This window comes from Pagrus pagrus, assembly GCF_965226575.1.
Source record: "Pagrus pagrus genome assembly, chromosome: 11".
Lineage (NCBI taxonomy): Eukaryota > Metazoa > Chordata > Actinopteri > Spariformes > Sparidae > Pagrus > Pagrus pagrus.
The window spans coordinates 13151926-13440283 of NC_140195.1; the positions used below are offsets into that span (position 1 = coordinate 13151926).

Genomic DNA, 288358 nt, shown 5'->3' on the forward strand with positions numbered 1-288358 from the left:
ACAACTTACCACTGTGATGTTCTGTGATGCACTAACCATGTCTGCTTGTCTTTTCTTCTCCACTGACTCAAACGGCGTTAGCTGACCTGAATCCCTGGCTCTCTCTCTCTGTCTCTCGCTTCTTTGACACTAGCTGACAGTTAACCAGGAGAAAGAAACTGCATCCAAGTCAGCTTTACCAACACAACTAAGACCTTAATGGAACATTTCCCGTTTCAGGGCTCGCAAACTTACTCTCTCTCAGGAACGTGGAGGCAAATGGCGGTGAACACGTTGGTGGTAGTTCCTCCTTTTGCTGTTCTGTTGATCGGCATTGCCTGCAGACTGGTGTGTCTACCAAAAACTAGTCTCACATAGCCAGACCTCCACAGCACTGTGACTGTCAAAAAACGCTCTGGCTTTAAAATGGAGAAATTCCTGAAAAGGAAAGGCAACAGCTGCTAGCTCGTTTATGTGTCATGCTGTTAGCGAACAGGTTATAGGTGTTATAGGCTGTGTTAAATAGCTCGTGTTAAAGATGCCATTTTCAGCGTGTAGGTTTCACATGGCGATTGGGGTTTTGAAAACGGTTCACGCAGATAGCTGAAGGAAGGGGGTAAAAGGCGCCCAATGACAGGCTCCATACTGACAGTGTACATCTGGTAAGTCAGACTAACCAAACACACAGACTTTTAATGGAATACAAAAACCTTCCACACTGGCGAGATAACACTTTTTGGGTGGGGGCAACCAGAGTTGAGGTGCATTACTACCATCCAAAATGACAAAGCAACAACGGAGGAAATTGGAAATAATGTCCGATGCGCACGATTATTTACACAATATTATCACATGTGTATTATTAACACAACATTAATATGTCATCTTTAAATATTGTTTTCAATACAAATCATTTTTGACCCCTAATAAAAAGCTCAGATGCCAAAGTCAGCTCTTTTCACCAGGAACAGCTAATGCAGTAAAAAGGAAGACATGATTACAGGATGTTTAGAGTTTTAATACTGCGCTGTGAGTGTGAGAACAGGTTGATGAAGAGGCCGAAGGGTCAGAAAGACAATGTGTGCTGGTTGGTAGGAACTACGCATTCACACAGTTCAAATATGACTGAAGAGTGAATGCCTTCTGCCTTCTGCCTCATGTACTTCAGTTATTTTCTTCTTTTTCCTTTTCTCTGCTGGAGCATTGTGTACTTGGACAACAAGATACCAGCTGGCTTGTCTGGCACATACAGGTTCTCTACAGTCACCATGGAGAAACTCAATACTCCTCCTCACTCTGATACAAGAATCCACACAGCATGCATCACACATGAATAATCAAATTTTATCACTCGCATTCAAACACACTCGAGCCCAGTGCTGCTCTTCCCCATTTCATTTTCTAGTGCAGTTTGCTCCGTCTATCAATAATTCAACAAGCGACAAGATGGAGGAGAATGATTGAGCTTGTTTTCTCTTTATGGTTGGACGACAGTCAGTCCAATTAAAAGTAGACACAGTGTTTTTTCAATTTTCCTTCTGTTTTGGGATTAATTAAAGTGTACGTGTGTGTGTGCAGGCGTGCATGTGTGATTGAATGGAAGCACGGAGCACAGGGCTCTGCCTGTGCCTAGTTATCAGTGAGGGCCAGCCATGCTGCCATCTCACTCGGCCTCACACTCAGTCAACGGTGAACAAGAGAGCAGAGAGAACCCTGTCGCTCATTCACACGTGCACACGTCTGCACGTACAGCATGCACAAAAAGCACATGTGCACACAAATTGCTATAAATATGAACACAGGCAAGATGGGACTTCAAGCACAGAGCACTTACAATTTTTACATTTACACAAAGTTCAAGTCACATTGCATTTAAGGTTAATTCCTGGTTGTTCTTACTTGTCAGAGGTTTTTGTGGTTTTGGCTATATTATATCAATCTTTTTTATCAATTGGTAATTACTTAGCTATGGGAACAATACAAGTTCAGAAGAGGCGAACAACAGATTGTACCGTACAGATTGTAAGGCCCACTGAGGCAATGTGCTTGTGTTTTTGGGCTATATATGAACAAAATTGATTTGAAATTGATTTATCCAAAACTGACAGTGAGCGCATCTGGAAATGTCGATAACAACATCTCAATGTAGGCCGCATGCCAACTGTGTGCGGACAGCTACGGAAAGTACGACAGTCCAAGACCAAGCAGGAAGTCAGTCATTAATAATCAGTCAGTAATTATAATGAACATTTAAAATGGAGAGTTTGATCACTTTGCGACACAACTTTGTCTTCTTACCTTTTATCTAAAGATGTATTTATCATTTTTTTGGCCACTTGGAGGAAGCAAAGTCAACTTAAACACGATCGTAACACATTTTATTAGTTATTAGTTTATTTGTTATTTATTTATTTCTTAAAACCAGTGTCACACAGTACTTTACAACAAACAAAACAAATACAAATTTAGATAAATAAAAACTTTATTTCTTATAAAAATAAGGACTCAAGTATAACAAAGCATGATTAAAATGATAAAACACCAAGGATAAAAATACAATGGCTAAATTAAGATAGAGAATTTTAATGTCAGACGTAAAGTACAGTGTGCGCCACATTCATAAAAAAGCCTTGCAATAAAAAATGTGTCTTGAAAACATGTTTTAAAAGACAATATTATAACCTTTTGAAATTGTTGTGGCGAATGTGATCAGATACAGTAGGTTGTTAACACATCCAGCAGACAGAGCAACATTATTGTTCATTTGGATTCATGTTTGTGTCCACTTGATGAATGTAAGTCAAATGTTCAACCCCATTTTAGTTCTGGTTTGGTCACTCACAGCCTTTAGTCTCTTTAGCTGCTGAACGCGGCACTATATTCACAAGCTAGCTGCTAACATCATCATGGCATTTTGTGCTGGGCGTGTGGCGTACAATCGAGTTCGTCAGCGCTTTTTTGTTGAAAGAAGCTGCAAAATACGGATCCTACATCTCACCTGACCTCTTCTAAGCCAATCATGTTTGGTGTAGGCTCTGATGATGACCTTGATTCAAGAGGAGGCTGTTCTTCTCTCTCCCGCTGCTTGTCTTGCAGGTGAAGCTAGAACTTTCTCCCTAAGGTATGCTGTGGTCAAGTTGAGTTCTTTTGAATGCACCAGTAAGCCCAGTTATTTATTGAATTACCTTAGATTAGGGTCTTAACTGTTTTCATGCAGGATATGAAGTAGTGTTATAGTAGTGTGTCTAAAATGATCAGACTGATGGACTGTGGACATCCGAGCGTCAGAGCTGCATCAGCTTTCTTAAAAAAAAGAAAACAATGTCAAAAAATTGTTTGAATATGTGTTCTGTAATATTTATGCCCATTTATTCTTGTGGTTATGTCTCACGTGCAATAATTTCCCCCAAAATATGATTTAAAGCCACCGATTAATGGCCCATGAAACCAGAGAAATTACCTCCAGAAGCTTAGTCAAACTAAGGAAAGCTGCAGTCGGGTGACAATTACCTGTGGCTGTCAAAATCATTTCAACTATTGTTCATATGAGTCTACAGCCACGCTAGCAGCCATGTGAAGTTGTGTCGGCTTGGATAGAAATAAGTGCTAACATGAGAATGCTAGCGAGCTCACAATGACAATGTTAACATGTTGATCTTTAGCGGGAATAGTTTTACCAGTTTAGTGTGTTTGTGCAACATTTGCATATCAACAGTGAATGCAAAGTACAGCAGAGATATTTCACTAAAAATCTGAAATGGAAACCAGAGGGAAAAGTCAACAAATGCTTGTAGGAATCATCTTCTGGGCACAATAATTGTGATCGCTATCCATCCCAACAGTTGTCGAGTTATTTCAGCCTGGAACACAGTGGGGCGATCAAAGTGGTGGACAGACTGACGGACGGATTTAGTGCAGCATTAAACCCTGTATGTTCCCGATGATAGCTGTTGTGTTTTTAACTTATTTTTAGTGATGTTGCTCTATTCCTAAATCCTCAAATCGAATAACATTATTTGTACAAAGTGGTTAAATAGAAATGAACGCACAAACAATGATTGTAAGAGTCAGCTTGTTATAAACCACGGTTATTCTGTCAGCTGCGAGACCTGAGACTTAACCTGGACCTGCTTTGATTTGTTTACCTCTCCAGAAGTATTTATAGTAAAAAAGGTGGAGTGAGTTCACGGCATAACATTTTTCATGTAAAGGCCTCAAACACCCACACATGCGTTGACATTGAGTCGTCGCCCGATTATCTCTATTAGGCTAATTAAGCCAATTAACCTACTGAAACAATTCAGCGAGGCCGCTGCAACACCTCGCCAACGCTGAACGAAACCCTGAAGGTACATCGCACGGAGGCGTGTGTGACTGATCCCTTCCCAGATACACTAAAAGGACAAGCACTGTTTCATATCATTACCATAAACAAATTAGGGCATCGCTCCCTCGTTAGGCCAAATATGTCTCATTAGTGCCACAGCTGAACAAACCTCCTGATTAGGCCTCACTGTCTCCCTTTGAAACCCGCAAAAGGAGAGTCTATTTTTTAATTAAGCTCATTTGCATTTACAAATGAGAAGCTAATTAATGAGACTCGTTTTCTGGGGCTTTTCTACTTTGGCAGGAAGCATGTGGAACAGTTTCTACTTTGCGTGCAGAAGAGCGAAAAGTGAAAAGAGGACATGAGCAACAGGGAGCCGCGGTGATGTTTTCCTGCACTCTCGAAAACGACCAATGAAATTGCTTTTGTTATGTAATTTCGGAGGACTCCTTGCACCGAGCTGTGAAAACATGTAATTGAGATGTTTTTCGTACTTTCTGTGACGGGAGTGACTGATTGGAGTTCGCTTATGAGGGGCTCGCAGAAGCTACGGGCCTCGTGGGCAGGAGGCAGGACGGAGCATGGGAGAAGCATGGGCGGCGCGTCATGCAGGAATGAGAAGGTGACAGGGCAAATATGACGCGCACGATTGTTAATGTGTGCGTGTGTCAGTGGACGAAAAAGAGGGAGAACAAGATGGAGAGAAAAAGGGAAAGAGAGGTGTGATATCATCAATTAAATAACCCTCCCACACAGCATCTGGTGCTCTTTCTCAGGCCGTCTGTCTCTATCCTGACCGTCGTACGCTGATTCTCTGCTTCTCCGTTTCTTTTTTTTCCCCCTCCTCCTCTTTCTGACGTTCGGTGGCATCAATCCCTTCGTTTTCTCAGCCTCGACATGCTAATTAGCCCGGGTCGCAGAGTGCAGCCTCACTCACTTTGCCTTCACTTCCATCAACCTCGAAATTCCGGTCCAATCACCGGTTAGCTTGAATGCAGCAGCTGACGGGAAGAGAAATGGGGGGAGGAGGAGAGGAGAGTTAAACCAAGTAAGAGGAAAAACCCACTGACCGCACATTAACCAGGCAGATGTGCACACTTTCATCAAGTTGCTAATTAATTCCAAACTCGTTACCTCCTAACCGCGCTACCTTACCTCGTGATTCAATAAGACACTTTTCCATGCTAATGAGACGACTGTCCTCCTCGGCCTTCTCCGTCTTTCTTCCTCTGTCCGTCTTATCGTGGAATAAGGTCGCCGGTTCGTGTGTGTCGTGGAACACGAAATCGAATGATGAGGATGAAGAAAGCTTTTATATTAATAGGCAGAATCCAATTATAAGTTTGTGTGAACTGAGCTGGCTGGGAAAATGAATTTGCATTTTAACATTTGGGTTTGATGTTAGATTCCAAGATGAGAGAGAAGAAGGAGGGGAAGCTGCGAAATGAGAAAAAACGAGGGGGGAATTACAGATGTGTGATTTGGTGTGAATGGATCAAATCGATGCTCGGATCTCTTAAGGTAAGAAAAGGGGAGATCTTGCAACAGAGCAAGACGTAGGCTAACATACGCGTGAGTGTGTGTGTTTGTGTGTGTGTGTGCTGACACGGGGCAACATCTCTCCTTTAATTTGCCGGATTTTGGAAATCTAGGTCAGCGTGGTGAATTAGAAACAATCTGCATCCCTCTGCATGGCTACAGTGAAGCCCACCAATGAGGATCCATGTACATGCGCTTTCACATGCACACAACACCCACACACACACTCTCTCTCTCTCACACACACACACACACACATCAGTCAAGCCCTAACAAATATAATCCAATTTTAGATATACGCATTAGTATCACAAATTTCTCAAAGATTCGCGAGAGGAAAATATTAAAGGAATTTCTATTAGGCCTGCTGACAAAAAAAAAAATGATGTGTGCCTTCGACAAATGAGGGCATTTTTTTTTTCACACAAGCAGTTCAGTGCAGGAGAATGATGAGTGTGACACCACTGTGTGGGAATGAGTGGGATTTGATAGAGTCTGCGCTTTGTTGTAGAAACACTCTTGGTTAATGATATGCCTCTCTCATCCAGCCTGACTCTCGGCTTCCCTCCCATCATGCGAGCGAGGAGAGATAACGAGGGAGCAGACAGCCCAAAACTTCACACACAAAGAGGGAGAGGATTCAGCACAACGCACGATCTCAGCCTCCACTCTGAGAAACTTTCTCTTCTTCTCCGTCTCCTTTCTCCTCCGACAGTCTTCAGATGCTTGCTCAAACTTGTTCAAATTCGCCTACTGATCAAGTAGGGGACAGCCGCACTCGTGTAACTCAAACGTTGGAGGGTTTCGATGTGAACGCAGTATATAAACAAAACTAAAATGTGAGCGCAGCTCAAGGCGGCAACAGCAGTAGGGTGACGGAGACACTTTGTGGCTCATAACCGTGAGGAGTGTTGGTTTGAGAATGTGTCTCTTGCTAATTTGTGCACGGTGGTGTGTGTGCGTGTGTGTGCTACATGTATTCATGCATGTATGTGCGACTCAGTGGGACAGAGGCTCGTCCCTCGCTGGAGCACCGTGCTCTGATGGATGTTAATGTGGACTGACGCAGGGGTGTCCCCCGAGGGAGGGAACACGGCCAGCGAGGGAGAGGGAGGAAGGGTGTGTATGTGTGTGTGTGTTGGGGAGGGGGATTCATTCCTCTAATCCTCTCCCTTCTTCACAGAGCCGGAGCGGGGAAGAGGCACTGAACCGCCCAATGAATAAATAAAAGCCTCAGCCCCCGCCTCCCCTCCGCTCCAGCCTGAAGCCCTGCACAGGAGCACTTAAAAGCATTTTAACAAGAGAGTCACTTCATTAAATATGGACTTCCTGTCCGCAAAAAACCCTAGAAGGAAAACTCTGGGTGACTTTTCACATTGTGAAATATGGGGAAGAGTGTGGGGGCGGAGGGGGGCATGCATGGGAGACAGAGGCGGAAACAGAAACTATTGTGCAGAAAGACAAAGGGGGAGAAATATAGCAGAGCTGGGGAAAAAACGGATAAGCACAGCGAGATAACAGAAGCAGCGAGCTGGAAATTGGCGAGGACCTTTAAGATCTCTCTAAATTTTCGTACAGAGCACACACACACATCAGGTCAGTTTTGCATTCATAGCGTGTCCCTTTGTGTGTTTTTGCGTATTGTTATCTATAGTCGAAGCCCTGACAGAAAACAAATGTCATAAAATCATTTCAGAGACAAGTAAGACTTAAAGAGGAAGAAGAAATAGAGGAAGATAAAGACGCTGTGGGAGGAAAATGAGTTCAGCTCAATAACATTCAAAATTCAGAGCCCCGAAATCTGATTGGCACCAAACAGTTTTGAGAAATTTGAAGTTATGTAAAATGCTCACATGTGATGTCTGATAGCTTCCTTTGTATTTTTGAAGCCTTTGCAAGAACGGCTTTGACTGCTTTAGTTCAGCACGCTGTTGGATTATAAATAAATCATTTGTTATGAACAGTTGCGCTTGTGTTAAAACTTAGCAATGCTAAAAGAGAATATATCTCTCGAGACGAGTCAAAAAATATAAGTTCAAGTCAACTGTCAAGTCTCAGAGTCCATGTTCGGTCTAAAGTCTCTATGAGGATCAGACAGCATTATTTGGGAATTTCTAGAAATGTCACTGCCTTTGAGTTAAATGGTTTTAGTAACTGATGAAAATATACAGCAACCACATGTGTATTATGGCCTTTGAATGGGCTCTGTGTTGTGCTGAAAGCTGATTGTTAGTTAACGTTAGCAGACTTCATCTCTACACTAATGTTGCAAAAAGTCGCATTCTTTGAACTGTTGTGGAAAATCCGACCCGAGTCCGTCACGAAGAAATCCACAGTCCGGCAGCGTTAAACAACTTAAACAAACCGAGAGAGACGGGGAAGGTCTGCCCACATATGGCCAATAAAAAAGTGATTAATACACAAAAATAAAAAGCAAAGCACAAAAATAAAATCAGTCTTAATTCAAAACTCTGAAAATTTGATGGGGATGGAGTCGCTAAAGACATTCAGAGACAAGTGAAGGCAAAGAGAGAAAATATTAGACCTGATACGTGCAACAACGATTAGAAGTAGCTCTTAACTCGAAGTGAATTGTTTTTTTCCAGTTTGACAGAATGGTTAAAAATGCGGTAAATACTTTTATTTACTTTTGCCGAGTTTAATGAAAAGATTGATGCTGTACCACTTTCATGTCTGTGCTTTAACCATGGAGATACTGAAGCGCTGAGAGTCAGTTAGCTTAGGTTAGATTTATGGGTAGACTCTCAATTTTAGGCTACGGCCTGCAAGGTGAGGTCACTCCTCTTGCAGTCAGCAGGAACTAAAGTAATTTTTCCAATTACTTTAGTTCCTAAAAAAAATCAAAAACTAAAGAAACAATAAATTGGAAACTTTCAAATGGACAAAAAGAGGAAAACTTACAGTAAAAATGAGGATAAACTCTCTAACGAGCTATGTCCCCTTTAAGTTGCGGCCTCTGCAGCCTGTTCACCTGCATTCACTGACTCTGGCAAGCCACTCCAACCTCCTGCCTGTATAAGCAGAAACTCCTCCTACTGCAGGAGATGACAATTAGCCAATCAATGAACTAACCATTAGCTTATATCAGTGCTTTATCTATCATCTGATAGAAAACATCTATTAGTTACCAGTTTAAAACATCAATACATTTCTTCCAAACAGAAAACATCATTTTAAACTACCCAATATAGCCCTTTTCTTCCGAAACTCCCTGACCTCCCCCTCATCCACACCACACTTGGCGCATTCCCCCAGGAACTTGACCATAAAAGGACTCTGAACAGGTGAGGACTGAACGTAGCCTGAAGTACATGAAGCCCTGAGGATACACACTCCGGTACAGTATGTGTCAGAGGTTTCTTTTCAATATGATGTGACTGTGTGACTCTGGCAGTAATGCCAAAACCACTTGGCATAACACGACCATTTAATCACCAAACACCTCAGCCACCTGCCGGCTGGAGATTTAAAGATTCCCTGTGACACCGTCTGACTGAGCCAACTAGCTAACAGCAGCTACAGTTAGCTGCAACTTGGAAGCAAACATTTTCAAAAAAACAAAGATCATAAAATATGATCCAGTTTAATGGATGGACAGTGGACAGGTGGTCATGGTGTTTGTCCCGCTAATCTAAATAACATACGGCAAGAACTGGCGTTCAGGACGCAGATCGGAGAAGCTCTGAATGTTTAAAGGCCGGTATACGTCTCTGATCTGCTGCTCTGTTATGAGCTGTTCAGACCTCTCAGATGGTCTGGCACAGGTCTACTTACTGTCCCCGGAGTCCAAACTAAAAATCCAAACTTAATTTCCCTAAGGGGATTAATAAAGTATGTCTTCATCTTCAGAATTCAGTTTTTAAACTACACATATCTGGTCTGAGTTCTGCTCCTGCTCTCAGTGCTTTTAAATCAGGCTGAAGTCTTTTCTGTTTGCCCCTGCCTTTTATTAAATCAAATATTGAACTGTTATTATTCTTACCGTGCGCTGCTGTTTTATCTGTTTACTTTAGCTTATTATTATCTTCTGTTTATTTTAGTCTTTTAAATCCTCTTTGAATCTACCTTTTCATTTTGTCTTTTTATATTGCCTTGTTTCCTTTTTCCTGATGCATTTTATGTCTTATATAAAGCACTTTGAATTTCCTCGTTGTTGAAAGGTCTTATACAAATAAACCTGCTTTGCCTTGTCTTGTCATGGGTGCATATCTGTTAACATCATTGCCAACTGAACAGTGTTTTCTTCTATTTCTCATCTCCTGTTCATATAAATGCCTTCCCTCCTGCTCTTGTGTGTGTGTGTGTGTGTGTGTGTGTGTGTGTTTGTGTCCTATCTTTATGGTCCAAATTTTCCCAACCTTTCAATAGAGTTCCTCCAGAGACTGTTTCCGATAAAGGAGCCTCTAATCACTTTTACATGGGATAAGGACTGGGCTGGATTTCGTGATGGTCAGAATGTTGTTACTGAGTACACTGAGGATTTAAAAACAAAAAAAGTTCTTCACAGTCCGAACACCCATCACTTTTAATTACTGTGGTCATCACAACTTTTGTTTATACCCATAAAATTCACCGACACTCTCTTCTAATGTCCTTCTTTAAACTTCTTAGCTGTAATCCCTGCTGTCGAAAAACCTTACCACTTCTATCGAGTCGTGACGTTTATGATCTTCATTAGAGGACACTGAAAAACAGAAACATTATATAAAGTATATGTTTCTAACGAGAGACCCCGTTACCTTATTACAAATGCCAAGGTGATTTTGAATGAGGTTTAGCGCACTGGCACCGAGTCTACTGCCGAGTACTGAGACAGAATGAAAGAATTAATCTTTTGCACACATTCATTTCTGAGTTCAATATGTACCAGCACTGACAAAGGCTTCTCCCGCCTACACGGCTTTTATGTTACCAAACTAATTGTCATCGGTTGAAATGGAAGCATTACCACCTCACAGCAACATCGTGAAAGAATTGGTATTTGTTGCCACTTGGCATCACCGCAGTTTCGGAGTGCAATTAACCGTATACGTGCATTTGTCATCGAAAACTACACAGTCAAACATCAAGCAAGTAAAACAAGACGTGGAAAGCCAGCGAGTATTACTTACTAGTCCCACAGGAGGAAGGCCAGCTGGGCCTTTTATTTTGCGTATAGCTCTCACCATCAACTCAAAGCCAGTCCGAGATTTTCTCTTGCCTTTGTCTCTTGCCTCCTTCGCAGTCACTCTCTGTTTTTTCTCTTCATAGCTTCCTCTATCAATGTCCTCTTCGGCCTCTATACCCATTGTGGCACAGCTCCCTGCCAGCATTCCTTGTCCGGGCCATGAAAACCCTCCTCCTGTCAGCAGTGTTCCTGTGCTAACGGTGTGAACAATCCCCTGCTGCCGTGACCTCACAGACCAGGCAGAGTCAGCTAACTGCACAGCTAACTGGGCTAACTAACTTACTGGGGCAACAGTTAGCAGCAGTTAGAGGTTACTTGAGCAACAAGTTAACTTTATATCCTTCAGGAAACTCAGTAAATCCCAGAGAGTTGAGGCAGAGCAGTGAAAGGAGCATATCTTGGACTTCAGTCAATCAGATCAACAGTACGAGAGCGCAGCAGAGTCGGTGCTTCATTGCTGTTCTTTGCTCGTCTTTCAATGAAATATACTCTCCAGTTCTGGTATAACTGATGGTAGCAGCATCGACGCTAACCTCTTGAGGAGTCACCATTGTTGGTTTCAAACGAACAGTCACTTCTCTTGCTGGTTGCCTCGTCTAGACCATGCTCGTGGCTGCATCACTAGCTTTACACCCAAGGACGCTGAATGATTCAACTACTGTGTGTTCAGCCACAAGAGCCATAGCTTGAAGCCTTGAAGCATAGCAAGATGCTCACAAGGTAAGATGGTGTGTGCCTTCTGACGCTCACCCAGTTACATAGTGCAAGAAAAGAAGTAGATTGGGAATTGAAAAGGGAACTATGAAGCAGTTATTTGAATTAAAATTGTAACGAAATGTTGTTTTAAGCATTATTACAAACTTGGTTAAGCAATGCAGGCGGTGACTGGCATTTCCCTCTCAACACTTACAATGCTTCCCTATGAGCTCTCTGCTGAGACTGATCAGTATTACAAACCCATGCACTTGACTGGACCTGAATTGTCTTGGTTGTTGCCAGTACCAGGAAGTTTTCCTGTAAATGCTAAACTGCACCTTGTACCTATGCCGAAAAGATACTGAAGAGACCTCTTGGGGGGCTTCACAACTCGCCAGATTCGCTCACGTAGAGTACAGCTTAAAGTGATATTTGGGGTCTTTTGATTTGGCGTTGCATGAGGTACTTATCCCTAGTCAGTGTGTTACTGTACCTGCAGTAGATGACGGTCAGCTCTCCCCCTGTGTGGAGAAGCAGCGCATTGTACTGTGAAACTGTACCGACAGACAAGACTTATCTTAGCCACCTAAAAGACATATATATTCCTTTTAGTGTATGCTATGTTTTGAACATTTTTGGTGTTTTCCATTGCAGCCAGACAGCCGCTGAAAGTCGAACCCAAACAGTTGATTTGCTGTGTAGGAAAACGGATGTTGCGCGGTTGAGGGAAAGTAGTAGCAAAGGAAAGGGCTGTCTGACGGCAATGTAAAGCGCCAAAAGTGTTCAAAATATAGGGAACACTTACACGGATATATATTTTTTTAGGTGGTCCTTGTTTTAGGTGGCTAAAATACGTCTTGCTGTCACTTCAGTTTAGCAGCACAATGCTCTGTTGGTGCTACGCGTTGCTTCTCCGCGCAGGGGGAGAGCTGAAGGTCATCTACTGCAGGTAACACACCGACTAGGGATAAGTGCCTCATACAACCCCACATGAAAGGACCCATGCTGTCACTTTAAAGGATAAGCCCCCATGCCGGTGGAAAGCTAGATGAAGGTTCTTGGTTTATTTTTGTTATTTTTTCACGTTTTAAGTTCCCATCTGCTTCAACTGTTTATGAGAATGTTGCAGCGCTGTTTTGCCGCAAAGCTCCGTAAATGTTTTGCGAACGACAAAACCTGACCCGACTTTCCATCGTCATGGGGGTGAGTAGATAATGACTGAATTTTCATTTTTAGTTAAACTCATCCTTCAGTATTTCGGAAGGATTATAAGGCTTAAATGGCTTTACTTCCGCTTGATACTGACACATCCTATTAGCTTCCCCTGCACTCTTGTGGCCTGAGAGGTGTGCAACGCCTAACACTCACAACCTGAAACGCTCTAAAGTTTAACATATTTAGAGGCCCAAACCCAGCCAGGCATACTGAGGAAACATAACACCTGAAACATCCAACCCGAGATCCAGTACAGTCAGTAAAGATTCCCTGGTACATGTGCTGAACTGCCCCACTATGCACCACTCACGGCGTACGGAGTAACATGAGATTGAAGGGCCACCAAAATCATATCAAGCCCAAAATGACTTTCAATAAAGCTGGGATGTGGATATTGTGGTTATAGAGGCAAGTAGACTCTACAGATCGGTCATAATACTGGTCATAAACACATCAGAGTCATTCGGCAGCTGAGACCACACAGCTCCCCTGTGAATTGGTTTGAACGTTTGTGGTACTCACTTAAACATCTTCTGTTGACTCAAGACATTAAGGGCTGCGGCACCTTTAAGGGGGGCGAAAGGGACTCCAAAGTGGGTCAGAGTAAAAATATCTTCAACAATTATTCATGGTACCCCGCCTATCTCTACCATACCTCCACCCTGTGAAAAATCTGCATTGCACTGCAGTGAGGGAAGACAAAATGGAGAGAAAGAGATAAGAAGTGAGGGGGAGATATGGATTTGAGAGGTTTGGGGTAAAAAAAGAGCAAAGAAAGAGTAAGGAGTGGGCACATTGTTTACTTATTTTGGCTTGGCTTGTGATAAAGCGTGGGTGCAACGTGCAATGCACAAAGTACATTGTGCAATGTGTGCCGTGCAAACACTTCCTTTCATGCTTGATGCTAAATTTTTCCAACATTTGCTCCGCCGTCGTCAGCAAGCCTCCCACCAAACACCAACACTGTACCCACCATCGCAAATGACTGCCAAGACTCGCTGAATTAAACATTTACCACACCGATCCACGTCTATCTCATGTAACTTTCTGTCTCTTCTCAGATGAAGCAAAAGGGTTTGGATTGGGGGGGAAAAGCTTCACAAAAAAAAGCAGACTTTGTGAAGTCTCTCTGATTGGACAGGTAGAGCGTGTGCTGTCCTGTGATTTGTGACAGCGGTGGGATTTCGGAGACTTTGGGTTGGGTGCTAAAGGTTGAATGAGCACGGGGCTTTGGTTTGTTTCGTTCTTTTGTGAGTGCCTGTGTGAAAAGCATCATGATTGGAGCAGTGAATAAAATCAAGGGCTGTGATTGGTCGCCAGGAAAACTAGATTCCAGTGCAGCAGAAGGGTGTCATGGCTGCCAGGTCCCTGTAGGTCTGCACTGTAAATCCACACATTAATCAGAGCCGGCAGGGAGAGATCAAAGGAGCCTGTTCCATCTTTACTCAGAGCAGCACTTTGATGTGTGTGTGCGTGCATGTGTGTGTGTGTGAGAGAGAGAGAGAGAGAGAGAGAGAGAGAGAGAGAGTATGTGTGAGAAAAGGGGTGAAAGTCAGACAGAGAGAGAAGCTGAAAATGAGGATATGAGAGAGAGCCTGCAGAGATAATCCTCATGAGTGGATCCTGCTGGGTTTTGATATACAACATATTAGCATCAAGACCTGGTGTAACTTTGAATATCAACATCCGCAAACACTAGAAAAATGTGCTTTGCTCTCACAAAATGATCTCCTTCGACTGACTCCACAGGACAAACAGCACAATGAACTCTCTGAGGTTGATACAGCACATCCACACTGGATGCTTGCGACGATACGCGCCCTCATGCATTTATTTATACACACAGTTGTGTACGTGCGCACACGCATCGTTCCTGTCAAACATGACAGTGCCACCATATTCTCAGTGATAGAAAATACTTTCCTGCCCCATGGTGGTCCCCTTCTGTCACTGCAAACGTTCAGCTCCCCTCTCAGCACACACAGTCGCAGCCAAAATGTGCTATGCCACCATTGTATGGCAGCTGACTGAGCCTGCAGTTGCCATGGCGACATAGAGCTGAAGCATGGGCTTTAAAAGCATCATGTATTATTAGTCGGCGTGTTGACACTTTGGCGTTTTCTTTCATTCTGTCTGAATCAGAAGCTTTTAGCGCTCAGTCCTCCCGGAGAAAGGTGACGACTCTGTGCAGTGCTGTCAAATGAACACTAGGGGATGTGACCACAATGGACTGAGAGGTAGATTGAACCATTAATACCTGAACTGTATATTTCTTCTCACTGTAAATCAACATTTTCAATTTTTTAGATTTAAAAAAAACACCAAAAAAAAAACCAATGTAGACATTGAAGCTTTACTTTTTGCTGCTTCTTGTTAGTGAACAGTGCAAAAGCTAGGTTTAAATGAATACTGCATTGACTGAATGTAACTAAATGACAATAAAGAAGTACCTCAAGTAGTACTAAAATGTTTTTTGTTTTTTTTACTCATATACATACAATTACATTATTTTAGTAGGCTATTGTATTTTTTGTTTGTCAACTTATGGGCTTTTCTGCCATCTGCTGGTCAAAGTACATTATCCTTTGCATTCAATAGAAAATCCTCCAATGGGGCCATCTTTTTGAAATGACCAATTTTGTCTGCATCACTTTTAAAAAAACACAATTGGTTGAAAACTAACAAATTAGATTAAATTAAAATATTTATGTACCATTATGTAATTTAAGTTAGGTTGTAGTAGTAGATTTACCAGGAAGTCATGTAAAGTGCAGAGTAAAGTTAATGTAGAATAAAGAGGTTTGGTCATATATATGGGAATTAAGTTAACATTATAGAGTTTTTAACATTATTAGCACAATTTCAAATTATTGCATTGTAAAGACAGGTTGTTAGCAGGTAAAACCAAGTTATTTGGTCTCATATTTTAAACATCACCTGAGTTATGCAAGGCAAGGCAACGCAAGGCAAATTTATTTGTATTGCACAATTCAGACACAAGGCACCTCAAAGTGCTTTACAAGCACATGAATTACATTGAAAGACATTAAAAACAAGTAGGAAGACATCAAGAAACAGAAAATTAAAAGTTGAAAATAAAAAAATAAGCTAAAATAGAATAGATTGAAAAGAGACAAGACAATAAAAGTTACAGTGCAGGTAAAGATATTGATCAACGCCTTAAAATTGCTTCAATAAAAGGCACTTTAGCCTAGATTTAAAAGAGGAACCTGCAGTTTTCTGGGTGTTTGTTCCAGTCACTGATGAGCTCTTGTAGAAACATACAGGTTATTTCAATTTGATCGACAACAACAACATAGTAACCTTCAGATTTGATATGAAGTGTGCAGTAGGGCTGTGCAATATATACGAGATTTTCGTATACCGTGATATCATGATATGGCGTAAGTGTTATCTTGTGCTAGTTTTAAAGGTTGTATTAACAGTAAAGTGATGTAATTTTCTGAACTACTACACACTACGACTATTTTGTGAACTTACCAATACTCCAATCCAAGTGATGTTGTTACAATATTGATATTCACTCAAAAATATCATGATATTTGATTTTATAGCCCAGTTCCAGCATTTATGAAGTGCTATTGGGGAGATTTCAAAATATGGAGATATATATTGTGTATCGCGATAAAGCCTAAAAATATCGTAATATTATTTTAAGGCCAATCGCCCAGCCGTAGTGTGTAGTATCACTTTGAAATGGTATTTACAAATGACCTTGCTACATTTATGTTGTGCAACAGCAATGTTGATATGCTGACACTTATAATATGAGACCACACAACTTGGTATTCTGCTTACAGCTAACGTCTTTAGGATAGGACGAGGGAAACAAATGTTACATACTCAGTAACAACTGAATTACTGTGCTAGCTTAATGCCCATGTAATTACTGTCCAATTCTGCATTAATTCGACTTTGTAATTAGCCAATGGTTTTCAGTAATTCCTGATTCTACACTTCCTCTTATCATTATCCAGATTTTACTTTTGTTATTTCTTAACAATTCCTTCATAAGACTAAATAAAAGGGTTACCAGCAGGTTTAATAAACTGTAGTTTTGACCTACACCTTTTCAAACGGCAGGTAATCTTATTTCTTCGTTGTGTTGTTTTCTACTGTTTCGTTTGGAGTAATTGGCCTTTTTCACTACGACATTTTGTCATGTCACAGTCAAGTACAGGTGTCAATAATAACACTAATGAGGGCTGACAGCCGTTTAACTGTTCATTTTGATTGTGCTTGTATTGTGCATGCTGTCACTCTGTCATGACTTGCTGGGACACTTGACTACAACGGAGCCATTGTTGATGATCTGAGTAACACCTGAATCAAAATGTCTGCAGTGAAAAGGACCAATTGACTTTTTGATGGAGCGAAACTTGTGTTTTTGTGATGACTACCAGATGAAAAAACACATCTGTTTTAATGTCAAAAGCAATAATAAATGTCACATGCTTTCGTTTTATGTTCTTTTCACACAAAAATAAATTCAAACTAAACTGTTTGTTGTTTTGGTTGGGTTTTAAAGCACCAGACTTTTTTTGTTTTGTTGAGTTGTTTTTTTTGTTGTTGTTGTTCGTTTTGGTTGTTTTTGCCAATTGTTTGGAAAAATTCAACCTACCTGTTTTTTTTGGTTTGTTTTTATTGATCGCTCCTGTATGAGTGCATTCATCTTTTACTTGGATATTCGGTCCAACATTTTTATGTTCTCGCTTGGTGTTTTTCTGCTGTCTGGTTCACTGCTAGACTGCAACACTGGTGAACACACACACAAGTTCAAATCAATGATTTATCATTGTGCGTGTTATTGATGATTATAATCAATTTCATCAACATTTGATTATAATTGATGTGTCTTCCAGTTCAACACACTGTTCAGGTCAAGAGATGCGAGAGTTAAACAATTCAGACGATAATCAATTTAAATCCAGTAACAAGTCATTATGAGCTCAAATTTGATTAGCAGTACGTGTCAGTTTTAATTAAAGTCAGGTATCATCACAATGTTATTAGTGTTTTTTTAAAGGGAATATGAGGAAACCTGTACAGCTGCGTGTAAAAAAGAGAAAAATGTTAATGTTTACGAACACACGTTTACGACTAAAAGAAACTCATTGAGATACTAACACAATTCCTCCGATCTATTTTATAGAAAGTAATCGAATAAATATTTGTGTCTGACATGGTTTTGCTCGAGGCAAAATCTGTTGAACTCAGATTAGAGGGGAGCACGGAGAAACTTTTCTTCTTCAACAGATCAATGTGAAAACAACCTTTATGAGTCACACTGTGCACAGGCTTCATTCTGAGGGTCAGACATCCAAGTGAAGGTTCAATAAGTAAACCACATTTATTTTTAAGGGAAGAGTGGGGGCATAACACTGAATACTCAATATTACAAACTTCTGAACAAAAAATCCCTTTGTGAACAGTAGTTGTGTTTACATGGACCTCTGACATTCCACTAATAATTCAAGTAAATAAAAATGACTCGTGTTGCCACCTCAATCAGACGAGACTGATCCAATCCGACCTGATCTGAATGCATTTTTCAATCAGACTGAGAGGAGTTCAAAAGGAAGATTTTAGCTCCTAATAATGATGGAAATACTTGATGTGATTGTTACTCTCTGATTGGAATAAATGTATTCTTTTCTGCACGTTTGCCTCACGTGGGGCTGACATTAGCTGATTGCGCTTCGAGGAGAGACAGAAAACATCAGCAGCAAAACAAAACTGTTCAATGGCTGATACGACTTTTCTGTCAGGGATCCTGAAAGAGTGTCGAAAAGCTCAAAACGAGTTGGTTAAGCAAGTGTTTGCAAAGATGAACAAATCCAAGTTTACCATTCGTGTTGAGCTTTAAAGGTCCTCTTATGATGATGTGGGGCATGATGTGTTATATTTATGGCAGAGTAGACATGTCAAGAAAGATATAATCTGATTCAAGGGTGCCCAAACATTCCCTTTGAGGGCCAAAACTGAAGTTTAACGGTGGGTCAGGAGCCAAAAGCAAGCACCTATTGTACTGTTGAAGTTGCAAAAGACAGCGTTTCCAAGTGGTATTATTGTCGGCACCGCCGTTGCAAGCACAACTGGATCGTTTCTGTTTTCCTCAGAGTCACAGATAACAGCAACACGGGACAAAATGTGAGTTCATCCAATCATTTACAAATGGATCGCCAGTTAACCTGACAAAATACTATAGTGATTGCAAAGTTGAAAGGGAACCAGTGTCCTACATCCATTACATTGTGCAGTCAACATTTATTTCATAAATGAAATAAATGTTGACACCCCCCCTTCACAAAATGTCACTCTGTTGATCTCAGATTATGAAACATTATTAATAATTAGGGATCCTTCATGTTTAAAGAGCATTTATACCTCGGAAAAAAATAAAATAGTTGCTTATATTCACATTTTTTAAGTGAATATTTAATTGTATTCGCCAATATAATCTCGCGGGCCAAACTGCACCTTATGGTGGGTGAACTTTGGCCCACGGGCCCCACTTTGGGCGGCCCCGCTCTGATTTAATGCTCTGGGGCACGTAAACGCACATCCTACTGGATCACTTCAATTAGCGTCCATGTAAACAGTTAAGTTGGGAACGATTTCATCTAAATGAATGAAATATTGGTCACTGTCAACAGATTAATCTCTAATATTTATGCTGCCTCTCTTTCTCCTCAAGGTGGCACAAGAGTACAGAGCAGCGATCCCACAGTGTAATGCTTCATGTTGGACACTGAGCGGCAGTCTCACCCTAACTTCTAACTTTCATACTGAGGACACCTGTTTCTTTGCCTCAGGAGACCTTTTATTTGGGGGAAAAAAGATTTGCTGTCATGGTAAACCTACCTGTGTGCTCTTCCGGGTCGTCTTAACTCTGAGTTGGATTTTTATAGAAACATTTACAGAGTCAACACCGTGTGGCTTATGATATTGCTTCAGCTGTGTGTTCAGCTGTGAGTTAAATGTTTGTTTAACAATTTTTTTTTTAATCCCCCGTGGCATCTCTATATTTGACTGTAGCGTGACTATAAATCACAGACACATAATAATGTCTTCATCAAAAGCAGCTTATAGTTTATATACAGAACTGAGTCTATTTGTCTTTCACAGATTAAATTACCTGCAGTGGTGCCAGTGCTGACTCTGCTGGCTTGCAAGGTGAAAGATGTTCAGGAGGAACGTCCTCTATGAGCTTTGTAGTTGTGTGATTTGCCCAGAAAAGGCTGCACAAATGAAACTATATCGCCAAGGATGTGTGTCCCTGTCACAGCTGGGTACAAATGCATATATATAAAGAAAGAAAGAAAGAAAGAAAGAAATGAACTGAAAGGTCACAAGTTCAACCCTCCTTCTGATCCCTCATGTGTTTCTGATCTAGGTGAGCGTTTTTCTTCTCCACCCACCTACCTGTCTGATGCTGTCTGCACTGAGCTCCACTAGTTCAATACATCCTTCCAGGTGATTTAAATGCCACCACAATAGGTGCTTAAACACCCAGATGTGATGGTGGACAATGCACGCGCGTCAGCTCGCGCTTCAATTATCACGTTACGGTCGAAATTGGGAGCAGACTCGCTCTCTTCCCGAGTTAATTAAAACGCCCCCCTGATTGGACGAGCCGGATAATCCCGGCGGGGCCTCGTGCTCCTACTAACTTGCGAGCAGGGGCAGAGCGCGAGTCACAATCTGCCCAAGGCGAGGGAGGGCGAAGAAAATACGCGCCAGAGGAAACCGAGCGTACGAAACGAAAGGGGGTACACGAGCGCTCCGATCTCCGCGAGCACAATTAGACAGAAGTGTTTGGTGAACGTGGGCTATGCGCGCAACAAGGGGGAGCGCAGTGTACAGAGGAGTTGAACGCATGTAGAGGCTCAGCTTCAGACTCACAGCCTCCTTCTTGAAGAGTCACTGCACTGACAGAGGAAAGGAGTGAGGGAAGAGAGGAACTCCCTAGAAAACAGCAACTCTCGGAGACAGCAACGTGAGTACAGCCTACAGTTTTCCACAAAAAAAACCCCAAAACAAACCGAACCAAACCAAAACAAAAAAGCAAACCAAAACAAAAGATAGGATAGAGAGGAGCACAAAAGCGGAAGAGTAGACTTTTCCTGGTCAGAATCTGCTCTGGAAGAGAGAAAATGAATGTCAGCGAAGAGAACCTGCTCAAGTCCATCAGCAACGACGCGCTCCTCGACCTGACGCAGCGCTACGGACAGTCAGCCTTCGGGTTCGGAGCTGGCCATGGTCCTGGAAGCCCCGGCCGCTTCCCGCTGACGCCGGCCACCGACTTCCTCTCCGGCCAGACCGCCAAGTCCAACGAGAGCGGCGGGGAGCACACGAGCGACGACGAGGACGGCTTCGACTCTCTGGAGTCCCGGAAGAGGGGCTCGTCGTTTGGGGACGACAAGCCCGGGGGCCCGCTCGCCAAGAAGTCCAAGGAGCAGCGCTCCCTGCGGCTCAGCATCAACGCCCGGGAGAGGAGGAGGATGCACGACCTGAACGACGCGCTGGACGGCCTGCGCTCTGTTATCCCCTACGCCCACAGCCCCTCGGTGAGAAAACTCTCCAAAATAGCCACTCTCCTCCTGGCCAAGAACTACATCCTCATGCAGGCTCAGGCTCTGGAGGAGATGAGGCGGCTGGTGGCGTATCTGAACCAGGGACAGAGCATAACTTCACCTATCCCCACCGCCCTGGCGCCCTTTGGACAGGCTGCCGTCTACCCGTTCTCGGGCTCCGCACTCGCCACCTGTGCCGAAAAGTGCACTACTTACTCCGGGACACCGTCGAGTCTCTTCAAACACTGCAACGACAAGCCTTGATTTGGTTTCATCGCTCTCTCCTGAACTTTTACCTTTACTGCAACCCCCATGTCGGTCTTTCTCTCTCTATCTTTCTCTTTCTCTTTCTCTCTCCCACTCTAGTTATTTTTAAATCATTCTGTGGAAAATAAAACAAGTTTAGTCTGATGCATAATCTTAAAGTAAGGTTAAGTGATTATACTGCAATGTTTCATCCAGATTTGACATTGAAAATGAACTTGTTCAGGCCTTCTTATGAGATGAAGTCAAAAACCCTGTCACTTTTTTATTTTATTTTTATTTATTTTTATTTTATTTTTGTCGCTCGTACTTTACAGACACTGCAGGCCATGTCCAAATTATTAGTTTGGGTTTTTATATAAGTCATTAGCTCTTATTTGTGATCTATGCAACATTTAAGAAGAAGAAAAAGGGAAATGCCAAGAAAATGATCTCGACCTTTAGTTTTAAATCTGAACTGTACTGTGGAGGGGAAACGAGATGTTGGCTGACATGTTTGCTGAAAACGGTGTGTTGACAAGTTTGTTTTGTTATTGCATTAACTTGTTAAGTTATTGCACATCTCACATGATTGTATTGTACAACTGTGGACAAAAAAAAGCAGAAGAAGAAGATGAAGAAGAAGAAAGAAATCACTTGCTCCAAGCCCGGCTATTCTCATGGTTATGTAACTGCAGCCTATACATTGAAGAAGCGTTTTTGTTTGTGTTGCAACATGGATTTCATATATTGTTTATATGTCTTTATAATTAAAAACACATATCTATGCTTGGACCCGGTTTGCTTCATTTTCAACGAGCAGCTCGCAGCTTTCAAACACACATTGAACGACACATGAAATGTTCAAATGCAGCCACGATTATGTCATTTTAGCCTCTTTTTTTTTATTTTTGGCTTATAATTATATTGTGATTGTTAGATATTCTAGTTTAAGATTCACAGAAAAGTAATCCAGTTTTAAGATCGTTAAAGGGATTTGATTTGGGGAAAAAAGAAAAGATGCGTAAATGTGGAAATGAACCGTCAATTGTCGCCGTGTGCAAACCTTCCTCGCTGCTAAAATGACTTCCACTTCTCGCCCTCTTTAAATGAATTGGCAACTTTTCCTTTCTTGCGTGTGAGGAAGCCTCTGACGCGAAACACTCGGGTCTGAAGGAGCTCGCAGGGGGCTGGTGGGGCCTGTTTGGCACGCACCAGGGTCGGTGGCGCTGAGGGGAAGGGCGCAAAAGCCGCCCGGGGCACCCAGGACCTGTCTCTGGGTATTTGGGTGATTGCAGGCTTCCTTGGCGGGCTCTTATATACTCTGGACAGCTATTAACACGATTTCAGCTCCTGTCTCCCTGCTCGACTTAATTCAGTGAGCGTTACAGGGCCAGTGTCCTTCTGCAGGTTTGGGATGAATTTAAAGAATGGATGTTTGAAGTGGTCACAGTTTATTTGGTGATACTCATCAGCCTGAATACTCTGTTTCTGATTTAGTCTCTTTATTTGTTACCTGATAACTGACACTTTGCTCATGGGTGTGTTTGTGCTCCTTTGTTTCTTTTTTATTGGGTTAATCATTTTCTTAAAATTGAGGATTTTCTCAGTGTAAATAAAAAACACCAGGCTTGATGTCAGTAAGCGGTGCTTTTAGTGTTTTAACACCAGAGGCTGGAAAGTTATTTTTTAATTTAATCCACACAGATTTAGATTACGCTGCCTTTACATTGATTTATCAAATAGGCCAGTAAATACACTTTCCTCCCACTTTAATTAATTTATAAGTTTTACTAAGCTAAACCAAAAACAAACCTTTACTTCTAAGCCCACAGGTGCTCTACTTTTTACCAGACATCTTCAATAATTTGGAGTTTGTGCTTCTCCTACACAAACTAATCCATGCAGACACTTAGTCTTTATGCTATTCTGAGAGTGACTAAGTGATCCACTCCAGTCTCTCTCTTACAATTTAGCTGCATGTCACAACAACAGGCCACCCATGGCATCTTAAATTGGCCTCTCTGATGACACATGTCTCGTCTGAGGCCCCACGAGACGAGTCAGGGCAGCGGGGATGAAATGTGACAAATGCTGCCGATGATGATGTGAAGACTCGGGCCCTGCGCCCCATCAGTCTCCGTACAGCCTAATTGCCATAAATGAGATGGTTGCCTTTTTGCACGGACGGTTGGGTGGTCAGCTCTGATGTCGAGCTGCTGAGATATATGTTTTATTGTGTCACCTTATTATCTTAATGGCCATCAGCGTGCTTGGTGGCAGTGTGTCATGGCTGCATCTATATATTAAGACAGATTTGTGGTTTTGCTGGTCACATGTGTGTGTTTCCTGGCCCTTTAGCCCTACCAGTCATGGGTGGTGTGTACTTAAATCACTAATTATCTTCGTCTTTCCCTGTTAGATTATTATTCTGTAAGATACTCTTTGTGTATTTAGTCTTTTTTCCTGGACGAACACTTGCAGAGCATTAAAACAATATAATTAAAAGAGTGGTAAAGTGTGCCGGGTGTATTTTCATTTGATTTGATAGTAGAGAGAGAGGCATTTAGGGAAATAATGTTCTGGTCTTAATACTAATAGATGCACAGTTTATGTCTCTGATCACATTCACATTCTAGTACATGGCAGATAAATATCTCTTGGTGTTTTGATAAATACAACAGGTCTGAAAACTCAATTAATCGTGTTTATACCACCCAAAATGTAACGTACAGTAAAATGTGGACTGAGACAATAATTAGAATTTCACAAACACATTAATTCTTAGGGTGCGACACAGCAAACAGACAAACGCCTCAGGATGCCCTGGGCATGCCCCTGCAGAAAGTCTGCTATTTGTGTCATGATGTTAAAAAACAAAAGCACCGAATGAGCCCCTTCTGAAACACTTGAAAGGCTGCAATTAATCAAAAATGTCTCAGAAATTGTGATAGAAAACTACTAAAAATGCAGTACTGTTCACAGAGAACGATGATTGTACCCGGCTTAAAATATTTAATGATAATATCTCAGGGGCAGCTATTTTATTTCTTGCACTAAGACACATTTTGACCTGCTGCCTGCTCTGCACAAAAACAGTCTCAACCAGGCAGATTAATATAATTTACCGGTTATTTTAGCGTCATGTTAGATCACATTGTTGATGCATTTGTTCCATGGAAGAATTTATAAAAAGAGAGAAATGAATGACAATATTAGTGCTCTAATTCTGCTCTGCAAATGTTTATAAAATGGTTTCTAACACACAATAATGTAGCTGATGCGAGGACATTTGTGAGCGATATTATTAATGTACAGTATTTGCCAACAAGTGCAACTCCTATGAGGACATAATTAACATTATTACAATTGTTCTTTACTATATTCTCGTTCGTTTTATCTTTATACGCCAGCTTACGGTTGGTGGCCCACAGGAGCAGTGAAAGTTGTTGACAAATAAAATAATAAATGCTTCAATTACATTATAGTGTGTGATAAACCACATATTAAATGTTTATAGGAGGTTTGGGTGTTACTATGACGTTAAATCTACACTCAAACACGGGACAGGATGAAATAGATCAGATACGTAAGAGCTGTTATACACTGACATCTCGCTGCTTACTCTTACCTATTGTCTGTTGTTGACAGTGTCTTCATGCAGACAAACACGCAGCCCTACAGTCAGTGCACTGCCACTCGACAGCCCAGTGTGGTGCAGGAGTACGGACAGACTGCGTGATGTCTGCAAACATTTGTGTTTGCTCTCAGTGGGATAGAAAGGGAATGATTTCATTAGCATGGCTCGGAGCTTTGAGGTATGTTTGTGTGCTTTTCTCCAACCCGATGGTATAGTACTAAAACCATATGCCCTTAAGTGCGTACCTCTGCCTAATGCATCTGACAGCGCTGCTTTCTCTAATTAAGTTCTCTCCATGTGCAAGCTCATGTGTCTGATGCACATTGTAGCGCTCGGTCTCACACACACTGACTGTACTTGCAACAGGGGCCTTGAAGGAAAATGAACATACTTCAGCTCTGATTATGTTTACACAGGGGCTTCATTAAACATTAGATTTTTTTTTCCTTTATTAAAATTTGCTCAACGAGGCATAGTTGTGTGTGCAGTGTGTAGTTCGGAGGCGCAGAAGATGTGTTTGTTTCAGGCAGGTGCATGACGGGGAAGAAGGGGTGAGGAGGTGAGATAAACAATAGTGTGTGTGGAGGGAGAGATGACGTGCTGGTGCCTCGGTGTTGTTGTGCCGGCGGTGGCACTGTAAGTATGCAACCCCCCCATCACCCACCCATCACCCGTGGACCCCCCAACTTCTCCACTATGACATCACACTCCGTCGTCCCTCCCAGCCCCGCCTTGTCGAAAGCGATGAGCGGGTGAGTCAGTTGGTTCCGAGGAGCCATGTGATTCGGGGCGACGTTGCTGCAAGTGCAGCGGGATGGGCCGGGGCCCTTCATTCGTTAATCAGACGTCTAAAGGGGGGTGGAGAGGGGATGTCTGTTTGTATGCGTCTGTGTGTTTGTGCATTGTGTGTGCGCGCGCCTGTGTTTTGTGCTCATATGGCCGCAAACCCTCGAAACATGGCAGTCAGGCAAAGCGTTTTGCCTATCGCCACAAGGCACCTGACACCACGCATGGTAGACCCAGACAGTGTGGCAGGGGCCAAATTGGGCCTGGTGGGAGGGAGGGGAGATGGAGGAGGGATGGGAAGCCCTGGATGACAACGGCCTTGTTGAATATGATGTCCTGTTCAGGGCCGAGGTGGCTTATCATCTCTCATAGTTGCTTTCTGACGTCTCAGTTTTGTTGCAACACTTCTCTTCCTCTTCTTCTCTCCGGCCTCCGCAGTCCCTCCCCCCGTTTCCACCACTGCGCTCATCACTCTCACTCTTTCGCTTTTAGCTCGTTGTCTTGACAAAGGATACGAGCTGACAATCGGGGGCATCCGTTACTGTAGCACGGCCTAATCTCTGTAATGGCCCCACAGATACAGGACTGGTGGTGAGCAAACACTCACACAGACTCACGCACGCACGCAAGCACACCTCAACTCGCTGGACAAATGTACATGCAGAGCCCTGAGGTCAACAATCATCTCTGTGTTCAGCCTTTTGTAAACACCATAACCTCCTTCACTCACTACTCTGTGTGTCTCTTTCTCCCTCGCTGTCTCTCTCTCTCTGTCACACACACACGCGCACACACACACATGGCCCAGCACCCCTCGCTCTGTTCAGTACCAGCTGAGGAGCACCATGGTTTTGTGGGGAGCAGGGGGAGCTCGTTATCCTCATTAATTAATGACAAAAGCGATGTAATTGGCCATCCATAATCCTCCATGCGGAGAAGGTGTGACAGCCAGGGCCGGGACCATCCTCTACAGAGAGAGCAACTCATAAACACACACGCAGAGAAAATGAAGACACATTTCATCCTATGCGTGTGTGTGTGTGTGTGTGTTTGGGAGTGTGTGTGTGTAGCTAATGATGCACTTAGCAGGACTGGCTTGTAATTACAAAGTGTTACTAAAGGTTGTAGCAGAAGGGAATTGTAAAAATGTGTACATCTTCAGAACAATTCAAAGAACGTCACTTGATTTAAAAAAAAATAAAAAAATCTTATCCTGTTGTGGCATTTGACGTCGCAACATGCTGCCCCCCCCCCTCCCTCCTCCCTCCGAACAAAAAGACAAGATTAATGGCACTTCCTGTCGCCGACAATCTAGCGCTAGCCTAATTAAAACCATTGGAACATGCGCCTGGCCAAGGATCAGTGGCTTTTAATGAGGAGCTTGTAGGCTGATTTGGGCCTCATTTTCTGCTTAATAAGGCCGGTTTAAAAAGTAATTTTGGAGGGATGTGACTCCTTTAAACCTGCTCATTATCAATGATAGCGCTTCACTTAAGTACTTCAGGAAACGCTGTGTTTAATTAATATTGTGTCGCGCACGTGGATTAGCTGACAGGCAGGAATAGTGCGAGGAGTGCGAGCGACTGAGCGAGGGAGCTAAAATTGATGAAGAACTTTCAAGGGCACTGATTTCATTAAGCAGCTTCATTACAGCCCAAATAACTCTTCATGTCATTTCAATGCTTCAGTCGCTCTCGCCACACACACACACACTCGTACGTACACATAACAATCCAGCGCTGAATGAGGAAGGGGCACGGAAGATTTTTACATTTTAAGTGAAAATAAAACGACACGTTCGCTTCAGGCGGTCTTGCTGACACCTAATCTCCACCTGACAACATTTTTTTTTCGGTGTTCTTTCTTTGTGTGTACTGCTGACGTACAATATTTGCTTTGTTTTGCAATTTGATGTATTGTGTTTGCTTCTTATTTCACAGCCTTTTCTCTGTGAACTCATAAACAGAGCTTTTAAGGTCAAGCAGTTTAAGGGCTTGAGAGAGTGCTGCAGCAACTTTCACCGTGCACCACAACGCTGAGACCACAAAGGCTCTTACGGCCTCTTCATCCCATTGTGATAATCTTCTTAGCCCCCTGACTCCACTGTTCAATATGTATAGAGCAGAGAAGAGCTGGACTTGTGGGGCTTTGAGTGTCCTGCAGCTCAGTCTCTTGGATTTTCCTCTCTCTAGGACCAATTACCACACACAAACAGGGCGAACACTTAACACGCCATGGCGGCAGGCTCCTTTGTTACACTGTGACAAGGTTTAGTGTACAGTCAAGTTCTCAGGTGATTATTTCTGATCCATATACTTTGCCTCGCTGTACATAATCTGTTTTGCTTATGATAATGTGGCAATTGAGGCACAGAAAGCCTCTTGAATTTCGCTAGTCAGTCAACAAGAAAAAAAACAGAGTGAGTGCTGAAAAATAAGATATATAAACAAGATGAATTATACAAGTTCGGTGAGGTGCCTGCTTACCCTGCTGCTCTCTGACAAGCAATACAGAAGTATCTGCTGCAGCACCACCAGACTTCTTTCCTTAAATTCATCCTCCACATATTATTTTTTGATCTATTATTTAATTATCATCATATAATGTTTTGTGAGTAGAATTAAAGAACTACAAGTATCATTTCATTGTACAATCCAGAGTTGTATGATAATAAATACATCGAGTCTCGAAGCTTTGAGCTGCTCACACTGACAATGCAAACATGCTGATGTTTAGCAAAGCTTACATCTACCATCTGGTTGACTGTTGCCTTAGCCTGTTCATTAACATTTTTTTTAAAATGTGATGTTAATTTGTCCATTAAGTGTTGGACGGATTAAACTTACGTCCTGATGATGGTGCTACTTGACATATCTCGAGATTTCAGCCCAGTCGCCAGGATAAAATGTTGGCAGTTAACGTTTCTGCAGATATGTTCACATTTGTACGTGACTTTGGCTAAGTACCAGTTGACATTTCTACAAAACATGTCATATCACATTCGCATTACTCATCACAATTATGACCTGACTTACGATGAGAGGTGGAGGGATGGTGGGCCGAATTACGGGCGAGAAGGCTGCCGGTGACTACAGGTCGAGACGGCGTTTCAACTCGAAAGCACTGGATGTTTTCGAGGAGACCATTTATAGCAAAACAGAAGCAGGCGTTTTTCAGAAAATCGTGACGTCTCCAGCAGTGTTTGTTGTGATACATATTTTAAGATATTTTAAGCCAAAACATGATCTTTTCCTTACCCTAGCCAAGTGATTTTCGGGCCAATTTTCGGGCCTAACCTAACCAGAGTATAAGCTAACATAAGCAACATAAAGAAATTGACATGTTCCAACATATACTTGGTTTGCAAACCTATACTGGGTTGGGAAAGCACCAAAGTTATTACAATTCATCCAGTGAACCTTGAATTGGCACTAGAAAAGTCAGTGGATCATTTTCATGGCAATCCATCTGACAGTTGCTGGAACAAAGTGGTGGATCAACTGACCAACTGTCAGACTGACTCTGACTCCAGAATTCCCATCCTATATACTCATGAGCACATTTTTACATAAAGGACGTTCCCTCAAACAAATCCATTACTCTCTCATTATTTACCTCTTTCTCTTCACTGACTCTGCCCCGCACAATTTGTAAACGACTTTGGGTTTCATAAGGAACAAGCAGCTTCCAGTGAGTTGATAATTCAATCTGGAATCAGAGGGACGGAAAAGACGACAGATGAGGGAGAGAGAGAGGCTGAAATACAGAGAATATGAGGCGCTACGTTTCGGGGAAGAGATAAATTGGGAGAGAGACATGCTCACTCTAATCTCCACAACAGGGACCTGCTTACATTATTTTCAGCGTGTCTTGTTGATAGTATTCACACTGTACAACATCCTATCAGGTAATATCGCAGTCTTTGAAGGATTAGTGGAATAAGAGGGCTTTTATTCTGTTTTGTTGAAGGGATAATTCCTCTGAAATATTCTAACATTTTCATACTAATATGGAAATGGATTTTTTTCCTTTTTTTTTTTTTTTATCCTGAGGTTTCTTCAGGACACGGTGATAGAGGAGTGGATGATTTTAGTGATTGAAGCAAATAGAAATAGACGCTACAAAGTGGAGGGAAGGCGGTCTCGGCAAAAATGTTACGCAACAAAGCTCCTTTTGTTCTTTCTCAGCGAGAAGGAGTGACTTTTAGAGCTTTTGATTTTCGTCACCCTCTCTCTCGACGTAAGAGCTACATAACAGAGTTAGCTTTGGGCTGCTAATGCTAATGCCGCAGTGGTTAATACAGGAGCTCTAGATAAGCCACGGCGCGGCCACCTTGTTATTTTTCATAGAATGCAAATAAGAGGATAATAACCCCGCGTATGATCCATTATTGTTCTCCGATTGTTTTTGGTCCCGAGTCAAACAACAGAAAAACACCTCTTGTTTGTTTCCACCCTCTCCCCCTCTGTTTTTGTTTTGCTAATATGAATGTCTGGAAGGAGAGGAGCTCATATGTGAGACATACCAAACACTGCAATGAAAACATCACCTTGTTAAAAGACAATATTGTTCTCAATTAATGAATCAATTAACGTATCTAACTGCCAGGCTACTGTATATAAATCATTCATTATCAATGCTCTGCTAACCTTCCAGTGTTATCTCGGTGGTCCAATAGACGTCCCCCCAGGTCCCCTGTCTCAAGGTTGATCTGCACAGAGGATGGACAAGAGACAGCTGCCCATCAGTCTCCTGCTACAGCGGGCCATTAGAGCACCGCGGCCTGTGTTTGTGTCTACGTGTTTGTCATTTGCAGGTTTAATTAGACAGCGCTGTTAATGGAGGCGATGACTTTGGGTTGCTGGATGAATGACACTCCGTCGTCTCGGACAGCAGGGCTACAATATGTTTCACTAAGAGTTGAGGTGGGGAGGAAAGTACGACGGAGGAGTGGAGATAAAGCAGAGGGAAAGAGCGAAGGGTGACTGGAGGGTCAGATTGATATTATTTATGAATGGGTGGTTCTGCATGTGTGTGAAAATGTGTATGATAGTGTGGGTGTTTGTGGGCGAGTGTGTGTGTCTGTTAATGGAGCCCCATACTGTATCACTGTTGGTCCAGGTCACCTGCCGTTCCCTCTGTTGCGTTAAGGATTATCCCAGGAAGTGAATTGGAGCAACAGTAATGTGGAGCTTGCCTCTTACTGTAGGCCCGCCCAGGAGTCTGTAACACACACACACACACACACACACACACACACACACACACACACACACACACACGCACACACACATGCACACCCACACACACACAGTTTTCTGGCGAGGACAGCCCTCCCACATACACACACACACACACACACACACACACACACACACACACAGAAACTGATAGGCACACTGAACATACATTATTCATTAAATCGTCAAAGGGCCATAATGGTGACTTCGCATCTTATGTGGTTTTGCATGTTTTAATGTCTCTGTTGACTAAACTTCAAAACAAAAAGTTGTGTGTAGCCTGATGGATTCTAGTAACAACAAAACATAGCGGTGACAAAATATAATAGATTGTCTAAATTAAGTTTCAAGGGTCTACGAGTTCATTTTTTATTTTTATTTATATTTAACATATATTTTACCTGGAATATTCCCGTTAAGATTCAAAATCTCTTTTAACAGGGGAGTTCTGGCCAAGATAGCAGCATGAAGAGTTTCACAGAGAGGAACAAGCAACAAACTTAAAATAAAGAACATAACATTTGACATGGAAGAAAAGGAGCAACAGTCCTACAACAAGCAGCGGGACAATCGAGTTACCAACAGGGCATGTGTATTCAGAGGTCAAATTAGTCCATAAACCTATTTTATAATCTTCCATACCTACCAAGCAATCAAGTTTTAGGTGTTTCTGTAGCTCACACCAAGATAAAAATGCAAAAACGTAACAACACTTTCACCAAAGACAGTGCAAGTTCGAGGAAATGACGTACATAATTTGACCGAAGGTTGCAGCTGCCGGCGGTTCAAAGTTGAGTTCATTCTCTAAAATGAACACAAACCATTGGCTACTCTGAACACTTCTAATCTAAGAAACTAAAGCGGCAACAAGAGGTCAAGTAGTCGATCGACAGAAAATTAATCCGCAACCACAGGTGTCGTTTAAACTGGGGACAAGTCACCACCACTCTTTAAGTTCATGACTTGTTAAAAACATGCTTTCTACGTTGGGTGTGATGTTAGCAGTGTTTGATTGACGAGGTGTTGTGAATGATGACTGTTCGGTCAACATAAAATCACATATGTTAACGACAGTATTAAAAATGTCTCTTCATCTGAGGCCTTAATGTCCCCACAATTGAATAATTGAGGCACTTGAAACCAGGAAAAATGTGGCTTTTCTTTGTTGTATACAATTTTAAATGGAATGTGTTTGGGGTTTTGGACTGTTTATCAGACAAAAAACAAACAAACGTATCTGTATTTTCTGATTAATCGATGAGATGAATGTTAGATATACCGACAATGAAAATAAACCAGCACGTTATTGCCTGATTTTTAACATTTTGTAACAACCACAATCTTAAATCCAGCAGCACTTTAGGGATGTTGTTATGAGGTTCACAGGTGCTTCCGTGCTGCCGTGCAGCGCATTGAAAACATGTTTTCCTCAAAACACGCTGCTTATAAACAAATTAATTTATTACTTTTTGAGAATGGAAATGCTAAATATTACTAATCCAATCCCATCAATCGTAATCTTTCTTCTATTAATATTTCAAACAATAAAAACAGCGATTCAAGCCAGGGAATTACACAGGACACATTTTATATTATCCCCTTTGTGCACACACACACACACACACACACAGAGAGAGAGAGAGAGAGAGAGAGAGAGACTTCTGATCTTCCTTATAAGGTGAACATGGGATTTCTGGTAATGTCCCGGCTCCATTTTCATTTTAATCACGGCAATGGGATCAGACAAGCTGGTGGGGCGGGCTTGGCCTGGCCTGGTTGATTGTTCTGATTGAGTTTTCTTTGTTTGGCAGATATGTAATACAGCCTGCTTAAGAGGATTTGATAAGGGGAAGGAGGTTATTGTGTGATTTAATCATGTTCGCTGAGGTGAACCTGCACTTGTCCACTTCCTGACAAGGCAGATCACGGACTTAATGTCTCTGCAGAGAGGGACGAGTTTGTTGGTATTATAACTGCACTGCTGGTGAATCGTTGATGACAGGACATGTCGACGTCATTTTTACTATTGCTATGAGTGATAGCCAGGATAGTGCACTGGGTTGTTGAGGTATTAAAGAATGGGGTTGGCAATTTTTCAGCACTTTCCGTAAAAAAAGACAAAAACAAACAATATTTTAGTCTTCTAAAGCAAATTCATTCCTACTGAAGACCTTGTTTTTTCCTTTTTTTTAAATAAGTGGGTCATGATTACGTACTTTAATTTTTTTTTTTATAAGTGAGTTCCCAAAACGACAAACAGATTAGTGTGATCCATTCATTCATTGTTGTTTTTTTCTTTTTCATGACGAAAAAAGGGCAAATTTGGACTTATCCTTCCAAGTTTTGCCATCATGTATGCACAGGTCAGAGAGAAAGTGTTGGGTTTAAGAGGTCGGATGCAGGATGGGTTGTGTTATCATTTTTAATGTGACACTGGATGTTAACAAAGATGGATTAGTTGGAGGAACATCCCTAGACAGATAATAGACAGATTATGGATGTGCAAATGTCAGGAGGATAAACTATGTCATGAACAATGCACAAAAGATGAAAGCATCATAAGGACGTTGGGGGATTTTGAGGTGAACTAAAAATGTATTTGACTATGTAGTAGAGGTACTACACTGGTAACTACAAGATCACCCAAAATCTTACTGTGCCGGCTTTTAAAAATAACTGCAATTTTACATTATTTATTGTTTTATTGGACCTTATTTACAGTTTTTTTTATACAATTACAGAAGCTGCAAACGTAATCTCATACCTGTGCAAGGACAGTAAAGATAGTCTATTCTTTTTAGAAAATATAGAACGTCTTCAGCTTTATTCATATAAGTGACAGAAGTGGTCTCACTGTAAAAGCAGTGCTCTAGATATGTCCATAAGGGTTTCCTGATATCTAACTGGTCTTGCCTTCTGCCACTGGGAGGATTAAGCAGGCTGAGGTGGTGGGGTGACTTCCCCTTCCCCTGATGTTCACTCTCCCTCTTACAATTTCACTCTCTGCTCCTCGTTAACATCGGTGACCAACGATCGTATGTGGAAGTAATCATCACAAATAGACAGATTCATCCGCAGTAACTTCAGTATATTTACAGTATTGTAATGTAATGAAGTGTGCACGTGCTGCTGCCGTGTGTGTGTGTGTGGGATAGAGAGAGAGAGAGAGAGACAGAGAGAGAGAGAGAGAGTTAAGCCTAGCTTTAGCTTTGCTCAGTTCGTGGGTTTTACTCCATCAGCAGCAGTATTATTTACATGAGTCCCAGCGGGGGGCCTTACAACACTTCAGCTGGTTACTCGTTGGTATTTTGACATGACAGTTTAATCTAGACCGAGAGGAGCGACACACCGACATGCAATTTTCCCACATGTGCTCAGTGCGACTCTGTAGGAAATATCATAAATGTATCTTTTTACAATTTGACATGAACGCTTGCATGATTTCGAGAGAGCGTGTTTGGATTTCCAGGATCTAAGCATTAGAATATTAATATACATTTTTTAACAGTGTACCCTTAATTACTTAATCCTCTTATGGCCCCCTCCAATGCTCTGAAAAACAGGGTCATCTTGCGTGTGTGTGTGTGTGTGCTGAATATCATGTGAAGATCTACTGTATGTGTGTGTGTCTAATATGCCCTGACACAGTACCCCACCCAAACACACCGTAGCCCCGTGACCTCAACAAATGTTCAGTTCGGTCCCCTCCTCCATCTCGTTTAACCCTCGTCCAGGCCCATTGGATCATAATCAGATCAAGATATATGTCTATGCACATGAACAGTGTTTGTCTTGAGTGGCATCTTTAAACATTTATCCACTAAAATATTGCTTTTCTGCATTTTTCTAAAGGTTTTTATTTGCCGTCAGACAATCACAAGTCTGATGTTAGTCGTTCCTAGACAAAATACACACATGAATTACTTCTTCAGCTTGTAGTTCCTGCAAATCTGCTGAACTATTTCATAAAAATTCCTCTAAATTATCTCCAACTTCCCCTCTCTCATGGCATTCTGGGCCTACCCGCCTGCACAGAGGCTTTGTGTGGCTGACTTGCTGGCTGGTTGAGTGTGACTGGTTGGCTTAGCGTCAGCTGTTGGCCCAGCCAGGCTCAGCTCAGATTGCTCCAGATTAGGAGATGGGGCACTCAGAGAGCAACTATGATCCATATTAAAGCTGCATAAAATGAAAATTGCAAAGATTTAGAGGCGGATCATAGGCCACAGAGAATTTAATCACAACCTGGCAGTGTGTGTGTGTGTGTGTGTGTGTGTGCGCTTCTGTGTGTGTGTGTGTGTGTATAACTCTGCATAATACAGAGCGCATAGTGACATGAGGATTATCGATGTAGGCTGTATTTACTTATCAACCTAGTGTTCAGAGATGTATCACAAATGTTTTATCAGTGCTGCGGTTCCTCTCTGTCATGGCTACCCGAGAGCATGATGATGCACGAAAACTGTGGGGTTTTGTTTCACGTTTTTAAACTTTGGAGACAAATGTGATGTGGTCACAGACAAACGGACATGCATTTGTTCTGTGTTGGCGTGGGAGTGGGCGAGAGAGTGTGTGTGTGTGTTTATGTGTGAGCACAGCCGGGGATGATACTGCTCCAGTGTCCTCAACACTTGTAATCCCCCTAAAGCTTTAAACACTGTTACTGTGTATTCAAAGGGCGGTCTAGTAATAGATATCTGCACAGAGGTCCTACATTTTGGTCAGTAATAATTAAACTGCTTTTTCTATAACGTCATAAATATCTTGCCTACTTATGCCTTCGAAAACTACTAACGGATCTTACATAACTCAACACCTACTGTTCTAATTATTCAGAATATGAGACTAAACTTTGGCACATAAAGAAGGCTAAAACTGAGAGCTCTGTAACTTTTTATTATGTATTGCATCGGTGGAAAGTAATTATGACTCAATTATAATCTAAGTACTTTACTTGAGTGTTTTCATTATATGCTAATTTATGCTACTTTGCTCCATGTCCAAAGAAAATATTTCTGCACTACATTCATCTGTCAGCTGAATTTACTTTGATAACTTGTTGTGGATTAAAGCACAAAAAGGTGCGCTCCACCTCAACCAGCTACAATAAAATTCTCTTTAGACATTAATGCAGACATCATTAAAATCCAGTATCATAATACAGGAGCTGTTCTGCATAACGAGCACTTTAATGCTTACAGAAAGTCAGTTTCACTCATATTTCTGTACTTTTACTTCAGTAAAATATTAATGCAATTTTACTTGTTGTGGACGATTTGTACATGTTGCAAAACACTTTCTATAACGTCTGTAATACATTACAACACATTATTAACATGCTTTATAATCATAGTTGAAAGCACTCATGAATATTCATAATGCTTTATAACAATAATTATAACTCATCATGACACTGATGTCTATAATACTTTACAAACATGGGTTGTAGTGTGCCTGTAGTTACTATTTAAAATGCTTAATAATGATAATAATCATCAGTCATTATGACACCCATACCTATAATGTATTACAACACATTATGAATATACTTATAATGCATTATAACACAACTATAGCACTGTAATATCAAAGTTACAAGCACTCTCATAGTCATAAGCAATCATTAATATTCATAATGCTTTATATCAATAATCATAACACAAGCATTTTGTGATGATATAGTGATCGATCATAGTATAAACATATACTATAGCAGGGCATAGTAAAATTCTCATATTTGTATTACAGAAAAATAATTTTATAACACATTACAATCACTGTTATAATGCATAATAATGTCATCATAAGTTACTGTAGCTGGCCATCGGGTGCTTTAAGTTAAGTAATGAAGTGCCTTGTATGTAATACATTAGTACTGGTTATAAGTTGGTTACGAGTCACTTTAATTGGTCAGTGTTTGCTTTAAGTAGAGTGAAAAAAATAAGATTTAGTCAACGCAAGAACAGTGCTGTAAAAATGCTGTAAGAACATAGGTGCTAACATACAGTGAATAATGTTTGTAATGCATTATAGACATCAGTGTAATGAAACAGAATTTAGATTATCGTTATAAAGCATTACGTATATTCATACATATAAGTATTATCATAATATGTCAGAATGCATTATAAACATGGGCTTCATAGAAAGTGTTGCCACTATTTCTACTAAAAACAGTTATTTAACAATTAAAGAGGTATGTGTAGTTTAATTGCCAACTTCAATCACAGTAATGTCAATAAAACCCTTTCTATATCTTTATAATGTTTGCGACTATTTTTGCTGTATGCGTGTATTAGGAGAGTGTGTGTTTGCAGCCATAGGCTACATCTGGTTAAGAAACCTGACAGAGAATTTATGACTTGTGCCCTACTTGTGCTCACCTGTATCTGCGTCTCAGCTACATCTAAACACACATGATGCTGGCTGCATGAATATCATTTCTTTCCCTCTTTCATTGCCTCTTTTGCCGGTGTTGTGCAGGTTTTTATTGCATGTCTCTCCTCTTTAAGCTCTTTCTTCCTCCCTTTTCTTCCATTCCATATTTCTAAATCCCTCTCCAAGAGCACATTGTGTGTGTGTGTGTGTGTGTGTGTGTGTGTGTGTGTGTGTGTGTGTGTGTGTGTGTGTGTGTGTGTGTGTGTCTGCATGACTGTCATACACACAAATGTGCACACACATGCACAGAACGCAGACTTAGATCGAGCAGATGGTGACCGTATTCATTTTTTCCCCGACTAACATTAACCATTCATTATAGACAGCAGACTAAGCCAATCCCACATCCTCCCCCATGCAACACATCCACACACGCACACACATAATGTCCGGTAATTTTGCCATTAGCCTAGTGACGGTCCCAAAATCTTGCGTGCCCCTCCGTCAGTGTTGATACTCTCTCCTTCCAGACGGTCCCAGCTCTGCTCTGACTCAATCTGTTGACATTTCTGATTCCGTCCCCATGACTCAAATTTCTCCTCCTTCACTTCAGCAACCCACAACAGGAATGAGGAGCATCTGACGCTTCCCTCTGCCTCCCCTTGCATCCAATCCTGCTATTTTTTTTTTTTTTTGTCTTTGTTCCTTCCACTTTCGCTGTCTGGCTTCGTCTGGCAACTTCCCAATAAGTAAGAGACACAACCACTCTGTTTTATTATCCTTTGTTTCTTTTTCCCACTCTGTCTCATTTATGCCCTCTCTTCATTTCTCTCTCTCTCTGTAATCAAATAATAATAATGATAAAAAAAAAAAAAAACTAAAACCTGTTAGGCGGTAAATCAGGTTTAATCTCTGGCTCGAAGAAAAGATGAACATTAATCCACATCTGTCCATACAAATGTCTATATTTCAGACCTCATTCGGCCCTGCTGTCAAGCTGCGTGCTCACGTTTATGTACATGAACGCTGCACAGGAAAACAAACACAGACAGAGAGGACTAATGTGTGCAAAAATGTGTATTTGTGTCAAAGTTTGTGTGCTCGCAGACATACACGTCCACTTCCTTGCATGCCTCCCCTGTAGTGAGAGCCATCTGAAGGGGTTTTGGCCCTCTGCCTCTCTGTGTGGTCTGAAGGGTGCAGAGGCAGAGAACTCTCACACACTTAAACTAATGAGAGTTTTAGATGCAGTCAGAGAGCAGTGTGAGTTAGTGTTCCTCAGCCACCCGCTGGACATCCATCGCCCTGCGGCCTGAAGGCTTTGCTCACTTCCCTGTGCTTAACTACACCCATCCCTGCACTTTGCACACACACACGCACACTTCAACAGCCCCACAGTCTCAGACACAGTTGAGGCATCCTTCAGGAGTCGAAACTTTCGGTGATGCACACCAGAAAGAACATAGTCTGGAGGAGAGAGAAGCAGGAATAAGAGGCGAACACTCAGCTCTTGAATGGCAGCATTGTGATTTTGCTGCATACAAGAAGTGGACACGACAACAACAACAACAACAAAAAAATCTTAGGTTAAAGGATAAGTTCACCCAAAAATGAAAGTTCAGTAATTATTTACTCATCCCTATGCCGATGGACAGTCGGGTGAAGTTCGTAGTCCATAAAACATTTCTGGAGCTTCACAGCTAAACAGTGTTGCAGCGTTCACCCTAAATAATTGAAGCAGATGGGGACTTGTTTTAAAAAACAACAGGAAAACAAACACAAAATGGCTCCATCCTTTTAGCTTAGCAGCCACAGTGACACAGGGTGTAAATAACATCCTTTCAGATAAATTTGGCTTCTTTGTCTTCTGGAGACTTGGATTGCGCCAGGCTAGCTGTATAGAGCCATTTTATGTTTTTGTTTTCTTTTTCTTCCAGTTGTTTTTTTTTTTTTTTACATTTTACCCTGCACTCTGTGGTGGTTTTGACCAACTAAAAGTGCTATGGAGCAATGTTTTTACGAGAGTATCCCTTGAGAGAGTAGGCAAGTAATGCAATGCACATTACTGCCCCTGCTTTTAGCTTTTCTGTTGATTGACAGTTGATAGCAGTAATGAACAAAAAAAGTAAAGCAAAGCAAGTGAAGAAGAAGACTGTAAGCTTGCAAAAATGAATACAAACAAAGCATGATTTTATATATTCAGAAAATTGCCAATGTTTTAGGCAGTAGGAATTGCATTCAACATATTCATTAGGGCCTCAAGAATAACCACACAATTCAGTAACACTGAATGTAAACATAGATATTTTTTTTTTAACAAGGAAACCCTTACTGCCACTAAGGGTCATTCAATCAAAACAACAGAAAGCGATGTCATGAAGTAGCCTGGGATTGTGATGATTGTTTTCTTTATCTATAAACATCCATAATTCTTAACAAGTGACCAATACGAGCAGTAGCAAACGATGGACTGGCCTGCCAGCTAGCTCACAGATTTCCTTCCTCACTCTCGGAAACATTTGGGATAATGTGATAATGTAAGTGCACATCTCAACAAAATATATAAAATAGGTCTTGTTGTTTTAGACATTTTAATGCAGAAATGTTACATTATTATTTATGCCTTTAAATTTGATTACAGCTTAATGCAACACAATCCAAAGCTCGAGATGGTAAATGTTTTGCCGGTGAGGTGTTGCATCAAGTCAAAAGTGTGTAACATCCATGTATTAAATTGCATTTTATTTTAACATTGTAGGTTTGAACATTAACATTTCAGGTCTCTAAAGACCACAAACTGTGGCTCTAAAAAAGTTATTGGAGAGCTCACCAAGATTCTCAACAGAGATTGAACCTTATAAGCGTTGTGTTTATTGCACAGCTACCGTATTGTGTATTGTATTATATTGCGCATTTAGTCACATTTTTTGTCCATTGATATTCCCATTGTAACACAGACAAAAGAGTGGCAGCCTTACGTGTTGGCTGTCACTGGTAAGACCAGAATGTAAGATTCAGATGGTCAATATTTTCTTCATTGCACATTAATTTGATATTATCTACAAAAAGGCCGTAAACCTTTGACTGGAGCTCCGATTTATTCCCTTCCAAATCACAGGATGTTTACAGATTGGCGATATTAGATATCAACTATCACAGGTGTCTCAACGTGAACTTGACCGTCCGTATCTATTCATTTCGCCTGCCGTGTCTACATCTTTTTGCAAAGTGCAACCCCTCCCCCAAAATGCAGTAAAGACAAAACGCATTACCACCACCCCTGTCTGTCCTTTTGTCTCTTCTCCACCCAGCTCCTCTTCTGTCAGTCACCCCAGTGCCCTAAAACTGTCCTAAATGACTTAATCTACAGAGCGACAGTGCTCCACAGAGGCTGCTGAGTGAGAACGGTCTCTGTGTGCTGTAAGGGGATTGCTGTAATTACTGGGATCTGTGCACCGTATTTATCTTTTCAAGGGACGGGTGATCCTGCCATAAAAAGCCCAACATTTGGCAGTTAACTAATGCACACCATTAGATTGATTGTGCTGGATTTGTGTTTGTGTGTGTATGTGTGTGTCCCATATTTCCCCTGCTGCTGTCATGCTCTGTGATGTGTGTTAAATAATGCTCGGTTGTTCTCTGTAATCCTGATTAAATGGGGGTTAATGTGTGTCTGTTATACTTTTTCATAGGCTCTCCAACTGTGACCTTCTACAACTGAAGAGTGCGCGTAAATGAACTGGCTCGTGAGATGAGACAGAGGGAGACGCAGGTAGCATCACTGGGTCTGTCTGTATTTGCTGTCTTGATGTCTCACTACGTGGGAACAAGAGAGGCAGAAAGACTGACATTTTGTTGCAAAATAAATAAAAACCATTGTCTGATATGCTCTTTTCTTAAACATAAACCTCAGCAGCTTTCAAAATCTGACATTAGGAGTACAATAAAAGAGAGAAAATAATGAAAGAAAATGAAATTATCACTCTTCTTGGATGTGGCAGAGAAACAAACAGATTGACCACGCTCTTCTTTCCAAAATCCTCCCCCGTGCAGGCAACATGTTCCTCACGTCCATCTTGGCTGTTTTTTCAGATATTTGGTGTCAGTGTGTGTGTGCGTGTCTGCGTCTGCCTGTGTGTGTGCGTACGTGTAAACGCGCGCATGGGTTTGTGTGTGTACGGGTTGTGAAGACGGAGGCTGCACCAGGCTGTCCAGCCTACACACAAACCGTCCCGTCGTTAAATCACCTTACTGTTCCATCCACCATCCACTGCCCTGAGCATGTTTTTCATTTGATGTGTGTTTTGGTTGAAATGAAAGACACACGGGGAGAGGAGAGAGAAAATAAAAATGCAGGGGTATCGAGAGAAAGGATGCATAAACATTGGATGTCAAAGTAACTTCAGACTGTGCTCTCTTTGCATTAATAAAACTAACTTTTGCCATCTTTGTCACTTCAAACTCTCTCTTGCGCACACACACACACACACACTCATTTAATCTCTCTACTCTGTCCCCTTTCTCCCACTTGTTCCTTATTAATTTTTATGTTTCTGACCTCGGAAACGGGCATGAGTACACAGATATATTACAGTAATTATCTAATTTTACAGTGCCATTAAATGTCACCGAAATCCAGAGTTATGACATTAATACAATAAAGAGGGTTTGGGCCAGAGGGATGATAACTTAATACCGGGCCAGTCAGTAACAAACTGCCTACTGTGGACATTTGCCAGTTTTTTTAACATAGTCAGTCTTTCATAGTTAATCTGACGCCGCGTGATAAAATAAATCTATTAATATTAGGTGAAAATGTCTGTGCAGTGTGTATTTCTTTATACGGAGCATGATCACAGCACAAACATACATTTCACATCCTCATTTCTGCAGTCCGACGAAGTTTTCCACCAGAATTCAGATTTACAACATATTATATTTAGATTCTCCTCATTTTCCCGTATCCTGGCCGGCAATAGTGTTATTTACTGTGGCTCTGACTGAGGCACATTTGGGAGCAGTTCAAATTCAAAGCTGTGCCAATCTACTCGCTCCTTTTTTTGTCTTTTTTTTTTTTTTTTCACCCCCCTCCATCGCCCTCTATTTCTCTCACTCACTCTCCACTCACTTCTATGTACCTATGTCCCAGTAGATGGAGATGTGAAATATTTAAACACACTTTGTTGTTGGGGGACAATGCACTTCAGCAGATGGGCCATCGCCGCACAGACCCCAATGTATGCAAATCTCCATACAAAGCAGCCCAGGATGTTTTCAATATAACACAAGTGCCTCAGGCCCTGTTTTAATCCCTCTTTACCCGCAGCCAATGCACTGTTTCATCCAGTCAAACGCCTTAAGCGCTATGTCAACTTGGACATCTGGCCACATAACTGAACCCAAAAAAAAAAATTGTGCATGTGTGTTTGGAAGGGAGCATGTTTGTGGAGGGTTAGAAGCAGAGATAAAGGTGATATAGTGCATGCTGTTGACTGAAATATCTAGAGATAAAATTATCAGTGGCATCAGGACATCATAGAAGCAGGCAGTGCGGTTGCTGAGGTGGATTCTTCGCCCTCTACACCAGGGGAAACAGGTGCCAGTGTTGCTTTCTTCATTGTCTCTTAACTTGTTTTGCTGTTTTCTCACTTGTTTTTCTCACCCCCACCCTCTAGGAATAAAGCAACACACAAGCACACGTGCATATGCGTGCACAGATGCGCCGACACACACACATTCGTCTGCACAAATGTGGCACGGTAAGACACACATGCTGCCTGCAGACTTTCTGGTCAGAACACTGATTTCTGTCGTTGTGACATCTGAAGGGTGCTACAGCACAGCCAGACACCTGGATACACATGGCATCCTTCACTACTGTGTGTCAAAGTCCACCAGTGTGTGTGTGTGCGTGTGTGTGTGTGTGAGAGAGAGGGTTTGTGTGCACGCTAGGTGTCCGTTAGACGTGGGGGAAGGTGCCATAGAAGGCAGCATCTCCTGAGGGTAACTCATCAGCTTTTCCTGGATGGACCACAAGTTCAGACGCTCGTGGCAATGTTGCATGTCCTCATTGACCTACATGATACAGAATACACATGAACATGTACTGTATGTGCCACATACCTGCATGCAAACATGTATACTGCAAGATTCATGCACTCACCTGGGAGAATGAAGTCATATCTGATCATGTTAAACCTTTGTCGAGGAATATGAGGATCAAACAGTTTATTAGCTCCAATTTCTAATTCATTTTCTAATTAAATATCACCTGAATTGAGGTTGTCAAGGGAAGTAAAAAGAGTAAAATAGTTTATATTGTATTTGTGAAATACATTATATGTATATTAAAGAAAGAGGCATTTAATTTTTTCCTTTATGTTTTAAATGATCTCTGGTTTATTTGCATAAACGATACATTTACTGCACAGAATCACAAAATGAAAAAAAATGTTTTTAAATATAATAATAAATATGCACTGCATGTATAAATATATATTTGCAAAATATGTTCATGCTGTTCATTATATACCTTGAATAACCACCTTGCCCAGCACACCAGTCAAGTTGCATTTCATATCCAGGTCTATCCAGACTCTTCAATATATGTGATGAAGACTTGAGGGAATTTAATATAAGGTAATAAGTGTCTCTCTTGGTGAAATGGAAGTTATTACTATGTTGACATGTCTGATTTCAGTGACTATATTACCAGTGAGAAATATGCCGTCACGTGGTGCAATGACAGTCACAAGATCAATACTGGCAAAATCAATGAGCTTGTGGTGGACTACTGCTATGCTGTATGTGCTATTAGTGTGTAAGTTCATTGAGAGAAACAAAAAACAGTCAAATTCCTTGTTGGTGTTCACATGCAGCTTACATACAGCTTGTTCTCATCAAACACAAAGAAGCTATGAATTGAAAAATGTTCAAGGTGGGCACCCAAGATGAGTGTCACCAATTCAGTTACAACCAAATGTGACATTATGGCCAGAAAAGGGTTTTGGTTCGCAGAACACTATGATGTCACAGTGAAGCTGACCTTTGACCTTTGGATATAAAATGTCATCACTTCATCAATTTATCCTGATAGGCATTTGGTGAAATTTTGTCAAAATTAGCAATTGACTTCTTGAGTTATGGCCAGAAAAGTGTTTTGTGAGGTTACAGTGAACTTGACCTTTGAGCACCAAAATCTAATCAGTTCATCCCTGAGTCTCAGCGGACATTTTGTGCCAAAATTAAAAAAGAAAAATCCCTAAAGGTGTTCCGGAGATATCGCATTTACAAGAATGGGACGGATGGATGGACAACGCAGTTTTGTTTTTTGTTAGTGTTCAATGCATTCAGAGATTCAGGATAGAAATACGCAGAAACACCACTGTCATGAGAGAGAAGCCAGTGATCCAGTAACATTATGCATGTGCTCGAGTCTGAATACACAGCTAGCATGCTACCAATGTGAGCTAAATATGTCAAACTTCAACTTCAATCATAAAGCTCAAATACTGCAGAAGTTAGAACAAAACTACTTAAACTGAAATGTAATTTAAAATAAGTTTTTGTTTCAACCTGCTAGCTTGGCACATTCATGCACGATGCCTGTGCATGTGTCATCGAAGATTAGCAACAAGCTAAACCGAGACTGTGGCAGGAGGCAAGTGGAGGTAAAATAAAAGGTTAAAAACACTACAAACATGGCAAATGAGAACTATTGGGAAGAGAGGTGCAGGGACCAAGTGCTAGTAGCCTTGCTAAGTAGTGGAGCTAAAGTGTTCACAGCGCCTGCTAACGTTAGCAGACAGTAAGCTTAATAGAGTAAGCCTGCGCTACGGTATTTTAATATTTTCTGAGGTGGTACATGGTGTATAAAGTTTGAGAAACATGGAGTTAGCTTATTCATTTATGCTAACTTCCTGTAGCATAGTGAGTAGGCTACAGTCTGTCCAAATTATGTGCTAAAAGTCTTTTTCAGTGTACTCAAGGCAAATTCATAGGGCATAGGAAGAGGAGAGTTTTGCAGACACATCAAGGATTACGGATGTTCCCATAGGAATAAATTGACTTTGGGGTTGACTCGCGCAAAGACCTATGTGGCAACAAGGTGGAAAACATAACGCCTCTCACATTTTTAACTATATATTTACATTTTCAGAACTGAAGAAGTCTCTCGGGTGAGATGTGAAACATCTTCAAGAAACTGAAACAAGTCCAGTTGCCCACGATACAGCACTTAGAATTACCATAACCTTTAATACTTTAATTGCCTTTTTATTTTCTTGAGTAAGAGGCGCTGACTTCTAGTTTACCTGTAACTGATGTATTTGGAAGACATTAATAAATACCTGCACTTTCTTATTTACAGCTTAATGAAGCAATCTTGATCAAAATAAAGCTGCACTCTGGTAATGAATCAATGAGGAGCATTGAAAGGGAACATGGTTTAAATACTATATTTCACATCCCTATTCAATCTCGTTGCTGATTTTCATCAAATTGTAAAAATGTGTTCAGGTTATGAGTAGCCACTATATATATCGGAGCTCTGTAAGCATATTCCTTTTGCACTGTGTTTGTAGCTGGCATGAGAGAGACCGCCTGCAGCTTGTGTGATGGTCTGTGGATATGTGTGGATGTGGGGGGGCTTGTGTGTGCATGTGTACTTAAACCTCAGGCCATGAAACTGTTGTGTGTCTGTGTGTGTGCCTCATTATGTGCATGCGCTTGCATGAGTATGTGTGTGTGTGTGTGTGTGTGCAAGCGAAGAAAGAGTGTAGGTGAGTGCAGAAGACAAACCTGTCAGTTTCACAGCTGGTTTCTCTGGCTGCAGGGCTCAGGCCGGAGCAGGGTGACACTCAGCATCACAGCACCACAGCACAGGGCCCGGGGTAAACACACCATCATATACTGTAGGCCGATGTACAAACACACACGCATGTACCTTGGTTCGCTGCCCTCACCCATAAGACCGAGAGAGCAGTGAAACACACCACCTGGGCAAGTCATCATATCTTGTCTGAGATTTTTTTCCTTTTCCTTTTTGGCTCGATGGAGGTGTGAACAACATCACAGACCAGATTGCCTGGCAATGGACTGACCATCATGTTGTAAGGAAGGGGTGGGGGGAGGTTGAGAGGAACACAGAGTGAGAGAAATAACAAGAGAAAAGTATAATGTAAGATGAGAATGGCTCCCTTTTTATTAGCTCTGCTGAAGGACGGCGTTGGCTTGTCTCCCTGCATCATGAGCCACAGTTGCTTGATCGGGACTATCACGGCCGCTCTTGACGCATTATTGATGATAGAGGTTGATGTGGACTATTAGCTGGACGGTCCCTTCCTGCGTCGAGAGGAGATTGGTGTTCCCATCCTTTGGTCTCATTCCGGCTCTCGCTTCATAGCGTGTTCCCGAGCGAAAGTGGCGACTCTCCGTGGGGAAAAGAGCCTCGGGCAGTCCCACCCTTCCCAACCAAAGCATCCCCCCACATCCTCCACCATCCCCGCACATTTCCACCGCCACTAAGATGGAAGTGATGGCAATTTCTTCAGGGTATTTAGAGGATGTTAGCCCTTTTCTTTTCAGTTCTCATAACCAGTGTAGTTTATAAACAAAAAGCACATCAAGGTGAGACAAAAAAGGACAGTTTTAGCACTGAGGAGACATATTCAGGGCCAATGTGCAATGTTAAAGTGATGATTATGATTCTGCAGAGAGCTGATGAGAGGCAGAGCACAGGTGTGTTCAGAAAAACAAACAGCCACATTGTGAATTCTGTTGACATTTTGGGGGAGAAAAACCCTAAGTGGAGTCAATTATAAAAATAAAAGAAACATGTTGACAGGAGCAATGAAACTGTGTTTTGACTGCCGCTGTCAAGGGAGGTTCCCCTGTCTAAAGTTTACACAGCAAATGATTATGCCTCAGTGATTCGGCCCTGGATATGTGTGCGTCTGTGTGTGTGTGTGTGTGCGTCTCTGTGTGTTTGAATGCGTGCACTCTGCGATCAACTTCTGCTAAATACTAATTACTGAATACTTAGTACGGATGCCCTTTCTATTGGGTCCCTTTAGTATAAACATTCATTATGGCTCTTTTTCTCCTTTGTAGCCACATCATCATTATTCCATCGCAGCCCCCGAGGAGCGAGACAGAGCTGAGGCCGGGGCCGGACCAGGCTGGGGGAGAAAACACTGTAGAACCAGAGCGCCAGGACCTGGGAATGCACACAAGTGATATTTGTGCGCGGAGATCAAAAAGCGTTTACCTTTAGATGTTTCCCTGATATGAATATTCAACATCCTTATTGAAATCTAATTTGGGTCTCCTTGTCTCAGGGGTCTTTTCATCAGTGCCTGTTGCCTGAGGCCACTGCTGATTGACAGCCAAACTTTAGTAAAGAGCAAGCAGGAAAAAAGGGGAGATCTGGTGGTGTTGGAGATGTGAGCGGTGTGAAGCTGGGGAGAGCTGGAGCAGATGAGTGGAGGGGTACTGTGAGGGGTGGGGGGGCTTTTTTTTCCGACGGGGGTGGGGCATTTAACCTCCTTGCGTGCATGCACAAACAGAATGCTGCGGATTATTAGGAAGCAGGAGTGAATAAAGCAAATCAGAGGTATTAAACAAAATGTCATTATTTCAGGTTTTCTCCTCCATTCATCTCCCTCTAACCGTTGGTGGTTAACAGTTATTATTTTGTTAGTATTTCTAACTTACAAAAAATGTTTCTGAATAGAGCTGCACTGATTTTTTTGATGAGTTAATCAACAGAAAATTAATCTGCCACTATTTAGATTACCAATTAATTGTTTTCATCCTTTTTTCCAGCAAACCAAGACAAATATTCTCTGATTTCAGCCCCTCCAAGATGAGGATTTGCTGTTTTTCTCTGCTTTCATATCATTGCAAACTGAATATCTTTGGGTTTTAGGCTGCTGCTCAGACAAAGACTCTATTTGAAGGCATCACCTTGGATTCTGGAGGATTTTGATGGACATTTTTCACTATTTTCTGATTTTTAGGCGACTCCGAGATTAAAACAATCACCAAATAATTCAATGATGAAAATAATTGCCCTAAATCATCAAAAATATATTGTGTGTGTATTTTCTTTTTTATCAATTTGCTCGCTACAAACTACTGACTCTCTCTCTCTCTCTGATTTATCCTCATTACACCAAGTATACCTTTCATTCATAATCAATCAGAATGGATTCAAAATATAGCAATGAATGTGCTGTATATACTGTTGTAAGTTTTATAATTTACCACAAATTGGACCTGATTTAATTAGTAGACACAATCAATTAGTCAATCAGCAGAAAATGAACATGCAACTTTTCTGATAATTGATGAACCCTTTAAATAATTTTTAAGCATAAATATGAGCTCCAGCTGCTCATATGTGAATATTTGCTGTTTTTCCCATGTCCTGCTCGACTGAAACTGACTGACAGTCATTTGAATAGTGTTTTTATTTTTTTAGGATTTTATGGTTGAAACAATTGATGGCGAAAACAATGAGCGGACTGAGCTCTACTGGAAATAACTGTTAGTTTCAGCCACACTAAAGACAAGTCTAATAAAGTCATTTTTGGACCGTTATGTTTGCACTATGGCAGCATTCACCTTTAATTCAAAATGATTTAAATTGTTATGGGTGAATTGGAAAGATGTTGCTATATTTAAACAGTTGTGGGAGTATTTCATTAGCTCTCTACTTGTCTTAAAACGAAGCATCTGACGCTTCCTGCTGAAGGCACGGCACCATATTGTTTTCTAAAATTATATTTCTAAACATTTGTTCAGTTATTCGTCTCCGTTTCTGACTAAGAACCTGTGAACTCCAAAATACGCAAAAAAAAAAAAAAAAGAAAAAAACTATGTACTCTCACTCTGACTGCAGGGGAGAGATGGTCTGCAATGATGGAGTGCATTTGTGTCTTTGTTTTTCTGGCTTATATAATAACAAATAGAGAATCAGCCTGAGCTGCTCCTCTCCTGGTGCGGCTGTGAAAACAAACCCTGTTGAGATGGATTTAAACTGAGCATACCTGTGGAGCCTATAGGGGCAAATATTACTGCAAAAAAACTGTCACTGTTAGATTTTTTTTTTTTTTACTAATATTCTTATTACTGGTGGGCCTGAATTAGGAACAAGTGATGCATGTACACAGCAACAGAGCACACACAAACCAACACTGTCCTCATCTGGCCAGTGGGTTGAGCATGGTTTAATGTTATTATTGCGCAGGTGTGGGTCTCGTCCCTCAGGGTTCCATTAAAATGATGCCCCACTCAATGGCGGCTCCATTTGCTCTTTAGATTTAACACAGGCCATATGTCTAGCAGGAGGCAAACAGCTGACGGGGTTTAATTGACAGAAATCAACATATTTGGTCGTGTGTGTGTGTGTGTGTGTGCTGGTGTGCTAATGGTGGCTGTGTTTGGGTGTCAGGGGATCCCTTTAAAGGGTCAATTATGTATCAGAACAGAGTTTGGAAAGCGAGGAAAAGAAAAAGGAAGAGGGCAACAGAGAAGAGAGAGAGAGACAGAAGAGAGATGCTGACGGCTACAGGAAACAAGAGGAATTCACAAAGGAGACAGAGAAAACTCAAAGCACAGTTTAGCATTGCAGGACATAACCCCCGCACATCAATGTGTGAATACATTTCCTTTATTTCCGAGCTGACATTCTTGTCCATCGCAGGAACACCGCTGTGTACAGAGTGTTAACTTCATGTTTCATCTAGCTTCACAGGGATACTGTCCCTGGCTGCAGTCAAATCATGTAAAATTACCTCTGTCACGGAGCTGATTTAGGCTCAGGAGGGGAGCAAAAACAAATGAGTGTGTGTCCGCTGCCGGGACCTCAAACTCAATCAGACCATGCAAGACACTGAAATAATTAGATTTGACATTATATGCTCACTTTACAGAAACATTTCTTCGATATATTTGAAAACTAGAAGAATGGATAAAAGTGGTTCTAAGTCATAAGGGATAGCCCAACATTAGGCTAACAGGCGCAACGCAATTAGCACATAAAACCTGTCAATGGCCCTCAATATCACAGCCCTCTAAGGAGTGGCAGACTTATAGAGGCTCCTGATCTACTACTACAAAGTGATTAATCCTCCACACACAATGACCAGTCTTAAACTGGGCCTCTATATCATTAGGTAGCCCTATATGGCAGTTTAGCTTCACACTAATTAGCATTCAGATCAGGGAGCGGAGAGACAGCCCCCTCCACCACAGAGGAAGGACATAGGATGAGATGGCGACACAGTGAAATGTCATTAACTTGATGTTAATTACTAATTAATGGGGCTATTTCATTTACATGTATCTCTGGCTCTCTGATGGGGCCTGCCTTTACTGGGTTACTCTTACCAGCCGACAAGTTGGGGGAGGGTTTATCTCCCCTCTCCTCTCCTCTACACTCCCCTTACACTGTTTCATCTCTGCTAATTAAATAGTGGGCCACTCATCATGATTATGTCTGCTTTTACAACACCATTTTCTGTCAGTGAGAGCACTCCAATAAGTGGCCGACCACCTCTTTAACACCATGGCTGTTTTTTGTACGTCGAAAGCCAAATTCACTGCCAACTCACTCCACTGACTTCTATCTGACTTGTTACTTTCACTCACTTGTGACCCCTCCCTTTCTCTTCATTGCCACGCAGCAGCCACAAGCCACCCGTCTCCATGGCAACCTGAGCCGCTCGGTCCCATGAGGAGGGAGTGGGTTGGGTTGACTAGCGTCTGGCCATTCACACGTGGGCAGTGCCAGCTAGCCAACATGGCACACAGCATCCTGCCATATGGTGCCACCACATACGTCCTGCTAGCCCGAACTCGGGGTTTGGGCCTGTAGTGAGCCTCTGGTGTGAACGGGACAGGCCTGCACTAGAACCTGTACAACAGCTGATCCACATGCGTGATTGGCTACACTGGTGTACAGACAAATAGTTCTGGGTTTCATGGTGGAAAAAAAACTGCATGTAGTGCTAGACTCTTGTGTAATCACGATATTTGCTATAAGCTAAAATTAATCTTCGAGATCATGATATAAAAAGCCTCCATTGTACATGACAGGAAATGTTTGTAAAGTATCTGGAAGCTGGATGACACCATGTCCTCTCCTCGTTACTGATCCTGCACTGCCTCTCTGTGGCACTGCAGAGAAAATACATGCACACGCCGATGCTGACAAAATATATTTTTATTCAAAGTTATTATATGCTTTTAAATACAACATATCTTAAAAGCATCTGAATACTGCATTGTCTTGCATTCATGTGTGTGTTTTTTTTTTTTTTTTAATCATACATATCTTACATGTTTTTAAAAAAAAAAAAACTAAAGGCTTTCAGGAGCCTACAGTAAAACATGTTGGTTAACGGAACTCCAGCTTTTTTCTCATGTTTACATTTTGCGGGATGTCAACATAGAAACAGGGAAAAAAAAGGTGTAAGCAATGAAGGTAGTTATAAATAACATAATAATCTGCTAAGGTGTGATAAACATCTGAGGAATGTGGGGTGTTGGTTGGAGTATTTTGTGCAGTGCTCTTAAATCAACGTATATGTGAAAGGTCTAGGCATACAGGTTTTGTATTGTCACTACAAAATAAAGTGTACAAATCGAAGTAAGATTCAGCCTAGATATCGGATTTCAGATCAGATATCAAAATAAATTATTCTATATAGTCGGTAGGTTTGCGTGTCTTCATAGCACACACAATCTAAATATGTTCGCTGTACAGAAAAATATATCTCGACTCTGAAAGATGTAGAGAGACGAGAGAGGAAAAGTCTGAACAAATCCCCTTCACTTCTTATGCCACATTTGGTAACCACTGGCCATGGCAATGTAGAAAATAAACATACTGGGCATTTCAGGAATCAGATCTGCACTGACAAAATATACAACCAAAGGACAGACTTCCAAAAAATTAAACATAAGTCTGGTGTTTCTATGGGAATAACAATAAATCACACAAAAAAATAATTATAATCATTCATCAACAGATCACACAAAAGCAACAAAGCACCTCCAAGGAAGGCAAGAAAAGTAGCGATGTACATTGATCAGTAAATGACACCGTGTGACCACAGTGAGTATATCTTACAATCCTCTCATTGCTTCATCATCAGGCACAAAATAATAAATGCATAGATTGAAGGTACACGTGTCAAGTAAGCATCGAGACTGGAAATGAAACCCTGTCAAAGTGAAAACAGAGACTGTAAAACTGTGCAGTGAGTGCCAACGCTGTCACTTCAACATTCAGCAGTAATATGAAAAAAATACCTCCAGAAAATGAAAGAACACACTTCACTGGAGAAGGTTAACGACAGATTCAAAATGATTGACAGGGCTAACAATATCATGACTAAACGAGGCAGGTCCGACCAAATATCGTTGATGAGACTGCCAATACATTCTGAACAGGACGAAATCAGGGGACGAACAATGTGTCAATTAAAAAAAACAAATCAGTCATTAACATACTCTGTGAAGTGTGTTCTTTCATGTGTTGGAGGCATTGCTTCATGAAAGGTCATACGACATAGATATGTTGGGTTTGAGTGTTGTTCTCCATCCATCTCCCATAGACTTCAATACAGGTGTGACCAGTCTGGCACCAAAGCGAGATTTTTTAGCCCCTAGGTAACAATGTTGTCAATGACACAATACGGGTGGATGAAAAGCAAAGATGCTGGACAGCCTGCTCTTCTGCCTGTGCAGCATTCAAGACAATTACATGAACAAGTTTAACAATATCATGACTAAACGAGGCAGGTCCGACCAAATATCGTTGATGAGACTGCCAATACATTCTGAACGGGACGAAATCAGGGGACGAACAATGTGTCAATTAAAAAAAAAACAAATCAGTCATTAACAGACTCTGTGAAGTGTGTTCTTTCATGTGTTGGAGGCATTTCTTCATGAAAGGTCATACGACATAGATATGTTGGGTTTGAGTGTTGCTCTCCATCCATCTCCCATAGACTTCAATCCAGGTGTGACCAGTCTGGCACCAAAGCGAGATTTTTTAGCGCCTAGGTAACAATGTTGTCAATGACACAATAAGGGTGGATGTAAAGCAAAGGTGCTGGACAGCCTGCTCTTCTGCCTGTGCAGCATTCTTCAAGACAATAACATGAACAAGTTTACGTCCACTTAGACAGGAAAGTGCAGCTCAGAGAAGAAGAAGAAAAAGAAGAAGAAGTGTTGAAACTAGACTTTCAGAAAGATCCATTAGGGTGATTCATACTGCAACACACTTGTGGTAACTTATTATGATATGCTGTCATTTTATTTCTCTTCCCGTCATCTAACTTAATATAATGCGGTCAAGTGCGATACCAAGGGCGGATCCAATGCAAAAATTCTGGAGAGCCTGCTTGTGTACCTGTGCAGTTTTCACTAAGATAATAACATCAACAAGTTTCTGTTTCCTCGGACAGGACAGTGCTGCTCTGAGGAGAAGAAGAAGAAGAAGTGAGGAAACTAGATCTGTTAGGATGATTCATCCTGCATCACACTTTTGATAACTTACTCTGGTTTGCTATCTTACCTCATAAATATAGATTTTCCTGTCATCTAACTTAATATATTTTCTTTCTAACAAAATTAATTTGACAACAAAAAAGTCGAGCCATATAAATACTATATAAGTACCCAAAATAATTAATTGAGGTATTTCTATTACATGCAGCCACATAGAAGGAAAATAAAAAATAATCCATAACCTTTGGTCTTTCTACTCGAAACATGTTCCTTATGAAGACAAACAGAGCAAACGCACACTGTAAAAGCCTTGTTGCTTTTGTACTTGACAAAGGTTCCCATGACCCCTTTCACCACCTCCAATTTGCAACAATGAGATGAGCTTGTAACCATGAAGCCGGGGACTATAGATGGTAAATCGTATAGGACATTAGAGCGCCTGCCAAGTAATTAGTGCCTGGCTAATGAGGTGTCACTCAGACGGTTCACTTAGCGATGGGTGAACGGGGCGAACTAATAAAAGACTTCAGGTACGAGAGGCTGGACTCTCCCTGCATCACCCACCATGTGCCAGCGCCACCTCCCCCTCATCCCTGCAGGGTAACAACACACCACCTTGGCCTGTGACAACTGTCAGAGAGCTCCTGAGACGAACACACCCATCACACACACAGCTCCTTCGACACAAAGGAGAACCGCCGAATAACAATTTCCATGACTTTTTTTGCTCTAAGTAACACATTATGTAAAGACAAGTGTAAATCACCACACACTGCACAAGCTGGGACCTGGAGGTAGTCTAGACTGTTGTTCTCCTGTAACCTTTCTCATTCCACCTTGAACTGACAGATCTAACACAGCTGTTTTTTCTAGGATTCATCACTCAAGGTCCACAAGACTTTCCAGTAACATTGTGCCGGCCCTGCTGTGTGCTTTTCAGTAACTGTTGCAGTGCTTCCTCTGCCAGACACAGAGCCAATCAAAGTCATACGCAGGATTCATCTGTGTGCCACTAGCTGTCCATTGGCTGCTTCTCCAATGTTCTCCAAGCTGCTGGTTGCTAAAAGTCATATCTTTAGTCCCTCTGATGACTGACGGTTTAGATGTGGATGTTGTGGTGGCGGGCCTTACAGGAGTCGATGTCCACCCGACGAGCCTCAGCGAAGGCCAGGAAGGTGCACAGGCCCAGCAGGTTGACTGTGGTGATGAGGGCGAACACGGTCGCCCACGAGCCCGTGGCCTCGATGAGATACCCCGAGAAATACACCATCAGGACCCCTGTGCGGGATCACACACCATAAAAAGCATATTAGCACAAAGATACAAACAAAGCACAGAGCGTCTTCTATGTGATTGTGCAGTTTTCCACAGAGAAAATGTCACAGTCCATTACACATCCCTCACCGGACAGCTCACTGTCATCCTCTGTTCCCTGTATTATTCATCTGACACAAACTTCGTTATGCTCCCTTGATGAAATATACATGGCACATAGGAGCCATCGTGACTGACAGGAGACACATCAGCTCAAAGTTTAAATCTAGAGAAGTGGATGAATTATTTCACTAAATGGATTTTTGAAGGCTGGAACAGAAATGTAGCAACTGCTGGTGAAAGATTGATCACAGACGTTTTGTTCTCAAACTCACCTGAGAAAGCACCACATGTATTCATAACACCTGGAAGATATTCAGATACACACATTAAAACATTTAAAAAAACATAATTAAAACTTCATCAGTGCTGAAGTGTTGAATGAATGAAAGTATTTTTAAAAAAACGTTTGTCCGACTTACCAAATAAGGCTCCTGCACAAGAAGGAGCGAGATCTTGAACATTTACAGAAACACCGCTGCAAAAGAGATAAATGTCATGAGTCACTTTATAAGTGCACTCACTGAATTGAGAGTAATAACAAAGAATTAGCTAAATAAACTGCAGCCATTAATAGATTAGAACCACATCAGAATAGAAATTAAATGTCTGTGCTCTGGGAAATGTATTTTGGACGGTTTCTATTCTTTTCCCAGCCGGCTAACATCGACTGCATCTATTTTGTTCGTTGCACAAACAGTATGTACTCATCAAGTCTGGAACCTGAATGAAAACAATACACCTCATATATATCTATGATATATAGTATTTAGTATGTGACTAATAAAGACTAACTACAACTAATACTGTGTTTCACAAATATTTAGTATGTTATTTGTATTTTTTTAAGATGTTCCCCAATACATAAAAAATAAACAAATATCCAGAAAGGATATACAAAATTATAAGCAACACTTAAAAAGCCACGATCAAACTACTAGAAAAAAACTCTGAACCAGAAAAACCAAACACATAGCAAAGTCAGGAAAGGAAGGTCAGGAGGTCACACCACAGCTGGTGATTCTTCCTCATATTCCCACACCACAATTGTTCACTCACCCTTTCCTAGTACGCAATCGTGCATTTATATTGGCATAAAGTGAAGGACTTGCACATTAAAAGGACAGGTCTGGTGATATTATGTATTTTTGTTATTATAAACAACTCTCATGAAAACCTCAAAACCAACAATGAAAAAAGTATTAGCGAGTCTGAGCAGCATTTATCGTATTCCTCTGTGCCGTAGGGCTCCACTGTTGTCCAAAAGCTATTAAAAACACAGAAATGAGCCACACTGTTGCGCTGGGTGACATTTCCTGAATTACTATAAACACAGCCACGTTAGTTTATTTGAGTTGAACCCACTTACACCGTCTCGCTGCCATAAATACTCACTAGCACTTGTAAAAAAAAAAGGTCAGCTATAAATGCACTTGTTACTTCTTCTCTGAAGTGCTTTGTGAGGCTATATTATTAACAAAAGTACGTCTCAAGGATTAATGAATAACAGTTTTTAGCAGGTGTTACCTTTTCCAGGCGAAATAAAGGATAGTAAGGTTCTTGCTTTTGGGAAATTTCCTTAAGTGGCTGAAGCAAGAGTGCAAAACACAAAGCAATTCAATAAATCAGTGGTTCTGTGTGGGTTGAACTCCAGACTAAACTTTCTAACTGCAGGCCTAATATAAGCAGAGACGCTGCCAAGTTTTCCCTGGATCAACCTGGCGGAGTTTAGTACTGGATGGTGTAATTTCTGACAACAAACAGACTTGTACACTGAAAAAAGGTGGTGAAAATACAGCACTTTGCTGTCTAAGAGGCTGTGATGAGGTGCTGCCCTCATTGTGATGGAAATGAATGTACCGGATTCAAATGGTGTCACCAAGTCCGCAAAATGAAACATGAAATGGACACACTGACCTTTGCGGAACACTTCATTTAAATCTAAAAAAAGGTGTTGGTGTCAGGGCAAGAGACAAAGTGTGAGGCCCGTCAGTACCTGTGACTGAAGGTGGTGAGGCCCATGGCGGCAGACACAAATGCTACAGCCCAGGGGAAGGTGGTCTTGCCACATAGAAGAAGGGTAAACACACCGGACACACCCATGGAGAAAAACTAACAGAGGAATGAATGCACACAAAACCACACAAATTAAAAATCTTACATAATACACTATGTACAAGTGTAAAGAGTAAAGAGGACATCCACAATGAGCCTGAACACATAACATAGACGCATAATAACAAGACAACTGTCAGATATTTTACCTGCATCAACTTCCTCACTGAGGCTGTATCGAAGCCTACGGGAATCAAGAGAGAAATTAGGACATGTAATTATGCAGCTGCCTTATCAGTAAGTGTAATTCTGATATCTGCTCCTCAGTTGTCCTACCTTGACTGATGAGGTGGTCAGACAGGCAGCCACTGAAGAGGGATGAGGGTATGGCCACCAACCAGGGAATGACATTGAACACCCAACCCTGGAAGGGCAACATATTTTAAAGGCAGAAACAGCAGGGAACGTTGGGTCATTTCTCACAGTGTGTTAGGTACTTGTCCCTGTGGTCAGTCCGTCCACCACTTAGGTCCAGACTGTACTAGCGATCATGAGACATTCCTGGTGCTCAGAGGCAGAAACCTAATGACTTTGGTGACCCCCTTACTTTTTCTCTACAGCCTGTCCCCTCCTGGTTGACTTTTCAGATCTTAGTGAAATGTCTTAACGACTGTTGCCAGAAAAATTAGACATTCATGGTCCACAGAAGATGAACCCTAATGAATTTGACTTTTCACGTGCCACTAGTAGGTCAAACGTCTTATTTATCCAGTTTAAAACTATTTACCAGTTGAATTGTCACAACATTTTCAACAGACTTTCAGATGATGCATCATAGTGACTTTGGTGATCACCTGACATTTGTTCTAGCGCCACCTTGAGGTCAAAATTCAGCCAATAATTTGGTTTATGACCAAATAGCTAATAAAGCAATAACATTCCCATCAGCCTCAACTTTACTTTGTTTAGTGCTAATTAGCAAATGCTAACATGTTCACATCTAAGAAGTGAACTTGGTTCGGGTTATAGCTGCTTAACATTAGCATGTTAGCTGTAAGCTGTTGTGAGCGTACCGGCGTTAGCATTTCATTTAAAGCAGTGCTGTTACGGAGTGCAGATCCGCCAGCATGCCTGGAGAATCTTAGTCTTTTTTAACGCATAATATGTAACATTCCGCATCATTATGACTAAAAATGATTAAACCTTTTATTTGTATTTAAACAGGGCATGTCATTTGCTCACCTGTCAATGGCGTCATATGCCCTTGACTGCCTCTAGCTGCTAACATGAATAAACTTTAATACAATTACATCCATGAACATCGAACTACACCTTTTTTTAAATTGATTTGAATGAGAGACCCCTTGCAGCAAAAATGAAATACTGTGTGTTTCTATAATGCTCCAGTATTTCTTGTTTTTAACCCTCCTGGCTGGTTCACGTTAATCATGTTTCCCGTGATCCTGAAGTCAAATATGTGATCAGAGGGAAGATGTAAAAGTGGCCGGCTTACCTTGGCTTCGGGGAAGGTGTCTCTAAAGAATGTCGGCAGCCACGACAAAAGAGTGAAGAAGGTGCTCGCTGTGCAAAGGTGAGTAACGATCACGGCACTGGTCAGAGAATAGAGAGAGAGAAACAGAAGATAAGTGCATTTAAAGTATACTGATGTATACTGTAGGTATACAGTGTTGCTGACAAAGACAAAGTCCCATTTCTTTGAGCGAAGTGTCACGACTTGACAGAAGTCTGTGCTTCTCTATCCTGTCTAAATCATACCTGTGTTTAGGCAGGTAGCATGAAAGCATCGAGAATACGGGATATTTTAAGCCTACAGCCATCAAACTATTATCTTATCCATTACTGTCAAGGTGGAAACATCAAATACTGTAAAACCACAGAGGGTCTCCCTGTCACTGAGAATAGAGCATATCAGTTGCATTGCAGTGTATAAATATCTGGGCCGTAGGGAAAGACAGGAAGGACATGGAAGAACTCAATATCAGAGACAGTAACAGACAGCTGAGGCAACCAGGGACTCGGCTCGCTATTCTGAAATCTGGTACTTATAAAAGCTGAATCTTAGTCTACAGTAACGATAGTCTTACAGAAACCTCCTCACTGAGTTATTATCTATAAAGATGTGATGATTCATGCACGTTTACATCCTTCCTCTTAAATTAATCTAACAAAATATTTCCATGTTTGATTAGGTATAAGGATATTATATTAGGATAAGAGTTTGGATGTTGCTGTAATATAGCCACAGGGTTACAGCAGAACTTCCTGACAAAATTACAGCTGCTCGTTCATCTAAATATGAGAGCAAACAAACAACCAGGTCCACGAAAGAAGGAACTACACAGAGTACGAAAGGCACACACACACACACTTCCTTTATCTTTAGCTCACCAGACTGAAGGTTGTTTGAGCAGCCGTAACCAATGTCTTTTGGACAGTTTGGACTGGGGCCCACCACTTCCCAGGGACTCCAGGGTGATGATAGGCCCTGCAAACACAGATGAACACAGGCCCATGGGTATACATGAGGACACTGACTCCAATTATACAAATAAGCAGCTGCGAGATAAGAGCATGCAGTGACAGCGCAGATACTGTCGACACTGTTAAAGCCTCCCTTGCCTTCTCCTTTGAGCAGATATTTCCACATGCAGTAGGCCCACAGGAGTGAGAGGAGACCAGACACATAGAAAACACTCTCCCAGCCATACAGGTCCAACATGAGGGAGCCAGCCCCTCCAATGATGAGAGTGCTGAAAAAAAAAATATATACAAAAAAAAAAAAAAACACATGCACAAGACATGACAAGTCAGACAAATACATCCTTGTGACACGATGTTTCAACATAGTAAAGTACTGGATTAGACGCATAAATGGCATGAGCTGCATTTTGGAAACAAGCAAATATCAGGCTAGAAACATGTCTACACATCTACACATAGATAAATAAGTCACTATTTTTAAGCACTAACAGGTATCAGTAATGATTCTCTAGAGCCCAAAAGCCACAGCTCACAAATGAACACTTCCTCTTCTCACTACACAACAATGATTTTCTAAGACAAACATTCATCCCTGTCACACCATTCCCCGTTTGTTGTGCAACGCTTGACTCACCCCAGGTAGGAGCCACTACCCACGGTGCTCATGAGGAAGCCTCGCTCACTTTCCACCACCTTTTGAGAGCACAGACTCGCCAGAGAAGGGTAATGAACTCCTAAAATCAGGATACAAAACGTGAGGGGTTACTGTTTTGACAGAAGAACGGACAAGGAAATAGTGGGACTTTTTTAGCACCTCATCCCACAAAATAAACATCTGAGCGATGTGACTCACAGCAAATACTTTGGCGGTAGTGTGATAATGTAGACTCCAGAACATTAACTCCTGCGTTTGAGCTCGGCGCCAGAAGCGATTTAAGGACAGTCCTTAATCACCCCGCCTGTATAGATTATTAATTCTTGTTTCTCAAGCCAAATAAACAAAACACAAAGTAAAGCTGGCCAAATAAACAGTGTTAACGATCTGGGATTTCCTGCTGTGATCAAACTACGGGTATGAAAAATGGAGCTAATATGACAACGTGTTCAATTTTTTTCCTTCAAATCAGATCAGTTTTAGCTCCTTCGGGCTTTTTAACAGGTTTTATTAGAGAATGTGGTAAAAAAAAAAAAAAAAGTGACAAATGACAGACATCTGATCACAAAAGAAACTTGTGCTATCGTGTGTTTGTGTGTTTTCGTGTCCCTAAACACAGACTTTTGCAAGTTGCATAATTACACCGTGCATTTTTTACGGTCTAAAAAGAGCAAAAAGCCTTAAGAGATTAGATGTTTCACCTCGCTGGCTTACAGTAATCTCAGGTTGCAATTCACACTCTTTCGAAAGCCGTCTTTCTCACCTTGCAACAAGCCCATTAGGAAGCGGGCCACTGTCATGGAGAGGATTGGCTGGGAGCAGAAGTGGGCCAGGATGGGGGTGAAGGCTGTCATCGACCCCCATGCTGCTGCAGACAGCAGGAGGACCTTCTCACCTCCGACCCTGCAGACACAGACAGCCTGTATGAGCTTTCACTTTAACTTATATTCTTATATCTCCTAAACAGATTTTAGGGGGATAATTTTAGACTATTAAATTTGGGACAACAATCCTAAAATAAACAAGAGTCTTTGAGCACATACACAGCCTATCTGTTGATGACACTTACTGAGCCTTTGAGTGTTCACAACATGATAATACAGAGCAAACATCTGGCTTTATTGGGTATATTATCTGTACACACTAAGCAAACATAAAATGGGCCATCTGTGTCACTGCCAGGAGTGTTCTCTCATGCAAATGACACTAAACAAGCCGGAAGCTTTAACAGGTACCAACTGCAAAGAGGTGTCACTGTCAGCATTCATATCACAGCAGACATCACACTTGTATCTTAAATGTTTCCCACCGGTCGCTGACGTAGCCTCCGAACACTTGGGTGAAGCAGTAGCCCCAGAAGAAGCTGCCCAGCACCATGCCGGACTCCCTCTTGCTCCAGTGGAACTTCTCTGCCATGCTGACAGCGCAGATGGGCATCGCCACACGGGCGCAGTAGAGGAGGCATGTCCCGAGCAGCAGCACCGCTGTCCATACCCTCGCCACCGGCCTGCAGACAAAGGGACGCAGAATGGATAGTAGCCAAGGCAACATTTGGGGATAAACCTTGGACTCAACTGATAGGGGATGTCTTATCTAACTGGGGGAGGGAATAACTGCTTCCAATCGGAGTATTTTTAACTAGGGGTAGACTCATTGTCGGCCCTGGCTGATTATCAGGGCAGATATTCAGAAATTTCCAATTATCGGTCTCTGATTTTTCTGTCAGATTGCAGATGATATAAACTCATTTTAAAATGTGTAATTAAGAGCCTATGAACACTGAATCTGCAAAGTTACTAGTGTCTGAATTTATCAAATAAATGTTGTTTCTAATACAACCTGACTAATCAATTTTTGGGGGTGATACCAATATTAGGGAGTAAAAAATTCTGATATTGCTCGGCCGATGTACACACATCTTATTTAAATGATCCCTCAAATGTGGTTATCAAACACTTGCGACAGTGATGTGTTACAGAGTCCGGATGATTTACAGATTAACAATAAACTTTGTCTAAAATAACAATACAGTGTCGACTCAATCGTTTTTAACATTTATTTGTGCCTTCCTCCATAAACATTGTAAACAGTAAGATAAAGCCTGAACCTTACGCCTGAATATGTCAACAATTTGCTGTTTCTATAGTGCTATACTCATTCTGTGCAATGCTAATATGTTGTTTTGTGCATTAACTCTGACTCGCAAAAGACAAAAAACAACTCAAGCGAGCGTGCAAACTTTTCGTGCAAGTTAGAGGACTTTTTTATTTTTATTTTGACATTTCTAATGCGATATTCTTCAAAACGCGCGTATAATTTCTTTACGGAGACACGGCAGCTGGCTCTAAAGAAGGACTTTTGACGTTTTTTTGCGGGTGAGGTGAGGGGTAAAATCCTACATACTGGACCTTTAAATTAAGGAATCTAATACAATCTTATCCACTAACAAAATGTATGTGGAGTTCATGCTAAATCCCCAAAATGTAAGAAAGTTTGGTGTCAGAACAAGAGTAACTTTTGTCGTTCTGACTTATTTCTCACAGAGGGGGCACCACTTCCTCCCTTCTTATTGATGATACGTGTCATTTCACCATCAGATATGGAGGCAAGACAAAAAGCTGATGTGTCTATGTTCCAGGTCAGAGGACAAGAAAGCTGCTTAAGCAAGTACCAATCAAGTACCAGTATTGCTTTAGATCAAACCAAACACACTTGCTTGGCTGTCACAGAAGAGCCTCGGGGGGGAACCGATCAGCCTGTTGAGCTGATCAGAGCAAACACACGAACAAACAATGGATACAAACTTGGATACAGTGTGTGTCTGTGTTACCTGGACCAGTTGCTGTTGTGTTCAGACCACTTCTTGTGACCTCCGGGCGCGCCGGTCTTGTCGGACGGATGGTTTTCCTTGTGACAGACCAAATCTGGACTAAAGTTCTTGCCATATTTTTGAATAACTGCCATTCAACGCGAGCTCTCTGCAGCCTCCTTTAAAAACCGCCTCGGCTGCTGTTGTACTTTCTTGTCTGTTTCCGGTCGATCAGTGAGTCAGAGAAAACAAAGTAGACGGTCTGGCAGGAAAACAACACGCACCAAAGCTTCTTTTTGAAGTGATCAGCGGAATCACATCACGGGTTTGTCGGTGTGTGGATCCATATCCAGGGGGAGGCTGGACTCACGGGCGATGGTAACGGAGCTGAGCTATAAGAGGAGAGCCTGTTTTTTTTTTTTTTCCCCTGATGCCCCGAGGAGGAGTGATCCACGTGTCAGTTTTCCTCCTCCGGCCGAGCCACGCAGTTCTTCGCCTGATCGGTAGGGTTTTCAGTCAGGAAGTGATTTTAGTCTTTTCTACGCCGTCCTGTCATCAGTCACAGTGTCTCCGAACAGGCCAGAGAGACGCCCCTGGGCTCCTCTCCCATCATGACGGTGCAATATAGAAAATGTATCGGTGTCGTCTGCGGGAGCATCGTCGGAGGAGCACCAGGATGTAGTCTCTCCTCCTGACCTGTCCTTGCCGGATGAAGACGGTGATGGTGCCCGCGCTGAGAAGCGGCTGTCGGGCGCTACCAAGTGCCTCCAAGGTTATTGTAGCCGGTCCGTCTTCTCCTGGCTGTTTGGGTCGTTACATAACATTCTGCATTCACCGCAACTTTTCCAGCAGCTCTCAGTCTGCAAGAAGTGCATGCAACCCATGAGTCAAGTTAAAGTAGCAGCACTGCAAATAAAAATACTCCCAATGGACCCCTACTTTGTACTTTTACTCAGGTAGTACACGTCTGAGGTGCTGCTGCTGCAGGAGTGTTGCCATTTCATGCCACTTCTTACATCTACTCAGTGAAATATTGAATTACATTTATCTGAGAACCTTAGATTTTATAAACAAACGTGCATTCACAAGTCAAACTTGAGTAAAAGTATATATATATATATATATATATATAGAGAGAGAGAGACAGTGTGAGTGTAGGAGTCTTTAAATAGTACTTCAGTAAGAAGTGAAAGTCAGCGATGACAATAGTCGAGTAAAAGTCTTCAAGTATCTGATATTAAATGTACTTAGGCCTAACTTAAAGGGGCAGTGTGTAGTTTTGAAGTTCAGACTCCAGAATTTAAATTCATTTAAAAATCCATTAAAAAAATCAGTCAATGGAAATCTTTCTTCTATGACTCAAATTTCTTCCCCAATACTATATAGTGCAACTTTAAGTATCAAAAGTGGCCTAGTTTATGAGCAATAAGTGTACTTTCCTATCAGTAGTACTAGTAAAAGTAAATTATACATATATTAACAACTGTTTACAATGAGTTGACCAATTGTCAGATTAAATATTCAGCATTTTTCTGATTATCAGAATCAGTGTTGTTTGTTCAATCTGCTTCGCAGTAACACTGGAGTAGCACTCAGTTGAGCGCACACTTCTGCCAAGGCTCAACAGTCCCCTTTCATTTCAAAAAAGTCTAATCCAGTATCAGAGATCCAGATTTTTATTTAGATGCGCATCAAATTGTATTCACTCATCAGATACCAGCCACATAAATATGCCAATTTTTTTTCCATCAAGATCCATGCATTGTTCCAAGAGAAAGTGTTGTGAAATGCCTTATCTCACAATGTCCAAGAAAGTGAAAAAAAATTATTCGATCCGTACTAAAAGTTAATGGGGTCTAGTCTGGCCCCAGCACCATCCTCCATCCAAGTTTCGTGGAAGTCCGTTCTGTAGTTTTCTGTTTAATCCTGCTGACAAACCAACCAACAAACAGACGCAGGCAGAAACAAAACCTCCTTCGCAGGTAATTAGTTCATTTAAAAATGCATTGCTTTGGTTCTGATGCAGCATGTTAAATGTAGTGGATTAGAAGTATATAATAAAATAAGTATAAAGTTGTTGAGAATCGAAATACACAAGTGAAGTGGCAGTACCTCAAAATTGTACTTAAGTACTACACTTAAGTAAATAAACTTAGTCACTTTCCGTTACTTAAAACGTGATGAACTTATAAATCATGACCTGTCACATCAGAACATTAAATAGATCAAATTAGCTCCATCAGGACCAACTACAACAGCAAATGCTTCTTACACATTACTGTATCAGTATTAATAATTAAATATAATTAAATAATAGTATACCACTCACAGGGGACATTGTTTTGCATTATAGGTACTTTACTTTTGATACTTAATTACATTTTGCTGATAATACTTACAAGCATGATGTAAGTAGTGAAGCAGAAGTATAAAGTGCCATAAAATGGAAACACTCCCGTAAAAGTACTTCAATTTTGTACGCAAGTGCAGTGCTTGACCTTCCACCTCTGCTGCCGTACCCCTCTTTTGTACAAATTTCCACAATGAAAAACACCCCAAGCTTTTACGTTCTTGATGACTTGTGCAGTTTAAAAATTCACTTTTATTGCAAAATAATATCCCAGCAAAAAAAGCACATCAAATTTAGCAAAAGAGCTACTTATTCCATACATGTAAATACTCCATCTGTATAAGTGTCTCCACGTCTGTGGACATGGATTTATCCGTTCACATCTTATAATATAATCTGTGATATTTTATTACAGTATGAAACTGAGGCTGCCTTTAAGCTTGCACATTCACAGTATGCTGCAAAGTTTTTAGCCTTCCAGGTATCTTGCCTTGTCACACTTCTTGACTGCTACCGTGATTTATAGCTTGAAAGTTTATCTTGTCTATGTCAGCATCTTTTTTGTAATATCTCAAGCAATAACGCAGTATGAATCTAAAGCTGAAATTTAACTTTCAAAGTCACAGTAGTTTCAAACGTCCCAATATCATGGTTTGGCTGTGGCCATCACATAGAGTACTAGCTAAAAGACTACTAGCTGAAATGTGTATGATATTTGTAAGGAAAAAGTTTGTGTTTATTTGAGGCAGTGCACACTGAGCCAACCATGCTCCCTAAACATCAAACCCAGCCCCTCCTAAGTGGTCACACACAGAAAGTGACAGCCTAATTTAGGCTTTATTCACACCCTCCTATGCCAACAACTTTCCCTGCCAACAGACAGAAAAAAAAAACTAGTGTACTAATTGTACATAACAAATATGTAAATTATAATACCGAGTAAAATAATGGTCTGCATGTTACTTAAGTGTGAGAAGTCATTTTTAAAATTCCATCAATCCAGTTTGCACATTCTAAGTTATTAAAGTATCAAAAAGCAACCCTTACAAAAAAGAAAAGGTTGTACTCTACATGAGTCTGTTTGTTGGGGTATAAATAGATAAAGGAAATGTGTCCATTTTGTAATGCTGTGGTATGTTTTCACTCTGGGTCCTTATTTGGGGTCTTCGATGGTTCCCTTGCTGAGGTCCGTCATTTTGGGATACTTCACTTTCTTTTGGTCAAGTTCATTTTGAGCCCACAGCAGTAGCTTCAGGAGCTTGGCCAGCTTGGGTGTTGACTCTCTGTTTTCATAGTCTAGCACACACTGATTCACTTCACTCCATACCTGAAAGACAAAGACACATAGTCACAGTTATTGCTTTGTATAAATTCAACATTCAACAGGGGGGACATAGAGAGACATAAAGCTACACTAACAAACGACGTTTAAACAGATTTATTCCATTTATATGAAATTGAAACATTGGAATAGGAAGGGACACAGGTATGAGCTCTACTAAGATACATTGACTCTACCTTTTGTCTCTGCATCATATTAAGAAGATCTCCAAAAGGTGACTCTTCGGGGTTGTCAAATGCAAGCAGGGCCAGTGTCCTCTCCATCTCAGTGAGACATTCCCGGCTCTCCTCCCCCTGCTCTGCCAGCTGAGACTGGGCAAATTCAAGGGCAGCTTCTGTCTCCCTCAAGCGAATCAACTCAATCAGATGCTGCTGCTGCAAAAACAAAAAGCCAGACGATGCAACAAGGAGTGAGAAAAACATAAGTAGAAATACAGGTGGTACAAATTATATTGCTAAAAGTGCCTAATTAAAGACGAGCGTGCTATTTTACCTGTAGGTGAAAGTAGAGGTAACGGTTGGTATCCAGCAGCTCTGGGTGCAGACTGTTGATCAGTGCAATGGCATCCTGGATCTGTCCCTTCAAGATCATCTCTCTGATCTTAATTCTTTCATCTAGGGAATCCAAGTCCACACTAGGCTCTATTCCAGACTCCATCCTGAATTTCTCTGCTGCCTCCTTGAAGCCCTCTGTTGAACAGAAAACGTTGTGACTAGTCCACATTTAGGCACCTAATTTATTTACACAATTGATCTACATAGATAACTGACAGCAAATGTTCGATCACAAAAAAACGACACTTCACCTGTCACCAGGTAGTTCATAATGAGTCTGTTCATGTCAGCTCTCTGGATGTGGACATTGTTGAGTTTATCCATCCACTCCTCCCTTGTTATGTCCTCCGGCTTCTCCGCATAACTCATTATGATAATATCCTAGACGAGTACAAAAGGATTATTTATGACAGAATGTCTACATGACTTAAATTCAACGTCAGAACAACTATGTAACGTTATAACGGTTTGGGTTTTTTAGTTTGTAACGGAAATCAAAAGTCATGATAGTTGGGGCCTTCGATGAAAAACACAACATTGAAGCCTGAATATGTCAACACAAATCAAAACAAAGACAACCTCGGCCTTTCGGCGCATTTATATCGAATAAACACATCCAGAACGAGTGCTGTTCTGTTTTAATGTCTCCTATCGACATACATCTACAGTTCTATGTAAATAAAATGGCCATTTAACTCCCAATACCTGAAAATGTTGTTGCTACTTTCCAGCAGTAGCTAGCTAGCGAGCGGAGAAGAGCCTCTTCTTCTTCTTCTTCTTCCTTCGGCTCGTTTCCGGTACCGCAAACTACACACTGACTGCACTGCTGCCCCCTACAGTGAGTTCAAAGAATTAAATGACCATTTCTTAGAGAACTGTTATTTCATTTTGCCTGACCTGAGGCCAAAATGTGTGTTTAAAAATCCTCCATGTAGTTTTATGCTAATCCTAATCGCCAGGCAAAGAAAAAGAAGAACTATCCAGTTTTTCAGTGTATGGATTGTTGATATTGTATAGAAGATTATGAATTGTAAACACCATCCTTTTGCAGGGAAAGATTTTTTGTCAGTGTTTTAAGGACCTTATAAACATTTTTTTTCTAACTTCTATATGTATGGTGGAAGAAGTTGTCAGATCCTTTGTTTAGACTAAGGTAAAGTAGCAATAGTACATTGTAAAACCTTCCTTTGCAAGTAAAAGTCCTATGAAACCCTACTTAAATTAAGGCCCAGAGGTATCATCGGTCAAGAGTATTTAAAGTAAAATAAATAATCACAGTCACATTATTACCATTAAATTAATGCATCGTTGTGTAAGCAGCATTTTACTGTTGAAGCTGATCAAAGGTGTTTTTTTTTTTTAAATGTATTTAACAAAAAATGATCAAAAATATCTTGTTGTCTTTTAATGTATATTAAAGTATTACTTTTTTCTCTTTGTCTCTTCACTGTGTCATACTTTCTCTTTAAAATGTGGAGCAGTTAGCAGTAGCCAGCCTGATTTGGAACACCTGGGCTAAGCGCTGCCACATAATAAAAGCCCAGCCCTGCTCTGGGCTCTCGCTCTCTCTCACTTGGTCCGAATCCAGCCAGCGTCAGGCCATCCTTGCTTTGCTTTGTTTAGTTTTGTTTTCGCACTACAACACTACACACCTCATAATCTCACACATTCACATTTACACTGCTGATAATACTGACTTACACACTCCACATTTGTTATCATTCGTCCTGTTTTTTGCTTTATTATAATAAATACTTTAAATTCTCAGTCTACTATTGTGTCCATCCGGGTCATGACAACACATCAAGCTCTAATCAACTTTCCTATTATATTTATGCTGTTGTACTATTTCTATTGTGAACATGCATGCAGAGTCAGCCTAGATGTTTCTGCTGTCTGATTCTGCAGTGTTTTCATTCAGTGGAGTAGATTTGTTGGTCCAGGTGTGTTTGATGGGATCTTTAGGGATGTCTGTCTGTGGCGTGGCCTGATTGGTCCACATGAGTTTACAACCCTACTTAAGATAGTCTCCTGTTGAAGATAGCTGTTGGTTCAGTTTATGTCTTTTACTTTTTTAGTGGCCTTGGCACAACCAGATGCTTTAAGCCAAAATCCCATCAATCATTGTTTTTGTTCTGTAAGTTTACATATGTTTGACACCTGTTCATACTTTTGCAGAATCCGGGTTGTGCCAAGAATATTTCACATGTCTATGTATTGCATGCCACAAAAGAAATTCACCAGTTTTCATTGTGAGGCCAATAATAAGGCCATACACAAAAAGACAATAGACAATACACATTGTGTACAATGTGTTTTACCATTGTCTGACAATCATTTCTGCACACACTTGTTTATAATAAATTATAAGATATAATACAATTGACAGATATATTATTGCATGTGTTTCTTGTGTATTTTTTGTCTTGTCAAAGTTTTACATTTCAGACTACAAACCCCAGCTTGGAGCAACTAACTTAGCAACAGGACAACATGACAACTTTTACCAGGGTGGCGACGCTATGACCCGCCCTACTCTGTCTCTGATTGGCTACTATTCATCGCCTTCGTTGATATGGTTGGTTAGATTTAGGCATGTGGAGTCTGAGTAAGCCAATCAGAGGCAGAGTAGGGCGTGTCACACAGCCTGGGGGAAGAAAAAAAAAACCCGTTTACTGTTTCCATGGTAACGACACTGTTTGCGTTACTGTCAGAAGTTTCCTCAGAGGCTACATCGAGTGAATTGACATAAGCTAACTAGCCAAAGCAAGAAGATACTGAATGAACGAACAGGTAAACCGATAGCCAACCTGTTGTTATTCATTCACTGCAATTAACTTTTGAGATAGCAAACAACTTCGACACTTGTGTCAGGTTAAAATGTAAATAACAAGATATGTTAGCGTTAGCCTAGCGTTACATTATTTGAACATTTGTAACTTAGCTCTTCTTCTTTTCTTTTCTGTTTTTTTTTTAGTGGCTTGTTGCCAGACATGGCTACCTCTCACGAAATCATGGATGGCTTGTCAAAGTTTCCCGTCCTGCCCCCGATTGGAGGCGCTCAGCAGTGGTGTGACATTGACCAGGTCGCTGCTGCGAAGGACGAGATAGTGAGGCAGCTAACGGTTTCTAAATCGGCGACTAACCGGCTGAGGCACAGACGGAATAAAGCGCAGGAAGAGCAACGCCATAGGCTTTTGTATGTTTTGTTTTCAGCTCAACTCTTTCTACAGAATCTCAATGGTTACCACAACTGTGGGAGAATGATCCCAGTATCTCACTTTGACAGAATATCATTGTATAGGCCACTGGGTGTCCTGCAATGTGTTACAATGTGTTGATTTATCACAGGGTGTCCAGAGCAATGGAGGCTTACAGACAGAGCAAAGAGAGGGAAGCAGTGTGCAGCCAGCCACCAGAGCCACAGTTTCCCCCGTCTGTATGTCAATTATCTATCCATATAAGCACACATTTTACATATGCATTTACAGGCAAATATTGCTAAATATAATGTGGTATGAATATTTCAACATTTGCTTTATAGATGCTTAGTGAGGCACGGAAGCGCAGAGTAAGTTTGCTTTTTAATATTGAATTTGACCTTTGAGCGGACCAAACCGTATTTATGTTTGTGACACCTTTGTTGTTTTATTTTGGTCCCGTTTGCAGATGAACTACATGTCCCTGAAGCAGTGTGTAGAGAACAGCCCATATGCCCCAATCCAGCAACAGTGGTTGGACTCCATTGTTGCCCGAGTCCTGCCTCAACTTACGGAGGGCCCTGAGAGAAAAAGCCTACTACAGGCCCTCTGCGAAGAAGTTAGTGACGACTTCCGCAATGTGATTGTCAAGCACACAGGTATTGCCAATTATTTGTCCGTGCTTGCAGAGTACATGTAGACTACAGGTGAACCACGCCTCACTATGTCATGCTCACTCCCTTTAGTGGACACAGTATTGAAGGATCCAGAGAAGGAAGAAGATATCTCAGGACAGACAGCTACCCCGCCAAAGTGTGTGTCTAATCTATATAAACGATTCATGCACAATAACCACTTATAGTTTTTCATTTTAAATAACCTATTTTAAAATACGTGTCCAATCTTTTGCAGGATTCTTGATTTCTCCCAACCTTGGCATGACAGCTTTATCAGAAGTTGCAAGATGATTAAAAAAAAATTGCACATTCTCCATCCGGTAATGCAAACTGTCTTGGAAATTGGTTACACGACATTCTCCCCACTGGTCCTGGTTGATCTTTCATGGTGCAGGTTTGAAAAGACACCACAAATGCAACATGGCGCTGCACATGCTGTCACTATGATAATTCCCATGAGGATTTGCTCAAGGTTTTCTGTGATTTCATTTTGCCTTCTTTTGGTTTAGGGCTTCAGGACCTGTGGACTGTAAGAGCCTGCAGAACAAAATGGCTGTGGAGTGTAAGAGGACAGAAGATTGCATCATGAATACCTGGTTTCCCAAAGTCATCCACTTATTAACAAGTAATAAAACACTGAATGGAGTTAAGGAGGAGAAACTGGACTCTTTCTACGACTGTGCGTCCACCCTCATCTCCAATCAGGTGAGATGATGCTGCTGGCTTGAATTTGACTCGAGAAGTGACAAAATGAACTATTTAAATTATTTAAATTGAAATCAAATCCAATGCTTATATATTTAACTATTTTATGCTGTATCAGTTGTTCGATACATGAATCAAAAGACCACTAACATACACTGTGACAATTGAAACTTTGTACATATATAGTCAATTTAAGTGGTCAAGGAATATTGTAAACTGAAATCTCATCAATTTATGCAAATGCTTTTTTTTTATCTGTATGTGGCTGTATTAAAGTCTGATCTCCTATGTTAGGTTTTTGTACAAGCATTCTTTACAGTATATGTACTGCCTATAATTTGGACTAATGATCATTCTTCTTGTATATTCCCAGTTGAAATCACTGCTTCAGACCAGTGTGGAGGAGTTTGTCAATCTATTCGATCCAAACAATCACCACCGTTTGCCCCTCTTTCGTATGGCCTTGACTTTTGATGATGAAAAGATGGAAATTTATCCCACCCTGCAAGATCTGGAAGCTGCTGTTTTTGAGATTCTTAATTCCATCACAAATACTCTGCAGGTGAGGTTACGTGTGTGTGTGTGTTTGTGTATGTGTGTATTACCCACTTTATATGCTCAGTTTTCATGTTGAATGTAGTTTGAGCTACTTCTGATATATTTTTGATCTACAGAAAGTACAGACAGTCCAGTCATGGCTGGCACAAGGCCCACCTTCGTTTGTGGATGCCAAAGTGGCTGAACACATCCTTGCTGGGGCTCGGGTCACTGTGAAGGCGGCTGTGTGCCAGAATCTAGAGCAACCTGACAAACATTTCCAGAACTATGGTGATATTCTATAATCAACATTTTCTATCATCACATCATTGTTTTTAGTTTTATTTATGCTGAATTTCGTTCTTTATTTTGCAGTTGACAACTATGACTGGCTCGTCAATGGAACTGCACAGGCTCGAGTGGAGCAGTTCATGGAAGAGGAGCGCTCTTTTGATGAGTACACTAAGGTAACAAATCATAACATTTGATTCATGCTCTGTATACTGTATTATAGACATATTCTTGCCTTGGTGTCAGTTTTTCTGATGACTGTCTGTCAATGCGTAATCCCACTGCTTTTTAAAGCAAGTGGAGGAGTTTCGTGCTGTGTCGAAGGAGATTGTCAGCCTCCCAGCAAAAGCCCACTTCACAATGGTCCATCTGGACTGTGAAGAGCTGAAACAGGGGCTGGCCAACAAAGCCAAAAACTATGCTGAAATACTTCTGAAGAAAATGATCACCAGCCACCGTGAGCAAAATCGACAGTGAGTCACTTCTTGCAACATTCTTTAGCTAGACTGTTCCTCTGTGTTTAAAATGGTCTAATTTTCACTTTCATTTTCACAATGCTTTTTGTGTCTATTCACAGGATCTGCTCTGAATTTGAGACCATCAGAGAGAACACTCTGAAAATACCAGAAAAAACCGAAGACATGACTGAGATTATGGATTACATTGACCTAATTAAAACAAAGGGTATTGTAGAACTTAATGGAAAAATTAAGGTAAATATGAGGATTCTTTCTCCCTGTTGTGTCTTACACAAAAGTATATTGATTTCAGTAATCTTGTATCAATTCCAAAATATTTTACTACCCACCCGTGTTGACAGGAGGCATACTGTAGACTGATCTACCTCCTGGATGTCCACATCATCGAGCCAGAGGATCTGGAGCTTAATTCGACAGTCTTTATCTGGCCACAGAAAATCCTCCATGCATTTGAGCTTAGTGATGAGGTAATGCTCTAGCTTTTGCAGACAAGAGTATATCGTTGTTGTTTTTTTAAGGATGACCTGATTCTGGACAGCTGTGTCGTTTTCCAGGTGATGCAGAAGGCCAAGCGGAAAGGGGAGCAGCAGCTACTTGCTCAAAGAGAAAGACTGATGGTACACCTGGAAAAGTTGGGGCGCAGGATAGAGGACTTCCCGCTTTGCTCTGAGCTGGATATGATGCAGCAGGTACAAACTCATTAGCACGTTCAGATAACCTTAAATAAATAATTACAACAGTTTATCCTTGGCATCTTGCTTAGAGTAAATTAGGAAAATAAACTGCATTCTCACATTTCTCTGCACAGTATACTGTGTAGCAACATCCAGCTGCCAGTTAACTTCTAAAAACTCCAGGACGTCACTGCGCCTGGCCAAGAAATAATCCTGCACATAACCCATCATAAAACTGCAACAGTTGTTTTTACACTAAACACTTCATGAGCTTTAGAAGTGCTGATCGGTGGTTTAGCTGTTTCCACCTTTTTCGGTCTCTATGCTATGCAAAGCTAACTGCTAACTAGCCCCAGCTTCTTGAACAGACACGTTTGAGAGTGTCATTGATCTTCTTTTGCAACTCTCTTCAGGAACACGAATCAACATGATACACACATAAACAGGAAACAGAAAAACACATGTAATGCAATACTATTACATCAAATGATGAATAACTGTCTTGTTGTCACTTTTTTGGGCAGTATGTGATGGATATCAAAACAGTTCAGAAACTTCTCCAGGAGGCTGAGGAGGATATCATCTTCATTAACAAAGAAGAGGCCTTTTACAAAATGGAACAAACATGTTACCCAGAAGTTGAGCTCATCAGAGACACTATTGAACTGTACCAGAAGCTGTTTGGACTTGTACTGAAGTGGCAGCACACAGAGAACAGGTCTGTTTTCAGTTCGATGCATGCTGTGTTTAAATGAAAACATTTCCCCTGATAACCTTTTATCTTCTTTGTGAATAGATGGATGGATGGTTCCTTCCAGGACCTAGATGGTGAGAGCATGGACGTGAAAGTGGATGAATTCTTTAGGGAGATCTTCAAGATGCTGAAGTTTTTCCAACAGAAACAGAATAAGGCTGAGCAAGAGATGGAGAAGAGTGCTGGGAGAACAAGGCGACAACCTAGTGCTTCCCCGAGGAAGCAGGAAAGCCCCACAATGCTTTTGTGCTCCACTGTAATGGAGCAGATCAAAGAGTTCAAGGTATTGTATGTTACTGTCCCTCCAAAGGAGCTCATTGATTACGTCTTGTAAGTTGATGCTAAACCGTTATGTGGTGTGTCCACAGAACCATATCCCTGCGGTGTCCATCTTGTGTAATCCAGGCATCAGAGCCCGTCACTGGGATCAGATGTCAGAGATAGCAGGATATGACCTCACTCCTGACTCTGGGACTACACTACGCAAAGTTCTCAAACAAAACCTGGCTCCTTACTTGGAGGCATTTGAGTCGATCAGTGCTGCTGCTAGTAAAGTGAGTGCCCCTGAAATTTTCCCTCTACAGCGTTTGATAATATATAACCTTAATAAAAATGTAAAATAATATAATATATACTACTACTATGTGTCTCTACAGGAGTTTTCCCTGGAGAAGGCCATGCAAACCATGCTGCATATTTGGGATGGTATTTCTTTCCATCATCAACCTTACAGGGAGACCGGAGTTTCCATCCTGACCGCCTTGGATGAGATTCAGACAATGCTGGATGACCAGATTGTGAAGACTCAGACTATGAGGGCCTCACCGTTCATCAAACCCTTTGAAAAAGAGATCAAGGTTTGCTTCAATTTCTATCTACCTAATGGCAATGAATAAATACACAATTTGCATGGAAGTTTTACCAGGTGGGAGTACTGTAAGTAATCTTGCCTATACCCAGCCCTGCAAAGATTGAATTGTTTGTGTTGTGACCTCAGCAATGGGAGGAGCGTCTGCTTCGAATCCAGGAAACCATCGATGAATGGCTGAAGGTGCAGGCCCAGTGGCTTTATCTGGAGCCCATCTTCTCTTCTCAAGACATCATGCAGCAGATTCCAGAGGGGGGACGACTTTTCCAAACTGTTGACAAACACTGGAAGGAGGTCATGAGGCACTGCGTTAAGGACCCAAAGGTAATTGTCGAAAAAAAAGTTCATGGTGGGCAAATTATTCCATTAAAAAAAGAAAATCTGAAAGATGATGATTGTGTCAACTAACGATTTGGAATCCTAGATTCTGCCAGCAACCTCACTGCCTGGTTTGCTAGAGAAACTGCAAAACTGTAACGACCTCCTGGATAGCATCATGAAAGGACTGAATGCCTATCTGGAGATGAAGCGTCTCTTTTTTCCACGGTAAACTCAAAGATTTAGCAGTATTTCTTTGGTTCAATTCTTTTTTAACATCACAGATTTTGATACTTGCTACCAATGCTGCTGACAGGTTCTTCTTCTTATCCAATGATGAAATGCTGGAGATACTGTCTGAGACCAAAGACCCACTGCGAGTGCAGCCCCATCTGAAGAAGTGCTTTGAGGGTATTTCCAAACTGGACTTCCTGCCCAATCTGGACATCCAGGCAAGACAGACACACATACAGTCATTGTTAGATGATTCTATGGTTGATGAACTTGTATTAAATTGTATACTCTTCTTGCCCAGGCCATGTATAGTGGTGAGGGGGAGCGTGTCGAGCTAATCGAGCGCATCTCCACATCGGAAGCCAAAGGAGCTGTGGAGAAGTGGTTGGTGCAGGTGGAGGATGTGATGCTTCGCAGTGTCAGAGATGTAATAGCCCGGTCAAGGGTGGTGAGATCAATGTTCCTCATACCTTAAATAATACACAGTGATGTGATCTGTTAACTCCAACACTGTCATGCTGTGTATTGATCATGTTCTATTTCTGGACAATGTGACTTTGTACTAACAGGCCTATGCTGACACTGCACGGAGCCAGTGGGTCAAGGAGTGGCCTGGGCAGGTGGTGCTGTGTACCTCCCAGATTTTCTGGACCTTGGAGGTTCATGAATCCATCAGAGCAGGGTCTGATGTATGTTTTATGCCTTTTTTTTGTTTGTTTTTTAGCTTTTGAAAAATGTAATTTACATATAATTTAATGGTTTTTAGTGTTTTTCTGAATGTGAGATGATTGTGTTGTGAATATACCGAGTTAAAATCAAAATTTCATTTACCAGTAAAAAACTTCAATCCAGTCTAATATAAGAGTTGTAATAGTACATATGAATGAATGTTGATAGTGAAGACTACAGGTGCAAAGCAGTGATGTGTCTCACTCCTGACCAACTGACCTGAATTCTTTCTTTTGACGAGTGTGACACCTAAACAGTATCACCTTAGGAAAACACTGTACTAGTAAGTGGGGTTTTGTTCTCTGTAGGGTTTAAAGAACTACTACCAGCAACTCCAGAATCAGCTGAAAGACATTGTGGAGATGGTGAGAGGGAAACTAGCCAAACAAACACGGATCACTTTGGGAGCGCTGGTCACGATTGATGTCCATGCCAGGGATGTGGTAATGGAGCTTATTGAGAAAGGTACCTCATGGCACAGAATGCAGAGTGGACTGTAACAGAGCTATGCGTTAGTTTAGGAAAAGCACCAATGCTTGAATAATAAGTGTCTGTTTTTAACAGGTGTATCACATGAAACAGACTTCCAGTGGCTTGCTCAGCTTCGCTACTATTGGAGCAATGACAATGTTCGTGTTCGCATAATAAACTGTGATGTTAAGTACGCCTATGAGTACTTGGGGAACTCACCACGCCTTGTCATCACTCCACTGACTGACAGATGCTACAGAACCCTGGTAAAATAGCTGACAAACAGCCTAGTTAAACATGAATACTTGACACTTTTATCGTAATAATGCTGAGTGATCAGATATTTTATCATTAAATTCAAAATCTCTCTCTCTGGTTTAGATTGGGGCTTTCTACCTGCATTTGGGGGGTGCACCTGAGGGTCCAGCTGGAACAGGAAAGACAGAAACCACCAAAGATCTAGCCAAAGCTCTAGCTGTGCAGTGCGTGGTCTTCAACTGTTCCGACGGACTGGATTACCTCGCTATGGGCAAAGTAAAACGAGCAGGACATTTTTAATATTATGGTCTTAATTCTAATGCTAAAATGTCTTCTTTTAACAAGTATTTTGGTGCAATCGCTCACAGTTTTTTAAAGGTCTGGCTTCATCTGGTGCGTGGGCATGCTTTGATGAGTTCAACCGTATTGAGCTGGAGGTGCTGTCTGTAGTGGCCCAGCAGGTTCTCTGCATCCAGAGGGCCATCGAGCTGAACCTGGAGTACTTTGACTTTGAAGGCACCATGCTCAAACTCAATCCCAACTGCTTTGTGTCCATCACAATGAACCCTGGTTATGCAGGACGCTCAGAACTCCCAGACAACCTCAAGGTCTTGAATCTATGAACTAATATTATTTATTAGAGTCCGTTACAAGAATATTGCCTGTTACCGCTTCAACTTTTGGTATTATTGATGATATTAATCGACTCTATTTGATTCCAACTCTTCAAATCATTCCAGTGACTTTCCAACATTGGCAGTAACATATCAACAACATTTCCTTTCATTTCTCTGTGCAGGTGTTGTTCCGAACAGTGGCCATGATGGTCCCCAACTACGCACTGATCGCAGAGATCTCTCTGTACTCATATGGCTTCCTCAATGCCAAACCACTGTCAGTAAAGATTGTGATGACCTACAGGCTCTGTTCAGAGCAGCTCTCCTCCCAGTTCCATTATGATTACGGCATGAGGGCGGTCAAAGCTGTACTTGTGGCCGCAGGAAACCTCAAGCTCAAGTATCCTGATGAGAATGAGGACATACTGGTATTTGTCCTGAAATGAATGCATTTTCTAAACACATTCTGCTTCTCCTCATTGTAAACTTCTTGAGTGTGTCATTTGATTTGCAGTTTTTGATTGTGTTACTTCGTCTCCATGTTGTAATGTCCAGCTCCTGAGGTCCATAAAAGATGTTAATGAGCCAAAGTTTCTCTCCCATGATATTCCGCTGTTCAATGGAATCACCAGCGATTTGTTCCCAGGCATCTCCCTTCCAGAGGCTGACTATCAGGTCTCTTTTGTCCTAACTCTAATACCTGACACCTGTGTATTTATTAATGTTACCATGTATATTATAATCAGTTTTTGTTCCTTTTCGTGTCCTTGGCAGCTGTTTCTGGAGGCTGCTGAAGAGTGCTGTAAAAATCACAATGTACAGCCAACACAGGTCTTCATAAAGAAGATGATCCAGACATATGAGATGATGATAGTCAGGCACGGGTATGCTGAGTTTCAGTTTCACTGCTGCCATGCTGTGATGTCGTGTTTAGATTTAACATGTCTTGATGGAAGTATTTGAAACAAGATTTTGCATTACAATATTTTTTTTGTATCAGTTTCATGCTGGTGGGAGAGCCTTTTGCTGGGAAGACCAAAGTCCTACATGTTCTTGCTGACACCCTAACTCTCATGAATGAGAGAGGTAACAGTGAGGAGGAGAAAGTCATCTTTAGGACACTGAACCCAAAGTCCATTACCATGGGACAGCTCTTTGGACAGTTTGACCTAGTTTCCCATGAGGTAGACCAGCGCTTTGGATGTCTATTCTGTCTCACAGAAAAATATAATATCAATGTATTTCATTCATAGTACTGATATAAACCCAGAACAAATGGGGACCCTATCTTTCTCTTAGTCTTTTCACTTTTTGTTGTCCCTCTATATTAGTGGACTGATGGGATTGTGGCAAACACATTTCGGGAGTTTGCTTCTGCTGAAACACCAGAACGTAAATGGGTGGTGTTTGATGGTCCCATCGATACACTGTGGATTGAGAGCATGAACACTGTGCTGGATGACAACAAAAAGGTCCATGAGACACAGTAAAAACAATCGATTTTTATACTTATTTCTTTTTCATATATTGGAGTAAGATCTTTGTTGTGTAACTCTTCCTCTGCAGTTGTGCCTGATGAGTGGCGAGATCATCCAGATGTCCAGTCAGATGAGTCTGATCTTTGAAGCAATGGATCTATCACAGGCCTCTGTGAGTTAGCCAATTGGAGTTTAATACATTCTTTATTTGATTGACCTATGTTAAGTAGCTCATTTGTTGAATGGTAACCATTTTGCTTGAATGAAACTTTAATAATTCACCAACATGCTTGATAAGATGTTAACATTATATCTAGCTTGATTGGCAGAAGGTCACCAGATGTTCTAAAGAGGTATTTTTTTGGTTTTGTGTGGTTGTTTTCTCCCTCTGCAGCCAGCCACAGTCAGTCGATGTGGTATGATCTTCATGGAGCCGTCTCAGTTGGGCTGGGATCCCTTAGTGATCTCCTGGATGAATACTCTTCCAGATCCTCTGCAGAGCCCGGATAACTGCTCCCTGCTGCTGGAGCTATTCCACTGGCTCGTGCCGCCCACCCTCAGGATGCTGCGCAAACATTGCAGAGTAGGTGACCCTAAGCCCTAGAGCAATCCAGACAATAACACCTGAAGAACATTTAGAAGTTTACATTTATTTATTTATTCTGGTTCTGTTTACAGGAAGTTGTTCCCACTAGCAACAGTAACACAGTGGTGTCCTTGTGTCGACTGTTCGAGATGCTGCTCACTAAACCTGTGAAGACGGATCCTGGTGATAAAAATATTCGCACCTGGATCATGGTAAAAAAAGACTGAATGAATCAGCATTGATATTTGAGCCTTATTAGCCTTATTAGTTCAAACTCTTGCTCTGTACCTCGCAAACATTTGCACCTCCTGGCTCACCTCCCTTTCTCTTCCTGTATAATTGCAGGCAGCTTTTGCCTTCTCCCTGGTGTGGTCCATCGGCGGCACCTGCGACGCAGACAGCAGAGAGAAGTTTAGTGAGTTTTTCAGGGAGACTGTGTCCGGAAAGACAGAAGAACATCCTATCCCAGCCACTGTGGGGAAATGGGAGTGTCCAATGGATGAGAAGGGCCTGGCGTATGACTATTTCTATGAGGTATTGTGTAATAACATCACCCAAAGGTGTTTCGCTTTGTCTACATCAGTAAATCATAATGTAATCTCTTGCACAGTTTAAAGGGAAAGGCCGCTGGCTTCACTGGAATGATGCCATCAAGAATGCCAGCCTTGGGGACAAAAACACCAAAGTTCAAGAGATCATTGTTCCCACCATAGACACAGTTCGCTACACCTACCTCATGGACCTTTGCATCAGCTATGGAGTGTCAGTATTCTAGAGGTTCACTGATACATACAAATGCTAAAAGTATATCGTTTTTTAAAAATGTAATCTGTGCTCTATATACTGATTTCTATAGAGTAGATAATCAGTTCATTTCACCCTGGATGTATTTACATTTCAAACTGTTCCTCTGTGTCTCTGCTTAGGCCTCTCCTGTTTGTAGGTCCTACTGGAACTGGGAAGTCAGTGTATGTGAAGGAGAAGTTGATGAACAATCTGGACAAAGACTGCTATCTACCCTTCTTTCTCAATTTTTCAGCTCGCACCAGCGCCAACCAAACTCAGGTCAGAATGTAGGAGGCCTGGATGACAGAATGTTCTGGCAGAAATATTTGGATAGCTAGGAAGATGTTTTAAAATGTAAAAATCTAAAAAAAACAGACAGGGTGATTCTAATTTTAATTTTAAATAATTTATTCTGTATTTATTGCCTCTCCCAGAATATCATCATGTCCAGGTTGGATAAGAGAAGGAAGGGAGTGTTTGGGCCTCCCATGGGAAAGAAGTGTGTCATCTTTGTAGATGACATGAACATGCCTGCACTGGAACAGTTTGGAGCACAGCCTCCTGTGGAGCTTCTTCGGCAGTTTATAGACCATGGAAACTGGTATGAACCATCCTCTGTTAGATGCTTATTTCATAATAAAACAAGAGAAAAGACACAATTTATTTCCTACTGACCTTATTTGTTTTGCTCTGGCAGGTATGACATGAAGGATACCTCCAAGATCACTCTTGTTGACCTCCAGCTCATCTCAGCTATGGGCCCGCCTGGCGGTGGGAGGAATGCTGTGACGGCCCGCTTCCTGCGGCACTTCAACATCTTTAGCATTAATGCCTTCAGTGATGACACCATGGTTTGCATCTTCTCCAGCGTGGTGGCCTTCTATCTCAGAAACAATGAATTTCCACCTGAGTATTTCACTATTGGAAGCCAAATAGTGACAGCTACAATGGAAGTGAGTCGCCCCGAAAACAAAACAAGATTGATAGATACGTTTTTGAGGTGTAAAAGGACGTTATCAATCATATTTTGTCCTCTCCCCGATTGCTTTTACTTCCTAAAGGTGTATAAGAAAGCCATGAAGAACCTGCTCCCAACTCCAGCCAAGTCTCACTACACCTTCAACCTGCGGGACTTCTCACGTGTCATCCAAGGCTGCCTGCTGCTGAAGAAGAAGTCGCTGGAGAACAAACACACTATGATCCGCCTGTTTGTCCATGAGGTCTTCCGTGTCTTCTATGACCGCCTGGTGGATGACAAAGACCGAGTGTGGCTTTACCACCTTACGAGCAGCATCCTCAAAGATCACTTCAAAGAGTCCTTTGACAAGGTGTTTGATCACCTGAAACAAGGCAGTAAAGTAAGAAGAGATTCAGTTACGTTTGCTGCAGTGCATGTCATGCCCTCTATTGTTATTATGTTTCACAGTATGTTCGTAAATTCGGGAAAGAAGAGGAGCTGCTGTTGTCAGTCCTTGCTCACCAGGATCTAAATAAGATTTGATCTATTTTTGTGAATGTTATTCCCATTACAATATGAAAAATCCATTTTGTGCTCTACTTATACAAAATATGTACATATGAAACAAAAGGCAAAATCGATATGTATTAAGTTGTAACAAACATTTCCAGTTGGTTGAGGAAGACATGCAGAACCTCCTGTTTGGTGACTACATGAACCCCGACCTTGAGGGTGATGAGCGCTTGTATGCTGAGGTGCCCTCAATGGACAGCTATTCTCAGGTGGTGGAGTCGTGTCTTGAAGAATACAACCAGATGCACAAGAATCGCATGAACCTCGTCATCTTCCGGTAAAAAGCTTTAGTGTTAACAAGTCACTTCCACTACATGCACTGCAAAAAATAGGTCTGAATCAAGGAGCTAAATGTTAAAATCTGACTTTGACTTGGAAACTACAATTAGCTGAGAATAACATGTCTGTGTCATGTACTGTAGCTATGTCCTGGAGCACTTGTCCCGGATCAGCCGTGTGTTGAAACAGCCAGGAGGCAATGCACTACTAGTGGGAGTGGGAGGCAGCGGACGGCAGTCCATCACCCGTCTGGCCACATCCATATCCCACATGACCCTGTTCCAGCCTCAGATCTCTAAGAGCTATGGCATGACTGAGTGGAGAGATGACCTCAAGGTCAGCACTGTGGTTTAGGACAGACTCTGTGTTCTGTTATTCTGATGCATTATATGCATTCTTTGTTTTATTACTGCTTGTGATTAAGGTTGTAAAAGATTTTAACAACACCCTGACTGCCTGATTGTTCTTATACTTTAGATGCTGCTGAAAAATGCCGGGGTGAAAGGTCAGAAGACCGTCTTCTTGCTAACTGACGCTCAGATCAAAGATGAGGCTTTTCTCGAAGATGTGGACAGTGTCCTGAACACAGGGGAGGTGCCCAATCTGTTTGCCATAGACGAGAAGCAAGAGATCATGGAGGTAGGCTGTCACATGTATACCCTTATAGAGCAATGTATACCTTGTATAAAGGCCGTATCTATTTATGTTTAATGTTACTATTACTTCTTCTCTCTTTCTCCAGACAGTACGTCCCATCGCCCAGGCTGGTAATAAGAATTTGGAGTTGAGTCCTTTGACTCTATTTGCCTTCTTCGTGGCACGCTGTAGAGAGAACCTGCACATCGTCGTGGCCTTCAGTCCTATCGGAGATGCCTTTCGAAATCGCCTGCGCCAATTTCCATCTCTTATCAACTGCTGTACCATTGACTGGTTCCAGGTAATATATTGACATTAGGAGGGACATGATCGAGGGAGGAAAATAGACACTATTCTTAGCAGTTCAGCAGTCTGTCTTTCTATTTCTATGTTCCGATCCTCACTATTTTTTCTCTCTCTGCCCTGACAGCCATGGCCAGAAGAGGCTCTTGAGCGAGTGGCCAACTCATTCCTGGAGTCCTTGGAGATGAGCGAAAGTGAGAGGCAGGAGGTCATACCTATCTGCAAAACATTCCATACCTCTGCCAAACAGCTCTCACAGAGGTATGACAAGGTCTTTTATAAGCTTTTATATTCAGAGGTAAACTACATTCTCAAGCCCTTAATTAAACTCTTGTTTTCATTGTAGATTCCTTTCTGAGCTTGGTCGCCATAATTACGTGACACCCACATCCTACCTGGAGCTGATTGCAGCTTTCCGTCTGCTGCTCACTCAGAAAAGAGACACTGTCATGAAAGCAAAACAGAGGTATACCAACGGCCTGGATAAACTAGCCTTCGCTGAATCTCAGGTATTTAATTTATTTCACCAGAGTTGTTTTGCTTGCTACTTTGTGTGTTCAGTGAACCTTGTTTAGCTCATTTGAACAATATTCCACTGCAGGTTGGTGAGATGAAGAAGGAGCTTGTAGACCTGCAGCCCAAACTGGAACAGGCTAAGATAGACAACACCAAAATGATGAAGGTGAACACATTTCCCATTTTCTGGAGTATATACAGAAGTCTATATAAAAAACACACTGGATGTAATTGCTCGTTGTGACGACTTTCAGGTGATTGAAGTGGAGTCTGTAGAGGTGGAAGCCAAAAGTAAAGTTGTGCGTGTTGATGAGGAGGCAGCAACTATAAAAGCCAATGAGGCTCAGGCTCTGAAGAATGAGTGTGAGAGTGACTTGGCTGAGGCCATCCCCGCCCTGGAGGCTGCTCTCTCAGCCTTGAACACTTTGAAGGTGAGCACCCTTTAACTGCAGTTTAGCCATTCAGATGGTCGCAGTTTAGACAGTGGAGTAAGTTGAGCTGTCTGTTTTATTTCAGCCCTCCGATGTGACAATTGTGAAGTCCATGAAAAATCCTCCTTCAGGGGTGAAGCTGGTGATGTCGGCAGTGTGTGTGATGAAAGGGATAAAGCCGGATAAGATAGCTGACCCAGCTGGGACTGGAAAAAAGGTTAGACTGAGATAAAAAAAAAAACAAATGCTGCCAAATGTCATCATAACAAAAAAAAATGTAATGTTGCAACTTACAGTAACATTGCAGTGAATAACGTGTCTTCATTGTCAAGGTTTTTGACTACTGGGGTCCAAGCAAGAAGCTACTAGGTGATATGAACTTTTTACGAGATCTTAAAGAATATGACAAGGACAATATTCCCGTGAGTTTCAGGAAAACCACATTCTTAATTAATTTTTTAACACTCACAATTGCATTTTGTTGTGACTAATTCCTCTATTTCTTCACTGCAGGTCTCTGTGATGCAGAAAATCCGCAGCGAGTACATGACTAATCCTGACTTTGACCCCACTGTAGTGGCAAAGGCCTCCTCTGCTGCAGAGGGCCTGTGCAAGTGGATCAAAGCAATGGAGGTGTACGACAGGGTGGCAAAGGTGTTTCTGGCTTTTTTTCTCTTGACCTGTCCTAATAATACATGCATACATGCTTTTTTTTTTTTTTACTCAACCACTTTCTTTGGCTTTAGGTTGTGGCTCCTAAGAAGGCCAATCTGGCAGAGGCGCAGGAGTCCCTGGCTGCTACCATGGCCCTGCTGGACCAGAAGAGAGCTGAGCTAAAGGAGGTCGAGGACCGTCTGGCTGCCCTTCAGAAAACATTCGAGGAGAAGACAGAGGAGAAGGCCCAGCTGGAGGTTCAGGTGGATTTGTGTGCCAGGAAATTGGAGAGGGCTGAGAAACTCATTGGCGGTCTGGGTGGAGAGAAGACCAGGTCAGGATGATTCACATGAATCTTCTACTGTTGTTTTTTTTCTGCAAATAAGATGATTATAATATGCCACTGACTTATTTTCTTTCTTTAGATGGTCTAAGGCAGCAGATGACCTCCAGAACACGTATGACAACCTGACTGGAGATGTTCTCATCTCCGCTGGTGTCATCGCCTACCTGGGAGCCTTCACTGCCGGTTTCAGACAGGACTGCACCAAGTCATGGACCAAACTCTGCCAAGTAACAGTCCTCCTGTTCTTTATTTACACTTTTGTAGCCACTTTCTTTGAGTTCAGACATATTTGATCGCTTATTATATAATTTTTCCACCTTCCTTATCTGTATTCAAAGAACATTACATCATCAGATGACTTCTCTCTCAGTAAGACTCTGGGAGACCCCATTAAGATCAGGGCTTGGAACATCGCAGGCCTTCCCAGTGACTCCTTCTCTATCGATAATGGTGTCATTGTCAGTAATTCACGTAGATGGTGAGTCTGTATTGCTGAAATGCTTTGAAGTTAAATCTCTCACTACTGTCTGTCACAAACAAACAGTTCTTGGTTGAATGCACACAAAGCTTGCAGCAAAGTTGTACAATTCAACCTCAGATTAACATCATCCTTAATGTTTGTAGGCCCTTGATGATTGACCCCCAGGGTCAGGCCAACAAGTGGGTAAAGAATTCAGAGAAAGAGAACAACCTGAGTGTAATCAAGCTCGCAGATGGGGACTATATGAGAACTTTGGAAAACTGTATTCAGTTTGGATCACCGCTGCTGCTGGAAAATGTTGGCGAGGAGCTGGACCCCTCACTGGAACCGCTGCTGCTCAAACAGACCTTCAAACAAGGTGCTGTTAATGTGAGATGACTGCTAAAGGGGTGATTGAGAATTTAAAACAAAAATTGTGCAAAATTAGATCATTCATTTTGTTTCACCCAGGCGGTGTGGACTGCATCAGACTGGGGGAGAGTGTGATCGAATACTCCTGCGATTTCCGCTTCTATATCACCACTAAGCTGAGGAACCCACACTACCTCCCAGAACTGGCCACCAAGGTGTCTCTGCTCAATTTCATGATCACCCCAGAGGGCTTGGAGGACCAGTTGCTAGGGATTGTGGTTGCCAAGGAGAGGTAGCACTCATAAGATGGTCCCATAGGTGAACCACTAAAATACTTCTTATCACCTACTGATTGTTTGTGATTTATCTGCTCTACAGGCCGGAGCTGGAAGAGGAGAGGAATGCGCTTATCCTGCAGTCAGCTGCCAACCAGAGGCAGCTAAAAGAAATTGAGGACAAGATCCTGGAGACACTGCAGTCCTCTGAGGGAAATATCCTGGAGGATGAGAGTGCCATTCAGATTCTAGACTCTGCAAAGATCATGTCCAATGAGATTACTAAGAAACAGCAGGTGTGGAAGATGCACAAATAACTCTCAAATGTTGTTCAGTGAAAAATAAGACCTGGACTGTGAATATGACAAGCCTGGTATCTGGTAACTTCCTATGTTTGACATATTTCCCAGATTGCAGAGAAGACAGAGATCAAAATAGCAGAGTCTAGAGAGGGTTACAGAGCCATCGCCAAGCACTCCTCCATCCTGTTCTTCAGCATTGCTGATCTGACCAACATAGACCCTATGTACCAGTACTCTCTCAGCTGGTTTGTCAACCTCTACATTAACTCTATTCAAGACAGGTGAGTTATGTTCATGAAGTGTATTGTGCTGTGCCACAGGATGTAATGCATTTTGACAAATCTGGGAGTTTATGACTGTGCCAGCAGTTTAGAAAACAGCATAAACACAAGCTTGAATGTCACGCTGGAATCACACATTTGACAAAGACAAGGATTATAACAGCAACTCTCTTATTCGGATGTCGGGCTCAGTTCCTGTCTCAGTCACAACTGCTGTCAGATTTAAAAGAGATTTGTGTCATCGCTCCTTGTACATGCCTAAACTGGAGTTTTCTCCAAATCATCCTAAAGGTCTTTTTTTCTTTGGAATAAAACAAACACTCCCTAAAAAGCTAAGAAGACATGAGAACAGAGCGAAAGAAAAAGTAATCCTTCACAGACGCTGGCAGTGAAAGGGATAAAATTCAACTTTTTTTACTTGTCGAGCAGCAAATGTTCCCTGTACACACAGGATTTTTATAATATTACTACGATTCAGCTACATTTTAAAATTCTGTATGAAAATACTGCTATATCTGACATAGGGATGGGACCATAACAGACTTCATCGTGGATCGCGATGAAAAACTTGTAGGAGCTGGACATCTAAAGTTTCCCATGTTTTGTCTTTTATTCATCAGTAACAAGTCGAAGATGCTGGAGAGAAGGCTTCGATACCTGATTGATCACTTCACCTACAACCTGTACTGTAATGTCTGTCGCTCTCTTTTTGAGAGGGACAAACTCCTCTTTTCCTTCCTCCTCTGCTCCAACCTACTCCTGTGAGCTAAATTTTGATTTCAGCTGCTAACAACATGCTCATGTTAAGTCATTTGGATGCAAATTTTATATTGATCACTATCTTGTTCTATTTCCACTCAGAGCAAAAGAGGAAATTGAGTACTCTGACTTCATGTTCTTGCTGACCGGAGGTGTGGGCCTGCAGAACACCGTAGCTAACCCCGACCCCACCTGGTTACAGGACAAGAGCTGGGATGAGATCTGCAGAGCCAGTGAACTCCCTGGCTTAAAAGGAATCAAGTAAAAAGCACCATTCACTCAACCAAAAAATGCTCTCATATTACTTCCTATCCAGTGTCTTGTTTGTCATTATAAATCCCTTTTGACTAATGGAGTGAATCTAAGTGTTATTTATTCCACAGAGAGGCTTTCATCAAAAGCCCAGGAGACTTCAAGCCTATTTATGACAGTAGAGAGCCGTGCAACACTCCTCTGCCCACTCCATGGTGTGAACGACTCAATGAGCTGCAGAACATGATCATTGTGCGCTGTCTCAGGCCAGATAAGATTGTGCCAGCTGTGACTAAATATGTGACTGGCAAACTGGGAAAGAAATTTGTCCAACCTCCTCCCTTTGACCTGAGTAAGAGCTACACAGACTCCAACTCCACCATCCCACTCGTATTTGTGCTGTCTCCAGGAGCTGATCCCATGGCTAGTAAGTCCTTAAAGTACCAATGATTGACTGTCAAGGTACTGCTACCCTTGCATTTATTAGACGTAACTCCTTCCCTCCACAGGCTTACTCAAATTTGCCAGTGACAAGAATATGAGTAGTGCCAAGTTCCAGTCCATCTCGCTGGGGCAGGGCCAGGGACCCATCGCTGCCAAAATGATATCCACAGCAATGCAGGATGGCACATGGGTGTGTTTGCAGAACTGTCATCTGGCTGTTTCCTGGATGTCCACCCTTGAGAAAATCTGTGAGGACTTCAGTCCAGCAACATGCCACCCAGACTTCCGCCTTTGGCTCACAAGCTACCCTTCACCCAAGGTTAAGCTCAACGCCATGTGTATGAATTAATTAAGCAGCGTGATTAGAGCTTTATTCTGATTAGTCATAAAAAAAATAACAAATTAAAAGAATTCTCTCTGACATCAGTTTCCAGTGACCATCCTGCAGAACGGGGTTAAAATGACAAACGAGCCTCCTACAGGACTCCGGCTCAACCTGCTACAGTCATACTTGTCAGATCCTGTTTCAGACCAAAACTTCTTCAATAACTGCACTAATAAGGAGCTGGTGAGTTCGGGGGATGCTAATTTATATTTTATATGTGACATTCATTTTTTGTCTGTCTAAGGACATTCTCTGACTCTTGGATTTCCCCTCTAGATTTGGGAGAAGCTCCTGTATGGTCTGTGCTTCTTCCATGCTCTTGTTCAAGAGAGGAAGAAGTTTGGTCCACTGGGCTGGAATATCCCCTATGGCTTCAATGAGTCTGACCTACGTATCAGCATCAGACAGCTACAGGTATTCATTCAGAGTTGCCTCGGACACCTACATCGCAGGAATCATACATACATTAATTTCGTTTTACTTTTTAGCTGTTTGTAAATGAATATGATGAAGTGCCCTTCGAGGCCATAACTTACCTGACCGGGGAGTGTAACTACGGTGGCCGAGTGACAGACGACTGGGACAGGCGCCTTCTGATGACCATCTTGGCTGACTTCTACAACAAAGACATAATCGAGAAACCTCGGTACCCTTTCTCACCTAGTGGCGAATACTATGCCCCACCTAAATCTGTATATGAGGACTACATCGAATTTATCAAGGTAAGGCCACTTGATATAACGCACATAAAGACGATAAATAGCTTATTGCTGATTTTGTTTTATATATATGATTTCCAACTGAATAGCAATTCATTTGCTGTGTTCTAGGAGCTTCCATTCAGCCAGCATCCAGAGGTGTTTGGGATGCATGAAAATGTCGACATTTCTAAAGATCTCCAGCAGACAAAGTTCCTGTTCGATTCACTGCTGCTCACGCAGGGTGGAGGAGCTAAGGGAGGGGCGAGCTCTGGGAGTGACAACACGCTGTATGACATAGCGAATGACATCCTCACTAAGGTATGAACCAATCAAACCTCCTCTTCATTTTGCAATTTTCAGCCGTCCTGGTGGCGGAGCTCTCGAGATAACAATATCCATCTTTACAACAACTATTAGATGGATTGCCATTAAGTTCTGTATAGACAGTATGAATCCTACTGATTTTGATGATCTCCTGAATGTTCCTGTAGCGACACCAGCAGGTTAAAGTTTATTTGATGTTAAATTTACTTAAGAATCAAAAGTACAAGTAAAATTAAATACATACAGTATATTTACATGTATGATCTATATATACTGTATACTATGGGTTGATAAATCCATTCCTTGTAGATAAGATAAATTAATTAAAAAATGTAATATTTTTGTTCTGATGCAGTCAATAAATGCCTTGTCTTAAAGCTGCCACGTGAAAACAATATTATTGTAGATTACAACAAACGTGTAAGGCACTTTTTCAATTAAAAGGGGAATTTAAACGATGAAAAAGTAGCCGTGTGCAGTAACATAGATCATTGAGGATGCCATACAGTGAGATGCATCGAGAATCATTTTGCATTAAACGTTATCGAATCGAATCATGAGGCCAGTGAAGATTCATGCTTAACTAGGAGGGTTAACGTGGTAAACATTATTGCTCAACATCAGCATGTTCATGAGAATTTTCATTGGGAACCTGCCAGCATGCTAATGTTAGCATTTAACCCAAACACTAGTAAGTTCAGACTCTTAGATTAGAGACGTGTTTATATTTTGGAAGGAAATCCATACGGCGCCACTCGAGGTGCAGCATTCCAGTAAAATATCCAATGTCTCTTGAAGTTTTACCTTATTATAAAATACATGTGCTGCATTGTATGTTTTTAACTCGTGGACTTGCTCATTTCTTCCAGCTCCCACCTAATTTTGACACAGAAGCAGCTCTCTTGAAATTCCCAGTGCTGTACGAGGAGAGTATGAACACTGTGCTCGTCCAAGAGATGGAGCGCTACAACACGTATGAACAAATAGCTCAGTGTAGAACTTACAGACATACAGCACATCATCACATATTTTATACAACTGAACTGCTTTTTTTGCCTTCTCTCTCAGGCTGTGCAGTACGATCCGTGTGAGTCTGCAGAACCTGTTGAAGGCTATCAAGGGTTTGGTGGTGATGGATGCAGAGCTGGAGGCTGTTGCAGGCAGTTTGATAGTTGGCAAGGTCCCAGAGAAGTGGGCCAAGCGCTCCTACCCAAGCCTCAAGCCTTTGGGCAGCTACATTACTGACTTTCTCTCGAGGCTCAAGTTTTTGCAGGTAAGATTGCTTTATGAATATCATTTAGATGAGCAGGAAAAAAGGAGTATGATTATATGGGAGTTTTGTTGAGTTTGTTACTCCACTTATAGTTTTACTCTTACTTTGTGTGCCTGTAGGATTGGTACGACACCGGCAAACCAAACGTGTTCTGGCTGTCAGGCTTCTTCTTCACGCAGGCCTTTTTAACTGGGGCTATGCAGAACTACGCCAGGAAATACCACATCCCCATTGACCTGCTAGGCTTTGATTTTGAGGTTAAAAGACCCACACTTTATAATCTGTCTGTCCCCAATATCTTCACATAAGGTATACTGATCTGTGGTCTGTTGTCATGACTTTACCGTACAGGTTCTTCCATTTGACGAGTCAGACACATCACCAGAGGATGGTGTCTATGTTAATGGATTGTTTCTGGATGGTGCTCGATGGGATAAAGCAAGGTTTTTGTTTTTTTTTACTATTTGTTATATACTGTATCATAATAGCAAAAAAAGGGAAATGACCCTTATAAAAACCTGACAAGCCTTAAAGCAACATATATGTAGAAATTGGTATTTGGCACCCCCCCACAGTTTCTGAATACAACGGCATTGTCATAAATACAAATCCCAGGTCTATAACAATTTGTCAGACGTAATGTAGGTGCTAACTACAAACAAAGTTCATTACGTTATAACAGTGGTACAGTATGTCTTGAAAACTTGTATGTTGAAGTAAACATGTATGTGATGGTGCGTTTAAACCAAAAACGAAGAAAATACTTGCGTCACGTTACTTGTGACTATTAATTTTTGATTACTGTTTTACCACATCAGTATGAACCCAAAACGAAGCGATTTCACTGTGATCTGACTGTAATAAATGGATCAAAAAATGGCGAAATCACAACATCATAATGCCGTTTGGTCTGAGCACACCATAACGCTGTGATCCTCCCCTCTCACTGAAGTAACATAGTGCAGAAAGTGACAGGGGGGTGTAGTGGCTGAGACAGAGACACTGTTCACCCTATTACAAGACACTGTACCATTGAATGATTTTGAAGCAGTTTTAAGGTAAAATAATTTTTAAAAAACGTACATAATGTTGCTTTAAATATTGTTTGTCTCCCTGTCATCAGTGGAGTACTAGGTGAGCAGCACCCCAAAGTCTTGTTTGACGTGATGCCCATCATCTGGATAAAACCAGGTAAGACTTGTATTTTGTGCACAAATGTATGACATATGACATGCATGCATTCCTGACTCTCTGCTTTCCATTTTCATTGTTTCTTTACTTTCTTCTTCCTAATGCAGCTCAAACGAAGACCACTGATCAGCCTCACAAGCTGTTTGTCTGCCCTCTCTACAAGACCAGTGAGAGGAAGGGCACCCTCTCTACCACAGGACACTCCACCAATTTTGTGATTTCCATGATGTTGCCCACAAGCAGGCGCCCTCAGCATTGGATCAAGCGTGGCGTGGCCATGCTCTGCCAGCTTGATGACTGAAAACAGTTTAAGACTCAAGGACCTTACTGTGACACATGAAATACTTTGATGCCTGCTTTCTTCTCTGTTCCATCTCTATGCAAAATTAAAAATAAAACCAGTGTCTGGCCATTGGTATTTGTTTCAAAACTCTGAATAGAACATGTCTGTGGATTGCTTTGGACAGGGAGGGGTTGGGTGGTGAATGACCACCTTCAGTTCAAATGGCCCTCTAGTCCAGCTGCTATAACAGAATACAAAGTTAGATGGCTGCCTGAGTCCAAAAAATTGACACCTAAATCCATTTGGAAGTAACAAATAAACATCTTGATAATAATCATCATTAATAAATGGTAAATTAATTGGGTAATCTGTACACTTGTGACTTAATGTTAAGATTTATGTCTTCATTAAGAAGGAAGTCTGGAAGATATGTACAAGTAGAGGGTAATACTTTAAACTTCAACCATCATTAGTTAAACATTTAATAGATATTTCACTCTTAACTAACAATAAAATGCTTTATAAACCATTTATTAAGCAATTGTTTATTGCAAAGTTGCCCCTGATGTTTATAATACTTTGTAAATGGTTAATTAATACTGTAGTTAATCTGTAAACATTATTTGTATGGCCATTATAAAGTTGCAATTGATGTAAACCTTTGCAATTCCTTAATAAATGGTGTATAAAGCTTTTCATGATTTGTTAAAAGTGAAAAACTTAAGATAAAAGTTTAATTTATGATAACTTTACCTTTAATAAATGATGGTTATTTTAAAGTGTCATCAAATCAAACAACATGAGGATTAAATATAGTTTTATATATATATATATATATATAAACATTGTGGGATTTTTAAAAAAGCTGAAAAATGTTACATGGCAAGAGTAAAATGACAAAAACCCAGTAACTTAATTAATAATACACCTCCTGCATTAATCCCCTATCAGCATGTGTGCACATGCACAGGTGACTGTGTACTTCAGCTGTCTGCAGAGGCCTCAATGTCCCAGAAGCTGATGGTGCAACAGTTACAGTTTAATTGGTGTATACTTTGTTTGTTACGATATTTTTTTAATTAAACTCTTGATCACCTGAAATTTGTGACCACACACTGCTGACTTTATTGTAGGGCATAACAGTACCTCCCCATGAAGCACTGACCCACCATCAACACCCAACTAATCTGTCACTAGTCATTTTTCACAACTCTGTTGAAATTAATTAATTAGTTAATTAATTAATTGATGTTTTTGCTGAATGTATCTCAGAGAACATGCTTCAGTGTATGGTGTTTACATTCAAACTGGTGTTGCTAGGAAAACATTTCCGTTGATCTGGACTTTACGGAACTGTTTTCCTTTCATCATGAACAGAGCAGTTGTCAGGGACGATCATATTCAACCACTGCGATACAGGTAAGTCACTCCTTTTCTGTTTTCTGCATTTCTGAGTTTTAGTTCTCCTTTATTAATTATTAATATTGAGCCAGCTCCTGTTTCTTCTACATTTTACTGCAATCGGAGCTCAGAGAAGGACTCTGTATGTTTATTTAAAGTAAACTGATCATAAATTAAACAACTTAGTACCAAACATTAGCATTTACTACAAAGTACCTTAAATTTGCTAAGACCTCAGACAATCATGAAATAAATACATTATTGTCTATGTAAAGACCTCAAGCAGTGGTTTGACATGTTTTGCGTAATCTAATTGTTGACAGAGTAGAAACCAGTGGATGGTAGCAAAAATAAATATACACAATCTGCAGTACAATATCTGGAACATTGTTATTGTCCTGCAAAGGGAATGAAAGTAACTTTTCCTTTTTCTTGTTTTCACCTGTGTTGTTTCAGCATTCGGAGAGAAAAATGACATTCAAAAGAATCATCTCATATTGGAAGACAATCTTCAAACTCCCCCGCAAATATAAGTTCCTGGATGATCTGGGAGAAGGTGGCTTTGGAAGGGTGGTGAAATGTTTTGATAAGGAAACCAGGCAGATTGTGGCTATAAAGCTCCCTAAATTCTTGAACGGATCTTCCATGAATGAGGTGAGAAACTGTTTATTTTGATGTTCACAGTTGTAAAAGATATTTTTATAGTCAAAGGTGCAGTAAGGGCCCAGTGCAAAAGAGCAATTCCTTTTACGTAGTGCAGTTAAATAATACCTTAACAGCTAAAGCTATCTACCGACATTACTATCTGAAGATATAGTGATTATTTGTACACTAAGTTTTAAGCACCACAATATGAAGCTCTGCCTTTCAGTGCTCTCCAAGACGTCCAACTTCAAGTTTCCCCTGACTGCACACATGAACACATTAAATAACTGCAAAAAACTAATCATGTCGAACTTGCTTGTGTCTCCAGGCTGCCATGCTGAAACTTTTCAGGGACCTCAACCTTGACAAACACAATATTGTCAAGTGTTTCGGTAGTTGGCAAACCAGACTTGGAAATGCGCTTGTGTTAGAGGTGTTCGATGTAAGCCTAGATGACTTTCAAAAGAGAATATTGATGCCTATGCTTCTGAGTGACATCAGAACCATCATCGAACAGGTATGAACACAGCACCATTAGATGGAAAGTAAAGCACTGAGCACAATGTTAATTTTAGGCTTTGGTACATTCTAACTGACTTCGTACTTTCAGTTGGCCACAGCATTTGACGCGCTGAAGAGGATCGGGGTGATCCACACTGATGTTAAACCCCATAACATAATGATGGAGAATCAACATAGGCGACCTTTCAAAGTCAAGCTGATAGACTTTGGATTGGCCATTCCCATATCAGAAGCCAGCCAGGGCGCGCATCTGCAACCACTCTGTGTGAGGTAAGGTAGCTTGTTTTTATTATTATACTTGACTGAGTTAGTAGTTTACCATTTTTACCATGAAGAAGCAGCTGTGCGCTTCCTCCCTGTAACATGTTCTTTCCATGTGCTCACTTTCCAAAATATAACAATGTAAACATCCTGTGTGATGTTTCTCTTCCACATTTAGGTCTCCAGAAATTATTTTGGGCCGTCCATTTTCTGAGGCAATTGATATGTGGTCCCTGGGCTGTGTGTTGGCCAAGATGATCTGCGGATATCAACTGTTCTCGGGATTATCTGAGTATGAACTAGTGAGTCATCAACTATGGTCAATTTGTCAATTACTTGCATTTCTTCACTTGAGCTTGTGGTTTTTCTTTAGTAAGTACTCCATGTAGGCTACATCCCACATGTATGATGAAAAGTCTAAAGCTGGGAATCAGTTTTTTTTTCAAAAGAAAATAGGGAATGAAAAATTGGTCTTTTGTTCAAACAGATGAAAATGCTCTAAATGTACTATGAGTATGACAGAAGAAAGTAATTTGATGTCAAGTGGTTCTTAGATTGATGGGAGGTCTTAGCATTAGCATGCTGTCAAAAAGAGAATAGAAGCTTTCCAGGATGAACTGATCTACCCTGATATTTTGCTTCCTCTTGCATATTTTGATTTCATGCTGTTTATAATCTCCAGCTAAGGGACATTGTTGAAGTCCTGGGCATGCCAGCGGACCATGTTTTCAATGATGGTCGAAAGACGAAGGATTACTGCAAGAGGACCAGGTTCAACACCTGGAGGCTCAAGGTACCACAACGAACCTTCTCTGACCTTTACAGAAGTTATTTAATCTTTTACCAGAATATTAATACAACATTAATATTGACATTAATACACTTTGAATCTTCTTTTAGACACGTAAGGAATACGGTCGATATAAATTTCCCAGACTCTACGTGTGCCGCAATTTCAAATCTCTGGATGATCTGAAAAACGTAAGTGTCAAGTAACTTTCATTGTCACTATGATTGATTATCTTTCATTATCATGAGGACGACTTGACTGATAGTAGATTTGACTGTTGTTTCCTCAAATAGATGCGTGAGGAGGAAGAGAACAAAGATGAGGCTGTAGAGCGAGAGCACTGTATTGAGCTCCTGAAGGCCATGCTGACAATTGATGCAGATAAGAGGATCACTCCACGTGAAGTCCTCAACCATCCATTCATCACCAAGGACTACACGAAGTAAGTGTCTGTGTATGTGTGTGTATGTGTGTGTGTGTGTGTGTGTGAGATCAGTGCTGTAGGCGGTGCTTTGTTAGTTAGTGATGATTTATAATTTGATCAGTGTCCTGTCATTTTTCCAGGACATCAATGTAACAGTGAGCATGTCTTCTGGTTATAAAACACATCCTTAGTTCGTAGGGAGACATTGCATTGACGACATCAAGACAAAAGTAGGGAAATTACCATTTGTGTGTGTGTTTAGTTCGCAGACGAACCTCAGTGAGACGTCAAGTGATGAAGCCTTGGCTTCTACAAGTGACGAGTTGGCCAACTACACTTCATCTCCCATAATTGGACCATCAGGTGTGATCATGGTTCAGCCTAGCCGACCCGAGAACACACGACTGCTGGAAGATCTGGAGAGCGCAGTTAGGTGAGATTTCTACCTCTGGACTTGACACCCATTTCACAGATGAGAAAATAGTTCAGCTCGTGAGAAATAATAGCAGATCTGACAGGAAGTTTACATGAGTCTTTAAGATGTCATGATAATAACAAGATAATACTCTGTGTCTGCATGTGCATGTGTATGTGCGCGCGCGTGTGTGTGTGTGTGTGTGTGTGTGTGTGTGTGTGTGTGAGATGAGTGCTGTAGGCGGTGCTTTGTTAGTTGGTGATGATTTATAATTTGATCAGTGTCCTGTCATTTTCCAGGACATCAATGTAACAGTGAGCATGTCTTCTGGTTATAAAACTCATCCCTTAGTTCGTAGGGAGACATTGCATTGAAGACATCAAGACAAAAGTAGGGAAATTACCATTTGTGTGTGTGTTTAGTTCGCAGATGAACCTCAGTGAGACCTCAAGTGATGAAGCCTTGGCTTCTACAACTGACGAGTTGGCCAATTACACTTCATCTCCCATAATTGGACCATCAGGTGTGATCATGGTTCAGCCTAGCCGACCCGAGAACACACGGCTGCTGGAAGATCTGGAGAGCGCAGTTAGGTGAGATTTCTACTAGAGCCCGACCAATGAAGGATTTTTAAGGTCTATACCGATACAAATATTTGGTGATTTAAAAATCCGATATTCCGATATATTGGCCGATATATATATATAAAAAAAGAAATCCAGAAACGTGTAACAAAAAATAAACAGATTTCCGTAACATTAGTTATTTGTAGTTATTTATGAGTCCTCACTGAAATAATATGATAATGCAGTTTAGAAATAAACTTGTTTGTTTTATTGTCACAACAGAACAGAGGAACATCAAAATTACTAGCTAAGTCAGTTTCACTCTCGGCTTACACCTAACAGCAGCAAAACTGGACATGGTAGTCACAAATTTTGTCGTAGTTAAGAGAACTGATGGGGATGTTCTTTTGATTGTTAATCAAGCAATGTATTTCTCATGACAATGGCCAACTTACAACGAACACACTTCAACGATGATCGCAGTCATGGATAACTGGTTCGCTCTGCCCGACTCTGGCTGGATCAGCTGGTTGTCGGGTTTGTGGCGTTCTAAACACGAGTGTTGCCAACAGGGACGTTGTAGAGTGTCCTCTGGTGGACAAACTATGCAACGCCAACACTCACAACATGGTTGAAGGGTGTTTCATCCGTGTTTAATTTATTTTTTAAATATTCATTTATCGGCCATTATAAATGCCGATACCGATAGTTTGGAAAATGCCTGATATCGGCCGATAATAAGAAATAATAGCAGATCTGACAGGAAGTTTACATGAGTCTTTAAGATGTCATGGCAATAACAAGATAATACTCTGTGTCTGTATGTGCGTGCGTGTGTGTGTGCATGTTTAGTGTTTCAGCTAGTTTCAGCTTTAAGATGTGACGACAATAGCAGGAATAACATTCTAACTTGTGTGTGTTTAGTGTTCAATCTGGGCTGAACGAGACATCACAGTCCTCAGTGAGCGACACTAAAACTAACACCAAGTCAGCGATATGCGAGGACCCAACCACATGTGGTAAGTAACAGTCACCTTCTCTTGTATCTGAATTGTTGTGCATTATGGAGTATGGCTGAGGTTTTTAATTATTTGATTTTCAGGAGACATCGGGGCAAAGACGACAAGGGAGATGAAGAACTGGTTCCAATGCCTCTTCTCTTGGATGAAGAAGACCTTTAGCTGGCGTGTTGGCCGTGTTGATGAGGATTAGGGAAGTATGAAATGAGGTTCTGTGTAGGGGTTATAGCATGATTTTCTGTTCTTCTGGGGAGTTGAGTTGTCTGTCTGGGTTTCCTCCGTGTGCTCCGGTTTCCCCAAATACTTAATAGTATTTAAAAAAAATAGTAGTGGGTCAGTGACCTTCTGTGTAGGGTTTTATAGCATGATTTTCTGTTCTTCCGGGGAGTTGAGTTGTCTGTCTGGGTTTCCTCCGTGTGCTCCGGTTTCCCCAAATACTTAATAGTATTTAAAAAAATAGTAGCGGGTCAGTGACCTTCTGTGTAGGGTTTTATAGCGCGATTTTCTGTTCTTCCGGGGAGTTGAGTTGTCTGTCTGGGTTTTCTCTGTGTGCTCCGGTTTCCCCAAATACTTAAAAGTATTTTTTTAAAAATAGTAGTGGGTCAGTGACCTTCTGTGTAGGGTTTTATAGCATGATTTTCTGTTCTTCCGGGGAGTTGAGTTGTCAGTCTGGGTTTCCTCAGGGTGCCCCGGTTTCCCCAAATACTTAATAGTATTTAAAAAAAATAGTAGTGGGTCAGTGACCTTCTGTGTAGGGTTTTATAGCATGATTTTCTGTTCTTCTGGGGAGTTGAGTTGTCTGTCTGGGTTTTCTCCGTGTGCTCCGGTTTCCCCAAATACTTAAAAGTATTTTTTTAAAAATAGTAGTGGGTCAGTGACCTTCTGTGTAGGGTTTTATAGCATGATTTTCTGTTCTTCCGGGGAGTTGAGTTGTCAGTCTGGGTTTCCTCAGGGTGCCCCGGTTTCCCCAAATACTTAATAGTATTTAAAAAAAATAGTAGTGGGTCAGTGACCTTCTGTGTAGGGTTTTATAGCGCGATTTTCTGTTCTTCCGGGGAGTTGAGTTGTTTGTCTGGGTTTCCTCCGTGTGCTCCCGTTTCCCCAAATACTTAATAGTATTTTAAAAAAATAGTAGCGGGTCAGTGACCTTCTGTGTAGGGTTTTATAGCGCGATTTTCTGTTCTTCTTGGGAGTTGAGTTGTCTGTCTGGGTTTTCTCCGTGTGCTCCGGTTTCCCCAAATACTTAAAAGTATTTTTTTAAAATATAGTAGTGGGTCAGTGACCTTCTGTGTAGGGTTTTATAGCGCGATTTTCTGTTCTTCTGGGGAGTTGAGTTGTCTGTCTGGGTTTTCTCCGTGTGCTCCGGTTTCCCCAAATACTTAAAAGTATTTTTTTAAAAATAGTAGTGGGTCAGTGACCTTCTGTGTAGGGTTTTATAGCATGATTTTCTGTTCTTCCGGGGAGTTGAGTTGTCAGTCTGGGTTTCCTCAGGGTGCCCCGGTTTCCCCAAATACTTAATAGTATTTAAAAAAAATAGTAGTGGGTCAGTGACCTTCTGTGTAGGGTTTTATAGCGCGATTTTCTGTTCTTCTGGGGAGTTGAGTTGTTTGTCTGGGTTTCCTCCGTGTGCTCCCGTTTCCCCAAATACTTAATAGTATTTTAAAAAAATAGTAGCGGGTCAGTGACCTTCTGTGTAGGGTTTTATAGCATGATTTTCTGTTCTTCCGGGGAGTTGAGTTGTCTGTCTGGGTTTCCTCAGGGTGCCCCGGTTTCCCCAAATACTTAAAAGTATTTTTTAAAATATAGTAATGGGTCACTGATCTTCTGTGTAGGGTTTTATAGCGGGATTTTCTGTTCTTCCGGGGAGTTGAGTTGTCTGTCTGGGTTTCCTCAGGGTGCCCCGGTTTCCCCAAATACTTAATAGTATTTAAAAAAAATTGTAGTGGGTCAGTGACCTTCTGTGTAGGGTTTTATAGCGCGATTTTCTTTTCTTCCGGGGAGTTGTGCTATGAAATCCCTCATAGATCTTCGAGGGCTGCATGGTGGCTCAATTCACATACTTCTACATGAAGTAAAAAATTCTCATCACAGTGGCCTCACAGCAGAAGGTGTGGCTTTCTCGGCCCTCTTTCTGTCTTTTTTTCCCCGTGTCTGTCTGGGTTTCCTCTGGGTGCTCCGGTTTCCCGATACACTTACAAGTATTTAAAAAAATGTTTGGAGTACGGCTGAGGTATTTGATGTCATTTGATTTTCAGGAGACATCGGGACAAAGAAGACGAGGGAGAAGAAGAAGAACTGGTTCCAACGCATCTCCTCTTGGATGAAGAAGACCTTTAGCTGGCATGTTGGCTGTGTTGATGAGGATCAGGGAAGTATGAAGTGAAGTTCTGTGTAGGGTTTTATAGCGGGATTTTCTGTTCTCCCGGGGAGTTGAGTTGTCTCTCTGGGTTTCCTCCTGGTGCTCCGGTTTCCCCAAATACTTAAAAGTATTTAAAAAAACAAATTTGTGGGTTAGTGACCTTCTGTGTAGGGTTTTATAGCATAATTTTCTGTTCTTCCGGGGAGTTGTGCTATGAAATCCCGCATACATGGTGGCTCAGTGGTTAAAGGAATAGTTCACTCTAGAACAAAATCAACTCACCCTCATGCTGATGAGAAGTCCGGTGTAGTTTCTTATTCCTCAAAGTGCAGCTGGAGACCCTCGGGGGTACCCTCCTGCAGCAAAATATTCCTCCACACTGCTCGCCTGCTGTAATCCAAGTGTCCTGAAGTGGCGACATCCAGAGTTTACTCGAAACAACGTCAGTACATTTTCTATCCTAAACAGTCACTATACTATATTTGCCTGGAGGCACGCTCCCACGCGCACACGAGTCTCCCTCACAGCCGTTTGCACTACGGAAGCCGCGCCAGACAAGATCAACAGAACTCGCGATAGATACACACCAGTATTTACATCCTGAAACTGTGAGTTTCAAAGTTTCAAATCACTAGTGCACGCAGATCCCTCTTGTGTTTGTGTATCGCTCGGTCGCTCACAGCAGGATGTAAATACCGGTGTGTATCTATCGCGAGTACTCGTTGATCATGTCTGGCGCGGCTTCCGTAGTGCAAACGGCTGTGAGGGAGACTCGTGTGCGCGTGCCTCCAGGCAAATATAGTATAGTGACTGTTTAGGCTCGAAAATGTACTAAATGACGTTGTTTCGAGTAAACTCTGGATGTCGCCACTTAAGGACACTTGGATTGCAGCGGAAGAGCAGTATGGAGGAATATTGCAAAGTTTTTGTGTAGTTTTATGGACCTTTTCGTCTCGGACACCATTTATGCCCGTTATATGGAGGGTACCCCCGCGGGTCTCCAGCTCAATTTGAGGAATAAGAAACTCTTTCAGTCTTTCTCCTCCTCCTCCTCTTTCTCCTCCTCTCCTCCTCCTCTCCTCTCATTTAGGCTCCCTTCTGATGGACCACTGGCTTCTGAGACCATCTACCGCTCCTGGCTCCTGCTGCCTCACAAATTGATGCATATGGATCGTCATACCCTGAGCTCCGCTGGATCATTGCACTCCTCTCTCCTTATATCTGTATTTCTGTAAAATTGTATGCCTCTTCATGCTGATGTTTTCTCTTTTACTGATAATTATTTTGTGTCTTCCAGGTTAGCACAGTGGAGAGGAGGTCGTGTGTCGTTTTTTCCCCCTGTTAAAAGGGTTTTTTCCTCACGATTTCCTCAAGATTGTAAAGCCCATTGGGGTCAATGTGATTGTGATTTTGGACCATTTGATTTGATTTGATTTGAACACTGCGGCATCTCGGTCGCACTTTATTGTAAAGTACACTAATAAGATGTAATAAGCAGGGCTGTCAATATAATGCGTTAATTTAGATTAACTAATTATAGAAAAAACAACGGGTTAAATAACACAGATTAATCGCGCTCGTGATGCCTGACCAGCAGCTTTGTAAACACGATGGAGGCAGATGACTACTCCACTCCTGCTGGAGTTTCTAATTGTAAACTTTGTTGAATCGACGCCATACCCACAGCGTAGTCTGACATGCACCCACCCCCCCACCCCCCCGGAAATGTAACTGCGGACCGAAAGGAATGTGATTGGTTCGCTTGGGAGCATCGCATTTTCCGACTTCTGACGGTGCTTAGCAGCAGGCTGAATCTGATGTAACTCCCAAATTTCTGGCAGATGTTGGCAGTTAGGGACCAAGGGTACTGTCAATGAGGCTAATGTTTTGGTGCGGGAAGTTGAAAATTATGTTTTGCGATTTTGAGTTGATGAGTTGAAGAAATTTTTGTGCAATCCAACATTAGATGTTGTTGAGTTAAAAACAGCAGCTAGGCTTTTTTGGTCATCAGGTCTCAGTGGAAGGTATATTTGTGTCGCTTGCATAGCAATGAAAAGAAACGTTGAAAAGTGACATTGGATGATATGGCATATAGACTGAAAATAAAATCGGACAATGTACGGCTTATTACATCTTATTAGTGTACTCTAAAATAAAGTGCTGTTCTTTCTGTACATGCGACATCTATTGCACGTCTGTCCGTCCTGGAAGAGGGATCCCTCCTCTGTGGCTCTTCCTGAGGTTTCTTCCATCGTCTTTTTTCTTCCCTGTTAAAAGGGTCTTTTTTTCAACAACATGGCAACTTTTTCCTCACTCGAATCGAGGGTCTAAGGACAGAGGATGTTGCTCACTGTACAGACTGTAAAGCCCATTGAGGCAATGTGATTGTGATTTTGGTCTATATAAATAAAATTTGGTTGGATTTGATTTGATTTGATTCTTAAATATCTATTAACTGTTCTGGAAAAACTTCAATATATCAATAAACAATCAGACTGAATTTTACTCTTGAACTGTCTCATGACTTTTATAAGGCTAAGTACTAGTATTCAGCATTTCCTCAGTGTTGGTCCCATCTTCAGTATGTAAAGCTGAACCATTTTGATATTAATACAATAAAATGATTATTGTTATTATATATTATTTGAGATTTACACCACTTCTCTCAGCACCGAGCAGGGTAACTATGTACCACTGCTTTAGAAATACATTTATGGCTCTATCTTACACTCCGCGCAAAGATCACTGCTAGTGTCATTGCTAATGACCCCTATTCATCTGAATGATGGCTTGCCTGATCAGCGGACTGAGATCTGTGCATCATATCGCGCACACAGAGATGCACCGCAGCGCTTTTCATCCTGCAGTTAAATAGAGCATTTTGCTTATATACAGTCAGAGTTGTTGTCATCATTTTAGTGTGTTTACATGATTGACAACAAGTGGTTTGATGCCCTGTAGCAGCCATTTTGTAAAATGCATTTTTCCAGTATAATCACTTGTGTTTTTTCGAACAACTTTCCTTATGTTGATACAGTTTTAATAAAGATAAAAAAAGGTGTGTTCATAGATTCATGAGTCCAAAAGTGGATGTTTCTGTATATTGACCCATCTTCAGAGGGAGGAGGACTGATTCTTTCCTCTGAACAGCCCCATGCATTTTAAAATCCCCCTTACTCTACCATGATGCTCAATAACAGCAACATTTCGTCTCCTTGAAAATACATAAATACATATCTGTGGAATACTATTCATGTCCTCTGCACAACACTTCCCATTTTCATATCCCATTATAACCTGAAACATTTCACGTTATTACAATATGTTTTATGACATTATAACCTGAAACTTGAAAAATGTAACAGATTTTGCTTTTCTCTAGCACACAAACTAGTGCAGCAAGAATATGGGCAAAATCCACTTTTCGTATGAAGGATCACTGAATAAAAGGTGAAAAAAACTGAACTTGATACAGGCCGTATGGTAATCTATACATACTGTACATTCACACGCATTTGTGAAAAGGACAATATCAGTATTTAAGAGTTTTTTGTTTGTTTGTTTGTTTGTTTCGGCTTCTGTGTTGTCAGTGAATGTGTATATGAGCTGAACGGTTGTTGCAGTGCTTAGTGGGTCAAAGCTAGGTGCAGGCTGTGAGGACCCCGTGATCTGATATTTATAGTGGGTGAGATATAAATAGCTGCAGCATGTGCGGGTACTGAGAGGCATACTGGCTCGACTGTTGTAAAAACCACCCGAAGGCGCACAGCCATTTGACTGAAGGTAAACACCAGACAATAAATGAATAATGCATCCAGAGAAATATTGAGTTTGCTGTATAGACAACCTGTTGGACTTGAACCTGTGGCTTGTAGCTGTTGAATTGAACAGGTCACTTGTGATTCTGTTAAGGTGTCTTGTCGTGGTCTAAGTATAGTATTGTCTAGTTTCATATTTAAAAAATGCTCTCAATCAGTCATATATGCAGCAGGAATCTTCATGCAAAGTTTTTCAAGCCACATTGAGATAAATAATGTAAAATTATCTGCAGGAGATCTACTATCATGAGGAAAGTTAAGAGGTTATGGGCAAAAAAAACCCCCCAAAAAACTGAAACACTTTTTGGATCTTATTTTGACATCTTATTCAACAATCGCATGCTTAGCTGTACTTTGCTCTAGTTCACTTTTCCATCAGGGGAAACACTTGTTGTGTAAGTTCTCAGTTACCAGATTTAACGGTCTTGTTTACCGGCTGTTTCTCCCCAGAGCAACACCTTCTTTGCACTGACCCTGTCTGGACTGACAGATGAACACAGAGACAGAGGATGATTTCTATCAATCGGAGGACGACTTGGATGAAGATGAGGCGACGCAATATATAATTGAACAAAGTCTGATTCAATATAGAAAGCTCAAAGGATTGAATCCGAGGTTAATCTCTAACCCCCCCAGTGTGAAATCTCTGTTTCTGTACAGTATGTGTCTCTTGATCATTTGAATCCTTTTTATTTGTTGCAATAGCGATCTGAAACTCAGTGACGACCCTGATGAGATTTTCAAAGCAATCAAGGAGGGTACGCTGATATGAATCTTTAACCTGTCAAAGCTGATAGAGGTCATGATGAAATGCTTTGATATAATGTCTTCTTCATATTTAGGTGATGAGGAGGCACTAAACAAGATGGTAGTACATCCAGAGACCGTGTCCAGAGTTGATGAACGAGGATGGATCCCGCTGCACGAGGCTGCAGCGCATCAGAATAAAAAAATACTTGAGATTGTCTTCTCAGGTTATTAAAGGAAAAGTTTGCACAAAATGAAAATTGAATTATCTACTCACCCTCATGCTGATGGAAAGTCGGTTGAAGTTTTTATAGTCCACAGAGCATTTCTGGAGCTTCACAGCAAAACAGCGTGGCAGCATTCTCCTAAACAACTGAAGTAGATGGGGACTTGTTTTAAACTGAAAGAACTGAAAAAAAAAAATTGTCTCCATACAGCTTGTCCGGTGTAATCCAAGTCTCCGGAAGCCGTGGGAGATTCCAATTTGATTTGAATTTCTAAAAAAAAAAGTTATTTATACATTTTCTAAATCCAAAACTGTCACTGTAGCTGCTCAGCTAAAAGAGTTAGCACGCACCCCATCTGCACAAGCTCGAGCGTACATGGAGGGTGTAAATAAAAAAAATTCAATTTGGGATCTCGGGGCTCCCAGCAACTTGGATCATGCTGAATGAGCTGTATGGAGCCAACGCTGTAACACTGTTTTGCTCTGAAACTCCAAAAATGACTATGAGACTTCCCCTGACTTTCCGTCAGCATGAGGGTGAGTAAATAATTTACTTTACTTTTTGACAACTTGCATTGTTGGGTCAACTTATCCTTTAAAATGTTGATTGGTTGTTTTGCGTTTGGCTTCCAGCATCACCCCCTGGTGCGTCCCAGTGTCGAACACTAAAGGGTGAGACGCCACTGTTTCTGGCTGTGGTTCATGGACTCAGAGAGAACGCCACATTCCTGTTACAGAACGGTTGTAGCCCGGATCTCCAGAATGATGAGCAGGATTCTCCGTTAGTGGCAGGTATGTGACACCTGAATTTAAACCTCATTTGACAGACCTAAAGATATGTACTGATATTTAAATTCTTCTCTCTCCTACTCTCAGCTATTCTGAATGACCAGTATGACTTGGCCACGCTATTGCTCCGCTATAACGCCAAAGTAGACCAAACAGGACCGCTGAACCGAACGGCTCTACATGAGTCTGCCTTCTTAGGCCTGGAGAACTTTGTGTATCTGCTCCTAGAGTCTGGTGCCAACCCGAATGCGTGTGACATCAAGAAGAAAACTCCGCTGGCTCTGGCTGCACAAAATGGACATCTGAATGTAGTGGAGGTCCTGTTACAAAAAGGTAATCATAACAATACATTTATTTATTTATAAAGCACCTTTCAGGAACTTATGTCAGCTGGTAGGAATGGGAGCGAACCGATCTATTTACATGCTGGTAAAGACCTGACCCAGCACCTGTATTAAAGGAGACATATTATGCTCTTTTTTGGGTTCATCATTTTATTTTGGGTTACTACTAGAATAGGTTTAAATGCCTTAAATCTCTGTTTTAGCTCCTGTCTCTTTAAGGCTTTAAGGCCACTCCCAAATACACAGTCCGAACTGATTGGTCAGCAAACGGTATCAAAAACATACCCAGCCTAGACAGTAAAAAATCTCAGTTGATGAGGCATAATTATCAACTATAACCGAGTAGCCTAGTAGATGATTAAAACATCCATTTATATACAAGACTGTGTGGATGCCTTAGTTGTAGAACAGATTAATCTTTCCATACTGGTTATACTGTCTATCAAAGTATCTGTATTCATTTTGTAGGAGCCAATGTGTGGTGTGAATCAGAGTCAGGCTCAATCTTGTTTGAAGCAGCAGCATCAGGAAACCCTGACATAATCTCCATGCTGCTGGACCACGGAGCAGATCCCAACCAACCTCTTTACAGCGGGCACCTGCCGATTCACCGTGTGGCCTACCATGGGCACATACTGTGAGAGATGTTTATGTTACAGAATCTAGAAAATGTTGTTTGAACTTTGAACCAATATCATGTTCTTAACGAGGACTCCTCTTTGACAGGGCTCTGGAGCACCTCATCCCAGTGACGAAGCTAGATGCTGTGAAGGAAAGTGGGATGAGCCCTCTCCATTCTGCAGCCGCCGGCGGACATGCCCATTGTGTGGAGATGCTGCTCAAAGCTGACTATGATCCAAACTTCATGTTGCACCCAAGGGTGCGCCGCAGCTATGATGATGAGCGCAAGTCGGCCCTCTTCTTTGCTGTCTCCAACAATGATCTTCAGTGCACACGCTTGCTGTTAGAGGCTGGGGCAATGGTGAACCAGGATCCGATCAACTGTTTGCAGGTGGCTCTTAGACAGGGCAACTATGAGCTGATCAACACACTGCTGAAGTCTGGGGCAAATGTAAACTACTACTCCCGTGTCAACAGCACTCACTTCCCATCAGCGCTCCAGTACGCCTTGAAAGATGAGGTCATGCTGAGGATGATACTTAACCATGGATACGATGTTAAGCGTTGCTTTGACTGTCCTTATGGTGACAGTTCCCATGACTACGCTCCCTGGACGACTTCAGTCATCAAAGACATGGTGGTAAGGCAAAGCTGGTCTGAGATGTGAACGAATTCCTCAGGGGAGCCGGTGGAGTGGAGGTTTCTCTTTCACTGTGTCTTTGTTTGTCTCCTTCTAGTTCTGTGAGGTGATAACAGTGGCCTGGCTAAAGCACTTATCTGCTCAGGTGGTGCGCATCATGCTCGACTACACCGACCACGTCTCCTTCTGCACCAAACTTAAGGAAACCTTGATGGAGCAGAAACAGTGGCCGGAGATCTGCCAGATTCAAAGTGAGAACTGCCATGATCCTGTTATAGTTATTTTTTTACCTGTCAGGAAAAGAGTATTGATGACTTCAATGTATATTTGTGCAAACCATGTTGAAGTTTACATTTCTTTGTGTTGCAACTTTACGTTTCTTATGGGTAGATTTTCAGTTTTTAATGCCGTGTCTATGTCCTGGTTAGGTGTAGGCACAAAAACCACTTGGTTACGGTTAGGAAAAGATCATGTTTTGGCTTTGGATAGAAGTTTGGTCAGCAGAAACTCGGCTGGAAATGCCCCGGCTGGAAATGCCCCGAGGTCTACTTAAAAATTCCCGGTGGTGTGATGGTTCAGAATGTTTAAACGTCATTGGGGCCCTCATCAAAAATGTGTTTTGACACACAGATGTCAAAACACAGTCTTGCGGTCACTGGCTTGTTAACCTTCATGCTTGGCAGCCCTCTCGCCTTTAATTCCACCACAATCCCCTCATCCCCTCAGTCAGATCATAAACATGTAATGTGCACGTGATATGACACGTTGGTATGTAGCCTATGAGACATTCAAATGGAACGTGTCAGTGGTTTGCAGAAATGTCACCCGCCAAAATGTTATTTTATTTGACTGGGCTGGCATCCATCGACTAAACTGACTTCATTTTCTCTTAGGAAACGCACGGAGTCTGAAGCACCTGTGTCGGCTGCAGATAAGGGAGCATCTCAGTCGCCTGCGCTTGAGAGCCCCGGTTTTTATCAGCTTCCTTCCTCTACCTCCCAGGCTGAAAGATTACCTACGCTTCAAGGAGTTTGATGTCTACGGCAGAGGCAGCATTGTTGACCCACAGTGAAAACACAAACAGATACCACTATCACAGAGGGACATTAATTGTCAGTACTGTTACTATCCAGTAGTCAGTAGTTATCTGTTTGCCTTGATATTGTGTATTTTGAAAAGTACTGGTAGTTTTCCAAGGACATGTTTCATTAACTTTATGCTTTGTAATTTTATTTGTACAAAACTGTCTTCTTTTCAGCTCTTAATTTTAATATTTACAGTGACATGGTATTGCCTTGTGTAAAGATTTGCTCTTTCTTTTTGCAAATAGATCACAACAAAACATTTTGACAAAACTGCAAATAATGTATTCTTAGTATTACAACTATTATTTTCACACTCAGACTTACAATTTTCTAATGTGAATACAGAAATGTGCAAAAAAGCATAAAGCCAGTATCCAATTAAAATTAATACAATGTGATCAAAAACATCTCATATTTCTTGAGTCTTTCTTGTGCGATGAAGAATCCCTGCCTCTTTGTCATCACCTGGTGGTAGATTGAAGTCTTACATGAGTGAGGTTGGTCTGGTGGTTGCACCAACCTTCAAGGGTGTACGGTAAGTGTGCACATCAGTGGCAACATACTACCCATCTCAGTGTGTAGGGGTCGCCTGTGTGAAAAGCTGTTACAAAACGTAAAAGTTATGCATCGTGGTACAAAAATAAGATGATGTAGAGTAAGCTTATTAAGTCAAGTCAGGTCATTCATAGCCTCAATATTCCTACATATTTTGCTGCATCCTAGAACTTACTCTTCTTGTGTATTGTAACATCTGAGCACTACTTTAGTTTAATTTTAGCATAATTAAAAAAATGAACACAAAAATAACAAAGATAACAAATGATATTCAGCGCAGGGAGATGCCGAAAACACACTGGGTTTACTTGAAGCCTCCAACTACAGAAAATAATATAACTACATCAAAGTGATGGCCTACTTACTGATAGTGTGTGTTTGCATGTGCACGTGTGAGCATGTGCGTGTGTGTTTGTGAGGGGCATATTGGTTTATAGACCTGTATTGACTGCTGTGCACTAGCAATAATAAATGCAACTATATGAGTGACATAAATAGAACGTGGACAACAATACACGGGGGAAAGCAGGTATAAAACAGCAGTTAAATGGTGTTATGAGAAAATGTATCATTACCTTATGAACTTGTGTACGTTTCGATCTGACCTGAAGCAAGTTGGTTTTCTCGATATGTTTCATTTGTGTATGAGAAACTTGCTTTGCTGCGTGGGGTGACGGATGAACATTACATCCTCAGGACACTTATCAGCTCAAAGCAGGTGTTGTGATTGTGCTCAAATGCCATCTAATAGTCCACCCTTGCTCCCTTTCTGATATTTTACATCCACAAATGCACAAATGCATCACTGTTCTGTGCCTCTTTATCAGACACTCCCGTAAACTCGTTTTTTCTGTGTTATTGTTCTATTAAATAATAGAAAAGACAGCCTTCTGTTGATTCACCGTTTATTTGTTCTCTTCTCTACAAGGAAATACAATCATTTCCACCACAATAAGCATGTTTTGAACATTTTTTACAATATGACAGAAATAGGGATACATTTGATACACACCGATCAGACAAAACATTATGACCACCTGCCTAATATTGTGAAGATGTCCCTTGTGCAGTCAAAACAGCTCTGACCTGTCAAGACATGGACTTAAGACCTCTGAGGGTGTCCTGTGGCGTTTTATAGTGGATCCTCTGGGTCCTGTATGTTGGGGGGTGGGGTCTCCATGGATCAGGCCTGCTCCAGCATGTCTTACACATGCTCGATCGGATTGGGATCTGGGGAATTTGGAGGCCCGATCAACACCTTGGGCCCTTTATTGTGTTCCTCGAGTTGTTCCTGAGCAGTGTTTGCGGTGTGTCAGGGCACATTGTCGTGCTGGGGGGCCACTGCCATCGGGTACTGTTGTTGTGATGAAGGGGTGTACTTGGTCCACAACAATGTTTGGATGGGTGGTGCGTTTCCTGGAATCCAGTGGATACAATGAAAACATGATAATGTGTCAACTGATTCATAACCAATATTAACAACAAGTTTATTAATGGATTGTTGAAAGGATTTTCCCCATCCATGCTGTTATTTTAAGGGTAAAACTGCTCTGTAATTATGCAGGACCCCTAATTATTTATTATTTTTACAGCCAGACCAATACTGATATAAATATTTTATATAATATTTTTTGCAATGATCCCTCAAAAGTAGTTATCGAACACTTGTGACAGAGATAGGCGACAGAGGCAGGATATTTTATGGTTCAACTACAAACTTTATTGTCTATAACGGCATCGATGCACTGAAACAGTAAACTTCACTTGGATTTTAATGATTAGGCATCTTTTTCTGCATTATACTCTCTATAAAAAAATTCTTATCGCCACCTATTGGATATTAGCAGATAAATAATTAGAGCCTGGATGATAAATTGATCGGGCTCTGATTATATTACATAATCTGAGCAGTAAATTAAGGGGACTTGGGATAAAAGTAGCATTTGATCTGAAGGTGCTTGCTTTTGGCCTCTAATGTTTATAAACACCATGGTTAGGTAAAAGAAGTAGGATCTGGGACATACATTCTGTACATTTTATTATTTTTCCTCAACAGCTGTAAACCACGGCCTATTTAAAGATACAAAATAGAAATGCCAGTTGACACTCATTGAAGCCGACATCAGATTTTGACATGCAGCCGTGTGCAGTACGTCTACCCGCCGCTGGGTGGCGCGGATTTTCTGGTATGTAAACAGTGACGGCAGCGTTTTGCAGTGGTGGAGAAGAACGTGTACGTCATTTTCACAATGGCGGAGGCTGGGTGAGGAGGAGAGTGTGTGTGTGAAGCGGCGCCGTAATCGTTAGAGCTACATTGCCCGTATTACGTGCACGGTGCTCGAAAATGGCCCTGAACCCCAACGCGGTGGGGAAGAGGAACACAGAATGTACCGAGGCCGACGATCTCCAGCCGGAGGGCGGCGAAACCCCGAAGAATTCAGCCGCCACCTCGGCCACAGCCAACCAAAATGGCGATCAGCCTGGATGTGGAGACAGTGTAATGCCCGAACAAGAAGCCCCTGAGCGGCGGAGGAGCGTGCAGGCGGACTCCCGGAGCTTTAGCAGTTCACCCTTGCCAGGCCAGAGACCGAATTTCCAAATCCCGAGGAAGATACGAGAGCGGAAAGGTGGTGCCATATCGCTGCAATTTTGAACAGAGCCTGTCCTGTCTTTCATAATTCTGCTGCTGCATGTTGCTAGCTTGCAGGCTAGCTGGCTGGTCTCTCTAGGTCTAACGAGTTTAACAAACATATTTAGCGACATTGTAGGTTGAAATGGAGTCAGCGGCGTGCGGTGTGAGCACTTGGTTGATGCAGCATGAGTTGTGTTCGCAGACAGAGCTGTGGTGGTCCGGCTCAGGTACCTTAAGTTAGCCAGTATCCAGAGAGAAGCAGGCAGCTAACAGTTACAGTTCCTGTGAAGGCGCCTGAAAGCCTCACTTTGAGGACTGCCCGGTTGAAAGCCCACCTTGTCTGGTTTCCTCACCTGTTCACAAGGAGCATAGTCTCAATGAGTAATGCTGCTGGTGTTATGAGTGTTTTGCAGCCATCACCTGGCAACATGTGGGTGTCTCATTGACCTCAGTGAAGGGCATGGAGTTATCCACCCCACCAGTCTATTTAAAATGTTTTCACACTACCATGACACTTGTAATGAAATCTAAGCAGGGCTGCCCTCCCCTTGTCCCAGCTTGATGCCACTGGCATGTCAGAGCATCCCATTTACACCTCACCTCAACACACTCATCAGGGTTCAATACTTCCCCCATAAGCCCCATTGTGTGTCAAAAAGGCGGTTAGGTGTTGTCCTGTGCAAAATGGCAGGTGGATTGCGGTTGTTACAGACCTTGCTGGGATACATCAGTTATTTGTTTATATGCAAAGTTTGGGTGACATGCCAGGACATGACATTTTGATCCTCTAATAAGCAGCCTGACTGAGCCCTCAGCAGTATGCACATGTAATGTATAAGATGTTCATCTGCCCCAAGTTGGAAACTGAACAGCTGTGAGACACTCTGTGCTGTGTGTGAGCTCCACTGGCATGTCTCCAGTCTTCATTCTTTTGTCCTCATTTATGGGATGTTTACTACTTGTTATCCAACAGCATGACACTGAAAATGCTCCACCCAAGTTTCCTGTAGTCAGCTAGGTGGTTTCACTTCGCCTGTTTTTAGATTGACGTAACAAACCTACTGTAAATAGAGACGGCTGCAGTCACCTGTGCAGCAGGTTGTTGATGCGAGGGATTCAGAGATACAGTTGTTGACCAGGGTTTTTCTAACCCTAATAACTCCCAGTGCACATTTTGTTTACCTGTAACAGTTCAGTAAGTTCAGCATAGGATGCTGCTGGTTCATCGCAACCCCTACTGAGCTGTATTACACATACACAAAGAATTGTTGCCTGCAAGCACCCAGTTCACATCATATCATCCTCCACCTAATTTTATATGAGAGCTGAAGGCTTAACTGTGTGTATCCTCTTCTTGTGTATTACCCTATAAACAATAGTATTTGATAGTTTGACTCACCACTTTTTGTTTTGATCCTCCTCTGCACATGTACACGGATCTATGCCTGCAGATGCTATATACTAATCCTCCAACTCACTTCTGTGTGCGCAGGCTTGTACCACTTTCTGCCCCCTGACAGCCGGGAGTTTGAGGACCTCGTGAAGATCGTCTCCTCGTGCTACTTAGACTCATCGTCACGAGGAACCTTCTCCTACTGTAAGGCCAGGCTCATACACAATGAGCTGCTGGAGAAGGAGGTATGGTTTCTTCGATGTTATAAATTCTACTGGAGAAATGTATGTCAGAGTTTGTGAGTTTCAGACCCCTGGGTCTAATTCGCCGTTTCTTCCGTCTGTGTGCCAGTTCATCGAGAAGCGGAGAGAGATGAAGCAGGAGGGGCGGACCGATCAAGAACTGACTGAGTCGTACTGCTTCCTATATCCAGACAAATCCAAGGTATTGACGATGCACGAGATGTAATGCGTGATTGATTGTTTTTTACATGTTTCTGAGCTTTGTATGTTCTCTTGCATGTCCAGCTCCAGTGGATCTGCGAGAAGGGTTTGTCGGTTGGGCACTCCAGGATTACGACGCTAGGAAATCCATCAGTGGGTAAGTTAGTCTTGCACTTTGGTGTTGATGTAAAAGAAGAGTCGATGGAATTATGGATTATCGCTCTCATGGTAATGTTTTATTGAGGGTTGCCGGCTCGATTAGATCCATTTTTTGATGGATTTCATTTTGACCTATTTCAGTTTGTTATTGATTAGCATCTGTGAAAGTTAATTAGCATTTTGAACTGATAAAGTTAGAACTGAAGACAGGTAATACATGCACTAACAACAGTACTTGATTGTTGTTCACGGCTGACTATCTCTAGGGATGAAAAAGTATAATTTATTTCTTTTGTCATTTTAGGTGTCTATCTCTCCAAATACTCTGATTTGTTACAAATAAATCCCTTTGAGGTCGGCTCGTCTGGAGACATGATCGTTTTTAAAGTCATGAAGGTACGGCTACTGTTCTTTCTTCTTTTTGTGACGCTGACAGATGTCTGATTCTTGTGGGACATCAAGCTCACCAGCACGCTTTGTTTCTCAGGGCCGGATAAAGCACATCCATGAGAACATGCCTAAGAATGCTATAGAACCTTCACCCAAGTTTGACGGTCACTTGTCCAAAAGTGCCAATAGGGTTACGTCTCTGCTGTCTTACAGGGCTTTTGAGCTCACACAGGTAAACATCGGTTCTTTTTCAGTCCTTCATTGCATGTTTTGCGTTATCAAAGCAATGTTTTCGGTTTATAATAACTTGCATAGAATTTGTAAGGTTTAATGTGTCTCTCTTGTTTTTTTTTAGCAATATTTTTTCGAGTTTGCATTCGATGAGATCAAGGCACGGCCCCGGCACGTGTGCCCCTACGCTGTGGTTTCCTTTCAGTACAAAGGCAAGGAGGCTGCAGCAGCTCCTATGACTGCACACAGGTGCGTATTCCTGCAGGAAATGGTGAAACTCAATGAGTATTTTTTTTTAAGCAGTTGAGAAGGTTTGCAAAACATCTAACATCTCTGCAGTGTCCTTTGTTTGTAAACATTTTTTTTGTTTCTATCCTTCACAGGTTTAACACCATTTCCCCTGAAGGAAGTAGAGGTAAAACTTTTTTGAATCTTCTGTGTTTAATAAGTATGTAATGAAACAATGAAGTCTCTGTGTGCTGTCGTGGATTACTGTTATGTCTGTTTAAACTGGGATGTGTTTAAAGGCCATTTCACCTGAAGCAGAAAACTGCTCTAATTAACTACCTAAGATCTAACTTCAACCCTTTGAGCGACATGCTGACTGCTTTACAGAGGAGAGCATTTTAAGTGCCACACTCTCAGAATCATCCAAATTGGGTTCAACAACTAGTGCAAACATCTCTAAAGAAGAGTATGTGTCAAAAAATGTGGCTTTTCATTGACAAACCAGCAGTTATTGGTTAGGCCTGCTTTATCTTTGTATCATGTCTGAGCTTTGACCTGTGCTGTTAACACCATTGCAGGGAAGAGCTGCTACACTGTGTGGAGTGGTCCGCTAGTGAACAAGGGCAAGGAGTTATTCCCAATCTGTTTACGATCCTCCTCACGCCCCTACCTTCCTTTCAAACTGTGAGTAAACCTTCAGCCTCTCGTATGATTCTGTCTCTCTCTAGAAAACAGCTGCAGTGCTTCTTCTGTTAATCATTAAGGACACTCTTGGCCACTATAGATATTTATGTGCTTAACACATAACACATTAACAACTCTGCATATTGTTTTGGGTGATAAGAGGAAGTTAGAGTTCAGTTGTGCAATATTCAGACACTGTTTTTTTTGTTGTTGTGGCTGGAATTGGTTCTGATTTGTTCTTTGATAAATCTGCACGTGTTCCTCTGCAGGCCTGAGAAGCTGGAGGTGAATCGGGGCATGCAGCTGGATCAGGTGAAGCGAAAGATTCCCTCTGTGCTCTTTTCCTGGGACACCTACAGCATTTCTCGGGAAGGTCAGTCCGGACCACATAGGCCTATATCTCATAATTAAATGATAGAAAAATGTCCTGGGGATGTTGGTGGTAATGCATTGTCTGAAACCCAATTTCTAAATCTATTCTAAATGCATATTCTTCCTCGTGTATAACACAAACAAAGTTATCTTATTTAATCCATTGAAGTTATAAACAAACTGTTTGGCATTTTTTCTGATAAAATTTGCAGGCTGTGGGACTGCTTTGTAATCCGACTTGCTTTTCTTTGTCCGCAGTGATGAAGTGCGGGATGTCCTGTAGTCTGTTTGAGGTGGTGGATGGGAAAGGCAAACCTACCAGCGGCAGCTTGGCAGCGTTGGTCAGCAAACTGGAGAGGGACAGGATGGTGAGTAACCCTTTAGCTGTTTACCTTTCAGGTTTTTCATGCTTGAAAATCCTCAGAAGATACAGATTCAGTTCACTGAAGCACAGTTTGTCAACAAAACACACTTGGTACTGAATTGAATTCAAATATTCATAATTAGCTATCGAGCGACATGTTTCAGGGCTGATCTACAGTTAACTCAAGTTCTGTACGCAAATATAAGTTTGAGGTACTTCACCAAAGTATTTCCGTTTTCTGCTGCTTCCGCTTCCACTTCCCCTACATCTGCTTTTATTGCATTTTTAAATGAATTTATTTTATCTGCAAAACTTGGACACATTGAGGACGTATCCCCATGTATGACGGTGTGGTGAGATGTAGAACAAAACAGATTCAAAGCAAAGACAACAATATATTATACCCTTAAAATTAAAACACAGGAAATGCAAATTAGAGGGGGAAAAAAACAATAATGAAAACACGTTAAATTAATTTAATAGTTGACAACTAATCCAGTAATTGTAAATGTTTTATTTTTTCAGTAACCCTAAACAAATATAATAAACCTGCGAATGTAGTACAAGTGTACACAAGGGATAGGTGCAGACCTCTCCAGAAACAGACTGTTATTTATTATGACTGCTCACGTTATTTGTTATAACAACCTGGTGTTTCTGACTGCGGTGTCTACTCTTCCTTATTCAGGTGCTGGTGAAGTCCCTGTTTGACAGGGGCTTTCTCTTCCTGCTGTCTTCAGCTCAGATGGTTGAGTCCAAAGGTGCCAAAAAGCTTTTTACTCTCCTCCTCATAATTCTCTGTTGTGTCAGTTGAACACCTACTTGTTCCCATGGGCAAGGGTTCAGTTCAGCTTTTAAAACAGAAAGTTGCTGTTTGTTTTTTAGAGCGGCGGGGGCGGGTGGAGAAGAACCTGCAAGCATTATTCATCTTTCAGGAGTCAAGGATGGTTGTCAAGTATTGTAAGTATTATTCACTATCCATCCATCTCTGTTTCTGACTGGCTCCCAGCTGCAGCTTCTGCATGAAGCTCCAAACTGGAACGTTTTATTTGCAAACAGGTCATTTACCATTTACCATTTGCATATGACAAAGATCTCAATTCAACCTCATTTTTTTCACTCAAAAAATAAAGGTTAAGATAAAGTTAAGAGGCTTCCATGTTATAATTGTGACACCTGTTTAAACTGTTATTATAGCTCTTGTCTCTACTGCAGATCTTTTATCTGACACTGACATGTGTGTCCTCCATCTTAGCATCAAGACTGTTTGAGCCAGAGCCGTTGACGGTGGACCCCCAGCCTGCTATCATGTCCTCCATGGAGCCCTTCATCCCTGCTCTGCACTACGCCTTGTTCAAGTTGCGCCCGAACCCAGGCAAGGACGTGAGCTCTGGGGTGGAGCGTCAGGCCACCGATTACCTAACTCGTATGGATTCAGGCACGGTGCGGCCTTTCATTCTGCCTGACTACAAATATAACGTGGACGATAGGACCAACCCACTCCCAGTTCCCAGACACAAATTTAACATGGATTCTGTTCTGCGTACTTATGTCCACAACCCCGCCAACTACATTTTACCTCTGAACAAGGCAAAGGACGTTATTGAAAGGATACGGAACCCTGTGCCCATACCCGTACCCACACCTGCTCCGGCCCCAGTGGAATACAGCCCCGTTTCTGACTGGGGCGGCTCGGACAGGGGCTCGGACAGGGCAGAGAGACCGCCAGAAAGGCTCCCCCAGGAGAAGCCACCCCCAGAGAGGCCTGCACATGAAAAGCCACCCCCAGACAGCAGCAGGCGGAAGCCAGGGTTGGCCCATTCTAACGGAGCCCAGTCACAGCACAAATCCCATGTCGAATCCCAGCCTCAGCCCCCTCAGAGGTTGCGGCTGTCCCAGAACGAGTATGATAAAGACAAGATGAAACAGCTGCTCAAGCTGATCCAGCTCCACAAGAAAGCACTTGTGAAGGATCCTGGGAAGGAAAGGGGGGAGGACGGGGCCTGGGACGCCAACAGTCTGAAAAGGAAGTTCGAGGGAGATGAGAGTGGAGGCGTGAACAAACACCAACGCACAGATCCTCTGAGCAACGGAGAACCGAGCAGAGGTGAGCAGTGCTGCAGCTGTCTGTGTAGCGTCATTTTAATAGTGTCATTTAATTTGTTTTTCGAAAATGTCCACCTGCTGCCTCCAAAGTCAATTCCTCTGAAAGAACACAGTCTGATCAGTTCTCCGTAATTGCACTGCAAATTAAAAAGACATTGCTGCCCATTGGCACTTTATTTACAAGCAACGAGTGAATTGGTTTACATCAGAAATTAAATGACTCAATGATTTGATTTGTATGAATCTGTGGTTTATATTTAAAAACCTTTTTTGTTGCTATTCCAGATAGATGTGACAATTGCTATTACAGTTGTCGAGAGAGAGGTTTTTTCAGGCTCCTGTGCACTCAGTCAACATCTTGTATTTCCCTTTTCACATTTCATGTGTACTACACTTGTTGCCTCTAATTAATTGTATCTAATGTGTGTTCGGCTAGGAGCCCAAGCAGATGAGATCGGAGATGAGGTTGGACAGAACGACAATCTGACAGCAGTGATGGAAAGCATGGGCATTTACGACACGGACCTGAGGGCTCGTGGCAACACCAACGCCTCGACAGTCAACGAGACTCAACGCCTCATCAAGATCCTCCTGGCCACTCTCAACAAAGCCGTGGCTCAGGGTTCAATGCCTGTACAGCCAAACCACGGTGAACCGTCGACTGGTTCAGGAAGGGTGGAGCCTGCCATCTCTGACCCTGATCTTAGGAAACAAAATGAGCCAGCATCGCAAACAAACTACACAGAGGTGAGATATAAACAGCTGTTTGTTATTGTGGAATATCTTACCATGCATTAAATGTGTTTGTATGGCTTTAAATAACTACCAGTGGTTTCTCTGTTTAGGAGGATATGGACTGTAGCCCTGGTAGTCCACTTAGCGCAGTCTCACCACCAGAGCAAGCTCACGCCTCGGACGACCCGACCTGGGTCAACCCCACCAATGAAGGTACATCAAAGCAGCTGCAATGATGAATCGATTAGTTGTCAGCTTATAAATTGATTGCCAATTATTTTGATAATGCATTAAAAAGGCTATATTCTCCTAACAACTAATTGATTAATTGAGAAAATAATGGACAGATTAATCAACAGTGAAAATATTAACAGCTGTCAGTACACACAGACCTCTCCCTCGTTGGTATATTGAGATCTGACAAGTGTTCTGTCTGTTTTCCTCCAGACAAAGCACAGCCTCTTCCTGAGCCAAAGCCCGAGCTGAAGCCCGAGCCTGAGCCCGAGTCTGAGCCAGTACCCGAGGCCGTGACGGTGACAGACAGCCACCCTGAGCCGAAGACGCCTGCAGCCGTGGAAGTAAAAAAGGCAGCTGCACCACCCACGTTACCAGCCTTAGAAGAAGTTCCCTTCAGGCCCTCTATCAGCCTGGACACCATACTCAACCAGGAAGTTTACAGTCTTACCTCTGACATTAAAAACATCATGCAGACTCACCACATCTGCTATTCATCGCAGCTACCCCCGCGGTTGCCTCCGCGGCACTACTGGCTGCCCAACAGCTGCTTTTCAAACTTTGTTGTACCCTACGTCTCCCCCGTCTCCTTTCAGGGGCATGTCAAAGCACTGTGTGAGAAGATGGACAGGTTGATCCCATCCCCACCTGCTCCACCCAAGGTCACTTCACCACCTCCTCCAGTGACAATATCTAATCTTTCAACACCACCCCCTACCCCCATCCAGGCTTCCAAAACTAAAGCAGAGCCCACCCTGACGAAGAGCACCACCTCCTCTTCTCAGAGTGTTAAAACGGTGGCTGTCAAACAGACGGCATCCACAAAGGCTAAAACAGAAGGCACGTCATCAGAGTTGGGTGGAGAGGTCTATTCTCCCTCTCAAGTCACAGCGAACTCTCCAGACCACAACTCCCAAAATGCAGGAGCTGCTTCTGGAAGCGGGTCCGGCCTGCTGGCGGGCAGCCTTATTGGGCAGCTAAAGCCCGAGGTTTTCAGCAGCCTGGTGGAGATCTTCAAGGACGTCACCAAGAATACAGTCAAATTCTACATCTACTCTGGGGACGAGGGCGAGGAGAGTACTGTCTGCAAGGAGATCAAGGTATGAAACAAGGTTCAAAAGAAGAACAGCCACAGTTCTTCACATTATCAATTAATCTGTAGACTTTTTCAATTAATGGTGAATCAGTAAATTGTCAAATTGTAAAAATATGCTCCTCACAAGTTTCTAGAACCTGGCATTGGAAATTTCATGTCATGATTATTCTGGTCAAAATATTTGCAATACAAGATATTATAATAACATTTATTAATATAGTTTTTCTTAATAAGCTTACAAAGTGCTTTACACAAAACGAAATAAACAGCAGATAAACAACAAAAGGATTATAAAACATCTGGGTTTAATCATTTTACTCTAACTATACCTTGTTTTATCCCACAGAGGTTTTTAGAGAACATTTAAAAGACGCTAATTTTGCAGTATATTATCCTGGTAATCATCAAAATATGCTCAATATTAAAAGAATGACACTAAAACATACTGGAATCCCTTTACCTTACAAAAACAGAAACAAATTATCTCATTGCGTGACGGAAAGCACACGTTTGTTTGTTTTTTTCAGTGAACATCCTTTTAGTTGAAAAACAAACATTTTAAATAAGGTACCCCGAATAAAGAAAGAATGAATAAATGGTAGGTACCTCTTCTCCCTGTTGTTCTTTAGGTAGGAATTCATAGTATTTTCACACATCGCAATGTCTAGAGTCCCAGCCATGTTAACAGGCTTGGGATTTTGAAATGACTGGAAAGTTGTGGGCTTGCTCTTGTTGCAATTTAAAAGTGTTATTGAGCCTGACAGCTTTATCAAGTGACTCCCGAGGATATTCACAATTATACAGATAATGGAAATTCACCGTGATCAACCTATCCTGAGTATTTTTATCACAATACACGATAAAATGTTATATCCTACCATCCCTATCTGGACTAATAGGTGAGGACTTGAGCCTTGAAAAGCCCCGAAACCAAAAATATTTAATGTACTACTCAGTACAAAATGCTCACATTAGAGAAGCTGGGACCGTGGATTTTATTTGATAAACTACTAGATTATCAAAACCACTGCCTAATTATTTTCTTTCATTTAATCAAATTGTTAAAGCAACAGGCCTGTCACAATAACTACTTAGTTGGAGGATATGCTGTCCCAGAAATCATTATGATAAACAATATTAATGTAATTGTTAGACTGTATTTTGCCACTGATATATAATGATAATATACTAGCATAGTAATGTAAGTACACCCTTTCAAAGAGCAATACATTTTAACCAACAGTATGAAGACTTTGTAATTGGAATGTGAAACGTGTATTAAAATATGCCTAATAAATAAAACATGGATAAATAAAACCACACAACAACAACAAAAAAAGAAATTAAATGCAATCTGACTCTTCTTACAAAGAATTATAATTCATATAAGATATGTAAGATAAGTCGATAACATAATTATCCCGACAGGCCTACTCCAAAGTGTTAGTATTGCTGTGATTTTGCATAATCTCCTGTCATTCTTCATCTGTCGACTTTAAATCTAAAGATTTTAAATCACCCTGGGTTTTTTTTTTTTTTTTTTTTTCAACAGAGCCAAAGAGCTTTCAGCAGTAGTACATTACAAAGGCAAACACAAGTGAAAATACTGATGTTCTTTGGGAACGTTGAAGGCTTCTCTTGCTCCTCTTTGCCACTATGTGTTCATGTCTCAGTGCTCTTCTTTTTTTGTATCTGTCAGTCAGTCAGTACTTGTACGTATAAGAGAGGAGGACACTTTCATCTGTCTGTCTCTAACAATTACGCCTCTCCTGTCTATCACAAAGGAGTACTTGAAAAGTCTTGGCAACAGCGAGTGCAGCCCGCAGACGTTTCTAGAAAACAGCGGCAGTTTAGATAAGCTGCTCATCATCATTCAGAACGAGGACATCGCCGCACACGTGCACAAGGTACGAGGGCTTTCTCCCACCCTCTTCATGTCAGTCACTGTCTCAGTTCACCGATCTGTATTTCACATGACTCTGCACCAGCGATCAAATCATAGAGATCAAACCTCATTAATGGCACTAATTGGATTTAAACATCTGCTGCAGAGTATTGTTTTTTTTATCTGATTTAATGATTTGATTATTTGCACATCATATCAAGTTATATCTTTATGAAAACTTGAAATGATTTTTTTTATGTGACTAAAGTTTCAATAAAGAAATAGAATAACACCATTTGCAAAAATGTCATCTTGTCACCCTGCAGATTCCAGCTCTGGTGTCTTTGAAGAAGTTGCCTTCAGTGAGCTTTGCTGGAGTGGACACGCTGGACGATGTCAAGAACCACACTTATAATGAGCTGTTCGTATCCGGAGGCTTCATAGTGTCTGACGAGTTTGTCCTCAACCCTGACCTTATCACACAGGGTTAGTTCTAACTTTTCATTGTAGCAGCTGTGCCACTTTGTGTATCAGTCGGATTATATCTCATACAGCGCTTGTGTTGCTTGTTTTGTCTAGACCGTCTGCAGGGGCTGCTCAAGTTCTTGGAGGAGCAGAGCACCCCTGAACACCCCTGGCAGTGGAAGGTGCACTGGAAGTCCCAGAAGAAGCTGAAAGAACTGGGGAGGTCAGTATCTCAGTAGAAGCTTACCCAAAACAATACATCAAAAACACTCACTGCACGGATCTACTTTTGCTGTTCTCTTACAGGTTGAACACCAACGCCATGGGGCTGCTAAACCTTCTTACAGCCTATCAGAAGAAGCACCTTGTGGAGTTCCTCCCTTATCACGAGTGTGACACCCAATCACGTCAGGCTCCAGATCTGGAATGCCTAATCAAGCTCCAAGCTCAGCACACGCAACAACGGCACCTTATCTTCCTCACAGGTATCGTTATCCATTTTTTATTGTTGCCGTTGCCTTTATGTTTTCTAATTGAATAAATGATATGCATGATAAGAATGTAATTAAATATTTGATATTGTTTTTTACCACTGTCCTTGACTCATTTAAAAGCGACTTTTGCATGTTGTGTTGTGTTGTGTTTTTACAGAGAGGCCATTTGAGATGTTCCTACAGTACTCCAGAAACGGAATAGTGATCGGGAGCATTGATGACGTTATGAGCGGTTTCCACAGCCTGATTGGCTCCATCAATCAGAATGAGCTTCCAACGCCACCCTCTACTGGTGGGTAGCATCAAAAGCAGGACTTAATACCAAAACACTTGGGATTTCATGTCATTTTGCTGTAGTGCAATTGCTTTGCTAAATTGCCTTTTTGTTCTCTACAGTTATCTCACTGGTTAAACATGTCTCTGCTACCCAGCAGAGTTTAGTGCTGTTAATGCATCTGTAACAGACTTGTTTGATAATATCTTCCTCTCCACTTTTCCCTGTCTCTCTCTGCCCTCTCCTGATCTCCCAGTAGTAAATGATGAGTGTGTGGAGGAGGAGGACATGTCATTAGACTCTGACGATGGTGAGCCACCCACCATATCGGATCCTTCAGAGCAGAACCGGGAAGTTGAACAGGGCAAGCCTCCACAGCCACCTCCACCAGAGATGGAGGAATTTCGTCCTCCGCTGCCAGACCATCAGATCACCCCTGAGAGAACTCCAACGCTGCCTGACTACAGCTCTCTCAAAACGGCCATCTCTCAGTTCAAAGCCGCCAACCAGATGGGTATAGGGTCTTCAGACATTGGCAGCTTGTCGCCGGGAGGTTTTCCTGTGAATCCCCACCAAAGCTTCCTGTGTCCTTCAGCCTCGTGGTCATCCTACACTGGCTCTTCTAGCTATGCTGCCTCCCCAGCCTACCCTGCCTCGCCCTGCAGCAGCACCAATGAACAGGAATACCGCCCCCCAGTCACAGCCTCTTCCACAGTCCCAACCCCTCCTGTCATGGCCACACCAGGACCTCTAGCCAACCTGGCTTCCCTCCCCCTTGAGGTCAAACCACCCCCTCCACCTCACCTCATGATGCTGGGCCACACATATGGCTCGGACACTGGAGGAGCTGGGACTGCTGGGAACTCCCCGCTCACTACCTCCCTCCCCTACACAGACAACCATGACTCAGCCCAGCCAGGTTACATGGCTGGCATTCCTAAAAATGCTTGTGGGACCCCAATGCACCACGACAGGACACTCAGTGGACCTGGGGAGGGTGTATGGGGGACAGCAGGGACTACTACTGGTGAGACTGTTAGCTGCCAGGGTGTGGTCACATCTGGCCCAGTGGACCCAAGCAGGCTCCCTAAGACTGGGGAAACCCTCGGTGGTAGCACTTCTGGTAGTCAGGGGGGCAGGACTCAGGTGAATTGCGCTGATAACCCTGGAGCTGCTGTGGGCATTCCCGCAGTGGCCACCAGGGGGGGCTCAGTCATCAGACCTAAGCTGCCTCCACATCCAATAAGTGGTGTGGGCTATGGCAGTATAGGTGGCATCCCTGGACAGTTGGATCATGGGCCTATGCGGGGCGGTATGGGTCCTGGTTCTTTAGGGGGCTTTCGTGGGAGAGGAATCCCACCAGGAGGACTTTGGCCTCGGCCAGGACGAGGACATGATCGGGGGGGCGGGCCTGGAGGGGGACCCTGCTCTTGGGGTTACCCAGGAGGCAGGGGTGGGGCACAGGATTACTACTCGGACTACATGTACTCTCATAATTATGCCCCTGAATAGACAATCAACACGAAGGGGCAAGACAAACGCCATACTCCAGAGACTATTCGAGCTGGCTGAATGTATATATTTCCTTGTCAAACACATTGATTAAAATCAGTAAATAAGGATCCTGGTTTTCTACATTAATAAAAATTGATACAGGCGGTGCCGAGTGTCCTACTGTCGTGTAAACTGTATGTACACTCTTTCCATGTGAGCTATTTGAGACCCTGTTCGAACCACTATATTTATATTTGCCAACAAATGTTAATGGCCTTCCAGCTTCTCGGAATTTATCATGTTAGTTCTGTTTGTCCGGTTTTGAAACGGTTTGTGAACAAGGGGAAAGGCTGATATTTTTTTAAGGAAAAAAAAAAAACAAAACTAGTGAATGCAATTTCACTTTTGCTGTTGGTTTTCTTTTTTTATTTTACATATTTGGTTGTCCTAAATTCTATTAAAATAAAACATTTCAAATCTTGTTCGTGTGACCAGTTTGATGACGGTGTCAAACAAACCATTAAAAATGTAAATCACAGCTGTTTTACTGTTCTCTCACTGGAACGCCATATATTATTCAGCAACCTCGACTGTGTGCGGTATGAAAATGGACAATTTAACCTGAAATACCTGGAAAACGTAAACACACCTAAAGTAAAGTGATAAAATAAAAATATTTTTACATGAATCATCAGGTCAGATTTTTCTATTTGAAACTCAACCTTTATTTTTTTGGACCATGACAGAAGGCACAGGGCACTGCAGTAGAAATCTGTTAAATCCATTTCCTCCAGCAGATTAAGCTGTGTGTGGGGAGCGATTTGGAGGAAATGCAGCACTTTAAATGCTTCTGAGGATCCATGCTGAGTGCCACTGGCCCCTTAACTCTACCGCCACTGAAAGCATCATTAGGAGGGCTGATGTCCTCTCAGTGTGGGTTTATTGTACTGTTTCATTAACTCAGTGGACTATCTGGTGGACAGAAACACCAGAGGGCGCCGTTTCCTATTAATGTGGAAAATAGGTTAACGCTTTATCTCCAGAGCCCTATTCCAGTTGTGCAATAGATATGCCATGGTAACTTTGGAAGCTGGGGGAAAATCAATTGCAGCCAAGACACATCACACAAACACTGAGCAGTGTTTTTTCTATTTATTTTCTTAACAGCACCATTCTGCACACACACACACACACACACACACACACACACACACACACACACACAGAGAGAGTTGCATTTTACGCCCTAAATACCCACAACAAATACAATCTTAAACCACTGAGATTAGTTTTTTCAGGTACATAACTGAACTCTAGATTTTTAAAGACAATTAAATATAATACAACAAAAAATAATAAACTGAATAACATGTGGACTTGAGTCATTGTGACTTGTACTTGGAAAAAAAATGAATGACATGACACTCAACTTGGACTTGGAGGTTAAAGACTGTGGACCTGACTTGACTTGAGACATGATGATTCACATGACTTATCTGTGTTCATTTTCTGTTTTTATAATTATTTTGTTTGACCATCACTGTTTAAAAGTGATGGGGGGAGGGAATACTTTTTTTTTAATCAGAGGAAATTAAGACACAAATAAGCTTTCATAAAGTTATTTGGTTTTTGTTTGATTATATTGATTTCACTGACTATCAATAATTATAATACAGATTTAATTAATTGTCATACTAGTTGAACATGTTAGATAAAACGACAATATCATTATTAGACACCTACCTCGTCTTTCTGTTTATAAAGACTGGATACTGCAGGTCAGACTGCAGTCTTTGGGGGGAAAAGGTTACATGACTTGGGACTTTCCTCAGACTTGGACTGAATGACTTGAGTCACATCTCTGCTGGATGAACACCATGGTAAGATTCAAAATGAAGTACAGCCTATAATGAGTATACATAAATATCTCTATGTGGTCTGTTATCTATTGAATCAGGGTATATATATATATATATATGTATATATATATATATGCAGATTACCTGTCTGTCTAATAAAGGGCAGGGATATACGATTGTTACTTAAAATAAACTTGCATGATTTTTGGCCCACTTGGGGACCTTAAAAAAACTGATAGCACAACACTGACACGTCAACTAACAAGCTAATTAGCCTGTTAGCATACAGTTGCTAACTCAACTATGCAGCTAATGGAGCAACATTCAGTCGGAGTAGCTAATGTCTCCGGCCACCTGGTGAATGTAAGTGTAATAATTTAGCTATATTTTGATTTCCACCGACCCCTGAGGGAAATAAATTGATTTATTTTAGCTGTTAACGCTACAGGTCACCTGGTTAACTAGCTAACGTGAGGCTATTGTCATCTGGTGGGCGGTAAAGTTAGCTTGTAATGGGGTTATCAGTTTTTTGTTTTTATGATTTCTATAATTTTATAATTATAATATAAAGCTATAATGCTCGTAGAGCTGCAGAGCTGGGCGATAATTCTTATGAAGTTAAGAGTAGTAGTTACAAGTAAAAGTATATTTACTCAGGTACTGTACCTAAGTCAAATTTTGAGGCACTTGTGACTTCACTTGAATATTTCCGTCCTATGCCATCATATGTTATAACTCCACTGCACTTATTTTACAGCTGTAGTGACCAGTAATGAAATGTAACTAAGTACATTTACTCAAGTGCTGTACTTAATTAGGCTAACAGTTGCCATTTCGAGGTATTTGGACTTTACTTGAGGATTTCCATTTTACGCTGCTATATTATTCTCCTGTTCTATGTTTTGGGGGCAATTATTGTTCTTTTTACTCCATTACATTTATTTGCTAACTTTAGTTACTAGTTACTTTGCAGATTGCATCAGTCAAAATAGCTAAATTTTAACAATCAGATGTAAAAAAAGAACACACATATTGCAATAATCAGAAAAATGCTGATTGTCGTATCAGATTATAGTATAGTATCGACCTATAGTATAAAGTTCATACGTACTTTTACTTGTACTTTTGATAGGCTACTTAAGTATGCTTAATACTTTATTTACTTAACTTTTAAGTCCAAACAGTCAGGCCAATATAAACTTGTGTAGCAGACCTTTGCTTTGTGTTTTACAAGTCCTACCCCATTAGCCATCTCTGGACACATTAGATTTGTTTGATGGGCTACATCCTTATTGTGGGAGCCTGGAGGTAAAGAAGTTAAATTAGACACACTTTGACTGACTGCAACAGTAGAAAGCAGCTTATGCGTTAATGGATCAGTTAACAATGTGATAATAGCATGAATAATATATCAGTCACAGGGGCCATTTTCTTGCAGAATTAGTCCTTTTACTTTTAATACTTAAAGCGCATTAAGCTGATACTACTTAGAAACTTGTACTAAAGAAGGGTTTTGAATAATGGGAATGTCATTAGTTAAGCAGGTGTTTGGTATAAAATCGTAGTATTGGGCACAAAGAAGTTTTGACCTGATGGTGGCGCTGGAGGAGTAGATAAGGGATTACTTCGTGGATTCTTATACTGAATTTCATGGCAGTCCATTCAACAACTGATACATTTCACTCAGAACCACAAATGAGAACCTCATGGTGGTGCTAGAGGAAAAGTCAGAGGCTCAAGTGGTTAACAAACTTTTTCTGCAGGGCCTAAGGAACAAGTCACCTTTATAGTGGAAGCATTAAAAGTGCGTCATGCATCTTCTCTTCATTTTTACTGGGCTTCATTCATTTAACTTCACCACACCCCCTCGTTTTAGCTCTGGGCCCCCTCTATAGGTGCCCCCACTTTGTGAAGGATTCATAGGAACAATATGACGAGCCCATTTCTGCACATGATTTCAAGATTTCACCTTATTTCTTATCTAACCAATACATTTGTGAATGTAGGTAATTTGGATCTTGACTTGTGAGGTGACTAATTTGATATAACATTTATAAATGTATGTTTGATGTCTTGATTTTTGCCTTTGGATTACTTACTAACTGTACTTTTTTCAGTGTACTTTACTGATCATCTAATTGTTTAGGATGTTTTGGCTGTTTATAGAGAGGTGAAGTCGCACCCCTTCCGGTGGCCCACCATGGGACCTTTTTTTTTCTTTTTTGCCAGTGGCAAGAGACAATTGTTTGATCCTATTCCCAATTCAGTTTAAAACATAATTTTTCAACTTGGGGAAAGTCGCAGTTTCCCATAAAAATAATTACATTTTAGACGGTGAAAGTACGTAATCATAAAGACCACACACCCAACAACTAACTAACTCTCCTTTGGCAGCTGTAATTATCGCCAGACTTGTTGTGATTTTTCAGCTTTTTAAATACTTTTTCTGTGCCGAGGTGATGGCCATGTTGGTGTTTGTGATGTATGTTGAGCGAGGTTAGTTCACTGAGCGACTGGACAGTTTGGATTGGCCCTCTTAGAGCTTTTCAGCCTGTTGGCGTGCATGATGTATACATATGGGTATAATTTTCCATTTTTCAAACAATCAGACCTGATTAAGATCCAGGTGGGATTGAAAAGTTGTCTTTTTTTAAACTTCTGTGGCAGGGAGTTCATGTGCAGACGTTACCCTCTTTTTATTTACCAAATTGTGAACCAATGCATACAGTAGTTGTCAGGGTATTTTTATAAAGTCATGTCAACCTGCTGCCGGTACTCAAAGGAAAGTCGGCAAGATTTATCCTCTGGGGACCATCAATGTCAGTACAAAATGTCATGGCAATCGATCCAGTAGTGGTTGACCGACCGACATTGCCTCCCTAGAGTCATGCTGCTTGTATGGCTAAAAAACAACCATAAAGTACATTATTGAGCATCACTGACACTATGAAATATTATAGATAGGGTACCTGTTTCTCTCATAGTGAAGGTCTTTTTTTTTTAATGGAAATAATAAAGCCATATTTCATCAGAGTTCATTTTTGTCTTTTAGTGGACAAGTGTGACAGGTAATAACAAGGGTAGCACCATTACCACATGATACAATAAAGCTGGTAGGAGAAATGACACAAGCTGAGATACACAGAGGAAGAATAAAAGACAAGAAGATGTTGTAGAAAAGTGGTCGTGAGCAACAATATAAAACTTCAAATATGTTGACTCATTGCGCTTGTCCAATCTTATCATATCCAGCTTAATTTTACTCACTGAAGCATACAGTGGCCCCGGGGATACTTCTTCTATCATGCTGAATGGCTTGGATCATAGTGTATTACTGCATGTGCTCTTTGTTTGTTTACAATGAAATGTGATTCATGTGCAATGTGCCCCACAGTGCTGTGACTGGGACCAGAATCCTGCCTGACATATCCAACATCCAGCTGCTTCATTGCGCCTTGAAAACACAGAACATGGCCTGTGTTCATATGCGGTCCAGAGGTATGATAAACAGCCTGTCGTCTGGTGTGCAGCAGTCCACATTTATTGTAGTCTTTTTTGGGAAGCAGCAAGCCTGGCTCCCAAAAAAGGATCTGCAGGATTGTATAGCTGGCTGGTGGACTGTCCTAAAACTGATGCTGTTCATGTTTCTCGAGTGCATACTCCCATGTAAGGTGTCCAATTAAAAATGAAATGAGGGTTTTTGTCGGTTTGGTGACACGGCGCCTCAAATGAGCCAATGTATGTGGGCGGTGCAGCGCCTGAAATATGTGTATGTATCTGCCACAGCTGGATGCTTCCACTCCAGCCTGATGACTATTTTGACAGTTCAGTAATAGCCCCTGTTGACAGTGAATGCAGCCCTCACTAGTGAAAGCAATTCAACTTGAGCTATTCAGAGTAAAACTCTCCCTTTCACAGTAATTAGATTCTTGAATAAGATGATTTCAAATCCCTCGGAGCTCAGCCAAACTAGGGAAAACAATTAATCTGGAGCGGGGAGTGCATGCTTTAATTGAGGCCTGATGGAGTGTTTTGCTTTGGAGAAGGGTATCTTTTAAAGCATCAAGGGGATTTTTCTTTACATCTGGGTAATTTGTAAGAGCCGTTCAGAATAATTTGAGCCAAACAGCCTCGTACCTTTCTGTGTAGCCTGGAAATTCAGATATTATTTTAAAGTGTAATTATTGGATCTATTAACGTGAACAAATAAAACATAGATTATTGCAATGCTCCCGATTTCAGCAAACTAAATCTATGTGTTTATTATATCCTCATGTTTGAAATGAGCAGGAATATCTGTGACAATTTCACAGAGCGAAATCATCATTTATGGAGTGCTTTATATGTTTTTTTCATTTTTCAAAATGCACTGCCGAGGCCTCCCATTACCAGTAAAGTACTTGCTGTCACAAGGTTAAAATCAAACGCTGGATACCAAATGGCATCAGGATACTAACTTCACTCATTCTTACTCTGACATGCTGCCTACACAGAGGTTATTCCCTAAAACAGCAGTGTGCTTACATAAGCAGGGTCACCTGTGGACTCCTCAGTGAAATAGAAAGCCCTTAATAAAATGCTCACATCATGTCCTTTGTTTTAACCTGTCTGCTAATCATATCAGAAACAATAAATCCCAACCCAGCTGTGTGTGCTGTGTCAGAGAGCGGAACCAGATTAGAGGGATTTAAAAACACTGAAATTGACAAAGCACCTGGTTTTCATCCTCGTGCTAATCTCCTAAAACCTAACCCCAACTCATCACACCATGTAATGTCTCCACTACACTGCTGCTGAAAAGCAACGGGTCATGACAGATGCAGATCCAAGATGTTACATCACACAGGCGCACATAGCAGTGTGTTATGTAATCTTTGAATGTTGCTCACTATTATGAAAACGTTTAAAAACTTTGCCAAATATATAACGTCAGTAGCAGTGTTATTAAACTGAGTGGTGGATCACAATACAGTCATCTCTTAGCCTGAGAGATTTTTGCGTAATCCCTGAGAGTTTAATAGTGATGAAAGTCGGCGCTGTCAAAGAGCGAGTCTGTCCCAGTTTCATGCTCGGCTGCCCATTTGATTTTAGATTTCCACCTTTTTTTGTCTGTGAATTGACATTCAACGTGCACAACAATATCAGCGTCCTCGGGCTTGACAGGAGTCAAGTTTTAATTAAGGATTTAGAAAATAATCAAAGGCCCCTCCTGGAACAAAATGCTCTCCTTTGTTAGATGTACCGTTGCTGACAACTTCTCTTTGACATTATATGAAGGATTACATCTAATCCTATCCAATCTCGACACAATCCTTAGTCCCACCCAGTGTTTCTTTGCATCGAGATTAAACTGCAATTTCAAAACATTACGGATGCACGGACTTAAAGAAATTGATTTGTTTCTTTTGAGGATCTTGTTTGTCTCATCAGGTTTTATACTTCCCTTCATCCCTGACCCCCCGTACGCTCTCCCTGTTCTTTCATGTCACCGACTTAATGTTCCACACGCATGTTCTTTCACGGCGGAGCATACAAGTCCTTCAACATCTTCTTTCATCTGTGGCGTTGCAGTGTGTAATTCTGTCAATTGAGGCATTTTACACTGAATAGAATGGAAAAAAGGCTGTGCAAAGTAATGCCACCCTCGGGGTTTGCGTCAGAGCCGCTTGAAGTGTTTGTCACTTCAGTTCAAATTTTGTGGTTGTGTTTGTTCCGCAGTGTTCAAAGTGCTCTGCTGTGTTTGATCAAAGAGATGCTGTCTTTGAAGAGAGGTCCAATTGCTGTTTGTTTTTGGTTTGTTGACACTCCTGATTTCTGTACTTCACTATTTGCCAGATAAGCAGCGCACCGATAGAGAGTCATTGTTTGTCGCTGCCAGATTAATGCAACAAGTTTATGTGAGATATGTATATGTATGATGGATCACTGCAGGATGCACCTCTGTTTTCTGCTAGATAAGAGTTTTAAATGTTTTCTGAAAGCTGTGGCGTCTGCAAACATTCCTGGCTTTTCTTGCTGTATCTTTATTTCCCCCTTTTTTATATGATAGGGACGGATTTGCTACAATTGCCTTCTAAAGCAAAACTATATCAGCAGAGCAGGCAGCTGATCTAAAGGGAATCAATCCTTTATTAGGAACACAGAGAACAGAAGTTTTCAGGAGTTCATGTTTAAGCTACATATTAAAAGAGAAATGGGCTGTACATTTAAAGTTATCTTCATCTTGTGCAGTGCTGGTACCTGTCTTTACCACACTAAATATGGAGCACCTTAACTCAACTACGCTACACAGACTAAAATTACTTTCTGCAGTCCGTTAGAGTCATAAACTCGCAGCGTCTTTCTGGGGCTTTTAATCCGTGTTTAACACTTTCTGTGAAAAGTGAGCCAGATTCATTCCCTCATCCCGTGAGAAATATTCCCCCCAGTGCTATACACAGAGAAGTTATTAGCTGATTCTCAGGCCTGATAATGGCTCTGCTGTGATTTAGCAATGTCAGTACGCTGAGGGTAATAAACCAAAGTTGAAACTTCCATTTCGACTACCAGGCGAGATGAAAGAGAGGAGTGGAACTGGATCAGGAGGTATTGCTTTTTCTGTTCAGGAGACCTTTTAACTGCAGCTGGCAGTCTTGGAAAGAGACATGATGTTCTTGTTTTTACAACATCGACACTCACTTCTGATTGCATCTCAAGATTAATTCCTGAGAAAGAGGTTTTGCTTTGTCCAGAGGTTCTGTTGTTTCTGCCTCATAGAGAAAAAACATGTTCAGGATAAACGTTCAGGTGTCCATTTTGCTCCGTCTTCACTAATCATTGGCTCCACGAATGCTACGTGCTTGTCAGTTTGGATTTTGGACTCGTCTCTCACAGAAGAGGAGAAAGCGGAAGTTAGGGTGCTGGGGTCGTAGGTCGCGATGGGGATGAGTGGAGGCTTGGGCTGTTTGCAGCAGCTGCAGCGACATGGAGTCATGTAGAGGTAAATGAGGATGCAGACCAAAGTCACTGCGCAGCCCAGCAACGTTGTGTAGCCGGTGTTGAACGACTCTCCTGCAGGCGGCAGCACCGTCACATTCACCTCACGAGTTGCATTAAGTCCCTTTTTAATATCCAGAGCTGTGCACACGTACAGACCTGAGTCGTTGACCTTGACTGCTTGGATCTCCAAGGTACCATTAGCAAACAGGCTAATTAGCTTGTCATTTATGCTGGTCTGGGTGATGTACCCCTTGCTGGGGGAGAGCCACGTAAATGAGAGGTCTATACTCGTCAGGGACGTTTGGCAGTCCAGACGCACCCTCTCTCCCTCTGAAACCAACACGTTGGAGAGGAGCACGGTCACCGGCTGTGAGACGGCCTTTTCCACGGTGCAGTTGTGGAAATAGCGGTTCTGTCGCAGGAACCGGATGGATGATCGTGGGTCCCCGTGGATGCTGCAAGTGTGCTCATCGGTGAAGTCCTTCAGCGGGTCATAACCTCTCAGATCCCAGTGCCAGAACACACTGTACATGTCGCAGTCACAGATTAGAGAGTTGTTGTGTAGGTAGAGCCCCCGCTGTACCAATCCAGGCAAAGCTTTCACGTCCTCCCATTTAAGATGACTCATTCGGTTGGATGAGAGGTCCAGCATGGTCAGGAAAGGATGACTATGGTCTTGGATGGAGAAGAATGGGAAGTGTGTGATCTGGTTGAGGCTGAAGTATGCCTTTTTTAAGCTGCTCAGACCGGTCAGAGTGCCAGCCTCCACCTGTGTGATCTTGTTATTGTAGAGAAGGAGCTCCTCCAATCTCCACAACCCCTGGAAGTAGTGTTGCTCGACCACCTGCAGCTTGTTGGAGGACAAATCGAGGAGCCTGAGGCCGGAGGCATTGCGAAACACCCCATGGCCCAGTGAGGTGAGCTGGTTGTGGGCCAATCGGAGGTTTTCCAGTCTCGGCATATTTTTGAAGCTGCCCGGACCCAGCCAGGTAATGTGGTTGTGGCTGACATCGAGGGTAACGGAGGAGGAAGGCAGGGATTTAGGTAGCTTGGCCAGACTGCTGGAGCTACAGCTCACTGTGTCAGATACACAGAGGCACATGGATGGACAAGTCTCCTGAGAGCTGTGGAGGAGCGAAAACAGCAACAGCAGCAGGAGAGGGCCTTGATACAGTGCACAGGTCATGTTTCTGGAAGTCGGATTCTTCAAGGTTTCTAATCCCTCTGGCTGCCCCTGGTCAGATAAGAATCAAATGAGAAACAGCATGATATATTAAACAGCAATTCTTTTTCGACCCACCTGCTGCCTTGAGCCTTTGAACAGACACATATTATGACGACAAGGTTAATTCCATACACGAACTCTCAGTATCCATGGCAGAAGATGAAAAATGGTTCAAATATAGTGGCCACAAATCCCTTTAGCCCCGGAGAACTCTCACAAATACTCGAGTCAGACTACTTAGAGATGTTCCTGTGTACAAATAAATAATACAGGCACTATTTCTTTTTTTGACTAATGATAATTTTAAATTATGTTTAAATTTTTAATGATTTTCTCAAAGCCTAAGGTGGCGTCTTGAAATGTTTTGTTTTATCTGGCAAACAGAACCACAAGATATTCAGTAAAGCTGCATTGATTAGCCTATTATCTGCAAACTGTATGATAATCTGTTTTGAATCATTTCAGCCGTTTTCAGGAAAAAAATGTCAACCATTTGTTGGATTTGCTGCTTTTCAATGTCTTGTATGACAGTAAGAGTCTTTGGGTTTTGGACTGTTGGTTGGACAGAAAAAGCAATATGATGTCATTTTAAATTTTTTTGACATTTTATAAATTCAGCAATTAATCAATGTGAAAATAATGGTCAGATTAATCAATAATGAAAATAAGCGTTATTTGCAGCTCTAATATTCAATTCACTATTATAGAGGAGGACTAAAAATAGACAATATTCACATGTGAGCGGCTGGAACATGGGAATATCTGCAAAATGATTCATTCATCATTTGATTACGAAATTAGTTGTCTGATTAATTAATCAACTAAGTAAAACTAAACTATTGTCCACTAAATCGGAAACTTTTAAACACATCACGAGAGCTAAGTGTTTAAAAGTCGTACACACAAAGGGAGATACTTCACCTTGAAAAGATGTTTCTTCACAGTTAGAATCAGATGAACATTGTCAGGGATCAGTTCAAACTGATTTCCTGCTGCTGACTTGAAAGTCTGGATGATTTCGAGGGTAAAAAGGGAGAAGAGTTCATCCCACTGCCAGACAAGTGAGCAATTTTGCTCACTTATTTAATCCCATTCTTCCCTGAAAAATCCCCCCCTCAAAAAACCCTACACTTTCCAACCATAAATCCAAAGTAAACTGCTTAGCGACAACATGAGACTCCAACTTTCACGTGCTTTTTTCCTCTTCGAAGTTGTATCCCATCAACGAAACCCAACATCGCTGTCTAATCCTGATCTTCTCCTCAGATCCTCATCCCCGAGGCTCTCAAGGAACAATGGCTTTTTGCCTTCCTCTTAGCCAAGTTTAAGGTCCCCCTACTGTCTTTCTCCTCGTCCCAAATGAGAGTGCCGCTCAACAAACATCCTGCAGTGCTTTGCAGTGTATAGCAAACAGCACAGAGCTCACTTAATCTCCCACAATCCCCTCCTCCTACTCTGTGTCATTTAGAGACCAGCCTTGTGTCTCCCTCTCTCATCATTAAGTAATGATGCCGGTGGCTGCCCTTCCCGCTCTCTCTTCCTTTCTCTCACTCTCAATGATATCAGTTTTCTCACAATATTCTGTTCTTATTACGCTCCATTAAATTTTTAGCGTTTTGCTTACTAACAGATTAGCAGACCCTAGGAGCATTCCTCGTGAAAATTACATGTGTTATCCGGTAACCTTCCACCAATAATCCTAGAGGACTGAAATTTAGCTACTGTAATTTTTTCTTTTTTATGTGTGTTTGTGTGTAAATCTGTTGTAATGTGGCTTTACTTATCGCTAAAAATACACCTGTTTTTGTGGGCTCTTGAATTTCCCAAATCCCGTCCATCCCTCTTCGTCTCTTGCTGTATTTTGTCAGACTTTCTGACTGTGAAGCTCTCTTCTTACCTGTGCAGCCTTCTTACCTTGTCGTTTCTATTTCAGTGGTTTTCACTGGATAGACGTCGCCTTCCCCGCACACACACACACACGCATCGACACACACTCTCTATCTCTAAGTGCCTTAATCAGTACATCCCCTCCTTTCTCTCTGAGCCCCCCCGACATCCCTCCTTCCTCTTGGCTGTGAGGTTTGACTGGATATATGCTGTCCATGCTGCTTGGTCATGGTGGTCCTGACAGCTCTGATTTCTGTCACAGTGAATTAGCTTTACCTCCCAGCAGCCACCTCCTCACTGCTTCCCCCAACCCCCCACCCCCCCTCCCTGTAAGTGCTCGGGGCTTTGACTGACTCCCACTCACTCACTCACTCACTCTGCAGAGGCACATAGCCGATTCCCCGTGGATTCAGGCTCTCTCGACGGGGTCCGCTTCTCAAAAGGTGCCCTGATGAGAGCAGATGTCCACGGGAAGATGGATGCAGGAAACTGAGGGGGGAATGTAAGGCTTCACTTTATGATATTCAGTGCTTAAAAGTAGGATTAAGGCTACGAAAACACATTTCGGTGTATTTGTGTTGAAATGAACAAGCTTTCACCGTCTTTGGCATTGTGGCATTACACACAATCTTGTCCCAAGGCTAGTCATCAGCTTGGCTGGAACATGTAAGAAATATATACGCCCACACATGTGCATCTGAGATATGTTAGAAAGGGAATCTAAACAGGCCTTCCTTGTAGGTGTAGGTGGTTTATATCATGGCTCAAATGGCCTCCAACTAATGTGTCTGTTTTCCTGCAAATTGAACTTTGTCCTACTGTAAAGGAAACCTTAATCCGGCTAGCTTTTTAAATATTCATGTTTCATTGATTGTTGTAAGATATTATGTAACACTCCGCTCGTTCACCGATCATGTATGTAGCTGTTTTTCCAAGTACCCGATTGTAATTGGATCACATAAGACTTATAAAGCAGAGTGTTCATCTGCATAAGCTGGTAATGATTCATGGTTTGGTGCTCTCAGAAGAATATGAGCATACGAGGCATTTAAATAAGGTGCATCATTGTGCCAGCACGATGTCGGTGCACGCTGCACGTTTCTAGCTACAGTATAATCGTGCGGCGGACATGTTCTTCGTCTCAGGCAGCACTTATTTTGCTGCTGTTGACACAACTTGAACATTTCACTGCCTCATTATTTTAAGTATTGACTTTCCTTCTGTAAAGGATCCGTCATTTTCGAGTGCAATCATTTGTCATTGTCCTCGGAGATCAATTCAATCAAAGCGTGAACAGGTAAACAAGACGAAGAGTTGAGTTTTTGTGCGCTGAGTTATTTGCTTAAATTGCAAGACAATTATTTTTGCCTTTCCTGCTGATTGCCTCTCATCGTCCCGTAATAATCTGTGTAGTTTCAACAGAATGAGGTCCTTGGGAATGTCAATATTAACGCCTTCCTTGTCTCTTTTCTCCCTTTTTCCACTGAAAACATGTGAGAATCTCTTTTTTTCCGTCCATGTGTCTGTTTTCAGGCTGGACTGTGTGGCTCAGGCTGGCTGTTCTGTAAAATCCCTAATCTAATCAGCATCTTTGTATCAAGCTGCTTTGCAAATCCCGCCTTCTTCTTCTGCATATATTTGATTAGACTCAGCGTATGCAAAGTAGTCCTGTCAAATCAGCCAGGTTCAGAATGGACCTCGCAGCTTAAACCCTGACCCTGCTGCATCCTGCCCCCAGCAGAAAGTGATTTTCTCTCTACCATCTGCTGCAGAAGAGAAGGGGGAAAAAAAGGAAAGACACAACAGCGCAGGGAAATGTCTGCTCTTATCTTGCCCTTGAGAAGCAGTGCAGCTCTCTAAGAGTCAATAATATAAAGCTTTATAGTCTTAGATGCAAGAGGAATATTTTTGTTGAACATTAAAGCCTTGGAATTTAAAAATGCAGCCTTTAAGACTTCTATTATTATTTTTCCTCTATACTGACAGTAAAAATAATGTGTGGCTCATGAAGAACAAAATAACTAAAAAAAAGGGCCTGACCGATTTTTAGGGCCAATACCAATATTTGGAAGTAAAAGATTTAGGTATTGATGTATCGACCTGTATGCACACATTATTGGCAATTGTCTCAGTTGTGGTTATCAAACACTTATGACAAAGATATTTAACAAACGGCGGGATATTTTACAGTTCAACAATATATTTTGTTGTATAAAATTACATCAGTGCACTGAAACAGTTAACTTTAATGTCAGTCCAATGATTATAAATCATTCCCAAGCATATTTTTCTGCATTCTGCATTCTGCATACAGCGATGCCGATATATCTGTAACAGGCCAACATCACTTGATAATAACGGCCAACTGATATATCAGTCAGGCCCTTCTACTGTAAATACCAACTAGCTGCTTTATATATTCTTCTAATAACACACTTTAGTGTGATTTGAAAGATAATTTGAAACTGAAAATGGGTAAATAAACAATGTCAAACTCTCTGTCAATTAGAACTGGACCAATAAATCGGTTGTCTGATGTTATTGGCCTATCACAGATATACTGGTATCTGCATTAGACCCCGACCAATACTGGGGGCTGATGTCGATACTGATATGAGGGAGTAAAAATTTCAGATATCAATATATTTGCCGATATGCACACATATCAGTACATCAGTACACTGAAACAATAAACTTCACCAGGAATTTAAAAACATGCTTTGATGTAATTTGAATGATAAATTTAAACTGAAGATGGGTAAATAAACAATGTCAAAAACTGTTAATTAGCGCCCGAGCGATATATCGGCACATATTGGACATATATGTTTTCCTATATGAAAATCTTTCTTTGTAATTAACTCTATGATTATTAAATTCCAGGTGAAATTTATAGTCTCAGTGCGCTGATTATAATTTTAGACAATCAAGTTAATTGTTAAACTGTAAAGTATCCTGTCTCGGCTCTAATGTTAATAACTGAATGAATACTTGACAAAGTGGCAGGGCAGAAGGAGACACAAGAACAAGGCTGAGTGCCACATTAATGGACTGAAATATCCAAAAGCAACTCTGTAAACTGTGTAGCTGAAGGGTTTCCTGCCAATTATGAACCCTTGAACCTGAACATACACACCCTTGTTCAGTATTTATTCTGCCTTTCAACAGCGTTTTGTTAGCCTGGCTGACAGCCAGACTCCCAAATATGAATGAGTCAGTGCCTGGATAAAGATTCGGAGGATTGAGTTTTATTTCCTTTCTCTCCCTGGGTGCATTTGCAGTCTAGATGAGCTCCCTGTTGAAAAGGAGCTTCAGACAGTGCAAGACTGTTTGCTTGTCACGAGGAGCTGCTCAGCTGCTCCATATGCTCTGTAGTCATAGCGATTGCGGTGCATTATTTAAGAATGTCTTATGCAAAATCCCGACAAACCTGGTGTGATAGCAGCGTTATATGTTGACATGTAGAAAATATGGGTCTATTTTCTCCAGGGTTTCTACACTCAATCCATCTGGTGGATGTTGTGTACTGTAAGTGTGAAGAGACAAGAACACCATCTAGTGGTTTAAGACTCAACTGGAATAGTGAAGCATCCAATGCACTCTCCCTTTTCCTCACTATTACTAGTGTTGCATAAATTAATGAAAAATATAATTAAAAAAATAATGTCATGCAGATAAAATGAATTAATGATAATGGAGAAAAAGCAAACATTAAACATCCCAGACAGATAATAATAATTGAATAGTCAGAACTGAAGGATTTTCTCACTAAACAATCGTTAAGGAATAGTTCAGCATTCTTGGAAATATACCTGAAAATAAAATCTGTGTTTTTAAAAGATCCTTTCCACACATAAATTAAGGCATACATTAAAATTCTCTAATGTGTGTCTGGCATAGTTTTAAAAAAAAAAGAAAAAAGGATAATTACCACACTACAATCCTTATAATAGCAGCTATTCCTTCACCCTCATTAAAAACTGTGAAGTACATTCTCAGCGTATGTGCACTGGAGGCTTCAAGTTTCCACATCACACTTGTGGTTGCTGAATATTGGGCCACGATTAGGCTCAAAACTATTTGTGATGTCACAATATATGCTTTTTGGCCCGCATCCTAAAATCAGATTTTCAATGAACACAAAAAAAATGTATCCGCAATGAATGTGAAAACAGCCTTCTAGTGTCCAACTCTACACACATGCATCCTTCTACACAGTGCAGCACCAACATTCAACTGTAGGAACTGTAGGAAAGACATATTTCTGACTGGAGGAGGTTTAAAAACATCGACACATAACATTATCAAAGTATCTTTACTTTTATTGCGACTAAAAAACGTAATGACATAAATATTTAAGAAATGTACATGTCAGTGATCTCTGCTGGACAACCTATGTAAATCACCTCGATCCTACTCTGGCGTTTTTGTACTGCAATGTATATACATATACAGTATAAAACACACATACATCTTTGAAATATACAAACAACATTTGTTGGCACGGGACATCAGCACTACAGTACTTAATTATAATGCTGTTGTGTCAACCATTTCACCTTTATCAAATGATTGCAGCTTCTAACGATTCGGATATTGCACAGATGAGATTCATTGTGCAGTCATAGTACAAAACATTAATTAGTGAGCTATATAGGTGTTAGTAGGTACATTTCTTTACCTTTACACAGAGTCAGGCTAGCTGTTTACCCCTACTTCCCTTCTTTATGCTAAGCTAAGCTAACCAGCTGCTGGCTGTACAGCCTCATATATAATATTTATAGCCAAATTTTATTCAACAAAATGTACAAACAACAATACATTGTTACATATTCACGTTTTCATGCACATTTTATGTACATACCCACAACCAATCTTTATGCACATGCACAAGCCCACAATCATCTACATTCAGTTTTACTTCACACTAATCCAGTGGGATAGATTGCTTTGCTTGATGTGCGAGATGAGAGGCTGCCAATGTTTATTAAATGCTTCAGTCGAGCCATGGATAGTAAATTTAATTGTGGCTTCGTATATAACAGAAAGATATGAGGCTGTTATCGACCTTCTCATCTAACTATTCGCAAGAAGGTGAATGAAAGTAGTCTCCCAAAATATCGGACGATTCCTTTCAGATTAATTCCTTGATTTCTTTTTCATTGATTGCATTCATAATAACATTGATAATCCTGGATATTTTCCATTTTAATCTGATCTGACATCGCAACGTGCACATGCGCGATAGTTGCATACCATATATTGCAACCATATTATGCTACAATTTTTTCGCTGTTTGATACAAAAGCAAAACACAGTCGATACAGGGCCTTTGATGGTTGTTTGATAAAATGTACTCGCCTACAAATTCACACGCAGTCATTCTACAATGATTAATTCCTTCCAAATAGAGCTATTTGAGTTATCTAGTGGTAGTTTTTTTAGATTGCATTATATATCACAGAAAACAAAATATCACAGTGTCTGTTATTTCTAATATTGTGCAGCCCTTATTCACACTGCTTACGGCGGGCAGACACCAGAACTGATTTTTAATTTGAACTAAATCTCCGACAGAGTTAAAAATCTCAGCCTGACACGTGCACGTGTTTAGCAGCTGTGCTTCCGCTACCCATGAGCACAGGAATCAAGCATAACTCTTGATTATAATGCGAACCCACGCCTTAACGTGTGTCAATAGCGAGCAGCGTGCAGGAAAGAGGGCTCGGGGTATGAACATCCCCACGTCTCCTCAACCTCTATCATCTGTGCTGATTGTTAACGGATTTCAATTAGGACTCACAGGAGTTAATATGATTGCTTGCTGTTTACCCTTTCTTGCTTCCTTCCATGGAAGCCAATTATGCATGAGTAGCAGTGGATGAGTACTGGACGCAGCTAATGGCTCTGCTTCTCCCTTTGTGTTCACATTACTGAAGGATATGGGTTGTGAAATGAGATCACTACTGACTACTGTGCTATCAGTGATTGTGCTATAAAACATTATGGGCCAGAACATAGTAAATTGTGTGACGTGACTGTGGGGTGGCAGGCTGTCTGGTCTTTTATCTGTTGTTCTCTCATCTCCTTCTTTCCCCCGTTTTTTTGTCATCTCTTGTTTCTCTCATCTGCTCTCATACCTCCTCTCTCTCCCATTTGCTCACCCACTAAAAACCTTCCTCTTGCTCCCTTCCTTTGCTTTTTATCAACTCTCCTCTCATCCTCTACTCCTCTCCTCTGGTTTATCCTCTCAATTCTTATCTTCCCACATCACTTTTTTACACCTCTCCTCTGCGCCTTTCATCTCCTGCCCTGTGGTTATCAACAGAGACAGACAGGACATCAGCCAATCCTCTAGCCTCTTCTCCCTTTAGATCACTTATGGTAGATTGACATATCTGTGGAAATCCATTATGTCCTAATCAATGCACATAATATAGGGATTTCATATAAATCACAGCCGTAAAATTAATCATTATCTTATTACTCTGGGAATCAATCGCCCATATATCATCTGAAATGCATGATTGCATGTGCGCGTGTGCTCATGCATGGCATTGAATGCAGACAGTCGCTCTGCTGTGCTCCTCGGTAAAGAATGAGTGAAGTTGAGATTTCGCGAATACGAGACAAGGTAGCCGTTGTTTTTATGATCTTTGCGTGTATATGAAAAAAAAAATGAAAGTAGAAAAGCAGAACATCTTCTCCCAAAGGTGTGAAATGAAAACAGTAATGTCTTCTGCGGCGCAGGTTTATCTCGTTGCACTCCACCGTTGAGATAGTGTGATGGATCCTGCAGCCAGCTGTCTTCGCCACCTGAGCCACGACGCTGACGCTGGCGTGTCGCTTCTCTCCGCTCAGACAGACACTCGGGGACATGAAGGGTGATGAGCAGTTAGCAGTTCCATCAAGGATCTCCGGGGCCATCCGTAGAAAATGAAACCATCTCTGAACAGGTAACTCAATTTAACTCGTGGCCGCCTTCTCTGGAGCTACAAGCACAAATACTTTCCCAGCTGATGAGATGAAGTAACAGAGCATGGCCAGACTCACTGAGTGCAACAGGAGAGGCCCGCTCCACTCTAATTGCCTGGACATGGTCAAGGGAGGCTTTTCCACCACTTTTACAGATGGTGAAGCGAAGGCTGAAGAGTAGAAAGGTTCTGGGTTTTCTCTCCTTCCTTTTCAATCAATAAAATAGACTGGCTTTAATCATGGAGCTATTGAGTGCTGAAGCTAGCAAAATGGAGAGTTGGTCTTCTGGAACCATTCCCAACTTTGCCCCCAGCTTCAAAGGCATTTGCCTGCACAGAAGAGGAAATACTGTATTTGGGCTAAATTTGTAGCCAAGCCTTCAAAATACATTTTTCAATTCCATTTTGAGCTCCACGCATGGAAATAAGCAGCTTCTTTTCTAAAAGGATGTCTAGAAAAGAGCACCTTATGTAAATCTGTCAGTTTTTAGCCCCAGGGATGGAAGGGACACTCATATCCTTTACTGAAGACAAAGTGGCAATATAGCAATATAAAAATACTCCAGTACGAGTACAGGCAATGCATTCAAAATCCTACCTACACTGAAAATAGACAAGTGCTTTAATGTATCATGAATAGTCACACCATTGGCATTTAGATTGGTTCTCTATAAACCTTGTTTTCACTATGCAATTTTGTCTGCCACCAGGCACGAAATCATGTCTCCATTAGAGACTAAAAGAATGAATAAACTTGTGTTTTGTCCTGTGTTGTTGGTAATCGTTGCTCTGAGGAAAAAGGAAACTATCCAGTTGTCTTTGCAACAGCATCACCAACAATAATCCCACTTTGAAACACTAAGGGCACAGAAGTTGTCTGCTTCAACTTCAAGTAAAAGTATTATCAGCATTAAATACTTGGGTAAAAGTAAATTTACTCATTATGCATAAAATGTGCTCTCTAGCTGATATTTAATTATATATCAAATTATTAGGTTTGGTTATACCAGAGGTTTTCACAGTGGGAGGTGGGCCTCCCCAGGGGGGACTCCAAGCAGTTTCAGTGAATGGAAGTGAAAAAATATCACATTAGTTATTATATTAGTTGTCAAAAGGAAATCACTCAGAAAGGCCTAAATTCGTATGATTTGGTTGACGAGATAGTTCAGACATAGTCAGAAATAATAAACTAATAATGCCTCTGGTCAGACCTTTTTAAATGTATTTGTTGTGGTTTAAAGTTACATCAAACCGCAATATAAGCCTTCTTGACTCAGTTGTTGAGTATCTGTGGGATCAACTAACATAATAATGATCTCAACGCATTCGAGGATTTGACTGAAACTAGGTAAGTAAACCCAGGGGGGATGGCGGCGTGCCTTTATTCAAGCTTTGATTGAGGGGAGGCAAACAGTCTGTTTGAAACTCCCTGGTTTATACAAGTAGAATTTTAATATTTAAAAACATTTTAATATTTAATATACAGTTTGATCCAGTGATTTCCAACCTTGGAGTCAGGGCCCGGTCAGAAAAACAAGAGGGGCACGAGATGATTAGTGGAGAGAGAGGAGAAAAACAAGTCCTACTATACAAATTTTATTGTTTTGATTTTTTTTCTTTTTTATGTCATATTATATTCTATTTAAAACACGTGTTTATTTCCAATTTTTTTTTTTTTAGATATTTGATAAATATATTTAAATCAAAACATTGAGAAGATTCAAGAGAAAATCTCTTTTTGCTGGAACAGCTGATATGGAGAGATCTAAAACGTGTGACCCCCTCCCCTGGAAATTACATTTTGTATGTTTGTATATTACTAAATTGTTTTCATAATAACGTTGCGGTGACAACATCTGCCTTAATTATTTTCAAAGTTGTTTCTTTGAGTGAATGAAACACTAAATGTACTGGGCTGAAGTCTCAATGACGTTGCTCAGAGTGGATGGCAGGCATACAAAGTGCAGGACCGTCACATCAGAATCCAAGGGTTTGCGTCAAGGCCAGCAAAAGCACTTAGAGTTAAGGCTGTGACTGTGGTTAAATGTTGATAAAAAATCTTCCATCCCAAGTCACAGCTGAGTTTTTTCTGTAATAAAACAGACCATTATCTTTTGATAACCTTAATGAAGGAATTAACATAACTGTTAAAAAAACCTGAATAATGCTGTCATCCCTGCAAGTGGACACTATTGCAAGATTGCCTATTTTGACGTGGTACAAAATAAAATACATTGTAGATGAACATTTTACTGACTTGTTCAGTATCAACAGTATAGATACTCGACACTTGCGTTATTTAACAACATTTCCTCATTATATCAATAGAAAACGTAATTCGGTTAGCGTTAAGTTTCCTTCAGATGTATTTCCAGGAGACAGGGCTAGAAACTTTCCAAACTATACCCTGCCACTGGTGTATTCTTTAGCAGTGTGTCGTATCTCACACACACACTTTGGAAAGAAACTATTAAAGTTTCCCAAAAGCATTAAATGGCTCCATACAGCTTATCCAGCATAATCCAAATCTCCAGAAGCCCAGAGATCCCAAACTGATTTGAAAAGACATTATTTACACCCACGACGCATGGTAGAGTTTGTGCATCCACTTTAGACAGGGTTCACGCTAACACTTTTAGCTTAGCGGCTACAGTGAAGATTTTGGCTTTACAAAGGGTGTTAATGAAATCTTTTCAAATAAATGTGGGATCTCGGGGCTTCTGGAGACTTGTGGACTATGAAATTTTATCTTATTTTCCATCAGCATGGGGGTGAGTAGATAATGACTGAATTTTCTATTTTTTGGGTGAACTATTCCTTTAACTACAGCTGACAGCTGCAGTGGAGTAGAAAGTACAATATATCCCTCTGAATTGTAGCAGACTAGAAGTATAAACTAAAATAAAAATCGAAATAATCATTACAAAATTGTACCCTCAGCAGGATTGAATTGTGAATATGAAAACAGGTTAAGTTACATGTTTGGATTCAATTAAAGCAGTGAAATGGATCTTCACATTATGACAATTAGATAGATTAACTCCCCAGAGAAGGAGGTGTCACTCTAACACCGCTCATTAGAAACCACCCTTATTAGGCTATTTCATAATTGTTCTCGAGCTGAATTATATAACGATCACACTGACCTTCCACTGTCCTGCTTAGTAGTCTGAGTTGGTGCGTTCAGGAAAGTCGGTTTAATGAGTGCAATCTAATGTGTGGCTCAATAATGCTATCTTCTACTCCATTATTAATCACAATGAAAAAGTTAGCTCTGTTAATTATTGCAAATGTGTTACAATGAAAATGCCAATGTGGCTCGAAAGCCTGCAGCTATTTCAGCGGAAGTGATGTATCGTTCGCGCCCCTAGAAGAACACCTAATAAAATGTCTCCCGTTAAAGTCAGGCCACAACAGCAGATAGCAGATATGGCTTTAGATGTAGCACTCTGTCCTTTAGTAAAGTCTGCATGACTCCATTAGAACACATTAGATGAAACTTTAATGTTCCCTGTGGGCAAATTGGGTCATTACACCTTCATGTTAGAGGGGAGCTTTGAACATATAGCATGTATTGGCATCCTACGTTTCCTATAAATTAGCAGGGGGTATAATGAGAGAAGAAGACTTTCCTTTAATAAAGTCCAGGTTGGAGCTTGTGTAACATTTTATGCTGAAGTGTCCTTGAGCGGGACACTGACTCCCTACCCGTGCCAGACTTGCTGTTGTGCTGCAGATAATGGAGCCATTGAATAAACACAACAAGCGGACAGGCACCTGCAGTGCTTCTCATTGATTATTCACTAATGCAGACACTAATTCTGCTTGAAAACAAAATGCAAAGGAAAAATGATGTGGTGCCGCCGGTTCTAAAACGGAGCGAGGCGGCCGTATATCATGCCTCTGTCTATCAGCCGCATGCTGTGAAAGTGAAGCAGAAGATGAAAAAGAGAAGGGGGGTGGAGGGGGGTAAGAAAACAGGATTGAGTGAGACTGATTGTAGCCTGCAGAGGGCAACCATTAAGCTCACCAAATATCATTATCAGATTTTCAATAAGGTTGCAACCATCAGATAGTGAATGCAGACAGCGTTGCTGCTCTCTTACCGGCTCTAGCTGCATCAGGTGCAACATGTTTTTGCAATTCAATCTGGCTACAAGGCCAAGAGGAGGCTTAACTTATTGTTTGATCCCAGAACAAATCATAAGCCCGGCAAATATCAGGGGCTGGTCTGCCTTGGGAGTGGCTGTGGGCTCGGGGCTTGGATGTGCACTGTTGTTTGAGTGATTACACAATGATTACCACCCGCTGTGCGCTGTTGTGCTATGTGAACGCTGCGGTACAAGGGCACTCGGGGGATTTACAGTGTTCTTCATTATCAAAATTTAAATTGCTTTGCTGATAAAGTCTATCTGAAATGAAACCATATTTCAATAGATTATCACCCCCCAGCCCCCGCACAAAGCACCAACACTTATCACAGGCCAAAGCTAATGAGAGATAAGAAACTAGAGATAAGGGAATTTGGCCTTGCAGGGTGCTCTTTTGCTTTTTGTATGCTAAGTGCTAAAATAGCTGAAAGGTTATAAAAGACTAAACAGCCTCCATAAGCCAGGGCATATCAACAGAAAGAGCGTTGGTTGGTTTGGATAAAATAAGAGAAGAGGGGCACTAAAGAATAAAAGTGGGAGCCCATCTGTCAGTGCAGTCTGGCTGAAGTTGGCCCTTGCCTCTCTGTTTTGATTATTTCCTTATCTCTCTCTTACTGGCTGGCTGTGAGTAACCGTGACCCGCTGGATTGCTTCCTAGACCATATTTCCTGATCTGACTTCGACATTGCAATCCATTCCTAATGTCAGTGTATTTTTTCTGAGGCTTAAACAATGACGTACCAATAAAGAAATCTCGATAAAACAAACTTCCATGTTGAACATGTAGCTAGCATGCAGCCATCAGAGGGATGTTCACTATCTCAAAGGTTAGCTCCACCAATTTTACACAGTAAGTGTGTTTACAGCTCTTGGGGAGTACCACTGCATGTGTTAAAAAAGTAGTAATAAGCCTGTTGTGGAAGCTGTATGTAATCTGATAAATTACCTCAAGTGATGTCATTTAGTGGCGCAGCATTGTGGGTAATGTAGGCGCCAGGCTTTGAGAAGGAATAATAATGCACGGAATATAAATGGAGATATCTCTGATTCTGATTTATTGATTGTGATTTTGTTTTTAAGCTGCCCATGAGTCTGTTATAAGAGAGCCCTGCTTTTCAAAACAGCCCACATTACCCATCTGCACACTGGAGGCAATTTACCAGATTACATAAAGCTTATTCTGGAGCCACAAAAAGCTTTATGCTAGTTTTTTCACATATGCAGTAGTACTCCTCAAGACCTGTAAACACATTTTCATGTGTCAAATATGCAGAGTAACACTTTAAGTGGGATTAATATGAAATCTGAATAAATTAAGAGTTTTTCCAAACTGAAAAACCGCATCATATTGCTCAGCTCTGTTCACTCCAGCAGAAAATGTTTCCCTTCTGGAAGAGAATATTTTACAGGTAAAATTCAGTGTGAGTGTGACATACAAAAAAACATCCAGCAGCATAAAATCTCCACAGAGATGTGTAGCAAAACCGAGATGCTGTGGCTTCTTAATGTGGCAGAGCCCAGTACTTCTGCTAACTCATCAGCCAGATTCAAGATAGTTTCCAAACTAAAAACAACTGAAGAGTGTCACTTCTGCATATTTCCAACAGCTCACTCCACTCTTAATGAACTCTTTCCCGCCCGAGTAATGAGAAGGGTCCACAACATTAGAAGCAAACCACAAATTATGAGCCGTGTTTTCTTCCTCTCTTTTGGTCATTTAGTGCCGCTGGCCAGCAGGTGTCAAGTGAGTGTTACCATGGGAACGTTGGTTAGCAGGTGTCACTGGTTGTTACCATGGCAACATGGCAGGGTGGCAAACTTTTTAGGGTCTAAAAGAAGTCTGCTTTTCTTGTCATAAGTTTCTAATTTGAAGTAGAATAAAAGCTTAATTAAATCTGGTCTAGCTAGCTCTACGAATCAGTCTAAAATATGTTTGTGAAACCAGCTACAGAACCTGAAAGCGTCTGTGTTTATAACAGTAAGTGTTTATAACTCCAAGCTTTTGGACTCTGACGCCCCCCAGTGGCCATATCCTAAACTTACTGTGTACTTTCTGTCATGTCACTTAAAGGTCCAGAGTGTAGAATTGAGTTTCAGATTGCAACCAACTGAACACCCCTCACCTCACCCTCCCTTACACTGGCTGCTAAAAATGCAGAAAACACTTCAAGGCCCTCTCTAGAACCAGCGTTGGTTTGTGCGTTCTGAACTACAGTAGAAACATGGTGGTGAAACATGGCAGATTATCATGGAAAGAATAGGGTGTGTTCCATATCTATAGTGAGTTTTCTGTATCCTTCCATATTTTAGGGCTTCATATTTTTTTTATAGTTTTCTTGCTGTTTAGCGAGCCATTGAATATAGTATTACCATAGTAACCATGGTAACGGCATGAGAAGACGCGCTCCGTAGCAGTCGGAGCAGTTTGGTTTGTCCTTTGCTTAGTGACAGTTAAACACACATATATACATACATAAAAGAATCGTTGTTTGTCCTGGAGGCATCCTGGGGAAAATCTTTGTCCAAACACAATCTTTACAATCCCCAGGACGACGGGACGGCCTCAGTCTCAAGCTCTGGTTTTATCTTTATAAATTCCAAGGTGACTTATTCATATTGCTTGTTTTATCAGACAAAACACAAAAATATGAAATATACAAATACATATTATCACATTTTAGAGGCTGGGACCAGTGAAATTTTGGCATTTTTGCTTGAAAAAAATCATAATAATTGATATGATTGTCAAAATATTTGCCAATTAATTGTTTTGTTGATCGACAAGAGGTTTCGGCTGTATTATCAAATATAATATACCTGAGAACTGCATCATGCACATCTTGGTGGCAGTTTGTTTAGTTTCTTGTAGAGAACATGCACAACACTGCATGACTTTCAAAGACTGCACCTCTGAAACACATTGCACGTGTGACATTCTCCCAATTTGCCAAACAATCACTCTTTGCCTTGTTAACTCCTCTGCTGTGATTTTTCTTCACCCTGGATTGGGTCCTGTCCAAGTAAACAGTGTCTTTGAAGTATTCCCCCAATGTTAATAGCCATGGCACCTTTAATGATGAGGCAACAGACAAGGCCTGGGAGAAATATTAGCTCAGCAAGGTCATTGCAGACAAGGTCCCATCTGTCTCTGTGCAGCCTCGGTGGATCCCAGGCCCTTACATTACTGTGGCCCCGGGGCAGGGAAAATGGATCATCAATCTGATTTAGAGAGACTCTGGCCAATGCTGTCATTTCCAAGCAGAATAACACTAGTTTCTTCTCGCGTCACCTTTGCAGGTAAATTCATGATGGCTAGTGATGTTAAACTGTCTCATGCATGGCGTCGCTGAGCCTAGACCTTCAGAGAGCTTCGCATAGCATTACATCACACCAACATGCCACATGGATATCCGGGTGTAGTGCAACACTGCAGTCAGGGCAGTAAAAAGAAAAATAGAGCAGAAAGACAGAGTAGTTATGGCTGTTTATTTTTATATACTGGTGAATATACTGCTGCTATGTATTCAGGGGTAATTCCCTGCCATGGTCATGAAGTTTAAGTCTGTCGGTAAACTCCAATGGCCAATCACTTTGCTCCAACTTCAGAAACGAGACACCGTGTAAAACCGGATCAGTGATGCCTTTAGCACAGCCACTTTTCTCTCTACACTGTGTTTTGCACACACTCGCAAGCTGGCATACACACAAAAAAACACACACCTCGACACTCTCCTGCCATGGAATTTGGTGTTGTGGCTGACACAGTAGAAATGCGGTGTAAACGTCAGGCCTCTATAGCCACACAGCACTGTTGATAATGAGTCTGTAATCCATTTGATAGCCTATAAACTGGGTGAGATTCTTATGAGCCTTGGCCAGGAAAGACAGCCAAACAGCACCCTGAGGTATACATTAACATAAAGAAAGAAGCATGAAGAGGAGCACCAGTCTAGTGCTGGCGGGTCACAACTGCTAGAACCTCACCCTGTTGGTGGCTCTTTGCATAAGAGCTGTTTGAAAATGAAAGGGTGGGAGAAATCCCCACTCTTGCCGATTTCTGTCATTTTCTTTTCATGCAGGTTTTTCCAGTCCCTCCAATCCCGGCTGTCTTCTTATCAGCCTTGCCCACCTATGACGCCTCGACTTAAGCAGCTCCTGCATTAAGAAAACGTCACGTTAGTCTGCAGGTGTAAATTTGCTTATCTCTTATACGGGAGGGGGCTCACGAGAGGGAAGAGGTTGTCTCCACAGAGCACAGCCTTAAGGGATCGTCTGAAAGCCAGTTCTTTTCTGCTCTGCATCCGTCTAATGTGACACAAATCCCTCCAACAGAGGAATGGCTCCTCCATCCTCAGGTTGCTTCAGGTACATTAGTTGTATTTTGCCCTCTGTGTTCTGTGCTGCCTTTAAGCACAGCAGAGAAACAGGATGGGGAACCCCAACTGTTACCCCTGGCTGGGTGTTTAAAAACCTTGGCAGCAGCCCAAGAAGCAAGCGGGTGGCCAGGCCAAGCTCGCTGTGCTCCGGCAGACTTTGAACCTGATTCCTGCAAATCCACACATTGTTATTCACCTGGAACTTGCTGTTTGGTCGACTTCCAGACCCAAACAGCGTCATAGCAGGTCTGCTCTCTGCACTTCTCTAGCATTCAGCTGAGCCCCGCCCGCTTTTTAATACTCTGCATCACATCACACTTTCATACTGAGTCCAAACATCCCTGTAGAATTCCCTCCCTCAGCACACAGTGTGATAGTGTGCTTTGTTCTCTCTTGGCAAGGTGAGTATTGTCAAGGGATCATTTAATAAGAGAGGGATTGCTTGGAAAGGACAAGAAAGGGCCTCAGGTGGAGAACCTCCCTCTGATGAGGATTAGTTTTATCCTGCATATGCAAATGACATTGATTAAGCCAGAGACAGCACTTCCCCTGCTTCAGTGTGGCATCCCTCTCCTGCAGGTAATCTCTGGAGAAAGTACTGCAATACAGCCTTGGGAGACAATGCTAATAGCGTAAGATGAACTGCCGTCATCATGATCATCATTTGTGGCTCACAGACAGAGGGGTAGTGGCAAATTACACAGAGATGTCATAGAACAACTGGTGTTTGTTTTTCCTGATCTGCATACTGATTAACACGATAAGTAACATACTTCTGTATTCCTTAAATGCACTGACTGCTCCATGCAGTGCACGACTATACAGCCTTATCGTCTTCCCATGCTGGGACTTTTAACGTCTTAATCCCTCAGCATATTGCAGGAGATTATCTTTCTAAAATTAACTAGCCCCTTGAGACTGCAGAGATAGCAGCTGCTTTTTTGCCACTTGGCGAGTTTTCAACAAACAAAGTGGCTTATTGCATACGGGAGAGCGTGCTCACATTAGCTTTTTAAAGGCTGTAAGATTATGGGACTATTGTGCTGTTTCCACCGCTGCTTGATTCATTCAAAAAGAGGGAATGTTTGTGTGCAGGTTGAAGGATTCTTAAGATTTGTTTCGTTGCAAAAGCAGTTTGGTAGCATATGTGCTCTGCATGTCGGCGCAGTACTGGGAAATAAAAAAAAAAAAGGAATTCTAAAGGGCTGCCAATCCTACTTCAGTCCCGCTGTGTCTGGCATTTATGAAAGGTAGTCAATCTAAATTACTCAGAGGTAAACTTTAGCTGTCATATCCGATGGAAAAAAACACGCTGCGTCGCCTTTGAAACACAATATCGATTAATCATGCTTATGGCTGTGAGTAAACAAGATTTAATTAAAGCACATTGATTATAATTCTCTTTCTTATATTGCCAAACAGCACCAACTAATCCTCTGCATAGCTGGGTTCCCAAGAAAAAGACACAAGACTGGACGCTCAGCGTGATTTCTTTTTAATCTCGTGCTCACCTTTTGCCATACACATGCTGTAGATCCACTTCTGCAGATTTGATAGTTGCTTGGAAAGGGAATGAGTCTCCTCACCAGATGTCTGCAGCTAAATGTCCACTATTATCAGGTCTGGAGTTGTAAATGTTAATAAATTGGTCATAAATTGATTTTGGATTACGCAGGCGGTAAGTGGTCAAATGGTCCCTTGAAGGGTTTTTTGACGATTAATTAAAAAGCGAGCTAAAATTACAAAGTAGGCAGAATATCCAGCAGCAAAAGATATGTTTTACATCTTGGCAACCTAGAAAATGTTCTTAATTATGAGTTATTATAATATAGTTGTTTTTTGTTTTTTGAAGGTATAGGATCATTCTGATGACATCTTTTGCATTTGAATGCACCTTTCTGCTAAAAGAATGTTTTTAAAGTGAAGGCTCAAAGACTTGTGTTGTACTAATATTAGCTTCTCACTAATTTGTGTCAATAGGGAGGCTGTTTTTTATTCTGCTACTGCGTTAATGGGAAACTAATTGCACAAAATTCATTCATTGTCTTCAACTTCTCATTCTTATTCAGGAGCCCGAGGAGTCTGTCACAGCATACACTGGATATAAAAGCAGGAAAACAACCTGGACAGGCTGCTAGTTTATCACAGAGCAATCACACATTCACATAATAAGTCACACTTGGCCCTATGGGTAATTTAGAGTCATTAATCCCCCTGATTTGCATGTGTTTAGACTGTGGGAGGAAAGCCTCGTGAACATGCACAGAACAAATGTATAATTCAAACTGATGTGTCAGTTATCAACAGCAACAGGTGATAATCTGGGGTGTAGATTGGGTCATGATAGACGTTTGTAAAAGCAGTGATGGAATGGTACATTTTGTACAGGATACTTAAAGACTTTTATTCAACTACTGTTTGTATCAGTGACTTTCACTTTTACTCCAGCTATATTGTAGCATGATATCTTTTACTTAAATGACTTTTGGGTACTTTTTACAATACTCTGTTGTGTTGTGTTTATATATCATAATCTAATAATGTAAAATTATCCTTTAAATCTACTAGGCTGGAAAAATTAACTACCTACCTTATTATCTTTGCTTCTGTGATTTTCCAAATGCAGTGCTGCAATGTCATTAAACACACAGTATATAATTTCTGCCGTTGTAGGGGTCTGTCAGTCAAAACAATTAAAACAAAAGACATAGTTTGATGATGTTGTTAAGTAGTGTGAGATCATGGGAGTTGTTTTCTTCATTTTTAAACAACCACCATTGCTGATGAAAATCTATGTGACGTGACTCAGGCAGAGAGGCTCGTTCACAGACGGGGTGGTGTATTAAAGTTTTATTCACATTATGTTTAGTCTCATTCACCGACTCCCTTCCTCACTCTCTGATGTATCATTTAATGGTTCCCCTGAAGAGGCGGCCAAATGAAACACACAGTTACCTTGAGAAAAATTATGGATTTCTAGTCATTTTTAGACATTGTAATGTGGAAATGTTACATATTATATCTTTAAATAATTTAAAATAATTTTTAAGTATGTATTTTTAAGTACAATTGTATGTGTATTTACACGATCCTACTACAATGCAGAGGTAAATATTTTATTTTATACTCCACTACTACCTTACACACAAAACATACATGAGTTCCTAAAATATGATGTGTTGCTATAGAGTAAATTACCAAACAGTATAAAGTAGTTGAAATTAGCTGAAAGCAGTCTGAAGTAAAACTGTATTAGAGTTTTGAGGACATTTCCATCAAAGATAAAGTTAACCCAATGGGTGTTCACTTCCTTGGATTAGGGCTGTCACGATATCAGATTTTGACCAAACGAACCAATCAAATCTATTTTTAACTTTATTTACATTGTGTTATGTCTCTTTTTTTGCAAAATAAATTATATTAGTATGTACAAAAAGAACAATTATTATCAATTTCTCAGTTACTAGTGAAAAGGTAGCCAGATGCACAAGGCCAAACATCATTGGATTGTTTAGACGATATTATCATATGTGTGTTATGAACATGATATAGTATAGTATATATAAATATATATATATATATATATATAGTAGATGATTGTGTTGGTTCTTGCAGATAACAGCAGAGAAATCGAGGTGCTTTGTTATCGACCATTTGTTTGTGTTACCGAAGGTGTTAAGTGTTGACAAGGAAAACGGTAGTTACTGGATGTAACATTAGTTCTATGAGTATGTTTTAGCAATTTAACTGCTTGTTATCGCACATTAAAGCAAATAAGGTTTAATATGCTAAAACATTAGTGACGGTAATGATGGTATTGTTAATGTCCGTGTCATAGCAGAACGTGTGATGGCGATGAAATCGGTATACCGCCCATCCCTATTATCTGTTTACAGAGATCAGCAATGGAGTAGCTCTGCATTGCAGAGTTGGTAATTACTTAAGTTATGGATCTGCACACATCCCCCTCCATTGTTGTAACATCGCCAGTTGTCTGACAGAAATTATAATGTCTAAGTGAATATGGGTGTCTGAGGAATAATTTCAGTCCCTATATTCATTTTCCCTCAACTTTACCCTGCAGGACTGACACACTCCACTACTTTCACTGCCGCCCAAAAAACCCTCACCTCATCTGACTCGCAGGCAGGTCTGTGAGTCTGGTGGTGGTCTGGAGAGGCCACTTTGATCACGAGGACAGAAGCAGGCAACTGAAGGCTTCATAAAATGACATTAATGGGCCATCCATTCAAAGAGTAATAAGGGCTTGTATGGCTTTTTACCTGTATCAATGCTCGTGTGTGCTTTTATAGAATTACGCTCATTATTCACCATTTGGTGCAGAACTGTGTTCCGCTTCAACTCACTCTCTGGTAATATAAGCTATTTTATAGAGTGCATCTATTATCTGTAATCTGATAAAGATTTAGCAGCAGTGTATGGTTGCTCTGCTCCAGCCTCCTTTGTGTGCAGTAAAGCTGAGACTCAGACAAGTGAGTCATGTTGGAAGTGACAGCAGATATTTATCACTGCCACTGTTTATGTGGCGCAGCCTGCATGAACAGTTTTTCTTTTTTTTCTGCACTGTCAATCTGAAGGTCTAAGCAGGAGAGTTAAGCGCTAATAAGACAGCTTCAGTGTTCATCTCGCACGACCCCCCCCCCTTCTCTTTTCCTCTGTCAGATGAAGGAAGTGATCTGAGTGCGTCCCGGAGAGCCTACCCAGGGATCACTGGGTGGAAATAAAGCCGATTGCTTAAATGAGTTAAGAACAACCACAACAGAGTGCTTGGCTAGATGTGTTGCAGTGGTAAATTTTTACCCCATCAATGTTTAAATGTGTGAAAATTGAAAAGCACTTGCAGGTTTTGCATCATGTCAACAGAGTGGAAGCAATTTGTGTTGCTGCTGTATGCTGGCAAGCACCCACTTTTTGAAATTAGGACTTGCTCCCATATCAGCATGCCTTTATTTCAACAGAAAACATGATGAATAATTAAATAATAAATAGCGGAAGCAAGCCATCAGTGCCTCAACTTGATTTCATTTTTCCTGAAGTGAAAGAGGAGCAAAATATCTTCCAGTATTCAGTTTGTACAATTTGTTCTTTTTGAAGCTTCACTAACCTGTTTCTTTCCAGCTACATTTTCCCCATCTGTGGCTGAATTTGGTAAGCAAAATTGATTAAATCTTTTGGTGTTTACCTGATTTTACCACCTGACAGCCTTCATGCCAAGAGTGCCCTCATAATGTTCTGCATTCAGTGAGCTGCTGTCGACCATGTGAGAATCTTGAACACGTTAATGAAAGGCTGAAAAACATTTACTGCAGAATGAACTGCGGAGAAAATTACTGACCCTGGAGGGAATGAATTCCTATTTGCTTTTGGTCTCAGCTTGTGATCATGATATACCAACATCCCTGCAGCTATGTTGTGATTGCTGAGGTCGTCCACTAATGGTTCGCAGTTTACTTTCACTGCACTTTCAGAATGACTTGTATCACCTTTAGAACTTCGACACTCATGTTTTAAGGAGGCGTCCTGAAAGCACAAATCCCCCGTGCACTGCAATGTCTCCGCGGCCTTCATCAATTATGTCCTTGAGGCTCAATCTACCAGCATATTTCCACCCTCAAATGAATGGAAATCTCTATTATTTAGCTGCTGATATGGCTCCTGACAGCCCTTTAAGTCTGACAGGATGGGATCGTTCTTGATTCTTTCCTGCACTCTAGACCGGCTCCGGCGTAAAAAGGGGCCGACTCTGGCCACACTGGTCATTTTATCTGTTCTGCTCGTTTCCTGCTAGTTGCATTAGCTTGCCCACTGGGGTTTCTTTTGGCACATTAAAACAGATTTGGGTTAATAATTGATGCTGCGATTTATGGACTCGAGTGCCCGAGGTTCAATTGTAAGCCTCCACTTAAAAAGAAAGCATGCCTTTCATTCCTGCCCTTGCCTCAGAGCCCTGTGATTGATAGCATCAGTTTGATGGTGTGCAATTTATTGTTTAGGAGTCTTTTGAAGAAACTAACCAGAAGTATCATTTTTCAAACAACAATCGTGCTGATGTGACTATGTTTCGGAGTTTCAGATTTCTCGTTCACACTTCAACTCAAGACAATGAGAAAAAAATATTGATCTATGCACCATGAGCAGTAAATCTATTTGCTGAGCTCCTGGCTCTTCTTTGATGAAGAAATGTTGGCTGAAATTAATTGTCAATATCAGCACCAGTTCTGACATGGTGTGAAAAGGTCTGTAGGATGTTGATCAATAATATTGCTTAGGTGATCAAAGAAGGTGTGACGTATGTGTCAGCACTAGGCCTAGTCTTTATCACAGTTCTGCAAAGAGGCTATTGAGAATTACATATCCCATAATGTCCGCCTTTGATAGCCTTTCCTTACCTACACAGATGTAGGACTTAGAGCATTTTTCATCTGAGTGTCATTCAACTCAATGTCTTTCACTGAAGGCCTTTTTGAGAGGAAATAACTCGCTGCACTCTGAACTCATTCTTGGATAAAAGTGCAAACTATAAAGGCACCTGGACGTTCAGTTGTGGCTCAAAGGATTGGAAATTTCAGCCTTTCAGCCCATCACTTTCGTCCAGATAGAAATATACCTATTACTATTTGATGTATTGTCATGAAATGTCAAACAGATATTCACGGTTCCCAGGCAATGTATCGTATTGACTTTAATGAACTCCTGACTTTTCTTACAGCTGATTAGGTTTACCTCGTGAGGCAGATGGATTCAACCAATCAGCGTCTTGTTAGGAACTTGTACCTAGAGACGGCAACTACAGGTGAGGTTAAGGTGTGACGACCAGCAACAGAACCGACTGTTCATTTGGAAACAAACGGCTCCTTAAGAAGTTAGCATAGATGCTGCTATAGCATCAGAGTATATTTCATTGAAAGTAGAGCAAAGAACAGCACTGATGGCTTTTCTCGATTGAAAAGATGTTTTAGATTTACCCACAACGGGTCAGCAAGAATACAATTTACCAACTGATCTGATTGGTTGAAGTTAGCCTGTGATTGATGGCAATAGAAGGATGATTTCTCCAATCACCTGTTTAGCGTTCTTTGAAAGTGCCTGCCCTTTTTCAAACGGTTCCTAGCCAGATGGTTCCGTGTAACAAACCATCTGGCAGATCAGGTTAGCATGTGGTTGACATTTGTGGTTTTAAGTGAACATCTTAGCAACTATTGGATGGATTGCCATGAGATTTAGTAAACACATTCATCTGCAAGCTCAAATTCGATTTGCTTTTGTCCTGGTTTGTGACGGCCAATCACAACCATTTATCTAATATGGGGTGGGTTTCATACATTGACTTTACATACAACCTGTAGTTTGATACAGCTTTCGATGAGCCACTGAGCTTTATTACACCTTAGCAGGCCAACAAAATCTGTTTCTGAACAAATTTGAGGCGAGAAATAAGCAACCCAGTTGCCGAATCTTCACTCATCTTGGACCTGAAAGGCCTAATTTAAAAGTTTTTGATGTGAAGGTAAGGGCACTACTGCACTGCCAGGGTTTCGGTTTAGGGCCCTGACACACCATTGCAGACAGTCAGCTGTCAGCCAATGTTGGGGCTGTTGGTGAGGGTCTGTGGCCTTAGTTGTTGCAGTGTGTCATGCACCGTTGGCGCCAGTCTTCCCTTGTCAGCAGCTTTTCACCTGATTGAGCTTGTAGAATCTGCGGTGGAGCCTGTTTGTAAGAGAAAACACTCTGATTGCCTGTTTAACATTAGTCAATCCGTGCCTGAGAAGAGAAACGGAAAAAGAAAGGGAAAGCCCCACAAGACTGATGCTGTAGTATCCATGATTTCACACATTTTGTGCGGTTTCTCCTTATTTTTCGCCTCTTTGCAACCTTTTATCAGACATGTTCTTGATTAAAAGTGGCTTATTTAGCAAAAGTGGTGTCAGAGAAATGCTGCTTTATCATAACGGTTTGTATATCTTTAGTCCCAAGTCTTGAGGTCGCCCTTTTTGAATGACATATACAGACTCAGACTTGGCGGAATGAAGAAGTATTTCCTCTTATTTAATTTCACTCGTCTATAGTCTTTGCGGTGCATTCAAGTGCAGCCCCGTTGGCCGAGACACAGCCATGCAACAGTCAGCCTTCATTGTCCCTAGCTCTTTGACGTGGATTTGGCTTGTCTACTCCCTTAACATTTGTGCAGAATATGTCCGTGGTTCCCATGGACAGAAGCCTACCTGCTTGTACAGTAGTTGTATTGTTGAATTGATGGCATTATAAGAATACCAATACAAACAAAGGAGCAGACCACAATTCATGCTGCTCTTTGTATTAATGTTAGTAATAGCTAGCTATGTTCCCTAAACTACAATTCAAAATATCAAGTTGTTTATTACTTTGGTGTTATGACATAACTCATGAAAATCCCATCATCCTTAGCTGTACTTTGTGTTCAGGTAGCAAATATCACCTTGTGCTGATTCGCTAAACTCACATGGTAAACATGTAAACATTATCTGCTTAGCATCAGCATGTTAACGTTGTTGTTGTGAGTGTTTTTGCATCACTCTGTCATTCATGGATGTGGTCGGCACTTGTCAAGTGTGGAAAAAATTGGTTTTCTCAGTAGTGGCTGCATCTCGTCTAATCATATGCTTTTATGCAAATTAAGTTCACTGTGAAGGTCAGCCAACAATTATGTTCAGCAGCAATACTTCAGTAAAACATGCAGCCAGGTGAGCAGGCCCAGTTGTAGGATGTTCAACCTGTGACATACAGTGGACAGACTGAGCCCATTTGGGATGCATTTTAAGAGCACCTCGGCTCTGGATAGATGTTCTGCACATTATGCATGACAGCTTTTTTTCTTTTTGGTGACTCAGAATACAAAAAAAAAAACCTCTAACAATTTAGCAAAAAGAATCAGTTGTGATTGTCTGGCATTTCTAGCATTTCTCAGAGACTGTAATTCCTTTCCTTCTTCAAGGAAATTAATAAGGGGGAAGAGGATCCATTCCCTAACAGAGCAGAATACAAAACAGGAAGACGTGTTAAGAAATGCACCTGTTTTCAATCCCCTGAAAAGAGGGATTGCTACCATTTCGAGCTCCATTTTAATTTCCTGTTTATTTCGCTCTCTGAAGCTTTGGGAACTCCGAAAGGATTTAAATGCCCTTCAGTCCCCGTGTCTTTCTCCCATTGCCTTTGATTTATAGATTTGATTTTCAGCTTGAAAGCAAAGAGGGAGAAATTCCAAAAGGGGAAAAAAACACCATCATGACATGGAGGAGCTTAAAGCGAGCTGAAAGGTGGAGGAAATAGGAAGGATATAAAACGCCCATTGCCAGCGCCACGGATGAAATATGAGGAATTGTCGGAAGCCATGTAACAAAACGTGATATGTAGCAAATGAACTGGGCTTTATTCAATCCCTGTGCAGCCATAAGAAGTCCCATTCTGCTCCGTCTGTATTGTGCTGTGCCCCTGTGTCGACAGGACTCACTTTCACTCGACACTGTCGGGCACCCATTAAATGCTACCATACACAATCATTCCTCCCTCCAAACTCTGTACACACAGTGTGCTCTCTGTTTCTCTCCTGCACTTTGAGCAGTGATTTTTCAGCAGGAGATGTCACTTAGGGAAAGGCACACTGATTTGACCGTGACTGCCCTCATCTCAGTAGTGCATCCAAAACAAGAGATGACTATTGTCACCCCGTAGGTATGAATATATGCATTTCCTCACCTAGACTCACCCTCTGTATGTGAGAGATCAGCTGGGAAGGCTTAAAAAGGCACCCAGTGTGCTGACAGTGAGGCAGCCCCGGGGAAAAGGCGGCTTTTGTGACCCATAGTTCCAGCCACAGTGCTCCTATGGGACACTGGGCCACTGGGAGACCAAGGGAGACAGACCATAGCTGAGAGACAGCAGGGATACTGGGGGACCATGGAGGCACTGAGCTCATGGAACAGATAAACCCAGGGGATTACTGTCAGACTGCACGCTGCTCCGGCTTGCACATGGTCAAAATGGGGAGCGGTTTAACTTGAACCTCTTTTAATTGAGTACGGCCTTCAGCTAAAAGAGGTGATGCACGGTGTAGGAGGCAGCAACCATAAGTGTCGATCCAAGTGGATGGCTTTTAAACGTAAAGGTAGTGATTTATCGTTCCACCTTATGTGATAGCTATGTGCGGTAATTTGTACTGGAGTTAATTTCCACCTAATGAGCGAGGGAGATTAATTCATGTGCATGATGAATTGTGCAGCGGGCAAGCAGTCAGGCTAAGCAAATTCTTGTTTAAAATGTGTGTGTGTGCGCGCATGAGTGTGCATGTACCTTTGTGATGCTTTTCAAACTGTGGTAAAGACTGCAGGGGCACTTATCCGAAAAAGTAGGCCTGCCCTCCACCGCAGTCCTCGCTAGCGGCTCAATATGGTAATGAGCTGTGTAAGATGAAGAAAATATGTTATTTGCAACACAAACAGCACTGCAGTTAATTCAAACAGCATAGGCATAATCCACTCACACAGTTTCGGCAGCAACAACATTTTCTTCTCAAGTGTAAAGTTCACGGGTAAAAAACTGGAGAATGAGCTCATTTGTTCTGCGATAACACAGTGAGCAAGTTTGAAGGCTTGTGCAATGCAAAATACGTCAGACGCTAAGTCACTGTGGTGGTATGTGACCAGCTGCCAGAGAATAAATTGAAATGGATAACAAACTGGACGACTCGCCTGCCAAAGTGAAAGGGATGATGAGTTTGTGATGTCCATCTGCAGTATGCACAGTGTCTCCGCGTCCTCATTAACATGAAGATTGTCCTAATCTGCCCAAACTAGTCGATTCAAAGGTTAACTCCACCAATTTTACACTTTTAAGTGTGTTTACAGGTCACTGAATTCGAAGAGAGACCCGAGTGCCAAATGTCAGCACGCTTGAAAGGTTAATTCACTAATTTTACACATCAAAGTGCGTTGACAGGTCTTTGGGATTACGACTGCATGTGTGAAAAAGTAGCATTAAAGCCTTTTGGCGCTTTAGAGGAAGCAGCATGTAATCCAAGAAATTGCCTCCAGTGAAGTCACTCAGTGGCATTGTGGGAAATGCAGGTGCCAGTTCAAGGAGGAAGAAGGAGTGAAATTAAAAAGGCGATATCTCTGCTTCTGCTATATTGATTTTGATAATGTGTTTTTAAACTTTCCATAATGAGCAGCAGTGTTATAAGTGTACAATGCCAAACTAGTTGACTGTTTGCAATGCAATGGCGGCCAGTAGCTCCTTCAAACGTGGCAAGATTTTTGTTTATTTAACTTATATTACTTTGGCTTTATTGCTGAAACACGTATTGCCTATGGCAGCAATAAATTAATCAGCCTTGGAGAGAAGAAAGTGTGGGTTTTGGATGAAGAGCAGCAGACTTTGAGACGATCGCTGCCCACGGCATCTTTCAACCATCATCCGACCTGACCAGCTGGACCGCCCCAGGGAGTCGGGGTAAAAGAGTCGGGGTAAAAGTCATGCTAATCCAGCTTGGATGTAAGGCTGCTCCTGGCTAATGTCTGGTCACAGGAAAATGAAATGCATAAAATTGACAGGCTGGCCAAACAACTGGAAATCAAAGACTGCTGTGCGCACATCTTTACAGAGACCTGTCTCCACCAACACATCCCTGCTTGTTGCTCACAAGCACTCAAAGTTGATGGACAGTGTTAACCTGATGTCAAACTTTTAATGTGAAAATGCCGACCAAATTTTCATCACCGACTTCTTGCTGCTGTTTACATTCACCCAGACGAATATAAATTTTTGAACCTTGAAAAAAAATGCAATTTAGCCATTGAGTGACATCACTGAAGGCAGTTTATCAGAATACACACAGCTTCTTCTGGAGCCACAAAAGGTTTATTCTAATTTTTTCACATGTACAGTAGTACTCCCCAAGACATGGAGACACACTTTAATGTGTAACATTACGATTACCATTTAAACATCCTGAAATTTGGCACTCAGGCCCCTCTCTGAACTCAGTGCATCTCTCTTTTGTGTTGCATCATGACTGCAGAGCTGCAACATATTTTGAACCGCAGTATGTGCTTTACAAAATGTCTACATTGCAGCACGATGTTGACCATGGAGACAAAACTCTATTCAAAACGAGGACAAGCTAGTGTTGTATAAAAACAGTAATAACAGATCAGAACAGTTCAGCTGCACATATTGTGTTGAGAAAATGTCCTGATGTTTATCACAGTGCAGGTTTATATCTTTCTCAAGAATTCTGTCTCTGAACTGTGGTTTCTTACTAAAAACAATGCTTTAAAGCACAAAATGATAATTAACTATAATGTTAGTAATTAGGATTATTAAGTTGTTAGTTTTGTGTCACTCATCAGCTGATTCAGAGTTAATCAGGAGCTATTCATTAAGAAAGCTGCCAGTATGTTGATTCACAGATATCAAGGAACTAATCATTCAGTTTAATAAAGCACACGCTGAGTGTAATTTCTGCCACTAGGGGGCTCTCTCAATCAAAACAATGAAAACAAAAGATGTAATTTGATGACGTAAAGTAGCTGGGGATCATGGGTGCCTTCATTGGTGAACAACCATTGTAGATGAAAATCTATTTGACGTGACTCAGACAGAAATGTTCACAGGCGAGGTAACGTGTCAAACTTTTATTCACGCTACGTTTAGTCATGTTCGCAAACTTCCTTCCTCTCTCTGATGTATCATCTGGTGTTTCCTGTGTTTCCCCAGAAAGTTATCAAGCTCCAAAACTTTAGGACATTACTGCACCCAGTAAAAAGTTATCATAACTTCCTGTACAATCCACAACTTGTAGTCCTTACACACAGTTTTTGTCAAGATTAAACAACAACATTAAGTGAAGTGATAATCAGTGAGCTTTACAGGTGCTGGTAGGTGGATTTGGTGAAATTTTGACTGACAGGCTAGCTGCTTCCCCTTGTTTCCGGTCTTTACACTAAGCTAAGCTCAGCTATTCCTTTAGCAGAATATCTTGCCGTCTGCTAAATTATCATAATCTTATATCGTCGTTGATTCAGAGTTATTTAGAAACTTGACTTATTTTTAATCAGCATTAAGGCTTTGTCCCCATGTGTGCAGATATTTTGCAAAACTATATTTTCCTCTTCATTTTGCTCTCTCGCTCACACATAAACAGCATTTTAGGCCAGTGAAAAGGAGATTTTTATAAAGTGCAGATTTCTAAAACTTTGTTTCTGTGTTTTTGTGTGGATGTGTCAAATGGGGCGTTTGGGAAACAGTGAGGTCATCACCTCAATTCGCAGCAACTGCCCATTACTGTTTTGGATTATGAGCATGAACCTGAAAAAACAACCACGGTCTATCGCTTTGTTTAAATTTGGTTAGTGCCACTGTAAGTTCTTCGTTAGCAATGTTAAGTCTAAATAGAGTTTTCTACAGTTTGGGGATTATTTTATTTTAATAGAGTAACCTCACTACTCCTGCTCTGTTCTTCTCCGGTGTTTGTGTGAACAGAGATATTTTCTTTAACAAATGTCGTGAGGACAGAGCAAAAATATCCATTTAGAAAATATCTGTGATTTGTTCCTCACTCGTGATGACTACTATTGTTTCCTCTAAAAAATGTTACCAACAAAACAATGATTTTTAATGAAAATGAATTATTTATTGGAGCTTATTCACAGCTTTTATATTGATGTCTTTCTTCTTTTGGCTGATAAACAGTTATGAAAGGTAGCATGGTCATCGGTACCTGTCTCATCTTCCCTACGTAGGCATTACCTCGCGTCACCCCTCCACCCACTAACACAAACACACACACACACACGGTGAGGCATTGTTATGAGTCATTCACAAAAGACTGTGGATAAAATCTCCTCCATCACAATGCACCATGAAGACACACTTGTGATAAAATAATTCACAGAGGTCCAGAGCTGCTCAGAAGGTTGGCTAATTAGCTGACACAAGGCGAGAGGCATTTGCTATCACAGTCAAATTTGTGGCGAAAGTCCTTCTGGCTAACTAACACAGCTGCGCCCGCTTATCACGTAAGTCCAGTGGACCATGAGGTTAGCCATCAAAACAAAGGCCCAGTCACCCACTAATAGGGCCTCTGGAAGGCTCCAGGACTGGGTGGGTGTGAGGTCAGCACCTTTGGGCCCGTTACTGCCACATAAAATATCTCCTATCTTTATGGCTACCAAGCAGGCTCCCAATAAGGAGCAGGCACTGTCACGTCTGTAAGGAAGAAAAGCAGCAGCAGCCATGGGTTAATATTCCTTTTTCTTGCTTTAACTTTTTTTTCCCTCTCATAGGCCACATCTCTGTATAACCATCTGAGCAGACTCATTGTCATATAACCCGTGAGTTTCAAAGATAGCCCGGGGAGAAAAACCTCTTGTTAGAAAGCTGCCCGCTGCTGTTATGTATTCCAGTGGTCACTTGGGCATTATCTGTCTATCTTTCACATTTCAGAGTGTGAATGGCGCTCACAGCAGCATCTTTACAGAGACGTAATTAGAAGGGAGCAGGTATGACAGATGGATTACAATCATAATTGAGAGCATGGAGAGTCTATCGTCCTAGCTGCACTGCACCTGCTTTGTCTTTGGCATAAACAGCAAAGAGGTAAGAATTTGTCTTCTCGTACAGCGCGCCTGTGGAATGACAAAACAGGCTATTTTTTTCTCCTCACAGGCGCCGATTGTGCTCACAGTGACGATGAAGGGCCCGATTTTATTATTCCAAAGCAGATGGTTGAAATCAGGCATGGGGGCCCAGCAGCTCGGTGACCTTCATGTTGCTAATCTAACATTGCCCCTACATTGATCTAACATTAACACCTCGCTCCTCACCGAGTATGCATGACTCCAAACAGACTGGTGGCCCGCGTGCCTTCGAACAAATCACCTCGACATGCAATTACCTCCAGCGCCGGAGTTATTTCTTTCCTGTGGATACAACGGCCCCTTCATTTGAGTCTGGGAATTAAACAGGTTTCCAGGTTAATTAATTTGACAGACAGACCCCATTGTGCCTAGTGTCAGCCCAAGAGGAAACCTCATTGCCTCTTGTCCTGAAGGGTGACTTTTTATTGTTTTCTGATTCGTCGTTCCTGAAAGGAGCGCTCAGCGCCAGTCGTGTAATTGACTTAAAGAAGAGTGCATCGAGCAGACGTGTTATTGAATGCTTGAAACAAAAGCTCCGGTCTCTCATAGGAGCCCATGATTTATCTTGTGGGATGCATTGAAATGTAGCGCGCCCCTGGCATATGGTAACCACGGCTGTATTCATTTGTTCGGTCAGCTATATATTGAACATCCACCTCTTCCGGGATACATTCTCACTCCTACTCGCTTGTTGCTTTTGCACTTCAACCAATGATCAAACCGAAATGGAATTTACTCGAGTGTGTTTGTGTGCGTTGGTGCACGCATGACTGTGTGTCCGTGTGAAAGCGAGGAAGGAGAAAGAGAGAAGATCCAAACCGAAGTGTAATCTCAGTCTAAATCACACAGAACTCCCCGGGGGGAAAGCCCCTCTTCCTGGGGTTAGTCAGTGAATTAAATCACGGTGAGGGCCCCATTTTTCAAAAGTAACCTTTCCGTTGACAGTGTAAGTGGGAGTCAGGCTCTCGCTGTAGAGTCCGGGCCGTGGAATTAGTGTCTTACGTGGCGACACCAGTCTCTCAGGGTGTCATTTGCAGGGGCTGTTGCTGCATTTTTCCAGGCCTGCCTGCCTGTCTCAGTGCGCTCACAGCGGAGGAGGCCATCTGCCTCCCTCCCCTCTCGCATCCCTCATTTCTCTCCTCAGCAGTCTCTCCCCAGCAGTTCCCACACAGTTTCCTTCAATGTATTTTTGGTGCATCTCATGAATTTTGGCCCCAGTGTACGGTTTGTGCACCCAAAACCACATTAACATGCTTGGACTGGGACATGATTTGCCTGTTGAGGGATATTCATGCAATCAGTGCGACTAATAGAGATAAATACACTACATGGCAGGATTAGCCTTGAATTAATCTCTATTCAACTTAATTAATTAGAAATTTGTCCATCCAAGCCTGTAATGTCAATAGGACATGTTTCAATTAGAGCTACATCGCCTTTTCTAATCTTTTAATTGAACAGAAACCAATGGAACGAACATGTTCATAAAATGGGATTCTATGCCTCATAATCACTCTCACGATGGAGCAACTCTCAGAGGCTGTTTATTACTCAAAGATCAAGCAACTTAACCGATTTATCCCATAATCCACTGCCTGCTTCCTGTTTGACCGGTTCCCAGAGTGACGCTGTAATTTTTCGACAGCGGCAGCCCTGTGGATGCTATTGTTGGCTGCGCGGTGGCAGGTTTTAAAAGTGGTCAGTTTCTAAGGTTACTTGAAAACGAAGGCTCATGCATGAATCACGTATCCACGCAGTGCTCGGTCGGCACCTTTGCTGATACAGAAGTCATTAATTGATGCTTTTTTTAATCACACACACACACACACACACACACACACACGAAATAACATTGTTTTAATTATTGCTACAAATTGCCAAGCCAGTCCCTGGCTAATGCATGCCCACAAAAGCAAATTATCATAATCTGCTTGTTTGTAAATGCACCATCTGTGCAATTAAATAGTTTGGTGATGATAGTGTTTTGTTAGGAAGATGTGAGGGATCCTTGGTCCTGAAGGTGTGGTTAATTCTCACTGGTCTGTGTGCCAGGACGGTGTGTTTGTGTGTGTCTGTGCGTGCATGTGGGGTGAGGGGGTGGGGGTGCACAGGATGAATCAGGAGTGTCTTCAGAAGAAGGGTTGCCTGGGAGACCAGCCTGGACCCCTCCAAACGTGTGCCGTCCTCCCTCCTCCTCCTCCTCCTCTTCCTCCTCCGTTTTAAAGGTGCATCAGTAATGAATCCAAAACTATTTCAGGAAAAGGCACTTCTGAGTCGGCGGGTGAAGCCCTCCATACCCGCACAAAGCCACAGATCTCGTGTTTCATGCCAGCCAGCGTCAACATCAAACGAGGAGAGACACTTTTTTGTGTGTGTTGTTGTTGTTGTTGTGCGTGTTTGTGTGTGGATGAAGGAGGGAGGGGAAGCACGCAGAGAGAAAGAGATTATGAACGCTGAGACGCTCGCTGAGAGGCACTCAGAGGAACAATTGTCGTACTATTAAAGTCTGTAAGTGCATTTGCTCGTCTTGTTTACCTTCTCGATATCTCTTGATGTCTGGAGACGCTGAACGCCAACTTCCTGAAAACCTTACCCTGAAGTGATGCCTCCCTCCCTCTCCCTCTCTCTCTCTCTCTCTCTCTCTCTCTGAATGACGTCTCGCTCGGAAAAAGGGGGCTGAAAACTCGGCGCACACAGTGAATCCCTCGCTGTGACTCATTCATTTTGTATAAATGCGACCGGTTGCGGAGACGGAGAAAGAGCCGGGGCTTTAATTAGCTGGATTTCTTCTCAGTCCTCCGCATTTCAAGCTCGCTCGTTGTCTTTTCTCTCTTTCTTTATTTGTTTCTCTCTCTCTCTCTCTCTCTCTCTCTCTCTCTCTCTCTCTCTCTCTCTCTCTCTCTTTTGTGTGTGTGTGGAGACTGTGGAGATGATGTGCACCCCTGGGACACAGACAAGCACAGCCGGCCGAGCCATCACTGCGCTCCCGTGGAGTTGGTTTGAGCAAGAAGAAGAATGTCACCCACTTCTGCCGGTCCTAACATCTGAGTATTGATTTCACTAGGTGATTCCTCGCTAAAAAAAAAATCAGTGTATGTTCATTGATTCGCCGTTTGACGTGAAGATATGTCAGTTCCCGGCAGCGGATTCACTGTTTTTTTCGCTCCGCGCGTTGGATTCGGCGTAAATGGACAAAATTAGGCCACTTCATCCTCGCGGTGGATGTTGATCTTCTCTCGCAGATATTTTTCCTGACTTATGGATGTAGCCTCCCGCTTCCAGGGGGAGCTGAATTACCGCCATTCAACAAGCTGCACCGCTTCACTCCTGGCAGCAGAGCGATGGGCGCAGTTCGCCTGAGCCATCTACCGCGTCTCGCTTCTCCACCCCAGCTTGTTGAATCTCCTCCCTGGTGACAATAATGGGCTCGTTTTAACAAAACAAAAAGAAAAAAACTTCTCCACCTCTCTGGCTCTATATTCGGCGGATTGCAGACCCCCCCCCATCCTTCGCCCTAAAAGTTGATCATGGCTCGTCCCGGTCCGAGCGTGAGGCTGAGCTCTCTGTGGAGGCTGGTTTGGCTCATGAGGACTGTGGTGGATTTGGCGCTGCCTCAGGAGACTTACGCGCCCCATTCAATACGGACTGAGGGGCACCTGACCCTCGGTGGACTCTTCCCGGTGCACGCCAGAGGGGCCGACGGCACGGCGTGCGGGGACCTGAAAAAGGAGAACGGCATCCAGCGGCTCGAGGCCATGATGTACGCTTTGGATCAGATCAACCAGGACGAGCAACTCTTACCCAACATCACCCTAGGCGCCCGGGTGCTGGACACTTGTTCGAGGGATACCTACGCGCTGGAGCAGTCTTTAACTTTCGTCCAAGCCCTGATCACGAAGGACACCTCCGACGTGAGGTGCACGAATGGGGAGCCACCGGTGTTTGTCAAGCCTGAAAAAGTGGTGGGAGTCATCGGCGCCTCGGCGAGTTCAGTATCGATTATGGTTGCCAACATCCTACGCCTCTTTCAGGCAAGTCTTTGAGCGTGTGCGATAGTTTTGTGCCTTCAGAATAGTGTGGTTTTTTCCCCACAGTGGGTGCAAAGCTTGTGGTAAAAATCCTCCACACGATGGGAGCAGATGAGTAGTAAGCAACAAATGCACCATATCCCATAGAGACAAATGTAAATTAACAAAAGAAATCTGCTGTTTTTCACCTGATGTCAGGGTTTATATGTGTGTGCCTGGCTGCATTTTCAATTGAATGTGGGGTGATTGATATATAGACTTTAAAATCTTTTTTTTAAAAAAATAACAAAAGCTAGGTGGAGAGAGTTTCCCCTCCACTACACTGTGCGGATGAGACAGCTGAGCGTGCTGTTGCATGTCCCCGGTGGTGCTGAAAGAACAGCTCCCGTCTGTTCCAGTCTCACTCCGGAGTCTGGATGAGTGGGCACTGACAGCCTGACACAATCACACCCAAACTCAACAACCCCCTCCTGAGAATAACAGGCCCCGCTTCATGTGATTGCACATGATTATATGAGCCTCTTACACGGAGAGACTGCAGGCGTTTTTTTGTTTTTTTTTATGAATTGTTTTGAACCTGAAAGCCTGGATTTATGGTTGAGTTGGCTCGCTCTTATCTGCGGGGGTGTGTGGGTGCATGTGTGTGGAGGGGTGGCTTTCAGAAATGAGCTTGCTCCAAACTCTTTGCACCCTAATTGAGCTCGATGGCTGCAAGTAGATTAAATGAATCTGCGCGGCCAAATTTCAGAATGAGTTAGCCCGGGTTTATGAGGGGAACACGTCTCCATTCCTGTTGGCTGAGAGTCAACTGATAGTGTTGACCCTCTGCTGGTGCTGCAGTGGAATGAGAAACGCAGCATGGGCACCAATACAGCGGATTAATTATTTAAAACACATCTCCATAGCAAAATATCTAATTACTTGGAATACCAAGTGGATGCTTTTGCAAATGTGCAGACTTCCACACAGTTCCCCCCCCCTTCCCCTGAGAGTACAGCAGTGTTAAAGCCATGGAGGCTCATCAGAGCTGCAGTGTTGCCGCTCCTGCTGCTGCTAATGATATGTGGTTGCAGATTGTAAGTCACAGTCTCATCATGTTGGGTTGTCTTTCAGTTCAATTAGTCAAACCGTGGCCCTTTAACTGCGCCAAAGTGCTTAACGTGCTTTTAGTCCCCACCATCCTTCCTTTTGTTTTCACACACACACACACACACACACACACACTTACACACTTACACTCTTGTTTTCATACAGCAAGTCATCCTCTGGGATTCTGTTTCACCATTAGCTGGACAATTAGACGGATGTTCCCCACCACAACCTTCAGCCTGGCTTTGGTTCCTATTCACTTTTTGCAGGCTGAGTTAACCAATTAAATTTTTATCATTGCAAGTTGGCAAAACCCCCGAAGTTATACTTTGAAGCATCCTCAATACACTTGTTATTTGTTGCAGAATGCGAAGGTTGTGAGACTTCCTTTGTCTTTGTTTCCTTGCGCCAGCTGTGTAACATTAATATGTACGCATTTGTGAAATTTAGAGGGTTTAAGGGGAGTGAGAGGATTTCTCAAGCCCCTCTTCCCTTTCCTCCTCACACCAGGTGTAGCAGCATGTCTCTAAGTGTAAAGCTGTGGGAGTGTAGGTGTAGTGTATGTGTGATGTTGTAATCAAGCTTGAGGAGTCTGTGGAGTGACAGCAGTTGTCGCGCAGCTCCGTCCGTCACTCTGCATATCAGCTGTCTCATATCATCCCCAAAATGGTTGCCAGAAAGGTGGATTTAATCACCGCAGTTGAAGAAATAAATAAACCCAGTCCTCCTCTGAACCCTTCAGCACACCTCTTCTTTGCCTCACCGCAGTGATGATAGCACTTTTAATAAACGATGATAAATTAAACGTGAGGCCACATGATGCTGCATAATCAATACACGCCAGAAGTGAGAACTCCAGGCCTATTCACTCTCATTAGTTTTACTCGGTTTGACGAGTGCGTGGCAGCAAGTTTCTGAAAGTATTTTCAACTGCAATCCATCAAGTATCAAATGATTTTTCGTCGAAAGCTTCAAAACTTGGAGGGAACACCTGTTCAGATGTAATTAAAGAAGCAAAACAGATTTTTCTTGGCTCAAATCAAAGAGAAAGATGTGCGATTTTGTGTTCAATTACTTGTCTTAGTCAATCACAGTATACGCTCCGCAACTAAACAGTCTAATACACCTTGAAGTTAAATCTTTACACTTCAAGCCGGTGGACGGTGACCTCTCCCAGGCTGTCCTCCTAGCCCACTTCACGCTTTGTTCTGAGTAAATATCATCAGGTCATTTCGTGTCTCACCCCTGTGATAAATGAATCATCAAGGCAGCAAAATAGTGATTGTAGATTTTTATTGCCACACGCCAAATATCATGGCTGTCTATTCAGGACATGAGTAGCTGCTGAACTGTTAATGCAGGGAAATTGACATGAGGGATGGATTTTTCTGGGGACCCAGGAGGGTTGATCGATACTGTTGCCATGGTGAGGCCGATTTGCTGCTAAGATGTTTTTATTTCGCTGCCTTTCATGCTGTGTCGGAAAATGAAAGGCAACAATGCCAGAAGAAGAAAAAAAATCAATTAGCCAAAGTTTTGAATCGTTGCCGGGAGCTGTGATGTTGTGCACCTTTTTGAAGAAAATCATCCAGTCCTTACCGTCTGCTCATGAGCAGCCAGCAGGACGACACTGCGGTTGAAAAAGACGGGTGGGACTTTGTCCATTTGTAAGTCCTGGCCTGTTGAATGAATCATGAAATTGATTTTTCTCTCCAGATGACATTTACATCAGGGAGAGCGGCTCGCCATTCTCTGTCGCACCTCCTCTCCCAAAGACCGGGGCAAAACTTCGTATTGAATGCAGGTGAACTCCGTCTTGTCCTCCTGTCGGGGGAAGCGGCCCCTTCAGACTAGCTGTCTAAGTGAGGCATTGACGTCCTCTGCTCTCAGAGCCCTGACAGGCTCCGGTCGGCTTTTTATCTCTCCCTTTTCACAGAATCATCACTGTGATTGATTTGAAGGAGATTGAAGCCTTGCAGTGTGATCTATTCAGCTGACGGCGGTAGAGACGGACACCAAAGGAATATGAGGGCTGTGTGTATTTGCGTGTTACATAACAAGCTCTCAAAGTGACACAAAATGGCAGAGGTTAAGTATGCCTCTTTTTTTTCCCAAACACGGTTGCCACTCGGTACATTGATGCGGGCAACAGCGCAGGTCAATTAGTCACAGCAGAGTTTTGCCTTCAGCCGTAGGAGGCACGGCTGGTATGTAAAGTGTGCAGCATGTGAAAACATGCACACTTGCATACTGTATGCACCAAGAGCTTCATTACCATTCACTCAGGGAAAACACAGCTATCTTGAGGATATTTCATGAGCCACACCAGCACTTTGGCTCTTCCATTTTCTCTCCATCACTGGCTAATTGGCTTTTATTCAGTGTGACACAGAGACCCCAGTCAGTGCATTATAAATAACAAGTATCTGAAACATGGATTCCACGTCCTAAACCAACATGACACTTCTCTCCACACTACGGTTGAGCATCTTAGTTAATGTGGATATATAAATGATTATGTTGATTTCAAGAGGCATTACTTATTGTGATTTTGGATATTGTGTTGGCACATGTGTATTATATGATAGGGTTGAGAGATGTCTGATGTCCGTAACTCAACAGTGTTCGCAGAAGCCTCAGAGAGTTGAAATGAAGTTGGCCAGCTAGCTATACTGAGGAAGCTAAGCTCATAAACGGGACATGGAGACGTAAAGCTAGTGCAATGAGAAGCAACAAACTTCGTTTCATTCCCTCTTTAACATGTCACAAAACGCTACAACTCATGCCGTACGCCAACTCTGACGGGACACAACACTCTATTGTGCTGTCCGGTGGGGCGGCTTTTAAATCACGACGTTACAATGGTCAGGGCTCAGTAGTGTATGGCTGTCAGCAGTCGGCGATGGACAACGACATTGCTCCAACAACTCCAGCTTCTAGTAAAGCAAAAGAAGTGACGAGTCATTTCAAGTCAGGTCACTTTTAGTTATATAGCCAGAAAACCACAATCACATTGCCTCAGTGGGCAGTCGACATCCTCTGTCCTTAGACCCTTGATTCGAGTAACTAAAGACTCGCCAGAAAAAAGCCCATATAGCAGGAAATAAAATGGAAGAAATCTCAGAAAGAGCCACAGAGGAAGGATCCCTCTCCCAAGACGGACGGACATATAATAGATGTCGCGTGTACAAAACAGACCAACAAAATCACAGAGTATACAGATTTTAATGTCAAAATATCGGATACAAGTGGATTATACAAAATATATGTAAAGGATTTGGATCTAAGAGGACGACTATGCAGGCCAAAGCATTGCCAAGTGGTACCAGAGCCACACAACGTCCCCACCAACATGGTGACCTGGAACAGGACAGGCCACACATGATAATTAGCAAGAAAAATATCAGAATTTATGCAGATTTTGATTGAAAAAAGTACAGATATAAGAAGATTGTTAAACAGAAGTGAGCAATACGTCATGGGGAGCCCTAAGGGTGTGACAATCTCGATATTCAGATACTACTGCATGTAGTTAGGAGGAAAATCAGCAAGGGCAAAAGTTGAACAAAAGGTTTCTGTCAGAATGATCTAGTATAATATGCAGCATACAAGAACAGGAAAGGCAAAGTTTTCAAATGTTCAGATATTGAGAGAAGCTCAGTGGGACTCACCTTGTGGACTGAATTCAAGACTTAACTGAATGTTAATTAACAAAATGAACAGATCTCCACCCTACCCTATTGAAATATTCACAATAGAACAAAAGGCTTACTGAAAATTAGAATATGAATCAAAATGTTCTGCCTGTCTGGCTTTCCAAGTGGGTTTTGATTGAGTTTGATTTTGCACCTATACTCAAATGTACAATTTCCAAATTTTTTGCAGTAACAATAGCCTGCTCACACGACTAAAGACAAACACACACACCATCATCGTGACCACCGGTGGTCTTCCACATGATTGAAATGAAGCTGTTAACCCACCTGCGTCTATAGATGAGCTCTGCTGTCGTGTTACGCATGTATCTGTGAATTTGGTCCTTGAAAAAATACACGCGAGGACCATGTGTCCAATTATACAATCAGTAGGAATGATAGCATTGTACCTATGTGAACATCGCATCAGCATTACAATAGGAGCACAGTTCCTCAGTCCTTGAAGGAGACGGATGTGGTTGAAATGTTGCCATGTCCTTGGGAACATGCTAGCACTGTGCAGAAGAAACACTTATCTTCAAAATGAACACTAATGCACTCTAATAACACCCACAAATAACAAAAATGCCCGACAAGCTTTAGAGGGTTGATGAGTCATCAGTTACACATATTTGTACTGGTTTTGAAGAACAACTGATACAACAACAACTCATAGTACAACGGGTCCAGCTCATCAAAATCTCTGCCTTTTGCACGAACATTCAAAGTTAGGAATAACTACCCAGACCTGTAAAACTGTTGCAAATGAGGCTTTTTTTTAAAACTATACTTGCAAAGTGTTGTTGTGCCAATAAACGTTATACTGCTCCCGGAATAAAAGAAAGATAATAAAATAAAAGGAGGCAGAGAGGATTAAGGACCTTTAAAAACAAACATGTTTTTCCTTTCTTATTCCTGTGTGGAAATACTGAATATATTATTCATAGTTCAGTGATTCTCACTTCTGGTCCTTGAGTCTGAGAGCCCCGCTGGTTTTCATTCCAGCCATTTAATCCGATGCTGACTTATGGCGTGCTCCGACCATAACTGCCGAGGTGAAGTTTACTCACACGCTGTGACAAAAAGCAGGTGGGACAGGAAATAATGTGGGCAGGGTTACAAGTGTACGCTGCAGGTGTTAGCACGACTAGCAGGCTCAGAATAGCATTCCACAAGTTGAGTTGCTTTATAATTTGTTTTTCCGCTGTCCTTGCACTCATGGCCAGCCTCTCCGCATTAGCCTCCTGCTGCTGCTCGTGTTCTTTAGGCATGCAGTTATACAAACAAGGATGCAAACAATCAATACTTACTCAAGGAGAGGTCAATCCCAACTGCCCCTTCCAATCAGATGGACACCAGCGAGTCTTGCCATTTCGCGGGTCAGAGTTCAGTCAGATTGAACTTTGAACAAGGCAAGATCAATTTGTGACAAGAAGCAAATGAATTTCACATGTGTTAGGGGCAGTGATTTTTGGGTGCGAACGCGGCAGTGAAGACCTGGAGATGCATATTGATGCAGTTATCTGGTTGGACAGAACGGCGCCAGTGGTCCGAGTCTGAGCGCCAGGATTGAGCGATAAGGTTCATAGATTTGATGTTGGCATTGTATGAGATGAAGAAACTGTGAACTGTTTTCAGAGCATGGACTAGAAAAATTCAGACCTGCAGAGGCAATAATTAAATAATCGCACAGAGAAACGTTGACTGCAAGCTTGATTTTTGAAATGTTCATCCTTTTGGTCTTTTTGGCAGAGGCGGTGTTTTGAAGAGAGTTCATGTTCAGTGGAGCAGGTATACCAACACAATTCAGTGTGAGCAACTAATGCAATATTAATACAATGAATAAAATATCCCTGTTAGACACGTTGTCATTGCTGCTGACATGAGGTCATCGGGTCAGCATCCCGCCACGGGGGGGAGAATATGAGAAACCGTGCAAGCCTGATAATAATGTCTCGGCTATTCCCACAAGCCTGAGGGGGTGGTGCACTTTATTATTCCCCGTCCTGGTAGCGTGTTATATGACTAAATTGTTTCTCAATGAAAACGCAGCTAGCACATTCATATTCCGTTCTTTATTTGTTCTCAGACGTTTCCTAGCTTGTTTTAAGTCCACTTATAGCTTGTAAATATTGATACAGTCTCCTAAATGAGGTGTCATCCCTGCTGCAATCGTCAAGCAAAGAAGATTTGACTTGACACTCCCGAGTCAGGCCCATTTCCTCACAGGGCATCAGAGGAGGGAAGAGGGCACCTGCTTAAAAGCTTAGCTGTGCTCACATGAGGTCACACCAGTGTTCCTTCAAACCTCGTCGTCGGTATGACTGTAAAACGCGACCAGAATAGCACTCTGAGACTTTGTTGGAAGTTTTCTGCAGTTTATCTGGAGAGCAGAAGGAGCCAGAGAAGAGGAAACCCCATTACGTCCGATCCTCTTATGGGGATGAGTGGAGAAGCATGAGGAGGTCTCTGCTGGCTGCTGGTCGCCGCTCACTCATCCCTCCAAAAGGAGAATTGTCCCCATTGCTTCAGCAGAAAAACGCTCTAGTGTCGGCTGAAAAGCATTATCACAGGGCTCATTGTAGTTTGTTTCAATGCAGTGATCTGTGATCTGTGCCACATTCCGGACAAAGCTTGAATTACAAAATCGCTCAGCCATAGTTGACTTCTGTGCTATATGATTAAAAAACATCTTAGTTTGTTTTCTGCAGTAGAGAACCTTGCACAAAATGTCTGTATAGATCAATAAGAACATTTGCCTTTTAAATATGATCTGTTTTTCACCAGGCAAACTCCTTCTATTCTCACAGTTCCTCAAATCCTGCTAAATGAGTTAAGTGAATTTGTTAAAAGGCTGCTTTGAGCCTGCCAGTGAGAGTGTCTGCAGCTTCAAAAGGAGGCATGTGTTGTGGTTCCTCTCAGACCTGGATTCTGTGCTTTTTTTTTTTTTTTTATTCTCGGTTTTATCGCTTTCTCAACACTTTCCCCATCTGGCTCTGAAATCACATGGCACCTTAGAAATTATATTGCACTTAAGACTAATCCTGTGGATCTACTTGTCAGGGAGAATCCCCTCTCAGCAGATAAAAGGTGTTGTATTTTAAGGAAAACGGGAGCAAACCGATTCTGCAGCCATGTGCTAGAACAGTTGGCTGTTCGGGTGGGCATTAAAGGGTAAATTAAATATGTTAATTGGATTAATGATGTGATTTGACCTTGTCTTCCTGGGGGGAAAAAAAATTGCATACTGTAAATCACGGTATTGCTTTGGCTAAATGCTAACAACACGCTAACACACTCACAATGACAGTGTAACATGCAGAAGTTTAGCAGGTATTGTTAATCACGTTCATCATCTTAGTTTAGCATATTAGCATGCTAACTAGAGCCCAACCAATACCTAATTTGTGGTATTACCGATATTAGGGAGTGGGGTGCAAATCGGACAACATATACACTCATGCGATAAATCTGTGATAGGCAAATATCAGCCGATAATAGCAGTCGGGCTCTAATGCTAACATTTTCTAATTGGCACAAAAGACGACAATCAGTGACCACAATTAGCCGCCACCATGTGGCAGTCAGACACGATAAGACAAACCACAGCCATGCTGGTGGCTCTGTGAGGCTGTACCTAAGCACGGTGTTACTTATAGCTAAATGCTAATGTTGTGCATTGTCATGTTATATTTATAAGGTATAATGTTAATGCATCATCTTAGTTTAGCATGAAAGCATGCTAATGTTTGCAGCCATTTTCCTCTGACACCATGCTCAAGGTGGGAAGCTCATGTCGTACTGCTGTGTTCCAGGTTACAGGTCGTATAAACACAGGGAATCTGACAAATTTTTGTCATTTTATCACTTCCTGATTGATTAGCAACTGAAAAGTTAATGGTTAGTGAAAATCATGATGGACATCGGGACATATTTCAAGGTGAAACAACATATTTGATAACCTGTTAGCTAAAGTTAGCATTCAGTGGGTTATCAAATATGTTGTTTTACCTCGAAATATATCCCTTTTTTCACTATCCATCATCTTTTCAGTTGTAGATCAATCAGCAAGTGGTGAAATGTAACTATTTGTCAGATTCTTTAGCTTGAAATGACTTAAAAGTTTGAACACAACCGCATAATATTATCCCAGTATTTGAGCTTCCCACCCAGAGTGTGACATCAGAGGAAAATGGCTGCAATGTGAGTATAATCTACAGCAGATGTTGATGGGAATGTCATCAGTGTTGCAGGAATTTGACCATAAAGCAAATTGGACAAATTAACAGTGTTGGCTTGATGATGGTGTTAGAGGAGATCACCAAGGTTATTAATCATCCTGTTGTAGACACCGATGTGTGGTACAAATTTCATGATAATCCACCTGTAGTTCAGGAGGTAGAAGTAGAGTGGGTTGTCCAGTAATTGTAGGTCAAAGTATCCTTGAGCAAGATACTGAACCTCGAATTGCTCCTGATGAGCAGGGTTGTGGCCTGCCTCTGCAATCAGTGTATGAATGTGTGTGTGAATGGGTAAATGTGACAAGAGTTGTAAAGCGCTTTGAGCAGTCAGTATACTGGAGAAGCTCTATAGAAATGCAAGTCAATTTGTCCAATTGCTGTTAAGAAATTTCACTGAAAACCACAAACGTCAACCCCATGGTGGCACTAGATGAAACGTCAGGACGATTCAGTCAATTGGGGATCACAAATATTTGTACAAAATTTCATGGAAGTCTAATGGTTGCTGACATATTTCAGTGGTAGACTGAAAAACTGTCTCATCCCTAACTAGCATGGCTAATAAACAGCAACTCTGTGTTCAAGTTCTGCACATTTTCAGTGTCACAGTTAAGGGTAACAGCCAAATATATGCAAAAAGAAGACTTATGCAACAATGTACTTAAAGCGCAGTCAACTTTTTGTTGTGTGCTGCCAACTTTAAAGGGACAGGAGGAGCACTGCTCACATGGCTTCCCTGCCGTCCCTCGAGGCTGGTGGCACGAGGCTGTGTTTGGACTGCATGTCCATGTGAGGGCTCTAATGTAGATAGGCATGCCACTGAAGAGCAGCAAGAAATAGACAGGGAGTCACCGCACGGCAGCTTGAGCTGCAAGAGAGGGAAGAGAAACCACAATGGTCCATCTTCTGCAGTGTTTGTGTTTTCTCAGTTACCTCGAGTGGTATTGAGCGATGCAGGTAGGGTCGTTTCACTTTTATGTGCTCCAGCTTCTCCACTGTTCTGGTAACAGGTATTTGTTGTTTTTTCTTTTAAGTAATTGTTTAATTCAGTCAGCAACACAATCGAAATCCTGTTCACATCCATTGTTTTGGGGGTGGAGGCAGAAATGTTAGTGGCAGAAGAAGTATGCACAAGGATTATCTAAGCAGCATCAACAAAAGGAGCAATACCGCAATGCAGAAAATAGTTCATTACAAGTTGAAATACTGCATTAAGAAACTTATGGAAGTAAAATGCACTTAAAGTATCAAAACCTTTCATAAACATAGTCATTAAAAACAAAAAAACTAGTCCTGCAAGTGTTTGTATCATATTATCAGATCACTATTACTGATGCATTAAAAAATCATTTTAAGGTGGAGCTAATTTGAACTACTTTATATTGTGCTCGGTAGTTTAATCTACGAAAAAGACAATAACATAAACAATAAGATGAACAATGAGATGAACCCAGAATTCAGAATATTACCAAGCTCATATGATTGAAAAATCAATATGCAGAAGGTGCTATTAAGTTCATGGGACCATGAAAAATCATGTAGCTGTACAGTACAAATATGTACCTATGAAATTAAACCACTGAGTGTAATATCACAGCCAGTGGAAAATGTAGGAGACATGAACTTTTGAAAATAAAAGATTCTTCATTTGGGTAAAAAAATGATTTATTGTTAATAATTGAATCATTGTAACTATGGTTGGTTGTTTCCAAGTATCCTTAGGGTCTCTTGGATGTTCAGGACACATTTGGCTGAGAAAACACATACAAAGAAACACAAAAATTATTAAATTTAGCTCAGAGGCTTGAGCTTCAAAAATTCATGACTTCAAAAGTAATTGTACAGCCACAGGATTTTGCAAGGTCCAGTGGATTTAAAAGAAGTTTTTATAAGATTTTTTTCAAGAAAACCCATGACATGAACTGGGAGGGCCTATCCGAGTTGGTTATGTGTTAAAATCTACGTAACTGGAGAATAAAATTATTAAACAAATGTAGTTAAGTAAAAAGTACGATAATTTAAGGAAGGAGTCGCTCAAAATCGCATATAGTACTATAGTAGTAAAGGTAAATCTTAGTAGAATATGGCTCGAAGTCAGTGAACTGATGCATGTAAAATATGTAGAATTCAACATTTGTGTTTGTTTGTTCTTGTGTGTTTCACTACGTGTGTTTGTGTGTGTGTGTGTTCGGCGTGTGTTGTTTGTATCTTAGATGTCAGGGCCCAGTGGGCTCTCTCACAGTATACATAATAAACTGTCATCGGGATTCATTCCTTGTCCTTCGGTTGTGTTATTACAGCAGGGCCTGAGGGTGCATCAGTTGCTAACAACAGATAGTAATATATAACCATTATATCAGCCAACACAGTCTGGACCTTTACATGAAGACTAAATTATTAGAGTGCAGCATGAGCCTCGGGTAGTTATGTAAAAATACGTGTTGATTTTACATGTGAGAATGAAAAAGTGGGACTTGCAGTTTCATTAGCTTCAATTTCATTTTGTCTGTATTTCCCTCGAGATAATGTTTGGCGAGTGTGTATGTGTTTTTTTTTTTTTTTTGTCTTTTCTCTAGCTGGCTGTGCAGTGGTGTGTGAGTGCTGTTTGAACAAGTTTTGTGTGTCTCTGCTCTTTTGAGCTTGAAATGTATACCGTGCTGCAGCAGCAGAAGCATACATAAAAAATCAGTTGACGGGATAACTGTTTTCAGATGCAAATCCCTTAGGATTTCAAGTGCTCTCTGAAACGCCTGCATCTGACAGTTACATTGATTTTGTGGAAGACCTCAATCACCATTGACATTCTGCAAATTAGGGAAGCTCTTTCTCTTCAAATGGGGTTGCTTAAACTACAATTGACTGTCGGACAGGAGCTATCGGTGACGGAGTGTTCTTTAACTGCCTTATCAGTGTTCGAGCACTCACGTGCGGTCGACATTGAGGCTGGGAGGATCAATAGTGTGTCATTTATCAATGGATTATGCATTGAGCTGTCATGTGCTCTCTATGTGGAGGTCGAAGGTCAATCGAATGTGATATCTGCTAAGGTACTGAGACATTAAAAAAACATCTGTGTGTTGCATCAGCCAGTCAAACATCATTCTCCCTGCACTCCTGCCACTGAATACAATTCTGACCAGAATGGCCCTCAGTAGAGCGCATACCTCCGCCAAAGCCCAACAGTCAATATCAAACTCGATAGTGCAGTATCACTCTAAATGTTAAACAACCCACAATTTAAGCTCAACAGATCAAGTATCCGCATCAAACTGTACTCACTCATAGATACCAGCCACCTAAATACTCCTGATCCAGACATTACTCCCGAGAAAATTTTAACATCCTATCTCACAATGTCAAGGAAAGTGAGAAAACATTCCTGGATCAGTCCCTTTATCCTGATCCGCACCAACAGTTGATTGGTTCTATTTCAGACTGAGACCCATCCTCCTTCCAAGTTTTGTCGTAATCTGTTAAGTCATTTTTGTGTACCCTGTTGACAAACCAAACAACAAACGGACATGGGTGAAAACAGAACCTCCTTGGCATATGGGCCTCGTACTGCTGCAATATTGAGTAATATTGCAATTTGGTAAATAGTATAAATTAGTGCTACATAAATGCTACAAACAGCAGTGGAATATAAACAAGAATGGGTGAATCATTTCAGTCACTTTTAAAGGTAAGGATTTGCTGCTTTCTTTGTGATTTATGATGAATGAAAAGTCAAAAGTCAGGCATCACTTCAGGCTATGGGAGATTGCGACGAATGATTTGACATTTTTATGACATTTAATACACTAAATTAATCGATAAATCGTGAAAATAATTGGCAGGATTAATCGATGACTCGAATCGATGAAGGAGAGCATACGTTTTATTGTAAGATTACTATTGTACAGTTCTGATCAAATACTCCTGTTGATGTATGATTTTGATGGTCATGTCATCAGGACTAAAAGCTGATAAAATATTCACATTATATGGACATAAATTTGCACCTCACAAGATTGACCAGTAAATTTTAGGGCTGCGATCTGGTTTCTGGTTCAGGTGACAGTCAGGGTCGGGTTAGCCTTGTAGTGGTTGTGGTTAGGGTTAGGACGAGTCTCAAGAGAATTGTTGTAAAGCCAGATTTATGGTTGACACAAGGGGTTAACGACCAGCTGTAGATACCTGTGGTGAAGGTTTTTATTTATATATCTGTGTCAGAATAATTTGTTGTCCCCACTGCAGTACATGGATGTACTGTATGAGTTCAGGCTGCATATTGATTTATTTGTATTCCCTACAGAAACTGCTGTTCCTCCAATCTCATTGTGATATAGAGCGGCGGTGGGCTATGCAAATACTTGTACAGTGGAGGTGGGGTTACATTGGGATTAAATGTCTATTTTGCCTTGTTTCATTACTGAACAGCAGACTTCTCCCGGCTCAGTTGCCACGTTTACATTTATTTATTCAGTGTGATACACAGCAGGGTCGAGGTGAGTGGGTTTGGAGTGGAGATGTCTTTAGCTAGATGTTTGATACTGAGGAACACTACCGAGTCTTTAACTTCCTTAACTTTGCCTTCACTATCTCCGTTAGCATCAAAAACAAAGGCACCTCAAATTGACATGCCACTGTTCTTGCAGTCCCGGCATGATATCTCTTTAGTCCCAACATTGTGGAAGAGGCACGCATGAGATAGCCTTTGGCGTCGCCTACAGCAGAGCTTCTGCGGCTACATGCTGTTAACTCCTTAATGTAAAACTATAAATCAAGATCAGGGAGGGGCATGTGAGAAAAACAAGTGTGTGTTCATGTGTGTATGTTGAATACAGAATATACTTGTATTGATCATTACAGGGATTATTTGTTCAGGTCCTGGGTCTTCAACAGGGGGTACTGGACCCCTGAGGAGTTACTGCAGGGGGGACACCACATTAATATTTGATGGCATTGTGAAAGTTGTAATTTTTTTTAAATTCAGATGTTTCTAAAAATACACATTAACAAGGATCCAACATATTATCGGAGGTGGCAAAGGTAAACCCAGTCTTACTAGTAGAAGTACAAATACTTAGGACAGATAGACCTTCACGTCACATTAATATGATAAAAGACGATTAAACCTAAAGGTGGAATCAGTAGGATTAATCCGGGCTGGTCAAAAACACACCAGAAAGATTGTTTGATTGTTGAGTCTCAGTCCCAGCAGGTCAAATTACTGACATTTTGGGTTGGTAAAGTGTCCCGAGCAGAGCAAAGAAAAAAGAGAAAATAAGACAATCCAGGCAGAGGGCTGCAGGGTCTCTGCAGATACAACACACTAACACGGCGTCTCTCCCCGTCTCTGTCTGTTTTTGTCTTGTTATATCTTTTACGTCATTTCATCTCACTGCGTCCGCTGTGCGTGATATGCATTGATGGGGGGAAAGTATCTGTCCTTTGTTACTTTCAACCTCTGCATATAATTAGCAATTATTTTAAAAATAATGAAATGGCTACAAAGACATGTTTGTTTCGTAGAGTAAAATTGTTTAAAAAAAAGAAAACATTAGCTATGTTGCAACTGCTGACGACTTGTTTATACATGGCACTATAGGCCACTCTACATGTTTGTGTTGGCCTAGTTTAATATGCAACAGAATTTCATACTGTATATGTAGTCGGGGGTCCCTGATCCATTTATCTATCAGCTGAAGTGTCCTTGGCCTGACATTTTTTAAAGATGCCTGCTTTAGAAAAAAAAAAAAGCTGGTCCCCACAAGGTTTAATATTTAGTTATGGGTCCTCCTTGGCTCAGGTTAAGGTTGGGGTAAAGGTTGAGGTGAGGCTGGAGCCTCCAGGGTAAGAATGAACATCCACGCAATTTCCTCCTAAGTGATAAAAAACGTGTGTATATGTGTGTTTTAGGGTGGCAATAATCCTACACTCTCAGTGCTCGAGCAATTTCCCAGTCCCTGCGCACGGTTGGAAGGGCAGCACACATTTTTTTTTATTTCGTCCACAGAGGTTATGATTTTGAATGCGCTCTGAAAATGAAATAAAGAAATAAATAAACACAAGGCACTTGAATGCACTCACTCTGTGGCTTGGAGCAGCCTTGGCCGTTGAGGTACCAATACACACTGCGATGATGATGTTCAACTTTTATCTGTTTAGGCTGTCTGTGGTTCACATAATGCTCTCTTGCTATTGTATTCAGAGGTCTAGCTTCAATAATACCACCGTTAAAGGGTTTTCTTTCTATGAACCGTGCCATAATTCATTTATATTGGTACTTGAATCAAATCGCTGATGCTGAAGTTCTTGAAAAACACAATGCGTATAGAAAATATCTACTCAGTATAACTCAACTATGAAATACTTAGTAAAATAGATCAGAACATTTCTTACATTTTTTATTGTGGATGATCAATGAACCAACAAATTTAAAAGTCTTGCTTTCAGAACTTCTCTGGGGTATTTGTCTTATTTCAGCTCATTTGACAGATTGTGTCGTTGGCATACTTGAGCTCCACATGAGTTGTTTTGAGAAAGATGCATGCTCTGGTTGAAAATAAAGATAACCCTTCAGCAGCAGTGTGTGACAGTTACATTGTATTCGACCGGGCCCGTTCCTGTTTCGGCTGGTTAACTTGTCTGAGGGTAATTGTCTGATCTGGCGTCTGTTGCGCATCTCTGGTTCTGGCTCTGAAATACATGTCAGCGTGCAGCCTTCTGACACTTTGTCTCACTGTGAGTGGAAGTTATGTGAAATGTGCGTGTCACAAAAACACATTCCACATAAATCTCCCCGATCCATTAGTCGAGACACTGGCTCTGATGAATCATGATCTCAGTGAGAATGAGAGTCTGTTTACACGAAATAGCTCTATCTGAAGGATTGTGTCCAGTTCTTTCAGACTTGGCACGTTATTCGGTGCATCACAGGAAAAAGCTTCTTTTGCTCAGTGGACAATTGTCCATTGTTCTGGCTCTGCAGCAGAAGCAGTGTGTTGCTGAGAGGAAAACCAGGTCAGATGACCTCTGTGATGCACCAGACCAGCAGCACAGAGAGGAACAGAGAGTCCATGGGTGGCCAGGTCACGACTGGACAAGGGATCATTTTTATTAGTCAGTGTGAGCCGCGGGGTGGGAAGAAACCAGACATACAGAGACTATAATAAGCTTTACTTCAAGTGAGAAAACAGCTACTCTACTTTATACCTCACTGCTGTAGTAAAGTAGTAAAAGTCTAACAAAATCTTTCAAAGGTGTGGTGCAGATTAGTTTGTAGAGTCTGCACTGTGTTACCACATAACCATAATGTGACTTTGACAAGAATCAGTGCGGACTTGATGTTGACTGTGATGGATTACACGACTCAAGAAAGTTTCTGTACGAAATAGATAGAGGAGATGGATGCCTGTAACGGTGAAATGAAATACTTTGAGTTTCAGGCAAACTCCTGCACAGTAACTTGCAAAAATAAATGTATTTGCCAGGATTTGGTATGAGACCTTCATCAGGCATTTTGTTAAAAACTGTTTTTCAGAAATACTTTCTAAAACACAGCAGTTAAACTTGGGTTTGCTTGATGGTTAGCTGTGATTAAAAAATACACATCATTTGTAGTAAATGTGCTTGCAAAACCGTTGGTATGCTCCTTCAAAGTGCAGCGAATAAACATAATGAGAAGCCTTAATCCCTTCAGTCAACTACTGGAGTTGTTAAATTAAGCTTGAAATAAAGTCTCAAAAATAGGGATGGGTATCGTGAAGATTTTATCAATACTACTATTCGTTATCGGTTTGGTTCTTTTTCATTATTGAATATTTTTTTTGCCTTTTAACCTTAAAATAACAGCTTCGAAATCATGTTGACGGTACAGTGTCTTGTAACAGGGCGGATGGTGTCTCTTTCTCAGCCACTCCGCCCTCCAACACTCATTTCTACACTATGTAACTTCAGTGAGAGGGTCGGATCACAGCATTACATACATGTTTACTTCTAGATACAAGTTTTCAACACATAACATTGTTATGACGTAATGAGTTTTATTTGTACGTAGCACCTACATTACGTCAGAAATGACCCCAAATGTAAAAAAGTCCCGACAAAAGAACCAGTAACGTCAAAGCTTATCAATACCATGGTATTTTATAATTCATCTTGGTTTAGCGTGTTAGCATGCTAATATCCACGAAGTATCAGACATATTACAGCAAACTTTTCACCTATTGATGGCACTAGATGAGAAGTCAGGGGACAGGTGGTTGCAATTAATCCTGATTGAAACATGAATTTACCAAATTTCATAGCAATCCACCAGATAGTTTGTTGATCCTAAATCTCAAATGTCAACATCATAGCGACGCTATAGCAAATGTCAGGGGACCAAAATAAATCACTTAGATTCATTCTTTGTGGACCATGAATGTCTGCACAAAATTTCATGGCAAGCAATCAAGTAGGTTTTGAGATATTTCCCTGGATAAGTGATAACTCTGACCTGCTGATGGCACCAGAGGAAATGTCAGGCTATCACTAAATCAGTAGGATTTATTATCTTGGTATCTTGAGGATGTCTGTACAAAATTTCATGGCATTTAATCCAACAGCTGAGATATTTCCGTCAGGACCGACGCGGTAGACTGAGCACGACTAAAAAGTGGCTAAAAGTAAAACCATAATTAGCGAGAATAACCAGGACCGTATCTTCACAGACATTTAGCTTCTACATTTATAGAACTTTTTCACTCTGTTCTAGCCTCCAGCATCCAAGTCATTAAAACAGTGCACACAGTCAGAATTTTAACCATTAAGAGGCCATACATCCTTTATTTTATCATCGGCTTAGTGGCTACAAGTTTTAAAGTTAATCTTCTTTTGAATTTGGGATCACATCAACTCCTCGCAGAGCTTTTATTCCCTCATTACTCACCCTCGACCTGACAGTGCCCCATCATGACAGAAGAGGAAAAGTGACTGTGCTTTTGCCATTAGGACCCGAAGACTAAGGGGGAATTTAATTCCCTGACCGAAACCTCCCAGGCTGCGTCTGTTTACTTCCACAATCAGATGCTTCAGGTTATGGATGGTTAATGTGAGGGCCAGTTAGACTCTGCCAATCCCATCGAAGGAGGCGAGATTTGTACAAAGCCTTGGAGGAAGGTCTTTCCTGTGCAGCTAGAGACTGTGATGCGCCCTACCTTGAAGTTTTTTGTTTTTTTTAAAGCACACTCAAGGTTGTCTTTCAAATCACTTTTATCACCAGCTTTAAACTGTTTTTGTTTTCGCCCACTCTTGGTTTTATGCTGCTATATTTTATCTGTTTATTCATTTCATTTATTTAACTACTTTTCTTGTGAACGTGTTTTCCTCTTTTATTGCCTTTTTATAGAGTTTAATGCTCTTTGTTCTGTAAAGCCCAGGTCGATGAGTGTGAATATCTCTTGCAGCTAATTCTGCATCTCTCCCTCAGCACGAGTATCTCAGCTCTGTGTAAATTACACTATGGCCGCTTGTGTTCATCTCCAAACACCTCCCGTGATGAGGCATAGTATAATCGATTTAACAACACAGCATGCATTACATCAGGTTTAGCTATTCAAATTTGCGTTTGAGACTATCAAAGAAGAGTGAATTCATCTGTGCATTCTTGTCCACATTTGCAACCTCTCCGACTCACGGATGAATCCGGGCTGACGGTGGATTTGGCGTGTGTTGTGAATGCAGGTGTTGCTGATAAAATACTATAATCTCAGCTGTGGGAGAGGTTCAAGGCAGCACTACAGGCAATGCCAAATGAGCGGATAACTGCCTGATAAAATGCTCTGTTCTAAACCAGTGCATATATTGTATATCTCAAGTGCATAGTATCGAGCAGGGGCTCAGTCGCACTAACAGAAGGAATAGGATCTCTGATATTTTCCACTGCTGTGATCAGTGCGTAATTACATGGCCCTGCTCAAGAATTCTTTGTGAGGAGCAGACGGAGAGGAAAGATAAGATCGAGGAGGCTCACCCGCATTGTCTGCGCTATTAGGGGAGAAATGGGCCTGGTGATGATGCTCCGTCGAGTCTGAAGAGAGAGCTATACAGGGAGGGATGGGGGGTAGTACAGAGGGAATCATTGGGATGCAGGTCAGAGTGCTGCAGGTGCTCAACTGACAATGAAATGTGTCAGACACTGCATGCTTCAGGTGTAGGTGGGGGAAAAGAAGCACCGACAGTCGCTCTGTGGTGAATAATATGTCAGAACCACATTCGGACTGGATAGAGCAGTGAGGCAGAGATGTTGCACACAAAAACAATTCCCAAAACGCGGGTGTTTGTATTTGTATGTCTCTCCTGAAAGAGCATCTTGTATTTCTCTTACTTAAGGCATGATGGCGTGTATTGGTTTATTGATATTTCATATTTTTCCGAGAGAGAAAGTTATAATGCAGGCTGTGAAAGAACACAGTCGAGATAACAGAGCTGAGTCCAGTGCACTTTGCAGTCAGGAAAAATCAATACAGCCATCTGTAATGTGAGACCCTGTGGATACAAAGGAATACATTTGATAACACTTAGTCATAACTCTGCAGGCTATGTTTTATTCTTGCCGTGACTCCGTGAGTTTCCGTCGCACCTGGAGAGAGCGCACAGCACAGCCACGATGATCAAGGCTGTGCTGCTGAACTCCATTGTTCTCTGCAGGGCCTCGCTTTGTGTGAAGACTAAGTCAAAAGAAGCCTTGCGAAATGACTTGAAGAGATTCTGTGTTTGTACAAAATAACCCTCGTGAGTGACAGCATAAAAGCTCAGCTGTCACGCCAGCTCAAAAGGCGAGATCCTTAAGTCAGTAGGCTCGGTTTATGACATGCGTTGCAGCAGCAACACTACACCTTTACACTAAACCGCGCAGATGTTGAGCCTCTTCTTGTCTACAGACTCGTCTTAGATGAGGCTCTGAGAGCTTTTTGGTGTTGGGAAACCATTATTTCTTTAAAACACCAATAGAGTTGAAATAGCAGTCTGTTTACCAGATGGAAAGATGGAGGTCGGTCAGGTTCCCTTTATGAGCTATCCACACTTTCCTCCCACGCTCCGGCTCTACTCTACTGTGTGGCTCTCCTGGTCAAATATCTGATTTGTGAGTCATACCTAGCCTCTATACCCATGGAGGAACATGCTGGTTGTCTTAAAATACACTCTGGCAGGGCAGCCATGCAAGAGCTCAGGCCCGGCACCAAGCACCGCAGTTGCCCAGGGGACTGGCATGGAGCGAGGGGGAGAGACGGAGGGTGAGGGAATCGACTGGGAAAAGAGAAGTGGGTGGAAAGAAGGAGACGGTGGAAGGTCATGTTAGATAAAGGATTATGAAAGCCTAACTTTCTGTCATGTAACACTGAGGCTAGTTCAGTGGTGTGGGCAACTCTGAAAGGGTTGTGTTTGTGTTTCCTGTAGCAAAAAGCTTTAAATTACAGTCAACATTCAGGCTGGTTCAACACTATCAGGTAAGGTCTTGTAGAATAACTTGCAGTAAAACGGAGGAGCGATGGAGTAGGAGTGTGATGTGAGAGGCTGGTCTTGGAAAAGAGCTTCAAGGAGAGGGAGTTAAAAAGGAAGTATCTACTGCACAAAACATCTATTTATGCCTTATTTTGTTTACCAATTAGGCCTGGAGAAACAGAATTACAGTCTGGATTATATTCATTAGTCGGGGTGTCACGATTTTAATTCTAAATGGAAAATCAATCCAAATAAGTACTGAATTTCAGTTTTCTAAATCCGGAGCAGGATCAGCAATTCTCCCACTAGCATTGTTTCTCACCTTGCTCGCCTACTTGCATGTGTCCGGCATGTGTCTGAAGAAAACTACAACAACACATACTGTGCAAAACATGGGTTTTGCAGGGGAGGAAATTCAAGCTGTTGTTGTAAAGTAGCTTTCTAGGGACTCTTCTTTTAGTTTTTGTGTTTAACAGTTGGTTTCCAATTGACTTGTGAAATATTATTACATTTTACATAAATTACTTGAATTTTCCCATATGGCCTTAGTCTGGTACAGAAAAAAATGGAAATTGTGACACACCTTTTCATTAGTAATGCTTTTCCAATCCAGGAAGTGTGACATTCCTCTACTTCAAGTCTTAGAGACTATGTTGGTAATGATTACTAGTAGAGGCTTTCTTAATATTTTACCATGACTCTTTTTTTTTTTCCTTCATCAAAAAGCATCAAAAAGCATCAATACCCAACCAAAAGCCAATTTTGACATGGTGCTTTGAAGTTCTTCAGGTGAAAATATATTACTTGTTTCTTTCCAGGCGACAAACATTTGTGTGGGACTCCTCGTGACGAGGTAACCCACAATCAGTGCTTCAGCTTGCATTAACTGCATCAGACTCAAGTCGGGTTCAGATGTCAGGAGCCAGCTGGCCTGACAAGCTTGTTTTGGGCTCGGATGCTATTATCTTGGACTCAGTCAGGTTTGGACTGAAGAAATGTGTCCTGACCCTCACTCTATAGCCCAACACCAAACAGCAGACAGACACAGTTAATGAAGAGCCGGTGAAGTGAAGCATTTATCAGGTAAAGAGCGAGATATATTTTCTCAGGTGGTTGGTGAGGACCAAAACTGAAACAGGGCTCCAAATTCATTAATTAACTCGTTCAAACCTCAATCAACTGAGGGGAGCCGAGCATGAACAAAACAATCAAAGCAAACCAGTCAAAGTCAAAATACAAGCATAGAAAACAACCAACAGTATTAACTTAAACAGTTACCAGCTAATAGTGGATGATTATTACATTTGTAGTGTGTATGATTAATCGGCAAATAGTGGATTTGGTTGCAGATAAACACAACTGAACACCCCTCATCTTACCCTCCCCTACGGCTGCTGTAGAAACATGGCAGTGCAACATGGTGGACTCTGGAGGAGGACTTGCTCCCTCTGTAGATATAAAAAGCTCATTCTAAGGTAACGAAAACACAGCAATTCTTAGTTTGACAAATAAAACAGCATAATTAGGAATATTATTGCCATTTGTGCCAATAGATCCACCTAAATCCTACACACTAAACCTAAAGCATCCAAGCAAATTCAGTTTTAGGCCATGTTGTAAGAAATTCCATGAGGCAGTATCACTAAAAGCAGCTCCATCAAGGTCAAGCCTGCTACGAGGCACCTGAAGAACCAGCCAGTCGCTGGAGTGAGTTTAAAGTGGACCAGTGCAGCATAGATATAATATACGATGGTAATTTCCCCCTCAGGGCTTTAAACACAAACAGATACCAGTGATTATTATGTCTCTTGACCTTATTATAGAAGAAGCAGTTTTGTGTATCGTAGCTATCACCGGTAATCAACTCAGGGCTGAGTGGTAAACACAATCTAAGGAGTGCGGAGGGAGCAGCACGTCTGCAAATTACATCCCCGTGATCCAATATCGCTCGAAAATAATGTAAACGTCGCTCTGTGTCTGCTGGATGTGTAAATACGCAACTCTTTCCTGACACATTCTATATAAACTTAATGAGGTGATAGTACGACAGTGTTGTGTTCACTGGTTGTTGTGCTCCTCCCATGTTGGCAAGAAATCTATTAATGCCGGTTATATCACGTGCTTTGAGTTTCTTAAACATGACTATAATAAAACTGTTAATCACACTTGAGTTGCCACAAGCGGATATTATAGGGAAAATCAATTAAATGCGCCGACACTAAACCGTCTACAGATATGATTTTGCATTGGCAGTAAACAGTTTGCGGATAAAACGTTGATTAAAAAAACTTTTAAACATAATCCCGTCGGCGTTACAATTCCGACGAAAAGTATACGCTAATGCAAATTAGTCATATCCGTGCGCACTCTTTAGGAGTGAGGATTTAAATGAAATAAATGCAGAAAATCTCAGAGACGAGATAAACAAAGACCAGCAGGTAGAGGAAATTTGATGGCACGTGAGCAAATGACTGAGGGCAGATTGTATCGGCTTGGGGGGAAACTGGCAGCCAGAGGACCTCTCTGGGCAGGAAGTGTCTGCTGATCATCTGTGTGGGCGTGTCTGCATGCAGACAGATGAGGGAGGGAGGGGGACACGCACAGGAAGATGAGACTCACTTGTTTCTCTCCAGCGGGGATGGAACTCACAGAGGGGCGGAGAACAATGGAGCGAGGCGGAAAAGTCACAGGTTGTGCAAGGGCACAATGAGGAAACGCAGCCTCCACAGAGGGAGAGTTTGAATGAGAGTGAGAAACACAGATGGGCAGGAAGAAAGGGGGAGAAAGTGACAGAGCGAGGGAGGGAAAGCTGTCGGTTTTCCCCCGCCTTTCCTCCCTGCCTCCTCGGCTGTGTTGGCAGCGCCGTGCTCTGGTGAAGAGAGATTACCAAAGCCCAGCCCGGGGTTGCATGTACGGACACAGTCATTACCTCTGCCCTGCTAACAAATGGCACTGCTGTCTGAATACAAACCGATGGCTGTCTGATCTGCCTCTCGTCTCGGAGTTCTGAGCCTTGATTTAACAGGAAAGATGTAAAACTTGATAACTGCTCAATATCTTTATAGGCCCGTTTATCGTACTGTATTATTTTGTTTATAGGATATCGACCGCTGCTGGTTTACAACGCTGAGCAGCGGAGCCACAAATAAATCTTCTGACTGGGGATATTTTTTGTGAGCAAATATTTATCCCATTATGGGTGGGGTGTGTAGTTTCTGAATTGTTCTCAAAATGGCCCCTTGGCTAGTACACAGGAACATACATAGAGTTTGTGTGTGCATGTCATTGTGCTGGTGTCACGAGGACAATCTGTGCATTGGCGTCCGGCCACAGACTGCGTGGGGTTTGATTCGGGTCTGTCAGAACCCGCTGTCATTTCCGCCATCACTGTGGAGATTGTTGCAAACAGCCGAGTGGAGCTGACTGATGTCAAGATATACTTAGAAGCCAATCATGCAGCAAATCGAGGCACAGGGATCCCTGCAACAGAAACTGGCTGGCTCCCCGCCCTCCAGTTAAAGCCATTCATGGGAAACATTTCAGCTCTGCCACTCACAGTTCATTTGCAGCAATGTTTTTGAGTGTCGACTTTTGGATTAATGGGTACCAAACCCAGTCCGGACCACACTCAGTTTTCTGTGCCTGATTTTTGACACTGACGGTGTCGACTCAGTGCTGCCTGCCCTGTGTTTGAAAGATGGCCTTTGTTTCTGTTTAAAAACCCGGCGACTGTCACACCCCTCTGTTTTCTGTGGAGACAACCTGTCGTGTCATATCTGCGGATTCTCCTCCTCTCAGATGGCAAGGATAGATGGTCGCCACTACCCCAACTGAGAGTCGCCGTGCGCCATATGCTGCCTTTTTCTCTTCAAATAACATTTCTTTTTGCATCAAGCGGATGAGAGAAAATACAGGGCAGAGCAGCACAGCGAGCTGTATCTCAAGTATTGCTCTCAGCTAGTCAGAACCATCACCTTCACATTAGCGGAGCAGGACAGTTAAAGCACCGACATTACAGTCTCTCACCTTTCTTTAGAGCTGCCCATGGTGCTTGTGGGCTGCTGCTGTATGAGAAAACAACGGAAAGGCCAGGGCGCTCTAATTAACTTCACCTGGCATTCCCGCTTACTGTGAACGTGTCTAACCTTTGCGCAACCTCGCCAAGTCAACTTTCCTCTTAAACACCCAGGTTGAAAGTCTCATTTAATGTCAATAAGCAGATTACCACCCTCCTCCCTGTACCTGCCACCTCCCACCCCAGCCTTCTTTTTTCTTAACCTTCTTTGGACTTCAGCAAGAGAAATTTTATTCAGGGCGGCCGCAGCACTTTGTGGTGGTAAATCAATAGAACAGTGTCCCCTATAACAGACCTCTGTGTTTTCCTTCCATCGATCCTGTCAGCTCAGATACATTCAAGAGCAAGCGAGGCGATTACCCTCAGCAATCCTAACTTTGATCTATACTACAGATGACAGGTGCCAGACATCAGCTTTGGGTAATTGTGATACTGAAAGGGGGCATCATTAATCATTCTTTCTTGGCCTGAATTCTGTTGCTCATAATCGGTTCATGACCACTGAAGTGGATGTTTACTGCTTGCATCACCTTTTCACTTTTTTGCCACTGGAGCGTGGCGCATCTTGTCATTTGTGATGCCATGACATGTTATATATTTCAAGTTTTAAATCTTATCTGGCCTTGGAACGCCTCAGGAATCCCTAGGAGAAGCTGGAAAACCCGTCCCGGATAGGTGAAAGAAAATGGATGGATTTTTACAAGCAGTGTCAAGTGCAACTGTGAGACCAAATATAGATGAAGGATTATGACAAACTAATCCTCCACTCATTCCAAACCAATTATTTACAGAAAATGATTAAAAAATGTTGATAAAACACCCATTCTCCCCACCTTATTATCTCTGCACTATCAACTCTGCTGCAATTTGTTGCAACAAGAGCGCATTCGGCTAAAATCATTCTGGGAATCAATCATGCAACTCAAGCGGAAAAGCTAAACTTTGTCACTTGTACTTTACGGAGGAAGACATCAAGTTCAAAAGATTTCAATTTAATTATTTCATGGTGAGAGATTGTTGAATTTCTAACTCGCGTTTCACTTTATTTTTTAAAGCCCATGAGCGACCAAAGAGAAAAATACAAAGGTGTCTTAGATTCTAATCATAAGTTAGTCGGCATCTCCCTGTATCGTAACTCCAGCTGGTTTAATCCTCACACCTCAGCGTTTTCTCAATCATGATTTAGCACGTTTGTTACCTGGAGGTCAAAATGGTAATTAAAAACGCACCGGCTGAAAACGTTAATGTGTGTACTTCAAGGAGGTGTAGATTCCTGGGGAATAAGAAGTGGAGAAATTATATCAACAGGGTACAAGCCTGGTATGAAGCAAGAAGACATCGCCATCTTAAATGGTTTCCTGCAGCAATAAGCTCCAGAGAGACAAATGTTCAGGCAGCTTTCGGTTCCCAGCTGGGGCGGAGATGGGACGCGATTGAACAAACCTATAACACCTTTTGACTCTGTAGTATTACTGTAGCAGCTCTGGTAAGATACATCCCATTTGAAATGTTCAAAATAGAGGCTTCACTTTTTGGAAAGTGGAGTCTTTTTAAATGCAAATCACTCTTGCTTTTGCTTTTCCATTACTGCGCTGTATTCCCTCTTTGACCCAGTACACTCAATTTAGGCAGCCCTGAAGTGATTTAACCTGTGACATCGCAGCAGCATTCCTGCCTGTGAATTTGTTTAATTGCATCAAAGATTTTGTAAATTTTTTTTTTGTTTCTTTTGTAGTTGGTATCTTTTTTGGTAACATGAAACATATTGAGTCATCTTGAGCTTGACCTCTCCCTCTGCTCCTCAATTTGTCTGCTTTGAGCGGTTGACTCCCTTTGAGTTGTGGGTCAAAGCTATAACTCACACTCTGTGAGTTGAAGCAATCCCATCAGCGAGCTGCTGTGTCCTCATTCCTGTGTTTCCCCAGTGTCCGGCTCCTTTTGATCACTCTAACAGAAATGGATGGCACTCATACAGTGCTTAGATTAGACTGTGTGATGAGGTTCTGCACAGGGTTCAAGAGAAAATGATGTCTGACCTTGCTTGTGCATCCACCTGTCTGGGAGGTAGCCATTTTGATCCCAGACACGCAACCAGTTGGGATTGCAGTTTCAAAGCCTTAAATAAACTTTGCTGAGATGTTAAGGCCTTTATCATGCAGCCTTGTGAACAAACTAGATCCCTTTATCAACTGATTTAGTTCATACTAGGTGTTTGATGTATTTGTTTTAGTGCTCCTGAATGCAGTCAGTTAGATTGATCCTGCCTCCTACTTTTCTTTTAGCTTGTATGAAACAAAAATAAGGCTCAATCCCATTTCCAATTTTAACGGTTAAAATCTCCACCTATCAAATGGGGTAACCCTTCAAGATCCTCATACTTCATCGGTTGTCATTGATGCCATTTATCAAACTTCAGCTTTGGTTTCATCTGTGGTTCAATCCTGGTATTATCACAGTGCCATCTGCCATTTATCTGATGGAGGTGGACACTGCAATGTGTTCACAACTTCACACTTTCAATCAAAAAAGAACGCTACTTCATAGGTCACTGGCCACTAGCACTGATTTATAGGCTAACATTAGCAACCCGTGCTCCTACCCTGCCAGTCTGCACTGATATTAGAGGAGTGGTACCATGTCCAGCAACCTTGCTTCTGGACTTAAGTTAAATTTCGGGTGTCATATGCCATCAAAGTGGAGGAAATTCAACAAAAAATGTGTCACTGTCACAGAGAGACACACACAAATCAACAATAATAATGTAATGTGAGCTTGCTAGTTAGTGAGCTACCTAGACATCAGCAAACTAGTGATTGACTTTATGCTTGTTATAAAGAAAAGGACCATTATACATTTATACGACTAGAGATTAGTAGTAGGGGCAAGCGGTGTATTGCAATGGGGCCTAAAGGTGGCCGGTGACCACTGAACCATACCCTAAATGGCCAATGTGTTGTACCAATAGTTCAGATGTTAACTAGTAAGCTAGTTAGCTAATAACTGGCATACCGACCGTGTCTGTGGGAACGTTCCTGTTTTTGTTCAGTCCAGCCTCTCACCAGAAACCTTGGTTCTTTGTTGGTTCTCTCCAGTCTGCCTCCTTTGTCCTCTCATGTCTGTATAAAACGGATTCATCTGACTCATGTAGAAACATTTTCAACTCAAACTACTAAGTGATTTTGCATTTTTCCACTGACTCTGTAAGCAGTCACCCCTCTAAAGTTTGCTTGGAGTTCTGTCTGAAGATGCAGTTATCATTGGGTTAGAGTGGTGCTTTGCAAAATGCTAATGTCAGCATGCTATAATGCTCACAGTAACAATATGCTAATGCAAAGCGGGTATGAGGTGTCTTAGCATGCTAACCGTTGCTAATTAGCACAAAAAACAAACTGATGAGGCCTCTAGAAGAGTCACCAAAGTTCATTCAAAGCCATAAATGTTAACCCCCTAGTAGCATTACATTCAAAGGGAACAGACAGACAGGCCATCTCACTTATCAGCATTTCCATCCCAGAGCAATACTGCTTACTTTGCCCAAAAATCCTGAGCAATTTAAAGAGGGTGTTTGGGGGTAAGAAGAACACCTGCAGGCTATTAAGGAGTTTCCTGAACATTAAGAAAAGTGACTATGTTGCATCTTTCTGAAGAGTTTGATTGATATAGCCTGTTGTATATCCTTGTGAGATACTCTTATCTATATGCCCACCGTTCAGTTGATAGTAGAGTATGTGTCAGTCGTTAGATGATAATGGTAATTAAGTGTGATTATGCTGCTGAAAGTAGTCAACACATGCAACCTGAATTCACAAGTTCCCCACAAAAATATTAATCAAGTGAGCATGAAGGTTCATTCTTGAGCTTGGCAACAGAAGGAGAGGCAGAGGAAGCTCTAGAAAGGCATGTTAATGGACCATAAGTTCCTTTTTTTTTCTTTTTTACGTTATTATCTCACCACTGCGTGATTGATCAGTAATTTAAAAGAGAATGGATAATGAAAATCTGGATGAACATTGGTCCATATTTCAAGGTAAAACTACATATTTGATAACCCTTTAGCAAACGTTAGCATTTAACCACCTCCTCGCTAACATTATTGTTTGATTACATCCAATGGTCTTTACTTACAGGTTTCAATGAATGTGTCGAAGATGTGTGTTTAGACTTTAGAGTTAATTTACGACTTCCTATCACATCATGTAACATTTTCAAACAGTAATGTTTGCTAGGAAGTGGCTGAATGCTAATGTTAGGTGTTGTCTGACCGAAGCTAATAGGTAATCAAATATGTTGTTTTAATTTTAAATATGGCCTATGTCCCCATTGTCTTTTCAGCAAGACAACTTGCAAAATGGCCGCCATGTGACTATGGTCTATTGAGCACTCCATCCTCCTAAAAAGACCTTGGGATGTGGTTGAAAGTTTCATAAAAGGCCAGATCTACACAGACTATAGAGTCGGTTTCATGTTAGCTTAGCTTTGCTGTTTTCCTCTGTAGATCATACAGGATGAGATGGAAGAGACAAAAAGTAGCACAGACCCTGAATTCTTTTATATTTAGATATGCTGTATGGTGATGAAGACAGAGTGGGTCTCATCAGGAGGGAAGTGCAAGAGAGTGCTTATACAAGGCTGTGCTGCTAGTTCGTAAAAAGTGTTGCAAAGACATTTCTGCAATAAGTCTTCAGTGATATATTGAGAAGAAAGTGACAGCAGAGCAGATTGGTCGGGTAACAGACGTAATATAGGCTATGTGAAATATAGCGTTACATAATATGAATAAATTCTCAGATGAATAATTGACGAGATAATGTGAAACATATGAACAGTGTATCCCTCATTTGTTGTCAACCTCAGCCTTCATCTGCCTTTGTGAGCGGCAAAAGAAGCGCCGCTTGTGTCTTCAGTCAGACTTTTTCTTTTATTAACGGGACAGATATTGTTTATATGAGTGAGAACCATGGGAAAGTAGTTCAGTAAAAAAAAAAATGAAGCTGTAAAGTAAAATTAATGTTGGTATTAAAGGAGTAGTTTGATATTTTGGGACATACAGTAGCTTTCTTGCCAAGAGCTAGATATGAAGTTTGATACTACTCTCATGTCTGTTTGTTCAATATAAAGTTACAGCCAGCAGCAATTAGCTTAGCGTAACACAAAGCCTGGGAACAACAGCTAGCCTGGGACTGCCCAAAGGTAAAATAATCTGCCTGTCAGCAACACTAGGGCTCATTAATTAACACTTGGTATCTCGTTTGTTTAAGTGTAAAAAACGCCAAGTAGCAGTTTAAAACCGGGTCATATTCTGGACCATTTCTTCGCCAGGAGCAGAAATGAGAGTGTTTTCAATCTTCTCCTCTAACTCTCAGCAGGAAAGTGAATAAGCACATTTCCTAAAATGTCTTTCCTCTGAGCTCATAAAAAGCTGACCCTGGCAGGTGTGGTAATTTCTGCATCTATCACATGTGACACATATTCTTGGATCGCTAGCAAAAATGTAGCATACATGCCATGGACACTACTTTTTTATTCCATTGTTGGCAATTAAATGAGGGCATATTGTGCACCTGATTTATGACACATCTGCACAATGTTTTTAGAGCTCTCACTTGAGTAACCGCCTGAGATGCTGCACCAGAATAGTACCAACAACTACGTTCCCTTCCCTTCTTCTCTTCCAGATCCCGCAGATCAGCTACGCATCCACAGCCCCGGAGTTGAGTGACGACAGGCGTTACGACTTCTTCTCACGGGTGGTTCCTCCGGACTCGTTCCAGGCCCAGGCCATGGTGGACATTATCCGAGCCCTGGGCTGGTCTTATGTCTCCACCATCGCCTCAGAGGGCAGCTATGGAGAGAAGGGAGTGGAGGCCTTCACACAACTCTCCAAAGAAGCAGGTAAAGAAAGGTGACCAGTGATGGCCACGAAACAAAATCTTAATCTTTTATTTGTTTCGTTTGATGTAAACACACGCTGGCATTTTTCTTCCAGAGGCAGATCAGTTTTGCATTTGCAGTTCGTCGTAAAAATCTGTTTTGGGCGGATGAATTATTGATCTGTTTGGCAGCTTCAGCCTCAGTCCCCCTGTGAGTTGTTGAGTGTTACTGGAAATGTAGAGAAACAGCTTGTAGAGAGGATTCCATGTCACAATAATGAGCATTGCATGTACCCACTCTTTTTTAAATGTAACCATTTTAGATTTTTGCTGCGTGCACACTTAAAAGGAGGATTGTTTGGAAATGTCTGATGTGTTCTCTTTAGTCAACAGAGAGGAGAGAGATCGGTCTGCCAACTGGTCATTTGGGAGACATGAGTTTTGTTTTACACTCTGCCTTTTCTGTTTCAGTCAGCCTCATTTTTTATCCCTGCTAGTTGAGAGCACAGGGCTGATAATGATGGTCAGTCAGTTTTGTGGTCAGTCGGTTCAAACCGCTCTGGTCTGGTGGTGTGCACGAGGCAGCAGGGTTTTAAATATTTAGTCTTTTTTGAAAAGGAGCTGGCCTTCTTCAGCGAATGTCTCCAGACATTTCTCTCAGAAACCAAATGATTAAACAGAGAGAGACGAACCGCTGAATGGTCTAGAAGACGAGCTATTAGAATCAGTCCTGTTTGCTGGGTCCTGTAATGTAACATTAATGGTGATTGTTTAAAGTGGCAATGATCCTTTTCTCAGGCCTAACAGCTACGTTATTAAGTTTACATTTGGGCTTTGGGAGGTTAGAATAAGGATCTTGAAGAGTGCTTACAACCGAAATTTGCATTCAGACAAGGTGTTTTGCCTTTAACTGGGCTGAAAATTGGGCACTTGCTTGACTCACCCGTATTTTCCACATTGATGCTGTTGGCATGTGGCGGTACATGAGTGTCAGGAGCCATCGCTGTCGCCTGGAGACACTCAGTTGCTATACGACAACAATGTGTCGGCTATCTTTGTCGCATCATGTGGTCTGCTGTGCGCTGCTTTTGAGCCGTGCCGGAGAGACTTTCCCGTTTGTCTGCAAGATAAGGAAAGGAATATATTTGTACAGTTTATTGCAATCATTTTGAAATGACTGACCATGACTACAAGAACCTTTTCCATGCACAAGAGGTGGCAGTAGCTGTGTGTTCAGGACCGCAATCACTTTTTCACCTTTTGTGAAAGAATCACTTTCAGAGGAATGTTGGGCTGAGCTGCAAAAATCACCCACTCCATGATTCATGATGGCACATCCATGAAACTCACGACAAGTCTATTGCAAGTTCTCACCTGAAACTGTGGATCCCAGTCCATTTCCCGTGAATCTGCAGGGAGTGATCTCCGTCTCTTCTAGCAAACTAATGTGTGGAAACCTTGAAAATGAAGAAAGCTAATGATATCCCACAGGCACCGATCAGAAGTCCAGCAAGCATTAATATTTCATCCGTGTGCATTTGTGTCCAGTGTAATCACTCATTAAAACTTTAAGACGCTGTTTGTAGCTGTGAAATTTGCATCGGCAGAGAGAGACAGAGAAAGTAAGCTGTACAGGAGCGAATAAGGAAACATCCTGATTTAAGGCTTATTTTGAAAGTTTTAATTAATCTTGTGTCCTGTGATTAACATAGTTTCTTCCAGCTGGTTTTCTCAGATGCATTTTCCACTGATTTAACTTCTTCTTTTTCTTATGCAAAGAGCAGTAAACACGCTGATATTATTACGACTTTTGAACGGCTACACGAAGAGTATGAAATTATAAGCCATTGTTGTTGTTGACTCATCTTGCTGCTACCGAGCTGCAGTCACTTTGCAATATTCTGTATTTGTATACAAATGGGAATTATTTCCTCTGAAGGAAAGCCCCCGGTACCCAAGGCATCTTATCTTTAATAAACACATTATTTATGTAATAGCATAACTGTATATTCACAGGTCTCATTCAAAGGCAGTAGTTCTGCAGCAGAACTGCCTGGAATAAATTGAGCAACATAAAAAGCAAACATCTTAGTGAATATAGAAATAGAGAATATTTGGAAAATACTGTAAGATGTATCAAACACACATCCTTTTTAAGAAATTGCTAAACTGCGGAACAACAACTACATTGTTTGGTGGATGTTTTAGCATCGATGCAAGTTGATCCTTGAGGACGTGAGCCCTTTTTTTTGTGGCTGCTCTGTTTGGTTGCAGTGAAATGTCAGATGCATTACCAGGATTCTCGCTTCACCACTTCAAGGAGAACCATCTAGCGGACTAATGCAATATGGCTACCCATTACCCCAAGCTGAGACTGGAGTGATGGCCAGCCTGTATTGATCTCTTCTCTTTTTCTTCTACACACACACACACACACACATATACAGTATATATATATATATATATGTTGCTCTGCTTTCTCTCTCTCCTGTTTAGGCACTGCTCCATTGTGCACCTTCATCCTGGCTCCAGGTGAAGCTGGCAGAGATTAATCTTGTTTGTATTTTTCTGTGTCTGTCTGGACTCAAGCCAGAGCGATGGAGTTCAGTTTTCCCATTTGATAAAAAGGCTCGCATTTGAGGAAAACCACCCACAAAGTATCACTGTGGAATTGATTGCAGCGAGTTGCCAACACAATGCGTTCTTGGATTCAGTCTAGCACTGTGAGGGGGGGGGGAATAAATGTACCAGTAAAATATAGCACTCATATTCAGCAGTAGGAGAGAATTGGGGAGGAAGCCTGATTTATCTGCGAACACTGTAAAATAGTCCACGTTACTTGCACATGGCATTGTGACATTGAAAGACACAGGGTATATGGAAGGGCACACAAAAGTAGAATATAAATGTCAGCTGCATGTCAGCCCATTTTGATGTGCGCCCACATGTTCATGCGAGGAGACTCTGGGGAGGGCAGGTCTGCCTTGTGACTGCTGAGGTGATAAATATAATTGCAGCATTATGGATCCCCTGGAGGTTTCGGTTTGGGGGTCGAATCCATCAAGAGCCTCTAATTTAAAGGGATTTGTATTTTACTAAGCAAGATGGGGAAGTAGGATTCCTCGCCCTGGAGTGCATTTTCAGAACCGAGGGCATAGAGGATGAATAATTGAAGCAGTTAATGCAGTGCATGACCTATGGCACTCAGACAGATAAGCAGAGAACTTCCAAGAGCCTGATGAATTTGGCCATCGTGATCATTAAGCTGTCTTTGATATATTAATCAAATGTGGGGCAGAGGGTAGGGGTTCACGGTGCATATAGGTTTGATATTACGTTTTAGGATTAGAGGTAAATTAATTAAGTGCAGCTTAAACGTTCAGTGTCACACACCAGCACATTTTCTAATGTGAGCAAATATTCTCCACTTTTAGTATTTATATTCAAGAGAAACATCCATTTTCTTTTCACGCTCCTGACTGTTTTTGTACAACATGGTTTTCCCAGTCAGGTCCAGTGTTGAACTGGTTTGATTTGATGCTGACTGACTGGTCCAGCATTTGTCAGATGTAGGTGGAGAGCGCTAGCAGGATGAGGCTAGTTAGCAGGAGGTAGCTGATTAGCCTAACCCTAACCTTACGTTTTGCTGCAATGTAATAGAGTTGAGAGTCGTGCACACAGGGCTGCTAACAACATCAGTAATGAGTTGATGATGATTAGGATATGTTACACGCTACAAAACTTAAGTACGAAAGCTCATTTTGAGCCGCTCCTGTTACTTTACTTTACATTGTTAATGCAACACAACACTACCTCCTCAGCTACAAACTCAACACTACTGATATTCATTTCAAATTACAAGCCCTATAGACCACATTCACACAGCGACCATCTTCCTCTGATATCTCGCTAAGGTGGAAAGCTCAAATGCAGTTATCCAGAGGATATAAAGTCGTACTGCCGTGTTCTAAGTTAAAAGTCATATAAATATAAGGAATCTGACAAACCACCACCATTTCAGTGCCTTCTGATGGCCATATTTCAAGGTAAAACAACATATTTGATAACCCATTAGGTTATGTGTTAGCTGTCTTGCCATTTCCTCCCCCGACCTCAGAAATGTTCTGCTTTAGTCAGTAAAGTTATGTGACATTCAGTGGATCACATATTTCTGTGTAATGCTCATACACTAGGAAGTGGTTGTGTGCCAGTTTTAGCTCTAACGGTAACAAGTGGGTTATCAAAAATGTTATTTTACCTTGAAATGTGGCCCGATGTCCCTCCAGATTTTTTACTATCCATCATTGTCAGCTATTGATCCTTCAGGATGCTGTAAAATGACAACAATTTGTTTGTTTAGCGTGACACCATGGGAAAATGGCCGCTGTGTGAATATGTTTTGTCCTGATCAAGTGGACAGAAACCCTTAATTTCTTGAGACAGCTTTAATTTTGCAACATTTGCAGAAACTCATTGACTTTCAAAGTTAACATTAGCACTTGAAATATAGCTGCTGCCATCTTTTCTCAATGTGATCTAGGCTAAAGTCTCATTTTATGCTGTTGATGTTAAACTTTAGAAGAAGAAAAGCTATGTTGAATGGTTGTGAGAATTAAAAAACACGATGTGTCACAGTTGTCCTGCTGGATTGTAGACAGGCTCCGGAGCGAGTCACATACAACACCAATTGGTGAAGTCTGGTACTACTGGTCCGGTATTTGGCTTAATAACATACTGGTTTGAAACATTTTTCATAAGCCCAACCCTCCCGACCACACTGGAAAGCAAAAAGAGTGTCTAGCTATTCAGAACCGTTTAAACATGTGGATAAAGGAGCACATTTTCTGACAGCCTATCCCGAAAGGCTTTCAGTGTTGCACTCAGTTGTTCCCATTTAAATTGCCTCCATCAGAAAGCTGGTGGTGGTTGGTTTCCAGCGCTGTTCCACCATTTGACAAAGCAGTTGTGATCAAGTATAATGGTGACTTAAGTGGCAGCCAGAACTGTATTTCTATACAATCCTATTTCTTGGATAAGCCTTCAATGAGCTGGAGTAAAACACTCTCTTTTCTCAGAGCCTGACATTCATCTTCCTCACATCAAATATCTATAGCCAAGACAGACATGCGGCTCTTCTCTAAACCCACTGTCTGAGTCAAGGACTCTTTCAAGTCCACACAGTGCCTTCTGGTGACAGGTGAAGGCGGTCCAACCCACAGCGCAGCACTCTGAAAGTACAGATACAATACTTACATTTCCATCATACCTGCCTCCCTGACAAACTGACTGACTGACCACCTGACTGAGGACAGATAAGGTATTCTGCAGGCATTCAATAATTTAGCTGCTGGTCCGCAGCCTGTGGGGCAGTCTTAAGCCTGCAGCATGCTCAGTTCTGGTGCACTTTCTCTCTCTCTTAAGATGGGATCTGCTCCAAATGCTTCTTATCTTCATCAGTGGTTCCTGCGGTCTCTGACTGTATTATCGACTGTTGTGACCTATAATATATCTCTGTCCAAGACTTTTATACCATTATAACTCTTCACACGAGCCTGCAGGGTTTTTTTTTTTCTTTCAAAATTGAGTTAATGCATTTTCATGAGATTTAAATTCTCAGCAAAAAAAAGACAGTTTTTCCTTTTTTTTTTTTCCTTTCTAGAAGTAATCTGTGTGATACCTGGAACTGAAAGGTGCTGCTAATACACCAGAATCAGATATTTTACAGTGCTAGTGTTTCCTAGAAACAGAAACCTTAAAGTATGTCATACCAAAGGCTTTCTGGATGAAATCAACTGAAATCTCTGAGCTTTAGTGTCGTCCCTTGGAGACCCACAACGCTGGCTGCTCTGCACAAATGACACCGAGCACGTTTCATTTTAACAGGATACCACAAACCCTTAAGCAACAGATAGGCCATTTGCGGGATCTCCATTTTTATGTTTAGTCCACTTAGGGAGGATAACAGCAGCCATCCCAGAGGTCTTTTGGCTCATCCTGGATGTTTTTCTAGCATTATGAAACATTCCTAATTCTGCCTGCTGATACTTGAAAAATGGATGGTTAAGAGGAGGTTCAGCAGTTGTCATTTCGCTATCTTCTGCCTTTGGAAATGCCACAGTAAACCGTGACTGGAGATGTGTGATCTGCCAGCTAAAAGCTGTTTATATCAAAGTAATGAGCCTGAGGAGACTGGCAATTAGGAGATTCCTTTTCCCTCCATTTCTCCGTCTACTCAGGAAAACTCGAGCTGAAAGGTTATTGGGTAGGCTATTAAAATGCTTGAGTGGGAGAAATTTTAATTGGTTTGGGTAGAGCTTTGCTGTTGACACAGGCTACTGCCTCAAGTCTAGGCCTACAGTAGTGAAGATGTCCTATTGCACAGGTGATCATATTATCTGTTTATCCAAAGTGCCTCTGAGGTTAGCTCGTCCTCCACACCTATCATTACCATACCAGAGTGAAGCAAAACTCTATTATTCTTTTTTGCGAGATATAATTTAGCTCCTCTACCCGATAATGAGCTGTTGAATGTAACCCCGAACACAACAATACCTGGGAAACTGCTAAAAGCCAATTGTAATAATATACTGTGCCAAACGTCTAGCAAGTATTTAGTAACGCACGGAAGCAATCAGTCCCCTTCATCCTGTACAAACTCATTAGCGGTGACCTGTCTGAGAATGATTTATTGTCAGTATTAATATCCTCTTTGTTTGTTATCGCCGGCTGTACTATCTGATTGGTTCAGGGTCCAACAAGAGATGTTTGATAATGACTTTAAATGAAAAGTCAATGGCACGCTGTTGGATTTTCTGGAATCCATAATGTGAAATCTGTAGCTTTATGTCCCTGTTGAAGTGGACCATTGAATCTGTTACTGCCGATCTGTTTATAACTCTCCCACTCTGCGAAATGATTCTGGTGTTCAGTCGGAGGGCGCAGTCTGAGTGTTATATTGCACGCTGCTGTGGTTTTCAGATCATTGCCAAAATGTAAATGTATACACTGTAAGACTATCATTTAGACACTGTAGCGCACATGACAGCATCATCAAAGACTCACTATTGTGTACGCATGTTTTCCATTTCCATTGGAAAAAAAGCAGCTATTGTGACCCGAGGCTTTTGTATATATGCATATATCTTTGTATCCGAGTGAGTGAATGCGTGAGATCATCCCAGAGGCCTGATCATTTCTTACTCCTTTCCCATTAAAAAGGTGGAATCTGCATCGCCCAGTCTTTGAAAATTCCCCACAACCCCAAGCTGGAGGATTATGACAAAGCAATCCAACAGCTGCTGGAAACGCAGCACTCGCGGGCAGTCATCATCTTCGCCAGTGAGGAAGACATACGGTGAGGAGCGCATCGCATTCTGGCTTCATCCATGTTGCTCGAGCGCGCTGATGGCTTGCCATGTTGTGGTCTTTAATCTCTGAGTAGCAGGTCCTGAAGACAAGCTCGAGGCACAGATTTACCATGTGTACTACACAAACATACCTCCAAAAACACAAATACAAGCAGGCCTCGGAGGAGAAGCGGGGATACAGATCACAACAAAACAACAGAGATATGTTTCATTTACAATGGCCCATGGGAATTGTTGTGAAGAAACACAGAATAAAACATTTAGTACCTGTGAATTCCAAATGAATAATACAAAAGTAGATTTATTTGAAAAAAAAGTAGATGAGTGAGAAAACGGAGCTGCCATCTTCAAACAAAAGATAAAAATAACACAAAACATGCACCACTTAAAACACAATACCTATCGTTTCCTCGGTTTCTTCTCAGCTTTAATGAGATAAACCGGAGAACAATACTTGACCATGAGCTGTAATGTCCAAACAACCGCTTAAAGCTAGCTGTGCCTCTGTGTAATAGATATTAGATTGCACACACCTCCCGTGTTTTCTCCAAATTCACACACGGATGTCCTTGCAGGGGAGTTCTCAATGCCACCAAGAGGGCCAATCAGGTGGGCCATTTCCTGTGGATTGGATCTGACAGCTGGGGGGCCAAGAGCAGCCCGATCCACCAGCTCGAAGACGTAGCGGTGGGGGCAGTCACTATACTGCCCAAACGCTCCTCCATTGAAGGTACGCATACACCGGTACACACAAAGAGATGCACTCTGCACTCTTCACCACATGCTGTGTTACTGTATTGTTTTCTACTCTGCTGTTTTGTTGGGTGTAATTGCTTTTTATAGGGTTTTTTTTTACCTGTTTGTGTGTGTGATCACTGGCGACTACAACAAACCCCAAACATAAAATTTACATAAATAATTAAATAAACCTGCTTTAAAGAGAATTATCTAGAGATTCATTTATCTTAAGCATTAAGATGTGTAATTAAATTATATAATAAGAGATTTAGAAGTAGTTAAAAACTGGTAAAACACTCATTAAAAACTCATTTAGAAATCCACATTCATGACCCCCCAGAAATAAACTTTTGAAATAAAATGTACTAACTTTTCTTTGTCTTTTTAGTCTTAACATGCATAATTGACTCACTTAAACAAGTGTACACTCTCTGTACAATGTACAAAGGCCTAAAATATTGAAAATATATTCATATATTATGAAACCTCGCCAAAAAAACCCCAAAAAGTCCCCCTTTTGTACTCACTCATAAATACCAGCAGAAGTCGCAAAAGTACATACATTCTTTCCTGCAGTAGAAGTACAGATACTTGTTTAAAAAAAGACGAGAAGTACTGATTCGATTTCTAGTTGTACAGGCTCTGAAATGTACTCAAAGTATAAAAATAAGAAGTATCCCTCTGAAGGACAGTTCTACCAGCCATTTCTGTGCAAAGCTAACTGAACCTCGCGTCATATAAATTTGATTCATAGACCATTAAACTTAAAGGTAGAATCAGTAGGATTTGTCCGAGCTGTTAATATACACACGAGAAAGATAGTTGATTATTGAGTCTCATTCCCAGGACGTCATATACTGACATTTGGGGTTGGTAAAGCGTTGTAGATAATTGCTGATTCCCCTCTAATGCATTAAAGAAACATGCCTGTTACTCCTTTGATCTAAGAAGTAAAGTACAGATATTTGTTTCAAAATGTAGGGAGTAAAAGTATTATTAGGCATAAACATTATTATATAAGCATTATTCCCTGAGAAATTAATGAAAATGTTGAAAAACTTGCAATGTTATAGGAAGTGGAAAAAAAAAAAAGGATTCCTCCCTGTATCTGAATCAGCGCCAAAAGTTAAGCTGGTCTATTCTGGGCCGAGGCGCAACCTCCAACCAAGTTACATGGAAATCCGTTCCACAGTTTTTGTGAAATCCTGCCAACAAACCAACAAACAAACTAGAATTAGAGCACGTACCTTCAGCAAGGCCCAACAGTCCCCTTTAATTCAATCAAGCTTAATCCAATTTCAATTAAGACTCAGCTCTCTTACTTAAATTGGCCAGATCTGGATTTTTATTTGGATCTGCTTCAAATGTGCTCACTCATACCTCATAGATGATTTTCATCAAGATCCATGCATTATTCCCTGAGAAATTTACAAAAATGTTGAAAAACCCCCTATCTTGTAATGTTAAAGAAAGTGAGAAAAAGTCCTGGATCAGTCCCTTTATCCTGATCTGCACCAAAAGTTAATGGGGTCTGTCCTGGGCTGAGACCCATCTTCCATCCAAGTTTAGTGGAAATCTGTTTGGTAGTTTTTATGTAATGCAGCTGACAATTCAACCAACAGATGGACACGGATGAATCTGACCTCCTCGGCGGAGGTAATAAACAAACATCAGTGACAATGAATGCATTTAATGCGATATTTTATGATGGCATATTCCCATCTTACTTTTTCATGTACCTGCCTCATCTATTTCTACTCCAGCTGGCAATTTTCTACCTTTTTCAGAATGACTTTACTCCTCAGAGAACAAGTGTGACCTTGTTGCATTTGGCCTTGGGTTGCACATGACCAGACTAAAGTCAGTTCGGACAAATTGGCTGCTTTAGATGTAAACTGTGTCACCTTTTGCACTGCAGATATATTCATCAGAGTGGTGTTCCTTGTTTAGGCTGAGAATATCCAGTCTCCGCCGGCTGTCTGTGGAGAAATTGTTATTTCTGCTCTCTGCCGTACCATTGTTGAAAGGGACACGGAATTATATGTCTGAGAGAACGCTTTAATTAAATTTTTATTATTAAGCATTGGGTTTTTTTTGATCATTTTAACATTTTCTGTAATTACACTCGAAAAGAAATACCATTACGAGTTGTTTTTAAGTGCTTAGGGGTGGATTTCTCTTGAAAACTCGAGTTTAAATAAATCCACCCACAACAAAAAGGGAGGCTAACGAGGGGAATCATACTCCCTGGAAAGACGTGTACAAATTCACAGCAGAAATAGAATATTCTCTGCATGTACCGTCTATTTTTAAGCTCCGTCCAGTGTCACAATCCTAATAACCGCTCATCATCACAATCGAGGAAATTTGAAAGTCGGGAGTTTTATGAAGCTTTCCTTAATTAGGGAAGGTTTGGCCAGGACGAATGTACACTCCGGAGACTGTGAGAATATTATTAATCCTCCATGCATCATTGATGGTCTTTTGAAAAGAAAAGCAGCTGAGTCATTCAGCTCTGATTAGCCATTATCACCTCTACCCACGACTCAGCTGATATGACTGGATAACAGGGAGTGTGGAGACGCAGACAGACGCAGGCTTTAAAATGTGAAAATTGTCTTTCTGTAACAAATGGTAAAAAAAAAAATACTGCATAATGAATTTTGCAGTCAAGTTTTGTCCCAGCTCAGTTTCCTGACCCACATTGGGTGGGAAAGTTGCACAAACAAAAGAACACATTTGGGCACACAGGCTTTCTTTTCCCTTTGTTTGGCGCTCTCCTCGAGCCACCGCTTCATACAGACACCTAAGCCCCTGTTGAAATTAACATTGAGCTAATACATCATGCTTTCAATCATCTCTATTGTAATGGATTTTATGAAGTGAAGAAAACCTGTTCAGCACCTACCGGACCTTGCAGCCTCAGGCGCCAAGCTGCGGCACCACTTACATCCCATCGTTATTTATTATGCATCCTGTTTTTTAATTAATGTAATTTCCTGGATGAAAGAAGTGATTAAAGTTCCATGGGGCTTGAGAGGAAGAGGAACCACTGTGGTCAAATTTTGATGAAGCAGTGCTTGCTGGTGTGTTTCCAACACCTAGCGGCCACCTCCGCCACACCACCTCCACCTCCACCACATCACTGCTACAGAAGTTTCGCTTCATTTCCTCCAGGTTTGAATTGGTTGGTAATTGGTCCGGAACTGAGCCATTCTCCTCTTTCCTCTATTCCCAGGGTTTGATGAATACTTTACTGCGCTCACCCTGGAGAACAATCGCAGAAACGTGTGGTTCGCCGAGTTCTGGGAGGAAAACTTTGACTGCAGGCTCCTCAGTGCCTCGAAGAGAGAGGACACCAGCCGTAAATGCACAGGTACACGATTTTTGGCACGAACAAATCGGGAACCTTTATGTTTTACACTAATTGATGATGCATATTTTCACCCTCCTAAGTCAAATCGATGTGAACTCAACCTTTTGTCCGTATTAGAAGCTGCAGATAGGCTGTTGGGGGTTTTAATTCAAGCCCTCATGTCTGCGGCACAGCCAGAAAGTCTAACACCAGGTGTTTCTACCCAGCGGGTGCAGGACAGGCAGAGTTTATTATTAGAATAATAATGCACCACGTTCTTAGTCATGCTACAGTTACAGACCGTCTGCTCCTGTGGCTAATGTCCTGTAACTCTTAAATCCCATATTCCCTCTTTTCCCCCTTAACCCAGTCACCTTGAAAGCTCAGCACAGTCGTGCAGTGTGTACTAACTGAGCAGAGGCAGAGTAGACTTTATTTAGGTTGGGAAAATGACAGACAGCTAAGTGAATACTGCTTATGCCCCCGTTCCTTATTTGCATTTTTGCGGTAACATTGATGGTTGCGTGGTTGCTAACAGTGATGCATGTTCGTATTACCTAAACTCTGACTGCCAACGGTGTGACAGGCATTACACTGCATGTATTATCTGCAAGGATGATGCCTGTGATGTGGGATGCTGTATTAATCTTGCTTGCATACGTAACGATGGTAATGGCAGCGTGACACAAATTACTGTTTGCTGAAGGATTTCGCTTCCTTTATAATCTCCTGTTTGCCGTCTTTTATCATGTATCAAAGACAGAAGATGCTCGTCCACTCCGTGAGCCCCGCAAACCCTCTATAAAACGACTGTAAATGTCTTTTATCCTCTCTTCGAATTCAACTGAAAATGGCTGCACCACTGCCTTTTATGTTCCTTTTTTTCTTTTTATAACACAAGCCGAGCTGATATTTATGAATGTTAAATACAAACGGGAGGCTTTCGAATTCAAAGACTGTCCATTTAGCACCATATGGTGAGCAGCGAAAGGCAAAAAAAGGTTATATGTGTGCCGAAATGTATGTTTAGTTCTGAGAAATGGGCTGAAATGTCAGCGCAGATTGCTTTTGACCTCCTTCGGTTTATGCAAGTCTCCCACATTCTATGTTTCCTATTAACACCACGTGCTCCTCCGCTGAGACCTCCATGTGAACTATGAACAGCTATCACTGAGGGGAAAATTGTCTTCTCGTATTCTCTGTTATTTCCTCACTGATGCTTCTTTGTTTACTGGGAGCTTGAATATTAAAATCACAAGGATAATGATGGTGATCACGATGATGATGATTATTATTATTAAAATAATACTAGGATTTTCGCTGTTTTTAATTTCCACTCACTCCTGGAAGTGCCACTTTCGGGGGAAAAAAAAGCTAATTCAAATTTGAACAAAAACAAAAACCCAGCAGAGGATGTACATTACGTATTCAGCCAGTGTATCAGCAGCGTGAGGCAAAACCTTTACTGCAGCCCAAAGTGAAAGGGCAGTACAGTGGGAAGAGGATATAAAAGAGCAGGAAGCCACTGTAGAAGAGTATGTTACTAAAGTTCACGGTGATCTTCATCACCTTAAAGATGGGACAAGTGAGGTCCGTTCTTTGCTGCCTATTACTCTGAAATGCACCGCAGTAATTCAATCTGAGTCTGCTCTATTTGACACAAACACGTTGTCTCACAGCTCAGCTTGATATTTTCCACGTGGGAACTAAATGTGTCTTCTTATTTCCTGTGCCACATTGTACCTCTGGGTGTAATTCCCTCAAAATCCAAACTAAACTAACTGGCAGCGAATAGTAAACGGAGGAATAAAAATGAAGCCGGGGATGATAGTCAGCGCTGAGAGGATGTAATGTCTTATAGTTTATGGTGCATTTGGCTGTAAATCTCTTCCTCTTCCTTCTCTTCCCTCAGGCCAGGAGCGCATCGGGATCGACTCCAAGTACGAGCAGGAAGGGAAGGTGCAGTTTGTGATTGACGCGGTGTACGCCATGGCCCACGCTCTCCACAACATGCAGAGGGACTTGTGTCCTGATCATCCTGGCGTTTGTCCACAAATGGAGACTGCTGAAGGAAAGACGCTGCTCAAGTACATACGCAACACCAGCTTCAACGGTGAGTGACAGGACGTGTTGATAAGTAAAGTTAAATTAGTTACGTTATCACTTTGGGCAGAGTTTTGGAGGACATCTGACTACGTTTCAACGCGTATTGTGGAGATAAGAATAATGAAAATTAATTAATAATAAGAACAAACGATTCTCGATAAGAGCAATACAGAAGATTAAATGAACGTATAAACATCCATGAACTTAAGGATGAACCGCCTATAAACATAAGGAAAAAAATCACATGAATGTGAAATGAGGCTTCGAGCTTACTACATTAGTTAAAGGAACATTCTGGGAAATATATTGGTTTTCTTGCTGGGAGCTAGATGAGAAGATCGATACCACTCTCATGTGTGTTGCATATGAAGCTACAGAAAGCAGCTGGTTAGCTTAGCTTATCATAAACACTGAAAACACGGGGGAAACACTAGAAGAAGCGTGGCTCACCTTGAAAGCTCACTAATTAACATGTCATATTTTGTTTGGACACAAAGTGTTAAAAGGAGTTGTGGTTTTACGGAGAGGTTATGTACTGAGGTAATTCTTGGCAGTTGCCAGGCACAGGCGGAGACGTAGTTAAGGACATAACCTCCTGTACAGTAAAATGGTAAATTGTCATTTTCGTAAAGATTGAACAAACAAAATGCAATGTGTTAATTAGCTTGAGAGTTGCTGGCAGATATTTTAATTATTGGACGGAGTCAGCTTAGGTGTTTCCTCGTTTCTAGCTTTTATGGTAAGCTGAACCATCGGTCTCCCGGTGCCGGCGAATGATTTTCTCCACAGGCATGAGAGTGGTATCAATCTTCTCATCAAGCTCTACGCAAAGATTGCCCCAAATAATCACATCTTAGCGAGCTAACTATAGCATATTAATGTGGGCATTAAGCTCAAAATATAGCAAACCCTGACGCGTTTGAGTCTCTGGTATGAGCTCATTAAACATCAGGGGAGCCAGTGATAAGGGCTGTCTCGCAACTGTGGCTCAGGATGTAGAGCAGGTCGCCACTAATCAGAAAGTCAGTGACTTGATCCCTGGATTCCCTGGCTTACGTCAAAGTATCCTTGGGCAAGATACTGAACCCCAAATTGCTCCCGATGGCTATTCACTGGTGTGTGTTTGTGTGTGAGTGAGAGTGTGTGTGAATGGCTGAGCGTAGACATATCTTGGGGTGGTTTGGATAGGAAGCGCTGTATCGCTCCTGATTAGCAGGTCGGCACCTTGCATGGCAGCGTCTGGCATCAATGTAAGAGCGTGTGTGTGAATGTGACAAGTGTTGCAAAGTGTTTTCAGCAGTCGGTAGATAAATGCCATTTACCATTCAGTCTTTGTTTAACCCTAACTATTACTGAACTACTACTTTATACTCAAGTATTTAAGTCTAACTTGCAGTCAATTTCACGCCAAGTAAATTTTTTGTATATAGCCCAAAATTACAATCACGTTGCCTCAGTGGGCTTCGCAATGTGCACAATGAACGACATCCTCTGTCGTCTGACCCTAAATTCAAGTAAGGGAAAAAAACCTTGTAGCAGGGAAAGAAAGACACCCAAGACGACCCAAGTTCCTCTCTCCTAGGATGGACAGACGTGCAATAGATGCCGCGTGTACGGCACGGACCAAAAATATCACAGAGAATTCAGCCTAAAATAACAACGTATCTGATACAGTCAGAGTATATAAAATATGTGTGAAGAATTTAAAACTTAATTTCAAGAAAAACAAAAAAGTAGAAGGATGTAGGAGCCAGAGTCATCTCCGGTTCATACTAAAAAGCAGGGTTAGCTGATACCGTAGATACTGCTCTGTTTTATTCATCATATGCATTTTGTTCGCTGGCTACGGTTTAAATTTACATTCAGTTTCAGTCATAGCTTAAAGCGCCACAACACTTTCTGGATCTGCGAAATATTTTAAGCCAATATGATATATTATGGGTCTGCCCATACTTGAACCTCTACATTATTCAGTCCCGTACAGAAAGTGATGTGGAAGATACTTAACAATTAATGGACATAGCTATTAATGACAACTGCTCTGAAAAGTGAGTGGAGGGAGAGAGCCAAATGGGAGATGAGTTTCGAACAAGAGAAGCCTTTGTCATTACAAATGTGGCGGCATGTATGTCAGCCTCTGATCATTAGAGGCTCTTCTGAGGTACAGTGTGTCTTCACAAAATGTTCTAGATAAGATTCAGCTGTTAAAAGTAAAGAATCAGCGTAATCTGCTCACAAAAGTGGCCTACTTTCAGAGGTGGACCCAGCTCATTGTCATTTTCTTAAGCATTAAAATAAAACTCCGATGTGTGAGTTTTATTTATTTAAATGTACTTTACTGGGATAGATGCAGTAGGTGATTTGAGGAGGAGATGTAATCCCAGAGAGAGTGCAGGGGGAAAGGGGTTGTTAGTTGAATATATAAGTAAGTCAACCTGACTCATTGATCCTTGAGCTGAGTGACGTTTGTGCAGTTCGAAATTTTTGGCCTTGACCACGGCTCGCTGTCCGTGGTATTAAAGATTAGACAGATGTGTGATTGCGCTTTTATCTTCCAATCCCGCCCTTCTGTCGATGTGGTCTCAGTTCTACAATAAACTCAAAACTCTGCACTATAAATACCCAATTTTAAACTATATTGTAACCTATATACTCTCTAGAGTCAGGTCACCTTCATGACAGACGGTCTGACATGTCAGATCGACTCTCATCAGCGATGGTGGTTGTTTAATGGTGTGTTCACCACCAGCGAAGCCAGTTTGACTGCAGGATCATTCATGTTTATTCTCCCCAGACATCAAGATTACTTTACTGTATACTAGCTGCAAGCTAACGTTAGCGGGCAAGAGTTATCGGCTTACAACAGCTGTGCAGCCGCATCGACGCCATCCACGCTTGTACTGTAGCCATTATTTCAGTCACTTTTTCATGGGCATAGCTGTTTGTCTGACTCCAGCACACTAAGATGACTCCATTCCCCATTAGCAATTCTGCCAACTAAGCTATGACTGGCTTGGTCAGTTTCCAGCCAACGACACCGACCTATTTGAAAAACCAAAGATGTGGGCAGTGATTCAGAGGTCTGGAACCGGCCTCTGAAATTTCTAGCAAGGCTGGGAATGTATCTATATTTTTGTTATTGCCGATACATTCTGACTCTCCTACCACCATCTGCAGCTTCCCTAAGCCCATTACCTCCCACTGAAGAGGGAAATGTTTTGAAACAGGTCAAAATATAGTTTTGAAAAGAGTAATTTTCTCAGTAATTTTCTAAAACAGTAAAGGACTGTAGTTTTCAGCAAACCTAACTCAAGCAGGAGCAAATAGCTTATTTGTTTGGGACTATTTTCAAGGAATATGTTTTTACCTCCGTGGTAATGTATGTTTTCACTCTCGTCTGTCGGTTTGTTGGTTTGTCGGCAGGATTACACAAAATCTACTGAACAGATTTCCACTAAACCCGGATGGAAGATGTGTCTCAGCTCCGGATAGACTCCATTCATTTTTGGTGCAGGTTTTTTTTTTTTTCTCAACATTTGTGTTAATTTGCCAGGGAATAATGCATGGGTCTTGACGGAAAAAAAATAAAATCAGGCATATTTAAGTGGCTGGTATCTATGAGTGAGTGCAATTTGCTGCAGATTTATTTGATATGCACATTTTGTGTGCTGCTGATCGGTGCAAGCAACACATTGATCATGTTTAACAGGGCGAATAAACAAATTACTTATACAAATATGTGTGAAAACAAACTTCAGTCGGTGATCTAAAGGCTAAAGAGCTTCGTGCCTTTCTATAACTCTGTCGCTATGGCAGCAGTGCAGAGCTCCAGCGGGCGAGAAGCCCTGGGATTTTAAGGTGGAACTAAAGAAGCAGAATATATGCAATTTCCTGAGCAGTTCTGAGATTTCAAGGAGACCTTAAGTGAGCGTAGACTCTTTCATGGGATTGAGAATCTGCTGTCCAATCTCTATAACCATCTGGGTTTGAGATGACTTTTCTCAGCTTCCGGAAAACATTCACTTCAGCGTGGCAGCGACAGAGAAATAGGTTCATTTCACCTGAGCCAAAAATACGATCCTTACCTGCTCTATCTCCTCTACCTCGCCTTGTCTTGCTATTATATTCTCAAACCTCCCTACCGGCAGGCAAAGGATGTTGTGCTGTGGCTCAGGCATATCTCACTGCCCCTTATTGCATTTAGACCGCAGCCACGCACATTATCCTGTGTATGTGCCACTGCTAATGTATGTTTGAGAGCGAAGGAGTGTAAGCCTCCTTTGTTGATCTCCCCACTGCGCCGGAGTCACAGAGCTGAGGAGTGAGAGGCAGTGGAGGAAAAAAAAAAAAGGAGAGAATAATGATGCGAGAGAAACACAGCAGTGGATCCCCAGTCCACCCACACTGCTCGGCACAGCTCAGCAGCAGTGCACTTTTGTCATGTCTTAGTTCAGAGCCACATGCAAATGCATAAATCTTTCATCTTAGACAGTGCTCTCACTAAGGCGTCTACACAGACCATTTTGTTCCCCTGAAAATATCAGTCAATAGAAAATATAAAGGAATTTCGAATGCCTTTTTATCTGCGCACACAGATACGCCACTTAATTATTTGCTCTAAAGCTGAAGAGCGCCAAGTGCCCAATCAGTCATGTCGCGTTGCTGAATGACTCTGAGTGTTTGTTTATTTGCGGGTGTTTTTGCCGGGGCGTGGAGAAAGAATGGTAACCCCGTCACAGCATTCGCTCACAGGAGTCAATACCTTGTCAACATCTTTATACGCTGTGTCAACAAGTCTACTGTCTGTTTGGTGGAAGCAGAAGTGACAGGACGGTGACTGCCACCCACCGAGTTTTGGTTTGGTTTTCACATAAAGACAGTTCTCACTACAGGCTTCACGAGCACGCTTGAATAGTTTCCGAACACCCCCCCCCCCTGCTTCATTTTCTCCGCCGACACACATGGATACCTACGAATTAGTGTTCCACTTTTAAAATGGAACGGAGGGATGGGTCAGATGAGTCTAGTGGTTCCATTTCTGTTTGGTTAATGTGGAATACATGTGCTATCGCTTTGCATAACAGCATATACTGAGGGAATATGTGGCTGAGCATCAACATGGAAATGGCTACTTAAAGTCTTATGAGCTGACATTTGTGCTGCACAGCGGTGTCACAGAGTCAAAAAAGGAAAATTTGGGTGCTTGTCTACAGTGTTTTATGAAAACGACCCCCCAGTCTGTTGCCTGAAATGGGTTTTTTCTCTTGCTCCCTCTGCCTTTCTTGTTTTACAAGAGTATTTCAGCCTGAAACTTTTGTAGAATGTTCAATGACAAATGTCCTTGGAAAAAAAAAAAAAAAAACTGGAGGGAGATGAAATTCCCTTCTGGCTGAAAACTAAGGAAAGGGTGCAACGGCCTTCCATCCAAAAGCCACAAGCTCTGTTCTAGATACAAAAGACAACATGTTCCCAAAAGTGTTTTGGACATATGCTCCTGGTCCTTCCCGTACACTTTTTATAGCCAGAGCTATTAAAGTACTTAATTCCCATGCCAAGTGTCATCAGACTCCCCCCGTCCCATTTCAAAAATGGTATCTCCACTCGTGCTCGTGATCCACTGTGTGCAGTGCCAAGGTGAATGGACGTGTAATGCAGCAGTTTCTCATTCTCTTCCAGCATTGTGGGATGATAAAAATGACCTCATCAACAATGCAGACCTCATGTATAAAATAAAGTACAACCGATTTTCCCATTAATGCCATTCAGCATTCACTGCTGCGAGGGAGATCTGATGTTGACTGACATCTGCATTAACACACTGCCTTGCAGACACTTTGCAGCCATCAGGCACAGATAATTGAGCACACATCCACAACAGATACTAGTGTGGACAAGACTGACAGGCTGGAGAGCTCGCACAAATACATATTTAAACAACTCTTTTTCTCATACCTAATGTTTCAGGTGTCTGCCGTCCTCTCTGAGCTAATTAGTGAACTCTTCAGGGCTCTGCTTGAGGCAGGCTGCTGCACACTGAGAGCAGATGGGGACCGTATGATGCTTTGGCTGACCTGTGTATCCTCCCCACATCTCCCGCTGTTGTCCACTGAGTGACGGAGATGCTCGACTGAGGAGGCGTGCATTTGAGAAAGGCTTTGAATTTCTAATATTAGAGCACGGCTCAGAGTCCACATACCTGATTACGTTTTGCATGTTAAAATACATTCCTCCAGCGGCCGTTGTGCAGCTGCAGCGATGCATAGGAAGCAGGTGAGGAAGTGCTATGCATGTTAGTTAGGAGCATGCCCCTCTGCCGTGATTATCATAAAGGTTCAAGATATAGGTCATTGTGTTTGGAGGTTTAGCAAACAAGCTGCAGTGCTTTTTGTCCATGTAGGCCACCGCACAGTACGTGGCAAGAGGTTAGGAGAACATATTTTCCTCTTGTTAGAAGGGATGCTGTACCTTGTCACAGCAGCGTCTAACATTTTTCTACCCTGCTGTCCTTTTGCTACATTCTCTCTCTTTCTCTCTCTCCCGCTCTGTACAGGCAGTGCCGGCACCTCTGTTGTGTTTAACAAGAATGGCGATGCTCCAGGACGCTATGACCTGTTCCAGTTCCAGATGACCAACTCCTCCACCCCAGAGTATAAGGTGGTAGGACAGTGGGTGGAGACCCTTCAGCTCAGGGTATGACAATACAGAATACAGACACAGAATGTCAAATGTTTTTAAACGCTTGTATCAAAACAGGGTGTCTAGACAGAGGGATGCTCAACATTTATAAGCGTGAATACTTCCTGTGTTTTCAAAGATTGAAATCTCTTATGCAACAAGGGGGTGCACATTATTTGCATCTCAAATACAGAGAGAGCTCAGGTGCAGATGTGTTTTACTTTCAGTATAATTGATGTACTTTAGATGCAAAAAATGATTCTGTTTGTGCAATTTAGCAAGAAAAGGGAAGTGCTAATCTTTTACTCGGAAGATGAATGTTCACAATTCTTCGGGTTTGATATTTTCTTTTAGGAAACATGTTCACACTCACGCAGTCAGTCAGTGCGTTGCCTACAAATGTAAGTCCTAGAGAGTTTTAGACTTCATTTAATAAGACAATTATTTCTATCCATAATTGAAACATGGTTTATCAAAGGTTATCAAATGTCCCAACGGCTGCTTGAAGAAAACGTGCAATTAAGCTGACAGAGGATTTTTAAAACCAGCGTGTGAAGGGGGTCCTGAAAAGCGATAATTTTAGTCTGTCATATTTCATATGCTATTAAAAAGAAGTTTGAAGTGTTTCCACCTGTAAAAGGATGTTGAGGCAGGACTAAAAACATCAGCAAGAGCTCTGAGAGTTCAGCACTTAAAAGAAGTAAGATAAGTAAGACAACAACGTTTCTCCGTTGTTGGAGATGGCTCTCCTCCCACTGCATAGGTTGGAGGGCTGACGGTGAAAGAGAGTGGGAGGAAGAGGAAGAACATGTTTTTAACCCAAGTGTCAGACTGTATATGTTCAGTATTTGGCAGCCGAGGAGCTGCGGAAGATGTTGATGTTGTCGGAAACTGACACCTAAATACACACCTCCCGTGTTGCTCTGGGTGCTTTGTAGCGTTCGTGCGGGTTTTAGCTTACACGATGAAACTCTAAATCTATGATCACAATTTTGTCAGATGTAATTTAAGGTACACCCCCAAGAGTGCAAGAAAAAATAATGTGAAAGCTCTGGTTGATTTGCAGGAAACTAAAGTGTGCAAACATTTAATTTATTTCACTTTTTTTAGAAGAACCCATGGGATGAGAACATGGATAAGGCAGTTTTCATTTCATGCAAGCTTTAGATAACTTTAATCTACATACACAAAAAATACCATCTAATATCAGTGTTTGGTGTAGAGGTGGGGACAGCTGCCGAGCTGCTTTTTTTAAGAGCAAGGTGTTGGTTTGTAGCCACGGTGATAGATCGCACTGTCACAACGCAAGAATGGGCTCGGGTGATTCATGTGGACAATAAAGAGACTGATTTCATTTCAAGGCAAACATGGTTTGAAATTGTGCATGCTGTGTGATAGCATGAAACCTGAGCTGAAATTTCTAGGTTTTTTTCTGGAACTCAGATTACAAAAAAAAAAAAAAAAAAGAAAACATGATATTTACATACAGATGAGTTAACATTTGCATAATGGCTCTCTGGATCACCAGAATTAAACTCAACCCAGTGGATTTGATAGCACAGGTGCAACAAAGTCTGTTGCTGGGGATTTGTGTTTCATTCTGTTTTAGTGTGATTACAAACCAAATGCTGTTACAGCGCAATTATATTCCAATGCAATTGCTATTTTGTTCAGTAACACATAAAGAGAAGTTTCATTTAAAGGTTAACCCAGAACGAGCGCCGTGATGCACATTGCGATCATCGACAGGAGTACAATAAAACGCCGTTCCAGCTCGCAGAAGCTCAAATTATGTGTAAAATCACAAACCAAAGCAGAAAACAAAATGAAAACTATGGTATGTGTCCAAGGTGTCAAAAAATCTTGCTTCTTGTCTCCATGGCAACAGAGCTGTTGGTCTCATTAGTGTTTCCACACTGTGTGTAATCGGGAGGTTTTCCAGAGAGCGCCATTCATTGTCCAAATAACAAATGGCACCTTCATGCCCCCAGATAAATGGCAGATGATAATCTATCCGGACACCACAGAAACAACACATTTGTCATACAGGTACACGCAACACAAACGACACACTGTAGGTGTGAATGTGTGTGCGTGCGCACGTGCTGCAAAGGTGAAGCTCTGCATCTGCCGTTTGTGTCCGTAGCTGCACTCACACTGTATGTGGTGATATTTGTACCTGGTGGATATTTATACAGTGAGATGAGCAGTGAAGAGCAACAGTACATTTTTGAATAAATTGGCATTTTAGGGAAAACGCTTATTCACTTTATTACCGAGTTCGATGACAAGATTGATACCATTCTCGTGTTTTTATGCTAAATATGAAGTTACACCAATAGCGTAGCTCAACAACTTGACAAAAAAATAAAAATTAAATGCCAACCAGCAGCTCAACAGCTCACTAATAAGCAAATATATCTTGTTTGTTTAACCCGTACAATAACTGACGTGGGCTGACTCTGTCAGTCAGTCACCATGACGTCCCCAGGTAGCCAGCATGCTGTTTCTGACCAGATGACACAAACAAGATAAGTAATTAGCGAGTAATGAGTAGACACCTTGGTAGGGGGATTTGTTAGCTTTGGAGCCAAGCTAGCTGTTTCCTCCTGCTTCTAGTCTTGATGCTTAGCTAAGCTCACCAGCTGAAGACTCTAGCTTTAAATATTTAATGGAGAAACGTTAAAGTAGTATCATTCTTACCATCTAACTCTTCACAAGAAAACAAGGTTACTGTAATAACCTGTGGAATTTCTTGTTAACAAAGTTATGTTTTAAGCCCAGCTCAGGTGTACTTTGGTATTTTTCTATTTCTTATTTTTATGAGTCAATTCCTGACAACGCTGGTTAGCCGACAATTAACCACATTCCCATTCTCTGTTCAAGAAAGAACGTTACAAATGTGTGTAATGTGTAATCACATTTCTCATTTGCAAAGGTGTTTTTTTTTTTTTTTTTTTTTTTGAAGTATTTAAAATCGTGCACTGTTTGTATTGGTGGCTTCTAGCATGCAGTCTTCTTCTTCCCTGGCTTTGCTGGCACGTCGCTGTGTTTCTAGGCATATTACTGCCACCTTAATGTCAGTGGAATAATGTGAAACTATTGGCAGGACTGTATGTCGTGTCATGTGCATGTGCAGCCTTGTGAACATCATGTGAACATGCATGAGACAAACAAAACAGACACACATAATAAAAAAAAAACTGCTCCATAGTGCTGCTAGATGCCAGAAGCACCACAGGGTGCCTTTGAGTCACGAATTAACTTCACATCAAGGCAAAATGCACACTAAAAATGTATCACCAAAATGAATTCCTGTTCATTTCCAATATAATTTAGTTTTACGCTATGCCGTTTTGACTTTAATGTAGGCTGTTATACACTCATTGTCTCAAAGCACCTTTAAATCTGTCACACCCGCACAGTTTTATAAGGCGATAAAATCAGTTTAATAATCAAAGCACTAGATTGTGTAGTTTTCTCGTTCCTTTTTGTTTGTTGGACTCCAAGTGATTTATTTTAGTTACTCGGCTGATTTGTTGTGCAACTGCCTAAACCATGTTGAAGTATCTTTAATCTTCTGCAGCCTTTAAAGTCATGGATCAGTACACTTTCGTATTAAATCGAAAGAGCAGCTCGGAGCATTATCGTAGCTTTTTGACTGGCCTAACAAAATATGTAAGTAAAGTCCTAAAATATTCCGTTTCTTCATGGCCTTTTAGAAGCAGACTTGTATGTTAAGACTATAGTTTGAGCTTAAATCATTGAACACCTCTGGGCCTTCTTTGGAGTGAATTTTCAATACTACTTTAGTGTGTCTGTATACTGCACTTTTCATTCTGATGACAAGATCATAAATAGAAAAAGCTCTGCACAGTCTAAAAGAGGCACTTTGCAATCCCAAATCCCATTCTCCTTCCTTATCATCGCATATTTCATACCTCACTGGCTCCTGTATTAAAACATAATGTCTTCTGCATTTCACATTTCTTTATTTTTATTTCACCGAACAAAGGTAAGCTCTGTTGCCATGGTGATTTCAATTACTTTCAAGTATTAGAAAATCCCTGTAAGAAATTGGCAAGGAAGCTGTTTTACTGTATTAGGTTAATCGTTTTTTGTTTTTTTTTCAAGATTTCATTGCACTTTGTTTTTGCTAAGGATGTAACTTCATCACAAAGTAAATATAGTAATTAGTGGCTGGTTAATAGGTTTTATTGGAACATATTTATTATCTCTCATGTTCAGTGGTGGCTCTTGCTTATCGTTTGCTAACCCTCTCTCCCTGTGCTGCGTGTCATCTCTTTCCCAGCTGGAGGAGCTTCAGTGGCCAGATGGGGAGCAGGAGGTGCCTATCTCTGTGTGCAGCCTGCCCTGCAAAACAGGAGAGAGGAAGAAGAGGGTAAAGGGCATGCCGTGCTGCTGGCACTGCGAGCTGTGTGATGGCTACCAGTACCAGTACGACGAGACCTCCTGCAGACTGTGCGCCTACAACATGAGGCCCAACCCCAACAGGACCGCCTGCCAGCCCATCCCCATAGTCAAGCTGGAGTGGCACTCGCCGTGGGCAATCATCCCCGTCTTCTTGGCAATGCTTGGCATCATCGCCACCATCTTCGTAATGGCGACCTTCGTACGCTACAACGACACGCCCATAGTGCGGGCGTCTGGCCGAGAGCTGAGCTACGTGCTGCTTACTGGCATCTTCTTGTGTTACATCATCACCTTCCTCATGATCGCCAAGCCTGACGTAGCCGTGTGTGCCTTCAGGAGGATCTTCCTGGGCCTGGGCATGTGCATCAGCTACGCTGCACTGCTCACCAAGACCAACCGCATCTATCGAATCTTCGAGCAGGGCAAGCAGACGGTCACGGCCCCGCGCTTCATCAGCCCCACCTCCCAGATCGCCATCACTTCCAGTCTGATCTGCGTGCAGCTGCTGGGCGTGCTGGTGTGGTTCGCCGTGGACCCTCCCAACATCATCGTCGACTACGATGAGCAGAAAACCATCAACCCCATGCTGGCCCGTGGCGTGCTGAAGTGTGACATCACAGACCTGCAGATAATCTGCTCACTGGGCTACAGCATCCTGTTGATGGTGACCTGCACCATCTACGCCATCAAGACACGGGATGTACCAGAAGACTTCAATGAAGCCAAGCCCATTGGCTTCACTATGTACACCACTTGCATAGTCTGGCTGGCCTTCATCCCGATCTTCTTTGGCACGGCCCAGTCGGCAGAGAAGGTGAGTCATTCCTCTTCCTCTCTCTCTGTCACCACCCTTCTTTTGTCTGTCTCTCTCCCTCCTCTCACAAATTTCCCTTTCATTCCTTCGGCCGTGTTTTTATCTTGTCCAAACACATGCGCACGTGCATATTTGTACAAACACAAACCGTACATAAAGGCAGCGTACACACCCATTCCGAGACTGTATAAGTTATGGGTTCATTTTCTTTTGATTTCATATTCAAATGGCTTCAGTGTGCATGGAAACCCACACTCGGACCACCACGGACAGAAATAGGGATATAAAGCCAGAGGAAGGGTTGATGTTAAGCACCAGAATGCCTGAGGAGTGATACGGGTGGGGGTGCCGGCAGCTCCAGAAGCCATTATCTTAGCTCTCATGCCTTGGGCTCCATACATACCATTGTGCTTTATTCTGGAGAGTGGGGCAAGCGTGTTGAGGAGGTGGAGGAAGATGAGGATGAGGAGCTAGAGGAGGAGGAAGGCAGAGAAAAATAGGGGGTAAATAGAAGTTTGATTCAACACATTCCATCTCTTGACAGCTGCGCTCTACTCAACAAAGCATTTGACACCGGGTGCTACTGGAGTTGATTGAGAATCTGACATTTTGACCTGATGTGCTAGTCATTGCTTATCTGGGCAGCAGCGGGCAGAATACAGATGCATTCATCTGTCGGGCTTACGAGCCACGCGTGCTTGCTCGCCAGGCCACGGTTACAAGACGGCGCGGAGGGGGAAGTTTTCCACTGACAGAATATCGATGCTGACAGGAAAGTGTTACTCCTAACCTTTTGAGAGGCACACCGTTCAATATCCTTCCTGCTAAGCTACGGCATGAGATGGATCAGAAACTGATTTTCCCCATCTCAATTTGCTGCTGATTTCATAGATGAATTACACCCTCAGCAGTGATTAGGAGTTCATTATGCTACTCGCGGCGACTAGTGAGGCAGTAATGTGTTTATCTTTCCCCTTTATGCAGTTAACTCTTTCATCACCCCAGCTCCTGACTAACGCTCACCTAAAGTTCAAACCACAGCATCCTGGCATAATGGCCTCTGTGGGTGCATTACGACTTACTCCCTGGCCGCTGCTGGTGAGAAGTGCTTTTGCATGTTTTGATAACATGCTTCTGCACTCTAGTTTAGGTGAGATGAGGCAATCATCTCCACCTTCTAGCCTACTTATACTTAAGTTTTCAGTATAAACACGCATCCCTCACGTCTGTTTCTGCTAAGATGTATTTAGTGGCTCATAGGATCCCTACTCGGATACAAAACTACAAAAATAATGTGCACGGATCCTCATGTGAATGAACAGTTGGGGGCTCAATGTAATGAATCCCACTGTATCCACACTTTAAAAAGCACCTTAGAAGCTAAGTGCAGATGTGGCAAAACACCCACACAGGTTTGAATAATCTCCCTCACCCCAGGTCGTCCAATATCAAAAGATTTATGAAAACACAGAGATGATATGACGCCAGCTGCCGGCAATAATCCAAAACAATTCAGGTGGCTCTTTGACCCTGACGTTGTTTTGCCGTGTGGTACTGTAGCAGAAGTTGTAACTGCACTGAATGGAATTTCTTTAACTCAACGCCGTTTAGATGCCCCCTTATTTTCCACACCTGTGACTCTCCTCCCTCCCCTTCTGTTTTTTCCATTCAAACTCATGTCAAGGGAAGTCATGCAAAAACAGTAACAAAAGATCACACAGCCTCCTGTGCACCTGCATGTGCTCATTCAGCTACTCAACACTCTCATGTTAATTAGCGTGAGAGTCACCAGCATTCAAATTCTGCGGTCCTCAGGCCCGGAGACTTTTGAAACAAACTCCACGCCTGCGAGGCAACTCAGAAATGTGCAGAACAGTGTTAATAAAGTAAGAAAAAGAAGGAACTAGCAGATAGATTTAAAGGTGTCTCTGAACTCGAGGACGCTCTTATTCTTCAGCGTCTTTGACCACACATCTGAACCTTTTTTTCACGGTTAAAAGTATGTAGGATGAAGACACCAGGAAAAATATCCTTGAGGCACGGAGACCTTCTAGTAGAACACCCACGAGATTCAGTCACGCTTAAAGGAGAACTTCATGTCATGAAAACTTACATTGCTCAATACACGTCTGGAAACCACTTAGGTTCTTGTAAGATGTCTCCTGTACCCACAAGCTCTCTTAAACAGAGACCATGCTGCCAAGTATCATTAGTAATGACTAACTACTTCTAACTTCACTATACAAGAACTTTTATATTCCAGCCTTGAGCAGGTACAATGAAAATTGCAGCTTCTAATCCTCCTGTCTCGCTGTTAAAAAAAACAATACTTGATGGGAGTTGGACTTGACACTTATTTTGGAGATGTGCAGTCTTCTGAAAATTCTGTGTAAAATCCCCCCGCCTATCACTTGTTTTATGCTTGAAACCTTAAACAGATCGCACCAGAGGCAGACTGGAGGCAAAAGGCTAAAACTGGTCATACGCAGTGGAAAGAAGGGAAGATTGTAGTTAATATTTTGAAGATAGTTGATGAACATCCCTCAGGATGACGAGGGTATGATCACCTGAGCCTGAGAGAGTCTAACGTCGCTGTTTGACAACACTCAGAGACAACAAAGTAGGAACTGTGATGATGTTTTGTGCTTGTTCTGATAGTTCAAGCTTGGAGTAACGAAAAGCAGAAAATATAAAAAAACAAGTTTTTAATGAGTGTAGACGAATAACTTAATGAATAGCTTAAATCTTGCAGTATTTGCCAATATGCCAGTTACAATGTAGACTTTAAGTAAACACAGACAAGCCACTCGTCTGTCCTACAAAATTGTATGCAAATTAGAACAGCAGTTAATTTGACTCAGCTGCATGAAATTATCATATCAGCCAAATCCAACCACATCGTGACAAAACATGCCACATTGTCTATGTATTGTTCGGTGTTGCACACACTGCAATGATGTTGGTAACCCTCCGCAGTGGGCTGTGTCACGCCTCTCCACGGAGAACATGAAATCTTCTTCTTCAGGTCCCCTGTAGGAGTGAGGAAATCTATTTCTGTAATGTCACCCAGTCTCAGGAAATACTGTCACAATATGAACAAATCTCTTGGTTATTGTAGCTCTGCTGTAATTTGAAATACAGGATAGATTTTTCCTGCTGCATTAACATCGAGAGATCCTTCAAGACAGTTAAGCGCTTAGGGGGGTCAGAATTGTGAAGGCATGGGACGGTATGAAAATGTCATGTCACGACAATCGTGGCAAGAATAACTGCGATTCACAGTTTTATCCCGATGGCACTAAAACATACTGGAAGTCCTTTACAAACAAATATTTTTCATTCCATCAAAAAAGGGACTTTTTAAGTCGACATCTTTTTATGTGAAAATCAAACAAACCATTTAGCGAACAGAACCAAATGGTGGTCACGGAGATTGGAGTGCAAATTGGAGCTGTCGACTTTTTCAAATTTTGTTTTTTCTAGGATATTATAGAAATATATTATATAGATATTAGATATAATATATTAAGGATTATCCCAATTTATGAGTATCTTAATATTAGAAATTGAGTTTATTTGCTATCCGCAATAAAAATCTTTCATTTCTCCGTCCCTATAATTGTGTTGATATACAAGCGCTCTTGTCTTGCTGTTTATAGCAATCATCTCACCGTATGAAGATAATGCGATTAAAGTTAGATTTATTACTGCATATGTTGTTGGTTCTGACAGAATTTTCACAGTTGTAAAGCTTTCCTTGTTGCAAAAAACATAAAAGGTTGTTAGGATTAGTGTTGCAACGATTCACCGGGTGTAAAGTTTACTGTGAAGGTATTGAATCTATTCTCTATTAGTGTTAATAATATATATATATATATATATATATAATAGATATATATATATATATATATATATATATATATTTGAAGTTTATCTCAAGTTTCATGTCTGCCAGGATATAATATTTTGTGAATTTATAATTTATGAATAACCCTTCTGTTTTCATTCCTTTAAGGGCCATTGCTACTGATAATAATATAATAATATTTGTGATATTTTCTAAGACGGTTATCGTACTGTGAAATATACTACGTCAACCCTTGTAAGGACAGTGGTTTTCTGCAGAGACACCATGTGTTTTCTGACTTCTACAAAGTCAGTCACAAAAAGGTGTTTTTATAAATAATAGTATCTTCTAATAAGTGTCACCAAACGTCACATCTCTCATATTGTTTCTGCATGAGCGCCATCTCCTGGTATTGGCCCAGATAGAAGTCGTTTTCCTAAGTTAAGAAAGATGACATGCTTTTAGTCCTGGTGCTAAATTTTGGATCAAAAATGCACCGTACGCCCCTTGAATTTTTTTCTTAGTCAGTGCTGGTTTCCAATTTTGAGACGCTTGATTAATGCATACCCTGACTACAGCAGCAAAGATATCAACATAAATTTCAACAAATTATGTTCAAGGAAACATCTAAAGTGACATCCTCAGATTTTTTTTTGGACTATTAATGACCTGCTCTTACATGTGCAGAGCTGGTGGTACGGGTATGCGTCACAACCTCTTTATCTACCAGTTTTCAAGCCTGGTAATGGGGACCCCCTGCGCAGAGCCAAAATGACGGGAAGACCATCCACTCGGAGAGCAGAGTCTCCAATATGGAATAGGGCTTTGCAGCACAAAGCCAGACTGTTATTCATGATGTGAGCCGGGCTAGAAAGTAGGCCACCCAAAACAACGAGAGACATCCAGGTAGTCGAGAGCAGACTGCAAATCCCCTGGATCCATTATTGAAGGCATGCTCTAACGGGGCAGAGAGCATCCCAATTGTCAGTTAGTGAATCAAGTCCTTATAGCTCCGTGCATTTATGGTGCTCAGCCATACCCAACTAAATTGCTTTTGCAGTAAGTATATCCCTGGTGGGTATAATTATCAGAATTACTCTCAACGGCTTTTTGTCTAAATGGAAGACATGTCGTTTGTTGTGGCTGGATGTTGGCATTTGGCTTGTCAATGAGATGTAAAATTCAAATGCGAGTGTTTGATTCCTGATGAGGACGTTAATAAATCATTACCGCGGCTATAAATAGAGGGTTGCCACGCAGTTGGGAAAATGACTTCATGTATTTATTTATGTTAAAGCAACAGGAATTAATTATGAATGTTCTGTGACAAGCTAAACATTCGAGTGGTGGGTGAGAGGGGCTACGAATTTGGGTCAAGCTCATAGAGAGGCACAATGAAAAAAAACGCTGTCTCGCTGATTAGAGGCAGTAAGAAAAAGGATTTGGTTTGGCGTGTGTGTGTGTGCGCGCGTGCACGTGTAGCCGAATGCTTACATCTCCATGTGGTTGTTTCTTCTCATGTGTTGGTATGTGTGTGTTTTTGCTTGTGTGTGATGAGTATGAGTAAGCACCTAATGCTTATTTGTGCTCCTGCACCCCAACCAACTCCCCTGCATGGTCAATAAATCAGTTCTGATAGGGTCAGCATTGCAGCGTCTCTGGTATCAGAATCTCATTAAAAGCTTATTCCAAGCCGTGTTTAGCTGCTCGCACCAAACTCTGTTGTGTTGCTATGGATACCAGACAGGTTAACAACTACCAAACATGGAAACACACAGCGCCGGGCTGAGATTCTCTGGTGATTATATCTGACGCTATGTGCACCCCTCACAAATGCTTTGAACGGTCGCACCGATATCCAATCATAAACGCAGCTAATTCGCAGCTCCGGCACGGGAGGAAGCACAAACATTTCCTCTCACCCCGAGCGTCGAGCGACACAGAGTGCACCAAGAGCATTGTGATATTCATATAGTTATTAATGCACGGTGCGCCAGCCAGATCAGTGCCTCTGATGCTGCTCTACAGAGAAGCAGGAGGGGAGAAAGAGGCAGTTGAGTGTATTGGCATGTTGATGATATCAGGCGGCTGAATTATTGGTGGAGATTGGAAGACAAAAGGCATGGCTGGCATGTAAATGAGGAATCTTGTATGAAAGAAATTACCATTAGTCGTGCTATTTACCAAGAAAAACTGTATGCAAATGGTGACATTTCCTCCTCTCACTGAATCAGTGAGCATTTCACTGCTCTGCAGATACACTGTGGTGGCTAATGTGTTTACAATTGTCTCCTCTCCCCCATCCACATCACCAGCGGCTGACTGGAAGGAAGGCTGTGTAAGTGACATCTGATGCTTTCAAGTGCGGAAGATTAGCGAGGAGGCTTCGATGATCCACTCTTGAAACCTCTCTTGGAGTGATTTTTTCTCCTCCAAGACCCTTAAATGAAACAAGAGGCTCTTGCGTGTCGGGATAACTAACTTCACCACCTCTGAGTGAAATCACTACCTTTAAATGAAGTCAGTGTATAAAATTTGTGTTACGTAAGCCCGCCATCACAGCCTGACAATGTGAAAGGCGTTATGTAACCCCTGAAAAGGAGTGTCGTGGACGGAGCGTTTGAGAGAAATTACCTGTGTAGGGCTCACATGAATGGCAATCTTCTGAATGATCTTACCACTTGACACCCTGAGAGCCTTTCACAGGCTGCACTCCACTGCGTGCAGAGCTGCAGGAAAACAAACCTGCTGTATACTGCAGATGCAGGAGAAGAGTTTATTGTACTCGAGGAGGAATTTACATTAAAATGCAGCCGGCTACACAAATTGTTGGTGGTGGAAGAGGTAGCTCAGAGGCTGTAGATTGGTCTGATGAATGCTTGAGCGGTGAGATAAAACACCTGATGTGAAGGGAAAGGCGAGGTGACGGCGGCGTGTCACGGACAGATCCCCGGCCCGACAGAGCGGTCTATCAATCTAGTCAAGGGTCCGGGTGGAAGTAGAAAGGAGGCCATGTGAGGACATTTTGATAAAGTCATGGTGATGCCTCTGCAATTGTCATTAATACGCTTGAACCGTCTTTGACTTGACTGGGTAGCTGTAGGTCAGGCTTTAATAAATGCTGCTGGATTATGTTACTGTACGCATGGCTGCTCCTTTTCCCACAGCTACACATAGCAAATACGTGAGCCACCTACATATCTGATAACAATGTTAGATTATTGAAAAATAGATGTTATTGTCAGGAGGTTTTGTATTATATTAGTATATAAAACAAATATATCATCTAATAATGCAGATCAGGACACGTCTACATTCTACACTCCAGGAGGACCACACAACCAATGAACTTTTCTCGCTCGGTGCTCATATTTTGTTATCGGGCGATGGATATTATTAGGTTTTGCCTCATCACTGTGCACAACAGTGTGACTGTTCTGTAATTGGCTACAGATGTTTAGCCATCATAGCTGTCTTGTCGCTCATTTTTCTCGATAAGGGTTTAAATGCTGCTCCTGATTTAACTGCCTCATAGAGCTGTCAAATCAAAGTACACAGGAATTGTCCGTTTACATTTTTCAGCCTGCATTAAAATCACTTTTCACCTGTTTGTGCTTCCTTTCAGCTGTACATTCAGACAACAACCCTGACCATCTCCATGAACCTCAGTGCCTCAGTAGCACTGGGCATGCTCTACATGCCCAAGGTGTACATCATTATCTTCCACCCTGAGCTCAACGTACAGAAGAGGAAGCGTAGCTTCAAGGCTGTTGTCACAGCTGCCACAATGTCATCGCGTCTGTCCCAGAAGCCCAATGAGAGGCCCAACGGAGAGGCTAAGACTGAGCTGTGTGAGAACCCCGCTGCTGACCCCATGAGTAAGTAACCTAGCGAAAGAGTCACAAAGCCTCAGAGCCACATACGTACACACCAAGAACCCAGCTCGTTTAGGTTTACATCGGACCACATTTCATGCTCATTTTGAGTATGGGATCCACTAGTTTAAAGCCCACAATGCAATAGACTGAATCACCATGATGTTGCGCTACAACAACAGTCACTTCCAGGTGGAAAACGTGTAATCGATTTGCATTGTGGAGATGCATGAAATCAGCAGACTTGTTCATTTCTGTTGTCATTTTCAGCCGGAACTGTAACGTCTTTGATATCTACATAACAGCGACATCTCAGACTGCTAGTTTGGGGTAAACTCAGGTTGTCGCTATCTTTAATCTGTGGCCTGACAGTCTCCAATGTTACGTGAGTGAAAGTGTAGTTATTAATGATATATTAAAGCATTAAACATCCATTTTAGGTGAATTATTAGAATACACTTTGGAATAACGTTGTGAAAAAAGCCAGTTAAATTGTATGTAAGCTAATGCCTGATGCAGGAGGTTTCTTCCCGGATGTTTTTGTAAACAAACATTGTGATCGGTGTAGTTAGCAATAAACCCACACAGAATCTGTGCCCACAGAATTCTTACGACGCCTCTGCATATCTTTTTAACGTTTTGTAATAGAGACGCTGCTGGTAAAACTAACATTAACACATCTCCTCCCCCATTGTGCTTGTGAGAGACAGTAGCGTTTTGTTTTCAGTTAGCGTTAAAATCAAAGTTAGCGGTGCAGTGTGACAATATGTCAAAAATTAGATTTACTACTGGGGGACTAAGGGAGGGGCTATTTGTCAGCACGGATAACTGCAGGAGATCAGGCGAATGAATACTCCGATGATGTTTATGCGGACGGAGGAGTGTTGTTCTGTAAGGTGTGTCAGCACTTGGTGGACTACCTGTGGAGGCAGAGACAGTTTAAAGGTTAGATAAAAATCAACTTACTATTTATGTCAGCCTGCTGGAGGTAAATTTAGGTTGTTGAATGTATTAAGTTTGATTAATTTGGCTCAAAAAGACTCTGTTACCTTAAATGAATGCTGTCTATCACCTAATAAGTAAGTAAAACCTTCAGATTTTCAACCCAAGTTATGCACCATTTGTCAAAATGGCTGCAGTAAAATCAAAGCCAACATCACACACATGAACTTCATTATGTATTGATGAGTTACAGTAGGCACAGTGACTGTCCATTTCGTCTACAATGAAGTGATAAGGCTTGTATAGAGATCAAGGTTTTAATCAGACCACAAAGAACCAGAAATTAAGATGTACAGATGTATATATATATATATATATTTATATATATATATATATATATATGTCTGCTATGGACTTTTCAATCAGCTTCAACTATTATTTTCCCAAGAACAGAGAATGAGGGTTTTTGTACTCTCTCATATCTTTCTCATATTCCCTTTCTTGAAGTATAAAGTCCTATTCCAGCAGTTTAATTGGATGGCTCCTTGGGTATAAAGTATGTATAATGTACTATAGAATGGACCCAGTTATCTCGTTTCCTGATAAACGGTTGGACCTTTACCCCAAGTGCACGGCGGTCAGCATGAAAGAGGATGGGGGACTTGCTCTTTGAGGAGACTTGAAGACGAAGGGCTTTGTTGCCGGCAAGGGTAGGAGATAATCTGTCCCTGTAGCTGCGTGTTACTCATACCACCCTTCATCTGAAACAGTAAGCGTGATCCTGTTAGCAAAGATAATGCTGGGTATCAGTATGTGAGTGGGGAAGCCTACATACTTCCATAGTTAGGTGCTATAGTGTTTGTTTTGGGTGAGAAACGGCAGCGCTATAAATGTTTTTAGAGGCTTTAGACCAGTGTTGCCATGGAAGCTCTTTGCTCCTCTGTAGTTGTCAGTAGGAAGACAGAGATGATTGACAGCTCATGCAAATCACACATCACAGGCTCCAAAGGCCTCCTCTCCCGCAATGCTGCTAATCACACAGAGCGATCATGGCACCCACAGGTGCGCCAGCCCCTCAACCCCTCTTTGAATTACGCCTGTGAAATGACAGATTTTCCCGGGAATTTCTCCAAACACCCGAACAGTTGTCACACTCATCTGTCATGAACCGAATGAGCTTGCGCGCGCGTGTGTGTGTGTGTGTGAGCGTACCACTGCGAATGTGCAACTGTGCGTGCCGTTTTCAGTGTGTGTATCTGTGTGTGACTGGATGTGTGAGCTACGCACGTATAAGTCAGAGAGCTGATGCAAGTGTATCAGGGGATGAGGAGCCTACAGTATCCTTGCCAGTCACACATGTGGCTCAATGAGCAAAATACTCTGCATTGAGGGTGAAACCTTAACATCTGTCGCAGCAGCGCATCAAAAAGTCCCCGAGGAGGCACGTGGTCTTCGGGAGGCCCTCCCAAACGTGCACCGTGTCATCTGCGTTGTGTGTCTCTCACCTTCTGTCTCTCCTACACGAGTGTCTTCTCGCCTCGTCTCCCCTCTCTGCACACCCTCTCCTCCCCTTGCCCTTCTTTTTTAGCGGCAGGAGAAGTGACATTTATTAATGGCGAATTTATGTGCATGACCGCCCCGAAACCTGAACTGTGCCTCGACCATCCCTGGAGACTGTCCGTCAATTCCTGTAACCGTCAGAGCGCCAAATACCTCCCTTTCAGGGCCCATCAGCTCTGTATGAGATGGCTCTGAGTGATTTATAGGATTAGGAGCATTAACAGTTCTGCAGATTTGCATTGGTATTGATATGGTATAATGTCTTTATGATTATGCCCCTAACAGACGGGAGGATTTAAATTGCAAAATCACAGATGCTAAAAGTTCTTCACTGTCCTGTTGTGTTACAGTAGTTATTTTTTTCAATACAGATCAACCAAGACAGGCATGTGTGGATGAGTTAATGCCTTTCAGATCAATTTCATTCCAACCTTAAAAAAGGGAGTAAAGATAAGAAAAGTTAAGGGATGAGATTAATAATTGGCTGTTGATATTACAAATTAAGATGAGAGCGTAGGTAGACCTCTCAAACCCACACAAGTAAACAAACACACACCCACACAAATGTTTACTTTTGGGGACATTTCCCTTGAGACCTCCTCACAATAACAACTAATTGCGTAACCCTTTACCAAAACCACTGACCCAAAAATCTGCTTCATCCAATTCGAGGCACAGTTTTTGTCCCCAATTGGGGAAGATGTCCCCAGTTTACTCGTCTTTAATGAATTGTGTCCTCAAAACTAGGCTCAGTCAGAAACAAACACACACACACACACACACACACACACACACACAGCATCCTGCCTCAAAAAACAGACAGATCCTCCTGAAGACTATTTATGGTTAACAGGAAGACTCTGTTGTACGTTTACTAATGTTTTATTCATCGGCCAAGACTACAAAATGCAGCTGTAAAGAGACGGACCGACTTTAATTACGTAGCCCATGGGAGTTGGTCGCCATAGCAACATTAAAGCAGTAGAGTGAGAATTTATAGCAATGTCTGTGATGAAGAAAGTGTGCATCGACCTTCTCCACTGTACAAAGAGGACAACGCACCTGCAGACAGACACATCCCAGTGTCTACCGCCACAGCAGCAACACCTGCACTAAAAGCAACATGAACGTAAGGCTAATGTTAAAAGCTGCAGTAGGCAAGATGCGTTCATTATTTATTTAGTTTAAATAAAAAATGACTTTCATGTAAGGGTTCCTGTTTAAATTAAAAAAATCTGCCTGCCTGTTTCCTGTGAGTGCCTGCTAGGTGTTATTGAAACAACCAACCAGCTAGTAAGCCAGGATCTAACAAGCCAATCACAGAGACGGAATGATATATATAATATTGCTTATGACGGTCAATAACATCTAATATCCCCTGGCGTACTGGAGAGGTCACTGAGGACACGACTGTGGCTGATACTTCCGGTGCTCGGCGGAGCTAGCGAAATATTATAATAACTGATGTACCGGCACTTTCAAGGCTTTAGAAGCGTTAGCTAAGAGGGTTAAGCAATAATAATGGTGTTACATGCAGCACGTTGAACATGAATATTAGACGTTTCCCTCCACATGTGTCAATCACCAGAGTTGAGGCGAACAACTTATATCCCTGCTGTTTTTAAGCAGCCTCTAAATGCGAAAACAGTCAGGGCCAGACATTACCAAAGCAATTGGCATTTACATCACATTTTTACGTTTGTTTTTCATCAGCCCTTCATAAAAATATGACCTATGCGAGAGCATGGTCACGCTTAACTGCTTAATGCATTACAGGCTGTACCAACTACCTCAGGTGGATGTAGGTGAACACAAAGCAGAACAAACTAAAACACTTCCGTCTGTTGAAATAAAAAGAAACCTCACCTCAATGCATGAGGGATTTTTTTTTGTTGCTTTTGTGTACCATCAGACTCCTGTACTGTCTGCACATCACACTTTATGTCGCCTGCTGCCACTTTACCTCTCAGCGTAATTACTGTACTTAAATCAACCTTAACCAAAGACTCATTTTAACTCCAGACATTATCCCTTCCAAAAAACAGCCTTTTTGCAGAAGTCACGCTGAGCCAGGATGACCTCCGTTCACGAAAAGACGCTGTCACTCGGTGGATTTGAAACTCAAATTGGTTCTCATAACGACAGATATTACACAAGGACACACACACACACACACACACACACAGCGCCCAGGCACTCAGCCACATTCTGATATGTTTCCATGGCAATCCAGACTGGGATCACATTGCATGCCCTAGCATTTGTTCGGTGCTCACTTGTGTGGTGTTTGTGTTTTTTTTTTTGTGTTTCTAGTTAGCATCTGAAAATAGAAACTAAGGCTTTACACGGGGGGAATAGTGAGTCGAAATGATAAGCTACGCCAGAAAATATTGCTACTGATTGCACACAGCTGGTGATAAGAATGCACGGCACAGTAGGATGAATTTACAAAAGCGGATGATTTTTATTTGCCTCTGCAAGATTCCTTCTTCTTTTGTCTTGTTTGAGTAATCCTCAAAGTAAATGTTAATCTTCTTTTTCTTCTGCTCTGTTCTCAGGTCAGGCAACCAAGAAAACATATGTGAGTTACAACAACCTCAGGATCTGATCTGCTTGAAAATGAGTGGTGTTTGTCCTTTATCTGTGATTGAAAAGGGAGCTCTAGAGGCACAGAGAGAAACAGGAGAAGCGAGCACAGGCATCCCAGCACCACCTGCAGTACCTATGCACTCCGGGACTGTGGATAGCATCCGACCTTCATCCAGACATGATACATGAGTCCTGACAGAGACTAGCACAGCTGTAGGCCAGTGTGGCTGGGTCGGCCTCACAGACCAAACTGTAGGTTTTAAACTTGTGTTGTGGCCCCCCTTTCTCTCCAACAGAGAACAACTTGCCTGCTAAAAGGGGTCACTGTGAACGAGGACGACCGCAACAACAAAAAAAAAAAAGGGACGGTGGATCTGCTTTCAAGATATTTTCCTTTGAAATGTCATTAAAGCCATATTCTCTTGGGGTTCCCATTATCTGATTTCTGTTTTGTATTGTTTTTAAGTGATTTTTCTTCTGTGCCTCTTTTTTCTTGCAGTTGATTTAATTACCTTGAACAGCAAGCTCTGCCACACACAGTATTTTGTTTTACCGACTCGAATCAGTCCCAGATGATTACTATGTTAGAGTGATGGGCATTGTAAGTATATTTTTTTTGTAAATATTTGAGAGTATTTTCATGTTTGGAGTACAAAAAAAAAATAGATATCCAGTCTTTGTTGATTTGGGGTTTGGATGGTAACGAAAAAGCACCACAAAGTGTTCACTTTGCATGTGCCAATGTATGTCTGTTCTATTTGATGTAAACGAACAAAAAAAAAAAAGAGAAATAAATTCTGAAAAATGATAATGAGCTTCAGCATCCTTCTGCAGTTTGTTTTCTTTACCAGAACTGAACTTCACTGAATGACAGAATATGGCTTTAATCCGTGTGTTGACTTGCCCCCCCCCGCTGTTCCTGCAAGCATGTTTGTTTTATATAGTTTCGTATTGGGTATATATTGCCTACTTATGGTGTGGGAAGCATTAATATCAGAGCAATCATGCAAGTATCTTGTGATGTCTGTCAAATTATGAACATGTAATAAAATCATTTTGTTATCTTTTATACAATTAAACCAGGCAGCATATCATAGTTCTTTCTGTGATTGTCTGTGAGTGTGTGTCTTTCGTACAGCTTAAACTGACGTATGAATAAGTACAATTAATCACTGCTGTTGTTTAGGGGTTTCTGTAAACTGATGGAAATGTCATGTGCTCGTTTACTGTCTCACCCCCGTGACAGGGCGCATTAGCGAGCTCGCTGAGCAGCGCTGTCATGCAGAGGAGATGAGACCCTGCGAGAGGAGACGATGTCCACTGGCTGACTCCTTAACTCACCCTTTGCGCCCTCTCTGTCTCATTCGTTGTTTCTCTCTCTCGCTGCCGCTCCCTCCAAGTCTCCCCCACCAATCCCCTACATGAATAATCTAACATGTCAGATCAATTTGTCCTGCTGATGACCGGGCCCTTACGAGCTAACCGCTCTTTATTCCCCGCGCCTGCCTGCAAGCATAATGTTACTATTTTCAATATTGATTATTATATAAAAACATAAATAGGCCACGCATGAGAGACTTCTGTTTCTTCGTGCAGTAAGCATCTCCCTCTAGGCTGTTACATGGGCAAATGATATATGACCAAGAGATGCTGATTCCTCTTTTTTGGCCTGTGTGTGTGTGTGTGTGTGTGTGAGTGTGTGTGTGTGTGAGGCAAAGAGAGAGGGAGGGAAAAAGAGGGAATGAGATAACTTACCCACACAGGTTTTCTGTTGTTTCTCTTTCCATTCGTCTGGCATCTCACTCAGCTCCTGTGGGACCAGATGGTCTTTACTTCTCATACGCACAGTCTGTCATTTTCTGTTGCACACGGCCAAGAAAAATCCCACTTATGCCCAATTAAGACTAGCCTCTCCCCCACCAAATTAATTGCGTGTGTCAGTGTCTGTGTGCAAGTAATCAGTAGGGGCTGCACAGAGTTTTAGATTCGCAGCTCAGCAAAAAAGCAGAAGATATATTAAAGCGGCAAATAGAATTTTGGATCCGGACAAGCTCTTTCATATGCATCAGATATTGAAAAATCGAAACATGGCATGTTCGGTAATGGTTTTCTACCTGCCTCTGATACTGTGAGGGATGGTGTGCTGCAGCTCCAAACTCTCAGGGCTCCTACGTAAGAGCCCACCTGCTCGGTATGCACCTGTTCTGTAGGCAGCAGTTTCCTGTGAGGAATCAAACAGGGAGAACATCAAAGGGAGGAAACTAATCATGGTGGACTGAAAGCGCGCCGCACTCCACCAGGACTTAAATGTTTCAAACTCTCTTTCAGTCGCAGGCTCTTACGCGTGGAACATTTGAAGCTGATAAATAGAATTTATAGACTCTTAAAAAAATGAACATGGCGGGCTCGCCGAGGTTGTCAAAGCTGCGCTGAGGACTGTGAAGAATCGCAAGTCTGCGTGACCCACTTTTGGTGACAAGGTGACACAGCTGCTACATGTCATATACATTTCCTCTTGTGACGTGCACAAGTCCCAGCAACAACGCACACAACAAAAAACTCGAGCTTTCTTCTATCAGAGCTTTTGTGTCACTTTGGTCCGGCTTCGCCTTTGAAGAAAGCCTTCCTTATCTTGTCAGAACTCCTGATGCGCTCTTTCACAGACAATTTACTGATGCTGAGTCTAGATTAGCTCTGTTTCATGGCTCCTGGGCCCTGGGCTCTCCTATCTCTCCATAAATGTCCAATTATCCAACTCCAGCCAGAGTGAAGCCGTATCTGCTTCCCGTCAGTAACCAACTGAGGCCTGATATAAACGTGGGCTGGATAAAGACACTCTTCACTATTCTTATTCCCTCCCCGCTGCACCTTGCACTCAAAACCCTCTTATGACGCTTTGTGTTTACCGGCCTCCCTCCTCTTCCTTTGTGTTCGCACCGTTCTCCAGAAACCAGGCCAGTTACTGTTACCAGCACATACTGACACTAGGACTTATAATTAGCGTTACAGTAAAATAGCCATTGGTTAGACATGAATCATAACATCCACATCTACTAATACTGTAGGCACTAATTATCATCTAGAGGAAGCTCGTGAGTACATTTTATGAACAGACTCTGCAGCTGAAATGTTTGTTTTACTACGAGCGATCCAAGAAAAAGATACAGCGCCTCGTTTTCTGAGGGAACAAATTAGTCTGGGGGTCACCGGGTGCTGTTTGATATCTGTGGGTCCACAGACCTAGCCTTGCTCAGGCTGCACAATGACTGTGTGTGTGTGTGTTTTTGCCACAGCGTTATTGCATTTTTAATCAGCAGAAGAGACCAGGCATCATTCTCATCACATTAGTGTCTCCTGGTATTTATTCCTCTCTCTCTCACCACTTTTACTCCTGGGGGGAGCTGGGTGGGTGGAGTGAATACATTTGAAATTTGCTCATTTGACAGTCGTTAGAGATATGGATTCTGACAGTACACAATTAGCTCAGTCACCTCCTTTATCTTCACTCATCTCTGGCTGGGGGATTTAGTACGTGTTGCCTACACTGTAATGACTGCGATGCCTCTCTCTCTCTCTCTGTCGCCATCTTCCCCTCCCATCTTCATCCGATATCCAAACTTCTAATTCCATCTTTCCCTCCAGCTAATGATTATTTGAAAATTACATATCTCGACTTCATGGATTTTAATTGACTGCTGTGTTATTAAGACGGCTGAGTGAGACGAATGCTCTTCACAATTCAGCAGCTGAGTAGGTGCACTAATCTGCTGCTTTCCCCCAATTTCCCCTGTCAGGAAAAATGCATTCATGGAGAAAAGAAGAACAGAGTGCTGGCAAATATGTTGCACATTTGTTAGGCTTTGGCAGCGTGAAAGATACAACTTACTTTTAGAAAAAAAGTAGCACGTTTCTTAGCGTTGAATCGCAGCTCAGGTACGCGGCAACAAACAGAAGCCAATAGCATTTCAAACCGCGGCAGATCATCTGTGGCTCGAACAGGAGTTGACAGAGATAAGTGCTGGCTGGCTGTGAAATTTAACTAGAGAGCTAAGCCCTTGATTTCAAGGAGCACGGCATAAACAATGCGTTTCCACATCCCACGCAGATCACTGTTATTTCAAAGAAAAGTAAATGCCTAAAGAGAAACAAAACATTGGAATGTAAATGGATAGTTGAGGGTGAGTGATAGAAATCCACATCAAATAGAAAGGTGCAGAGAATAAACGACATACCACACTCGTTGGCTTGTTTGGGAGTAGATTAGTAAAATAAAAACAGCTGTTTTGGGTTTTTTTTTAGTCTTTCTTCTTAAAAAAACTGGGTCATAAATCAGGCACATAAATCCTTTACATGAATCCACCTTTCTGACAAAGCCAAGAGTTTTTTTGGCTTTGGGCATCTTGCGGCAAGTGTGCAGTCAAATGATTATAAATCAATTCAGAGTGTGAATTATAGTCTTACCACGCAAACTACATCGCTGAGGATCGCGCGTCTCATTTTTCAGTTGGCGGTGGAGTGCGGAGCACTCTCCATTTGATTAAACTCTACCCAAAGGCTGCATCAATTATGTATCTTCACAATGGAGTTAATGGACTGCAATAACAGTTGAAGATGACTTGACTAAATTTCCACATGACATGGCAAGAAAAATCTCACTTTGGTAATGTAACCCTCCTGAACAGCTTGTCACAAGTGATAAAAGATCCGGTCTGCTTCTGGCTTATTAAATAAAATCACATTTTCCTTTGTTAATTCCTCCGCTAATCAGTAAAAACATTATGTCCTCTGACAGATCAGGAGTGTGAAATGTAATGCACATATTCCTCGATGTACCTGTGTGGGGGGGTTTTCTGTGTGTGCGCTGACTGCATGTGTGTGTGTGCACGTCTCAGCTCAGCTTGCAGTCCATCTACCTTATGATTCAGCTCCTATCGTTCTGGTCTCTGGGGTTTTGATCCCATGAGTGGACCCACACAGAGAACAGAAGGGGCCCCGACTACACAGTCACTGACCCATCTGGTCATTGGGCCAGCAGGGAGCACGCGGGATGCAGAGACCAAAGCTCTGCACAAACATCCTGTGCTAACATGAAACTGGCAGATCAGACAATGCCCGTAAAAGGCAGAAATAGTGTAAAGCCACCACATACAGAGCAACCCTCATGTTTTTATTTTGAGATGTTGTGTGTTGTCAGAGGGCAAAGTGTTTCCAGCTAAATGCATACCGCAGAGAGGAATACGGTGTATGGTGCATGGCAGTGATCCCAACTGCTGCGTTGTGTATAATTTAGAGCAAAAACAACATGTTGATTCAGCTGTGATCTCTGCAAGTCAGGCGGAGGGTTTGCTTCAACATGACATTACAGAGCGGCGAGAGGGTTTTTCACCTGACTTCGGTGCTGCTGCTGTTTCTCCTCCACACTCAAATGCACAGTCATGTAAATGTTTCTAATAACCTCTCATGTGTCAAGTGTGTGCCCGCTGCGCCTGCAGCAAGCCTGAGCTTAAAGATGCTGCTCCCACCATTAACTCCAGTGCAAGCAGCGAAGCGTCTGTGGTGATTCTGAAACCTCCTCCCAACTTCTTTGGCTTTGCAATGCCTCTGAAAATCAACAGCATCCACGCAAACAGCAGCCCTCCATGACTGAAGACGGGGATTTCCTGTTCCACCTCTGAGACGGATCCAATTTATGAGATAAGAAGCAAAATGCAATTAGTCCACACTTTCTAAATCTGTGACTGAATTATGGCGTCTTGCAGTTGTTGTAAGTTATCTCACTTTCTAATTATGAGTGTGACTTGAGAGAGCGACGACACATTTTATTATCGGGAGGGGATTTAACTGAAGGATCGCGTCTTTGCAGATGCGCTGTATAATAAATAGCAAACATCAGTGATACACTCACTACTCACTGATCCACATGCAGCTTCACCGCGTCCCTCCTGGAAGGTAATGAATTTAAACGAACTCAAACATCTTATAATAGGCTCTTGTTGCCTATACACGAGGCATCTGATAAATGATAATTGCAGTTTGTATTTTGTTTACCACAGCTTAAGGCTACTTGTTATTTGTCTACAAAAGATATTATGATCTCTTGCAAAGGTTATTAATCAGTGCCTTTGCCATGGTGTGATGCTACTGCCATCTACTGATACTGCAGCGACCTCTGTGTTTCTCTCTTGTTTCCTCCTGCCTCACATCCCGGCATTCTCACTACCTTGTCTCAAAATGTAAGATCTGTACAAGCAGTACTGACAGATGACAAAATGTACTTCTGAAAAGACTTCCTGTTCGGCGCTCAGGGCAAAAGCAGGCACATTGTGTCAGCCTCACAAAGCATTCAAATGAACTTACTTCATTCTTTCACAAGATGGCGCTGCAGTCATTGTTGGTTGGGGGGGGACAAGATGCATCCTGAGATCACTTCATCATGATAATTCACAGTAACTGCAAGAGAATATAAACACACATACACACTTGTTTTTATCACCTGGGAGAGCAATATAGTGAATTACATTAGTAAATTCCCTGGATACTGAACATAAAACTCTACATGCCTAACTCTACTATTACTATAACCTGAATTACCTTTTGGGAATCATCTTTTTATCCTCATGAAAACAGATTATTGTCCTAACAGTGTGATTTATAAAAGCATACACAGTAAACACACAGCATGTTAAACAAGCAACTAGCTAGTTAAGATAGCACATCTTACCACTGAACCTCTTGTGTACACTTATAAAACCTACAACAGAGAGATAATCCATGTTTATTCTATTAATTATATCTAATAATGTGTTTTTGTTACTCACAGTTGAAGCTCACCTCCTCGGTGAAGAAAGACTGAAGCACTGGGTTCATCGAATGCGGCTCAGTTGATGATTAATTCAATCTAGCTTGGGGTTTTTCTATGTAGCTGGCCAAAAAGCTACTAACTAGCAGTAAGCTAGCAGGACGCAGATAGTAGTTAGCTAACTTAGCTTCCTAAATTCAAATAAAGAAACGCCCCTGCTCCTGTTCTAGAGAACTGATAATGTTTTTGTTTGTTATAAATATTTAATGAAACACGACAGTGTGGAGTTAATTGAGCAGGTTGTTGTTTTTCTTTATAAGTGCAACAACAGCTAATCGATTAGCTAATGCTAAGATGATATTTAAAGGGGCACTACAATATGTAGTTTTTTTTATTCCATAACTGAATAAACAAGCTGTTCTCAATTAGGTCCCCAGGATGCTGTTTGAAGCTAGAAAGGTGGCAGGGTCCGCCAAATATGGACACGTTTAAAAGTATTAAATTGTGTTGTCCTTTAACATCATTTGTTTGTTCAGTCATAAAAAGGAAGGGAGTTTGTTTATTTAGTTTGCTAACTTCTAGGCTAACTTCTGAGTGTGCAGTTAGCTCGCAGGATGCAGACAGTTAGTAATCTAGCCTCCTAAATTCAAATATCCCTGCTCCTGTTTTAGAGAGTTGATAATGTTGTTGTTTGTTATAAATATTTAACGAAAAACACAAGTGTGGAGTTAATTGAGCAGTTATTTTTTTGTTCCCTGCAAGTGCAACAACGGCTAATCAATGAGCTAATGCTGAGATGCTATTTAAGCTGGTCAGTGTTTGCTGAAAATGGGATATTTATTAGAAATAGTGGACATTTCCCCCCTTGGCTTCATGTGGGTTATTAACAGAACAGTGCCACACTTTTTTGCTTAAAATTGGCACATTTTAGTGCTTGGTTTGGTCTTGAACAGTTTTAATATTTTTAAATTAATAAGGTAAAGATTTCTTTAACTCTCTATTATATCAATATGTCTCCAGCGTACGAGTTAAGTCTGTCTATCTGTATTAATACGAAGGACTCTAAGAGGACATTCTGAATAGTCTAAAATGGTATAATATGCAAAATATTTTTATGGATTGTTATAATAAAATATGAAATATATACCCCCTTGCCTCCCTGACAATTATCCTTCATCATTATGTTTTTTTTTTTATCACTGTGCTTTCAGGCTAATGGGAAACAGAGTGCCACATTTCTTGGGCTCTAGGCATCTAATGAGGCCTATTACTGAGTTGTCCACATCATGTGGTGCTGCCCACCGTCATACCCTTTCTCCTTTTTCCTCAGCTAAGTAGGAGATCATCTTACCGCCTCCTCGAGCACACACAAAGGCTGATTAGTTTTCCATTTTTAATCAAAAGAAAAGTTTGCGTCAATAATGCTGTGCAGTGGAAATAATTACTCTCCTGTTCGCAATGAGAATTTGGTCTGGCATGGCTACAAGCCTAATTAGAATTTGTTATGACCCCAGGAATTATAAACATGCTTACAAAACACCAGTTTTGATTAGTGTTCAGCCAGTATCTGAAATTACAAAAGGTACAGCAGGTGTTCTATAAACACCAAGTGTGGAAATGCAGAAATCTGTGAAGCAATTCCAAACAATTACAAAGCAAAGCACTTTTCGTCTGTAGTTCATCTGGTGTACTAACATTTCAGAAACTAAAAGTCGTGAGATGGATGAGTCTGGTGGTTTCAAGCATCCACAACAGCAGGTTTTCCAAGTGCGTCAGACACACCAACAACTGAAAGGTCAGTTCTTCCTATAGGTTTTCACGAGGTTATACATTTTTCATTACATACATTAACTTTCATTCCTGATACATTATTAATGAGTGCTGGAGGGGAAGTTGATGAAGTGAGAGATTGGCAGGGCATAAAATAGCCACAACTCCACATTCTTCAGCCTCATTACCTACTACAGGCTGCTGTTATCGATTCGCTCAACTCCATTTGTAGATCCTGTTGAAGCGGTTAGATCATCCTTTGCGGAAAGTATTAATAGAAGGCATACTCATACATCGATACAGTCGAAGTGCTTTCAAAAACTACGGTAGGTTGTGTACTTCTGCAGAAGTCCTATAAAACCTCGGCTGTGGTACATTAAAACTCGTCATTTGATGCATTTTATCGGACAGGATCCAGTTTGAACAATAAAATCCCTTTTTTAAAGCTCACAGTAGGTCGCTGCAAGAACCAGGCACACACTGTGCTCGTAATCACAACTGTACTCGGTATTAGTGGTGCACATTATTGTGCCTTCTCCCAAACTCAACCTCATAGAGCTGCTGTCAGTCGCCTCAGATGATGAGACTCACGCCTGTCAGTGGTCAGCAACTCCTCCATGTGTTCCCAGACTAAAATATCATCCTATAACTGTATACTCACTTTGTGCCAGAGGTGTCAAACAGAGAAAGATAGCAGTGATCATTTCTGCAGTTGTTAGGGGCTGATATATTACACTGCACGTTGTCAAAATCACAGCCTTTATAATGCTGCAACCTTTGTTCTGACAACTACCGGAGTGATGTGGATGAAGCGTGATGAATAATAGGGGTATTTACCACCATCTTTGTTTTGGGGCTGCAACCTATTTATTTTCCTGCTGAATTTTGTCTCAATTATTGTCCCAAGGTGACATTATCTAACATGTAGGATAAGTCTTGCATTTGAGGGCCTAGAACTATCAAATGTTGCTTGAAAAATACCATTTAAGCAACATTATGTAACTTATTTACCTTAAAATATCAGCTTCAGAATCATTTTGATGGTACAGTGTCTCATAATAGGGTGAATGGTGTCTCAGCTACTCCGCCCCCATGTTACTTGTTCCTGCACTATGTAACTTCAGTGAGAGGGTAGGATCACAGCATCACATACATGTTTACTTTAGATACAAGTTTTCAACACATAACTTTATAATGACGTAAAGAGTTTTGTTTGTAGCTAGCACCTACGTTACGTCTGACAAATTGTTACGGACCTGGGATTTGTATTTACAACAGCGGTGTTGCACTCAGAAACTGCGGTGGGCGGCAAGTCGCACAAAACGCCAATTTCTACATAACGTTGCTTTAAAAATAGGATGAATAATGATAGATTATTCATCTGTCAACTAATGATCTAATTGACGTATTGTTGCAGCTCAAAATCTATTTTATTACAGCTGGATAAACATTTTTTCTGCAACTTGAAGTACTTTATGCTGCACTTCATTCTCCTCAGGTGCCATTACTGTAATGTACTGTATATATTGATTGTACTCCACAACCATGTCAATAAAAACCTGAAGTCACGTCTGTTATTTATGCAACAAGCAGTGAAAATGTCAGTATTTCAGTGTGTTTATAAACAGTGTGAGCTGTGTTTAATCACACAGTCAGCGTCTGTGGGGAAATAGAGCCTTTTAAGTCCAGCGTCTCTTGTAAATAAAGTCGGTCGCCCACAGTTAGATGGATGTTGGCTAATTGATAAATGATACATTCAATTTGCAATATAAAACCACTCATAATTAGCAATTATGTTATAATAAGCAAGACTGAGCAAATGAAAGCAGGGCAGAGAACATAATTACAGCACTGATGATGACAGAATAAAAAACTGCGTCCTTCTGATTCAAAGTCACAACGGTACGCATTCTGCATACACCTTGATAAGACAGACCTTCCTTTCTTTGTAATAAGTCAGGGTCTAGAAAAATGAGTCTATTATCATCAGTGAATCGGTATGAGTTCAAAGAGTAACTTAACCTCGCCACAATTGAGTTTCAGGGTTTGAATGCTCGTCTTAAAAAGGTACAAAAGGAAAAATATTCGGTCCCTCGTTGAGTCCTCGACTGACTTTTCACCAAAAACACATTACTGATAAAATAAGATTCAGCAGTTCAGTGATTTCTTTCTACGACTACGCAAGAACAGATGTATTGCAATTTGTAGTGAAAATGTACATTTGTCAAGGCTGCACGGGTGGGCAACTTGTCACCAACCAATGTAAGTGTTTTTGACCCCTCCTGAATAAGCCATTATTACACAAACTCTATACTGAAAGAGTTTGAGAGCAGAGATTACTCATTGTTATTGATATTTCTTCGAGAGATGTAGGAGCAAAGAGCCTAAAAAAAGAAAGAAAGAAAAACTGCCCACCTAAATGCCACAGAACGAGAGCACTTCTCTTAAAATATCACACTGTCTCACGGGGGCTGCCTGCTGCGTATTTGGTTTATTACGACAAAGAGTGTATAGCTCATGTTATAGCCAAAACCAGCCAAGCGTTGGACCCTGTCGGTGGCTGCTTTTATAAACTCTGTCAAGAACGTGGTGACATATCGTAAAGCAAGGATACAAAAAAGGTCACAGGTCTTTGCTATTATGTAGTGTAGAGGGAAAATAAATCTGGAAGGCAAAGTGGGGCGTGAGATACTTCAAACTTACTTATTCAACTTTCAAAACTACAAACACTGACATATCTCATAATTCACAATTAATATTATGATAACAAAGCCTATTAATGCTTTTGCATTTTCATACATGTTGCTGTCTATTAGGGCTGCACAAGTAATCAAATATATTTGAAATATGGCCACGTGCAATATTCACAACACTGAGGTGTGCAATTGTTTGTTAATAAAGGTAAAACGTGTGACAAAACAGCATTACAGTAAAGTACTGTAGTTCTGCATCTTGTTCTCCAGATGTAAGAAAACATGTTTGTTTAATAGACGCCAGCAAATGTCACACAATCATGATTTTAATAGTTTTTTCAGTAAAAATTGTGATACACACATGATCATTCATTCCCACTAAATCATATCGCGACATCCATCAAAATAATTGCAATATGATTTTTTGACCATATTGTGCAGCCCTACATTCTGATGACACAGGTAAGCAGTGTTCGTCAGCCCCTCATACACCTATACACATAGACGTATTTACTGAAACATACCGTTTAATCCAGCTCCATGTTCTCAAATAAAAAAGGACTCTACACCATCTTTGAGGCTTTACAAATAGTATTACATTTTATTAATATATTTTCATAAAACAAGTTTAAGACTGTATCAAAAACTCAGTAAAAACATTAGATTTTTAACCATTTTTTCTTATGGTGATATCAGATATGAAATGTACATAATTCACATGTTGTGGTTTTCTTTGTTCCCCATCATATTGAGATAATGCATTATTTTTTTGTGATGGGCACAGAAACGTTCTTTTGCACCCTCACAAACTATAAAGTCTTTTTTTTTCTTCAATGATTGTGATCAGAAATCTAGACATACAATTAAAAAATAAAATTATTTCCCACTCTGGCCCTCCCAATCCCGACTAGGTTTACTGATAAAACACTAACATTATGGAGTTGTTTAATTTCACAGGCACACAATTATGTACATCCCCTTGTCCCCATGCCCCGTCTGGACTGACAACAGGCACTGCACTGATAAGTGCAAAACCTAGGAGGCAGAGCAGTGATAATACAGTACTCTAAGCCCACCCACCCCTCATACCAACAAAACCAACTGAATATAAGACAGTGGATCCACCTCATCAACTATGATGCCAGTCTCACCCTGCTGTGAACCACAGCGTTCCATTGGCCCCTTCATTATTGTCGTAGCAACCCCACAAGGTTTGCCTCGTCATCTCACAGGCAGGTTCAGTGGCACACACATTTAAAAAAAAAATTAAAATAAAAAAAAAAAGTCATTATTTGTTTTGTAACTTAATGAGGCTACATGTACAACAGGCGTGATCAGTGTAATGTCCTTTGTGATCAAGTACCAGAGGAATCTCAGTCATGTCGTGAGTTCAAAGATACCAAAAGAATATTTTTTTCCTCTTTAATGAACTACCACTTACTGCGTTCAATTCTGCGCATGACACATAGTGCAAGGTTTAACAAGAATTTGCATAAGTGCAAGGTTTGCATGTTATTGTCAAGAGGGAGCAAAGCATAGGAGAGAACACGGAAAGATCAAAGTCTAAGAAACAAACAGATTTTGTGTAAATAAAGTGTTTCATGCTTTCAGTTTGGCTTTTTGTATTTCATTCCCCTCTAGAAATAACAGGTGCAAAATCTTAGTAAACCTAGCTGAAGGACAGATAAGAGTGATATTGAACTCATAAAGATTAACATTGTGAGGAAGAGCCTCAAGTCTGTTGTCATGGTGACATCTGCTCAGAGGCCCCGTGGGCTTCAGTCTTTCCTGCGTCTTTATTATTTTCTATACAATAGAAATAGAACATTGTTGAAGATAAAATTGACTCTTCTTGGCAAAAACAGACAAAGAAGAATATGCAAGAAGTGAAAAGCAGATCTGAAGGACAACAAAAAAATAGTGCTGGAATTACAAACTGTTCCCCATCCGTTTGCCCTGTGCCAGTAGAAGAATTTTACGATACTGTTTCTTAGCCATGATGGTCAAATATATGGGTATGGTTGCCTGCTCCTCTACAAAGTCAAAGCCATTTCATTGAACACATGTAAAATTACTCCTGTAGTAGTTTTCAACAAGCATCCCTACATTGCACCTGCTTTCCAAACTGAAAGCTCGAGTGTGCGTTAGGGAGGCACATAGGGAGGTGGTGACCTGTATGAGGTCATGTTCTTGGGGCGAGAGCCTTTGCCCTCTATGGGGACAGTAAATGGTGGTGGGGGCTGGTAAGGAGGGGCATTAGGATCATCATCTTGATAAACAGAATACTCCTCCAGCAGATCCTGGTTTAGCAGGGTACTGTGGGGGCCAGCCATGTTGGGGTACTCTGGAGGGGGAAGTGGGGGCTTTTCCTCCTGAAGTATAAGAGGGATGCTGGAAGAGGGGGGCGACTTGGAATCATCCAACTCATCTGCAAATATTATAGGGACTCCTTTCTTGATAAAAGTGGCCTGCTCCTCGATGGTCATCTTCCCTTTGCGCTTCTTGCGGTAGCACACCATAGCAATGATCCCGGCTATGAGCAGCAGGGCTGCTACCACTACAGCTGGAATGACAGTGTGCAGGTAAACATCATCGGTGGTCCTACGACCTGTCCCAGGTGAAGGTGTAGCTGTAGGAAGAGCAGGCATCTGCACCTCTCCTGGTGGGATGAACGTGTAGCTCTGACATTTATTGGTGCCACGAATAGAAATGTTAATGGGTTTGAATTCAGGCTCCATGGCTTTGACAAAGGCCAGTTTAGGTGTTCCTCGGGGATCAGAGATCCTGTTGCTGAGAACTGTGATCTGGTCCTTTGGACAAGGACTCTGCTGGAGACTGTTGTTGGTCCATTCCACCACAATGGAGCCACTAGTGATGTTTCTCAGGGTTACTGTGCTGCTGTTGCGATCACCGAGGGCATATGCCAACTTTTTGGTCAAAAGAATCTTCTTATGGACATCATTGCTTAAAGTTTTAGGGTCACCATGGAAACGAGCAGCAAACACAACTGACGGTTTGTCATTACCAGACCAACGGTTGACTTGAACCTCAAATGCATCCATGATGCTCCTCCCACCCTTGTCAGTGGCCAACATGAAGTACTCATGTTTCCCCTCATGCTGCTCCTCTGGAAGGCCATACAACAGCTGGATAGTGCTGTTGAATTGGATCCAAGATGTTTCACTCACTGCTTCTTTGGGGGTCTTCTTCAAAGTCAAACGCAGCTTATCAGTAGTACCATCCTCCCTGTCAAAGAATGTATCAGGAGGAATCTTAACCTCAAAGTATGTGCCGACCCATGCGTTCACCTGATCAATGGCGTTGCGGATCTCTGGGTTTCGATTTATGTCTGGAACCACAGACAGCGTGGTAGAAACAGTGGTGCGTTTGGGTGGTTTAGGTGTGGTGGACTTGGGTTCTCGCGGAGCTGGAGTGGAGGTTTTGGGTTTCTTGGGTTTCCTTGTGGCAGACGGTTTAGGTCTTTTGGTAGTGCTTGGTGGTGTTGGCAAAGCAGTGGCCTCCACAAATGTAGGCCGGGTCATGGTAGGCTGAATAGGGATGGTGCTTGTAGTTCCTAGTACTCTTGTGGGTTGGGGAGGTCCAAAGACAGGTGTGTGGGCTATCTGATCTCTGACCCTCATAGTGGGCTTCACTGGAAGAGGCAAAGGGCCTCGGACAGGGGGAGCAGAATGGTCTGTTGCTGGGGCAATAGAGGGCGATGTTGGTGTGGGAACAACACGCACAGGGGGCTCTGGATGAGTAGTCGGAGGAAGCAAGGAGGGCACTGGAGTAGGAGTATTGTACAACTGCCGTCTGACCCGTTTCACTCCATGGGGCTTTTTGTTGACAATGTGCCAGCCAACCACTGGGTATCCCAGCCTGGCCGACATGGTCCCATCCTTTGCTGAGGATTGGACGCTGCTAATGTCAGGGATACTGCCCTGGTCAAGGGCACATCCAAGTTTCCATGACAGTAGGGCCCCATTCTCCACCACCTTCTTGGCATTCCCTGGTCCAGCCATGAAAGCAGACATGTCAAATAAGCGATTGTTGACAACAGGGACGACCCTCATGTGCTCCAAGGGCACATGTGAGAATTTTCTCATAATGCCCAGTAAGTTGACCCTCTGTTCAGCAACCATCTTCGTCAAGTCAGCATCCAAGATGACAGTTAGGACGGTGACAGGCTCTTCAGAGCCACAGGTGAAAGGTTGGATGCCACTGATATCAGACTGTAGAGTGAGCAGGGCTGGCTCTGAGTCAGCTCGTTCTTCTGGGTATACTTCAATAGAGAAGACCGTACTGGGGAACACTTGGTTGCCAGTCTTTTCAATTATCTCCTCTCCAGACACCAAGATATGATACACACCTTTATCCTGGTCCAGGGCTAAACCTCTCAGAATGCAGCTTTCTTTGTCCCAATATAGCCAGGAGGGTAAAGTCTCCTTTCCCATCTCTGTGAGCTATGGGAGGAAAAGAGAAACACTTTTACTTTTTTTAATACTATAGGGATACTTCTGAGATTTAAGTTGAGTCTGAAAAGGAAAAACTCATTACTTATTTCATTAAAGTGATAATTCATTTCCAAAAATGATTACGAATTGCTATTAAAAGTTACCAGGACCCAAGTGATGTCTTAAAATTACTTTTAGTGTGACTAGGAATTCTAATGTTATAATATAAAGAGAAAAAGAAGCACAGGTAGGTATCTGCAGCCGTGAAGTTGTAACAAGAAATTGTTTGTTGAATTAATATCTCTTTTTGATAATGACAGTGAAATAGCAACTAGAAAAAAGAAAAACGCACATAAAATGAACCAAAAGATTAATGCAAATCTTTATATCTGGGGAAGAACTGTTTCACCATCTCCCCATTCAGCTAATCAAATCTCACCAAATATGAACAGGAAGCAAAGTGAGCTTCTATTCATAATAACTATGCGAGTCATCACTATTCATTTTTAGTTATTACAGTGTGACAGGATATCATTCTGCATCACCACTCTGGCCAATAATAATCTCATCTCATTCATAAGTCAGACTGGAGCAAATTGCACCAGTCTGCTTCAATCAGCTGTGATACAGTGATCAAAACTGAAGAGATAAATACTATACATTATGCATTTAAACAGAAAAACTACTCCAGCTTACATGGCCATTGTAGTCTACATAAGGTGCATAAAAGAACAATAAAAAAGGCAGTGAATGTTCCAAGTTCAGAAAACGGCACATACTGTATCTTCTCCGTTCCCATTTTGATTCTTTCATCACACTAAAGTTCACCTGTATCTGTATCATACATTTGTAGAGTGTAGCTGAGGCCAAAATACATATTTTTCAGTACAATTAGAAAAACCTAGTACTGTAACAACCTCAGGTTCAACTTTTAGAATTTTATTGATTTTATTATGTACCCTAAAAATATAATTTAATACCTCCCAGGGAACCCCACTATGCGTGTCACATTTTATTTGGCATTAGTAGATATAAAACGTGTACAGAGTGAATAGATTAGGAACAGGTTAGAGGCTATATAAACCAACCCATCAGTACTACAAAGTCCTCCTATACTTCCTATTTTGCTATTCTGAGTCTTTCTTTCCAGCACAAATGCTGTTCTGATTATGCACCAATTAAATCCGACCCCACTTAATTCATGTTAAATAATTTACATGCTATTATTTGTAAATACCAACACATTAATGAGGATTCAATACTGCGGGCCAAATATTTCCAACATAAAACCAGCAGCACATTTATCTCAACATTGAATTTCTCCCGTTATGTCTAATCTTCAGTGTACTTACGTGGACACTACAAGTTGCGTTGGCAGGTCCTGGTGGAACCTTCAACTGGAATACCTGGCCCACGATTGCCGAGGAATCAGGTATGCCAGTGTGCACTCCCCCATTCTTTGCAGAGCAATCTGGGATAGCTGTAGGCGGCCCTTCACCAACCGAAGACGCTGCAGCCTTTAGCTCAGAGAGCACAGAGGACTGCATAGAAGCCTCTAGTTCCACTGATAAAATCTCCACCAGAGTCTCTTGCTGTTCGGGCATGGTGCCGTGGGCCATGGTCACCAGAAGCCCTAGTACCAGAGGGATAGTCCTGCACGAAAGAGGCCTGCTCCTCCCAGCATCCCCACAGCTCATGTCTCTCCGTTTATAGTGCATAGCAATAGGCCTTTGGGCTGCCCAACAGATGTCTGTGAACAACTTAAGAGGCCACATGCACTGAAGTCAGTCTGATGATATGCTTGTGGGTCAAAAACCCCTAGTTATTGGCTTTGCTCACAGATGCAGTTGTTTCTCTTTGTTGTCCTCTGTGATCCATGAAGAGATCTTTGGCAGCCCGTTAGACAGCCATGTCAGCCAGCTGTGTGAGAAAACAGAAAAAATACAAAAACAAACATTAGTGTGACAAAGTGACAAATGGAAAAGCACTCTACTTTGAAAATGGTGTATGGTGCCAAAGAATATGGTTCTATTATTTAAAAAGACTTGATACCGACACTGCAACGTACTTGTGCTGTGTCCAAAATCCCCATTTATCATCTAGTGCACTATATTTGGGATCAGATTGCCTATTGACACCGGACATTTTAGAGCATTTTGTGCATTTTTTTTTTAAGTATAATTTATAACAGAGACAATATTTGGAGACTGTAAAAACACTGAACTCAAAACATGCCACTTATAAATGTTAGGATGAATACAATTATCTAAATCTACTGAAATTATACCCAAATCACAGGGTTGTTTGTGCCCATAGCAGAAAATATATATATTTCTATTTTCTATTTAGATTACACACTTGTAGTTTCAAAGTCATAAACATTATTATGAAAAAGGACACGCTAATCTCCCACTGATCTTCACTTCTCTGTCATGGCATTTTCAGTAATAGCGATTCTCACGGGACGCATGAGTGTCAAAGGTTGTTTGTCTTGGGTGTAAGTTTTAATTAGGTGCCCTGGGGGTTGGAATAAGAGTCTCCGTTGTGCTGACCCAGCCAACCCCAATCCTGTAGCACTCAGAAACGGGCAGAGGAGGGTCATCCAGTTGCCTGGAATCCTAATGCCTGACTGGCACAAGGCTTTGACGTCGACTTATACACTAAACAAAATACCGCCTGCTCTAAACCGCTCCAGACCCAGAAGGAGGATTTTTCTTAAAGAGGATCTTGTGAAATACTTGTCATTCACTGGAAAACAGTTTAGGCGAGAATCTGCGTCATGAAAACGGCTAATTTATACAATGCTCGAACTTGCCCATGCAATATTTGGATGATTCATAGAAGAAACGGCCAATAACAAGAGGGCTGCGATAAAATGGGATAGGGATCTCGAGGGAACCAAACACTAATGTTGCAATCAGAAAATATACATGTATGGGAACTCGGCCTCATTCTTTGGGGATAAGCTACAAAATGTAATGAGCAAATTGACAGCAGTCATTATTGAAATCAACCATGCAGGCGAGTGCATGGACTTCCAATAAACTCCAAATACAGCCAAGTTTCAGAAGATTAGTTTATTTTTCTCCTTCACCCACTCGCTTTCTTTGTCTCTCTCTCTCTCTCTCTAGTCAGACAATTTATCATATTTTTAAAACCAACTCAATACTAAAATAACCACTACAATTCTAATCCTAACAATAACATTAGCGCTGCTGCTCTGATGTTCAAGCATCTGGTTTCTAACTCAGGTATCTAAAAAATACAATGGCCAAATTCATAACCTTTTCATTCAGTTTTAGTTCCCACTGTCAGAAGCTGTTTTTTTTTTTTAACCTTTACATCTCATTTAATAAGCCTCGTTTGAAAGTCATGTATTCCAAAGGGAGCTTATCAAATAGTTGAGTGACTGTATTTTCCCTGCTGAATGGGGCAGAAAAGATTTTCAATGGAAAACATTGTTGCAGGTGGGAGTGATCCAAATCTCTGTGGGAATTGTAAGTAATAGATATAATTTCTGAAGATTTTGTGCAGTCCTCTATCTAGTAGCTGAAATTGGTTCTCAAAGTAAAAAAGAACGTGCTCACATGCACCAACTTTCAGGTTTTTCAGAACCTTCAGCTACAATACGAGAGTGCCTGTGCCCATTTAATGTTGCAAAGAGTGTGAACAAAGGGCAGCACGTTTTTGAGGCCTAATGAGCAATTTTGTTATAGACTAGATAGAACTCCTATGGGACTAACCAAAACAGTCTTCTGTTAAAGTTATGCCTTAACATACTGAACTTACGGTCAGTCAAATTTTCTAAACCAAAATCAGTCCAGCCTTTGTTAAAGCCAATAAAGAGAATAGCCTACATTTCCAGGTGCACAATTAATCGAAATATTATCAAGATGGCATCACAGCCAGGTGCAATCCAAACTGCAGAAGCTGTGGTTATTTGATAAAAGGTAAAAATGTGTGACAAAACAGTATTGAAATGATGTACTGTAGAGCTGCAGAGATGCGCTGGCCGACGATTCTTGTTCTCCAGCTAGAACAAAACATGTTTGTTTGGTACAGACCGTGTTTCCGACACACAGACTGTACTTGGGCAGAAACCCATTGTGTGCTTTTTGGGCAACTTTGAAAATGAAAATTATGATGAAAAATTGTCATTCCCACTAATTATGAATTATATCGCAAATGCAATATCTGTGAAAATCAATGCTTTTTAAAAAAAAAATTCTTTCTATATCACGTATTGTCTAGTTCACATTATCTCCAACCTGACAAGTCAATATTTAGCCTGCTGTTAACCTGCTAAATTCACACAACTGTTTCTTTTGCAACTTTGGTTTGTGTGGATGCAAGTACACTCCCACTCCTTCACTCCCTTTTACAATACCTACACACATTGTTCTGATCTAGTCATAGAATTGTAAGGAGCCAACATCTCTACAGTGGTGTGCAGCTCAGCCAGCGCTACTGAGACAGGCCAACCCACTGCTTTTTCATTTAAAAATGTATGATTCATCACTAGACCAAAAGAATAAATAAAAAATAAAAAAATCATACAAAGGCAGCTGCAGTTAGTTGTGTCAGTAGATCATCTATGGTTTGTAAAACATGTAGGCTAATGTATGCATGACAAAACAACTGAAATCATATTGTGTTACCTATATGTTATAAGTATCTACTGCAGGTATGGAGGGGATTTTTCTGGCACAGAAGTGGGCAGTTATGACTTGACTGCCAGCTGGGAAAATTACTACATACAATCAATTCACATCCACAGGGCTCCTGTTCCCTCCACCATCATGCACATATTTGAAATGATGCACGGCAAGGCTTCAGACTAACGTTTTCCACCACCGTCCCTGAAGTGTCCCAAAAAAATGGCATCTTAATCTTTAGTTGTTATTTCAAAGTATTAACATTCAAAGTATTTTTACCTCCAATCAACAAACTTTGACAGAATAGGCAACCATCCTACTGGACTATTCACACACTGTGATAAACCAGAAACTGTCAAACATGTAATTATAGACTGCAACAGGTATGAAGAAGAAAGAAGGGAATTAATATCAGTACTAATTTATAGAAAACACATTACATTGGGCAATCTGCTAGAAAATACATCAAGGAATGAACGCAATCTTATTAATAACTTAAGAGTAACCGAAATAAAAGAGACAATTTAGTTTGGTTTATTTTGCGTCCACCATGCACCTTGAAGATGGTTTGTCCACCGTCATTACAACTCAGGGAAAAAGTAAACTTGTTGTGTTGTCACATTAAACTGCAGTTCACGTTGTAACACTTCATGTTTCTCTGAATAGAAATGCTCAGTCCTGCTGTGTGTTTTAGCCCAATTAGCTGTTAGTTTTGTTAGCCAAACACAAAACAGGGCTCTGCTGGCTGCCTGCTCCTAGTGAACAGCTAACCAGCTCGCCTCCTGCCGACTTCAAACCAGATTTGTTGTTCACATTGTAACATTACAAGAAAGAAATATTATGCATCCTCTGTTGATAGAGTTTAATGTGTTCTTTCAGATAATAGCACGCTATATTTTTCTTGTGCCGTGCGCTGTGAAGAGAGAGATACAACTATGGTAATAGCATATAGGCTGCGCTCAGTTCAGTGATTTCAACCTTAAGATAATAAAAACAAGACAAGTCACTCTTAAAACAGGAAAAAGCAGTGACACACTGTTTATCTATTCTGTTAATCTGACGTTTTGCAGACTAAAACAAATAGAGTACTGAGTCATGTCTCACCTAACCCATTAACCAGGCTGAGACATGCCCCTTATCTGACATCTTTATCTACCGAGTCAGTTCCAGGGTATTTTTTTTACCCCATGCCCATCACCCCATGTACAGCCCTCTTCTGAGTCTGACTATCTTTGACATAAAAACCCCAAACACTGAGCAATCTCTTTCAGAGACACGGTTATACAAGATTACTTAAATGTTGAATTTTCAATGACCGACAATTTGCCAACTGAGTGTAAAGACTAAACATATTGCTTGATTCATCCATCCATTCCTGTTTATATGTAAACCAAACATTAACATGAAAATAGGTATTGCCCATATGCTTAATTTAATTCAGAATGAGCACTACACCTTACCTCAGGCTGTTGCCACACACGGAGATAAAAAGCAACATCTGAGCTTCAAAGTAAGCTCTCCACAATGTGTCCTAGATTCTATCACGTTCTCATTTCACAGTGTGAGTAATTCAGAATCCAATTAAAACAACAGCTCATTAAGAAATATGAAACGTTTTAATATGTCGATTTGCAGCGCTCTAGCGTGCTGTCGAAATGATAAACAAAGCAAATATTGAAATCAAACATCTGCATAACAGAGTCTCTTTGAGATGAGTAAACCTCAATTGTAGGGGGAATGTCATCTGAGCAAAATCAAAACATGGCTTAACAAAAGAGTATGCATGACGCCATACTGCCTGTTGTGGAGAGGATTGTCCTTAAAAGCCTTTACTTCATCACAATCACTGCTTATGGAGTAGTCTAAGAATAGGGCGCACATCAAAGCCTCTCTTTATTTATTTTTGGTAAAAACAACTTGCAATAATCATATTTCTCATTGCCAATAGAGGGGATAATTATGCCTCATTGTTATCATCATGATCATTTCTTTACACCAGCGTTGGGGCTGAGCTGTATGCCACTCTTGTTAAAACACTTAAGAAATGTAGTTTCAAAAGCCCCAGTGCTAAAACAAAAAAGGTAATTAAAGTGTCCTGTATGATAAAAAAGCGTTAATTTTCCACTCAACACTTATTAAAACCTCATTGTTTCTATGACAAGCCGAGTGCAATGACACAGACTGATTTATGCCCAATTCACACTGAGGCCTGCACTACCAGGGGTGGGGGGGACCAAACCGTTTACAACCATGCTATCCACACTGTCTGCAGTTCAACAGTAGTTAAAACTTGAAAACCATCAAAAATAATTAGGGCTCCGATGCACAGTGGCACTCAGGGCCAATTGAATTGACGTACCACATCCAGCAGCCTCTAGATAGTGCATGAGCTGAATAACAAACATATCCACAAGACAAGCTTGCTTTGCAACTGGATGTTTCCCTTGTGTTGCCCTCTACACTTGCTGGACAAAGTGATGAAATGTGTGGAGGAGAGAAAACACAAAATCGGCCTTGGTTGAGTGAAAGTCTAACCTGGCATGATGACCCGAGAGCAACTCGTTTAACGCTACAAGAAAACTACTGTATGCTGTCAAAAACCAAGTGTTGGAGGTCAACAAATCACTTTTGTGTATTCCTGTGAACTCAGAAGGAGCCAGAAGCATGAAGAAAATGTAAAGTTTGAGGTATAAAAGAAAAGAAAAAAGGAGAGCAACGCCAAAATCTCTGATCAACGAGTGGAATTTGTATCCGAAAAATTAGCAGTTGTTGCGATGTAGTTAAAAGGTTGATTTTCTTAATCCGTGTAAACTTATACACAGTTAAAAATCGTTAATTATGATTGTGAGGTTACTGGCCACAAATGTACCGAGTCGTTATATTATATGACACCGTGAGGTTAACGTTAAATCAAAAGCTACAGGGGCTGCTGTAACGTTAAACACGTTGGGAAATCCACGCTAACACAATAGTAAGTTAGGCTAAACCAACCCGTCCAAATTTAACATAAACACCATTAAACACTATGGTTGATGTAGCTTATGACGTGTAATTAAACGAAAACACCAATATCATAATCACATCTTTCAGGATTGACAGAAATCAGTGTCCCAGTAGCCAGATTGGTTTCCAGTTACTGTCTCATAGCTAACGCTAGCTAACTAACTAAATGTTAGCTACCGGGCCCGTTTCTGCCCCCGTTTAGCTAGATCGGAGTCGGCAGACGAAGGCCTTTATAGATGATAACGCCACCTACGACGTTCAACCTTGATTAATCATGTATCAGCCCACGCTGTGTAAACTCAGTCTTTGCGGGAATATTAATCGTTTAACCTGCCACAAAACGAAAAAGCCGCAGATCCGGTAACAGGCTGCGTTCAGTGCTATCCTACATCTGCTCATCGCTAACGCAGAGATGCACCTGTTTTATTCTAGGCGGAACAAGCTGCTGCTGCCGCCGCTGGGGCATCCACAAAACAAATGCCTTGCCTCGCTCAAAATTATGCAGCTAACATTAACTCTGTCCGGCTGCTGTTACTGTGAAAAAGCTTGCTTCTTGGCATTAACACCCCCACCGTGAGCGTGTTAACGTGACCCAGCTCCCATCACTTTACAAAACGTCGAGCAGCAAAGTCGAATAAGAGCGAAGTGGACGGAGCGATAATAGCCACCGAGTGAGGCTAACTAACAAGCTAACGTCAAGAGAGTAACGCCGATGACACAAAAAATAGCTCGTTACCTGTCCTGTCAGCGGCACAGGAGTCCCGTGTTAATTCCGCAAACGAGCCGAGTTAGCGAACATGACGAGGCTGGCGTTTTTGACGCTGCTAGCGCTAAAACAGCGACATAACCCAAAATTCAAACTGACCTTGTTAGCGAGCTAACGTTAGCTAACTCGCGCCGTAACGTCTCCTCTTCTAGCCGGAGAGCGCCGCGGAGACTTCCACAATGCCATTAAACATGCGCTTTTCCCTTCAGCGCCGCAGACACATATCTGGGATTTTGGTAAGTGGAGTATCGGAGCACAGTCAAGGGGGAAGAGATATCTCCCCCGGTTGGGTTAGTCGGCATATAGTTCACTGCTCTGTATTGTAATTATGTCGATGGCAACCCCTCCCTGGCTGCCTCTGTCCTCCTCGCAGACAGGTCTACAGGTTGAGGCCAATCGTGTGTACCAGCGTGACTCCGCCTCCCTTTTATTTGGGAGACAGGCAGGTGAAAAGATCAACGGTGGAGGAGCTGTGGGTGAAGGTTAGATTGTATCTGCTTTTACAGTGGAGTCGAGCTACAGGCTGGATGAAACTTTGGGTTTTTTGGGGAGAAGAAGTGGTGGGAGAAGGGGGCCAGGCCGGGTAGTAGCTCATTGAGAGAGAAGAGGAAAGATAATGGCTGGGGGGAGAGCGAAGACAGGGGTCCAGAGGCAAAAGTGACATAACATGATGGTGTGTTTGTATTTCTACCTCATTAATGTTGCAAATATTTAACTTCTGAGTTTGTGTTTCTTCTCCGAAATTACATAGTGCCCCTTTAAGGAATGAAAATAACAAAATCAATTGGTACATTTTTATTTTACTTTTCATTCTCAGGAAAGAGGGTCAGAATAATTGGCCCCTCTGGCGTAAAAAAACTTGCAAGCATCTCTGGCATGAACTATTATTCATCAGTTTTCATTTATACAAAATGCATGCCGCTTCCCTTTACAAAATGTGAGCGAGAAACAACAACTCTTCTCCTCAGGAGTATTTCTGTCTCTTCTACATTTCTCTGTCTGGCTCTAACTATTGAGGACAACGAGGCACAACAGTACCGTAGACTATACAGCCCGCCCAATATGCAGTTTTTGGGGCTGATATTAATGTTATACCAATATCGGAATTTTAAAAATTCCAGTATGGATATATTGGCCAATAAAAACACACTTTTTTTTGCTGTGATCCCTCGAATGTGGTTATCAAACACTTGTGACGAAGGTATGTAATGAACGCAGGATATTCTACAGTTTAACAATCAACGTTGTTCTCAAAGTGACATCAGTGAACTGACATAAACTCGAAATTAATGATTATAAATCTCCCCGAGCATCGTTTTCCGAACTGTGCTCTTTAAAACCAGAAAGCCTATCACAGATACATCTGTGGGATTCATCAGCCGATAATGTCTTTAGTTGACTACATGCTGTGCAGTGCTAGAAATAACTAAAAGGGTGTGAAAATTGTCAAAAATTGGGAGAAATATGAGTGCATTGTGAAGCTGGGAGGAAACAGGGAGGGGAGGGGGATGAAAAAAAGGAGTCTTCTGGGAAAATCATGAGAGTTAGCAAGTCTGGGGACGGCAGGGTGCACTGTAGGTGGGTGATCTACGGAAAAGAAAGAGGTTTGACTTAACTTAATTGGGAGTGCCAAACGAATGACCAAGGGTGTAGAAAACAGAAGAAACTCATGTAGCCATGAGTAAGAGTTTTTTCCTTTTATGATTTTTTTTTTACTCAGCTATGTCCCGAACTAATCAAGGCCTTTTAACTGCATTCTTGGCTCGGTGTGATTGTGCCAAAAGTGAGCCCATGCACTCCCTCTTTTTTCTCAGCTCCATTTCGGATTCATGCAGTATAGCGTACGAGAATAAAGTGTTTAAAATGTCAGAAATGTTGGCATATTGCTAATGTGCAGAGGGGAGGGGGTGATTACGGTGGCCATTGTTGAGAGAGGGTGAGACCAAAGTGCTGTAGTTGCAGATGGGAGCACAGTGTAGCATAATTAAGTAATGAAATGGGAAGTTGGAATCCAAAGAGTGATAGAAAAGGTGTCATATGCAGAGGCAGTAAAGAGGGCTTGTCCAAAAAAAGCTGAGGAGTGAAGGGAGTGCCAGGAGGGAGCGAGATGCAATGGAGATAACAAAGGTCAGAGGAAAGGGTGAGGTTACATTTACAGCAAGAGTAGAAAATGCAACAGTGGATGTGAAACCCAACACAGAAAGGATTCAGATCATTGTAAAGGTAGCAGTGAACCACTTAGGCATGAAATGGGAAGAAATACGAGATGGTCTCAGTAACCAGTCAAGCCAAGAGTCGCCATGTGTGGGATAATACCACTGATGACGATAGTGACAGTGGAACGCAATGGGGAAGACTTTAAACAATTCAAAGACAGCAGGAGAGAGAAGCCAGATATCTTACATATCCAGAGAAACTGGGTCGAAAACTAATTTCAATTATGTTATATGTGATTATGATGCACTCGGACAAGAAAGAAATACCATGCAGAGTATTAGGACAGGTCAGGATCGGGAATATGTTGTTGTAGAGGTGTGGTTTGAGAGTAAGAAATAGAAACTAATTTTATTTGTTGCGGGGACTTAATTACACCTTATGGGAAAATAAAAAAGTTAGACTGTTAGACTTAGATGAGTAGAGGAGGTATTAAATGAAGGTAATTTGGTGTGGATGTTAGTCCAGGTAAGGAGTCTGTGTTAGACCTTGTTTCTAATAAGATTGCCTTAATGGTTGCCTGTAAGGTACAGGATTTTTTCTAGCTAACTAAAAGAAATTAAAAGGAAGAAAACCTTTGAAAATGAGATGAGTGAACGAAAAGTCCAAAGACATGGTGAATAGGCCTGTGCAGGTATTAGATATTATCGAATATTGTGATATTGACGAATCCGAATGTATGCAGCACTTTAACATACAGACATTAGAGTTTCAAAGAAGAATGCCAGTTTGCTGATTTTGCAGCGTTTCAGGTTTGAAGCGTGAGAAAATGGCGAGCAAAGGGACCTGAATCAGGCTACATGTCGCCTGGTGTTAACTAACTGGGGCAACACCACAAATCTGCAGTCTCACCTGACAATACTTGGGCGGGACAATATCATGATATAACATTTTGGAGAAGAAGAGAAGTCATAACTACCAGCAGGTGATTGAGTACGTGTGAGGGACTATAGGACAGACAAAAGGAGCATATTTGAGGAAGTATTGCAACTCAGTTGGAAGCACTACACCCGTAGCGGAGATGGGAGGTGATAGAAGGGACAGGAGCTATCCAATCCTAACAAATGGAGATCAAACTGCAGCCTCCAATATAGAGAGAGCTCAATCAATCATAAACACTTTCTGTAGGGTTCTGGTCAGATAAAGGAAGAAGAGAGAGAACAAAATGCTGAGGCTTTACAACGGGAACATAACACAGCAACAAGTACAATGTCCCATTTATCTTGGGGGAGCTAAAGAATGCAAGAACGGATCAAATGCTGTATGTTATATAATGTTAAAGAATCTGAGTGAAAACGGACTCCAGAGGCTTTTGAGGCTGTACAATAAAGTGTTGGAAGAAGGGCAAACACCAAAAGAGGTGGAAGGAAACTGTCATTGTCCCGTTAAGAGAGCCAGAAGAGTACATACGTAAGTTATTAGGGTACTATTGGAAGAAAAAGGTATGGTGGCTAATTATTATTTAGAAGTAATAGAAGTAGTCAGACTAATGTCTGGACTGAAGTAAAGAAACTACAAGTCAAGAAAGAATCTGTGGTTGCTTTATTCTTTGATGTAGGTGTATGTCGACATGTTGTGGAAAGACAGTCTTCTAAGAAAGTTGCATTTAATGTAAGTAGGGGGACGTATATTTAACTGAAAGGGATGGTGCCTTCAGAAGTAACAGAAGTAAAAATACACCCTTGAAAAGATCCTGATCCTGATACCGCGTCTGTGCTTTATACAGTCTTCAAGTGCGTTTATAGGAACAGAGGTCAAGTGCTGCTCTTGTTTTCTGAAAACAAAAACTCTAGTCACAGCTGAGATGAAGGCTGGTCACGTTCTAAAGGTTATATTTGTTCTGTGCTGAAATGATTAACAACAGAATGACTCATTTTGTTTGTGCAGGTGAAAAATAGTGTCGGGGTTTTAATCTTATCTTCAAAATATTTCCGAAAATGTAAATTCAGAGTTTCTTTATCAATACAAAAATATCAATTGTGGCATCAATACACACAGTGTCATGTGTGAAAATCAAACTCCAGAGGAAGCAAACGTCAGCCCGATGAGGAATATTGTGGGATTTTATTGACAAGGTGTGTAGGGTACCTTAGCAAGGAAGGCTTATCATCAAACAACCATGTTGCACAGAGTTTGCAGTCGTGTGCGTTTGCATCAGTGCATTCAGTCTCACAGAAACACTTGATTGCTGAGTGAAGGCAACTGTGATATTAGTCACAAGGTGCAAGCATGTGGTGGTTGAAGTGTTCAAAAGGTCACGGATGAGCTGTTGTCAGTCAGGTGAAATGATTATATTTTAAATTTTAGTGCAGTTTAGTCAAGGTCTAGTCTGTGTATGAACTCCGCTGTAAAAAAGTTAACTAGTACTTAAAGGAACAGGGAACTCAAAAATGAAAATCCAGTCATTATTCTACTCGACCCTGTGCCCACAGAAGTTTTGTAGTTCTCAAAACACTTCTGGAGCTTCACAGCAAAACAGTGTTACAGCCTTTTCCTAAATAACTGAAGTAGATGGGGACTTGTTTTAAAATATTTTTACAAAATAACAAATAAAAACATAAAATGGCTCCATACTGCTGGTCCAGTGTAATCCAAGTCTCCTGGAAGCCCACAGATCCTGGTGCTGATTTGAAGAAGTTGTTTACACCTGAAATAGTCACTGTAGCTGCTAAGCTAAAGGCGTTAGCGTGCGCCCTGTCTGAAGTGGGTGTATGAGTTTGGCTGCTCCTCAAGGTTGGAAATAACGTCTTCAAAATCAATTTACATCATTTGTTTTGAAGAGTGCTGCAACACTGTTTTGCTGTGTAGAAATGTTTTGTTGACCATGAAGCTTCACCCAACTTTCCATCCACATGGGGTAAATAGATATTGACCGAAATCTTGATTTTTGGGTGAACTTATCCTTTAATTAATTAGTGTTATAACAATCAAGGAAATATCTGCAAAAGATTTTGTGAGCTTCGTTTTCTTCAACTCGATGACTTCCTTCTCCCTTTTAAGGTGGGACAGATTCAAACACAGAGGGTGACATTTCTTTACTGAAATCTCCTTTAGCTTATATGAACGACTGGTTATCTTAGTCTGCATTATTATGGTTTTTAAATGGGGCATGAGCTCTACTGGGAACAAGAATTGTAGAGGAGGGAAAAGTTTGGTGAAAGAGGAACATCTCCCAGACTGACAGTCAGTGTGGAAGAGGAGGCGCAGTAAAAAAAAATTAAAGTGAAACAATAATCATAGATATCATTATACTCCCAAATAACACAGTGGAAATGGGCATTCTTATAATTCGCTTTTTCCTACAAATGATTTGATGTCTTTTACTCCGCGGAAAATATTTGCGTGAAATATGTGTTGTCATTTATACGATGCCATCATCATACATTATCATAAACTATAAGCTGCGTGAATATCTCAGAGCAAAATTGACTCTGTTCATGGCAACAAAGAAAGGGCCTTCATAGACTAATAAACCCCTTGGCAAGCATGATTAGGATTTTAAGATAGAGGAATGGAGCCTGTCTGTAATAGTTCACAGACCCGTCAATCATCTGAAGCGCACTGACTCCATGTTCACCCCTGCAAGGCGACAGTATGATAAAAAGAGCATGCATGTAGAATCAGCGCTTAGACTTGAAATAGAGTACAAATAAATGTGTTATTTAAAGTGAGCATGCACAGGTGATGAAATTCCTTCAGATTCAGATTTGTTTCCAGACACGTGTAAATAATTAATTATTGCATTTTCATGAAAAAAAATAATCATAAAACCGTTGAGAGTAATGAGGAGCACGTTGTTATTGTATTATTCCCCTTAAGTGTGTCTAAATCTAATAAAAACACCATTAGCAAGGACATCATATGTAAATTGTATCAACGCAGGCTGAGAATACATGCATTTCCTAGCCATGTCCTCCCGGCCTGTTTTTTAACACTTGGGGCTTATTATGGATGAGGGATTTCAATTCCAAATGCATCACCCAGCTCTCAATTTGCCAAAACACACATACAGTACGCAAAACAAAAAAAACAAAAAAACACCTGCAGCTCTACTAGACCATGATAGCCCCACCGCGGGGTGGGCTTTCATGTGATTGCACATATCAATCTGACTCTTGATGTGTGAGCACAGACCGAGAAAGAGAGCGGATTATGAATCAGCTGACTCCCCACATTTTCTTCCAAGTGACTTATTAGAAGGGTTAGTGTGAGCGGACCGTTGGACCGCTGAGGGGGGTTGGCTGAGTAGTGAGGCCCTCAATGGAGCCAATCTCCCCTTCCTCACAATGGTAGATTACTTTAGACAAGCCTTCTCGGCTTTGCTCAATAAGGAATGGAAAGACCCTTTCTGCTTTTAATACGTTGTGCTCACAGATCCTTTTTCCTTTTCACACACAATTTTTGTCACAGTCATAACTCAGCTGCCCTGAAGTATAGCTCTCACATGAAAAGGCACAGGGCTACAGTCGTTTGCAGGAGCATTGAAAAGCTTTAGAGAATGTACCAGGAACACATTATTTACCTGATAAAACTTTTGTTTTCCGTCTGCAGTGGATGTCCGCTCAGTCTGTCTCTTGTTATGTTGAGCTCATAATAGAACAGGAACACGGAGGATTTCCTTTCAGAGTACTGTTCTTGTTTGTGCCTGCCCACAGTTATCTGTTCACGCTGCTCAGCACAAATAAGGCTCTCCAAGAGGTACCATCATCACTTGTGCATGTTTACACTCAAATAGACTATTAGCGAGCCACTGCTCTGTGATGAAGGTTCTTCCACCTACATTAATGTCCTGCAGTGGCTGTACCCCTATAAGGAACAATATTTAACATGCCCCTGAATAAATCATTGCATTATAGCTTTATTGTGTAATCAGTGTTATAGAGTGTTTGGTCAGTAACCCATGTCTCTCCTCCCCCTGCTCATGTAGTAAAAGAAAAAAAGACATTTTCTGGTATCCCTGCTCACTTTACCCAATCAGGACAGAGAACTCTATAAGGAGGCGGTCCTGTCTGCTCGAAGAAGACACGAGAGCAGGATCCTCCTGTTCTGGCATCCACACCGGTAATGGCCGAACAGGAGAAGCTACCAATTCCAGTGTGATTTGTTTGGGTTAAATTCTTTATTTATCTCTTGTCACAACGCTGTTCTTATGGTCTGGTAAGGTTCAGGCACAAAACCCACTTGGTTAGGGTTAGGAAAACATCATGGTGTGCCTTAAAATAGCCTACCTGTTTTAGTCGCCACAAAAACAGCTGGAAATGTCCCCAGGTCTCCTTAAAAAACCCAGGGTTTGTTTGTCGCCACAACAGCGGCTGTAGATGGTCCTCCAACTACAGTTGCTCACTTGGCAGCCTTGTGGCTTGTAACAACACCTCCACCTTCCCCTCCACCTCCAAAAGTCAGCTAATAAGCATATAAAAAGCGAATGTGAGATGCCATGATTGGTACAACCTTGGATGTATCTGTGGTTTGCAAAAACCTTAACTGCTAACAGTATATCCGGATGACAGCGCTGGGATTTCTTTGTGAATGACTTGGGTAAGATTTTCGGCAACAGCCCACGTCTTCTTAAGTGCCTCGTCTCAGTGCCTCTCTCTGCTCTGTGAACACAGAGGAACAGAAGCTAACTTAAGTTTAGTAATGGAGTCCTCTAACGTAAACTAATGACCGGCTTCAAGCACAATGCACAAGATCCACAGAGCCCCCTTAATGATTAACAACAGTGTGACTCATTTTCTGTTTGTGCGTGTGAAAAGAGATGTCGGTGTTACATTTTATCTTCAGAACATTTCTTCATTCCCCTCCGAAACACATGTCTTTTAAAGTCAAGTTTCTTTGTCAATAGGAACATTGATTTTGGTATCAATACTCATTATGCCATGTGTGAAAAATCAAACTTCAGAGGAAACAATCCTACCAGTTGTGGTATTTTATTGATAAGGTGTGTGGCCTAGACAGTGCTCTCTGAAAACAGCCTCTTTGTGTTAAACAAAAAAAACCCTACTCATTTACCAAATATGTCTTATTCAAAATCAAATTGGGACTTGTAGTTTCATCTTGTCGTATTCACATGTATTTCTTTAAATTAAATCCATTCTGCTGAGGCAAGTTAGCTGGTAATTCGCAAAATGAGACTGCATAATTAATCCACCATCACAGGCCCAGAAGGCAATTACAGGGGATTGGTCATTAGCAGGTCTGTAAGTTTGACCGGTGGCGGATCAGGCCACTCCATTATAGGGTAAACATGCAGCTCCTCGTGCTAAATGGAAGTCTGAGGAAAAGCGCCTAATGGCCTCTGTGACTTGGGTAATAGTTTTGTTATCAGAGACAAACAGGCGTAATGATTCTCAGACACATCAGCAAATATAGAAATCAGCAAATGGAATGGCCACAGGATGACCCCAATGAAGAGCAGAAATCAAATCAAAACCTTCTCAATACCCTCTTAATGTGTACTGTGTCTCTTTACCAGTCGTGTCAAATACCCTTAACCCAATCCATCAGCAGTAATGTGATCACACAGCCCTGAGTTTTAGTCCTTGGAAACCCTTTACACATATCAACTATGATACCAGTTCTCAGCAATTCCCTACTTGGAGCAAAGTCATCAGTTTAATAGCTATGACCTAGTTAAGTTCAGTTATGACTCTTCCTCAATGAGAAAGGATTCATTTGAATGGAGTGTTGGCAGGATAACAATGATGGGACTGTGACATGGCGGGTGAACAAAACAAATCTGCATGCATGAGCGTTGCAAGCACCATTTCTCTGGTCCAGACTAAAGTATCTCAACAAATATTTGATGGATTGCCATCACTTTTACACATTGAAGTGTGTTTACAGGTCTTGGGGAGTATTGCTGCATACAAGTAGTATAAAGCCTTTTGTGACTACAGAGGAAGTCTCACTCAGAAGCTGAGTTGCATTGTGGGTAGCCGCCAGATTTTGAAAAGCAGTCCACTGGTCTAGCGTTGCCCTATAAAATTGTGGGCAGTTTGATCAAAATCAATACAGCAGAAACAGAGATATCACCTTTTTTATTCCACGCTTTCGTCTTACATTTCAAAACCTGGCTCCTACATTACCCACAATGCAGCTTAGCCACTGGGTAACATCATTGGAGGCGATTAGAGCCTCACAGAGATGCAAGCATGGTTGTAGACTCCAGGGGTGGAAAGTAACCAAGTACACTTTGTCAAGTGCTGTACTCAAATACAAATTTAAGGTACTTGTACTACACTTTTTTATACTACTTTATACTTTTTCTACTTCACTACATTTCAGAGGAAAATAATGTACTTTCCTCTCCACTACATTGACGTCACAGCTTTAGTTACTACTTACTTTACTCACTCTCTTACTTACTTACTCAGTCATCAGAACATATTATGATCTTATAGAATATGATGTATTGCTTCAGATTAAACTAACCAGTAGTATATAAAGTGGTTAACATTGGCCCAACCTTAAACATCTACAGCAAAATGCAGCAAACTGATTAATGTAGCAGTACTAATCCGATTGTAAAGCAGTGACGTGACCCTTATACTGCACAATGAGTACTTTTACTTTTGAGATTTTACGTAAATTTAGCTGATAATACTTTACTCAAATAAGGTTTTGCGTGCAGGGTATGTACTTAGTACTTTTGTGTAAGTAAAGGATCTACTTCTGAAATCTCCTTACTTCATACAGTCCTTACAGGTACGTAACTGTACCTGTCAGACTTACCTTCAGTGTGTGGCCTACATATCTGGGATATCCTGGGAGTCATGTCTCTGCACAGAGTGACAAGCCTGTTCAGTGTAACCTGACTCTGTGTCCTCTCCTGTTACCTCCAGTCGAGATAATCATCACCTTCCTGTCCTTTCTGTCCTCGGCGGCCTGAGATTTATTAACTAGCAAACAACGTGTAAGGTCTCAGGAATGTGCTCCACGTTTGTCCATTGAACCTGACGGTGACTGGCACTCACGCCTAACGTTGCAGGCAGCTCTGTCTCACTTAGTCTGCATGGGCTGCCAAGTGTGTGGAACAGCGCTCCTGCTTAATGTCGCCCTGGGCTTGGGGACGATGGAAATAGGGAGAAAGCGCCGAGACCCAACTTCGGGTCCCAGGTGTATACTTAATGCTACCTATCAATTCTGGCCCAGGGTGAGGGAGACTACAAGCTAGATCAAATCATGAGTCAGAACTGCAGGATGCATTTCAGCCTGCCTTATTACCTGGCTGGTCACATGGCAACAGCGCAGAGTGAGATTGAACGAGGCAACAGCTACGGAAATCAAAGCCACACGTCCATCCAGGTGATATAGGGGAAAGTGTGAATTAAATCTAGATTCTCGGGTGTATCACTCATAATCCCATGTTATCGTCATATCTATGATAAGAGACGACCAGGAGAAAAGAAATCATCAGCTGCGTTCAAGGAGAAGGAATAGCAGCATCTGTAGCTGCCTATTATGTGGCTCCCCGTATCCACCCACTACTTGGTCCAAGGCTGTCTGTGCTGCTTAGCTCTGGCACAGGGACTCTCTGTGATACAGCAAAGCTCTCAGTGCAGGGAGCGTGGGGCCGATGCCAAAGTCCTGTTGTCCAAATCTGTCGGCACTGTCTCATTTAACAGATAAGAGGCTAATCTACAGGGTGGGCAGGAGATAGACCTACAAAATACAAGGCCTCTGTTGTCGCCCGCTCGCCATTCTCCACATTCCTGGAATGTGTATAGGCATGTGCAGACAAACAAAACCTTGAGAATCCTTTTTTTTTTGCCTTTATCCCCCCAGACTCAGATGTGTGTTATAGAATATAAATCATAATGTATTTGTTCTATTCATCTGCCTGAATTGCTTTTATTCTTACAGATGTAAATTACACCGCTGCTTCCTTTCCTTTTTTTTTTTTCACTCTGCAGTATAATACCAAGCGAAGATTTAGAGCAGTGCCGCAGTGATGGTGCAAAGACTTTTGTATTTGTATGAATGATCAGTGCCCGTCCTGAAAATATTTGTAGTACTTCAACCAGAATTCTGAGTATTTATATTATGGCTGAATGCAAACTGCAAAGACCTGTGAACACTCAGACTTGCTTGCTGGTGGAAAATAATCTACGAAACTGATATCCTAAAGTCTGTGGGCTTGTGAAAAGGGGGTCATCAGTCTTTCATCCACTATCAATACAGTGAATTGATGACTCCCCAGTAAAGCTCTGTATTGTTTCAAATTTGACACAGCTGCAAAACATGATTTTCAGTACCAGTGCCAAACAATACTTGACTTTAATAATTATTAGTGCAGTACTGGTTATAACATGCAGTTTGGCACAGATTATCTGGTAATGTGAGGGCTTTACAGATCAAGCCTCCTGAACTGCTCACAAACTCATAGGGGCCACCCTGATAATATCAAACATGTTTGATGTTTACAATGTAAAATCTGGATACTTTCCAAGCCGGACCACAACAACCAAGAAGGGAGGCATCCTGGAGCAGCTGAAGATGCTGCCAAGCAAAGGTCAACATTGTAGCCCTTGAGGCTAATGTTAGCTAACATACTACTGTTGACAAACTTAATATCTCACTTTCAGTTCTTACTGAAGAATGAGAAAACCTGCGTCTCCCCACTCATCCAGACTCCTTTAACCTTCTGCTTTTGTTTTTTATTTAAATTTTTTATCACTGCTACGTCTTACTGAGCAAGTTGCTGTGCCATGCTAATCCCCATTTTGTATTCTAGCCCTTGAGGCTAGCATTAGCTAGCATAATACTGTTGACAGAAACTAGAAATCTCACCTCCAGGTCTTGCTGAATATTTGGAGTTCTCACTGAAGAATTGGAAAACCTGTGTTGACCACGTCTCCCCACTCATCCAGACACCTTTAGCTTTTGTTTGTTTTTTTCTCACTGCAACACACTACTACAGGAAGTTGAAGCACCACCACGCTAATCTCCATTTTGTTTACATCTGCTTCCCCATGAGATCACATGTGAGGCCAGCTTCAGTCTGCGGAGCCATGAAGCCAGAGCGCTGAAGTCATGCCCCCAGCTGCTGCACAAGAGCGGTGAACACTCTTTATTCTTTTATATAAGATTTAATTTATTTTTTTTATTTATGCAACACTCATGTCCAAATTGCACCAACATGCACACTGGGTCCTTGGGTCCTCAGCAGTAAACCTGACAAATGTGTAGTCTGGAAGAAGACTGGATAAAAGGTTCTTTAGATATGTGAATAACAGACAGACAGACATACAGAGATTCCTTCATAGTTAGATGATTTTTATAAAAAGTTTTTTTTAAATGAATTAAAGAAGCCAAACTGTATGCTTAAATAAAACTGTAAAACTGGCAGAATTCAGAGTAACATCATGAACTATCGAATCAAAGTATAAGTAAACAACCTGGAAGTGTTGATACTGAGTCACTTCAGGCGTTACTAAAACGTGTTGAGGTTTAATCGCCCTAATCCCCCCTTCAGCTGTTAAATTGCCAGCAGCAGAATATTGTGGCTATGCTAGTTAGCTTCTAGATGAATGCATGCTGAGCCTGTGCCCAGCAAAAACTTCATGGTACAGCAAAGGGTTAAAAACTGATGAATAAACAATGGTTTCAATGATTAAAGCCCAGGGCGCAGAAACAGGCACAAACTGGCACGCTAACCAGCTCCCTAACTGAGTCGCTCTTGGTAATTGTTTTGTCCTTTTGTTGGCTGCACAGTTACAAACATTCTTTATCCTGTAGGTCAGGCTTTTTTCACTGCTAATCATCTGCGCCGATGAAGGCCTGACGTGGGACAAAACGTTTGTCCTTTGCTCTCAGTAATTGTGACACAAACAAGAATGTGAGTGTCTCATTATGCAGTTCCTCAAGTGTGGATCTTAAGTTATATGAAGTTGCTAATGTATTCATACTTAAATATTGATAATCGGGCTCTTTTTGGTTCACAACTTTCAGTACTTTCAAAGTTACAAAGGAATTTCATAATAGTAGTCAGTGTTGCCACACTGTTGCGGTATTGTGTAAAACTACCATATGTGCTCCAGCACAGATCTCATTACCTGCTCCCCCTCCTCAGTGCACTTTCAAGATCAAAAGCTGTTTGAAGGTGCTCATCATACCTGATACATGAGACTCAGCAGATAGCCCCATCTCTGAAGTTATAGTCGGGGGCTTTGATGGGGTCCTGGGATAGGAAGTTATTAGTGAGTTATGTGAAAGGATTAGTTCACCCTTTTTTTTTTACGATACAACATACATTATTAAATCTGCTCTTTATTTTGTCACATCAATTAGATTATTTGCAGGAATTTAAACAAACAGTATTTCATTTCTCAATCTAACCAAAACCAAAGACTTGAGTAGCGTGGGATGACAGGAGGTGTTTCTACATTGTTAAATATACTACACGAAGTTTTAAACTGGTTATAAGACAGTCTCAGTTTATTACTGATGCCTGTATATGACCTACTTAAGCAAACGAGACCATAAGCGAGAAGATTAGTTAGCACAGTAAGTTAGTTATTCTTAATGCCCGTCACCAGGTCGGATTCCGACTCATTCAGGTTAATTAAGTCATGAAATTATAACTATTTGTCATGGCGTGGTGTTGAGAATGAATTGAGGGTCTCATAACCAGAGGAGCGAAGCCGCTGTGTAGTCTGGTGATAAAATACAGCACTAAAACAAATTAAATTTAAATTGTTGCACCATCAACATTTTACAGTTCTTAATCTTACACACATTACCAGCTGTGTTTAAAGAAGAACTAAAAATATGTTGTGTCTTCCTTTCACTTACTTCCAAAACAAATTCAGCACTATTCAGATCAAAATCAAGATTCAAAGGCGGTGGTGCTTTAATGCTTTTGTCCACATGGGCTTCCAGATTAAACAAAAACATGAAAGTTCTTTGTAACGGCTTAAAACAGTCGCCAGGATAAAATGTTTGCAGTGAATGGTCCTGCAAACCAGTGATATGTGCACATTTGTACAGATCATGGGCTATGTATCTACAAAATGTGTCAAATCACGTCTACATGACATGTTTATGACCTGACCTTCATGTTGGTAGGTTGAAGGGTTGGTGACGGAGTGACAGGAAAGAAGACCACAGTTTGAGACTGTCGTTCATTTGTAAGCACGACACCGCTGGATATTTTAAGGAGACCTCGGCCTTGTTTGTGGCGACCAAAACAGGTATCTTAAGCCAAAACATGATGTTTTCCTAACCATAACCAAGTGGTTTTTGTGCCTAAACTCAACCAGAACAAAAGCACAGCATTAACAAAAGATAAAATTGAACTTGAAGAAACGTAAAGTTGCAACAAAAAGAAATGCAGTTTCAACATGAGAGATGAACATTGCTGATGAAAATCCATCTGACATGACTCAAGCAGGGACTCAAGTCATATTCATATTCTGTTTTGTCATGTTAGCCGACATCCTTCCTCACCGCCTGACTCTCCCAGAAGTTACAGCGACAGGCTACCAAACGAGATGCACCTTTATCAATTTTTCTGCGTTTAATGGTTGTTAGAAACATTTTGGATAATGTAGATACACAACTCAATAAACTGGCAGCATGGCGGCGGAGTAGTTAGCACTGTTTCCTCGGCTGGGTTCTCTCCAGGCACTCCGGCTTCCTCCCACAAGCCAAAGACTGTCTAAACTGCCTGTAGGTGTGAGTGTGAACGGTTGTTTATCCCCATATGTCAGCCCTGTGATGAATCTTTCCAGGGTGTAAACCCGCCGCTTGCCCAATATATCCTTTGCAAAGGATAACCGGTTAAAGGCAATGGATGGATGGACAGCTCAATGAACGTCACAACAAACTGAAGGTCTAGTTGTTTTTTAGACATTTTATTGCAAAAATGTTACATATTGTATCTTTAATTATGCAGAATACAAAAAGAATAGTTTTTCCTTGTTCCCTGTAATTACCACAGAGTTTTAAGTTCTCATTCCCTCTTTCGCACTTCTTTGAAATGGATGCCAGAACTTCCCACACTCTCCACCATGCTTATCAGATCATGTTCCTGCCCACAGGCTGTTTCCAACCACATCACTAGAAACCATACCGTCATAATGTTGCCTACATTGCATATTTGTGCACCTGCGGATGACATAGTATCCTTTGGCCTCCCTAGACATGGCCTGGAGGAGCACTTCCTCTCACATCTGCCATGATCTCATCCTCAGCTTTTTTTTTCTTTACCGACACCGAAGTAAGGCACGTATGACCCAGAGCCACAGCGGCTGTCTTGTTATTAAGACATTAAAAACACATTTGAATTTGTAGAAATGGAAATTAGGGCCTTCATGAAATCTTAATTTTTAAATAGTTGGATTAAAACTGGAACACAGTTTGAACAAAGCTTCATTCATCTGGATGCAGGAGGAGACTTTTTAATATTAAATGAGAGAGACATGCAGTTATGATCCGTCTCTTCTATAAAACCATGGAGGGTCTTACAGGAAGTTTTGCATCCATTAGGCTCTGAAACAATGCTTTAAAGTCCTTTCTTTAGGTTTAAATATAGGATTTTTTGATGTTTCAGGTAAGATTACTGTTTTAAATCTGAGGACAAAGGATGTCTTTAGCTTTTCACTTTAACACTGTCATTTCAAATCTGTGGAGTCAGTTTAAAGCTATAAATAATTAGATGTTCGGTGCAGTGACATTGCTTTAAAAACACCACATTTACTATATTAAAGGTGTAACTTTCTGCACTTTACCATGGTAAATGTTTACTGTGCTCACAGTTATACACCTTTAAGTTGCGTTCATGCAGTGTTGCGCAAGCCAGCTTTGCTCAAGGACACATCGATGATAGCTGAGAGGCGAGACCATTCATAATTCACTTTCTTAGTCACTCTTTACTGGCTGTTGGTGGGATTCAACCCCCGCCTCTTCAGCCACCAGGCTGCCACTGCTCCTTACAATTCAGGTGATGTAAGGATTTAAGATACATGCAATCATTTCATATTATATAACTTCCTTTGGGGGGATCATCACTGCTCTGTGGACATAACATGGAGGAACGTATAGGGAGTGAATATATTTAAGGTGACATAGGTAAATAGTTATGATTACTAAGCAGGCTGGGTTTTATAGAGCTTTTTGGCTGTACATAGCAGCCTGCTGCGGCTGAAAACAACGCTATGAGAGCAACAAGGGCGTCACTTTGTGTTGAACTAAAGGTCGGATGAAAAAATATTTTGTAAATGGTCTTCAGCATGTGATTTTAGGTGATCTGGTGGGAGATAAGACATTAGAGTAGATAATTACAGCAGGGAAACATATTGGGATATACAGTAGTATATCAGATCAATTTTTAAGATATTTTTTAACTAACGCTGTCTAAGAGCTGGCTCCAAACAGAAAACACCTAGTAGCAAGATGCCTAAAAGATCCCAAAGAGGTTGTGATATTCTTACTTACTTTTACTACCAAAGGACAGTATGAGAAGAGATCTGTGGCTTCAAGCCATCCACAGAGAGGATAGAAATGGTAAACCTCATCACAGGTTAGTTAATGATGTTACTAAGTGAATGACGTGTGTGCCGATTGTGTCTGTAGATCAAAGTTTATCAAAAAAGAGCCTTTTTAAAGTTGTAACTACAGTTTTTACTGTGAAAAAATAAGTTCAGACCATAAAACACCTGCTTTTTAAATGGAGTTTGGTTTAATAGCCTCTCCACTTGAAAGCGCAGGGTGTTTGATGACAGTAGTTTACATACATTGAGCCGACCTTCCTTTTTATAACGAACCTTGCAAACAGTATAAAGTAACATTGGAAGTGGAGCTAAACCCAACCTGCTTTCTTCTCGGCTCGGCTCGCAGTTAACGGTCACTTTACTGAGCACAGACAGCTAAGTAGAGACAGTGGTTCTGTTTCACTACAGTTACACAGTTACATCACATTAGACGGATATGAAACAGCTAAATAAAGTCACTTAATGACAGAAGAGATGATAGAGGGCAGAAAAATTACCTGGACATTTAACAAGGTAGTTATTTGTGTCAGGTTAGTCCGCTTTAATGGAGAGTGGGACTGAAAGGACACTCATCATCCACTATTTCTTTCTATATAATGAAGGCAATCATACATCAACTACAATATAACATAATTTCTTGCCTGTCTGGCCATTAGCTTCGGGCTCCTATTAGCTAATAATCTTATTTTATGCTATTAAATTGGCAAAGCTGTCAGAATTTGCATTTAGCGCCAGTTAAATTAGCGGGCGGGGGCATGACGCAAGGGCAAAGTACCTGGATGCTTTCATCTGGAGTTGGGTGAGAACAAAGACGATCCATTGCTCATCCAGAAGTCCACCAACAGTTCAAGAATATACGACTGTATTACCACAAGTTTTACAGCTTTAAAGTTACATAGTGCACCTTTAAAAATTAATGGGGGGGGAAACACGGGATGTTTATGAAAGTAGTGGGGACACCAGCATCCCCATTGTAAATGACACCTATGCCGAGCACTGACAGCGAGCTGACACAGTAAAGTTGCAGCCGGACGGCTAAACAGTGAGCTGAAACTCGCTATAAAGCCATGGAAAGTCGAGTGCAGCTGCAGATTTAGTTGATAATTCTTTGTGGGTTTGTGAATAACCTCTTTCACATTGTCGATAGGGATCTCAGCTCTGATAGAGCAAAAATATCAAATGCACAGCTAAAAGTGCCTTTAATCACCTGGAACGGTTTCCTGTTGGGATCTGAGGGAAGCTCATCAGTAGATTTCTTCAAAAGCTGCTCTGTATCTGCTTTAACCTTGTCTTTTTGTATAACTGTCATCCAATTTCTCTTATGTTATTTGATCTTCACGTTCCCCTTCATTCTCTGTCTCTGCAGCATGTTTATGACTCTTTTTTTGCATCTTATTTTCACGTATTTTTACTGTGTTTGTATGAACTGCATTAATGAAGGGTCCTTGACTGATTACAAGAGACGCCAGGGATGAGATTTGATTATGACACACCTCATGATACTTATAGAAAATAAATGGAAATATGGCATTGCGTGGTGGCTTGTCGTCCTCAGTGGCTGTTCTGCATGAGATTTTATTTTATTTTTTTTTGTTTAATTACATACAAAACAGAACAACACTCACAGAGCATGGCAAACGTAATCCTTGTTCTGTAAGCTATTTAATACTAAATCTCCTATTAGTATTCCAACTCCAGTCTGCTCCGTCCAATGTCTCCTTCGCCTCCATTGTTCAAAATAATACATTCACTTCAAAGCAAAGCCATATATCTTCAAAGAAAGATATATGGAAATGTGCTCTCTAATATAAATCACCACTCTGCATCTACAGTAAATGCACGGTGGTAAACACCGTGAAGGAGTTCAGTGTGCATGTGGACATGTGCTTTATTTGTTTAAGCAGGTACAGTGGACATCACAACACTTTCAGCCTCTGTAGTCTTATCATGTGGGCGATAAAGGAACTTATTGTTAGGTTTGTACAAGAAATTGCTTTCATGTTTGATAAGTAAACATCAAAAAAGAAAATGTCAAACCATTGCTCCTTGCTTGAGAGGGAATCAAAGACGACTGCAGCTTTCAAGAAGATCAAGCCACCGCAGAAGTTACTTTAATGAGAGGCGAACCTGCAGTGAGCTCTGGCATGTGGAAGCAGACACGAGCCGAATATGTCTTCAATCAACATTTATCAGGAAAAAGTTTTAAAAATGCAGTGAAATTGATTGCAGAGAACGTTAAGCCATGTTTGTTTGTGCATGAAGGAAGAGAGAGACGTTCCACAGCTGAGTAATTGTAGTTGTTACCCCGGTGTCATCTCTCGTTGTTTCAGTGCCATTAAGTATGAGAGGTGTTTGTTAAGCTTGAATGCTCCCGGACAAGCAGAGATGATATACATTGTGTCTGCCAAAGCAAATGGGGGTGTGGAGACCGTGGCTGATTTCAGAGCAGGCAATGTTTTTGTGAATTTGCCATCACTATTAGAAACTTCCAGCTTGATTCTTATAAATATTTTATTTGCACACACAAAGGATTACATTAAATCAGATAATTAAAAGATAAGAGATGTGTCAGGAGAGGTCAAGAAACCATCAGGCTTATACAACGGAACAGCTTCCCTTACAAAAAGAGAATAAAATGAATGTAATTGACATAACTTGGGAGGATACATCAAAAACTAAATACAGACAAAAAAGGATAAAATATATATGTTCAATAAAACATTTGATTTAATTAAATGTGATAAGTTTCCTTCTTAAATGTCCCTAAAGATTATGAGCTCTTAATGTCTTTTAATATGTCATATTATTGTACTTTGCCGTACTGGGAATGAGACTCAACAATCAACAATCTTTCTGGTGCGTTCGCGAACATCTTGAAATAATCCCGCTGATTTTACCTTTAAGTTTACAAGTCTTTGATTTACATTATTATGACGTGAGGTTCAGTTAGCTTTGCACAGAGATGGCCAGTAGAAATGTCCTTCAGGAGGGATAGTTTTTACTTTTATACTTTTATACTTTGAGTACATCAGAGCCTGCACTTTAATTTTACTTGAGTTAAGAAGTTGAATCAGTGCTTCTACTTTAACCAGAGTCTGTTCTCACACAGTACAGTATCAGTACTTCTACTTGAGTAAAGAATGTGTGTACTTTTGCCGCCTCTGATCTCCAGCTCGATTTGAGTTTAGAAATGATTATGTTACAATGAAAACACATGCATGCAGTTCAGGCACCTCTCTCAGAGGTGGTAAACGAATGACACCAGCAGGAAACGTTGCCAGGTAATGAGAGACGTGCCCGAGGTGAGTTGTCGAGTGCGGCACGGTGAGCAAATGTGTATTAATGACAGTATGCCCTTCTTTATGAACATGTAAGCACTATGGGTTATGGAAATGTTTATGATAAGTGTTATAAGTGGGTCTCTGTACTTTTAACGGCCTAATGCACCGAGTTAGCTAGTCTCTGTGCTGAAATAGCTTGCCATCCTTTGTAGTGTGCTGTGTGTGAGCTGCCTCACCGAGCCAACTGTATAACTGACCAGTACATAATAAACTGCAGCATTAATGACACACAAGCCTCCTGTTTGTCATTTTTCACACAATGCAGAGTCCAAGGGTTGCTTGAACGAGCCAGTTACAGTGAAGTCTCCCTGAATGTGGTTAAATTAACCAGCTAGCATTGAAAACACCAGTGCTATGAGCTCCCAGAGTCAGCTAACAGTACCATGGCTATGACTCTGGTGATATGCTGCCCCCTACTTGTATGGGTATGAATTAGACAGATGGCCAATGTTTACATATCACACCTTTAATCAAACTTAATAAATTATTTGAATACATATGCATAACCTCATTGAATTAAACCAAAATGAACACATAATTCTCATTCTACCCCCACATCTTTCACTCTGCCATAAATACATCTATACACACACACACACACAGGAGGAAATCTCACACCTAGTGCTTCTCTCTCTCAGCTTGTCCAGCTGTGATTTAGTGCAGATCTAACTGTGTTAATCATATCCCTCGAGTGTATTGACGCAATCACAATTCCTTCTCCCATTTGATGGCTGTGTCATATCCGGCAGTGCACCTTATGGTGTTAAAGCCACATCATCATGACTGATGGCTGACCTACACACCGTTAGTGGTGTTTTTTTTTTTCCCCCCTTCCTTTTTCTCTCCATTACAAATCACCCTGTCTCTGCAAGATGGATCTGAAATCAGACAGCACCTCCTACTGTTTGAAAGTAGGGTGAGTGGACCACAGCAAGCCAGTAAAGCTTTTATATGGTTAAGTGCCTGATTCATAGGCCGCCATTATGTAGAAACCCCCACAGAGTTGCCTTTGCATAGGTGGCAGATTAACAATAATAGGGCATATTATTTTTCTATCGCCTGTTTAAAAGTTATGTTTCCTTGTCAAGAGATTTAAGACTTACTGTTATGTTTCTTCCCTCAAGGTTCAGGTCTAATATGACTTTATTCACTGTGGCACTGCGCTGGGTTAGGGCAGGCACACCTGATGATTGCATTTCTTTCTTACCCTGTAAGTGCTTAAAGTGTGCTAAAATCCAGCTGCTGCCTAGGTCATAATACTCATCATACAGCTGGGAGCTACTATTAAAAGGAACAGTTCACCCAAAAATGAAAATTCAGTCATTACTCACCTCCATGTTGATGGAAACAGGTGATGCAAAACAGCGTGGCAACATTCTCCTAAACAACTGAAGCAGATGGGGACGTTTTAAAAGTCACCAGGGTATCATCTTAGCAGTTAATGTTTCTGCAAACAAGATAAGTCCAAGGTTGACATTATCACGTTATCACATTTAATGCTTATTAGATGACTTTCACATCATAGGGCAGTGGGGACAGTTGGGGTGTTAATACAAGCAACAAGGTTCGACTGCAGTTCGACTCTCCATCCGTGATTGTGACGACTGAAACTGGGATTTTAGGTCAAAACATGATGTTTTCCCAACCCTGACCAAGTGGTTTTTGTGCCGAAACGTAAGCAGAGCATAAGCACAATGAAAAAGAAGAAGGAATTAGAAAATTCAACCTACACAGAGATAAGGTTGCAACATAAAGAAAGATTTAGTTTAAACTTATCTGTGGTTTTGCAGGAAGGCACTTCGCTAACTGTTACCGTTGAAGAAAAAGGGACTCAAATGCAAGACACAGAAAGGCGGGCGGGTTGAAACAAAAAGCGAGCTTTTATAATAAGCTGATAGTCCAAACTCAAACAATACAAAATCCAAAATGCAAGTACAAAAGGATTCAAAAACAGAGAAAGCAGGCAGAGGCAAATCCAAGAATTAAGAAGTAGCTACAAAAAAAATACAAAAGTAAATAAAGTACAAACCAATGGGAACACGAGGAGTAGAACAAGACCGGAGAACCGGACTGACAGGAAACAGAACAGGAACTCAGGAGACACATGAAGACAGCAGAGGAACTGATGAAGAGTGAGGGGAAAAACACAATACAAACTAAACTAAGGAGGGAATGAGGTGCAGCTGGAGACACACTGGGAGCAGGAAGATGTGAAACAGGTGTGGGGGAAATCAGACTGTGGAGGAGCTCAGGAGGGAAACAGAACACTAAGGGTACGTCACATCTCCCTTAAACTGCATCTACGTTTCCCTCACTTGCGTCTTAGTCCCTCCTACCAAGGATTCGTTGAGAGGCGCGAGAAAACCACAGGAGGAGACCAGGAAACGACAAATAAGAGAAATGAGATGCATCTTGAGAACACAGGTAAGCAGCTAGTGGAAAGTGACAACAAGACCCAAGAGGATACATAACTGCAAAATAAAACAGGATATAAATGACCAATCAACAACCTCTTTGGGAGGGAATAAGATGCAAGGAAAAGATGCAATAAAGAGAAATGGGATGTAGACGTAGATGTTATTTACACCCTTTTTAAAACTGAAATCTTCACTTTTAGCTGCTAAGCTAAAAGCGTTAGCACACACCCTGTCTGGAGTGGGTGCACGGGCTCCATCGCACATCGAGGGTGTAAATGTTGTC

The 288358-nt window shown here is 41.6% G+C and overlaps 10 protein-coding genes across 15 annotated transcripts; 6 read left to right on the forward strand and 4 right to left on the reverse strand.

The window, feature by feature from the left end:
- Positions 1-20645: 20645 nt before the first annotated feature.
- On the forward strand, positions 20646-22579 carry bhlhe23 (basic helix-loop-helix family, member e23). Its single transcript, XM_084366434.1, has one exon. The coding sequence runs from the start codon at positions 21122-21124 to the stop codon at positions 21803-21805; it is 684 nt and encodes a 227-aa protein (XP_084222560.1). The 5' UTR covers positions 20646-21121; the 3' UTR covers positions 21806-22579.
- Positions 22580-52181: 29602 nt separating this feature from the next.
- LOC311264979 (voltage-gated purine nucleotide uniporter SLC17A9-like) lies at positions 52182-64664 on the reverse strand. Its single transcript, XM_084366247.1, has 13 exons — positions 63766-64664; positions 62245-62442; positions 61699-61838; positions 60915-61014; positions 60419-60549; positions 60188-60284; positions 59292-59388; positions 58115-58202; positions 57988-58022; positions 57720-57835; positions 56146-56201; positions 55999-56028; positions 52182-55627 (listed from the first exon to the last, which is right to left on the reverse strand). Exons 1-13 carry the CDS (start codon positions 63897-63899, stop codon positions 55449-55451), a joined length of 1401 nt encoding a protein of 466 aa, XP_084222373.1. The 5' UTR covers positions 63900-64664; the 3' UTR covers positions 52182-55448.
- Positions 64665-65404: 740 nt separating this feature from the next.
- On the reverse strand, positions 65405-68819 carry LOC311265384 (glucose-induced degradation protein 8-B homolog). Its single transcript, XM_084366991.1, has 5 exons — positions 68696-68819; positions 68242-68371; positions 67929-68125; positions 67613-67810; positions 65405-67421 (listed from the first exon to the last, which is right to left on the reverse strand). The coding sequence occupies exons 2-5, from the start codon at positions 68357-68359 to the stop codon at positions 67248-67250; spliced, it is 687 nt and encodes a 228-aa protein (XP_084223117.1). The 5' UTR covers positions 68360-68371; positions 68696-68819; the 3' UTR covers positions 65405-67247.
- Positions 68820-70673: 1854 nt separating this feature from the next.
- On the forward strand, positions 70674-93777 carry dnah12 (dynein, axonemal, heavy chain 12). Its single transcript, XM_084367040.1, has 74 exons — positions 70674-70783; positions 70968-71189; positions 71342-71429; positions 71535-71561; positions 71660-71849; positions 71937-72003; positions 72103-72261; positions 72377-72572; positions 72946-73134; positions 73247-73400; positions 73485-73576; positions 73695-73873; positions 73978-74113; positions 74221-74346; positions 74434-74568; positions 75078-75271; positions 75350-75590; positions 75676-75861; positions 75964-76164; positions 76305-76499; positions 76600-76721; positions 76810-76945; positions 77029-77175; positions 77297-77416; positions 77765-77921; positions 78021-78193; positions 78309-78461; positions 78554-78793; positions 78985-79230; positions 79358-79477; positions 79577-79686; positions 79803-79986; positions 80134-80274; positions 80369-80452; positions 80675-80863; positions 80959-81078; positions 81212-81400; positions 81477-81628; positions 81793-81931; positions 82087-82253; positions 82350-82605; positions 82714-83010; positions 83282-83460; positions 83606-83798; positions 83940-84101; positions 84205-84399; positions 84529-84662; positions 84748-84910; positions 85003-85083; positions 85172-85348; positions 85434-85565; positions 85681-85770; positions 85862-86002; positions 86095-86336; positions 86428-86575; positions 86687-86826; positions 86973-87187; positions 87280-87472; positions 87559-87751; positions 87866-88038; positions 88659-88799; positions 88900-89058; positions 89181-89476; positions 89559-89812; positions 89921-90061; positions 90155-90292; positions 90367-90600; positions 90709-90897; positions 91773-91876; positions 91972-92176; positions 92296-92433; positions 92528-92619; positions 93300-93367; positions 93475-93777. Exons 2-74 carry the CDS (start codon positions 70984-70986, stop codon positions 93666-93668), a joined length of 11907 nt encoding a protein of 3968 aa, XP_084223166.1. The 5' UTR covers positions 70674-70783; positions 70968-70983; the 3' UTR covers positions 93669-93777.
- A 1197-nt stretch (positions 93778-94974) lies between these two features.
- LOC311265466 (homeodomain-interacting protein kinase 2-like) lies at positions 94975-101084 on the forward strand. The gene is made up of 12 exons (XM_084367144.1): positions 94975-95069; positions 95508-95705; positions 96025-96213; positions 96307-96488; positions 96658-96781; positions 97162-97272; positions 97380-97460; positions 97563-97711; positions 97956-98126; positions 98531-98701; positions 99599-99693; positions 99777-101084. Exons 2-12 carry the CDS (start codon positions 95523-95525, stop codon positions 99884-99886), a joined length of 1566 nt encoding a protein of 521 aa, XP_084223270.1. The 5' UTR covers positions 94975-95069; positions 95508-95522; the 3' UTR covers positions 99887-101084.
- Positions 101085-105743: 4659 nt separating this feature from the next.
- On the forward strand, positions 105744-110692 carry asb14b (ankyrin repeat and SOCS box containing 14b). The gene is made up of 10 exons (XM_084366471.1): positions 105744-105835; positions 106321-106485; positions 106576-106628; positions 106713-106844; positions 107477-107635; positions 107720-107965; positions 108445-108613; positions 108703-109237; positions 109335-109488; positions 110131-110692. The coding sequence occupies exons 2-10, from the start codon at positions 106361-106363 to the stop codon at positions 110307-110309; spliced, it is 1752 nt and encodes a 583-aa protein (XP_084222597.1). The 5' UTR covers positions 105744-105835; positions 106321-106360; the 3' UTR covers positions 110310-110692.
- Positions 110693-113124: 2432 nt separating this feature from the next.
- On the forward strand, positions 113125-127037 carry tasorb (transcription activation suppressor b). Of its 2 annotated transcripts, none has more exons than XM_084365561.1 (23): positions 113125-113504; positions 115002-115147; positions 115254-115346; positions 115430-115502; positions 115809-115900; positions 115992-116126; positions 116250-116374; positions 116509-116540; positions 116932-117037; positions 117307-117410; positions 117668-117777; positions 118462-118534; positions 118659-118733; positions 119029-119880; positions 120316-120626; positions 120725-120827; positions 121062-121948; positions 123729-123851; positions 124156-124315; positions 124409-124517; positions 124601-124779; positions 124946-125080; positions 125319-127037. In XM_084365561.1, exons 1-23 carry the CDS (start codon positions 113222-113224, stop codon positions 126572-126574), a joined length of 5562 nt encoding a protein of 1853 aa, XP_084221687.1. In that variant the 5' UTR covers positions 113125-113221; the 3' UTR covers positions 126575-127037. The 2 variants fall into 2 exon arrangements, with proteins under 2 accessions (XP_084221687.1, XP_084221688.1); XM_084365562.1 differs by having other exon boundaries at positions 125322-127037.
- Positions 127038-128370: 1333 nt separating this feature from the next.
- LOC311265623 (metabotropic glutamate receptor 7-like) lies at positions 128371-242564 on the forward strand. Of its 4 annotated transcripts, none has more exons than XM_084367487.1 (12): positions 128371-128436; positions 131810-131913; positions 145256-145461; positions 202972-203188; positions 210385-210520; positions 211109-211263; positions 214510-214647; positions 216539-216739; positions 223283-223422; positions 227720-228655; positions 236128-236380; positions 241438-242564. In XM_084367487.1, the coding sequence occupies exons 4-12, from the start codon at positions 203077-203079 to the stop codon at positions 241485-241487; spliced, it is 2121 nt and encodes a 706-aa protein (XP_084223613.1). In that variant the 5' UTR covers positions 128371-128436; positions 131810-131913; positions 145256-145461; positions 202972-203076; the 3' UTR covers positions 241488-242564. The 4 variants fall into 4 exon arrangements, with proteins under 4 accessions (XP_084223613.1, XP_084223612.1, XP_084223614.1 ...); XM_084367486.1 differs by lacking the exon at positions 128371-128436 and adding an exon at positions 128687-128778; XM_084367488.1 differs by lacking the exons at positions 128371-128436; positions 145256-145461 and adding an exon at positions 128687-128778.
- LOC311265626 (amphoterin-induced protein 3) lies at positions 134579-136579 on the reverse strand (the record flags this gene model as incomplete). Its single annotated transcript, XM_084367493.1, has 1 exon — positions 134579-136579. One exon carries the CDS (start codon positions 136577-136579, stop codon positions 135185-135187), a length of 1395 nt encoding a protein of 464 aa, XP_084223619.1. The 3' UTR covers positions 134579-135184.
- Positions 242565-253303: 10739 nt separating the features above from the next.
- Positions 253304-266023, reverse strand: LOC311265592 (dystroglycan 1-like). 2 transcript variants are annotated; one of them, XM_084367408.1, is made up of 3 exons: positions 265708-266023; positions 258537-259104; positions 253304-257193 (listed from the first exon to the last, which is right to left on the reverse strand). In XM_084367408.1, exons 2-3 carry the CDS (start codon positions 258957-258959, stop codon positions 254875-254877), a joined length of 2742 nt encoding a protein of 913 aa, XP_084223534.1. In that variant the 5' UTR covers positions 258960-259104; positions 265708-266023; the 3' UTR covers positions 253304-254874. The 2 variants fall into 2 exon arrangements, with proteins under 2 accessions (XP_084223534.1, XP_084223535.1); XM_084367409.1 differs by lacking the exon at positions 265708-266023 and adding an exon at positions 265579-265701.
- Positions 266024-288358: the final 22335 nt, after the last annotated feature.

What these genes read in the sequence shown, in the direction of transcription:
- LOC311265384 (XM_084366991.1), bottom strand. Translation starts at nt 68,359, where the DNA reads ATGAGTTATGCGGAGAAGCCGGAGGACATAACAAGGGAGGAGTGGATG. An exon ending in TATGAACTACCTGGTGACAG is followed by an intron (nt 68,126 to 68,241) that starts GTGAAGTGTCGT and finishes TCTGTTCAACAG; the next exon opens with AGGGCTTCAAGGAGGCAGCA. An exon ending in ACCTCTACTTTCACCTACAG is followed by an intron (nt 67,811 to 67,928) that starts GTAAAATAGCAC and finishes TTGTTTTTGCAG; the next exon opens with CAGCAGCATCTGATTGAGTT.
- LOC311265592 (XM_084367408.1), bottom strand. Translation starts at nt 258,959, where the DNA reads ATGTGGCCTCTTAAGTTGTTCACAGACATCTGTTGGGCAGCCCAAAGG. An exon ending in ACGCAACTTGTAGTGTCCAC is followed by an intron (nt 257,194 to 258,536) that starts GTAAGTACACTG and finishes TTCCTCCCATAG; the next exon opens with CTCACAGAGATGGGAAAGGA.
- dnah12 (XM_084367040.1), top strand. Translation starts at nt 70,984, where the DNA reads ATGGCTACCTCTCACGAAATCATGGATGGCTTGTCAAAGTTTCCCGTC. An exon ending in ACCTGAAACAAGGCAGTAAA is followed by an intron (nt 83,011 to 83,281) that starts GTAAGAAGAGAT and finishes AAACATTTCCAG; the next exon opens with TTGGTTGAGGAAGACATGCA. An exon ending in CTCTGCTCCAACCTACTCCT is followed by an intron (nt 88,800 to 88,899) that starts GTGAGCTAAATT and finishes ATTTCCACTCAG; the next exon opens with AGCAAAAGAGGAAATTGAGT.
- LOC311264979 (XM_084366247.1), bottom strand. Translation starts at nt 63,899, where the DNA reads ATGGCAGTTATTCAAAAATATGGCAAGAACTTTAGTCCAGATTTGGTC. An exon ending in CTCACCACCTTCAGTCACAG is followed by an intron (nt 56,202 to 57,719) that starts GTACTGACGGGC and finishes TCTCTTTTGCAG; the next exon opens with CGGTGTTTCTGTAAATGTTC. An exon ending in TTGTGCAGGAGCCTTATTTG is followed by an intron (nt 56,029 to 56,145) that starts GTAAGTCGGACA and finishes AATATCTTCCAG; the next exon opens with GTGTTATGAATACATGTGGT.
- asb14b (XM_084366471.1), top strand. Translation starts at nt 106,361, where the DNA reads ATGAACACAGAGACAGAGGATGATTTCTATCAATCGGAGGACGACTTG. An exon ending in TTTCAAAGCAATCAAGGAGG is followed by an intron (nt 106,629 to 106,712) that starts GTACGCTGATAT and finishes CTTCATATTTAG; the next exon opens with GTGATGAGGAGGCACTAAAC. An exon ending in ACTTGAGATTGTCTTCTCAG is followed by an intron (nt 106,845 to 107,476) that starts GTTATTAAAGGA and finishes TTTGGCTTCCAG; the next exon opens with CATCACCCCCTGGTGCGTCC.
- bhlhe23 (XM_084366434.1), top strand. Translation starts at nt 21,122, where the DNA reads ATGAATGTCAGCGAAGAGAACCTGCTCAAGTCCATCAGCAACGACGCG.
- LOC311265466 (XM_084367144.1), top strand. Translation starts at nt 95,523, where the DNA reads ATGACATTCAAAAGAATCATCTCATATTGGAAGACAATCTTCAAACTC. An exon ending in CTCTGGATGATCTGAAAAAC is followed by an intron (nt 97,461 to 97,562) that starts GTAAGTGTCAAG and finishes TTCCTCAAATAG; the next exon opens with ATGCGTGAGGAGGAAGAGAA. An exon ending in GATCTGGAGAGCGCAGTTAG is followed by an intron (nt 98,127 to 98,530) that starts GTGAGATTTCTA and finishes GTGTGTGTTTAG; the next exon opens with TTCGCAGATGAACCTCAGTG.
- LOC311265623 (XM_084367485.1), top strand. Translation starts at nt 172,227, where the DNA reads ATGGCTCGTCCCGGTCCGAGCGTGAGGCTGAGCTCTCTGTGGAGGCTG. An exon ending in CACCAGCCGTAAATGCACAG is followed by an intron (nt 214,648 to 216,538) that starts GTACACGATTTT and finishes CTCTTCCCTCAG; the next exon opens with GCCAGGAGCGCATCGGGATC. An exon ending in CCCCGCTGCTGACCCCATGA is followed by an intron (nt 236,381 to 241,437) that starts GTAAGTAACCTA and finishes CTCTGTTCTCAG; the next exon opens with GTCAGGCAACCAAGAAAACA.
- tasorb (XM_084365561.1), top strand. Translation starts at nt 113,222, where the DNA reads ATGGCCCTGAACCCCAACGCGGTGGGGAAGAGGAACACAGAATGTACC. An exon ending in GCTAGGAAATCCATCAGTGG is followed by an intron (nt 115,503 to 115,808) that starts GTAAGTTAGTCT and finishes TTGTCATTTTAG; the next exon opens with GTGTCTATCTCTCCAAATAC. An exon ending in TCAGATGGTTGAGTCCAAAG is followed by an intron (nt 118,535 to 118,658) that starts GTGCCAAAAAGC and finishes TTTGTTTTTTAG; the next exon opens with AGCGGCGGGGGCGGGTGGAG.